At 37.3% G+C, this 288,358-nt stretch overlaps 4 protein-coding genes across 22 annotated transcripts; 1 reads left to right on the top strand and 3 right to left on the bottom strand.

Annotated features, from left to right (window-relative positions):
* Positions 1–42,337: 42,337 nt before the first annotated feature.
* Positions 42,338–46,705, bottom strand: LOC308491721 (uncharacterized protein). Its single transcript, XM_081035727.1, has 2 exons — positions 46,554–46,705; positions 42,338–46,254 (listed from the first exon to the last, which is right to left on the bottom strand). Exons 1-2 carry the CDS (start codon positions 46,678–46,680, stop codon positions 45,989–45,991), a joined length of 393 nt encoding a protein of 130 aa, XP_080891853.1. The 5' UTR covers positions 46,681–46,705; the 3' UTR covers positions 42,338–45,988.
* A 14,399-nt stretch (positions 46,706–61,104) lies between these two features.
* Positions 61,105–69,334, bottom strand: SKIDA1 (SKI/DACH domain containing 1). Its single transcript, XM_081053127.1, has one exon. It carries the CDS (start codon positions 67,397–67,399, stop codon positions 64,670–64,672), a length of 2,730 nt encoding a protein of 909 aa, XP_080909253.1. The 5' UTR covers positions 67,400–69,334; the 3' UTR covers positions 61,105–64,669.
* Positions 69,335–83,761: 14,427 nt separating this feature from the next.
* MLLT10 (MLLT10 histone lysine methyltransferase DOT1L cofactor) lies at positions 83,762–276,238 on the top strand. Of its 19 annotated transcripts, XM_081050364.1 has the most exons (25): positions 83,762–84,055; positions 84,193–84,352; positions 85,074–85,171; positions 86,916–86,995; positions 130,371–130,425; positions 153,608–153,717; positions 172,265–172,368; positions 173,791–173,884; positions 176,127–176,222; positions 190,660–190,755; positions 210,563–210,815; positions 213,851–214,420; positions 222,128–222,172; positions 223,017–223,049; positions 232,786–232,833; positions 250,489–250,667; positions 260,441–260,558; positions 261,911–261,983; positions 264,633–264,787; positions 266,588–266,776; positions 267,204–267,292; positions 267,429–267,790; positions 268,870–268,966; positions 272,426–272,635; positions 274,446–276,237. In XM_081050364.1, exons 6-25 carry the CDS (start codon positions 153,670–153,672, stop codon positions 274,488–274,490), a joined length of 2,904 nt encoding a protein of 967 aa, XP_080906490.1. In that variant the 5' UTR covers positions 83,762–84,055; positions 84,193–84,352; positions 85,074–85,171; positions 86,916–86,995; positions 130,371–130,425; positions 153,608–153,669; the 3' UTR covers positions 274,491–276,237. The 19 variants fall into 19 exon arrangements, with proteins under 19 accessions (XP_080906490.1, XP_080906482.1, XP_080906472.1 ...); XM_081050346.1 differs by lacking the exon at positions 85,074–85,171 and having other exon boundaries at positions 83,777–84,029; XM_081050357.1 differs by lacking the exon at positions 85,074–85,171 and having other exon boundaries at positions 83,777–84,055.
* Positions 123,441–123,887, bottom strand: LOC308495818 (small ribosomal subunit protein eS12-like; the record flags this gene model as incomplete). The annotated part of the gene is made up of 1 exon (XM_081044270.1): positions 123,441–123,887. The coding sequence occupies one exon, from the start codon at positions 123,885–123,887 to the stop codon at positions 123,441–123,443; it is 447 nt and encodes a 148-aa protein (XP_080900396.1).
* Positions 276,239–288,358: the final 12,120 nt, after the last annotated feature.

The following is a 288,358-nucleotide window of genomic DNA, read 5'->3' as shown; positions in this document are numbered from 1 at the left end:
GCATGGCCTAGAGTTAGAAGAGGGAAAGTATAGTCAACTGATCACTGATAGGCTGTTTGGTTGACCTGATGGCTACCAACAGGTTTGTCACTTTATGTGCCCCCCTCACCTCGCCCCTTGCCTCAGCTTAAATGAATTGACAAGTGTTTTCTTGGCATGCAGGCATTATCACAGAATGATGGAGCCCAGACAGCTAAATTTGCTGGTCATACGGATCATATTTTACCCTCGTCCCCAAAGCATGACGAGTCAATCACCATAAAAATTACATAATTGTCTAAAATGAAATAGTTCCTGCCTTGGTAACCTTTTAACCTAATAATTGGAGTAAAATGCAAGTTGGAGAGGGCAAAAAAGTTTGCATTCTGTCTTTTGAGAGCGCTCCTCATAAGTTGAGTGTGTGCATTCAAAAAGTCTACAAGGACATATTAAAAAATATTAACAAAGTCTATCTCTAGAAGTGAGATTAAGACATTTTGATTTCCTTTTTTAAATTTTGTTTATTATTTGTAGTTTCAAAACATTCTTAATGGATAAAGAAGTTGTGGTATATATATATGTATATATATGTGTATACATATATATATGTATATATATGTGTATACATATATATATGTATACACATATATATACATATATATATGTATATATATGTGTATACATATATATGTATATATACGTATACATATATATATATATATATACACAATGGAATACTATTCAGTGATAAGAAAAGGTGAAATGGGACCATTTCTGACAACATGGATAGATCTCGAGATTATAATGCTAAGCGAAATAAGTCAGACTGAAAAAGCAGAGAACCACATGATTTCACTGATATGTGGTATATAAACCAAAAACAACAAAAGAACAAGACAAACAAATGAGAAACAAAAAGTCATAGACACAGACAATAGTTTAGAGGGTTATCAGAGGGTAAGGAGGGAGCGGGGTGCTAGATGAGAGTCAAGGGGATTAAATACATGGTGATGGAAGGAGAACTGACTCTGGGTGGTGAACACACAATGGGATTTATAGATGATTTAATACAGAATTGTACACCTGAAATCTATGTAACTTTACTAACAATTGTCACCCCAATAAACTTTAATTTAAAAAAAGAAAAAGAAATTAAAAAAAACATTTTTCATAATCTTTTATTATCATCTCAATAATAAAAGAAAAAATTTCTTTTATCATTAGCTGCAATGATGTCATTCCCTGACTAATATGTTGAGGCTAAATTTACAGGAATGACAGTAAATAAGATTAAAATTCATATAATTTTTACTTGAAGATTACTACCTTTTTTCCCCACGCTGAAACAAGGGCATGCAGTTTATTTGAAGTAGCCATTTTCTATACAGTTATGCTAGTGATGAAATCTCATTCATCTAAACTCTCCATCATGATGTGGCAAGAATACATGAAATTCTAGTTTCAAAATAGATCCTTACACAGAAAAGAATTTTTCTGGAGTTCATCACTTATCAAGCAACCTTAGCTAATTAGAATATAGCCAGGTATCCGGGCAATCCAAAAAGGCCTCTGAACAGTCCAAAAAATAGAAAATAAAATATCTTGCTTAAAAAGAGAACCACTCGGGCCTTACCCTCAGTCAATTTTTTTTCACTTTAGGTAAATGCAACAGAGTCCCAGCATACAGAGAGAAACTGGGTCTATTTGACTAATTTACCAGTATCTGAAAGAGCATTTTGGGGTGGCTACTCTTGTCCTCCGTGTTCCTAAGGGCTATTTGAGATCTATTAGCAGCCATCAGAGTCAGAGCTACAGGGTAGTAGGAGCCCCATTAGGACTCTAGGAATAGATCAGGTGGGGAAGGTCAGGATAGGATCTGATGAGAATGAGGGTTGGATGGCAGCATGTAACACTCCTAATAAGAACCAGCATCCCAGGGGTAGTGGAGTAAAACAGAAGAACACGTAAAACGAAATATTTATCACTTATTTTGTGTGAACCAAAAATAACTCCAGGCAGTCTTTTGGGATGTAACACAAACACTATGGAAACTGACAAGAAAGAAGCACTTTTCTGTCTTCTTCTTTCAGTGACCCTTTGCTCCAGAACAAAGGATCCCAAAACTTCGTGACTTCCTACAACAAACCATTTATTGGTTCACAGTTCTGTGATTTGGGCTAGGATCAATTGGGTGGTTTTTCTCCTGGTCTCGGCTAGGGTGACACTTGCTGCTGCAGTCAGCTGAAGGTGTAGCCGGGAGCCAGCTGGCACTGGCTGATCTGGGATGTTCCCACTAACTCTGAGACATCAGCTGGGACCACTGCCCCTTCTGTTTCCATGTGGTCTCTGGTCCTCAAAGAGGCCAGCCCATGCTTGTTCACAAGGCAGCAGTGTTTCAAGAGAGCAAAAGCAAGGCTGCAAGACACTGTAGGCCTAGCCTCAGAGGTCACACAACGTCACTTCCACCGTATTCTGTCAGTCAAAGCAAACCCCAAAGCAGGCTGCCTACAGGAGATGGGGTAGAGACTCTGCTCCTGATGAAGGAAGGAGCAAATTTACATTGCAAAGGGGCTGTGGACACAGAAACATGGCTCATTGAGATCATGACTGTAATAATCTCCCACACTGCCTTGGGGTTTGGGTCAGCCTGATAGGTACAATGGGGTGTAAATTCCTAGGATAGCCAAAGCCAAAGCCAAAGCCATCCTGGTACCTTCGGAATGGGTGGGGCACTACGTCAGCCACACACTGGGCGAGAGCCCATGGCCTCGTGAATAAAGAAATTTGGATGGCAACTGAAAATTCTTTGCTTTTTTAAGATCAAAGGAAGAGATTTCAATAACATTGGTGTTCCCACAATTATGCAGGTGAGGATTGAGACATCAAAATGTTATCTTGTTAGGAAGTTTCTACTTTCTTTTCTGTTTTTTGTTTTATAACCTTTTGTGATGACTCTCTTTTCCCCTTGGCTCGTGGCCTAGGAAACATATATACGAGTATTCTAATAAGTTCAATTTAGTGGTTTTCTAACCCACAGCAGGCTCAAAGGAGCAAATAGAAGGGGAGTGAAAAAAACTGCTGGTTCTCAGTTTTCTGAGAACAGCAAAAGATCATAGAAAACCTGGCAGAAAGGAAGAGTCAGAAAAACTATAAAAAGCAAATTCAATAATTCAACAAAGCTTAACAATCTGGGGCTGCGTACTATAAGGGCAGAATATCCTGTATCATATCCCAACTATATTTATGATAACCAAGACCCCAGAAATTTTTAGTGATTTTTCAGCATATTCAAGTAAAGAACACAAAAGACCACATATAATAAAACCTCACAATGAAGCAAAGTTGCAAATTTGAGTATAACTTAATTGGTAATTGGCTCCAAGGGGTGGGATGAGGGGAATAAAGTGATCTCATGATCATTTAGGACATTTTCAGTTAGTGTATGGTCAATTGTGTATAGTATAATTTTCTTACATTGACATTTCAAGGGGTCAGCCAACCCAGAAAATTCACTTTTCTGACACCCCCAATGATGCCAAACACACGAAGTTCTATTTTACTATTTTCTGCCAAGTTGGCACTCATTTCAAAAGAACTGACATCTACTTTTTTTTTCAATTGTACCATACATTTCTGCAAAATGCATTTTATTCACAAATATTTTCTTATTTGATCACTACAACAATCTTAAGGGGACAGATGTGTTTACTGCCCTTTTAAAAATGAGAATATAAATCTTCAAGAAAGGCAAGGTAACTTGATCATGGCCATATAGCTGGTTAGAACTCACATATTTTGACAGTATTTGAATTATCAGCCCTGACAGCAGCACGTGGAGAGGACCTCTATAACCAATTCTGATGGGGGCGGGGCTCCTCACACCAACAAGGAATTCTCAGACTCCGGTTGGGTGTCCTACAATTCAACTCTATTCTGACACCATCTACCCAGAGACAGAGTCCTATTCCATAGGTTAAGGTTCAGTGCTACACGACTGCTCACCTCCCCAGCCCCTACTTTAGACACCAATTCCAAACCAAGGCTGTCACCTGTGCTTCTGACCAACCAGCTATAGATGGGAGGTTCCCATGACCTCCTCCCTGCTGGCGGTCAATTAATTTGCTAGAGCAGCTCACAGAACTCACAGAAATTTGTTACTTATTAGATCACTGGTTTATTATTAAAGGATATAAATCAGGAACAACCAAATGGAAGAGATGTATAGAGCAAGGTATAGGGAAGGGGCACAAAGCTTCCGTGCCCTCTGAGTAGGCCACTCTTCTCAAATCTCCACGTGTTCACCAATCCAGAAGCTCTTTGAACTCCTTCTTTTGGGTTTTTATGATGGTCTCATTACATAGACCCGATTGATTAACTCATTGGCCACTGGTGATTGATTGAACCTCCAGCCCCTCTGCCCTCCCTGGAGGTCAGGGGTTGAGAGTGAAAGTTCCAAATCTCTAATCACATGGTTAGTTCCCACAACCAACCTCCCCTCATTCTTTAGGTGCTTTCCAAAAGTCAGCCATTAACATAACAAAAGATACCTTTGTCAAGTTTATCACTTAGGAAATTCCAAGGGTTTTAAGAGCTCTGTGCCAGAAACTGGGGTAAACACCAAATATACACTTATTATAAATCACAATATCACAACCTCACCAAAGGCCAGTGGAGGAGGGCCCAACAGGCAGTTCCGGGGCTTTCAAAAGAGGCCCTCTCTGCAACAGGACCCTGCCCACTTGCATTAATGGAGATCCACAATGCCCCACCCACTTTGCCTTTTCTATGTATATGACTTTGATTTAATTAACCACGTACTCTAATTACAACACTTTCCCTAAACAGAATAGTGTCTGGGCACCCAACCCAACTTTTCTTTCACATCATAGACGAAATTAGCATTCAGTCCATTATGCTGCTGTATCCAATGCACACCTCTCCTGTTCTGGACGTCATTTTATTCCCATTCTTAGTAAGGGCAACTTGTAGAAACCTTATCCTGTTGCAAAGCATGAGATAGGACATCTATATTCTTGTATGCACATACTATTAGAAGTATTTTTACTACCAATTGGCAGTAGTTTGCTCAAGTTGGTGGACTGAGTAGGTAGCCAAACTGAGACTAGAATCTGGGTCTCATGACTTATGTTTCTTCCACTGTTTTGAACTAAGAAAGAGAAAAGTAGTTGTACGAGTTTTATATGCATTTGAAAAACATATATTAGACTACTGCTATAGCCAGCCACAGTACCAACCCATTGACAGATGTTTATGGAGCGCTACCTCACCTCAGGAAGCTTACAATTGAATTAAATCCAGATAAATATACATGAGCTTGTCATAGGTACCCTCAAAGAGATAAAATGCTATGAGATGACAATGAAAGGAAGTATTATTGTCAGCTGTGGGATCAGTTAAGACTTCCAGGAGATGTGACTTTTGAGCTGGGCCTTAGCTGATCAGTTAGATTTGCATCTAGAGAAATGGAGGAGCTAGAGAAAGAATATTCTAGGTGGAGAAAACTTTACAACTTGGGGCCCAGCTGTGAGGAGCCTGGTTAGCTGCTGCCAGGGGGCGTAAAAGGAGGCCTGCAGGACTGAAAATTAGATTTGCTCATTCTGGAGTCTAGAGGAGGTCCCCCCAGCATGCAGAACTTAATAGCCCAAGCATACGTCAATAGAGAAAATGTAGTGGTCTAGGCAAGTAGCCAGCATTAGAAAAGTCCCACATGGGATAATGGGGAGACCCATGGACAGGGCAAACGTGGAGCAGGAATCTAACACCAGGTACCCTGAGAGGCCCTAGGCAGAGAGCATAAGTCAGGCAGCAGGAATCGCTGTCTGACCCCACCCAGGGGCTCAGTGTGGGATCGTGAGCTCTAGGAAGGAACTGGCAAGAGCAAGAGTGTCCTCATCCCTGAGGCCTAGCATCGAAGCCAGTGACGAAGGCGGGAACTTGGACACAGGTGCAAAAAATCCAAGCACCAGAACTAGATGGGAAGCAAGACCAAGTCACGAAAACAAAGAACAGGGACACAAGAGTTGAATGTGACTGGTGCTTAGTCCTGGTATGTTGGGCCAAGTTTCCTCAAATTCACTGGCTAAGGCCAGAATTAAAGGGTTCTGCCCACAGTGGAGATGGGGAAGAGGGTTAGATGCCTCATTTGTGGGAAAAAGAAGGGTCAGAGCTTGGGAACCCAGAAACATCCTGATAGGAGCAATGGGAACAAAGGCTCAGGGTGTCTCTTTCATGTTCGTATTTAAATGTGTTAAAATTGTAATATCCTATACAAATGTGTTCAAAGGATACAGTTTCTGGAAATGTGGCTCCTGGATCTATCCACTTATAATCCACAAAGTATGAGGTGTCAAGGTCTGGGCTTATAAATCACAGACCATGGCTTCTTCACATGCCAGCTGTGTGACCTTGGGCAAGTTACTTAACCCCTCTGAGCCTCAAGTTCTTTTTCTATTGAATAAAGATGGCAATACTATAACGGGTCTCTGTCATTTTGTTCTAAGCAGCATCCATTTCTTTAGGGAGTCACATCTTCCCCAAGCCATGTGTCAGCTCACAGTAATCACTCAGTAAATAATCAGTTTGATTGATTATCATTACACTAGTAGCTATACATGACATATCTATGTCTCTGCAAAGAAAGAAAATCTACAATAACATGGTAAATATTCTTGCTGACACATATTCTCATCAAATGCTCTCCTCTCCATCATGTAAATCCTGAGCTGGAGGGCCTGTGAGGAAAAACACCCTTGACATTGCCACATGGTGCCTCCAGAGGCCCTGAAGCAAACCGATTCTAATCTTTCTTCCTGTGCATGCAGGGGTTCTTTTTGTCCTTTGTTTTCATCAGGCATTTCAGTAACTATTTAGAGCTCTCTCTCTAACTAGTAGCCCCTGTTGTGAGAGGGATCAGATCACATTTAATGGCATGTCTGGCTTGGGAGATTATGGGGATAATATGAGTGGTGGTCACAGTTTAGCCCAAGTCTATATAAATTTCAATTACTACCTGCCGCTATACCCTGCACATACCCCTGTCCTGAGCTAGACTCCACCACTTTCCTTTTTCATAAACTGCTTAGGCATAACCTATAATCTTCCTCCATCTTCCTCATTCCTTGTTTTCATTTTCATTCTTCTCTTTCTACAACTGCAACATTCACAATTCAAATGCCTGCTAGTGAAGCCTATACCATTAACTACGTGTGAGGACATCTTTTATTTTATATCAACAGGTTCTTCCTCTTCCTGCTCATGCAAAAATCACAGAGTTGTAAGCACAGGCATGGAGAATGGAAAGCACACCTGAGTCATTTTTAAGGCACCCATACCTATAATTCGGTGTTTTGTTTTTTTGTTTTTATTGGGGAATATTGGGGAACAGTGTGTTTCCCCAGGGCCCATCAGCTCCAAGTCATTGTCCTTCAATTTATGTGTGGAGGACGCAGCTCAGCTCCAAGTCCAGTCGCCGTTTTCAATCTTTAGTTGCAGGGGGTGCCGCCCACCATCCCATGCGGGAATTGAACAGACAACCTTGTTGTTGAGAGCTCCCACTCTAACCAACTGAGCCATCCGGCAGCCCCTCCGGAAGCTCAGCGGCAGCTCATTACCTTCAATCTAGTTGTGGAGGGTGCAGCTCACTGGCCCATGTGGGAATCGAACCGGCAACCCTGTTATTAAGAGCTCATGTTCTAACCGACTGAGCCATCTGGCTGCCCCCGATTCAGGTATTTTTAAAAATCACTAATATTTCTACTTTTTTACAAAAGGGCATTTGTTCCTTTTTTATGTGAGAAGAGCTTCGGTCACTGTGGGCCCATACAGGTGCAGTGGACCGAACATTTCAGAATGATGAACAGAAAAGCTCATTTATAAATTGTTTCTATTCTCCCAAATAGTTTTCACTTTCACTTTCCAATAGTCTCATCTACTGTTTTTTACTCTGTAGCAGCAAATTTGTGCAACCTTTCTGTTGCCATGGGGAAATGTGTGTGTGTGTGTGTGTGTGTGTGTCTGTACTATTGTTAAAATGTAGTCCCCTTTGAGTAAAACGGGGACACTGAGTTTACCTGGCACTCACTACTGGGTAAAAAGGACTAATTTTCCACCTGAGAGAAATCAAATCACCACTGCTAGAGATGAATTTGAACAAAATTATCTGACATATTTCCAGAAACTACATGCACAGGAATTGGGCTACAGGTGCATTTTTACTTTTTAAATACACCATAAATTTTATCTATAAGACACTAAACAAAAAGCTCCATGGTCAAAATGGTTTTGTGCATTAGAGAATAATTTTTTTTCTATTAACCAGGTTTTTAAAGGTAAAGAGCATGGTCTCTGGGCAGGATGAGAACCCCGACTTACTATTTCCCAGGCGTAGGACCTTGGGCAAGTTACTGAAGAGTCCTGTACCTCAGTTTCCACATATGTAAAAAGGTGCTACTAGTACTACCTAACTCATAAGCTTGTTGGGATGGTATAAGTGAGATAAACATAGAACCTGATATATAAGATTGTTAAACCTCATTTATTATGAATATTAGCTTTATTTTTATCATTATTATTCTCATTTGGTTTCTACAAATTTTCAACGTGTTCCACAGTTCCCTTTTTCAAGTGGAGTTAGCATCCATGACTTCATTTGCTGTTTTGCCTAAAAATTTCCATTCCCTCTTCTTTATGCTTTTGAGTTTTCATTTATTGCCCGCACAGTCAAGTCTTTTCAGTAACCGCAGCCATAGTTAACTTGCAGAACTCTAGCTATCACTTAAATTTTTATTATGAAAGATTGCAAACAGAGTTATATAATGAACTCCTCCTCAAATTCAAGTGTGGCCATTTTGCCATACTTGTTTCATCTACTTCTTTTTGTATTCTTTTCCTTTATTTTTGCTGTAGCAATATTTTAATATTTTCAAGCAAATTTCATATATCATGTCTCCATGCACCTATAAAAAATGAGGACATTTCTGCATATAACCACAATATTATTAGCTCTACTAACAAAATGAATGTCATCTAATACCAGTCCAAAATCAAATATTCTCATTTGGCTCAAAAATGACATTTTATAGTCGGTTTGCTCAAACCAGAATCCAAACAAGGTCTACACACTCTATGTAGTTTTTGTGTTTCTTAAAACATAACAATGTACTGAAGAGAAAGAACACTATCTCTTCAGTCTTTTTAATCAATAATCTGGAATGACTACAAGACCTTAATTCTCCTTAAAGATTATAAAGCTTAAAAGGTGATTTTTTTCTTTTTTTATTATTAAGTATTTGAGAACAGATTCTTGATTAGATTATGCTCCTCAAGTACAAAAAGAAATAGAAGAAAGAGGAGAGAGGAGGAAGAGAGAAGAAAGCCAGAGGAAGAATATTTTCTCACTTCTGTTTTCTCCTCATTGTTTTCTGCGTGTAGCTTTTCATTCTTCACTGGTAATCTGCTATTTCTTACCCCTCACACACACACTTTGTTTGCTTCCCATTTTCCACTTTTTTCCTTAGGGGTGATCAAGCAGCATATTCAGATTAAGAATAAAATTTTAAATCCTGTCACTCACTTTAACTAAAAACTAAGGAATCATTTTAATAGACCACCTCTCTTTTACCTCCCGAGACATAAGTCAACGACATTATTATCTATCCTCATTGCTACCGTAGATCCTAGTGGAGGGCAGGAAAGATACAGAAAACCAAGTCCTGACTTCTGGGTAACAATGGAAGATTGAACCTTTGCCTTTGCTTCTAATTCTCCTAAAATCACACTAAAAAAGCAGTAAAGGGGTTTTTAATCCAATAAAAGTAGTGTTTTATTGTTATAAATTGGAAAAAAGTAAATATTAATGCTCTAAAGCTATGTTAAAATGAAATTTTAGCCAAATATATACAAAACCCAAAAAACATTTCTATGGATCCTGGTTTGAAAACCTTTGTCTAAGCTTTCTTATGGGTCTTCCTTCTTGTCTCCAGGAACACGGTGGACACAGAAGCAAAAACTGGTACCTGAGGAATCACCAGCTCTGGGCTCCATTCCCAGCCCTGCCCCTCACTAACTAGCCACAGGACATTAAGCTCGTCTCTTCCCCTCCAAGGCCTCGACTTCACGGTGTGAGAAGGAAAGGGCTGACCCCATATATGATCTCCCATGTCCCCTCCAGGTTTGAGGGTTTGCTTCTTGTATGAATGCAAAACATGTTAGGCAAAAATCAAGTGAAATCCTAAACTCAGATTTTGCTGAACCCAACAGAAGCAACCCAGTCCACCCAAAGGGTTTAAACAAATAAACAAACCCATAACAACAGAGAGAATAGGAAAGAATCAAAACACCAACACTGTGAAAGCTGGAAAGCAGATAGTTCAGTCACAAATGACTTAGCACCCTAAAACAAAACAAACAAAAAAAAAAAAACTAAATCATAATTTCACAGTGAAGAAAGCCAAGAAGCAACTCGATTTAAAACAGAGAAACCTCAAAAGGCTCAGAAATTGGTAACATCAGATACTGCTAAAGTGGAACTGAAATAGGGGCAAAGGTAGGATAGGGAAAGAGAATAAAAGAAAAGGGACTGTTGGAAGTCTATTTGAGAAGCAATCCTCATTTCCCTTCCCAGCTACAAACAGACAAGCTACTGCCTCATCCCCACAAAAGATTTCATTTCTGGAGGGGTAATGAAGCGAGGTTTGGGACTGGGGACACCAAGGAATGATTGAAAGCAAGAGCAAACAGAGAGGTTAATTATCATATGCAGGCTGGATACTGACACTGTCACCTTTCCTTTCTCTCCTCACCTTGCAGAACACTGACAACCAGGCACCTCCCTCAAGAGGGATCTGACAGCCTTTCTACAGAATTTGACCTGCCCAAGAACAGCCCACTAAACAGCCAGCCTACTATGAAGTGCAGTGAAAAGGTACCACACATAGCTTTTTAGCCCCCCATGCTTAAATGGGAGCTGACACCCAAGTATCAACAGCTCTCCAAGGAAAGCCTCTATCACAAGGGTGTCCAAACTGCGGCCCATGATCCATTGTTAATTGGCCCGCAGCAAATTCCAAAAATATATTTAGTTTACTTAAATAAACCAGGTGAGGCAATGCGTACTTCACCTCGAGTGAGTGGCCCGGCTGTTTGTGTATTTTACCGCATATGGCCCTTGGTGAAAAACGTTGAAAAAATTTTGGACAGCCTGCTCTAACATGAAAGATAGACAGTGCCAAGTTAAAAATGCCCTCACTTCGACAGCAGTTGCAAATTTGAGTGTCCCTAAGACCACACTTAAGTTTGATCATTTACTAGAAGGACTGTCATTTACACAGAATATGGTGAGGCCAAAACGGAACACCAACAGAGCCATAGATAGAGGGTTCATACCAGTTTATTCTCAATGGTGACTAGTCGAGACACAAAAACAAACACTGCACCCATCTCGCTAGTGGCCGGCGAGACACAGGAAGTAGGATCCACAAGATCCGCAATCCACCATCCGCTTGCTATCTGCACTTGCTAGCCGCAATCCGCAGTCCACTTCTCTGCCAACCATCCCACCAACCAACCAAGCCCCTAGCACAGCCACGGCAGCTATATTAGTGGCTAATGGCTAACCGGTAACAGCTGATGGCCACCCAGCCACAGTGGATGGCCATCTGATTATAGCTGATGGCCATCTAATAACCGAGCCAGCACCTTTCCACGTGAGGCCGAAAGCCTGGAAACTGCCCTCCTGGCTCTATTCCCACGCTCACCCTGGTACCCAGAGTTTTTACTGGGCTTCCTTTGTGAGCATAGCTGACTATGCACATGGCCGATCTGTAGCTGGTCTGTCTCACGCCCCTCTAGAGGTCAAGTTGATTCAGCATAACCCAAAGTGCCCACCCTAAATCATCTTGCAAATAAGGCTCAAAGCCCCCAGGCAAGCAAAGACACTGCTATCAGGTATGACATTCCAAGGTGTCGGGACAGAGTCCCAGAGAGCAGTGTCCAGGCTCTCGGCCTCATGTGGAAAGGTGCTGGCTCGGGTAGTAGATGGCCGTCAGCTGTGGCTAATTGACCATCAGCTGTAACCAGTTAGCCAATTAGCCCCTGATATAACTGCCATGGCTCCGCTGGTTGGTGAGTTGGGAGTCGAGAGATGGAGTCGAGTGAGTCGGTTGGTTGGCAGGCAGAGAAGCGGACAGCAGGTTGCAGGTTGTGTAACTCCAAACTCCAGTGAGACTATAGTGCCACCAGTGAGACTATGGTGATATGACTCCCCTACCTATGGCTCATTCCTTTTTGGCCTAGCCACATCCTGCGTTCTTATGTGGGGAGCGGGACTAGATGCCCCGCAGGGCGCCCCACACGACAAATGGCAGAGCGAGCAGGGTCTCCCGCAAGACAAGGGTTTAGAGATTACCTCCCAGAAGCCTAAGGCAAAGGCCAGAACTCTTTTGGGACAAGTTTAAATTCTTTACTCTACTGACCTCTCCTTGGTTTTTGGTCAAAGTTTTCTTGCAGCAAAACAATGAATAGCTAGCATTCCCATGGTAACATGTTCTTGCACAAACCCTTCCACTTTATTAGGAAATACTGCCCTCTCCTCATTAGATTGTCTCTTCCACATCACCCAAGGCATTTGGGGTATTTCAGGTTTCAAGATTATTTTATGTCCTGCAGTTGTAGGGGCAGTTTCAATTAATGGCTGATAGCAGCTAGTAACCTCTCAAGTGGGAAGTTTATGGGCCCAAATTTCAATAGGTGCTGCTCGCCACTCGGGTATTCACCGGCTTTTACCATTGTAATGCAGGATCTCTGATCCCACTCTCAGCAGGTAGACACAGAATATGCTGAGGCCCAAAAGGAACACCAACGGAACCATGGATAGGGGGTTCATACCACTGTATTCTCACTGGCGGCTGGGTTGGAGATACTGGAACAGGAGCCATACAATCCGCAATCTGCCGTCTGCCAACTGCCAACTGCCTTGCTAGCTTAGCCCAACAGTTTCATTAGTGGCTAATGACTAACTGGTCATAGCTGATGACAAAGTAGTTACAGCTGAGGACCATCTGATTACAGCTGATGGCCATCTACTATCCGAGCCAGCACCTTTGCACGTGAGGCCGAGAGCCTGGAAACTGCTCTCTGGGACTCCTTCCCTACAACCATAAGCCTCAGTCTGCACCCCACACAGAGCTATTGTGTAGAGAATTTGTCCACACCAGTACTCAAGTTTCTAACAGGGCATTCATTCAAGAATAAACTTCTGTCTACCAGATATTCTATATTGTTTCCAATTAACAACCTATGTGGGCTTGAGTAATCTTATTGATTTCCAATGAGCATGTCAAATCAATATTGGCTGAAGGGCAGATTTACATGCCTTCTGTTTTACAATACTAGGTAGGAGAGTTGTTTTTCACTCAGACACAATATCCATCCCCTTAATACATTCAAGTAAAGGAGACACAAATACTTCACATGAACTCTGTTTAATCATTCTAATTTTCATCCAAACTTTCACGTTGATCCTATCAACCTCCTCCCAATTGAAGCATAGTCCCCTTAGCACTTACCAACAGATTTTGGAATCACAGTGCATTGGGCTCCCATGTCAAAGAATCCCATAAAAGTTTCTTCTCCACCCTCTGACCATTCATTTCACCCACTCCTGTCTGTATGGTCTTGAGTCTTCAAACAGGGCTCAAGCCAAGGAATCCAGGCCCTTTTGTCAATCCTTATCTTGATTAGATTGCAGAACTACACATCAGCCTAGGTGATTAAAGATCAGATTTCTGTTTGTTGTCTATGTCTTTTGGCTTTTTTAATTTCTCAAAACTAAGATAAATAGAGCAGGCTTGTTTAGAACCCTTCAGGGTTGGGGGACCAGTAGAGGTTCTGATTGGTCCACCCAGGTTCCAAGAGTGCTGCATAGGACCTTTGTTTTGACTCTCTCAATGTCTGCTTTACTCATCCCATTTATTAATTACCATTTAAAGAGTTCTACCCAGCTAGGATGAATTCTTTAATGAACAACAGTGTTTATCTTCAGGTGGTAGGAATGTAACTGATTTTTATTTTTCTGTATTTTCCAAATTTCCTACAATCAGCCCATTACTTTTGTAAATAGGAGGAAAAAGTATCACTTTAAAAGACATGATACATGGGAGGGCTTGTTCCTTTCCTGTCTTCCTGTGGTTTCTCCTGGAGCAAATGATTCACATTCTGATTATCAACCCCACTGCCCGACAGCTTTTCTAACCACCCTTCTCACACCTTCTAACTTCAGATCATATCAGCCCTCATCTCATCTCCTTCAACATCCTCTTTTCCTTTTTAAATCCCACATGTAAACAAATAAAAACCCTGTAAAAGGACCCTGACATAATTCTTTTGTATTTCACTCAACACTACACAAATAATAGGCATGAAATAAATACTTACTGAAAAAAATAAATGAATGTTAGAACAGAGGGCCATGCAGTAGTGAGAGGATGGGAGAGGAGCAGAAAGACTTCCTGGAGATGGTGAGACATGAGCTGGGCCTAGGAGAATGGCTAAAATGTGGGTGGCTCAAAGGGAGAGCAGCGGGGCATGCCAGGAAGAGTCAGGAGCATGGAAGAAGAGGTGGACCTAGCCACAGAGCTGAAGGAGACACACCTGGTTGGAGTGCAAGTTGAGTGTTGGAAAATGGTAAAGGGTAAATTTGGGGAGGTTGAGGCAAAACCTACGCATGAAGTTTAAAAGTCCTCAGCTAGAGGATTATCAGTAAGAAACCCAATCTGAGTGAAGAAACCATAAGACTTGTTGACTGGTTAAATAAGGGAATTATAGAAAAATAGTTAAAATATGTAAATTGAGGAGAGCTCTGAACAACAGGGTTGCTGGTTCAAGTCCCCCATGAACCAGTGAGCTGCACCCTCCACAACTAGAATGAAGACAACAGGCTGCCACTGAGCAGCCAGAGGGATGGCTGGATGTCTCAGTTTGTTAGAGCATGAGCTCTCAACAACAAGGTTGCCGGTTCAATACCCACACGGGATGGTGGACTGCACTCCCTGCAACTAAAGATTGAAAACAGCAACTGGACACAGAGCTGAGCTGCGCCCTCCACAACTAGATTGAAGGACAATGATTTGAAATCGATGAGCCCTGAAGAAACACACTGTTCCCCAATATTCCCCAATAAAACTTTTAAAATGTATTTATATATATATGTAAATTGATAGTAGACAAAGAAACAATTTCTGTTTTAGAAAAGTGGAAGACAGGAATTAACATACTCTCAAAAGCAGAAAGGACCATGCTAGTGATGTATATTCCTTTCTTCTCTACAGCATAATGACACTTTCTTGAAGCTCAAGCTAAAGTCTTAACTGATCTAGGAAGCCTGCTGTGACTTTCATCCGCTGATTTCTTGTTACACTTATAGTCTAACACATGTCTTAGCCCTTAATCTTAGAGTCTTTTACCTCTCCCCAATTATGGTTTTGTCTCCCCAACCAGGCTGTAAACAAACTCCTTGAGTACAGGGATGGCCCCCTCTTCCAATACTTGTTTTCTGGTTCCATAGTGCCTGAAGCAGTACAGTATACATAATAAGTATCTATTAGGAACATTTGTTGCTCTTCAACTTTGCAATTCAGTAATCTGACCAGCAGACCACTATAGTTAGTGATGCATATTTTGTGTCCCCAAAGACAAATCTCTAGGAATCCTTAAATTTACAAATATGTCAAAGATAGTCACTTCAATTTAAACAGTCTCTAAATAATCTAGCATTTGAAGTTTTCTCCCTCCCATTGGCTCTAGAAACCTAAGCTCCCCAAAGCCTCTTTTTTCCTCTTTTTCACTAAATGACAGCTGCAATGACTTCCAGAGTTCAAGTCAGTACACAAATCATACTACCATGGAAATCCACAGTTCAAATGTATTTGGTGAGCTCATTACACAATAAAACTTGAGGTCAGAGATTAAATTCTATTTCCCAGCAAACAAAAAATGATTTGACAATAGGCAACGAACAGTCTGTTCAATACAATACTTACACATTGCAAATTTTGCTTCCGAGGGCATCAAAACATTTTTATTTTATTAACATTTGGTGATAGAAGCAACAAAATTTATAATTCTGTTTTTTCCCTGATAATGATACAGAGAATCAGTGAATGCTTTATTTTCTTAGTTTATATTAACTCATTTAGAACTCTTAAATATGAAATCCATCAACTTATTCAAACCATCTAATATTGTCAATATTAGCAATTTTTCCAATATAATTCTTTACAGAGAGAAAAAAGAAAACCAGTTGCAGTCCTTTATTCTTTCCTTCTTTTCTCCTTCTTTCTTCCTTCCTTCCTTCTTTCTCTTTCTTTCAACAAATATTTAGTGCCTACTATGTGCCCCTGCTGTACCAGGCACTGCACACATAGTAGTGAATATAACAGTCTAGTTATGGTGACAGATATAAACCGAAGATCTAAACTGTCAGCTTTCAGATCTATTATGACCTACAAATGAATCTTTGTTTGGCCCACACAATATCTTTTTAAACTGAATTATTTCCTTCCATGTTAAAACCAGGACATTTCCCATAAAAAGTCAGAGTTTGGGGTTATATGAAAAATTGGAAAATCCAATAGCACTGAGTCCCTTGCTTCCTCAAAAGAACAATTGGCAGATCGAAGTGGGAGCTGCCCTGGTCAGGGACATGGAGTTCTTCCCCCTCCTCACGCAATCTCCCTCACTCAGCACTGAGTTTGCAACTGCTTTGTCAAACAGTCAAGGAAACAATAAATGCATGGTTACCAATAACAGCAACCACTATAAAGGGAAAATACAGAGCCTTGTGAAAGAACGTTAAGAGGGGAACCTAATTTAGATTATGGGTCAAGGATGATCTCTTTGAGAATATGACGTTTTAAATTTTGCTCAATATTGACAGTCACCACTTATGAGTATTTATCCAAGTAATAAGTACCATTTGTTGAGTCTACTGGTGCCAGGTACCTTATTTAATTCTCACAGAAACAATTCAGAGTAATCCCCATTGTGCTGATGAGACACCTAAGATAAAATACTTGAGGTTTAAGAAGGTCAAAGAGTTAGTCCAAATATACAGAATCAGAAGTGGAAAACCTGAAGTCAGAACCAAATCCTGATTGATTTCAAACTATATGCTTATTCCAGTAAAAACAACCTAGCATCCAAGAGACTTCATAGAAAACAAAACAACTCCTGATAAAGATGACTTTATAATAAAAAAAAAAATCAGAATCCACTCCAGGAAATAAACCACTAGAAGGACAAGTCAGCAGATAGGACAAGGGTGATCATTTATCCCCAAGAACTTGTTTTAGTAAAATGACTTAAAAGAGAGTTTAAAATGTTTGAGAGATAGCATAGGGGAAGAAAAATCTCTCCTTTCCCCATAATAGGTTCTCTGGCTGGGACCCTGTAAATTGGACCAACAAAAGACAGATTAATAAGAGCAAAGCATACAAATCTGTTTAATGTGACTTTTATGTGACATGGGAGCCTTCGTAAGGAAATGAAGATCCAGAGAAGTGGTTAAGCATGAGCATTTCTATATTAGGTTTGAAGAAGAATGGAAAGTTGTGGGAAAACATGATAGGTCAATAGGATGTAAGCTAAGGGTCGTTAACTGGGAAAAGCCTAGCAAGGCTGTTTGTTCAAATTCCTCTTATGACTATATAATTGTATAGTCAATGGAACTGTAACAGCTATACACGATGTCAAAGGGGTAATAGGTTGGGGGAGGGGGCTTATTACTTTCTGAGGGGTGTAAATGTCTAACTATTACATTGTTTTATACACCTAAAACTATTTTTTTTTAATTCTTCTTATGGTCCTTCTGTCTTCAGAGATAAGGATATTTCTTTTCTCTGGATGTAGATAGGTCAGCTCTCAGACATGGGTCTCATAACCTGCTTCAGGGAAGACCGGGGAGGTCAAAAAAATTCTTCCTGCATCGGCCATTTCTCAAATTCCTTCAGCTTAAAATATTCGATATTTTGGGGTAGTGTATCTTGAACCCCAACACTGGGAATCAGTACAGAATGAGGATATGGGACAATTTGACCTTTATAGTCCCCTCTTCTGGCACTATTATTGGATTCTATATATAGCAGGCACAAATCTTAACGTGCAGTCTCAGGCAATTAAGAAATATAACTTCCTTTATTTCCTATACCTTAACTTAATTTTCATCTTGAGTCCTTATTCCATTAATCTGACAGGCAACATTAACTTTTCAGGATTTCCCAATCTCTTCCCTGTTATGTCCAGATGTCAGGGAACTTTCTACCAAAGCATTAGAGAAGTGAGTTATTCCCCAGATCATTAAACACAGTTTTTTCAACATTGCATTTGCTCAATAAATACTTGTTGATCTACTGATTTTGAAAAAATACATAATTATTTATAGAAAAGGTTTTATATATAACCCACTATGTTCCCAAAATAATTTGAATACCTAAGATATCTATAATAAAGTTTTAAAGCATAAAGAAAGGAAATCAGGATCAAAGAAAAAGAAGAAAATATGTTTCTAAGAATTGAGAACAATAGTTTGTTCTAAATACCCAAGTAACCAAGGCAAGGAGAAAAATTGGGAATCACTAGTTTACATCATCAGAAAAGAAAAAATAAATTATTCCTCAATGCAAAAGAATGTTTTTTCAAACTTATCAATTAAATTGAGTTTCTTGGGGACAATAATATTTAAATGATGAGAGAATAGCAGCTAAATGGTGAAAATAGTAGTTAAATGGAGATTTAAAAAGATACTGAAGTTTAAACAGCGTGATAAAGTTCTTCAAGAGTCACGAAAGTAAAAAGAAAATCTGATATATTGTTTGGTTATTTCAAAACAATTTTGAGAAGTGTAGGAAACTTTGTATGTGGTAGTTTTGTTATTTTATTCCCACCTACAGCTATTACAAAAATTGGAGACTTTAAGACCAGCTATATATTTAAGAATTAATAACATTGCCATTTAGTAAGTTATTACTGCTATTAACCGAAGTCAATTGAAATTGTTCCTCGAAAGTCTGAGCTAACCTAAATCAAATCAGAAATCGTATGGAAGCATTAACAAAATTAAAAGTCAAATTTTGTCAGTAGGCAAAAGTGAAATCAAACAAGCAGTTTTCAAGTCTCAGAAATGAGTTACTGACCTAGCATAAACCTCGTTCAAGAAGCAAATGACATAGGGAATTAATGGTTGAACCAGAACTGGCACCATCAAGCCCTGCCATGCTAATTCCTAAAGATGATGTAGTGCCTTTTGGGGAGCGAGAGACAGAGAGAGAGAGAGAGACAGAGAGAGAGAGAGAGACACACACAGAGAGAGAGAGAGAGAGAGAGAGAGAGAGAGAGAGAGAGAGATCAAAAACTGTGTTAAAAACTGCTCCGCCATGATCACCTCGTAAGAAAAAGAAAATGTCTATTTACTGAATTAAATATACCAAGAATACCTGTCACTTCAATGACAAGAAAAGTAATGATAATAATTCAATTATATGCATGTGAATTTCAGAGAAAGCCCACGTAAAATGAAACGCGGTTAATCAGCCTTAATCTTATTCTAACGTTACCCCACACACACACTGGCTTTAAACACTAAGCTCTTGGGAAGTCACCTCAGCTGCTCAGGTCCACAGGATAGCTCAAGTGCATTGCTACTCTGATGGATAAATGGCACCCTTCTGACATGAAAGAGTTAATATGACTCCCCTCCCCCCAAATTTATTACCAGGGAGATCACTGAGATATTATCTGGCCCTGGACAGAAAAAAAGCCCATTTCTTCCCCAAGTTTTTATCCATAAAGCCCAGCAAAGATTCTCTTCTTTCTATATCCAACCCCTACTCCTGCCTACCCTGAAAACCATATTTTGGAAACCAAATTTTCAAGCTATAAGACTGGTTTTTCTCACGAGGCAAAGAAAAAAACGTCAATGATTAATGCTCTAACTAAAAGCATGGAATGTAAAATGGGAAGATTATTTATGGTTCTTCTCTTTAGGAGCTAATAGAGTCAGATGTTAGCCTAAAAGGTTGAAAATCCTACAGTGGGATTTTTCTTTTTTTCTCAACAGATAAAAGTGGCTTCTGGAAAGCAGCATAAATACTGTCTGCAGTAAGCCATAAGCACTAATAATTTTGCTGTAAGTGCTCAGTCAAAGGGAGATGAACTTGTTAAATGTTATTTAAAAATGGACAGCATATTATCTTGAAAGCCACAGTGAAATACTAGCCTAAATGGTAAGCATTGCTTTCAATGCCATGTTTTAAGATGACTGTGGTAGGCAGGATATACCAGGCCGCTCTTCCATATAGTTAAATCACATTCAGTAGCTCAAAATGGAATATGGATTGAATTTTCAATTTCTAGTTAGATTTTCCCCCAGGCTGTTAAGTTTTTTTTTTCCTAAACTGTTCATTCTTCTTCATTTAACTCTGTTTGAAATACCTGCTTTGCTAATTATCCAAAATAGGCAAATGAGTATGAAACTTGATTTCACTACTTTTCACATTGTTATGATTTAACTTGGCAAAGAAGGCTTTTATTATTTTTTAATAAACTATTTCCAGTAAAAAGTTTTTTATGTTTTTGTTCCCTTTTTAAAAGTCAGGAACATAATTAGTGTTTAGTCTATAAATAAAAAAAAATGTATGGGGAAAAAATCAGGAACACAAAAAGTTTCCTCTTCCTTAATGGTATTCTTTATTTAAAAAATGGATTTTATGAATTACTGGGAACAAATAAAGAAATAGCAATTTGGAAATAAAAAGGCACGAGATGAAATACTAAAACAAACAGGTTGCCTTTTTACACTAAAAGAGATTTTCACAAAACAGATGTGTTGGTTGTCAGTAAAGCAACAATGCTCACTCGTCTAATTTGGGAGGTGATTAAAACATTCATGTATACAGAAGTAGCACTGTTACCAGGTGATTCCATGGATGATTTGGTCAAAGGGACCAATGAGCCATAACATCCTGGAGGGACAGACAGCTCCAGAGGAGTCCTACTTCCCTGTGGGGAGAAATAGCCTAAACATGGGCTGTTAGAGGAATACTGTAGATCACACTTCCAAATATGTTCAGAGTGTGTTGTGCAAACATTATACAAGTATTGACAAGAAAGTGGTTCGTGAATCTGCAGTTTGCAATTTCTTAACAGAAAAAAAAAAGTCTGAGACAAGGCATAGACAGACTGATAGATCTAAATTAATTTTGATTCCAACAACAAACAAATACCACACTCAAACTGGATGATTAAATATTGTTAAACTAAGGAAATACTTATAAAGCTGTATTAGTTTGCCTTGACTGCCATTAAAAAGTACTACAGACTGGGTGGCCTAAACAACAGAATTTTATTGTCATACAGTTCTGGGGGCTGGAAGCCCAAAATCAAGGTGTTGGCAGGGTTGATTTCTTCTGAGGAGTGTGAGGGAAGGATGTGTTCCAGGCCTCTCTCCTTAGCTTGTCGATGCTCGTCTTCTCCCTGTGTCTTTCTTCGTCTTCCCCCATGTGTCCGTCTCTGTGTCCAAATGGGTCCCTTTTAGAAGGTCACTAGTCATTGGATTGGGGCCCACCTTAATGACCTCATTTTAACTTGATTCCCTCTGTAAAGATCCTGTTTCCAAATCAGGTCACATTTTGAGGTGTTAGGGATTAGGATGTCAACATGTGAATTTGGGGTGGGGGACATAATTGGACCCCTAGCAGCTGTAGATAGCATTTGAGGAAACTGACAAGGGATAGAACAGTATCCAGGGGCTAATCACAGCAGAAAGCTTTTCAGGCCTAGGCATGAATTGGTTATCAGAATCCAGAGAGAGAGAGTAGCTGTGTGGAGACAGCTATCATATAGGAACCAGGGTCTTCAGTAAAAGGATTCAGCCAACAAACAGCAACCTGGTAGGAATGGAGCTAGAGAGTGGAAGGAATAAATGCCTTGACCTCCCACACCTCCATCCTTCAATCTCCTCCTGTTGGTTCCTCTGAAGGGCCAAACCAGAGAGCATGGCGGTGAATCAGTCTATACTAGCCAGCCTTCTTGGGCATTCTGCAGACTGCAGAAGGGGAAGGAATGAATCTAGAGTCATAAGCAGAAGATATCCAGTATGCGGCCTATTAAAATTCATAAAACCAGTAATGGATATGCAAGAGTTCCATATATTTTTCTCTATACATATCTGAAATAATACACAGTACAATTTTTTTAAAAGACACTTACAGTATATTGTTATGTGGCAGGAAATACATATAGTATAATCACACACATGTTCTGAAGGATATATTCAAAAATATAACAATGTTAATCTGGTTGGGAGTTAGGGAGAGTTTTTATTTTTATTATCTTTTACTACTTTGGTATTAAGAAGTTTTTTACAGGGATGGAGACTATCTGGAAAATAATGCTGCTGGCAACTGTAAGAGATGTAGAAAGAATGAGCCATGTCTCTTTGAGTAAGTGGAAGAACATTCTGGAAAGAGGCTTAGAATACAGTGGAGTTTGCTCATGATGGAAGAGATTCCAGAGATCAGAGTACAACAACTGGAAGATGAATGGGGGAAAGGGAATGAAAAACAATATGCAACTGAAACCAGAGGAGAAGATGATACAAAGACCTTGCATGTTGGATGGTAGCCAGACATTCAGGGGGTTATGTACGAGGCACTGAGGAATGAACTACCTTCAGTGTTCTAAATGGAATTCTGAAGAAAGTTATTTTTAAATCCCAGTTGTCTGAAGCCTGACCACACTAGCAATCTACAGTCTTTGCTTAGGGCTCTATCCAGGGTATGTGTGAAAATCTTTTATGGAGCCTAAAAAAAATTAAAACTAAAACCTTTCCCATGGAATGCCAGAATACTCAGGCCTCCTGTGATGGGACGTGAGCATAGCTGAGATCAGTTCTTTGGGGTCACCATCGTAAGATTTTCTATATGATTTCCGCAATGTAGTGAGATCTCCATTTTTATATGGCTGAGCAGATGTAAAGTTTTAATTTCAGTACAAAGATTACAGTATAAATTCCATATGCCTTTGTAAGTTCTATGACATGGTAAATAAAGTTAAAAAAAAACAGCATCCACACATATGCTATAAAAGTCTCATATCAATTTTCATCAACAGACTAAGAGTTACATACCAAGCATGTGCAAACATGTAATATTAGAGCTTTCCAACTCAAAAAAATACTAAACTTTTTCTCAAACTAACAATGATTATATTCCTCAGAGAGCTATGAATATGTAAAGTTTGAAGGTTTTATGTCCAACTGTTCTTAAAGTTATTTGAGGGCAGAAAAAGGTCACCAGGATTTTTAAAAATCATTTTATACAAAAACAGCTGACCTGGTTTACTCTAATATCCCCCAGCTATGAAATATGAAGCAACCTGCCTTGCTTAAACCTGAACAGCATGACAATACTTCAGAAAGAGAGCAAGAACATTTTTACGTTGGAATGCATTCTCAAATTTGATCATTGACTCATCTTTTAAAGCTGTTTTCACTCTGGCTTCTCCTGAGAAATAAAACTGATTAAGAAAATAATGTTTCCTCGAGGCTGAAGGTTAGCTCACTTGGTTAGAGCCCGGTGCTCTTAACAACACTGTTGCCTGTTCGATCCCCACATGGGCCACTGTGAGCTGCGCCCTCCACAACTAGATTGAAACAACTACTTGACTTGGAGCTGATGAGTCCTGGAAAAACACACTTAAAATAAATTTTTTAAAAAGTTAAAAAGAAGAAAAGAAAAGTATGTTTCCTGAAATTTGGGTTATACCAGGTAAGAGAGAAAACAGAAACTCAAAACTCATGACTGAATTACTACATTTACTCTTCCTACCAGTCTAGGTGTACATCCAGAAACTAGGAGTAAAATTTAAAGAAAGAAGCTGAAAGACTATTTCTAAAACCCAATGAAAGTTTAAACTATTCTTACACATTTTAAAATTAATCTTTCATTCCTCATCAAAACATTTATCTTGGCTTTGAGTAGAGACCTCCACCTATGGGGCTCAAGCTTTATAAAGGTTTGGCAGTGCGTTGTCACTGCATTCTCACAAACAAAATGGTCTGAAGCATGGTATAGTTGTTCATTCTAAGTGACGAACCTTGCAGACAATATGCAGATTTCCACTGGCTATAGAGGAAATATATATTGATACAGATAGATGTTCAATATATTATTGAAAGTTTGGGGGGAGAAATGAAATGAGGTCCTTGAATTTTTTGCCAATAAAATTTAAGGGAACACTGAAAAAATGGTTAAGATGGTAAATTTCTTGTTTACTACAATAAAAAATTTTCCCAAGAATCACATTGTGCAACCTGAATTATATACATTTGTCCATCATACTTTAATAAAACTAGAAAAAAAAATCAAGGGGGAAAGTACCAGAAATAAAATGAGGCAGACGTTCACATACATAGAAGGAGTTCTGGTACTGCCTTGAGTAAATAATGCAGTTGCATGAAGCTCTCTGATTAAGGTATGGCAGGTCTATATATCTCATGTTCAGCGATACAGCAAACCTGAAAAGGCCGGCCAGTATAAGAAAAGAAATCAGGCCAACCGTCAGATTTTATACCAATGAACTATGATTCTAGTCACTTAAAGGATAAAAGTAATACTTCCTAATTTTTAATTTTAAGAGTCGAGACATATCTATCATCCTAGGATTATAACATTTTAAGAAAGGAAGGGACTATGTTTACAAATAAAGAATACTGATCCCAGGTGGGAATAAAGGATTTGTCCCAAATTATATATGGTTCTATAGACTGTAAGTCTCCATTATTGAGTCAACTAATTTGTATCTAGTGCCTAATACATGCCAGACGTTGTTGAGTTGTTGGAACTGTAAGGATGGATAGGACGCTTGGATCCTGCACTCCTGGGAGTACGTGTCAAGCGGGGTAACCGACCTAGTTCGTTGTCTGCAACGTAGTGTAGGGGGATGCCTGCAAATTACAAATGTGCACTCGCTTTCTGGCAGTACAGAGAGTGCTTATTTCTGTCCCAAGGATTCTTTCTGAGAAAGAGTAGAGAGTACTTCATAAAAGAGGTTACTCTTTAACCAGATCTCTGTTCCATAAGTAAACCAGGAAGGAAAAGGAGGTGTCAAACAGTAAGAAGTTCAGGGTAGGTGCTGCACTCAAGGAGGAGGGCAGCTGGGAATGAGTGGGAGGAAGAATGGAAAAAACATGCAGCTTGGAGGCAAGGCAGGCTTCCGGATGTCTAATGACCTAATGCTAAATCACTTAGATTTTATTGTGGAAGCCACAAAGGCCAGACACTCAAGCTGAGGATATGAGTTGTATTTTAGAAAGATAAGTCTCATTCAGAGGGCTGATGGATGTATTATAAAGGAAGAAAGTGGAGCCTGGAAGGCCCATCACAAAGCTATGGCAGTGGTCAAGTTGCTACTTTTATTTTCCTTTTTCAGCTATGGCCTTAGGGGTTATGATTTTTTACCCTCTAGTACAAAACCGAGACATCAAACTCTGACAATTACTGTTGCTGTTCAATCTTGACCAGTCCTTGGCTTCTCTTGAGGCTTATACCACTACTCCATTCTCACGGAGAATACAACCTTCCTTCCACTTTCCCTCAAATACATCAAAATTGTCTCCTGTCTCCATGCTGGACTTTCCTAGAATGTATGCAATAGTATACAAATGGGAACAAAGAGTATATGGGTTTGTATCTGAAGGTATAGATCTGGAAAGCATTGTGAAGCCATAGAAGGAACCAAGTCGTAACAAGTGTTGGAGAGGCTGTGGAGAAAAAGGAACCCTCATACACTGTTGGTGGGAGTGCAGACTGGTGCAGCCATTATGGAAGGCAGTGTGGAGGTTCCTCAAAAAATTACAAATGGAATTACCATATGACCCAGCAATCCCTCTCCTGGGTATCTACCCAAAAAATCTGAAAACATTTATACATAAAGACACGTGTGCTCCAATGTTCATTGCAGCTTTGTTTACGGTGACCAAGACATGGAAACAACCAAAATGTCCTTCGATAGATGAATGGATAAAGAAGTTGTGGCATATATACACAACAGAATACTATTCGGCAGTAAGGAAAGATGATATAGGAACATTTGTGACAACATGGATGGATCTTGAGAGTATAATGCTAAGCGAAGTAAGTCTGACAGAAAAAGCAGAGAACCCTATGATTTCACTGATATGTGGTATATAAACCAAAAACAACAAAAGAACAAGACAAACACATGAGAACTCATAGACACAGACAATAGTTTAGTGGTTACCAGAGGGTAAGGGGGGGTGGGGGGAGGGAGATGAGGATAAGGGGGATCAAATATATGGTGATGGAAGGAGAACTGACTCTGGGTGGTGAACACAATGGGATTTATAGATGATGTAATACAGAATTGTACACCTGAAATCTATGTAATTTCACTAACAATTGTCACCCCAATAAATTTTTTTAAAATAAATAAATAATAAAAAATATAATTATTGATTAAAAAAAAAGAAAGAACCAAGTCACTCAGGGAAACATACAAAGCAAGAAGGAAAGAAGCTTAAAGGGTGTACAGAGGAGATGAAACCAGCAAAAGAAAAAACTAATGAAGAGCATGCAGAGATATCCAGTGCCCACCTGATATCACCTACAAGGGTAGCCACTGGTATAAAGGTCCCAACACCATATCAAACAGCGGGTTATTTGTATGTAACCCAAAATTCAGCTGCCTGGTTGACCTCTGATCATCCAGGGACAACCTGTTCTTCAAGATTAAAATTAGCCTGTGGAAGTGTAAATTGGTGCAACCGATCTAGAGGGCAACTTGATCATATTTGACTTAGCAATTCTACTCTTAGAGATTTATCCTATAAGCATATTAGTACATTTGCAAAATTGTTTAACTATAAATATATTTATTATGGCTTTATTTATAAGCAAAATATTAGAAAAACCTAAGTTTCATTTAAAAAAGGATTAGTTAAAGATACGATGGTACTTCTGACCGTGAAAGAGTATGCAAATTTCTTTTAAAAAACTGTATATGTGATGCTATAAAATGATATATTCACGATATATCAAGTGAAAAAAAGATGCGCAGAAGATTACGTAAAGTATGCTACCATTTGCATGGAAAAAAAATAATGTATAAACTTACGTGTTTATAAAAATGTTTGAAATATCTCTTGGAGATACTCAAGAAATTGACATATATGGAGGCCTGAGTGGGAAACTGAGGAGAAAAGTATGCTTATTTTCCCTGTACACCTTTTTTTTAACTTTCTGAAATTGTATACCATAAAATGTGTATGTAATACGTGTGTGTGTATATATATACATGTGTATGTAATACGTGTTCAAAAATAAGTGAGTTTTGGGAAGGCGGATGGCTCAGTGGGTTGGAGCGCGAGCTCTCAACAACAAGGTTGCTGATTCAATTCCCGCATGGGATGGTGGGCTGTGCCCCCTGCAACTAATGATTGAAAACGGCGGCTGGACTTGGAGCTGAGCTGCGCTCTCCACAGCTAGACTGAAGGACAACGACTTGGAGCTGATGGGCCCTGGAGAAACACACTGTTCCCCAATGTTCCCCAATTTAAGAAAATAAAATAAAAATAAATGAGTTTTAAAAATAAGCAATTACATAAGAATATTTTAAAAGCAAGAAAACACCTCCTATTCTGGTATCTTGACATCGCTGGATTCTTAGGCTCATCTCTAAGTCTTACCTCTTACATATGCTATAGGTCACTGTGAACAGGAGCAGCAGTCTCTGGCTCTAATTCAGCATTTTTTCCTTCATGCTCTCCTGTCCTGGTCTTACAGCTCTTTGCAAAATCCTCTTTAATAGTAACACAAATGCCAAGGACCTATCTCTCCCAACTATTACACAGTCAGAAATTTTGATGTATGAGTCCCAGTACCTCCACAATAGAGAATGGCTATCCCAGCGATCAGTCACAGCCACCAGGGCATCTAAAGCTTTGAAACTACATATGGGAGGAGGGGGATTATCACTTTGTGAGGGGTAAAATGTCTAACTATTACATTGTTTCGTATACCTGAAACTAATAAAAAAAGAAACTACGTACGACTTCTGTCAGTGTCCTATCACTGTCCTTCACTACCCTTTCCCAGAGATCTGCCATTATTGAGCATCTCTGAGGTGTAGCCGAATCACAAATAAAAGTCCTGAACTCTTGTCTTAATCCAATTCCCCCAGTTTCTGGCAGCATATGGCTTCCTCCAGGGGCTCCACTGCTTGTCTAGTTACCTGCCCTACAGAAAAGCCCAGTCTGAAGAGCATCCTCTCCCAGCCAATGCAGCAAGATGAGCACATTGGATTAATCAAAGAACGCCTGCCCAGCACCTCCTTTCCCCTTTCAGGAACTCTCTGGCCATAGATTTACACACTAATTTTCAGGATCCTCTCTCACTTGTTATTTCTGGGATTCCTTGGTCTTGATCACTCTAGGAAGCTCACACAATGTTGCATACACAATGCTCCCTTCTGCCTAAAACCTCCGTTCTGGAACTACAGCTTCAAGGACCATCTCAAGTAATTTCAGTAAGTTTCCTGACTTTGAAGTCTTGTTCAAGAACCCAAATATTCCACGCAGTTTAGTTTATTAGCAACAGTTGGTTGAATGTGGTAGTCCTAACCCAAGATTACTCCTGGCTTACTTCTAGAGCCATGCCTGAGTCCAAGATGCAGGTGGTACTGCACCAGAGTTCAGAACTGCTTAGACATGATCCTAAAACATAACCCGGTAGACAGTCACCTGAATGTCTTCTAGTCCTCCAGCCTGCACGGTTTACTCCACACCATAGTATTCAGATGACTCAAATGCCATCCCATATATCTCTGGGGATTCTTGGGAAAAACATGTCTGCTCATTTCTGGTTTCATTGTCCTACTTCTGCTGAATGCTCAGTCCCTCTCACATGTCATTCTATGCAGCTTTTTCCACCTCAAAATCATGTTTTCAAGTCACCCCACTTTTGGACCATTCCCTCTTAATCTTGTCCTTCAAACTTACTAACTTTAGATCCCCTACTCGAGCTATTTTTACCTCATGATGAACTTTAATCCACGGGCCTGACTGATTTTTTAACTTTCATCACTGACATCATGTTCTCACTTCCCTCCTTATTCATCTTAAATTCTGTGATCCAGCACTATTCCCCTGAAAATACCCTTAACCCTCTTGACTCTGTCTTTCTTTGCATTTGCCTGGGAAACCCCAACTTGGCTAGACCCCAACATATATATAAATATAAATATACATATATATATATATATATATATATATATATATATATATATATATACACATATATATATATATAACTATCTCACAACTGCCTGGGAGCAGCTTCCATGATTGCAGAAAGGCACACTACCATGCCGATTATTGTCACATTAAATTTCTGACCATAAATATCAAATAGGGAATTAACACTGCCAGACAATCCTACTACACAAATTCTCTTACACATCCTTGAAAAGAACTTCTTCAGACATTCTCTTCTATGCCCACACCTCCAATGCCCTTGCTCCCCTCCCTCTCAGCTATTAACTTTACTTCACAGTTGTAATCATATAAAAATATTCACAAACTATTTCGTATATATTATAGGATCAAGAAAATAAATAATTTTGTTACCATTATTCAGTACCAAGATTTTCAGCATAAGAGAAAGGAGACAAAAGCATAAAATAAAAGAAGTAACTAAACATCCGGACTTGTTAAATTTGAATTGGAAATAGTAATATGAACTTGAGTTTTAGTTATAAAACAAATAACTCATGGGGATGTAATATACAGCATAGAAAACATAATCAATAATATTGTGATAGCACGGTAATGTTATTCAGGTGGTTGCTGGACTTATCATGGTGATCACTTCTTTAGTATAGGGAATATAATCAATAACATGGTAATAACTCTGTATAGTGCCAGGTGGGTACTATTGAATATCTGTAATGTACACCTAAAACTAATATACTATTGTATGTTAGCTGTATTTTAATTAAAATCTTTTTTAAAAAATTGGAAAAAAAACTTGATTTTTAAATCTACCTATCTGTCAAAAGGTAGTAGAATATGCTACCCCAAAATATGCCACTTTGGTATAAGCATTACCTTGAGCTAAAAGCAATTGAGAAGAAGTAAACACAATAAAATCTCTCTATTTTTGCCCAAAAGCAGGATGTAAATTTACAAAGTTGTATCTTATTTCCTCTCTACCAAGGACGAAGATTAATCCTGGAGACAACTTTAGACCCTTATCAATGGAGAAGGCACCAACTAAAAGCTGCATAACAAATTATACCCTTCTTTACCATGCTTTTCCTGGTAACCTCCCATAATTGCTCTCCCCCACACCTTTCCTTCTCTTTTGTCTTTAGCTGAAGTGGTATTTAAGCTGGCGTTCTAAGCCATCTCTGAGAGTTACTCATTTTTTCCTGTGTATCTCCCATGTATGCATGAGATATAAGGTGTGATCAAACAATACGGTGAATGCTTATATTTTTTTTTAAATTATAGTAAGAGACACATTTCCATTAATCCCCCTCAAAAAAACTCCACCTTGCTTCAAACACACTAACCCCATCATTCTTACCATTTTCTGAAGCAGTTCTGGAAGTCTTCTTTTGTGAGTGTCTTTAGTTGTGCTGTTGTGGCTGCCTGGATGTCCTGAATCATTCTGACTTTGGGGAAGAGCCAGAAGTCTCACGGTGCCAGATCCAGTGAATAATGAGGATGAGGACACATCGTAATGTTTTTATTTGACAGAAATTGCCGTATACCAGAAGCGATGTGTGACACAGAGTATTGTCATGATGGAGCGTTGTCATTTACGGCACACTTTAAAACACACCTTCTCTCAACTATAGCTCACACCCAACTGACTGAACTGAACAAATTGAAACTGTTACTGAGGTTCAGTGTGCCGCTTCCCATTTTGAAAATCCCTGCCTTTCCATTGGATGGCACTTGGCAGCACCATTCACCATGTCTTTTGATCACAACTCATATACATGTGAATATACTTCTGTTTGTTTTTCTTATTAATCTGTCTTTTATTAGAGGGGTCTCGGCCAAGAACTCAGAGGGTAGAGAGAATATTATTTTTTCCTCCCCTACACTGCCTATCTATCTGTCTATTGATCTATCTCCTAGCTCTAAGCACTCAAAGACCTAGAAGCAATCTTAAACCAGTGGCAATGCGCATGCCTAGTACACAGATTTTTTTTTTTTTTTTTTACTTAAACAACAGAAATTTATTGTTTCATGGTTCTAGAGGCTGGAAGTCTGAAATCAAGAAGGTAGGAGGATTGGTTCCTCTGAGAGCTGTGAAGGAGGAATCTGTTTGTTCCAGGCCTCTTTCCTTGGCTTGTGAATGGTTGTCTTCATCTTCACATCATGTTCTTCCTTTATCCCTAGCACACAGATTTTGTGTTCTAAATACCATCCCTCACTAAGTGAAAGCAAGGCTTCTTGGAGAAATAGCCGATTCCAACTCTGAGGCAAGAAATACATGGTAAAGCTGGGATAAGTGTTACTATATGCTGTGAGTCTGATAAGGTGGAATTCAAGATTCTTCCTAGGTAAAGAAGCCAACAGTATGTCTGCAGCTTATTTATGTCAATTGTACTTCACTAAAGTTTTTTAATTAGGAGGAAGGAGGATTGATGTCTAACTCAACAGTCAGTAAAGTGTGCTCTGAAAATCTTGAGGGACCCCAAGATCCTTTCAGGAGATCTGGAAGGTAAAAAATTTTTATAATATTACTAAGATGTCACGTGTCTTTTTCCACTAATTATATTTGCACTGATGATATAAAAGTAAAGGTGAGTAAAAATGCTGACCACTTCACACAAATCAAAGAATTGGCACCAAACGGTATTGTAGTCATTGTATTCTTTATTATCATTTACTCACAGACACAAAAAACAAACACACAAAAAGGATGGATAAATAAATGATGGATAAAAATAAAACCACTTTTACTTAATCATTACTTGTATTAAATCTCGATCCTAATTATATATCTTTTTCCTATTCCACGTGACAAATAGAAATCAAACATTTCTGCTACATACCAAAGTGGGGTGGTTGCCCCAGGGCAAAGCATCTGTGTGATTGTTTGAGTTTTGTGCTGAACTAGCAGCTTTTTCATGGAACACCATCTTTACTTGAGAAAACTGACAGACATACTATGATTATTTTGACTTGGGTATTTGGCACATTTTCTCAAACATAAATTAAGCGAGCCTGTCACTTCAAGGAAAACAACTGACAGTGTTGGTTGCCAGTGATGAAATTTGAGCTTTTAAGAGAAAATTAGAGTTTTGGAAAACTTGTATTTGCCACTGTGAGCCTAACAGCTTCCCAATACTGAAGAGTTTTCTGATGAGATCAATGGTGATAATAACAAATGGTTTCTTTTAATGTGGTTTAAGGAGATGTGTCAACATTTTGGTGAGCCAGTATTTTCCACGTGACCAATGCATGAGGCAACAAAGTTATGTATGGAGAAAAGATCTGTCAAAGTGCAGAATAGGTCAACGAATTTGATATGATTGCAACCAAATTTTAACAAACTACCACCTGTCAAGTCTTGGTGTAGTATCAAAGAATAATATCTACAATTATCTAAAAAAAGCCACTAAAAATGCTCCTCCGTTTTCCAGCTACTTCAACCAAAACAAAATACCAAAACAGATTGAATGCAGAAGCAAACATGAGAATCCAGTTTTTTCTATTAGGCCAGATAGTAAAGGCATTTACAAAAATGTAAAACAACCTCACTCTTCTCATTAAATCATTTTTATTTTGGAAAGTATAGCTATTTTTATATAACATATTTTATTTGCATTAACATATAAAGGGTTTGTTATTGTTTTTAAATGAATTGATGAATATCTATTTTTTAAATTTCTCTATTTCAATTTCTAATATAGTAAATATAGATAAACAGGACCTCCAAAATAAAAGTTCAATGACTTTTAAGAGTAAAAAGATGTCCTGAGACGAAACAAATTTGAGAACTGTTGGTTTAACTGAGCAGAGAAAGTCACTTGAGAGTGGATCTGCTTTTAGTTCAGGAAAAAAATCTGTGAGTGACCTTTATCAGTTATGTAAATATTTGATGAACAGGCACCTGGTGCTCCGGGAAAAGGGGTAAGAGGACCTTTTGTGGCCTGAAAAAGTCTGTCCCTCAAAGACTGTACTCAGAGACGGTCACTGAGGGTAAAACTGCATGGGGACCAAGAAGCATCCAGGGAGAAAAGTGACCAAATCCTGACACCTTCCCTTGGAGCCAATGTGCTTGTCACCACTCTTAAGTCTTGAGAACTGGTGGAAACGAAGAACACAAAGGCTTCAAAGGGGAACTCACCATAGTGGGGAATTCTACACAGGTGACCCAGGTCCCATATCAGAGCCTAGAAGGCCACAGAGGAGGAATAACTCTGATAGAGTGTGAAACAGGATAGCAAGCTTCTCTGGACCCAGCTATCTTATCCAGTGGTTTGGCCTTTGGAATAATGACTGAACATGAATGTGAACTAGGAGAGCTGTTCTTTGGGCACCTACATATGGACCTCTGTGGAAATCTAGACTAGCAGGGCATCTTTCCTGCAATGGGTCCGGGCCTGGGCTGAACCACACGTGTGCAATGAACTGAGGGGCAGCAGCCCAGAACCGGAGCCCACTGATGAACAGATTCAATGCCCTTGCTCTTTCTCTGCCTGATGTTTGAGAGCAGAACTTATCCCTCTGGACGGAATAAGCCCCTGTTATGCTTGGATGGCTGGCTAGAAGAGGACTGCTTCAAAAGAGAGATTCTGGACTTCATGCAAATATGAAGCCTCAATTAATTAATAGAAAGGATAAAAGTGGTGTCTGTATTAGCGTAGAAAGCTGGCAAACCCGTTAAAGTTGTGCTGGATGCTGTGCTAGGCAGCCATAAAAAAAAAAAAGGTACGATCTCTGGCCTCAGAGAGCTTACAGCTGCCAGAAAGAAACAAGAAAACAGGCGTTTATGTTATATAGCGAGAAGTTCTGTAATAGGAATAAGTACAGAGTGCTATGGGAATAGGTAGAGGAGTACTCAAGCAAGTCTCGAAGAGGAGGTAGAAGCAGGTTCCCAAACTTCATTAATCAGAACATTTATTGCTAGGTGGTAAAGCAATCTCTAAGTGTCAGTGATTTAACACAATGAATATTCTTTGTTGTCGTTGTTAAGTTCAGGCAGAGTTCTTGGTGTTCTCCTTTAAAGGCATCTCAGGGACGGAGGCAGCTTCTGTGTTGTGACCAAACCAACTTACAGCTTCAAGGCTATCCCAGCATCAGCCAGTGGGCGTATGGGACAGGAGTGGGGGTCAGTGGGGGATGGTGCTGTGAAAGGAAAAGACACATGAAATAGTTAATAACTTGGGCCCGGAAACAACACACATAACTTTCATTTACATTCCATTAGCCAGAAACAGTCACATGACCCCACCTCAATGCAAGAGAGATGGGTCATGTAGGCTTCCCGGGCTAAGGGAAGAAAATGAAATGTTTTGGTGAACAAACAGCATTGTCTCTGCACAGAGAAGAAGTGGTTTCTACGTTAAAAGATGAACATTTCAGATAGAGAGCACCGCACATTAAAACACCAGAGGTGAAAGAACTTGGTGTGATGTGGCTGGAATGAAAAATGTCAGGGAAGCTGTGATAAGCCAGGAAGCTGCAAAGGGCTTTGTCATAAGGAGTCTTCGAACCAGGGTTGTTGCAGTGGGTATGAAGAAGAAAAGATGGATTTTAGAAAGAGCTGGAGTAGTAACTGAGCATATTTAGTGATTGTTTGAATAAGGAATGGGGGGAGACGAGGACAAGGATGGTGCCACTCACTGAGAGAGACTTAAAAAAGAGAGAGAGAGCTGATTTAAGGGGAAATCTGATATGCTTGTGGAACAGTCCAAGGAAGCCAGAAGGTATTTGAAAAGCGGGGCCTAAAGACAGATCTTAACTGGAGATGAGAGACGTGATGGTCATCAATATAGAGATGGTGCTTGAAACCATAACTGTGGATTATCCAGGGAGAGTGTGACGAGTCAAAAAAGCAGTGATGTGCTGTTAAGTGTCTAACAATCAACTCTCCAGCAAAAGAAGCCCTAATTTGTAGCATTTGCTGATGTCTGTGGTGTAAATACTCCCACTGTGGTCAATGTCAAACGACTAACTTGTCATCACCGAGCATGGATGGAGCTGTGACGAGATGCATCCAGTTGGTTCTTGAGAGCTGCTGTAAGCCAGCTCCAGCACACACCACTGAATAGAGGAGAGCCTTGTGTTCAACCCTAACATGAATATTTAAAAGATGGACAGAACAAAAGAAATCTCAAAAGAAGAAACCATCCTAGGAACCACAGAAAGAAAGAATGTGAAGGAAGAAATGGTCGACAATTCACACTCACTCTCCTCCAAAAAAATAAAAAATAAAAATAAAATAATGTAAAAACCAAACAGTGTTCATTCGATTTTACATCAAGGATGTCATTAGTACCCTTGATAAGACTAGTTTTAATGGAGACAGATGACAGTGGGCCTAGAGGTTAATGTGAAATCAAGTGTTGGAACCCACAACTGTAGATAATTTTTGGACACCAAGAATAATCAGGCTGGATTCTATTTTCCAAAAGAATCTAGAGTTGGACCAATCATTCAAAACCATAATGCCACTTCTGTAGTTCTATGCCTCTCACAATGGACCTCAAGTAAAGTGGTACTATTTCCCCAGGAGTCATGGGAAAATTGTATGGAGTGTGTGCTGAACTGTGCTATTGTCAACCTGGTTGACTACAAGTGATGAAAAACTGCTATTGCAGGGTGGAAGGGTGATTTGTGTCATACAGTAGGTCCTTGCATAACATCGTTTCATTCGATGTCATTTTGTTATAATGTTCATAATATGCCGTAGCAATTTAACTCTTGTTTATATCATTAGCCTATGGTACAATTGACCTTCGTATATGTCGTTTCACTTAAAGTCACAAAATCTATTGAAGATGTTAAGTGAGGACTTACTGTATAGCAGTAAAACAGTTGGCAACACTGTCACCTGTGGTAACTTAGAAGATAAAAAATGTACCTAATGAACTTTTGGATCTAGCTACAGTGATTTCCAAGCAAAATGTTGAAAGTACCAGTTGGTTAATCCTAGTTGTATGTGAGAAAGTACTGGGAAGGGGCGCAAAAGAAGGAACTATCATTTTCAAGCAGAATTTAAAAGAAATGGAAAATTGAGTACTTGCTTCTGTTGGAAAAGAAAACTGTTTCACATCTCCAGCTGATCCAGGCAGCAAAAGATTTTCAGTGTGAGAAACAGCCTCAGGGCAAAGATCAAATCAAGGATTTGGCTATCAGACCCTTTGCTAAAACTTCAGAAACATTAAAGGTGGTGCCTAGCAGATACTCTCAGTTAGTCAAAAGGACTTCATTGAATCTTAAGGACATAGTCCCAAAGAGGCCAAATCTAAAAATAGCTATAAAGAAGTCTAAAGGGTGAGCCTGTCTTAAAAAGAATTGTGGGTGTGATTTTACCTAATGGAGTGAACTATACATGTGATGCATAGAAAGCCCACAATTTTTTAAGGGACTTGTATCAGCTCAGACTAAAAGAGACTGAGATTGTCCAAATTACAAGTAGACCTCTTGGCCCCCATGTTTCTATAATTAGGAAGCAGGTTGAGGAGACTACTCAGCTACAAACATGGGCCATTTCTTATAGTAAATAGGGTATCTCAGAGAGTAGAGCCAAGATCCCTGAGGGTGGAACTAAGCGCCTCAAAGAGCAATGGACTAGGAAGCCACTCCACAGAGCAGTACCAGGCACTAATCAAGGAACATTCCCTGTCCCCAGAGTAGGGGGATCTGGCTACATGTGCCCACTTGGATTTCAGAACTGCTATGAACCAATGATTGCTAGGTACACAGCTGGATAAACAAAGTATGGCATATACATACAATGGGATATTATTCAACCCGACAAACAAATAAACTCTAACACATGCTTCAACATCCATGAAACTTGAGGACATTATGCTCAGTCAAATAAGCTAATCACAAAAGGACAAAAAATATGATTCTGCTCATGGAGGTACTTAAGAGCAGTCAGATATACAGAGACAGAAAGCAGAACTGTGGCTGTGAGGGTCTGTGGGGAAAGAAGGAATATGAAGTTGTGTAATGTGTACAGAGTTTTGCAAGATGAAGAAATTTCTGGAGAAGGATGGTAATGATGGTTGCACGACATGAATGTACTTGATACCAGTGAACTGTACGCTTAAAAATGGCTAAAACAGTAAATTTTATGTAATGTATGACCTTTTTTTTTTTTACTTAAGTGTGTTTTTCTAGGACCCATCAGCTCCAAGTGAAGTAGTTGTTTCAATCTAGTTGTGGAGGGCACAGCTCACAGTGACCCGTGTGGGGATCAAACCGGCGACCCTATTGTTAAGAGCACCATGTTCTAACCAACTGAGCTAACTGGCCGCCCCAATATATGACCATTTTTAAAAAGTAAAACCGAATAGCCACACCCAAAAAGCCTTAGTCACATTAAGATCTGGCACAGATCGAAAGATAGTAAACTTCAAGCTTAACACAAAAAGTGGCATGAGAATTTTGAGGGTCTTGGAATGTGGATAAGCATATTTCACATGTGGGAAGAACAAGAAACGTGAATAATTTGTAGCCAGAACATGGACTTGGATAAACTGGGGGAAAAATGGCCACAAATTTTCCTCATTGCTGTATGCATGTGCCTTTGCTACTTGACTTTGCAGCTCCCTGCCCATCAAGAGTTGGAGTCCATTTGTTTACCCTCCGAATTTGAGTTTGGCCATTTGACTTACTTTGGCCAACAGAACATTAACACAGGTGATGTAAGCAGAGGCTTGAAAAAAATGCTTATTATTGATTGGGGCTTGCTATCTCTTGCTTCTGGGAATGCTGCAACCACCTTATAAAGAAGCCCAGGTTAACCTCCTAGATGATGAGAGACCCATGGGGAGAGACTCAGCCATCCCAGCAGTGTTAGCACAGGCTCCAGATCTGTGAGGGAGGCCATTTGAGACCCTTCAACCTCACTGAATCTGGCTTAGAGTGGAAGCCCAGACCCCAACCCAGTGAATCAGGAGAAACAATATTTTTATTCTATTTTAAGCCATTACGTTTTGGCTGATTTGTTACTCAGCAAAAGCTAACTGATACAGGATGGTTTTAGACTGTCAAAATGACTGGGGAATTCTACTGACATTTAGATGCTAGGGACCAGATTTCTTAAATGTCCAGCAATGTACGCAAGTGGTCCTGCACAATGAAGTATTATCCCACCCAGTCAATAGTGTCCACACTGAAGCTTGCCACACCGATTGGAAGAAAGAAGAGTTAAAGGAAACGAATATTTATTGAGTGCCTTATCTATACCAGACATCTCACATGCATTACTTCATCGATTCTACACAACCACCTATGATTAGCCCCACTTATAACAGATAAGAAAACTGAGACTCAGAGAGGTAACTTGGTTGTTCCATGTCGCATAGCTAATCAATAGCAGCACCAGGACTTGAACCCATGTCATCTTTCAAATGTCATCTCAGAGAGGCCTTCCCTGACCACCTACTCGAAGGTGTCCTCTACACCCACTACCATCATTATTTATTAGGTTACTCTTATTTTTTATAGCATTTATTTCTATTTGAAATTTTGGTGTGTTTGTTTACTTGTTGTCATGAGCACCCTACCGGAAAGTAAATCCCACAGGAACAGATATTTACGGGGGATTTATTTGCCATCATAGCCCCAATGCCTAGAACAATGCAGGGCACATTAAAAAAAAACACGCAGCAAATTATCGTTAAATGAATGAAGTGAATGAAGGGCTTTCCATTAAATCCAGATGCCTAGGCCTCATGCAGGCTGGTTTCTCTCTGCTTCTGTTCCTGTTGGTCTCAGATCCCTTCTCTCCACTGGCTCTGATTAATGTGGCTCAGCCTGAGACCTCTGACACGACTAAAGGAACTTCAGAAATCCTCTAATACAATCCCTTCGTTTTCCAGGGAAGAAAAATGAGGTTCATTCACATCTCCCCAGGGATATCCCTTCTCAAGCCGCTTGTTGGTCTCAACACTTCTGCTGCTTTCCTGAGCCTATTTCTTCATCTTTAAAATGTGGATAATAACCACCCTGCCTGTTTCAGGGAGTTGCTGTGTGGATGGCATAAAATCACATGACTTCCTTAAATCTCACCAGCCTCAGGGGTGAAAATTAAATATCACGGTAACAATCACAGGCAGTAACCTTGGGCCTGTGGCTCTTTCGCAAACGCTAACTCAGGTTCTTTAAAAATTGAATGCTTTAATCTGATCACAGCTTAAACACTTGCTCTATCAACAAATTCCCTCTCAACTTTATCCGATTGTAATAATTGCAGATAACAAGACAAGTATGGTGACCCATTGCTGTGCAACAAACCACCTCACAGCCTAGTGGCTTCAAACAACAGTGGCTTATTGTTGTTCATGATTCTGTTGACTGTGTGGTTGGTTCTTCTGCTGCTTTCGCCTGGGTTCATTCATAGAGCAACATTCAGCCGGTGGGTGTGCTGGGGGCTGGGCTCGGCCCAAATAGCTGAGACATCAAGGCCCTTCCCTCTTCATGATCTTTCATGCCAGGCTTCTTCATGACATGACATTCCAAGAGGACAAAGGTGGAAGCTGCCAAGCTTCTTGAGGCCTACATTCCAGAACTTGTACAACATCACTGCACCATATACAACTAGTCAAAGTAAGTCACAAGGCCAGCCCATGTCCCCAAAGATGAAGAAGAGATTCTGCTCCTCACTGTGAGCAGCCAAGTTGCATTGCAGAGGGCTGTGCATTCTGGAATGGGACCAACTTGCGGCCATCAAAACAATTGCTGTGATTCCGCTGTATATTATTTCATAGCTCAGACCAATATTTGTTAATGCTGTAATTCTGATTTTTAAAGCATAACGGGAAGCCAGTATTCAAATAAACAAAATTACTCTCAAACAGCTTTGTTGTATGTTTTTGTTTTTTATAAAATTGATTCTCAAATAGCCTCTTTATAAGATGGTTATAAAAATCAACAAATGTTTATCCTTCCTCCTACACATACACACACACACCAGGGGTAGTTCTCCCTCACCGATAGCCATTCAATTTCGAGTTCTTTTTTAATATAGAAACTTTCCTTCCACTTTCTGGTTAGCAATGGCAATACTTTCATCAGTATTGTAGCTTGGCAGTTACCTAAGTTTCCTACTTATTTTGGCCAACTGCCACCTAGAATATTAAGTTCCCTGAGACAAGCTGTCAAAGGCAACACTCCTGAAACAGCCTATTGCATTTTTTTCCACACTTGTTGGGAATAGCAAGTCTCCCACTGGGCAAAGCAATCTCCTCCGAATCTAGAAGGGGAAAAAAACCTTGGAAGAGCCAGACTTTGACATGCAACTTCTGGTAAAGTCTACAGAACTACTTTTTAATGGGGGCATTTTTGTTGTTCAATGATTTTTGGAGCCACCAGGTATCTTGTAAGAGAAAAAAAAAAAAACACTAAATTTATTTGGGAGAATATTCCTCAATTTCTTTTCTTAATCAGTAAAAGAAATGCAAACTGCTTCCTTCATCTACTTTTAACCATTTGTTAAAGAACTTGGACAGGCTCAGTTCAAGTCCCAAATTGCAAAAATTGTTGAAGATAGCATTTGTTTTTACCACTTCTTGAAAATCTGCCAAATCAAGACCAAAAAATGTTAAAAATCTGGTGGCATAAGACAAGCCCAGAATAAGAAAATAATTAACTAAAGTAAGTAAGCTTTCTGAGTTACCCATAAATACTTCTAAATTTGAATTCACGTCAAAACACCACTTCTGAAATTGTATGATCATTGTATTTGGCATTATTGACTTAGCTGATAACATTTGTTCACAAGTACATAACAAAATACATAGGAGAAATTGATGCCAAATAATAAGTCATCAAATTTTCTGCTCTAAAGGAAAAGTAATAGAAAATAGATTTCTATGATAAATTGAGAATTTAAATTTATTTTAAGTTTTCTATTAAATCTAATATTCTATTTCTCATTAGTAATTTTTAAATTCTTATAATGTACAATTAATTATTTAATGAAAGCTATCAAATATTTTCATATAAGGAATATGCTAGGGTTCCAGTTTTAATTTATGAACGATCATTACATTTAAGTACATAAATCCATGTATTATGACTTGAATTTATTTGACCATGCTAAATTTAATAAATTAAGAACTTTTGGATAACATGCACACTTTTCCCATTGATTTTCATATACTGGATATAACTGTTCCTCTACGGTACAGTTGATTTTCCTTTTTGTGGCTGTTGTTTAAATTTGTATTTATATAGTCAGACACTAACTTTTAAGCTTTTGGATATATCTGTCTGATACATCACTTCTTCCAAGGGTTTCCCCCAGAGCATTATAAACTTTCAACGAGAAGGAAATATGGGCCAGTGAGTAAGAAAAATTTCCAGGAATGAATCCTTGCTAAAGATTGCACACAATTAAATATTTCGCATTTTAAGTTATTCTTATTATGTTATCTCTAAAGAGTCAGGCATTAAGCTTTCACTCACCCTGATCACCTTAATTAGACTTGTTTTAGATTTATGAGAACTATAAAATTAGGAAACTTTCATTTAAAAAAAAAAATTAAACCCCCCTGGATGGTTTCCCAAAGCACATCCAGCATTACTTAAGACTTTATTATTTCAGCTAGTTGGATACATTTTATCCACAGCTCTAGGCAGGTCTGTAAGAGTTCTGTGACTGACGCCTAATGGAACCAATTTTCACTCTGGCAGAACAAATTCAAGTTCTAATACTAACTTGAATTCCAGTTTCCTTTGGACGCCAGGAATCAAATCCTTTAGAAAGAAAATGTATCAGAGCATCTGCCTATTAAGCGATATTCCATTTATTTCATCTGAATAGCTGGCAGGAACAACTGACTAAAGTCAAGTCTAAAATAGAAAACAAATAGTTTTTGTTTTTAAATCACTGAATTTGCTTTATTCCTTTTTTAGCCTTCTTTCCCTCTTCTCCTTCTTGGCCTCAATTTTCTACAAACTTTCCCTATCTCAACTGAGGACCACAGACCTTTTTAAAACAGGAACAAACATTTCAGTGCACTCACCCACCTACACTAACAATCATATTACAGTCACAGTCCATTGACTGTCACTCACATTTGTATTACCCTGCGTCTGATGCACATTGATGCACTTGGGTGTCATCCTCTGCACTAGGAGGAAAAACAATAATTTATATAGAATTCTAAAAGTTAGCATGTTTTGTCAATAGCTTCATTGTTCCTTGTGTCCGTTCATCACATCTTGCCTGCTACTGAAATTTTTCCATATTTTCCAACATTATTAAAGCCAGTCATTATTAAAGCCATCTCAAAAAGAGATACTATACCTCTGCAACTTCTATGACACTTTCAGCTGAGAATCATATTTTCAATACTTCAAATTCTATCGTACTTTCAAGCTTCTGTAACAAACATAATATTCTTGTGTCCTCCCTAAGATAGAATTTTACGTAGACAATGATGTGATAGGAAAGATAATGCTGATCTAATGATTTTGGCATTGCCCCTAGATAACCGTGCTCCTCTGAGAAAACCAGCAATGGTTTTCTTATCATCAGAACACATTAAAGTGCATGTTCTCAATTCCTACGTGTCTTACATTTGAGAGACAAAAACACTGGAAAAACCACCTAACGACATTTATATTTGTATTCATCTAGTTTCATGAAATATACTTTGGGCACACATTTTTTTATAACAATCACATATTATTATACAAGACCACTTAAGGGATTATTGTATTGTTTTACTTTTATTTTTCACCAAAAAAAAAAAATCAGGTTTAATTAAAGCTTCCTGAAAAGACCAAAGCACAAATTATTCCAACCCTTCCTTCAGTAGGAATTACTTAAGTAATTTGAACCAGATAGTTTAAATTGTTGGAGGTAAAGCTCAGTGAATAAGCCTCTCTATATGGAATGCATGCACTGTTTTAGTCATTTTCAATTAATGTGAAATAGTTTTGCCAAAATATGACTGCAAATTTTGGGAAGCCATCATGCTGAACATTCGGAACAATTATGGTGTGTTTGTATCATTTGTTAATATTGATATGAAAATACTGTTTGAATGGTTCATTAATGCTATTTTCCATTTAATCACAAAGAAATGAATTCAAAGCAAAAGTAATCATTTTACTGGTTTACCAAAGATCCCTGATGAAATGCACACACAGTGCAGAACAAAAGTAGGTCCTAAACAGCGTTCCCAGCTTCAATAGAAACTTCAAACATGGTCATAGATTTATAGATCATACATTACCGGATGATTAGGGGAAGGTCTGAACATGATGTATATTCTGTGTGTGTGTTCTGTGTGGGAAAGAAAGAAGGCCAGAAAGGGTGGGGGTAGCCACAATCCTATAATGAGAGTTATCTCTCTTAGGAGATTTATTAATGGGGAGGGGAGAAAAAGATAAGTCAGGACTTTTCTCTCTGGTGACAATACAATACTAGAAAAAAAGCAGCCATCATGTATAATTTACTATAGAATCTCTCGTGCTAGAGATAGACTAGAAGGAATACAAAGTCGGTCGCATGTGCATATATGTTCATACACACATTTTTCTCTCCTGAAATTTTTATCTGAAATCTGCTTTAAATAAAAATGAGTTGAGCTTCAAACAGGGGCTGGGTGAGAAAGAACCTTCTAAAAACTTTGCTCAACTCGGCAAATGCTTTACAAGAGAACTAATGAGCAGTTATCTCTCAATTATATAAACATTCTCCAAAGACCGCCTCTCTGTATTTTGATTTAGAAAGAAAGTGCTGCGGCTCTTAACGAACAAAGAAGGAAAGGCTTCTCCATCTTTACTTCCCTCCCTCCTTCTCCACAGTTTGACCACTCCGTTTATCCTAGTTTTTCTTTTTAAAGAAAGGTTGTCTCCTTCTTTCTTTTGATTTCCTTCCCTCTTTCTACCTCCACGACCGCAAATGTGTCTAATAATGACTTCCACGTAGGCCCCTTAACACATCAACGTGGGAAGGGGACTCCCGCTATCCTGGGACTCGACCACCTGACTCGGGCGGTCCCCCCCCCCGCCCCCACCTATTTGCGCCCTCAGCTCTCCTCAATTCTCAGGTGGAGGGGAATGCCCCCGAGGGGTTGAGCACCCCAGACAGGGCGCGCAGTAAGTTGAGAGTTTGCTCTGGCGCCACGCAGTGTCTCTACCAACTTGTGCTTCCCGTCCCCACCCCCCACCCCGAGAAAAGCTGCGAGACTCGAAGCGCGTCTGCAAGTACTTCTGGTGGCTCTCCGAGCCCCTGGATTGGTGGCCCAACCCCTACTCTTATAGCCCGGGCTTCGGAGGAACCTGGATCTGGGGCCAATTCAACGCGCTCGGAGCCCCCAACACCCAAGTGCCCACATCTGCCCTTCAGCCCCAACGAGAACGTGCCGGATGCGGCTCGCTTGGAGCGTGTGGCCTCCGCAGGACCGGTGGAGAAGCGGGAGAGGGTTGGAGACTGAGGCCCGGAGAAGCCCCGGGAAGGGCGTGGGGGAGAGGGGGACAGTCAGGCTGTAGCAAGCGCGACCGCGCCGCCCTCCCCCTGCGCTCCCCAGCCCAGGCTCCGAAGCGAGCCAACGTGTGCACGGATCGGTTTCCCTTTAGAGAGCGAGCTTTTTGTTGAGAAGGAAACACATCGGGAAAGAAAGTCAGCTCGCACGTTTGTTTTGGTTTGTCGTCTGTTTGCCTCCCAATTAAAAGTGGCCGCCTAGGCGACAGCTTTGCGGTTTTCACAGTGTAAAACGGATTAGAGGGAAAACTCCAGCCCCTCTCGACTTTCACTTGCGGTTTGCAACCCCCGGGGCGGGTGTGACCCTGCGGCACCTGCCGGGACGTGCTTCCCCCGAGGCCGCCCGGCCGGTGGCCTCGGCTTCCCAGGGGCGGGGCCCGGCAAGGTGGAGTCTATTCTGTGCCCCCCGGGAAGGGAGGCTCCCACGATGCCGGTAAACTTCTCGCGGGGGCTGCAGCCCGCCTCCTGTCCCCCGCGCCGGGGCCTGCCTGAGCTCTCTTCCGCGGTTCCAGATCCTGGGTGTGAGGGAGTCGTAGGCAGCCTCCGGGAGGCCCCCTCTCCAGGACACGGAGCAAGAAAGAGCACAGGAAAGAAATTGACTGCAGATGGCACCGGGACCAGAGTTGCGTTGTTCGTGTCCCGCTCAGGGCTCTTAGGTTTGTCCCCAAGAATTTTGAGTTCGCAGAAGATACTTATATCCAAGAAACGATGAGTTATACGCACATTTAGTTGAAAAGGAAAGAAAGGAAAACTGCCCTTTCATCCTCTCCACGTTCCCTGCTTTCACCAAATAAACAAAGCATCCTTGCGAGAGTGGGCCGAAGCTCGGGGCGCCCGAGATGCGCAGGGAGGGGTTGCCTGCGCGCCAGCCATTCCTTCCCGGCCTTTTGCACCCACCCGCACCTGCCCACTAGTTTGCGGGGATGTAGGAGCTGAATGAGATTCCCCGGACAGCCAGTCTCGTCCTGAGCACTTGGATCCCAAACACCCATAGATAAGTCAGCCCTCGGCGAGCCTTTCCTTCTGGCCTCCTGCCTTTAACTTATTAAAATAAAAGTTTGCTTTCGGGTTAAAGAAACGCCTTTCTGGTCTTTCCGGCCTGACGCGTGACTTACACATCCTTTGATACCTTTTACACCAGCAGGGAACTATCAGTTGTGATTGCCGAAATCGATACCGGGGCATCCGTGGACGAAGTCCCGCGGGTTAATGGGGCCAAGGGATCAAGGAAATAGCAGCAGGTCCGGCAGACTCCAACAGTTCTGGACCGCTTTGCGAAGGAGACTTGCAGCGGTGGAATCTGGGTGGCAGAAGAGCCGAACCCGCGGGTGGGAACCCGGCGGATTCCACCTTAAGCGCCAGCGCTGCGCGGTGGCTGCCGAGGCGCCCGACACCTGCAGGAGGCGCTGCTGTCCCGCGGTTCCGCCCGCGCCGCCGCCGCCGCCGCCCCGCAGCTCTGGGTCCGCCATCCCGGGAGGGGGTGGGGACGCTAGGGGAGGAAGGGTGCGAGTGGAGCCGTTAGGTGCGGAACCCGAGCTCTCTTGGATTTTGAAGCGGCCTCACTGAGGCGTCGGCTGGAGGGAGCTTTCCTTCGGCCGCGAGAGGAAATGTGGGGAGGCGCCCTCCCTGCCCCCACCACCTGCCTTCCTGCCTCCCGCCACCTCCGCTCCCCGACCCTGGCAGTGCTTCCCAGACCCTTTGTTCTCGAGGTTGGGAGCTGCCGGGTGAAGGTTCCCCGGAGAAGAGGTCCCCACACGCCACTCGGAAGGGAAAGGACTCTCGCCTCACCCCACAGCCACAGCCGTCCCCAGACGAGTCCTTCGGGCCCCAACGGCCCTTTCCTTCGCGTACTGATGCTACCTTTCCGCGCCGGACTCCGCCAGCCCCCGAGCGCCGGCTCCCAGGCCTTCTCCATGTCTACCCTCCTCCCTTCCCATTCCTCCGCCACCTCCGAGGTCTCTGGGAAGAGGGTGAGAGAGGTAGACGCGAGGGGGAGGAGAAACCACGTCGCGCGGAGAATCCCCAGGGACGCTTTTAGACCCCCCCCACCCCCACCCCTGGGACCCGCCGCAGAGGAAGGGGTTTCCCGGCTCCGCCACCAGGCGGAAGGCCCGCACCTCCCCCGCTTCGCTGTGGAGCCCTGGGGCTCACAACCCAGCCCGCCTGGGTCCCGAGCCGCCCCCAGCTGGAGGGAAGGGGACACCGTAGTTCGCGTCAGGGGAGGCGAATGGCAAACGAACGCTCCCTGCTCCCCCACCCAACCTCTCGGCAGCGCCCCGCCTCGCCTCTCCGCCGCGCGCGACCCGAGGGCTCCCGCGATTGTATCTTGAGTACAGTTACAACTGCGCTCAGCTTCATTTCTCACTCGGGCGAAGGCGCCGCGACGTGAGGAGAGGGGACGGAGATGCGGGGGGGAGGGGAGAAGCTGGGGCGGGAAAGGGAGCCGGAAGGTAGGAGGACGTGGCCGGGCGGCAGAGCCGTGAGGGCCTCCCCGAGTCCCGGGTCCGAGTTAACGAGGCGGGACCGCCCGGCAGGCCCACGCCCCGGCCCGGGAGGTCGCAGCCCAGGCCGAGCCCCCTATGTCCTCAGTTCTGTGGAGGCGCCTTCACATAGTGCCATCCACGCACGCCGCACGTTCGGGATCTGGAAGGGGGTGGTCCCCTCCCCCCAGCAGTGGAGGCGGCGCGGGGAAGACAGCTCAAAGCTTTCTAGAGTCCCCTTCGGCCTCCCTGCGTAACCCTGGACCTCACTGGCACGTTGAAAGCCGCGCCAGCGGTTCTCTCCGCAGTGGGTTCCCCGGGACACACCCCGTCCCCACCCCGGAGAGCTGGCGGCCAGCTCGGGATGCCAGGCGGCCAGGCGGGCGCCCTGCCAAATTCCGCGTTCTTCTCCAGGAGACGCGGAGTTGCGTCCCAGGCTCGGGAAAGCCCGCAGTTCGGGGCTGGGACTCGATGGAAAAAGCCCCCCCAAGGCGCCAGGGACACCCCTGCAGGTTGAATTCCTGCTCCATATCACTTCAATTTTAATTAATCTTTTAAAACACCGCTGTCACGCCGCTTGCAGAAAATTAATCAAACCTGAATCCTTGTTGCATAGCAAGAATTTCGATCCGAGTGTTTTAAAAAGGACTTGACTTTGCAAAGTCACGTCTTTCACAGTTCCCTCATTCTCCCTTTAGCAAGGGAAATATCGCAAAAGTCAAGACATGTTTGTTTGGTTCTGTCTTCAAAATGAAACTTTGCTTATTTCTGATCTTTATTTTCTGTCTTTGAACAAAAAAATAACGAGATAAATTGCCTACCTCTGTTAATTCAAAATATAATTACTTTGAATAATCTTTGTTTAAGAGCCCAGATAAACTAAGATAATCTTAATTTTAATGTGACACGACCCCTATTTTTCCTTGTGAATAATGAGAATAAAGCAGTCATTAATTAATACCAAGATATCTCCATAGAAGATGGTATCTGGTCTCGCCGAGACGCTGAAACATCAGTTGTATTAGTAATTGATACTGTGTAATTGAACATGGAGATAGTCGTCTATTTTTAACCTCAAAGCTCAGAGTTTATTTGGTGATTACCGAGCTCCTAATAATTAATTTTGTTCCTTCTTGCTGCATAAATAATTCTTATGATTCCCAGTTCCCTTACAAAACAGAGGCTTCCCATTAAAATCTTCCCGTCAAAGTATAAGGTTGTGAAGCTATGTTGTGCATCAACCCTTTCTAGTACGTTATTTATAACATATTTGCTTCATTTTTGTATCTTCCTGTTTCAGTCTCCTTTGCTGTCATTTACCTACTAAAAAAGCAGGAGACTATAACTATCTTTTACCAGCTTTGTCTGTGTTCTGTTGGTTCGATTTAATATATATTACTTAAGATTTCCAGCCCTTGGAATGTCTGAGATTTGAGGATAAATTCCATTGAAGAATCAAACAATTTTGTATAGTGAAGTTGCCATAGATTATATACCCCCACCTAACCAAAACAACCCACATTATCTCACACTTTCCTGTGGTTAAAAATAGACTTTGCGTAAACACATTTCGTTTTTTCCAACCTGAATTGAATTGAGGATCAGCTCTCAACAATGTCCTGGGTTAAATTTACATGTTAACCCAACTATTTTTTTTTTTTTTAAGGAGGGCGCAGCTCACAGTGAGTGGCCCATACGAGGATCTAACCAGCAACTTTGGTGTTATTAGCACCACGGTCTAACCAACTGAACTAAACCGCCACCCCTTAACTCAACTTTTGACATTAAAAACAAATTCCCCTCCCAAGAAATAGAGAAGTCTTCCAAATAATAATGGAAATTTAGACTCCACCTTTAAGATATCTATTACTTAGCATCAATTTGCTGATGACCCTCACTTTTTATCCAGTGGCGGGGGGTTATATTTTTCTCACACATGCAAAAAAAAAAAAAAGTTCCTGTGTATTTCTACAGTATGTCTCCCCAAATAAGTATAAAATCTTTTATACCACTTACATATTCTTAGCACCTACACTACCAAACAGAGTTCCCTTAATTGTCAGTGCTATTGCTGCAGTGAACGAGAGTATATCGGTTTTCCACTTATTTTCCCATTAGAACAATTAAAACTTTAGGTCAATATATGACGAAATGATTCTCTCCTTTTGGATTTTATACTTTCCCACTATAATTTAGACTGAAATGGGATTAAAACAGGATCTAGAGTTCTAATCTTGGTTGATGTTTTGGTGTATTCACCGTAATGAGTCCTATTCCCTGGGGTCATGAAGCTCCCAAATGTCAATCAAGCAAACTGATTCAGAAATGCCATTGTTCGACTCCCACGTCACTCGCCTTCCTCTCATTTTATTTAACAATACCGGAGTTCTCTGATCAGTCATTCGGAATATGAGGCATTATCTGGGGGAAATTCACAAAGTGTCTTGATCTTTCTTTGGGAGATACTGTTAAGGGGTTTCCGCAAAGCATAAACTGCTGGTTTATATCTGTGTCTTTGGACCGCTCTAGGGATCGAAAGAACCAATGAATACGGCTTGAAAGAAAATCATACCGTAAATCCGTCAAAAATTAATTCGTCCAGTTGAATGTTACATTTCTATTTTCGTGTTGGAAGCACCCTGACTTGTCACCGGAGAAGTATGACCGGGTCTGGGTCCAGTTGACGTGCCCTCACTTTCAACCGCGTCTGCTTTACCCCCATTTAATAATACTAATGTGTTTAGTCTACACTAGTTAACCAAGAATTTATTTGGGGGCGAGGAAGAGCCAACCTTTGCCCCGGGAGCGCCATCCAGCCCATTCACACACGTCCGGGATCGTCCGCCACTCGCCTTTCCCACCCGCAGCCCTGGGCCTCGGTCCCAGCTCCCGGACAGTTCCCAAAGCCAAAGTCGTTGAGTGTAGCTATCACTCGTTCCGGGCAGCCAAAATTAATAATCAACTCTACTCGCAGAGGTTTTGAGCCTTCCTCCTCAGTCCCCTGAAGGCGCCCTGTGCAGAGCCCGGCTCCTGCGAGGACTCCCACTTAAGAAGGCAGGCGTGCGGGGAGGTTTCACGGGAAAAGCTGCCCCTGGCGTCTTGCACCTAGAGGGCTGTGCGGAAAGAGGCCTGAACGCCCCCTCCCGTGACGGATTCTCACCTCGGGATTTACCCCCAATCCCGACAGACGCTCGAGCTGGGTCTGCTGGACGCGCCTGCTCGCACAGACGCTCGCGTTCGCAGCGCTCGTCTCTAAACGCGCCCGGCTCGCGCCCCGCGCGGTCTCCGCGCACGCTTCGAGCACAAGTGACAAGGGAAGGCGGCAGAGGTGGGGACAAGGGGTGGAGCCGCTCTCTAGTAGGACACGATCAATCACTTTAAAGTAAAGGGTTCAAAAGTTCCAACCTCCCATTTGGAGGGTAGAGGCTTCTTTCTGCAGCCCGCGGGTTCCCAGCAGCCGCGCGACAACCAGGGATGTCGGCTGCCCATCGCAGGAGACCCTTCCCAGGGACACCCTCGCCCGCCCACGCAACCAGGCTGGGCTGACGAAGCTGGCCGGGGGCCGTTTGGCTCCCCGGAGAACCCGCTGTCCCTCGGCACAAACGCGCTCCCCGCCGGGAAGAGCCCCGGCGCGCGCTTTTCCCTTTCTCAGCAAGCGGGACGGGCCTGTCGGCAGAGGCTGATGGAGCTGGCGGCCTGGCGGCGCCGGGCCTCGCGGAAACTCGAGCTCCCTGAGACTCGCTCTGCAAGGAGGGCGGGGGAGAGCACGAGCCAGCTGCCCTGGAGGCAGACCGAGCGAATTCCTCAGAAAACTCCCTTCGAAACACCAAAACCTTCCAAATGATGTGGCTCTGCCCCTCCCCTTCCTGTGGCCTTCCGTCCTGTCAGTCCGCTCTGCACCACCGGGCCTGGCCCTCACCTGCGACCTTCCCAGGACCTAGCCACCTCGCTTTTTCCCCACCCCCGCTTTTAAGCTCCATCTCCTCCCTGACCTTTCCAAGGCCTCGGCTAGGGTAGCCAGGGTGCTGCAGAGGAAATGAAATTGTTCTGGAGATTACAGTGGGGCTTTTGGCCAGGAGAAGTTCCCCCCCCCCTTCTTTTTCTCATGCTTCCATGTTAAGTGCAAACTTGTATTTCCCTTCCCAAGAATAGACAAATTTTCTCGCTGATTTGCAGTTTTGCAAAGTTCTACACACAGATCAGTGAACCTTAAGCACCCTGTTTCAGACCCACATTGTAGAGGTTTGTCAGGGTGCCTGGGCAGTGAGCGGAATGACAGGTGAATCCAGCAGGCCCAGGGGAAGCCAGACCTAACCCTCAGACTTACAATAGGGCAGGGGTCCAAAGGCTCCCAAGCAGCTTCAGGCAACAGGTACCCACCCTCATCCAGAGCAGGCGGTCAGGACCCCAGAGCTTAGGCCCTGGACACAGAATGTGTTTCTCAGTGACTGGAGACAGAGAGTTCCCAGCCGCACCTCCCTACCCCCAGGAGATTCCTTTTCCCAGAATTGCCCCTCAGTCACACAAGCACAGGAATCTCTACACTCTAGCCACCTGCCCAGACACAGCCAGGCCTCATCTCAGCTTCAGTAGGCCCTCACAGTGTAAGTTTATCCATGCTTTCAACCTGCTTTTTCTTCCTGAAATGATTTAGAAGAAGAGGAGGAAGAAAGTAGAAGAGAATGAGGAGAAAGTCCAGGAGATACAGGATAAAAGAATAAAAGAAACCCAAAGGGTGACCTTAGCAAAACAGCAATTCCTTTCTTATCCAAATTGCCTCCTAATTCAGTCTGTCCCACACTCAAGAAGTGAGATAACTGGTTTCAATAACTCTAGCTTCCCAAAGTAACTTTTTTGAGTGATGTTTTGCTCCTGGACCTGAATGGACCCAACCTACCTCACTCCCAAACCTGAAAAGAGGAAGGAGTCATGTAGCTTTAAGAAGATAAACAACTTTATAGGGCAGAATGGCCTCCCTATAGCCAGTTACCATCCCACAGAGGGAGGGTCTGGAGTTTCAAGCTGCAGGAGCCTAAGTGCTCTTTTGCACAACCAACTTCAGCCTTTACCCAGCCCTGGCAGCCCAAATTTGATTCGAAGGAAATGGGGACACATATAGTTCCTTCTCCTGGCTTGACCATTCCTGGTAAGGAGATCTTAGAATAGAAATATAGCTATTCCATAGGACCATGCTCCAAGTGGGAGCTACTCATCATAAGGGTAGCTAGGATGGAAGAGTACTGGAAAACTGACGGCAGAGAAAGGAGATCCTGGGATCCCAGTGTACTCCATACTCAGACCTTGCAGCCCATCCTCACTCTCCCAGCCGCCAGGGTAAAATAGACATCAGCCTCTGGGTTATCAGAAGGAGTATGGGGGAGTGCCCTTTACAACCCCAGGCTAGTGTATAAGGAAGGCTATAGTGGGTAGGGAAAGATCTGGAAGAAGGAAAGAGAGGCTTGAGCAGCAGCCACAATCGCCAGTCACTCTGAGGAACTCATCCTCATTAAAGAAATCCTTTGTATGATGCTGCATGTCTTTCCCAGATTTGTGGCGACCACACTGAAGGAGGAGGCAGGCAGCAGGCAGCTGCGGGTGCTGCTGCTTCACGCAGGCAACCAGCAGTGTGTCCCTAGCAGCAGACTTGGTGTCCCCAGTGTGAGAGCCCAGGCCTTGCCCATTAGGCTGTGACTGAAAACAATCCCCTCTCGCCCCAAGCAGCCTCCGCAGTGGGACTGCCCCAAATCCCTAAACAGATTCCTGGACTGAGAGAAGCACAGATCATAGTATGAATGTCTAAGAGCTCGGTTTGGTAGAAGAAAAGCACAGAAAACCCCACCCGATTCTGAAATCACTAATGAAATCATGTGTGATAGTGGGTATGTGTGCCTGTATATGTGATGATTTCCTACTTTTGGCCTTAGAATGACATTTCCGAAATATTTCTCCCCAACATAACACCAAAGGCTGTTTTTATGGTCCTGCTATTGTGAATCAACCTTCTGTAAACCATATTGTGCATTTTCCCCTGGATTTTAATGAAAGAAGAACTGTGCAAAAGCAACTGCTTTGTCCCGGAGCTGAAACAAAGACTAATACACAGGGAAGGAGCAGGCTTTCCAAAATGTACTCGTCTCTGATTTGGGAGGCAAGCTCCTAGAGTGACCAGCCCATAATTGCGGTTGATATTTAATCCTCCTCAGTACAAAGGCCCATCTTTTCACTAAGCAGAAGCACCACTGATATACGACTAACCTTTAGAGTTATGTCCCAAACTAGGAGTCGGGGGCTTCTACTTGGATTGTCTAGGCCTCTTCTAACCTGAACAAAAAGGATCTGAAGAAAATCACATTTTTTTCCCTCGCAACAAAGCATTCCTAATCACTTCAGCTTGTTGGTGAATTTTTATTCCCGTGTCCACTTGGGGTATTGAAATCGATCGCTGCAATATTTAATATATTACACTCCCAGGGTCATTGCTCTCCTAAGACTGAATTCTCTCCCTCACGCCCTCAACTCAGCCCGGTTTTTCTACCCTCCCACTCCCATCTGTCCAGGCCCACTGTTTTGCTGTCCACATAACGCCTTTAATTCTCAGCCCAGGCCAGCAACTTCACGTTTATTTTGTTTTCTGGTATGGAAAATACTGAAAGCTCTAGGCAGCACTGCACTTAAAAGGGAAAATGAGGAGCTCAGTAGATTGGAGAAAATTAACCTGCCACAAACAACCTCATTAAAGAGCTGCCTACCAAGAGTTAAGAATTAATAGCAAAATGGATGGGAAAAAAACCCTTGAGTGAAGAGACCTTAAAACCTCTTTCCCTGAAAGGTGCATAATTTACAAGCCCAACCTAACATTCAGTTTTATTTCCCTTTCCTAGTGACCTGTCCCATAACCTTGTAATCCACTGTGGGGGCGTTTTCTCTTTGGTCCCTTTCTTCTTTTTATACACCCATAGGTTTGCAAGTCCAAATACTTTGTGATATTTTTGGTTCAAAAATGCATTTAAATTGTTTGGGGCCTTTTAATTTAGAAAGACACTTTAAGAGACTCCTGGAATACCCTTTGGGAATTATTAGATAATTTGAAGAGTGCCCTTAAAAGAATTGTGTTTAGATAGGAGGGAGTGTGGGGGAATCATGCAGAAAGAAGTATGAAAAACCAGAGTGAGGACATTTTGTAGATTTAATGTTCTGATGGTACTGTGGTTTATTTTGCACATGAAGTTAAAATTTAAGTAAAGCCCATGTATACGGGCTGTAAGTTGCTTTTCTATTGTTTTATTGAGCATTGTATTCTATATTGGCATTTTATATGCATAATCTCATTTCAATGCAGAGCCGCATACTAAATCCTGGGGCAAGCAGATGAGAATGCGGTATGGATATTACACTCAATTTCATTGGCTTCAATGAGAATTTGCACTTTGCGATTTCCATTGTAATGGCTTATCTTTGGCTAGAATTTTACACATTGACATGCTAGTCCTTTGGCCAGGATCCTGAATGAAGAAACCGTGTCAATGGAACAGCCATAATCATTCCATTCACATTATAGCAGGTAACTGGGATCAATGGTCCTAACAGTATTTATAAAAGGTTTCCTACCTTTCTTTTTCATAATAATCATTTTTGCACTTTTTTTTGGAAGGAGATCACATTTAGAATCGCCCTGGAAGTATACACTCAAGTATTGGTTCAAAACAGGAAGAGATAGGACATTCACAATCAGGATGTTTCCAATTCATCTAGAAATCCTTCCATTGTGTCAGAATATTATATTTAAGCCCACATATTATGTAGGATCGTATCCTATTCAGATAAACCGGCTAGAGATTGATGCAAAGGACAAGATTTTAGAAGCCTTGGCAACTTCCCTAAGTCTACAAAGTAAGTTATATTTTCCTCCCATTTAAGTTATACAAAATAAATTCTATTTTCCTCCCATTTAATAGTAATGTTAAATCATAAACCACAGACTGAAATGTATAAAATAATACGAAACATTGATGTTTTAGGTAAAAAGATGTTTCTGCAGTCCTTTTTTCTAAAGAACATGACAGGAGTGTATAACCAATTTCCTACTTTACTTTTAAATTTACATACATAAAGATGTAAAAAGATTTTTTTAGAGCACAAGGATTAAAATATTTTTATTTTCTTAAAATTAGATGAGGAGCAAAATAACTGAACAATTCAAATGTTAATCAAGCTCTTCTACTTAAAAAATATCCCTTCTTTAGCAGAAAAAGTACCACCTCCCTTTTTAAATTCAGATAAGAAACTCTTTGGTAGTAGTGATGTACACCCTTTTAATTCTCAATCATATATGTTTAAGATTGTTTTTATAAAGTCTTTATTATTAACAGAAAGAAATCAACATTGGCTTTCTGAAGACAAATTTGCCACATGATGTATAACACTGGGAAGAAAATTGAAAGCATCTCTTTGCATTTGCATCTGGCAATGTACTCCACGTTAGAGCCATAGCCATGTGTTTATGGAGTTGAGCTCTCCTCGTCTTGAGATACATGCTGTTTTTTATAGCCTAACCGGAATAGCTCAGCACATGCAGGACGAGAGGCTGGGAAGCCCTGGCCCCTCACCCCAGCAAGGAAGCTCAGGGTCACCGCAGGCTCCCACACAGCCGCTATCAGCACTGGTTTAAGTGCAGACCTTACCCTCTTTCCACCTCTGGAGAAAGGATTGCTAACTATTGGTATTTCCATGTGAAACCTTCACCTGGGTGCAAGGGTTAGGTAGGAGGAGGGGAAGAGAAAAAGCTGAGAAGGTGGGAGAAGAGGAAAAAGAGAAGATAAAGGAAAAGCGGGGGGGGGGGAGCTAAATAAACCTGGTCATGGCAATTCCTACTCTACCATGCAGGTTTTACTTTGAATGGATATCTTAACTAGGCGGCTGAAAGCTTAACCATCCACTGCTCTGCATTTTTGAATCCAATGTAAAGGAAGAAAACTAATCTCCTACATTCGCACCACTGACAATCCGGGTATTCATTTGAGAGGGAGAGAAAAAGAGAGCAAGTGAGAGAGACATGAGGGAGAAAGAATGTAAAATGTGCCTTTATTCCTGGGAGATCCAAGAATCTAGGTCCTTTCCAGTCATTCAGAGACTAAAACCCTTGCCTACTGATGTAGCCTTGAGATCTTATAAATTTGTGTCATTTCTAACTTTCACAGGAAAGGGGAAGGGCAGCTGCCCAAGCTTAGTGCAGTCTCTTTTCTACAGTTTTTCCTCTCTACTTCTCATCGCTTATCACAAGGATTGTGTTGTCCCTGGAGCTAACTTAAACTGATCTTAAAGAAGTCAAGCACTAACAATGCAAACTATATTCCAACCTTTCAGTGCTCTGCATGTGCTTGTCCAATAGCCCGGTCTGTAGGAGAACTGAGTTTGTTTGTTTTGATGGCTTGGGGAAGAGGCTAGGCAGCCACTCCGATGGTTTCCCTTCTGTTTGCCTGCCTTCCTTCTGAGCATCCTGGCTGGGGAGGGCCTTTGCAGACCTGTGAGCAGTTGCTCTCTGCTAAACTAGCGATATTTTAAGATCTACGTCTGTTGACTGCTAAGCCTCTTCCATCCAAAAGGGTCAAACACAAACATACTGATGACACTGATTAGATGAATAACTGGATCTTACTGGAGAGCCTCTAGGCTGCCTGCCACTCTCTCTCCACCCCTTTCTGTCTTGCTCTAGTTGTCTCAACTGAGGGAAGTTCCAGGCAGCAGGAGCTAAGGAATCAGGGATAGCATCCTAGGTTGGTCTGTTTCTCCTGTGGATGTTCTTTTCAGGCTACACGGACACACATATCTGTGGGCAGCAGGCTCTCTTAAGATGCTCTTTCGGAAATTCTTCCTTCTCCACCTCTCTAGCCTTAACATCCCTTGCAAGGGGACAACCACTACCCTTCCCCCAGTTAGGCACCAGTACGCCCTGCAGCCATGGCCGCTGCCACAGAAGAATAGAGAGCTCCCTGTGCTACAACCCATACAGCTGGGCTCTGGGCGAAGAAGTCATGGGAATCAAGTAATGGCCAAGGAGAGGGCTGCTCCCTGACCAGTAAAATATTTATTCAACTAGGCAAACGTTTTCTGGGCATCCACTATGGCAATTTTAGGTGCTGCTGTTAGGTCTTACGAAGAGAAAGAAAGAGGAATGGCAGCCAGCAAGGCAAGTGTGAGAGGAGCCGGCATGGAAGCCATTGACGGGTTTAACTCCACACGTTTTGGGGTCGTGTTTTTGCAAACAAACCGGAGCAATCTTTAGGGAAAGCCAAATACACATGATGGAAACATCCTGTTTTGAAAAGCAGGAACGGTGGAACCACGGTTACTGCCCAGGAGTGCGTTAATCAGGCAGGAAAGGGCTTCGGGAGCCCAAGGCCTGAATTTGGTGAATTCGTGCAATGTGGAGCATTTCGACTTAGTATTGATCTCTAAACTCAATTTTGAAAACAGCCTCCATCGCAGAAAGTGTGGGTTGTGTTATCCCAGTATTTGCACGCATCGATTGGGCTAAAATAAAATGCATCATACTCTCCGCAAAGAAGGAAGAGGCAGGGACAGTCACAAGAGGAATAGCAGAAAGTGCATGGTTAATATGGGTTGTACGCGAATCCGCGAAACAAGTGCTTTAAACCCATGGGGATTACACGTAATAGCTAATTTGGTGAGAGAGCGAGAGTGCGCAAGCAGAGGGCCGCCTTCGAAGGGAAGGCAGATAGCTGAATATAGGGTTTTTTGACTGAAATTAACATTTCCTTGTGATTTGCATTTGCTAATGTCCAAACCCTTGCGTATAGTCCACCTACCCCAGTTTTTTTTTCCCCCTAAAGTAGGCTCACGAACCAATTCTCTTTCCTCTAGCTGCACTGCCAGAGCTCAGAGGCTGCGGAGAGGCTGCTGCTGCTTTTCCCTCGGACCCACCGGGTTTGGAGTCCTGGAAAGGCCGCGGGGCCGAGCCCGGGGAGGCCCTCTCCGCCCGCCCTCTCCAGGCCTGCAGAACCCGGCCGGCCCTCGCCTCAAAGTTGATCTAATGAACACAGCGCCTGCCTGGGTTTGGCCATACCTTTCCCGGGTCTCAACTGGCTGGAAGAGACCTGGAGGAGATGGGAAAAGGAGATTGCAATGCCTTATCTTAGACTAAAGAAGAAATCCTTTTGCTTGTTACACACACACACACACACACACACACACACACACACACACCCCCCAAAAGCCCTTCCCCTTATGTCTCCTGTCTTCTGAGTCCATTTCAGGTTTCTAATGGAGAGAGCGAGCGAGAGAGCGAGAGAGATCGTGCGTGAGGGAGGAAAGGAGAGAAAGCTTTAAACAAAAGACGAGGAGGCGCGGGCAGGGGTCTGGAGCTTTCCTTCGGGGACTGCTCGTCCTGGCGCTTCTCCTGTTCCCCGGCCCGGCGTTTTCGGGCGTTCCGCGGGCTCGGCGGAACCGGGCTCCACGCGGCTGAGAAGTGGAGACAAAGCCCAGGAACCCATTCCACCCCAGATTGCTCGAGCCGGGGCCGGGGCTGAGGGCCGCCGGCCTGTGGTCGAGGCTGGGGCCGAAGAGGGGCGCCGGGCCGCTCCGCCTCCCCGCGGCCCTCGCTGCCTGGGTCGCCCCCGGCCCGCCCGGTTCTCCTTGTCGCACTCGGCCAACTGCTCTTGGGGCCCCGCGAATTCAAAACACGCCTCCTTAATGGGAGCCTGGGAGCCCCGGCCACTTTCCTCCCGGGCTGAGGTGGCGTCTGCAGACTCGCCGCGGCGCTGCGGGCAAGCGTCGCTTCCACGCGGTCCTCGGCGTCCGAGCGGCCATTTACTGCCCTCTGATTGCGCCCAGGACCAGGTTAGCTCATAAAGCCTTTCACACTCAACAATGGGGATTTTCTCAACAGTTAACAAGAAACAACATAATAAAGCCATTTACAAAGACCTTGCTATTTACTATAAATTAGGCACTCTTTAAGAGACCAGTGCGTAATTTCACACACTTTACAACTGGGGCTGCATTTTAAACACCCGGGAAAACAAGCTTGTTGCACTTTCCTGTGACCTAGCTGCGATGCACCTCGGGCTCCCCTCTTCCTTCAGGAGCAGCTTTGTTTGCGTTGCTGCACTCCAACCTCCCCAACCCGGGGTGCTTTTCCAGGTCACTGTCTCCCGTTTCCCGTTTCCAGGTCATCATTCCACTTGCAGATGCATTGCGAGGTTCCAAGGGACAGGAACCACGGCGCCAACGCCAGCAGGCCTCGGCCCGTTATAGTTCCCCCACTGGGGCATTTAGCCCGGCCCTCCCCTGACTCGAGCCCCTGGTCTGAGGCCACTTCGGGAGGCGTTCGCAGCCCTGCTGCTGGCTGGCCCAGTGTGAAGGCCCATCCCTTTGCCACTTGCATTCCACACCCGCATTTTGGAGGCTCTGGCAAGCCCTCCGCCCAGTGCAAAAAGCCGGGCCCATTTGACTGGGGAAGAGAGATGGGCGCGAAGGTGAGAATGGGCTTAGCGGTGTGTGCGTGTGCAGGGGTGGGAGAAGACTCCAGAACACACAAAAGGAGCGCAAAGTGAGGGGAGGCGGCTCAGTCCCGGAGGGCCGGCGGGGTGCGGGGGAGGGGAGCGCCCTGTCGCCCCTTGTCCTAGTGGGCCTGGCCACGAGGCTGCTGGGACGTGAAGCTGCGCCAGAGGAGCTGGGGCCGCGCACAGGGGTGCAGGCTCTTCCGCCCCGGGAGTGAGAGGGTCACAAATTCAAAGAAGAGCAAGATCTGGGCGGGGAAAAAAAGTCACAAAGAAATTGGTTTGCCACCTTGCAAAATGGCGGCATTTAAACATCTTTCTGGTGGTGGTGGTGGTGGTGGTGGTGGTGGTGGCCCAGGCCAGAGACCTTAGGGCTGTCCTGGGTCAGCGCGGAGGCCAGAGCTCGGTGCCCATAGGGACAGCAAGGGGGAAAGGGACCCCTAAACCTCCCTGCTTCCCGGGCCAGCCTTTCGCCGGCTCGGCCGTCCCCAGCCTTTCCTCTAGGCCCGCCTGTCCCAAACCCTGCGCCAACAGCCCCCGGACACTGACCCCTGTTTACAAACACAGCTCGGGGGCGGGGTAGGGCGGCCGGAATGCGGGCTGGAGGGGTGGGGGAGGCCGCTGGCTCCCGAGGACGCCACCAGCAGCGAGGAGCGAGGAGTTGGTGCGAGAGAACGGGCCCGGCAGCTGGAAAGGACTGAACGCCTTGTTTTTGAAACTGTCAATCCCCTCAACCCCTATTGTGAGGGCTTCATGCAAAACATCTCAGGCCTTTTAAAGTAGGAGCTTGTGAGGCCGCCACAGTTTGAAAAGAAGCGAGAGAGGAGCGGGGGCCTAGGGCATGGGCAAAGAACGATAGCTGCCCCCTCCCTTTTTTATCCCCCCTTTTTTTAAATAGCAAAAGAGGGCCTGCCAAACAGGTAAAATGCAGCCCTCCCCCACCTCCTAGATCTGCCCTACGTCCCCACCCCCCAGGCTAGTTTGCAAAATGCCCTTTGGCCTAGGGAGCAAACCAAAACCAAAGCTAGCATTAAAAATAGTTCTTCCTCCCAGGGATGGGGAAAATCCTGGGGAAGACGGGGGTGAGGGTGGACTCCCTAAGGTGGATGCCCCGTTCCTCCTTGCCAATTTCCTGAGGTTAGTTGATGGGGAGCCTTTACTTTTTACCCCTAATTTGGCTCTAGAGGCTCCCTTTTGCACATCCTTTTCAGCAGGAATTATTTTTAAGGTGAAGCAAAACTCACCACATCTTATGACTTTTGTAGATGCTAATGCTTTATTTAAATTTTTACTTACTTATTTATTTATTTATTTATTTATTTATTTATTTATTTTACCATAGAGGGTTTTTGTTTTCTTCGAAAGAAAAAAAAATGCTTTTGAGGAATTAGTCTACATCGCTTCCTGCATGCAAACAAAACTATCATCCTCATATCAGCAGAAACTTCCAATTCTTGGGACTGGAACTTTGAGGAATTTCTAGACCACTGAAACTCACCCAGACACGGATAAGATAAAAATCCATGCACCAGCCCATCTAGTTTGTGTTATTGCTGTTTAGTGGTGGCTCCCTGTTGTTGATTTTAAAGTAAACAACCATTATTGAGATTGCTCCACTGTAATCAAGTAAGCCAGTAGGAAAGAACACCCACTTTAAAAAGTAAATAGTTGAAAAAGAGCAAGCTGCATTTACGAAAAAGGCAGATATAACCTGGCTGTGGGAGACAGAGTACACACATCTCTTTAAAAAAAATAATTAAATCTTCATTTCACAGTCTTATCAGGAAACTAGTTTTCTAGAAGACCCCATATAAGCTTGTTTTCCCCCAAAAGTCAGAGAAAGAGCCCTTCCCAGTATTTTCCTTATGTCTGTGAATGTTGAGCTTTAGACACAGGAATCAATGACCCTGGAACCATATAATGCCTTTTAAAAAAATATTCTATCACCTCAAAACATTTAAATGTAAAAATGCAATCTGTCAATGGAGGTAACTTTTGTTTTTCTCACAATAAGGCTTAACTTTTTGAACAAATGGGACATTTATAGTATTTTAGGAAATCTATTGTCATTAATCATAAGACAACCAAAATGAAATAAACTGCTCTGAGAATAATTCCCACAGCAGAATGGGCAAACAGCTAAGGGGGCTACCAGAAATTGAAAGAATACTTTGTATTTTCACGTTACTGAATACTATTTGGTACACTTTCCTAACAGAAGCCCCAACTGAGGTTTTGCTGTGGTTGGCTGGCTTGTAGGAGTACTGTGGGGTGAAATCTGTGTTGACTATTTAATTTCTCTCCTTTTGATGGTATCACTCTGGAATGCCTCGGCCTCCATGCTGCTCATTCTCCAGCTCTTATAAACTGAAACTATTGATTCTCTGAGGGCTAGAGACCAAGTGTCAAAGCTGGAGGCCGATATTTTATGTCAGAAATTCCATAGGGTATTATTTGTTTTAAAGTGTGCTTATTCCATCTCATGGTCCACCCACGCCCAAGATCTGTAGGCTTCAAATATATTCTCAATTTATAACTGAGGAACAGTGATTCCATAGCCAACAAATAAAGTACTAGTCTAAATGTAGTAGTCATCATACTTTGAACTTTCTTGACTTAGCAGTAATTAAAGAGTAGAAATGACAGATTTCCAGTGTGTGTATGTCACACTTTTTACAGATTGATTTTGCAGGACAGCTCATTGCACTCAAATTCTGTATTGCCTTCCAAAGAGGAAAGAACTCAGACTGAGAAGCCAATTGTTCAGCTTTCTGGAGCTTTAACTGTAACTTGTACTGATCTTCAGAATTACACACAAACATGAATTCAAGGATAACATCCCCCAATTTTTGCTTTGACCATATCTATCATGCCAATAAAAAAAGGATTCAGTGCACTTACATCTGGCAACATTCAAAAAGGAAAGGAAGGGAGGCAGTTCAAAGCATCTGTTTACTCCATCCAAATGTATTTGGATGCAGGTATGCTCAGCCTCTGTCTTTTACAATAATAGTCAAACCACAGAGCATATACAGCAATTAGGGCTGAGACCATCCAGATCTATCTGAAACATTTATAGACAAAAGAAAATTTTCAAAGGGAGTAGGAATTAAAAGGTGAAGGGGGGAAAAGACTGAATTTCCATGAGAAATAGTGACTTAAATTCACACAGTAAACATTTCATTCATGTTTTGTTTTGTTTTGTTTTGTTTTGTGATTTATGATCTATAGAGGCAACTTCCTAGGTTTAAGATGGCACGGATCCGAGATACATAATTTGTCAGACTAAGGGAGGTGGACCTAAAATTATTAGATTTAACTTTCATTAAAATACCAGTTGATCCCTGCTTCACTTTTTTAGACCTGAACGTTTTGCACTTGATTTGTAACAAGTTTGTAAAGTCTTCTTGTCATTTAGGAAGAAATCTACCAGTGTTTAGCACAGAACCTGACTGGCCTCATCACATGGTATTACAACAAAACTCTACACCCAATAAATGCATTTTTTTCAGACAAAAACATTACAAGTGAAAATGTCAACAAAACCATTCATTCCTGTTAACCGTTCTTCAATCTGGAATAAGTAGAAATGTATGGAACCAGGAATTTTAAACAGTGTTTTTAATTGAAAATAAAGCTAAAGCATGCTTTTCAACAGTGCAAATTTCCATAATTTTGATTTACTGCTTCCATCACCACAACATAGCACACCAGCATAGCCCTTACCAAGGGCCAGACCCTGGCCATTTGCATGTTGAACTACTTTGACTTTAAGTGCAAATATAGATAGTCACCTCTGATTGTCACTTGCAGTAGAAACTCTCCTGCTGTACACACAGGATGGTCTGAAAACAGAAGTTTAGAGAGATGCAGAAAAAGAGAAATGTAACAAAATCCAAGTGCCTGAGTTCTGGTACCAAAAAGCCCTGAAACAACTGTTATTTTTCATTTGGGGGTATTCTTGCAACTCTGACCCATTCTACTTTTCGTGGGTGTATTTACTGCCTTGTCACTATGAGGAGTCAGACCATAAAATATCCTGCTCTTAAGCGGAATATTTTAATTGTTTTTCAAGTCTGAGGAGTCATGTTCAGACCACAAGGTAAGCAGGACAACAGTAAAAGTCACCTTATTTAAAACCTTTGGGTGAGAACACAAAAAGGACTTTTCCATTTCAAGGAGTGGCTGTAAAAGTAAAATCACACCTTTTACCAAAAAGAAAAAAAAAGCAATCTCATATTTATTTTACTCAGTATATATGAGGCAGCTTTTACCAGCATTCAATCAGGACTCCCCAATCTTTCCACTCAAAAAAAGGAAAAATTAAGTGCAACTACCAATGGAGACAGAATGAGGGGAGAAAAAGAAAGATACCCCACAAATAAGAGCTCCAGAAAAGAACATTTTGGGCTCACAGAAACTTCTTGCTACCTCAGTGTAACCATGTAACCTAACAAACTTTCACTGAATGAAGTTACACTTTCAGGTCTGAAATCTAGTGCATAAACTTAATGGCTCATTGTAATATTTATTATTCAACCTTTTGACATTTATTTGTAGCAGTTGAATTGAGGTACCGGGTGCATTATTAGCATTGAAACAGTAAAGTGTTCCAGCTCTACCGTAATAACTGAGTTTTACTTGAGTCTTTAGCCTGAAGTAGTCTGTGGAATGTAAACCAACCATTCTCCCACCCCGCCCCCACCCTACTCCAAAAAAAAAAAAAAAAACACCCCGCAATGTTTAAAAAAAAAAAAAAAAGTAATCCGATTTCTGTCTTCAAAATGCGATAAACCAGGACTCCAAAAGGGGTGTAACACATTAATGGACTTGTACAAACCATCCTGTGCAGTTTACAACAAAAGGAAGGTAATGGGGTTCAAGAAAATATCTTCCAAAACACTTTTTATGAATTAAATTTCCTGAATTTGTGACTAGGTGGAAGAGGTATTGCAGAACCGCCCAGCTGCCATTTCCAGATAGGATGGGCCTTGTGAGGAGGTTGGGAATCCTTAGTGGTGTTTAAGGAATATGCCGGCCACAAATCCCCATCGTTCCCAATAATGAGTGATGGTGGACAAGGAAAATTTGCCATGAAATTAAATGGCTTTTTCACTGCTGATGCTACATTGCTGGGTACCTTTTTGCGTCTGTTTATAACTGTAAAATCATCCAGTGTTCCTTCATGTAGCTCACTTTTACCTGTAGGACGAGGACTTCTAGCTGATTTCAAATTTGGTTTGACTGGAGGTGTCTGAAGTACAGGTCGCTTTCCCAAAACTAGTGTCCGGTAATTTTTTCTCACCCTGGCACCAAATTTATATTCCCCATCCTCAGGTTTTGGAGAACCTAAAGTGCATGAAAGGCCCTGACTTCGAGCCAGTGGATTTAAGGAAGGAGTTTCTTTTTCAGGGCATGCAAACCCTTCCTTGGCTGTGGTTAGCAAGGTGTCCTCCTCTTTACTTCCAGTCACACTGTAAAACTCACCCTTTGTATCATTGCACTCGCACTTTAGCTTATTTATAATAAGGTCAGGTTCATATTCTTCATTAGCACTACTGTCTTCGACTTTGATTTTAATATTGTGCAGAAAGGGCAGTGTCTTGTCGCCTGCGTCAGTGCAGGGACTCTCCGCTTTCGTTGCTGCTGCCACTTCCACCCCAGGGTCAGTCTGCAAAGAGGGCAAATCCGTAGCAAATTCTGTACAAGGGGGGATTTTGGAATCTTTCTCTGAATTTGCTGCTGCTCGTAAAGAATCCTGATTGAAGAACCTAGCAGCTATTGTGTTGTTATCTGCACCGGGTGTAGTAGGAGTTGCTTGCAGGCATTTCTTAGCCTCTCGGAGTATTCTTTGTTGTGGAAATGCATTGTTTGTCTTTGGGCTAGGTGAAGAGGCCCCCTCCGCCAGGCAGTTAAGTGTCAGGTCAGTTCTCTTTACAGTACTGGAAATTTCAGAATGTGGGAATGTAATCGCAGATACCCTATCGTTCCTTATCTCTGTGAAACAAGTCCCCAGGCTGGCCGGGCAGTACACCGGAGACGCTTTGGGGGCCCAGCTCTGCAGAGTCCACTCCTCCGGCGACTCGGCTTTAACACTACTTTTGAGATCGGGAAGTCCGCCGGCATCCTCGAAAGCAGCGGGGTTGGTTGCAGCGGCGGCGGAGGCCAGATGGTACAGGAAGCTGGCCTGTGCCTGCACGCTGGGCGGCTTGCAGAAGCTGGTGCGCCTGAAACGGATGCTCTGCACCGACACTTGGCTGGAGCCGGAGCTGGAGTCCGACTCCGAAGACGAGTCCTCCTCCTCCGAGCTGACTTCACTGGACTCCGAGGCCCCACTTCCCCCCTCCTCCTCTTCCTCCTCCTCCTCTTCCTCCTCCTCCTCTTCCTCCTCCTCCTCTTCCTCCGAGGACAGAGAGTTGCTGGAGCTGGACAAACTGGAGCCAAAATCGGAGTCGTTGGCTGCGTGGTCCGAGTAGGAGCTGGACTCCGAGTCGCTGCTGCAGCTCTCGGGAAAGCTGCCCGGATGGGGCTGCTGCCGGTGGTGATGAGGGTGACTCTGCGGCGGCTGCTGGGCCCGGTGGTGGTGGTGGTGGTGGTGATGGTGGTGGTGGTGGTGGTGGTGATGGTGGTGGGGAGGCGGGCAGAAGCTGTTAACCAGATGGAACCTCTCCAGGCAAGTGGCCCCGGCGGCCGCCGCCGCCGCCGCCGCCGCCGCGGCCGCCGCGGCCGCCGCCTTGGCTTTGTAGGACCTGGGCAGCAGCAGCAGGCGGCGGGCGCCAGCGTGGGGCGCCAGCAAGCAGTCCTTGGCGCCCCCGCGCTTGCGCTTGCAGCGGTAGGTCAGGCTCACCGGGCCGCCCGCGCCCGCCGCCGCCTTGGGCTGGGGCCCGGCCGCGGACGCCTGGTAGTAGGCGGCGGCGGCGGCGGCGGCGGCGGCGGCGGCAGCGGCGGCGGCGGCGGCGGCGGCCGGGTGCTTGCTGCACAGCAGGCTCCGAAAATAAGCCGGGTCCGAGTGGAAAGCGACGTAGTTTCCCTGGAGCGGCGCAGTTTCGTAGTTTAGAGGGGGTTTGCAAGGCGAGCGCACGATTTCCGGGTAGTGCGAGCCCGGGTATTTGCTAAAAATCTGAGGTAGATGGGTGGCGGGGCGCGCGGCGGCGGCGCCCGGGCGCGGGGACTGCGCGCTGATTGGCAGGGGCCGCGCGGCTCCGCTCAGGCCCCGCCAAAGTTGGTGCCTGTCCTTCCAGAAAGCCGGGCGGGGGCTGGCGGCGGCGGCGGCGCGCTCTGGCGGCGGGGCCTTTGTGGTCAGGGCCCGGTCGACCCTCCTGCGCTTGGTCTTGAGGACCCGCTCAGTTTTGCAGGAGGTGTAGAGAGCTTCCACGTCTTCGCGGGAGATGAGCGTGCATTTGGCGGCGTGGAAGGCGATGCTGTTGATGGCCTTGAGTTTCCGCAACTCCTCCAGATCGCAGTGGTGCTTTTTCACTTTCAGATGATCCATACGCTTGTGCACGGTAGTCCTCGGGATGTTTTTCAGCAGATCCGTGAAGACTTGGGAGAGGGCAAACATTTGCTTTCCTTTAATGATGAGGTAGCCGAGCCTCACGCCATCCACCTCTTCAAAACCTGACTTCAGGTCTCCCATCTCGGGCACTAAATGATCCCCACCATTTGCAGCAAATATATACGTGACGCATACATACACATGTATGTATGTTAATCCTCCACCAGATGCTGCGTGTGTCTCAAGGCATCCTGCTAATAAAATAACAAAGACTGTTATTCCCGGCGAAGGGAGTGCCAAACTCTAGGCGAAATTATTGGAAAAAAAAAAAACAAACAAAACCATGAAATTACACTGACTTGATTCTTGCTTTTTTTTTGGTTTTCGTTTTTTTAAAAAAGAGGGAAAAAACCATCCGGTTTCTGATCTACCAGTGAGTTGGTGTAAGTCTCCGAAGCAGATCAGTACCTGGGCCCCTCTATTCCTTCCTTCTCCATTGGAGCACTATGATAATGGAATGTGAAGGGAGAAAGAGAAAAGAAATGCAGCTGCTATTCCCGCCGCTGCTTTAGCTACAAATAAAATGACAGAGTGAAGTGAGCTCGTCCGGAGACACCTTCATCAATTAATTCCCCTAAAGCCAACGCTGATTGGACACTCCTGACAGGTGATGCAATAAAAATTGATATTCCACCCCTTCCCCCCAAAATCTCCCACTAATTAGCATACCCTTATACTGCCACCTCCCCTCCCAAAGTAAATAATACAGTCGGTATATAAATCTTTCCATTAAACTATCGGAGCTCAGAAACAGCCTGACTCACAGACTTCATCTGAACCAGTGTGTGTACGCTTTAAAAAAAAAAAAAAAAGCAAAAAAAAAAAAGCTGTATATTCGCCTTTAAAGGAATATTGCCTATTTTTTGCTTTATTTGCATTTTACCGCTACAGCTATTATCATTTCAAAGAAAAGCATTTAAAAAACATTATCAACCCTAAATAGATACACCCCACCCCTTTTTCCTTTGGAAAATGGAGATTAAGTGAAAATGTGCAGAATAGCCTGGTATTTCCCTTATGGGAATGGGGAAGGAGACCGACCGACTGCGAGCTACAAAGTTAAACCCGCGAGGTGAACCGCCCCAGTACGGACTTACGTTTTGAATTTCTCTCGATTTTCCTTTTTTTCCCCCTGTAATGCCTTTTTACAATCAGAAACAAAGTTTTTTGACCAAGGAAGCAGTTCAAGGTTCCAGCTCCGAATCACTGTAACAATTCAACTGGATTTGGGTTCTCTGCTGGGGGGGGTGAGGTGGGGAGGAGGTAGTTTCACGTCAGTCCCATAACAAAGCATAGATAAGCTAGATATGTGTATACTTTTCACAATTAACCAGGCTGGATTGGAGGCGGGATCGTCCTAGAGTCCCCAGCACAGCCTTTGCCTGGGTTCTGTTCACCGCAGGCCAGAATTCCAAGGAGCAGTTAGCTACTGCAGCAAAGAAAAGAAAACGTAAAACGCCCAAGGTGCTACCAGAGGTTTTACGTAATAACGATGAAAAGAAAGTGCTGATATATGATGCAGACCATTTCAGCGGTCTATGATGCTTTTGGTTGGTAGTTCAAATGAATCTTCCACAACTCCCCCCCCCTCCTTTTTCATGAAAGCCAAGCATATGCTTTTAAGAAAAGCACTTTGGATTAATATCAATATTGTTTAACCTCTTCTTAGTCAGATTAAGGCATATTTTGGTGTCATTTTCAAGGATGTCCAAAATATTGCCAAATGAGAGCAAAGGTCTTTCCAGTCGCGTTACCAAACGATCCCAAGGCGGTTTGTTGGCTGCTTTGCACAATTCGGCAAAATCTTCTTAACTGTTCGGTGTTTGCAACTACAATATAAATGCAACCCAGGCATTTATATGTTTCCTGTTCCTCCAAAAATAGACACATCCGTGAGGTTAAAAGAATAAACGGATATTTCTGAGGCTGCAAGAAAAAAACTGTAGAACAATTTCTTCCTTTACATTAAAAAGTTCCAGCTTCCCCTCCTCTGGTCTGGCTAGCACAAGCAGTTATGGCTCCAAAAAAACAAAACAAAAAAAACAACAAAAAAAACCCCCCACAAGATAAAAAACGAGGAATCACATACCAAAATGTAGTTTGCATGAAATCTCGGCCATAGTTCCCCACCCCCAACCTCACCTCCCTTGTAATTTCCCAGGAATTTTGAAGAGAATTGGGAATTTCAAGAAGTGCATCCGGAAATTAAGGAAGTCTATTTAAGAGAGTATGTAACTCAGAGGTTGGGATTTGAAAAGTCAGCCCTGGACTACTGTTGCACTCAGCACAGATGTAATCGCCGCTCTTCAACTTAATCAATGTGTGTACAAACCGCGATGTCTAGTTCTTGCCTTTGAAATCTAAGGCTAGCATTTCCATCCAAGAAATCAGAGCTACAGCAAATTACATTTTTGTCCCTTGAATGAGAGAAGGATCATTGAATAGATCTCGTGATATTTCAGGCTTTAAACGTAACCGAGAGGCAGCAATGAACAATGCCTCGTCACAGCTAATACCATCCACCGAGTTGGCTTTCTCTTGCATCTGGATCCATCATACCGCGTTTTTCTCTTTCACTTTCACCGGAGGCAAAATGCAAAAGGTTTAAGCAGAAAGCAAAGTTTCCAGGAAAAACAGATGCTGGTATTTGTATTTTAAAGTAGAATGACGAGAGTCTTTCTACTGCCAGCGACAATAATGTCGTTTTAAAATTCCTCCTGATGCACTTATATACTGCCAGCCCTCTTCCTTCCACCCCACCTCCGTCCAATTCCCCTCCCCCAGCTTTAAGATTTCCACCAGAGAGTCAAACAGCCAAGAAATAGTAAACTCAGAAAAAGCCTTTGAGAAGACATTACAAAAGGTTGGCAGGAGCGTCCTTTGGGGGAAAAGGGGCAGGTAGTTCTAGTTGTTCTCCATTCCTATTTAGATTTGCACACACACACACACACACACACACACACTTATTCCTCCTGCACATGGCAACATGATTTAGTAACCATTTCAAAATTACATTCTTTCCCTCTCCCTTCTTTCTTTCCACCTTTAAAATGCTGGCAATATGGGTGGTTTTTTTTAAAACTAATAGAATATTAAGTATTATTTTTAAACTAAGGGTACCATCTTTTGGGTCAAATACAGAAAAATAAAGGCGAGGGAATTGGGAATTTGTCTATATATATACAATTTATGGGAGTATCTTTGTATGTGGACTCAGACACCTTTACACTTATACATTTTTAATACTTCTATTACACATTTTTCTTCTTGTCTAATACATTCTTTTGTTCCTTTAACTTCCTCATCTTTGAGTGTGTGTGTGTGTGTGTGTGTGTGTGTGAGAAGGCGTGAGTGCTCGCAATCACGCGTACACACACACGGAATGTGACAGCTTTCTTGTGGCCATCAGCACACGTTGCATATCCGGGGTCTTCTGCAGGCACATTGGGGGTCGGCCCCGATAAAAAGATCTAGCAGAGGCCCCTGAGCGCTCACACATGAAAGGCAGGGGACTTTAAGATGGATTTGCATGCACACAGGGGATTTCGATCAATAGCTACCAACATTTATGGCTTAGATTATTAATGTGAAAGCTGGCCAAAAGAATGGGGATGAAAAATTAAAGGTGTCTGTTATCAATTATGCTTAAAGTTATGCAATAATTTACTTACTTTGCCTGGATGTGCAGATCCAGATGTATAAAGTACTATTCTTCAAAAGCCAGGGGGTTTCTTTGATAAATTTGTTGACCATGTCAGCCGCCTCTACAATCAAAGATGAACCCAATTCAGATGATGGACTGTATTTAAATTCTTTTTTAAGAAAAGATATATCAACTTCTCTGTTTCTCAAATGCACATATATATGTTGGTGGATATGCCTGAATTAACATTTATGTATATATCCATCTCTGAGGGCCCCGGGAATTACTTATTGGGAATTTAGGCATATGTATGAAATACATTGAGTTTGTTAGTTAAATGTGATTATTTATTCAGTGAGGAACGCATAATCTACACACTATCAGAAAAAAGTATTCTAGCTTTGAAAACAAAGCTTCCTGCTAAAGGAGAATCCTCTGTGGCAAATACAAATAGAAATACATTCTTAATGTCCACTTACTTCTGCATTTATTGTAAAAAAGTCAGCACTTTCAGTTTTTAAAGTGATGGGCTATGAAGATATGAACATATTTGTCTTTACTTATCCTGTGTGAATGTGCTAAATTTACCTTCAGATGTTCTATTTTGATTTATTTTCACCATATTTTATGTTTAAATACCATTACAATTCAGTCTGACCTCTTTCCTCTGGAGCGAAGTAATGCACACGGCATTTACAGTCTTTTAAATGGTTAGCTGGGAAATGCAATAGCAATTTGCAGAAGTAGTTTACTAATGGGGAAAGTTCTTTTGAAAACCTGAAGGAAAGCCTAAGAGTACTTTTGCATTTCTACACTACAACTGTCATATAATTAAAGTATTGAAGAGCATTAAAATAATCCTTTCTTCCAAGCTTTCATCCATACATACGTAATTTAAATGAAGATCACCCACCCCCATCAGTATCCCCACCGCCTAACTCTTCACCATATACATTTGTTTTAGTGACTGCTGGCCACATTTTGTTCAAAGTGAATTCAGACAGAAAAGACCAAGGAACATCACAAAGGCCTCAACAATGTAAGTATACTGGTTAGAAGAATAAAAGAAGCCCCTTGTGTGTTAGCCAAAAGTAACTGTAATACAACGTAACAAAGACTAAAATAATAATAATTTAAGTCTCATATGGCTGAATTAATTGAAGATATAAGACACTAAAAGCTTGTGTGATAGTCAACAGTGCCTTACTTAAATGTATCTAATCTCACGTTCTCTACTTCTTGGAAGGGGAAAATGAGAATGGAGGAGGAGGAAATGGCTAAATTAAGGAACAACTTAAATTATAACTTAGTATATTTTCCTTAATTTTTTTCCCTTTTTTGTCTCATCTTCACAAATCAGGGCAAATCTCCAAAAGGGCATATCCTTCTGTTCTTAAGGCATTTAAAAATCCTGGTTTTAACAGAAGTTTGGGACACAGAGTCTATGCCATGTTGTCTACTGACCCATAATCAAAATGCAGTGACCTTCTACCCTTTTTATGCCCCCTGACCCATCTTGAATTCAATGCAGCCTTTATAAATTTGCAAATCCTTGGAGGTAAAGGGGTTTTTGTGAGGCTTTGTTCTGAAAAGCCATGAGTGTGCTTTCTAAATTAGACAAAAAGGTAAAGCAACAAACCCTAGTGGACAAGATTTTATACAGGTGAGCAATAGGCAGCTCCTCAAATAACACATATTGCAAGCTAAAAAGCAATTATAAACATGGGAGACAAGAAGGTTATAGATGGCCTCAAATTAGAGTGTGGTACAAATCACTTTCATGATGTAAGAAATAGTTAGTCCACAATCTTCCTGCTCTCCTCATCTCAAGGGCTGTGGGGGACCCTAGTGACTGAGAAAGGAATGGGGAAGGGGGGGGTAGTAGTGAGAGAGCGGGGAGGGAAGGAGGAAGGGAAAGAAAGAAAGGAGGGAGACCTGATCTGAATCTACAGGACCATTCCCTTATCTTTTCTATCAGCCAGTTTAAAGGACACCATAATTATGATGGTGATAAAACAATGCCTGCTTATGTGTGCTGAATAAATAAAGAATGTTTACAGCTCAAGAATCTTTTAATTCCAATTAAACTCTATCAAAGAAAAGCTACTTTCCTTACTACAACCGTCTTTCCCCCCAATTATCTTGTTTTGTTGCCATATTTTCCTATGAGACACCAGGACCTCTCACAATTGATCCTGAATGTGGAAAAAAGAAACCTGAGAAAGTAGAGTTCAATGCAGATGTATGAAATAACACACAAATATCAAGAGCCACAATTTATTTGTGTTGCCCCAATTTTTGTTTATTTTCCACTAGGGCCAAATGTGCAGAAACTGAAGTGATGACACTAGGTCCTGAGGCCTACTACCTATGGGCTGCTGAAGCCATGCTGAAATTCTGAGCACCCATGAGGGGAGAGGGGAAAGATAAGACATGTGGGGCCTGATGGCCTCTGTATAGGGAATCCTCTGGTTCTGTTCCTCTGGCTTCAGCCCAAATCCTTCTAGGAGCACTGGAGCCAATCACTGTCTTCCACTGCTGCAGCTACTGGGCGCACACAAAAAAGCGGGAGATCAAAAAATCCCAAGTTCACATTTATGGATACACAGGATCATTTCATATTCATGGCTTCAACAAATCACATCATAATCAGATTTAAACAAGGTTTGGGCAGTAATGCCCACCAGGCTGGGCACTACACACTGACAAGTATCACACACTAAACACAACTAGCAAAGTTGCTTTTTTATTTTGGAATCATAGAGTGAAAATTAAGTCTTTAACTTTGAAAAGCTTACTTTTCACTTTTGAGGCCAATTTTTACAGTCATAAATGTCAAATAAACGCCTCTCTTTAAATCATTCCTCAACATTATAATTCAAACTTCTATTTTCTTTCTTTCTCAGTTTTAGTAGTGTTTTGTTTGTTTTTTAAAACCACATGGCATAACAAACATTATAAAAAATGCACTCATTCCGTTAAGTGTCCATATAAGCTTGCTTTTTTTGTTGTTGTTGGTTTTTACTCCAAGTAGCGCGTTGCTAAGTATAAACTTAAAAAGAAATTTTCCTCAAAGAAATATCTAACATTTCTTGGTAAATTCTATTTGGAGAAGTGGTACAAAAATACAGTGGTAAAAAATTTCAGGGTATTTGTGCGCTTGCTGGGTAGTTGCAGGCCCCTTTCCTTTTGAAAGTTTAGAGCGCCAATACCCTGAATTCTACAGGCAGAATTAGGATGGACTTAGAGGGTCCTAAACGTGACCGATTCACTAAGGCGGGGGGCTACAGCTTGCAGCAACGTGCTCGGCAACCTAATCCTACGCTAAAAGAGGGCAGAGAGCGAAAAAGAATGGAATACAAACTATCCCGACATTCGTAGTTACTTTCAAGGTGGATTGTGTATTTTAAGGCTGATGGGAACGTCTGGTTTTTGGAGCCAAAAGAAGAGAAGGTAAGTGTTTGTCCTTGTATTCACCAGTTCGTAGAGAAACAATGAAAGAACAAAGGGAACCACTTCTCCATCTGAACATTTTCTGTCTCTTCCTCCGTTTCAGGCCAAAAAGCTCGTCAGGGGATTCGCTTTACTCTATCTTAGGTAGTTGCTGCTGGGCTTGTTGAACTAAGAATTAGAAAAAAGTTGAGCGGCAGTGTAAACATAGACTAAATAATAATAATAATAATAATAACAATAGCAACAGTAATAATAAAGGCTTGCTGTGGCGACTCTACAGCGCTGGTCGCAATAACTTACAACAGAAGTTGCTACCTCAGGAAGGGGAAGCCCAAGAAATAACCTTTACACCCCAGATTTCGAACTCGGGCATTTAAATCGCCTTGCTTGCCGTCTGAAAGGGTTGCAGCGCACAAAACGTGCAGGTACTGCCTGTGGGAAGAGAGCGGGGTACCATTGAGGTCGAAAATGTTCTCTGTTGCTATCTGGAAAATAATTGTTAAAAAGGAAAGGGGATTCAAGTATTGATGCTACTTTTTGCCGATAGAAGAAATGGCAGAGGTAGCTGGGCAAGGAGAGGGCTTCGTTTTTAAATGTATTTGCTTTGGGGTGCGGTGGTTATCGGCAAGTCTGCCTTTGTGGGTCTGGGAGGCTGAAGGAGTGACCGAGCGCCGCCGGCGACGTATAAGTGACTCGGCGTGCGGGGGAAGCCCCCAAAGCCGGCCAGCACGTGAAAGACACATTTTTTACTGCCCCCCAAGCGACAACCTAGCCCCCTGCACCCCACCCCCAAATCCGTATATTACCTGCCCAGTTACAGTGACACATGTTTATGTTTATAGTCCTGGTTTGTAGTAGTGTCAAGAGCCGCAGCGAGAGGAGGGGGAGGAGAGAGGAGAGGGAGGAGTAAATGCAACCACCCCCACTTGTTAAAGCAAATTTACTGCGTTATTGCAAGCCGGTACGGGGGGCTGGGAAGTGAGTGGAGAGGAAGGGTAGAGTTGGGTTCTGTGTTGGCGGTGGCAGGGGGGTGGGGTTAGGAGACCTGGGATGGAGCTACTCTCCAGCGGCCCGGGAAAAGCAGGTCGGTCAATAGGGGAGCATGCTGGCGCAATCGAAAACAAAAAGGTTCCTCCTGCTCGCTGCGTTCACGTGGGGGGCTCCGCGCGCGGGGCTCCAGGGACCTGACCTCTGACCCCGGCTCCTCTCCGCGCTCTCCCGATGCCGCGCGGCCACTTTTTACCCAGGATCCCTCGCGCGGGCCGCGCTCGTGCCGCGCTCGAGTCCTCCTTAATCCTCCATTCCCCGATCTCCATCCCCTCCCCCCCGCCGCCAGCCCCGCGGGAGGATTCTCCGGCAGGGAACCCCCGCCCCACCCCCAGCCCGAGAGTCAGGGCCCAGGCGGCCGCGGTGAGGCCGGTGAGGCGGGGAGTGCAGCGCCGGCCTCCCCTGCCGGGCCGGGCCTGCGGGGGAGGGGATCCAGGGGAGGGGGGTGGGGACGGAGGGGAAGGGGAGGAAAGAAGGGAGGGGGCCCGGCGGCCGGGCCGAGGCCTGGACCTGTTGACTGCTATTGGTCCGCTCCGTCCCGCGCCCTCTCCCTGCCCGCCTTGGCCCGGGTCCTTGCGTGGAAACCAGGGAGGAAATGAGGATAGCTGTTCTCTCCGCCTCCTTCCAACTTTATTTTTTTCTTGGGGGATGAGAAAGCAAAGTAATCTCCGCTGTCCCATCTTTGCTCGTAAAGTACGGTCATGCGCGGGCCCAACGCCCACCCGGCCCCGCTATTTAAATCCTCCTCTCCTTCCCAGACCTGCTCCCGGGCCCGGAGCGCGCGGGCCCTCGACGCCCCGCCACGCCTCCCCCCGGCCGGGCCCGGCCGCGTCCCCAGCGAATTGTGTGGCTTTTCTTCCCTAGAAGCTCCCTCGTCCACCTTCCACTTTTTTTCTCTGTCCCAAGAGACGTAAGATAAAACCTCGGATTTGCTGCGCGCTGCCGGACACATTCTCTGCCCTCTCGTCGAAAAACATTTGATGGAGAGTTTAAAATAACAGTATTTTAAAAAGAGACGGGAGTTTTGTTTTGCAGTTTCATCGGAGCATTAAAATAAAAAAAAATACTAGATGTATTTAAACGTAAAGGTGGTGATGGATTTGCCGTATTTCCTTCTAGATTTGGGTTTTCCTTTAGAATATTTTCCGGCAGAAAAATGGCAAATTAAAATTAAGGTGAAAGTGAGGCATCAAAACCACTTCCGAAAATAAAGGGGAAATTTAGAAAATATGTAAATGAAATAGCGGGGAGGAGGCCGCAGTGGAAGCTGGAGTCGCCCAAGGCAGCGCCTCGGTGTCGGAGTCCGAGGACGGAAGGAGGGCCAGCCCGGGAGGGGAGGGAGGCAGCGGGCCCAGCCGCGGGCCGCGGCGCTCGGGAGCCCGGCTACCGCAGGCAGGGCGAGCGCGGAAAGGCGGACGGGGAGGGCCGCGGGGGGCGGGGGTCCGGCGCGCGGCCGGCGCCGCAGAGGAAGCGGGAGCCGGGCTCCCTTCGCCGGGCCGCCCCTATTGTTCGGCCCTCGTGCGGCTGTTCGCCGGGCGCGCCCTTCTTGAGGGAGGGGTCCTGCGATCCCACTCGTCCCCCACCCCCACCTCCCCGAACTCCAACCCTCGGGTCGGGTCGGCGCAGCAAGTTTTAGCCTCAGACTCGGCCGGCGAGGGGTTCCTAACTCCCGAGCACCTAGAGAGGACGCTTTACAACGTGCCGCTAAATTGGAGGAAGCTGGGCAAGCCTGCAACTCACATTAAAGAAGAGGGAAAGCAGCCTAGATATGCATATAAAGTGATAACTAGGTAGAGACAATGTGGGCAATTTTTTTCTGGATCCGGAGAGTTAGAGTAGTTTCGATCATGTTTTAAATATCGTTTAATGTATGGATTCGAAAATGAATGTCGGGGTTCAAAGGAGTTCGGAAAAGCACGTTTCCCTGTCTATTTGTTATTATTCAGCTCTTTGTTGTGTGCAAGAGCTCTAATTTTAAAAGGGCTGAGCTACCCCTAACAAAAACAGGCTTGATTTCTTAACGTGAAATGCGTTTTCAAAATAACAGTGAAATTCAAAAGGGAAAAACGTGTCATTAGCTTTTAAACTCTGTTTTGGAAACAAATAACCCACGTACGAAACTACCTCTTTTCCTTTGTGAGGCATGTGGAAAACATTTCTGGCAAACGTCACAGTTTCAAAAAATGAAGATTTCCAACAAGTGATGGCGCGTCTTGAAGACAAGACCAAAGTCGTCGTGTGTGAAAACTCATGAAGAAATAATTTCAATCCTTTGGCCCAAACCTTGCTAGGGCAAGGGAGCAATTTACACTTAGATTTATAATAGACTTTGCGGAAATTCCTTCTAAAATACCCATTACTTGTCTGTGTATTATGCAGCACTGTTTCCCAAGGTGGATTTTAAAAAACCAATTAGAATTGATCTCTAATGGAATATTATATTTACACGTCATCATGAAAACATCATTTGACAAGAGTTTTGAATTACAAGAAAGAAGTTAATAGATGATGCTCATAAATAGCATCTGTTTGCACAAAACCTTTGAGTCCGTTAAAGGTAGTGGTGGTTGTGATTTTGCATTTGAAATGCTATAGAAGTGGTTTGCTTTTTAACACTTTAATTTTTTTGAATCTTCTTCCTAAACTTGCATTTCCTCATGGAAATCATTCGGGTATTTTGAGGTATAGGGAGAAATTCTTAAATAAGAAATCATTTGAGGTGTAACTATGGAAAGGTTTGGACAGAAAAAAAATTGGTGTTGAAAATTAAGTATTCTCAATCTGTTCATTCCTTACACACTCATCCTCCCATAGTCCTTCCTCCCTAACTACTTGGATTCAATTTACATTTTTTATTTGTAAGTCTGAATATTTAGAATAGCTTTATAAGTTTATTTGTTATGCAGTTGATTGTAGAAGGTGCATCTTTTTGCACATTTTAGTGTTTCTGGCTTTTTTGGGTTTCATTTAAAGTAAATATGTTACAAGTCATGATATACTTTCGAGAAAAACAACAAATGGGCGGAAAAAGGCATGAATGGGGGTAGGGATGGAGAGGGACATGTAATGTTCCTGGTCGGTGTTTGAAATACTTTTCTTTAATTTTATGTCATTGTATTTTCCACTTCTGCTTACACCAAAGATTATTGCTTTTTTAATTGACGTAAAGTGCCACCATATAAAAATTACCTACATTCTAGCTCTTAAGCACCATAGTAAAGTGAGGCTGACAAAAAGTGTTGGGGGCTTGTGTGTTTAATTCACCAGGAACGAACGTAAGCTTCCTAAGATTCACCCTATGGGTCCATGTTGGTCCTTGGCATTGTTACTGTACAATTTCAAGAGGTAAATATACACATTATAGTTTTTAAAAATCTAAGGTGTACTAGGCAAACAGTTTATTAATTGAAGGAATAAAAAAATGAATTTGTCAACTTCATTCTTTCTGGGACACAATGCAGTTAATTAACATATTCTTGGGCTTGTTTCTGGATTTGATAAGCAGTGGCCCCTTTCAGAGAGGAAAACATTTAAATCTTAAAAACTGATGTTTTTTTTGGTCCAAATAGTATTTAGCAATTTAGTTTAATATCTTCTTTTTTTTTTCAGTCCAAGATATGTTTCGTTTCTTTCAAGGTTCTCTTCCATTTTAAAAACTGATTTTCCTCTTTTCCATGTTCAGAATCTTCTCACTTAGGTAACCTTATATATCCTATAAACAGAAACCCACATATGTCACTTTAATCACACTTTAATTATAACAGAAATGCAAATCTTCAAAAAAATGGGAACATGGACTTTACACTCCTATTCTTACATTATATTGATGATACGCTGAAAAGTCAAAGCGTGACACTTTTAAGTATTGTTGCATTATGGAAAAAACAATAGTCCAACACTGAAATGTTATTGAGGTTTATGTAATGCTTTGAAGATCTAAAGGCATCTTTTAGATATTATTTTCCTACTGGTAATTACATGGTGTTTTACCCAAAAATGTAAACAAAACCAATATATATCAATTTTATAGCAAAGGAGTAGCTCTGAAGCCAAACACAAGATTAACCAAACCAAACTTTTTAAAGTAAATATTAGGCTTTGATTCTTAAAAAGATTTAAAATTTAGATTACACACAATTTAAATTTTAGAATTACCTAACTAAACTTTTCAAAAATTAAGGGTAGCTAACAATATTAATTATGATTGATTCTAAGTAAGAATTTGTTTTGTAAGAAAATGATGACATTTATATGAAAAGGTGGTTAATATTTGAGGGCTATTTACAGACAATTCTAAGTTACTTGGCAAATAAAAATTTTTCACCTATATTAATTTCAACTATTGAAAATCTTTAAAGAAACCAATTTAGCTGAAAATTTCTGTTAATCATCTTTTAGAAATTTTAGTTCAGTTGTACATACAAAATAAAGTCTTGCTTTACTTTGAAGACTAAAGTTCAGTCTTCAATAAGCCATTAAACTTCAATATTGTACATTAATGAATATTTATTGTGGGCCTACTATGTGTAAAACACTTGCTAGATGGTATAGTGAGTAAAAAAAAATCACCTAGTAAGATTAGCACACATCATTAAATGTAATTTCCCAAAAGCCATTAATGAAATATCAATTGAAAACATAATTGAAATGAATACTTTTTAATGAAATCTCTAATAGTACTCCATACTATAGGTGCCATGTGTGGGTTTATATCTATAAAGACACAGTACTCACTTATTGTAAGACAAATAGAAGTAGTTGCATAAATACCTCAATATTTTAATCATGCTAGCATAAATATATGGCTGATAATAAACTTTTCAATTAAACCTTGGGTACCCATGGAGCAAAACAAAATTTTATTCGGAGATTCCTTTATATAAAAGAGGATGTATTTGAAAGTTTGTACAGATCATAAGAAATTGCCTTTTTGCATTTTCCAACTAATTTGTTTAGAAACAAGATTATAGTTTCTGATGAGGTTCAATACATGAATGAATTCTAATAATTGCTTTTTATTAAAAAACCTTAGTATCGGAACCAGTACAAAATGTTAAATACTTTGCAGAAGTCAACAACCTGAGTTAAGGAAAGTGCATCTAATCTTTATAGGAATATATCACAATTTCCATACCTCATTATAGAAATATGTCTCAACAATGGATATATAGACAGAATATAATGTGCACAAAGAGAAGGCAAATAAAACTTTAGTATAAAAGATAAATATAACCAATACTAACCCATGAACCAAATTTGTGTTTCATAATTTCTACTTATGTAGTAGTTATCTACTTATGTAAATGATTATGGAAAAGCAAATTAAAAAATTTGGTGCCTAGGTTGAGGGATAAAGAAAATTATAAGAAAATATCCATAGAGGAAAAGAAATACAATTTCCCATTATAGTAGTGTTAGAGGTTACATTATAAAATTCTTGATTTTTTTGTGGTTTGTCTCAGATGATTAGTTCAGAGAAATAGAAAAGCCAGTACTGAGTTAACTGCTGTTATGTAAAGAAGAATACTGTAGACAACAGGCTTTTGTTTTATTCTACAGGCACTAGATACACTTTTTCATAAGATATTTTGAAAATATAGAATCAGATTTAAAGGGTAACATTATTTTAAGATTGAAATTGTCCCTTTCTATGAAGTTAGTCTATAAATCCGCTGGACTTTTTTTCTTTACCATGTATATTTAAAAACTTACTTGAACTTTAACAATTGTGGCAATTTAATTATAAGTTTTACCCATTTCGAGGTCTGAGAATTAGCATATTTAGCCAATTGTCATATATATGTGTATATATATCAAACAAAGGATAAATATAACTTGCTCACTGTTCTATTTCCTGTATCCAAGAGTCCTTGGCTCACAATAAATGTTCAATAAATGTTTACTGAATGAATAAATAGTCGTATATCTGAACTGTTTTATAATATTTGCTATTCTTCCTTTTCACTTAATATTTTATAGAAATATATTAAGTTTCTGATATATAACATAAGAAAAAGTTCTATATCTGGTACATGAGTTAAAATTAGAATGACCCATTTATACCCATTATGTTTTTTTCTTATAATTTTAATAACTGAATATTCAATATGTTAAATATCAGATTTAAATAATTTGACTCATTTTGTCAACATTTATACGTACATCTTTGATAAAATTTCTGCATCTGATGCTATTATTTATATATAGGCCTGTTTTTATGAAACAGTGTATTTTCTCTATTCTAAATATCAAAAGTTGCTTACAAATGATTTTTTTGTTTTTTTTTGGGAAATAGCAAGGGTTTACTTACATTTCTTTTATTAAGCATTACAGAATAGGGTAAAATACCCATCCTTCTTTACATATAAATTAATTCCATCACAAGAAGCAAGCTCTAATGCATCAAAAACAAAAAGAATGTATTTTTAAATAATTTAGTTCATTAAGGTTTGACTGCAGTGTTTGGGAAGGGAAGTTTCACAATGATTTTAACTCAGAGTTCCTCTTCATTAGGAGTCTGAACCTGAGCAGGAGTTGGATGTTAACTGGTATCCTTTATAAAAGGTAAAGATAAAATACACAGTTAAGATATGCAAAACAATATAGGTTTGTTTGAAGGCAGTTTTAGTTTTATAAATATCAATGACATTTTAAGAACATAATCATTATATGTTCAGAAATTTATTAATTGTGACCATTCCCCCCAAAATCATTTGCATTTTATAAGTATGTAATCTTATAGTCATATTTTCTAAATTCAGGAATAGGGCTAAAAAATAATTCTCATTTTTGCGTGTCTCTTTAGTGTACATATTTTCCCTATCTTAAACTTTTAATAGATTTCCATTACTGTTGGTTTCTCACTGAGTTTTGGAATGTTTGAATATATTTGCTAATATTTACTTGCATTGTGTTATATCTATAATTCTTAAATATATTTCTAGAGATTAATTTGAAATAGTAAAAAGTCATGCTACCATTTTTTTCCTTTATGGGAACATTTGGAATGTTTTTAAAGCTTAAACCATTCTCTTTGGGTGACTGTCCAGGAGAACTTCCTTCATCCTTTGGCATTGAATATCTCTTTTTCAAGATCTTCACTTTGTATTGCTAATTCCTGATAAGCAACCATTTTGTACCTGCAAGGTATTAACCAAAGCCATGAATTTGCCTTATAACTATACATTTAAACAACGTATATTTCTATTTCATGCTAAACTTTTACAATTAGGCACTTTTTGCCTAAAATCAATATTGGGCTTACAAGGATACATAGGGGATAGGGCAACTGTGGAAGTTTTTACAGCTCAAAACTACTCAGTATCCAGCTAATTAATCTATTCAGACAGACCTAATCCATTTTCTATTTGTATGTGAGGAGTGAGCCCCCAACTTGCTGCCACTTAAATGACCTTAAATTTTTAAGAGTAAATTTGTATTAGAGCCAGATCAGAGAAATCCTCAGTCAAAATTGGACTCCAGTCTCATGATGTTAAATACGATTTGGTGACTGACTAGAACTTGCGTTCCTTCATTCTTTAGTATCACATAACTACATTTTCCAGATCATCACATTATATTTGCATTTGCACTCCGACAAGGCAAGGTGAGGGTAGCCTTGGTGTTCCCTCTCGGAGTATATCCGGCACCCAGGCTTTTGACTTTCAGTCTGTGATGCACTTCTATTTGTCACTGGGGCCAAAGTGCTGTGTAAATGGGCGGCAGATTTGGTGGCCCTTCCAAAGGCTGAACTTTGGGTCGAGTCCAGGATGTGAATTTAATGGGTGGAGACGCTGGGGCGGTACAGTGAAGTTAGCACCGCCAACTGAAGGAGGCCATGCTTCATTGCACCCTTCATGTGAGCTGGCATACTTGCCCTAGCCTTGTTACCCACGGGCTAGTTCTGGAGGAGAAGGCCGGCAGGTAGGTTCTCAGTGCAGGAAGATGCCCCCGGGAGACCCCTCCAGCTACTCTGACAGGACGCCCTCCCTTCAAGCCTTCGGCATTCTCCTCCCCTCCCCCTGAGGCCTCTTCACGGCGTGCACACGCAACCCGCGCGACTAGCGCTGCAGAGGCAGCCTTAACGTCCACGCCCCCGCGTGCGCGCCCCCGCGCCCTCCCGTTGGCTCGTCTCGGCCTCGACGCGCCGCCGGCCACACTCGCTCCCACCTCCCGGCACACTTCAGCGGCGGCGAGCGGCGCCGAGGAGGGGAAAGCGCCCGGAGGTAGGCCGAGGCTGCGGGCCAGACGCGGCGGCGCGCACGCAGGCCTCGCCTCTCCCGGGCAGTTTCCCTCACGCCGGCCTCAGGGCGAGCGCGCACGCCGAGTGACGCTCGGAGGAGGAAGCGCAGCCCCGTTCCCCTCCCTCGCTGCCCCTGGCCCAGCGGGAGCTCCCCCAGTGCGCCTGTGCGGAGGCCTACTTGATTATGTGTGCCCTCTCCGGGCTCCAGCGTTAGCGGCCGGGTGGAGGTGGGGAGGGAAGAAGACGAGGAGGAGGAGGCGGAGGAGGCGGTGGAGGGGAGGTGGGGGGAGTCAGCAAGGACATGGCTCCTGACTCCTGTGCGGAACGTGAGTGACTGAGCGGCAAAGCCCGAGTGAGCGAGCGGCCGAGCGGCGGGCGGGTGCCTGGGGCGCCGGGAGGGAGAGGGGGCGCGGGTTGCTGTGTGTGTGTGGGGGGCAGCACTAACTGGCTTGCACGTGTTTTTTAATGGTCCCCCCAACTCCCTCTTAGATGGTCTCTAGCGACCGGCCCGTGTCACTGGAGGACGAGGTCTCCCATAGTATGAAGGAGATGATTGGAGGCTGTTGCGTTTGCTCAGACGAGAGAGGCTGGGCCGAGAACCCGCTGGTTTATTGCGACGGGCACGGCTGCAGCGTCGCGGTGCATCAAGGTAAACACCCAACCGCCCGCCTGGCCGAACCCGGCCTGCTTCCAACAGTCACCGCTTCCCCCACCTTGGCTGCAACTGCCAGTTCCCTCTCGCCCCTCCCCCCGCCCCGCCCCGTTCTGCGGCCCGGGGTTGACTCCGAGGGTCTGCGGCGGGGCGCAGGGGGTGTGAATGTGCATGTGGGAGAAAGTGCGTGTGGCCTGGACTGTCATGTGATTCGGCGCTCACTCTCTCAAGTGTCATTTGGCTGCAGGCTGCGCCCGGAGCCGTGGGTCTGGAGACTTTCCGAGGCGGTGTTTGGAGGAGGGGGGCGCGGGGCCTCCGGGGGGCATGTGAGGGGCTGGGTGTGCGCCCCTCGGTCGTGTCATGGTGGCTGTGGGTGGGTTTGGGCACGTGGAGACCCCTCCCCCTTCATGCCCGCTCCCTTCTGCCGCAGTGTGTCACAGGACTTCCTGTGGCAAGGAATCAGGCTCGGAACGCAGCTCTCTGCGCTGGGGCGAGGGAGGGGGAATGGGGGGCAAGGGGTCGCCTTGCCGCTTTAGATTAGGGAGGGAGGCGCCCGCTGCTGCACCCCAAGCTTTCTGGCGGAGACCCTGCTGCTGCGGACTGGGAACTTCCTGCGGAGAAGACGGCGGAAGGTCGCCGCCGCAGTCGTGCTGCTGCAGGAGTGGGTTGGCTGAGCTGCCCTGGGCTGCTGGATGAGGCTGATCAGTGGCCGCTTCAGGCCACTTCCTCAGCTTTAGTGACTGAAGAGAAGAGGAGTTGGTGGTGCTACCAGTGACTTGGGGATCATCTTAGTTTATGTCTGGGTGTTAATAATCGGTGAGTTTTTTTGATTTACAAAAAGCCGAGGACACTAATAAGATACCTTTTTCTGGGCATGGAAGTTTCTGACCTTTTCCATTTGATGTGGTAAGGAGTTGAGGTTGAAACAATCTTGATAATTTTTTGGTGGTTCTTATACTCTTCTTATTATTTACCAATTCGCCCCCTTCCCATTTCTGAATCTGGCATTGAGTGATGGATGTCAGGAGCTCAAGTTCTTTCTTTTTTATAGAATGGGAATCTCAGAACTGGGAAGGGAGACTTCAGAAGTAGTGAATTTAACTTAATCTGAGAATGCAGTTATTCCCGTTTTCTTTTAAAGAAGAGCAAATTTGCACACCTATTTTTTTTTTTTTTAAAGGAGGGTGCAGCTCACAGTGGCCCATGCGGGCATCGAACCAGCAGCCTTGGTGTTACCAGCACCACGCTCTAACCAACTGAGCTAACCCGCCACCCCAAATACACCTATCTTTTTAAAGAACAAAAACTGTGTGTGTCCAAACTACATACTGATTTTAAGGCCTTAGAAAACAAGGTATATGGTATTTCCATTACAGTGTTCGTTGGTATTTGTGGAGGAATTTCTTATGAGTTGGATGAAAAATTATCAAGTTTTGATAAGTAATCCCATCTCAAAATAGAAAATGTTCATTTAAGTTTTAATTTTTTTCTGAAATAAAATATAAGTTTTGGGCACTGATGTTATGTTTCTTGGCAGATGGAATGTTTTTACTCTGACATATTTACAAATTTTAAAAGGGATTAGAAGAAGCTTAGCTTTGGGGGTTTTAAAAATTTGTGCTGATTTTACATTCTTCAATTGCCTTCCAGTATTAGATATTTTCAAGTTTCCTCTGAGGAAGATCATTTGAGGATATCAATTGGATATTAGTGTTTTTAGGTTTTGGGGAAAATTGCGATTTTGGGTTAATTAAATATTAATATAATAACAATTTTTTTTAAACAACTAGACTTATATATGTGATATATACTTAGAACACTTGTTGGAACATTCACATTATATATTTAGAAGTGTGCACTTTACTTTCTTTTTTAAATAATGGCTTTATTGAGATGTAATCCACATAGCATATAATTCACCCGCTTAAAGTGTACAATTCATGGGTTTTTACCACAATCAATTTTCAAACATTTTCATCACCCTAACAAGACCTTGGACCCCATTAACAGTTACTCCATTTCTCCCCAACTCCCCAACCACTCTTTGTCTCTATAGATTTAGCTATTCTGGACATTTTATACAAATGGAAGCATTTCACGCTTACATTTCATTTTTCTTTTCTGCAGTATCTGTTGCTCATTTTGAAAGGTGATTTGGAAATATTTTCCTTAGATTTATCTAAAATGCTTGCTATTTAAATTGCAGGATATAGGCATGAATGAATTAATTTTTGAGTTAGTCTATGTAAAAAAATCTATGTGTTAAATTTTATCCAGTATTTGTCCCATCATAAAAGAACAAATAATTAAAACTTATAATGTTTTTACTTATTTAAATGAAATAAAAGATTGCCATTGTAACATTTTTATTACAATATACAGTTTCAACTAGGTAATATATGTGATAAATATAAATATAAAATGTTCTAATTCTCTACAAAGCAGGTGGTTTACATGAATAGTTTGAGAGGTAATTAGTTGAATAGGGCTTGAACGTGTATTTGATTTTCCATAATTCCTTAATCTTAACATATTTTAAAACGTTTTTACTTCCCAACAGCTTGCTATGGCATTGTTCAAGTACCCACTGGACCATGGTTTTGCAGGAAATGTGAATCTCAGGAGAGAGCAGCCAGAGTGGTAAGGAATGTTTATCAAAAACATTAAATACTTCACTGAGTAGCGTAGGATGCTACACACTCATGTTTCAGTTTGAAGGGTTGCCAGTCTTTTGTTCAAATATTGAATTTGGGTCAAACATTGACTTGCAGTTTTAAACTGATTTTATAAAATCTGAAAAACAAATTGAACTACATAAGTATATGTTGACGGATACTTTGAGCAGATAAAATATAAAGTTGTATTTTGGGCTTTATTAGCCTTACTTACTGGTTTAAAGGTTAAATTGGCCAATCATAGTTAGAATATAATGGCAGTAGGACATAAGGAAGTTAAACTGATAGTCTGGCCAAGTTCTGTTTAATGAATAAGAAAAAAAAAATCACAAGAATTTAATGATTTATATTCTTTTTACTACATCTGCACATATATAGTTTAACTTTGAATGCTCAGTATTTTCAGACATTCAGTCCCTTTGGCAAAGCAACATAAAGATCTTTCTATTTTATTTGACTGGCTACCTTCTTTCTGAACACTTTTGTAAACCTCCTGTAAGAAAGAGGGGAGATATTGTTTATTCTTTGTGGCCAAAAGCATTTTTCCAGTTGAACTTTTGGAACTATCAGAGAGAAATAAATTTAATTTTCATTAATCATATAAAAGCATTACCATCTACAATACGATAGTTCCTTTTTGTGTTGACTAGAGAATTTGACAGAAGGTAGAAGACAAACATTTCAACTTTTCTACATGCATAGTAAAAATAGAATCTTATTTTTGTGTGGGCAATGCCTGAATGAAATTCAGAACAATATTCTGTTGATATATTTTGTTTATGTGTGAGAATGTACTGTAGTAGAATTACAGCTATTTTTCTAGTGTTAGAATAATGGGAATTAGCAAATGGAGGATGAAATCAATTATATAAATTTTAGGACTTGATGAGGTATGTAGAGGTCTACTTTGCTTTTTTCGCCTCTTTGTAGCATGTTATATTTTGGGGTTGATGGATCACCAAGCAAAGGAAGTTCTGCTTTAATTTATTACTAAACACTGACAGTTAAGGTGAGGCTGTTCCAGGGGGTGTCACAATAGATTCAGGGTCAGAGAAAAATTAGAAAGCAGAAAGGTGGGTAATAAGAGAGGGGGGATAAAGATGCTATGAATGGGGAGACTAGAATGCCAGCATTATTTGTCTCAAATGTCACTTGTTGCATGTTTTCCTTTATCACTGAGGGCATGGTCAGCATACCGTGTTTCCCTGAAAATAAGACCTAGCTGGACAGTCAGCTCTAATGGGTCTTTTGGAGCAAAAATTAATATAAGACCCGGTCTTATTTTACTATACTATGACTGGGACTAATATAATATAAAATACCAGGTATGATAATAATGTAATACCGGGTATAATATAATATAATATAACATAACGTAATCCCGGGTCTTATATTATTTTTTGCTCCAAAAGACGCATTAAAGCTGTTTGTTTGGCTAGGTCTTATTTTCGGGGAAACAGGGTATCAAGGTAAATAATGTGGTTATCTTAAAAAGTGTATTGGAGGATGCATTTTATTTCAGGTTTATTTGGTGAGATGTGGGGGCAATTAAAGGTTTTTGAAGAAGAGGCATAACCTCTTCTAAATTACTATAGTATAAATTATAAAAGGTAGGGACCTTTGTAAGACAAAAACTTATTTCAAGCTTAAATAAGCAAAGAAAGAACATTTTATTATAAAGATACAGAAACTAAGAACCCGAACATGGAAATGTATACGTGACTTTAGAAAGGGAATTGAATTAGTCTTAATCTTATTTCTGTTTTTCTCTGTGTCTGCTTCATTCTTTTCCTTTCTGTAGATTTATTCTGTGACTTCAACAATCAATAGCTAACTTTTTTGACTATTTACTGTCAGATTCTGTGCTAAATATTCAATACCCATCATCTCCTTTAATTATTCTATCAAATCAATGAGGTAGACATTCTCTTATTCTCATTTTATGGATAAGGACATCATAGTTTTAAGAGAAATATATATCTAGTTGGAGTCTGAGCTGTGATTAATCTGTCAACTACCATGTTGTATGTTGCGTCCTGTGGTGAAAGATGGCCATACTTCAGCTCCTAATATTTTCTATTTCCTATTTCAAAAGACTAAATCTCAGTCTGAATCTCATGTTCCTTTGGGACAAAACAAAACAAAAAAACCTGGCTTTGCTTGGAAGAGATGCCTCGCTCTGGACCAGTTAGGCATGGCTATAGACAATGGGACTAAATTGTTTAGACACAGTTAGGGTGATCTCTGGATTTCGGATAGCTCACTTCTCAGAGAAGGGGGAATTACTGGCTGGTGATTCCCAGACAGATAATGAAGAATAAAAATCCAGAACAATAAAGTAGCATTTTTAGATAAGTAGTTGGATAGTTTATAGAATGGATTTGAAAGGAGAGGTTAGAAACTGAAAGACTTAGGATGTTATTACTATAAAACTGTGAGTAGAAAGGGAGGGAATAGAAAGGAAGGGAGCATTTTGCAGGTTGACATGACAAATGGATATTGGGTAAAGGAAGGAAGGGAAATAATCAAAGATGATTCTGAGATGTCAAGGTTGATCATCCTGGAAGAGTGATACCATTAATTGAATAATAGTAATAGAGGAAATTTGAAGAGTAAGAAAATTTTTGTTTTGGGCACGTTGGTTTTGATGCTGCTAGGATTTTTCATTGGATATTTAGGATTAAAATAATGGAGTCAAGTTAAAGTTGGAGCTACATAGAAGACTGGAAACCAAATAATATTTTTTCTTAGAAGTGAATATAGAACTATGGTGAATAGTCAAATGTGGGAGAGTAAGAGAACAGGTTACCAAGGATGGATAATGAGCTGTCAGGAGAGGAGAACCTGCAGGTACAGTAGCAACACGGTCAGTTGGTTTTTTAGGAAAGAATAGTTGGTAGTGGCGTTGTTGTCAAGGATGCTGGACTAAGAAAAGGTCTTGAGACACCAATTGTAGTTCCCTGGTTTGGGCAGAACGCTCATTATAGGGCATCAAAGAGAGTAGGTTGTAGGCTTAGATTGAATGTTGCAAAAGTAAAGAAAGAGGAAAATAATAGACAGGCGTTGAGGGCAAGTTTGCTTGTTTTTGTTTTTATTTTATTGATTTATTTATTTTTTAATGGGGAAGGGGAGCAGTACTTTTGGGGAACAGTGTATACTTCCAGGACTTTTTTCCAAGTCAAGTTGTCCTTTCAGTCTTAGTTGTGGAGGGCACAGCTCAGCTCCAGGTCCAGTTGATGTTGCTAGTTGTAGGTGGGCGCAGCCCACCATCCCTTGTGGGAGTCAAACCGGCAACCTTGTGGTTGAGAGGACGCGCTTCAACCAACTGAGCCATTGGGGCGGCAGCTCAGCTAAAGGTGCCGTGTTCAATCTTAGTTGCAGGGGGCGCTGCCTGGACTCGAATTGAACTGGCAACCTTGTGGTTGAGAGCCCACTGGTCCATGTGGGAATCGAACCACCAGCCTTCGGAGTTGGGAGCATGGAGCTTCTAACCACCTGAGCCACCGGGCCAGCCCTGCTTGGTTTTTAAGGGAAGCTCTTTGTAGCTGGGTATTCATTGTTCAGAAAAATCACTTCAGTGGCATTATTCACCTCAAGTGTGAATATGTATTTTTGCTGAAAACGTTTTAGTGGACTATTTACTAATCATTATCATAGTGGTTAGATGTTAAAATACTGATGACTGTTTTTGTATTTAATATGTATTTGTTCTTAATTACCACAGGCTGAAGAGATTTATAGAAATTTTATCTACATAGATAATTTTAATGAGCTACAGAAAGGATATTTTTATATTTTAAGTATTCTACTTTGAAAACATGTTCAGAGTGGATCATGCAAAAAACATACAATGACCAAAAGCCCATTACGAATTTGCATTATTTAGGAATTGTTAAATGAAAGCCTATTCCTTTCCTACAGGGTGAGCTGTAATTTTTTCCTACTGCTCTGCCTGTTTTTATTGCAGTTCTTCCTGGTTTCTTACAGGAGGAACTGCTGGATGGAATCAAAAGTGAGGTTTTAGGGATTGACCTAGGATTGTATTATTTCATTTTTTAATTTTTGCTTAATGAAGATACATAATGCAAACAAATCACTATAAATCTGTAATACCATATAATTGTATACTTAACTGTATCAATTATATTTGTATATAAATTTGTATATAAATGTATATATTTGTATATAATGTAAATATACATTTAATTATCACAGTTTTGAACAATATAGGATGTAAAATGAATACATATATATTCTCCACTCAGAATGAACAAATGTTACTTCATATTTGCTTCAATTCTTCTTTTCTACTTACAAAAAAAAACAAATTAAAAAATTAAGTTATTTTCTGTACTCTTCCTCAGTACTCTGAGTCACCATTATCCTTTTGTGTCCGTTGAGCCCTTCTATAGATATATTTTTCCAGTTTACTGGAATATAAGATATATGAAATATATTCCTCAGTTTATTGGAATTTCTTCACTTTATTGGGATATAAGATATATGAGGAATGTAAGGAAAATGAGGAATAATTGGCGTATAACATTATATTAGTTTAAGGTATACAAGATAATGATGTATATATATATATATTACAAAGTGATTACCACAGTAATTTTAGTTAAGTTCCATCACCTCACATAGTTGCAAAAATTTTTTCTTTTGATGAGAATTTTTTAGATTTACTGCTCTTTTAGCAACTTTCAAATACACAGTATGGCATTGTTAATTATACTTATCATGCAGTACATTACATCCCCAGGAAGTTACCTTTTGACTACCTTCACCCATTTCCCCCAGCCACCACCTGCTGCTTCTGGTAACTCCAGTAGGTTCTCTCTCTGAGTTTGGTTTTTTTAGATTCCACAAATAAGTGAGATCATGTAGCATTTGACTTCCTCTGTCATAATGCCTTCAAGGTCCATTTGTGTTGTGGCAAATGGCAGGATTTCCTTATTTTTTAATGGCTGAATAATATTCCATTTGTGTGTGTGTGTACACACATATACCAACATCTATGTTTTTAGTACTTAATACTACACATTTATATTCATAAACACCATTTAGTATTGTGTTATTTTACAGGAATATACCATACTGTGTATGTATTCTGCACTTATGATATAGCTGTGTTGATAGAGACTGATCTAATTCATTCTTTTTATCTGCTTTTTAGTATTCTGTCGTAGAATGTACCACAATTTATTAAATTCCCTTATTGATTGTCATTTAGGTTTCCAGTTTTTCCCAGTCACAAATAGTGCTCAAATGAACATCCTTATAGATTTAAGGATGGTACTTTAAAAAATACAGTTTAAGAATCTATATTGATAGGCAAGTTTAATTTATATTTATAGTAATGACTGATACATCTTGGCTGATTTTTAAAATTTTGTTTTGTGTTACCTGTTTACCATACTTTCCCCATCTCTCTTTTCCTTCAGTCAGATTATTTCTCTTCTGAAAAAACGTGTACTGATTTGGAGGTTATATGTTCTATTTCTTTTTAGTGTTTGTCCTTAAAATTTTAATGTTCATACTTTATATTTTTCTAAAACTAATTTCTGTATTCCTTTTGAACAAATCCAAGGTTAGGATCCCTTTTATTCCCTCTCTTTCCCTTGCAAAACCTCTGTCACTATGTTCTGTATTTCAATTCCACGTTTTGTTTTTGTTATTAGTTTCAGGTGTACAAAACAATGCAATAGTTAGACATTTCACCCCTCACAAAGTGATAACCCCTCCCCCAATCTATCGCCCCTCTATCATATATATCTATTACAATTCCATTGACTGTACTCCATATCCTGTGATTATATATATATTAAATTATAGTTGACATACAGTATTATTCAGCTTCAAGTGTGCACTGCAGTGGTCAAGCATCTACACCATCCATGAAGCGGTCTCCCTAAAAAGACATGTGCCCATCTGACACCCTACAAAAGCTTTACAACATTATTGATTATATTCCCCAAACTGTCTTTGGTATCCCCGTGGCAATATTGTAGTTACCAAGTTATGCTGTCTTATCCCTTCCCCTTCTCCCTCATCCCCATCCCCCTTCCACTTTATTTTTAATCTTCCAAATTAGTAGTTGTGTGTTTCTTTTTTAATAATCATCTACCATTTAGACTTAACATTACTGACTTTTTTTTGTTCAACTCAGTTTTTTGTTTCCCTTGCTGCTTTATGGGTTGTTTTTATCTTTTTTGAAAAATTTTGGTGCTTTTTTTTTTTTTTTTTTAGGGTCTGTGGTTAGTAAGTTATAAGTAAGCTGTATCAGTCTTTTTATGTCTAAGAATATCATTATTTTGTTTTCTTGTATGCTAGTTTGAATTCTAGGATAATAGTTGTTTTCCTGTAACTAAAGATTTTATTGTAGCTTGTCTTCTGGAGTCTGTTTCTGCGAACAGGAAATCTGTTGACAGTCTGTTTATTCTGCTTGAGAGAGGTGATCTACTTTTTCATTCTGAGGACTCTGTTTTTCTTCCATTTTGGAAAATTTTCTGCCTCTGTGTTTTCAAATATTATCACCTTCCCATTGTATTTTTTTCTCCTGGACCTGTTATTTAGGTGTATGCTTGGGATTCCCATTTTTTCTTCATACCTTTTAATTTCCTTTTCATATTTTCTGCCTTATCTCTGCATTACAGATAATTTCTTTAGCTCTGCCTTCAGATTTATGCTCATTGTTAATCTGTGAATTTCTTTTTCTGTGTGAATCATATGTAGAGTTTCTGTTTTTATTTTTCAATTTGCTTTTTTCCCCATAGTATCTTGCTATTATTGCCTTAAGGATTATATTCTTTCCTTTATTACTTGAACATTTAACACATACGTACTTGAAAACGCCTTAGAGATTTTGGAATTCTTTCATTTGTTTTGTTTGTTAACTCTGGTGGTAGATGTCTTCATATACTTTGTAATTTTTGACTATGAGCTAATCTTCAGGAGTTGTTTTCCTTAAGATTCCTTTTCCTCTAACCTGAGTTTGTGAAAATGTCACTGTGGGGAGCTTTGCATTTGCTCTGCAACTGTTAAGAATTGCCTTTGGCTGCTGGTAACAAAGATCAGATTATAATGGCTTCTACAAATTAGGAATTTATAAATTTACAAATTCTTTTATTCAAGTTCAGAAAGGCATTTTAAAGCTTTTAGGACAGCTCTGTGAAGTCATTAGGGATCAGACTGCTGTACAGACCTTAGCACATGGTTTTTATTTTCAGGGTTGTCCCACAGTCAGATAGCATGGCAACTGGAACTGTAGTCACTGTGACTGCAGAAAGAAGGGAAAAGGGAGGGTTAAAACTGATTCACCTCCCAGCTGAGTTATGTTCTTAAACAAGTTTTCTTAGAAGCCCCACTCGACAATATATGCTTAATTTTACCATCTCTTAATTGTTAGACTGCAAAATACAGGCCCATTGATGAACTGAATAAAACTGGAATTCTCTTAGTAGGCAGGAAGGGGAAAATGAATTTGGGGTTGGTAACCAGCAGATTCTGTCACCATTTGTCCAGTGAGGTTCATTCCTGCAGACCAGTTTTTGTTTGTTTCTTGGCTTGGATTCCTGCCCCCTTTAGTTAATGGGTTTTGAGCCCCACACTCTCTCAGCATTTGCTTGAGTTTCCTGTTTTTCTGCGGTGACTCCTCGTGTCCAAAACAGGCATCTCACTTGAGTGTAGCTTCTCCAGTCTTAGTGGTCCAGGCCGTGTTTTTCTAGGACAGATTTCTCTTTGGTGGTGGGATAGGCCCTTACCAGCTCCAGGCCTTGCAGGGAGCCCAGTTAGAGCTCTTCTGCACTTTTAGGGTCTATGCTGTTGCCATAGTCAACTCCAACCATAGGGTACGCATTAGATTCGATACTGTCAATGATCACCTCAGCTTCAACTGACGTTTGTTTTAGCTTTTAAATGTTTTTTAAAAATGTCTACCACCTGGAGATTTACCTTTATCTACATAATTGCAAATTGTTCTCAGATTTATTTGTCTTTGATCTGCGTGGGAGAAGGCAGTATAGGGTAGCTATAGTTGATTTTTTTTTTTTTTTTAGTATATATGGTATAACTTTTTCCATTTTATTTCTGTATAGCTTTTTAGTCTGTATACTTTAAATAGAGTGGCTTCAAGGTTAAATGTTTGATAACATTTTTTCTTACTGCTAATTTCATATCTAATATTTGTTTTTAAAAAATTCAGTATGGCATCCTAAGTTCCTATAACTTTGAGATTTTGAAAAGTTGACATTTAGTGCTTACTACCATAGATAAAATAGCAAGTAGCCAATTTCCCTTGTCTCTGTTCTTGAATTCCTTTCTTTCTTGTGAGAAAAGCCTAGCACAACTTCGGTGCTTAATACTTGTTTGTATCCTTTTCTAACCTGCCTAAGGTAACTAGTAAGAGAAATGGAAACATCTAGGGAAACTTGATATATTGCCCAGCATATGGTACCTGTTTATTCCATTTTTTTGGTTAAGATTTAATTTTTATGTTTATCAAAGTGATAAATGCATAGTCAAAGTCATGTAGTACCCAAATCTCTCACACACAAAATAGTACTTTGCTGCTTGACTCTTGAACCCTCATTTCATTCCCCAGAGGCAGCCCATTTTTGGAATGGGTAAGCAGCTAGCTATTTTTGACAAATCATTTTTAGATGTTGCCTTTCAGTGTATCACAAATTTTGGTTAAATCAGTAGTGTTAAATAGTAATATTTACATGATTATAACTATTTAAATATTTTGTTAATTTCTGAGCCAAGTGTACTATGATTATTTTTACTATGATTATTTTCTTGTGTTAATTTCTGTTTTTTTCTTTTTGTCCTGGGATTAATAATTGTCTTACATTTTCATTTTCCTTGTGTTCTTTATTTAAGGCTAACTCTTTGTATACCCTCTAATTGCTTCTTCATGTAATCTTCCATTGGTTAATAAAATTAGGTAGTCTGTAAATTCAGTTTTCCTTTTCTTCTCTTTACCTTTTCCTTTCCTTTTCCTCTCCCTCTCAGTCTCTTCACCTTCTCCTCTGTCTTTCCTCTTCCTTCTCCCTCTTCCTCTCCTCCCCACTTCTTTCTTTCCCTCTTTTTCCGCCTCCTCTCCTCTCCCTGTCTTCTTCTCTTTTCCCTATTCTACCTCTTCCTCCTTTTCGACCTTTTCCTCTTCCTTCTTTCTGTTTTAAACCAGTAGACGTTCCTCTGGGTACCACCTCCTTGCTGCCATCTGGGCTGGTTTCTGTCTGTTTAAGCCTGGAGCTTCCCTTCACTGTTGTCTTGGGAGGTTCTTCCTGCTTATTTTGGATTCCCTGTTTTCTAACCCCTTACTCCCCCATTTCTTCATCTTTAGTGGTTTATTTCCTTGTTTTGGTGGGCACATCTTGTAGCAGCTTCGTAGGAAAAGGTGTGTGAGAAGTCAATTTTTTAAAGATTTTGCGTGTTTGATAAAATTGGTAGCTTTACCATCTTGATTGATAGTTTAGCTGAATAGAATTCTTGGTTGGTAATCATTTCCCTTCAGAATTTGAAGATATTTCTCCATTGCTTTTTAGCGTTCAGTGTTTCTGTTAATTCCCATGAAGTTCTGATTTCTAATCCTTTGTATGTGATTGTTCTCTGGATTTAGTATCTTTTCTTTATCTGTTTGTGATGTTTTTCATGGTAGTGTGCATTCCCTCACTCATTGTACTGGGCACACAGTGGCCTTTTGATTTAGTGAATCATGTTGGAGAACCTGAGTTCAGCTAAGATAAATATTTTTTGAATTATTTCTTTGATAATTCCCACAGTTCTGTTGTCATTGTTTGTTTTTTCTGTATGTTTCTTTATCTGGATGCTGGACCTTTTGAACTAATCTTCTGATCTTTTATATTTGTGTTTCTTTTGTTCTACTTTCTTAGGCAGTTCCTTACTTTATCTTTCAACCTTTAACTTAAATTTCTAAATTTCATTACACTTTTAATTTCCAAGGGTTCTGTTTTCTTTTTTCCTTTTGAATTTTTATTGGGGAATATTGAGAAACAGTGTGTTTTTCCAGGGCCCATCAGCTCTAAGTTGTTATCGTTCAATCTAATTGTGGAGGGCGCAGCTCAGCTCCAAGTCCAGAGTCGCCATTTTCAATCTTTAGTTGCAGGGGGCGCAGCCCACTATCCCATGCGGGAATTGAACTGGCAGTCCTGTTGTTCAGAGCTCCCGCTGTAACCAACTGAGCCATCTGGCTGCCCCCCCCCCAAGGGCTCTTTTATGCTCTAAATGCTCATTTTTTATCTTTTGTTGTTTCTTGGATTCAGTATTTTCTCTTAACTATGAGTTTATTAATCAGAGGGTTTTGGTTTTGTTTCAGTTTTCTGAAGTTTTCTTCTGCTCCTGGGACTCGCAGTTCCTTTGTACTGTTTGTTTTGGTCTATGTTATTAAAGACTTGGCTTAAAAATCCGGCTACTCTTAGCCATGAAGATATGAAGCTCCTAATGAGTTGATTGGAAGATCTCTGTGTGGGCAGGGATTGTTGGCTGATTGGCTTCATTATAGGTGATCTAGCTGGGTTCTTTCATTAGGAGACCACCAACTGGTTAATTTATTCAGAAAAAAATCCTCTAGTCATCCATTTGGGACTGACCGACCTGGTTACCAATATTTTTTGATCCAGGTGGCTGCTGTAATTTTACTATTTAGAATTCGATTTTCAGTTAATTCTTTTTTTTTCAGTGTGGTATCCCTTTCCTCAGCTCTGCGTGATGTCCCCAAGTCCAAATTTTCTTGTTTACCCTTTGCGGTTTTTAGGAAGGGGGAGAGACCAGGTATCTGGTAATGTGTAGTAGAGAATGAGCTTGGGAGTGGGTGGTGTTGATTGATTTTCAGATTATACCCAGTCCCTCCTGTTCTTAGCTTCACCTGAACCCATTCCTCCCAGATATATATACCACCACTGTGCATGTGCAAGTCCCCGCCTGCAGTGCCTGGTACCTAAAGTTCCTCCAGTTTCTGATGCTACGTGGTCTTAGACATTGCTTTTGGGCTTGTCTTACTGCAGCAACCTTTTCTGATCTAAGTCATTTACTATTGTCTCCTTTCTAGCTTCCAAAATTGTATAGTTGTTGTCTTCCCTATGTTCTTTTTGTCTTTGTGGCTTTATGCCCTTTTATCTCATTTAGTGGAATTGTAGGAAGGAGAGGATGTAGTTTTTAAGTAGAATTAAGTACCTGTGCTTGTGATATACTCTTCCCATTTCTCCCAGGATCTTGTTTTATCTTTTAGTCTGTCTTTTTCACTTGATTCGCCCCCCCCCCACTCATCTCACAAACGTTTGAATCTTCCCATAGATTCTACTTTCTCTTTACGTTTTTCACCTTTTTGTCTTTTCCCCTTTCACTTCCTGAAAGAATAAAAACTTAGTTGGTATCTCTGCTTTTTCAATTATCTACTATAGTCCAGCCTCTTAGTTGTGCTTAATGATTGAGGTATAACTTAGTTTTCATTTTAAACAATAGCATATGAAATCTACATTTGCTATAACACTCTGATCATGGACACTGTCCATGTTGTCTCTCAGTGACTATTATATAAAGATCCGTGTACAAGAAAGTCTTTTAATAATTTAGCATCAGGAAAATTGTCTCCCTTGCAGATCTGGTATACTTCCTCCTTTTTCATAGCACATTCTGTTTTTCTTTTTGTTCTGGCTACCAGGCAGCCCAGAACCAAATCTGGTCTTTAGTTACATCAGTTTTATTAATCTGATTATTAGTATATTTGTTTCCTCCTCCTCCTCCTGTGGGGTTTAGAACTTCACCTCTTATCTCTGTTTCTCTGCGTGTTGATTTCATTCTCTCATACTACAGACTCTCTACTTCATGAGGCTGGAACCATGACTGCTGGCAGCTCTTGGCTCTCATCTTCCCAGCCCCTTCTACCAGAAGAAGGGGCTCTCTTGAAGAAGCCTGGGAAGGACTCTGATTGACCTGTCTTGGATGATGTACCCACCATCCCTGTGGCTGGAGTGGGGAGGGTACTATGAATGGCAACCCTCACTAGAACTACATAGTTGGAGTCAGGGGTAAGAGAGTTTCCCTAAATCAGGGGGATGTCCCTCATATTGATTTTATGTTCACTTTTCTATTTTTTTATTGTTATAATGCAGGTCCTTTATTTGTAGGCTGCCTCAGATCCTTTTCTGAAAAAATTTTTAGGTATAAATAAATACATAAAATATCACAAAGTCCTATTCATTCACCCTTCATACCATTGCATTTGGCTGTTAAGTCCACCACTCTGGATTTTGTTAACTTCAAATGTCCATGTGTAAAATTTTTCCAATTTTCATTCTACTTGATGTACTTTCAGCATTTAAAACTGTGATCACTCCATCTTTCTTGCAACTCTCTCATGACTTCCGGGAAGCCACTTTCTTTTCTTACCTCTTTAAACATTGCCTCTTGGTTCCTGTTTGGCATCACTTCCCTACTTCTTTAAAATTGGATTTACACGATTGCTTTTCTGGCCTGTTTATTTTACTACCTTACCTGAGGTAAACTTATGCGTGCTATGGATGCCTCTAGGCATCACTATCACCTGAACAGTTATTTTTAGCCTTTACATCTGTATTTGCAATTGCGTTCTGGATATCTATCTAGGTGTCGGCATTTTAAATTGAATCTACTTCTCTAGTCACTGACATAATCTAAGCCCTGTTTTTTGTCTACGTTATTATAAGTTTTAAATTACTTAATTTTTGATAAGGTGATGTATTAATACGGTGCAAAAAAATGTAAAAAGATATACAGTGAAAGTTCTTTCTCTTAAATCTCTTACTTGTCCAGTTTTGCTTCCCAACTTCCCATTGTTGTTTGTTTCTCATTCATTTTCCTAGTTTATGCATGTGCATACTTTATATAACATAGTTTATGCGAGTGCATACTTTATATATATTAGGTTGGTGCAAAAGTAATTGTAGTTTTTGTAATTATTTTTAACCTTTTAGACCACAATTACTTTTGCACCAACCTAGTACATGTACAGACTCTTTTTGTTTTTTTCTTCAACAGGGTAACACATACTTATTCGTACAGTGAACTTCTCCCTTATCGTCTCTCCTTTTCAGGACAGTCTCCCTCTGTTTCAAGATTATCTTTTACAAAGCAAATATGATTGTTGTTTCCCAGTTTCCTATAGTGTTTTTTTCCTTCTGCAAAGAAATAAAATTTTATTTTCTCTAATTGTTTTTTCATTAAAATTAAAAAAAAATTTTCAACAGTTGACATTCAATATTTTATATCATTACAGGTGTACCGCATCATGGTTAGACATTTATGTAATTTATGAAGTGATCCCCTGATAAGTCTAGTACCCACGTGGTACCATACACAGTTATTATAATATTATTGACTATGTTCTCTGTGCTGTACTTTTCATCCCCATGACTGACTATTTTGTAACTTCCAATTTGTACTTCTTAATCCTTTCAGTATTTTCACCCAGTCCCCCAACCCCACTCCCATCTGGCAGCCATCAATCTGTTCTCTGTATCTATGAGTTTGTTTCTGTTTGTTTGTTCGTTCTTTAGATTCCACATGAAAGCGGGATCATATGGTATTTGTTTTTCTCTCTCTGATTTATTTCATTTAGCATAATACCCTCTAGGTTCACCCATGTTATTGCTAATGGTAAGCTTTCATTCTTTTTTTATGGCCAAGTAATAATCCATTGTATATATGTACCACATCTTCTTTATTCCTGTACTGTTTTGTAACTATTGGTGCAGGGAAAATTTTTTTCAGGTCCACAGTATTTTCACTAAAAGTGTTGTATTTCACCCTTAAACATTTAATTTTTGAATAGGGTATGGCTGAGTAACCCCTCCCGCCGCCCCCAGCACTATAAAAAAATCTAGTTCTGTAGTTATTCAGTAGCGTCAGAAATTTATGGTAGTATACTCTAGAGCCAAATAGGAATTACAGCTGCCCTAATGTCATGTAAACTCATCTTTTTCCATCTATCAGTCCCTATCCCTTCTATTTTCACTTTCCACACTCCATCTTCTGCATAGCTGTGAACAGACTAATAACCCCAAAAGATTTCTACATACTATTCTCCAGAGATGATTCTCTTAAGTGCTATGCTGTCCTTTAGATTATAGTTTGAGCAAGTAACTAGAAGTGTTAAGACATATGTATATATGAATATCTTCATCTTGATGTTATTTAAGAATAGGAGGAAAATGAAAATAGCATCGATGTGGTGAGATTAAGTGTGTCATCAGTTATAAGGACACTGTTCTTCATGTTTGGATCTTTCTTGAGGTTTATTAGTTTTTGCCATTGTATGTATATGTTTTAACCCCCTTGTTCTTACGTTGTTCCCTTTTTCTTTAAAGTTAAGATGGAGATATTTAGATGAGCTGTATCTCTGTTCAGAAAGTTTTATTTTACTTAGACTTTCCAGAAGATTTTTGTTTTAATCTTCTTTGGCAACACATGAATAATATTTATGGATGTTTGACTGCTTTTGGTAACTGATTTTTTGGGAAGTGCTGAGTTTTCTCTCCCAAGAAAATTCATCCTTTGGTCTTCTTTGATGTGTGGATGATAGATGTCAAAGTATGTTTCTTTTGTCATTTGTACAAATAACCATATAAAGCTATAAAAGGAATAATATTTTATTCTTATCCAAAGTCTCCTAATTTCTTTGGACCAACCTGTGCATTTTAAATTACTCCTTTGTGTGTGTGTAGGATTTTCTTATTTTTGTCAGGTATATGATTCAAAGAAAAAAGGGTATATACACCTGATTCAAAGAAAAAAGGGTATATACCCAGTATATGGACAATTAAAACAAAAAATAAAGTGAATATCCACATACTTACCAAGCTTAATATATAGATCATTGTTCATACCTTGTTGTGCCGCTTTTTGATTGCATTCCACTCTTTCCCTGAAGGAAACACGTTCGTGAATTCTATATTAATTGTTCTTGGTTCTTTTCAGTTTTATTTCTAAACATTGTGTAGTTGTGGCTGTTTTTAACTTCATGTAAATGGAATAATACTCTTGATTTCTTTTGATTCACAGTATATTTTTGAGATTGATCTATTTAATGCATGTAGCCGTAGTTGATTCATTTTCATTGTTGAATAATATTTCAGCATGATAGGTACACCACTATCCAGTCTACTGTTCCTGGACATGTAGATTTTTGTCAGTGTTTTGCAAATTTGAACAATCACTATTGTGAATATTCTTGTACATATGCAAGAATATCTCTAGCTCACTACTCTTGAAACTGCTGGGTATGCTCCAAAATGAATCATAAAGTCAATTTAGTGGGGAGCAACCAGCATTAAAAAATGAAATGGAACAGGAAAAATTCAGTTTTTTCACTATCCTGTGTATGTCTACAGGATTGCAATATAAGACATTTTTTTAGAGTGGTTCATGGTCAAAAGTTTGAGAGACACAATTCTAGGGTATATACTTAGAAGTGGAGTTGCTGGGTTGTCAGGAAGGCCAGTCTATTTTCAGAAGTGGTTATTTCACTTCACTTTCCCACCAGTGAATGGCTACTTTGTTCTACATCCTTACCTGGTGCCTAATATCTAATATGTCAATCTTTTTAACTTTAGTCATTTTGGTAGTTGTGTGGGCGTATGTCATTGTGATTTTTACTTTGTAATTCTCTGATTACTGATGATGGTGAGCTCCTTTTTGTATATTTATAGGCCATTTGGATTTTCTCATTTGTGAGTTGGAGATGGCTTCTCTATGTTAGTGGTTTAATTTTTTTATTCGTTTAATGAAAAGTTCTTAATTTCAATGTCAAAATATTCAGGTTTTTTTTTTCTTTTGTGGTTAGTGCTTTTTGTGACCTGTTAAAGAAATCTTTTCCTAACTTGAGGTCATGAAATTATTCTCATATATAATCTTCTAAAATAATTTTTTTCCTCCTTTTTACATTTAGCTCTATAACCAATCCATCTGGATTTGATTTTGTGATTGGCATAAAATAGGAAAAACATATATTTATTTTATACATATTATATATTTATTTCATAAATATTATGTTAATTTGTAATATATGTTGCATGTTATATTAAATAGAAACATCCAGTTGTTTTAACACCATTCTTTCCTGCTGTACAGTGGCACTATGTCATAAATCAGCAGTTCATACATGTGTGGATTTGTTTCTGGATGTTCTGTTCTTGATTTGTCTTACCTTTGTGCCAGTACCACAGTTTTCAAATTACTCCTGCTTATGAGTCTGGACATGAAATATCAGATAAAATTAGTCCTTTACTCTTCTCTTTCTCTCTCTTTTTTTAGTATCTTGCCTATTGCTCTTTGCATTTGATAACCATTTAGTATTATATTCTATAAAAAATCCTTTTAGTGATTTGATTGGCTTTGCATTGATTCTGTAAATCAATTTGAGACTTTTTTGCAGTTTGTCTTTCCATCTATGCACATCATAATCTGCAAGTATTAGGTTTTCTTTTGAAAAAGAAACAAAATTTACCTTTTTAACCTTTTTTGAGTATGCAATCCAGTGGCATTAAGTACATTCATAATGATGTATAACCATCACCATTATCTATATCCAGAACTTAAAAAAATTATTTAAAAAAATATAGTTGACATGCAATATTATATTAGTTTCAGGTGTGCAACATAGTGATTAGACATTTATATACCTTATGAAGTGATCACCCTAATAAGTCTAGTAACTAACACCATGCAGTTATTACAGCACTGTTGACTGTATTTCCTATGCTGTACTTTCCATCCCCATGACTAATTTTATCACTGGCAGTTTGTGCTTAATCCCCTTCACTTTTTGTTCATCTTCCCACCATTTACCTTCGTCTGGCAACCATCAGTTTGTTCTCCATATCTATGAGTTTGTTTTTGTTTTGCTTATTTACTTTGTTTTTAGATTCTACATATAAGTGAAATCATATGGTATTTGTCTTTCTGTGTCTGACTTACTTCACTTAGCATAGTAGCCTCTACGTCCCTCCATGGTGTTGCAAATTACAATATTTCATTTATTTTTATGGCTGAGTAAGATTCCATTGTATATACCTATGTACCACATCTTACTTATCCATTCGTTTGTTGATGGACGTCTAGGTTGGCTCTATATCCTGGCTATTGTAAATAATGTTGCAGTGAATATAGGGATGCATGTGTCTTTTCGAATTAAGTGGTTTCAGTTTCTTTGGATAAGTACTCAGAGGTGGAATTTCTGGGTAATATGATAATTCTATTTTTTATTTTTTTGAGGAATCCTCAAATTATTTTTCATAGTGTCTGCAGCAAGCAGTTTGCAAACCCACTAACAGTGCATAAGGGTTCCTTTTTTTCCACAGCCTTGCCAACACTTAGCCTTTGTTGTCTTTTTTGTGGTTTTGATGTGCATTTGTCTGATGATTAGTGACGATGAGCATCTTTTATGTATCTATTGGCCATCTGTATTTCCTCTTTGGAGAAATGTCTGTTCAGTTCCTCTACCCATTTTTTAATCAGATAGTTTTTTTAATTTAATTTTTTATTGGGGAATATTGGAGAACAGTGTTTTTCCAGGCCCCATCAGCTCCAAGTCCGGTTGCCGTTTTCAGTCTAGTTGTGGGGGGCACAGCCCACCATCCCATGCAGGAATTGAACCAGCAACCTTGTTGTTAAGAGCTCGCGCTCTAACCATCTTGCCAACCCTCCAGCAACTCAGTGGCAGCTCGTCTGCAATCTAGTTGCAGAGGGCGCAGCTCACTGGCCCATGTGGGAATCGAACCGTCAACCCTGTTGTTAAGAGCTTCTGCTCTAAGCAACTGAGCAATCCGTCCGCCCCAATCAGGTAGTTTTTTGATGTTGAGTTGTATGAATTCTTTATATAGTTTAGATATTAATCCCTTATTGGATATATTATACAGAATTTTTTCATCATCCCAAACTCTGTACCTGTTAAATAATAACTCCCCATTCCACCCTCTCCCCAACTGACTGATTCTTTTTTTAAATAGAATTTATTGGGTTAACATTGGTTAGTTACATAAGTTTCATGTGTACAATTCTGTAATACATCACCTGTATATTGCATTGTGTGCTCACCGCCCAAAGTCTAGTCTCCTTCCATCTTTACTCTCTTCATTCTCCGCCCCATACTTCCTACGTTCTATCTTTATGAATTAGTCTACTATAGATACCTGATATAAATGGGATCATATAATATGTCTTTTGTATCTAGCTTATTTCATTTAGTTTAATGTTCATTCATATTGTAGGTGTGTTTAAATTTTACTGCCTTTTTATGGCTGATATACTACATTTTGTTTATCCATTCATCTGTTGATGGACACTTGGGTTGTTTCTCCCTTTTGACTATTGTGAATAATGCTGCTATGAACATTAGTGTACAAATATCTTTTTGAGTCCCTCTTCAGTTTTTTGGGTATATATTTAGAGTGGAATTGCTGGATCATATGGTTATTCTGTGTTCAACTTTGAAGAGTGGCCAAAATGTTTTTCACAGAGGCGGCACTATTTTCCATTCCTACCAGCAGTGCATGAGGATTTCAATGTCTCCACGTGTTCTCCAGCTCTTCTTTTTTATGATTATAGCCATGCCAGTGTTGTGAAGTGGTATTTCTTGTGGTTTTGATTTGTATTTTTGTAATGATTAGTGATGCTGAGCATCTTTTCATGTGCTTTTTGGCCATTTGTAAATCGTCTGGAGAAATGCCTTTTCAGTCATTTCCCTATTTTGTAATTGGGTTGTCTTTTTGTTGTTGAATTGTTAAGAGTTCTTTACCTAGTTCTGGATTTGAACTCTTACTAAATAATGATTTGCAAATATTTTCTTGTATTCTGTAGGTTGTTTTTTCACTCTCAAATGCAGAAAGTTTTAATTTTTATGAAGTTTGGTTTATCTACTTTTGGTTTTTGTTGACTGTGCTTTTGGTGTCATAGTAAAAAAATCATTGCCAACTCCAGGGTCACAAAGACTTTCTCTACTTTGTAAAGTGTTTTTTAAGTTTTAGCCCTTAGGTTTAGGTCCTTGAGTTATGTTTAGGTCCTTGAGTTATGTTTAGGTCCTTATGTTTAGCTCCATTTTGAGTTAATTTTTGTATATGGTGTAAGTAAGGTAAAGGTCCAACTTCATTGTTTTGCTTTTGAATATCCAACTTTCGCAGAACCACTTGTTGAAAAAAGGGTCCTTTCTCTATTGATTTTTTTTTTCTGGAGCTTTTTTCCCCATCATATATATATATATATATTTAAGATTTTTAAAAAAATTTTATTGGGGAAGGGGTATACGACTTTATTGGGGGAACAGTGTACTTTCAGGACTTTTTTCCAAGTCAAGTTGTTGTCCTTTCAATCTTAGTGGTGGAGGGTGCCATTCAGCTTCAAGTTGTTGTACTTTCAGTCTTAGTTGTGGAGGGCGCAGCTCAGCTCCAGGTCCAGCTGCCGTTGCTAGTTGTAGGGGGCGCAGCCCACCATCCCTTGCGGGAGTTGAGGAATCGAACCAGTAACCTTGTGGTTGAGAGCCCACTGGCCCATGTGGGAATCGAACTGACAGCCTTTGGAGTTAGGAGCACGGAGCTTTAACAGCCTGAGCCACTGGGCCGGCCCTCTATTGATTAGTTAACTCTTTTTGTCAAAAATCCTTTGACCATATATACAAGGATTTATTTCTGCACTCTCCATTCTTTTGCATCACTCTCCATGATTGTCTTTATGCCAGTTACCACACAATTTTGATTACTGTAGCTATTTAGTAGGTTTTGAAATCAGGAAGTGTGAGTCCTCCAACTTTGTTCTTAGTTTTCAAGATTGTTTTGGTTATTCAGGGTCCCTTGAGATACCACATGAATTTTAGGAGATTAGTGGACATTTGGTCCTGTCCAAAATGTCCATGGAGATATTTGGTCTTGTCCAAAGTATCCATGAGCATATTTGGTCCATGGCAAAGTCCCTGATATTTTGGTCCTGTCAAAAACATTCACACTTAGAAAACGTCCCTGGGTTCAAATAGCTGATATACTTTTGGTTTACAGATTAATTCATAAAAAACACTTTATTGTCATGTTTTATTGGTCCAATAATTGTGTTGTAGTTGTATTGCCAATAATAACCCTTCGTTCCTCAGTAACCTAGCTGGTAATGGCACATATGGTTAGGTAGATGGCTCGGCCTGGGCCAAATATCTCCATGGATGTCTTGGTTTAGGCCTGACAATGAAGGACTTTTTTGGTGAAGACCAAATTATGTCGGTGGATGTTTTGGTCAGGACCAAATGTCCTGCAAGGATTTTAGGAATGCATTTTTCTATTTCTGTATAAAATGTGATTTTTGGTAGGGATTGCATTGAATCTGTAGATCACTTTGTATAGTAGTGATATCTTAACAGCATGTTTTCCAATCCATGAACACAGATGTCTTCACGTTTATTTGTGTTGTTTATAATTCTTTTCAGCAGCATTTTGTAGTTTTCAGTGTACAAGTTCTTTGCTTCCTTGGATAAGCTTATTCCTAAGTTTTTCTAATTTGATGCTATTGTAAATGCAATTATTTTCTTAATTTTCTTTTTGGATTATTCATTTACAATTATTTTTAAATTAAGTCTTTTGAGTCAAATCTAGAGTCACATGTAGGTGTAAGAAATAACACAAAGAGATCTTGCATACCATTTATCTAATTTCCCCAATGCTAACATCTTGAAAAACTATCGGACAATATCACCATCAGGATATTGAAATTGATGCAGAATAATTCCATCACGACCAGGATCCTTCATGGTGTTCAGGATGCTCAGTCGCTCGTAACCACTGATGTCTTCTTCAGTCCGTAATGATGTTATTTCAAGGTCGTTAGATAAATAGAGTCACAGAACATACAACTTTTTGGGATTGATTTTTTTTCACTCAACATAATTCTCTGGAGATTCATCTAGGTTGTTGAATGTGTCAGTGGTTTGTTCCTTTTTACTGCTTAGTATTCTGTGTTGTGGGTATACCACAGTTTAACCATTCATCTACTGAAAGTTATCTCAGATACTTCCACTTAGGGGTTATAAAGCTGTTATAAGCGTTTATGTACAGATTTTTGTGTGAACATAGGTCTTCATTTCTCTGAAACGAATGTCTAGCTGTATAATTGCTGAGTTGTATGAGTGGCTGCATGTTTAGTTTTTTTTTTTTTTTAAATTACCATAGTGTTTTCCAGAGTGACTACCATTTTACATTTCCACCAGAAATCTGTGAGCAATCCAGTTTTTAAGCATTCTTGCCAACATGTGGCATTGTAACTATTCTTTTTAGTTAGTAATTTTGATAGCTGTGCACTGATACCTTGTGTGGTTTTAATTTACATTTAAAACCAAATGGCCAATTATGTGCTTATTTACTCTCTATATATCCTCTTTTGGTCAACTGTCCATTCATGACTTTTGTCTATTTTCTAATTTCTTTGCTTGCCCATCCATCCATCTATCCATCCATCCAACCATCCATCTCTCCATCTGTCTCTATCTAACATAATAGGAGATTTAGCCAGCTGGACTCCGTTTATTTTAGTTGATTCCAGTTTTGTTGGTAACATTCAAAGCATCATAGTCAGGAGTCAGTGGAACATGCCCTCTTCTCTCCATCAGGCCTGGGATGGAGAAGGAAGCCTCAGTCCTTGCTGCCCTCACTGCCCCTTCCCCTTTCTCCTCCCTTGGCCTTCTGGTGCTTCAGTGGTTCCTTTATTTATGTCACTTTTTTCCTAAACGTGATTTTTCCATCATTTGATTAGTTTTTTTTTTTAAGTAAAGCTCAACAGTTCTTATAGACTAGATATGAGTACTTTGTCCAATATGTGATTTACTATTATTTTCTCCCACGTTGGAACTTGTGTTTTTATCCTCATAATGGGCTTTTTTATGTAGTTTCTAATTTTGTTGAAGTCCAATTTACTAATTGTTACCCTTTTATGGATCATGCCTTTGTTTTAAAATCTAATTACTCTATCTAACCCTAAATTCCCCCAAATTTTTTGTTTTCCTTTAAAAGTTTCATGCTTTACATTTAAATTTGTGATCCATTTTAAGATAATTTTTATATAAGGTGTGAGACTCAGGTTGAAGGTTTTTTATTTTTATTTTTAAATTTTTTTGCCCATGGATGTGTAGATGCTCCAATGCCATTTGTTGAAAAATTGCTCTTGCACTTTTGTACAGCTGGGCGTCTTTGTTTGAGTATATATCTGGGTTTTCTGTTCTGTTCCATTTATCTATGTGTCTATCTCTCTGGCAGTATGACACTGTCTTAATTACTATAGCTATATACCATGTTTCCCCCAAAATAACACCTACCCAGACCATCAGCTCTAATGCGTCTTTTGGAGCAAAAATTAATATAAGACCCAGTCTTATTTTAATATGATCAGGTATAATATAATATAATATAATATAATATAATATAATATAATATAATACTGGGTCTTATATAAGACCGGGTATAATGTAATATAATATACTATATAATATAATACTGGGTCTTATATAATATGATATGATATGCTATAATATAATACCAGGTCTTATGTTAATTTTTGCTCCAAAAGATGCATTACTGCTGATGGTCTGGCTAGGTTTTATTTTCAGGGAAACACGGTAATAACTCTTGAAATTAAGTAGATGATTCATTCTACTTTATTCTTTTTCAAAATCATTTTGGTTATCTAGTTCCTTTGTGTTATTGGTTTTAAAAAATATTTATATTTTAGAATAACCTGTCTGTATCCAGAACTCTTACTAGAATTTTGATAGGTATTCATTTGGAATACTTATCAGTTTGTGGAGAATTGACTTCTTTACTATGTTGAGCCTTCTAATCCATGAACATGCTATGTGCTTCCATTTATGTAGATCTTTTTAAATTTCTTTTGTCATTTTTGCGTAGTTTCCAGCATACAAGTTCTGTACATGTTTTGTGGACTTAGACCTAAGTATTTAATTTTTGGGGAAGCAATTTTTGTGTATTTCTCTTTTTCTAATAATTTTTTAATTTTTCAGTTACAGTTGACATACAGTGAGTATTGTATGTTTAATTTTGGTGCCCACATATTTATTGGTAGTACAGGTAACCCCTGTATAACATGGCACTTCTATAACATGAGTTGGGGAAAACCCTCGTACAACATGGCATCCTAGAACACAATTTCACTCTAACACGGTTTGAGAATTAGCGAAATCCCTGAACAACATGGAGCGTAATGAGAGCTTTGAAGAGCATAAATATCTTATTCAAAATTAGGGAAATCCCTGAACAACATGGAACGTAAAAAGCTTTTAAGAGCATAAGATACCTCATTTGAAATTTTTCATTCGAGCGTGGATGTCGTATCAGATTTGACTGCAGAATTTCCTGAATGAAGATCTTTCCACTGAAAGAAGCACAAAGTTTAAGAGAACTTCACAAGTGCTTAGTACCATATAACGATCTCTCAGCTAAAAGCAAGCAATCTAAAATAATCTAAAATAACAGATTGTTTGCAAAAAGTACACGTTAGAAGTCAAGATAATGCTGAACAAAGTTCAGAGGATGAAGATATGTCAAAAAGAAAACGCCCTCAGTTAATGGTGCTTAGTAGTGATGACGAAGAAAACATTGTTTAATACATATTAATATGCTATACTTTTGGTGAAAATTGCTTTAATAGAGATATTTCTCTTAATTATGAAAATATAATAGAATGCTTTTTAATTTTTGGAACCTAACCCCCTTTTTTGTACTAGTACTTTGTTTCGTATAACACGGATTCACATAACACTGCATTTTAAAGGTACCTAACAACTGTGTTATATGGGGGTTACCTGTAATGGAAATAACAGTTGATTCTTATATTTATCTTGCATCTTGCAACCTTGCTGAATTCACTTATTAGTTCTAGGTTTTTTTTTTTTATAGATTCCTTGGGATTTTCAATGCAAATAATTGTGTCATCTGCAAATAGGGTTGTTTTTCTCATTTTGTCTGCCTTTTATGCTTGTCTAATTGTTCTGGCTAGAAAGTTTAGGACCATCTTGATTAACATTGGTGAGAGTGAACATACTTGTCTTGTTTTTTGACCTTAGGGGGAAAATATTCACTCAGTGATGAAAAACATTTAAGTAGGATGTTAGCTGTAGGTTTTTTGTCGATGTTCTGTATGAACTTGAGGAAGTTTACCTGTATTCTTTTTTTTTAAATATTAAATTTTTTAAATATTAAATATTAAATTTAGACAATTGTTAGTAAAATTACATAGATTTCAAGTGTACAATTCTGTAATACATCATCTGTATCTCACATTATGTGCTCACTACCCAGAGTCAGTTCTCCTTCCATCACACATATATTTGAGTTTACCTATATTCTATTCTTAATTTTTTTTTTTTTAGCTTTTTTCTAATTATCAGGATTGGGTGCTGAATTTTGTCAAGTACTTTTTGTACATCAATTTATACATGTCTTTTTTTTTTTTACCCTGTCAAACTGGTAGATTATATTAATTGATTTTGAATATTTGCCCTGCTTTGGAGTAAGCACCACCTGATCATGGCAAACAATTCTTTTTATATGTTAAGGGATGTTAAGGGATTCTATTTATATTTTGTTAATGATTTCTTTTTATTTCTTTTTTAAACTTTTTTTTAAAAACATTTTTAAAAAAAAATTTTTAAAGATTTTATTGGGGAACGGGACTTTATTGGTGAACAGTGCATACTTCCAGGATCCTTCCCAAGTCAAGTTGTTGCTCCCTCAATCCTAGTTGTGGAGGGCGCAGCCCAGTTCCAGGTTCGCTGCCCGCTGCAGGGGGCCCAGCCCACCATCCCCTATGGGACTCCAACCTGCAACCTAGTGGTTGAGAGCACATTGGCCCATGTGGGAATCAAACCGGCAGCCCTTGGCACCAGGAGCATGGTGCTCCAACCACCTGAGGCACCGGGCCGTACCCTGTTAATGATTTTTGTATCTGTTCATGAGAGATGTTGGTTGGTAGTTTTTTCTTCTCGGTTTGTCTGGTTTTGGTATTAGAGTAATACTAGCTTCATAAAATGAGTTGGGAAATGCTCCCTTCGTTTCTATTTTCTGGGTAGATTGCATAAAACTGGGGTTAACTCTTCTTTAAACGATTGGTACAGTTCTCCAGTGAAACTGTCTGGGCCTTCATATATCTTTTTTGGTAATTTTAAAAGTGCAAATTAAAGATAAAATAGTTTTAGAGCTATTCGAATGATCAGTTTCATAATTTATGAGTTAGAGTATTTTTGATTTTTGAGGAAGGGATTCATTTTGTTTAAGCTGTCAGATTTGTGTGTGAAGTTGTTGGTAGCATTACCTGACTATTTTGATGTCTACAGGATCGGTAGTGATATCCTGTTTCATTCCTGACACTGCTAATTTTTCTTTTCCTTTTTCTCTTTGTCAGTGCTGCTAGAGGCTTATCAATTTTATTGATCCTTTCAAAGAACCAGCTCCTTGTTTTGTTGATTTTTCTTATTTTAAATTTCATTGATTTCGGCTCTTGTATTTTTTTTCCCCTTCCTTCTGCTTGCTTTTGCCTTTATTTTATTCTTTTTTTTTTTGATTCTTGGGGTGGAGGTTTAGATTATTGATTTGAAACTTTTGTATACATTTTTATAAATTTCCCTCTTATCACTGTTTCAGCTGTGTCCTACAAATTTTAGTATGTTGTATTTTCATTTTCATTCAGTTCAGTATATTTTTTTCATTTTTCTTAAGGCTTCCTCTTTCATTATTGTGCCACTTCCTTCAGGCCTCTGGTTTCTGGTGAGAAATCTGTTCTCATTCAAATTATTTTTCTTTTATTAAGTATTGTTTTTCTTTGGATGCATTCAAGGTATTTTCCTTGTCTTTGGATTTCAGAAGTTTAATTAGGGTGTGTTTACAAGTGGATGTCTCTGGAATTATTTTGTTTGAAATTTGTTCTGATTCTCCAATCTGTAATTTTTTGTCTTGCCAAATTTGGGAATTTTTTAGCCATTATTTATTTGAGTACTTTTTCAGTCCTGCTTTATTTCTACTTTATGGCTGCTTTTTTGTTTTAGTCCTGTAAGGCTCTGTTCATTTTTTCCCCAGTCTGTTTTATCTCTTGTTCAGGTAACTTTCATTGTTATGTTTTCTAGTTCACTGATTCTTTACCTCTCTTTCCTTTATTCTTCTGTTGAGGTCATTCATTGAGTTATTTGTTTTGCTTATTGTATTTTTCAGTTCTAAAATTTCCATTTGGTTCTTCTTTGTCTTTAATTTTTTGTTAAGGCTGTTTTTCATTTCTGTGTTCATAATTGCTCGTTGAATCACTTTTATTGTGGCTGCTTTAAAATCTTATCACATAAGTCTAACATCTCTGTCAGATGTTAAAATTACAAATATCTCAGTGTTGTCATCTGATTCTTTTTTTGTTCAGTTGGAGATCTTTCTGGTTCTTAGTATGACAAATGATTTTTGATTGAACCTGAACATTTTTGGGACTTAGCATCTAATATAAACCTGTTTCTGTTGGCTTTCTTTGACCCTTGTCTAACAAGGGAAGCATGTGGGTGCCATCTCCTTGTGCCAGGTAGGGGTTGAAGTTCGTTTTCTACTGCCTCTGTTGACATTTGAGGGAAACCTCTTGTTATTGCTGAGCAGAGTTGGGAAATATGGCTCCCTACCTGATCTCATTTACCGCTGTGTGTTGGTGAAAGTCCTGACTCTGCTAGACCTTCTCTGAGATCACCCCAGCGGGGACAGGTTGGGTTCTCTCTTTGCAGTCAGATGGAGGTGGAAGTCCACGCTTGCCTCTGTTGACACCAGATTGTCTCTGTTGACACCATGGGGGGAGGTTCTCATTACCAGCCAGTGAGGATGAAAGTTCTGATTCCCTATTTGACCTACACCTACACTATCACAGTGGGAGTCTTGGGATGACTCATGGTTTCACCAGGGTGGATGTCTAGGTTCCCTACTTGACTATTGCAGGAGTAGGTAGGGTCAGTTCTTTTCTGTGATATTTTGCTGGAGGAGCTACTGTCTACAAAGTTTTCTTTCTAGTTAACGTGCCCCCTTCCCAGTCCTTTGTCTAGACAAAGAAGCCTTTTGTTGGCCTCTTTTTGGTCTGTGCTTGTTGATGCTTCCGGGTTGCTGACTACTTCCATTCCAAGAGTAGGGTATAATTAGGCAAAAAGAAAAGTCAGGAATCACACTGCTATGTTGTTCCTTGAGTTCTGTGGTCCCTAGCTAATTTGCCTTCTTACCACCTCTTAGAATGTTTTTTACTTATAATGTTCATAGGTTTTGTTTGTACTTAGGAGGAATAGGGAAAAATACATCTGCTTCATCCTCTCAGAAATGAAGTCTAGCCTTTGATTTCATTGAGTTTTTACTCTGTTTTTCTATTTTCTGTTTCACTGATTTTTGGTCTAATCTTTGTTTTTCTCTTCTAGCTTCTTAAGGTGCAAGGTGAAGTCATTGATTTGAGTTGTTTCTTTTCTAATGTAGGCATGTAGTGCTATAAATTTCTCAGTTATTGTTTTAACTTCCTTCTGCAAATCTTGGTAAGTTTTATTTTCATTTTCATTCATATAAAAATACTTTCTCTTTTCTCTTTTGATTTCTTCTTTGACCCATTGGTTACTTTAGAAGTATATTTAGATTCTAAATATTTGGGGATTTTACATTGATTTTTGTTTTTTTTAAAGATTTTATTGGGGAAGGGGAACAGGATTTTATTGGGGAACAGTGTGAACTTCCAGGCCTTTTTTCCAAGTCAAGTTGTTGTCCTTTCAGTCTTAGTTGTGGAGGGCGCAGCTCAGCTCCAGGTCCAGTTGCGGTTGTTAGTTGCAGGGGGCGCAGCCCACCATCCCTTGCGGGAGTCAAACTGTCAACCTTGTGGTTGAGAGGACGCGCTCCAACCAACTGAGCCATCTGGGAGCTCAGCAGCAGCTCAGCTCAAGGTGCCGTGTTCAATCTTAGTTGCAGGGGGCGGAGCCCACCATCCCTTGCTGGAGTCGAGGAATTGAACTGGCAACCTTGTGGTAGAGAGCCCCACTGGCCCATGTGGGAATCGAACCGGCAGCCTTTGGAATTAGGAGCATGGAGCTCTAACCGCCTGAGCCACCGGGCCGGCCCCATTGATTTCTAAATTAATTGCATTGTGGTCAGAGAAAATTCTTTGTATGACTTAAAAGTTAAAAAAAATTTTTAAGACTTGTTTCATGGACTGAATATGATCTGCCTTGGCGACTATTCTGTATGTTCTTTAACAGAATGTATATTGTGCTAGTTTGTGTAGAGTGTTCTATAAATGTTACTTAACAACTTTGTTGTTGTTATTCTGGTTGATAGTATGGTTCAGGGCTTCTGTATTCTTACTGATTTTCTGTCTACTGGTTCTATTAATTATTGAAGAGGTTTGTTGAAATATCTATATGTAATTGTGGGTTTTTAAATTTCTTCTTGTAGTTGTTATTTTTACTATATGTGTTAGGTGAATAAATGTTTAGAATTTTTATATCTTGAGTTAAACCCTTTATCTTTGTAAAATGATCCTTTTTTGATAATATTGTTGATTTTTCAAGTCTACTTTATATGATATTAATACAACCATTTTAATTTTCTTTTGAGTTTGTAGTATGTAACATGACCTTTTTCTCTGGCTGCTTTTTAAAGATTTTTTTTCTTTATCTCTGATTTTAGGCAGTTTGATCATAATGTTTTGGTTTGCATTTATTCATGTTTCTGTTGCTTGGTATTTATTTAAAGAGTACTTTGTTTTATGTGTTTATAATTATCATCGAATGTGGCAAATTATTGACATTATTTCTTCAGACTTTTTTTTAATGTGTTTATTTCCTCTGTGGCTCCAGTTACAATTGTTTTGGCCTCTTGAACTTATCTCAAAGCTAAGTTATGCTTTGTTCATTATTTAAAGTATTTTTTTCTCTGTTTCATTTTGGTTAGTAACTATTACTTGGTTTCTTGTGCTGTAAATCGCATATAGTATGTTTTTCATCTTAGACTTTGTAATTTTCATCTTTAAATGTTCAAATTTTTTTATTCTTTGATAATTAACATGTTTAATTAACATGTTTAACATGTTTCTAATTAACTTGTTTAATGTTTCCTTTAGCTTCTTGAACACATGGAATGTATTCATAATAATTGTCTCAAATGATGAGTAATAATTCTGTTATCTATGTCATTTTAAGACTGGTTTGACTGGTTTTTGTTTCATTTTGGGGTGTAATTCTTGCATCTGTATATGTCTTGTAAGTTTTTATTGACTTTCAGTCACTGTGAATTTTATCTTGTTAGATTCTCTCCTTTTCGTATGCCTAAAAATATTTTTGGACTTTGTTTTGTGACATGGTTAAGTTACTAGAAAACAGTTTGTTCCTTTTGGGTTTTGCTTTTATGTTTTATTTGGATGGAGCAGAGCTATGTTTAGGGTTAATTTTTCCCTCCTTCTGAGGCACTACCCTTCTTAGTACTCCGATATGATATGAATTATTAGGTTTTCCATTCTGGCTGTTGGGAACAGGTATTATTTAGATCCTCGTGTGAGTTCTGGGTGCTGTTACTTCTAAATCTTTTGGTGATTCTGTCCTTGGCCTTGAATAGTTCTCTCACGTGCACGTGCTGATTAGTTATTCAACATATTCTAGGATAAGCCTCTGTAGATCTCTTCATTTTTCTCTCTCTCCCCAGCTCTCTACTCAGTGGTGGTCTCCCTTGTGAGCTCTAGCCACCTTGGGTTCCTTGGATTCGCAGCTCCATTTCCTCAACTTGGGGAGACAGGCTTTGCCTGGGTTCCTTCTCCCTGTTCCACCACCTGGAAACTCTCAAGGCAGTAAGCTGGGCAAATGTATGGCTCATGTCATTTGTTTCTTGTCTTCCAGGGATCACTGTCTTTCATTACTTGTTGTCCAAAATCTTTAGTGCTGTTGTTTCATACGTTTTGTTAGGTTTTTATTATTTCATGAAGAAGGCTAAATCTGGTCCCTTTTACTCTGTCTTAACTGGAAGTGGTATCATTGTGGTTTTATTTTGCATTTTCATAATGACTAGTGACATTGAGCATATTTTAATTTGCTTATTGACCATGTGTTTTCTCTTATGAAGAGTTTGTTCAAACCTTTACCCCATTTCCTTCTTTTCCTTCTTGTGTTTTTTCTTTCTTCATTCTGTTTGTTCATCAATTTTTTTTTCTTTCTTTTTTTTGCATTTGAGAAGGTCCTTATATGTCCTGGATATACCTGTCCTTTGTGAGATATTTTGTAAGTACTTTCTCCAAGTCTGTGGTTTCCTATTTATTTTCTTAATTGTGCCTTTTGATGAGCAGAAATTAAGTCTGATGAAGTCTAATTTATCAGTTTTTTTCTTTTATAGTTATTGCTTACTGTGAGCTAAGACACTTTTGCCTAACCCAGAAGTCATGAAGGTAATTTCCTTTGTTTCCTCTAAAACTTTTTGTTTTTGCTAATTTACATTTAGGCCTATGATGTATCTCAAATTAAGTTTTGTAGGTTTTTTTTTTTTTGCATTTGGGTACCCAGTTGTTTCTGCACTATTTGTTGAAAAGTCTCCTTTCTTCACTGAATTGCTTCGTGAATCATAAATAACATGGTTGCATAAGTGAGTTCTATTTAAGGAATCTTTTTTCTGTTTCACTGATGTATTTGTCCTTGTATCATTTACTATTTTGATTATTTGTAACTGTATAATAAGTCTTGAAGTCAGATTTGCAAGTCCTTCAACATTTTTCATCTTTTTCAAGATTGTGTTCCATAATTCTAAGTCTTTAGTATTTCCATATAAATTTTAATGTTTTTCCATTTCTCCAAAAAGGCTGATGGGATTATAATTGCAATTGCTTTCAATCTGTAGATCAATTTGAGGAGAATTGACATGTTAACAATGTTGAGTCTTCCTATTCATTAGCATGGTATATCTCTCCATTTATTTAGGTCGTCTTTATTTTTTTCTGAGCAGTATTTTGTGGTCTTGCATGTCTTTTTTTAAAGTTATTTTTATTTTTCAATATTTTATGCTATTGTAAGTGGTATTATAAATAATTTAATTTTTAATTATTTTTTCTTAGTATATGGAACTAGAATTGACTTATGTATATTGACTTGTGTTTTAAAACCTTACTTAACTCAGGGGCCGGCCCGGTGGCGCAGGCGGTTAGAGCTCCATGCTCCTAACTTCGAAGGCTGCGGGTTTGATTCCCACATGGGCCAGTGGGCTCTCAACAAAAAACAAAAAAATAAATGAAAAATAAAAAAGCCAATAGTTTCTTTAAAAAAAAAAAAAAAGGAATCTTAAAAAAACAACAACAAAAAAAAACCTTACTTAACTCACATTAATTCTGTGCAATTTTTGGTAGGTAATTAGACTTTTCTAGTAGATGATCATGTCATAAAACTTTACCTGTTTCCAATTAGTGTTCTTTTTATTTTCTTTTATTGCATATACTTAAATCTTGTTCCCATTCACTGGGGAAGCCATTCAGTTTTATATCATTAATTATGATGTCAGCAGTAGGTTTTTATTTTTTCATTGATGACTGTTACCAGCTTGTTTTAAAATACTGGTTTTATTATTATGTGAGTAGGGCAGTTTAGATTACTAGATCAGGAGAGGACTGCCATTGAAAAGATACTTTGTTACACTCACAGAGCCCCAGAGGAAGAGGCCCACCAAGACATAGGGAGCCACATGGGTAAGCACCAGGGTAAGTTGGGAGGCAAAGGGGGCCAAAAGGGAAAAAAGTAAAGGCAAGAGCCATTATTTTTGTTTCCGTGGGTAGAATAGGCAAGGAATGGTTATCAGGTTTAGGATTGTCTAGTTTGAATTACTTCAGGGAATTTGGGGCACAAGGACTTTCCCTAGTTGTCTGGTACCTAGCCCTGGGGTGATCAGGGCAGGAGAATATAATGGCTGGAGTATAAAACAGATAAAGATGGTTTGGGGTGTGGGCTCTGGGTTTGTTGGTTTGCATATGAAAGCTAGCTGGGTAGTTGTTTGCTATCTCCAGGAATGAGCCAGTGTTGGGAGGGGCAGTCCCCCTAGAGTCTGCAAGGCCCCAAAGGACCAAAAATCAGAATGAAAAGATATGGTTAATATATAGGTTGAGTAAGATCTCCTATTTTTCTGGCAATTTATAGCATGAATGGATGTTTTTTGTCATTTTTTTTTCTGTATCTGTTGAGATGATTATATGGATACTTAAAAATATTAATATGGTAAATTTCATTGTTTTATTTTCAAATGTTATATCAACCTAGTATTTCTGGGATAAACTTCACTTGGTCATGGTGTATTATCCTTTTTGTATATTGCAGAATAGTTTATTAAATATTTTGCATCTTATGTACATGAGGGATTTTTTTTTTTTTTTTTTACATGAGGGATGTTAGTCTGTAGTTTTTTGGTTTTTTTTTTAGCTTCTTTTCAGTATTATTGGTACATTCGTTAGTATTATTCTTGCTGAACTTGAAAATTATTTTGGAAGGGTTCTCTATTTTCTGAAAGTGTTTGAGTGAGATGCTGTTTCTTCCTTGGTGATTTGAAGGAATTTACCAGTGAAAAATCTGAGCCTAGAGTTCTATTTTGAGGAAGGAGTTTGATAATGAATTCAACTGAAAGGGTTCTTCTAACTTTCTGTTTCATCTTGTCAGTTTTGGTAAGTTGTATTTTTCAAGGAAGTTTTCATCCATGTTGTTAATTTGGTTAGCATAAACTTACTAATAATCTTATCCCTTTAATACCTGTGGGTTCTTTTCTTCCTTATTCCTGATATTGGTAATTTGTGTATGTTTTAACAATCAGTTTTAGCTAGAGTTTTATCAACTTTGTTGATGTTTCCAAAGGATTTAACTTTGACTTTAAATTGTCTCTGTTGTTTCTTTTCTATTTCATTTTTTTCTGCTTCTTATCTTTACTGTTTCCTTTCTTCTACTTACTCTGGGTTTATTTTGCACTTTCATCGGTTCTTTATGTGGGATCTTAGATCATTAATTTAACACTTTTATTTTTTTCTAATGTGGTCAGGGAACATATTCTCTTATGATTTCAGCCATATTAAATTCATTGTGTCTCGTTTTGTGTATGTGTTGTATATGGTCTTTCATGTATATGGTACCATGTTCACCTGAAAAGAATGTGTGTAGTTATTTATATTATAGTATTGTGCAGGTTAGCCATGTGTTTATTGATTTTTTTGGGGGGGTCTTGTTTTGGACAAAACTAGAGACAGATTACTGAGACAGAGATGTTAAAATATCTTACTATGTAGATTTGTGTATTTATCCCTTTACTTTTGATAGCTTTGCCTCAGTTTGAAGCATTGTTACTAGGGACACATTTATGATTATTATATCTTCATTATTTGATGCTTATCATTAGGAGTCTCTTAAGTTTGATCTCAAGATTTAATGTAATTATATAATTGGATTTAGGTCTACCATTTTAGTAAGTTTTTCCTGTGTCTTTTTCTTAGTATATTTGAAAATTAATATTTAAATGTTTTTTAAATATTAAAAACATTATTACAGCTGTCTGCTGTAATGGTAAAGTTCACATATCACGTAGTTCAGCCATATAAAGTGTACAATTCAGTGGTTTTTTTAATATATTCACAGAATTGTGCAACCATAACCATAATCAGTTTTAAAACATTTTCATCGCCTCAAAAAAGCTCTGTGCCCATTAGCAGCTGCTACCCATTACCCACCCTCTCCAATCCCTGGAAACCACGAATCTACTTTCCGTCTCTATTCTAGACATTTCATATAAATGGAATCATACAATATGTGGTTAGCATAATCGTTTTAAGGTTCACTTATGTTATAGCATGTATTACAGCTTTATTTCTTTTTATTGTTGGATAACATTCCATTGTCTAGATATACCACATTTTATTTACTCACTCATTAGTTGATGAACATTAAGGTCATATTTACATTTTGACAATTATGAATAATGCTGTTAAGAACATTTGTGTACAAAAAAAGAGAAAAGAACATTTCTGTAAAGATTTTTTTTAAGATTTTTATTTTTTTAAAGATTTTATTGGGGAAGGGGAACAGGACTTTATTGGGGAACAGTGTGTACTTCCAGGACTTTTTTCCAAGTCAAGTTGTTGTCCTTTCAATCTTCGTTGTGGAGGGTGCCATTCAGCTTCAAGTTGTTGTCCTTTTAGTCTTAGCTGTGGAGGGCGCAGCTCAGCTCCAGGTCCAGTTGCTGTTGCTAGTTGCAGGGGGCACAGCCCACCATCCCTTGCGGGAGTCGAACTGGCAACCTTGTGGTTGAGAGGACGCATTCCAACCAACTGAGCCATCTGGGAGCTCAGCAGCAGCTCAGCTCAAGGTGCCGTGTTCATTTTAGTTGCAGGGGGTGCTGCCCACCATCCCTTGTGGGAGTCGAGGAATCGAACCGGCAATCTTGTGGTTGAGAGCCCACGGGCCCATGTGGGAATCGAACCGGCAGCCTTTGGAGTTAGGAGCACGGAGCTCCAACCTGAGCCACCGGGCCGGCCCTGTACAGATTTTTATGTAGATGTATGTTTTTATTTTTTTTGGGTGTGGAATTTTTGAGCCATGTAATAACTATGTTTAACCATTTGAAGAACTGCCAAAACAACTATATCAATTTACATTTCATTAGCAATATATGAGAGTTCTAATTTCTTCATATCCTTGCCAACAGGATATGTATATCTATTCTCTTTTCGATTTTAGCCATCCTAGTGGTATCTCCTTATGGTGTTGATTTGTATTTCCTAAATGACTAGTGGTGTTAAACATCTTTTTATGTGCTTGTTTTGGTTATTGATGTTTTCTTTGGAGAAATGTCTGTTTAGATCCTTGGCACAATTTTTAATTGGTTATGTATCTTTATTATTGGGTTGTAGGGCTCTTTATATATTTTGGATATAAGCCCCCTATCAGATATGTGACTTGTAAATATTTCTTCCATTCTGTGGATGGTCTTTTATTTATTTGTTTGTTTGTTTCATGTGCACAAAACACTAATAGTTAGACATCATTTACACCCCTCACAGAGTGATAACCTCCCTCCCCCAATCTACTACCCTTCTGACATCTCACACAGCCGTTACATTTCCACTGACTCTATCCCTTATGCTGTACTCCACTTCTTATGACTATGTGTATATACACACACACACACACACACACACACATATGTATATATATATATATATATATTCATACATATGTATAATTCTAGTTGACATTCATTATTGTTCAGCTTCAGCTTCAGGTGTACAATGCAGTGATCAGGCATTTACACCATCCCTGAGGTGGTCTCCCTAATGAGACAAGTGTCCGTCGGATACCCTACAAAATCTTTACAACGTTATTGATTACATTCCCCAAATTGAATTTTGTAACCCCATGGCAATTTTGTGGTTACCCACTGTACTTTCTAATCCCCTCACTTTCTCCCTTGTCCCCTCCCCCCCATCTAGCAACCATCAGTTTTTCCTCTATGTCTCTGAGACTGTTTCTGATTAGTTCGTTCATTTATTCTATTCTTTAGATTCCACATATAAGTGAGATCATATGGTATTTGTCTTTCTCTGTCTGACTTATTTCACTTACCATAATGTGCTCTAGGTCCATGATTCTGTGGATAGTCTTACTTGACTCATTTGCAGTACCAAAATTTTTAGGTTTGGTAAATTCTAATTTGTTACTTTGTTGCCTCTGCTTTTGGTGTGTCTAAGAAACCATTGTTCAACCCTATGTCATGAAGATTGACTCCTGTTTGATTCTTAGAAATTTATAGTGTTAACTCATATTTAGTATATGATCCATTTCAAGTGACTTTTATATAATACGAAATTATATAATAATTTTTTTGCATATATATTAGAATTTTTGATATCGTTTTTGTAAAGCTATTTCTTTTTGCATTGGTTACTTAGCATTCCTCTAGCAATTTCAATATATTTCTTTACCTTTTTACAGTCTATTTATATAGTGTACCACTTATAGTTAATACTATACCACTTCTTGTAAAGTGTAAAGATCTTGTGTCCTTAAGAGATTCTTTTACATCACCTCTGTCTGCTGTCAGTTATGCTGTTGTCATATGTATTAGATCTATATGTATTGTAAATCCTAGAAGAACATATTATAATTTTTGCTTTCAATAATAGGTATTTTTAAGAATAAGAACTAAAGGTCTTTTGTATTTACCCAGATATTTACCATTTGTGGTGCTCTGTGCTTTTTGAAGATTTGCATTTTTCATGTAGTACCATTTTCCTTCATATTGAAGATTTTTTTAGACCTTATTGTAGTTCACGTTTGCTGGTAATGAGTTCTGTTTGCTCTCTTTTATCTGAAAATATCTATTTCACCTTCATTTTTTTTGTTTTTGAGATGAAAAACAAAAGCCAAGTTTATTTGACCATTTCTTGCATTTGAAGTACTCCTCGATGACATCCGTGGCCTGCGACTCTTTGCCATGATCCTTAACCACCACACAACTGCAGCCAACTACTTTATGGGGCTTTCCCTCTCTGTCGGTTTTACAGAGGCCTACCCATTCCCCTAGTTTCTTGTTATCATCAACCTTAATTAGATTGATTTGGTGGTCAGCACAGAGGGCCTCCACCAACTTGTGGTACATAGGTTCATCGCAGTTGGATGCAAGCACACAAAGATGGGCTTGGCGCTTGTCTAAGGCTTTGGCAGCTTCGCGAATTCCACGTGCTAGGCCATCGTGGATGAGGGCGGTCTCCAGCACCTCTTGTACAGAAGTGTTGACGTCCATTACACCTCCAGCGGCAATGCCTTCCTCGGCCATGGCGGTGGGTTACGGGTGGAGCCGAATCTTGAACGCATCCAAGCCTCTGCCTCCGCGCTACTCAATGGTGGCAGGAAAAGAGCTCACCTTCATTTTTGAAGGATATATTAGTTGGATGTGGAATTCTGGATTGAGTTTTTTTTTCCTTCAAACAGAGGAAAAAGATGTAAAGATGTTGTTTTGTTCTCTTTTGGCTCCCATAATTTACGATGAAAAATTAGCCGTTTATCCAGTGACTGTTCCCCTGTATTTGATGTGTCATTTTCTCTTGGCTGCTTCAAGACTTTTCCCTTTGCTTTTTAGCAAGCGGTTTGGCTACGTGGGGTCCACTGAGCTTCCTGAATCCATAAATTTGTCTTTCTTCAAGTTGAGGAAGTTTTCATCCATTATGTCTTCAGAATTTTCTTTGCTCCCAATTTCTCATATTCATATCCCTCTCCCCTTTCTAGGCCTTTAGTTATTCACGTTAGACTTCTTGATACTGTCCAGTAGGTCCCTGAACCCTGTTTTATTCTTTTCACTATTGCTTTCAGCTGACTGACTCTTTCCTTTGTCATGTCAGCTTGATGCCATTGTGAAACCGATCCAGTGAATTTTTTTGCTTTACATACTGTGTTTTTAAGTTTTTAGAATTTTTATTTAGTTCTTTTTATAGGTTTTATTTATTTTATTTTTTTGCTATTGAGATGTCCTATTTCCCTTATTATAGGTACATTTTTCATTTACCTCATAGAACTTAGTTATAATAGCTGGTTTTTTTTTAATTGAGTAATTGTGTTTTTTCCAGGCAGGGCCCATCAGCTGAAAGTCAAGTTGTCGTCCTTCAATCTAGTTGTGGAGAGCGCAGCTCAGCTCCAAGTCCAGTGGCCGTTTTCAGTCTAGTTGCAGGGGGTGCAGCCCACCATGCCATGCGGGAATTGAACTGGCATCCTTGCTGTTGAGAGCTCCGGCTGTAATCAACTGAGCCATCCAGCAGCCCACTGGCAGCTCAGCTCAAGTTGTTTCAATCTAGTTGTGGAGGGCGCAGCTCACTGGCCCATGTGGGAATCGAACCGGCAACCTTGTTGCTAAGAGCTTGAGTTCTAACCAACTGAGCTAATTGGCTGCTCTCTAATAGCTATTTATTTTAAAGTCTAATTCCAATGTCCCGGTCATCTTAGGGTTGACCGTCACTGATTGTGTTTTATTTGAGCATGATTAACATTTTCCTGTTTCTTCTTAGATCAGGTAACTTGGATCGTTTCCTAGACATTATGAGTGTTGTATGTGGGGAGTCTAGATTTCAGTATATTCCTTTGAAGAAATTGATACTGTTTTTATCAGCAATTGATTTGGTTGGATTCAAACTGCCTATTATGTATTTTGAGAAGTTGCTTACAAATCCCCCCCCCCCCCCGTAACTGAGCTCTAGCCTGCCCTGTGCGTCAATGGTTTAAGGTCAGTGAGAGATTTGGGCACTTTCTGTACATCAAATTTGGGAGCATCCCCCTGGTTCTCCTCTTGCGGATTCAGACCTCACCTTTTTGGTTGCTCTGAACTTTTATCTTCTGGTTCTTCCGTCTTATTATGGGCTGACTAGCTTGTCTTTAGGCTAAAAGCATCCTTCCACGTTTTGACTTCTGGTGGAAACCAGAATCTGGCTGCTTATCTGTGTAAGGGTTTGTCTCTTATAAGCATACGTAGCCATTTTGGAAGTAGAAATTCATTTTATTATGGATTTAAAAATATTTGGTATGTTTCAGTTCGATGCAATTATTATCTTCATTGGCCTTAAGTGATTTCATCAGAGCCTCTTTAGGTTGGCCCATAAGTCCTTTTGACATGACTAATGTAGTCTTTTACAGCTTTCTTGCTATCTGATAGAAAACGGTATTTGGGGCTTATTTGACCTAGACTAGGAATCATTACTTTTCCTAGGAGTCCTGGCTCCTTTGGGAAATGCTGTTTGGAGATCACAGCCTAGGCACTATGGGCACTTATTTCTAGTGTAGCAGCCATGAATTTTTCTAAAACACAAGAAAAGATAGGTTAATTTAGATTTATCTTTTGCTTAAATAAAGAAATGATGGTAAATGTTTCATTCTGCAGGTACTTTTTCATGCCACAGTTATATCTTTTATGTGAGGAAAAACAAATTTAAAACTTGAATTTATCCTTCTTCTTATTAACGTAATACTATTTTCAGTTATTATCTTGTTGCTTTTTATAATATAATGGTGATCATAGTCTAGGTAAACCACTATAGCTGAATACGTTGTTATATAGCCACAGCCTCCTAAAGGTCAGTATTTTGGGTGAGCTTGACTTAGTGAAGTATATAGTAAATTTTGTCCCTTGGCAAAAGAATCCAATGTAAAATAGAAAAATATTTAGAAATGGTTGCCTGCAGTATAAAGATGGAAAATAGTTGCATGCTTTCTTACTATATCACATGATATAGAAAAGAAAGAACCACCTTGTATAACTACTTCTTTGGGCTATTTCAATTAAAAGGTGTTTTTTATTGGTAAAATGTGGTGAGATCTTTAATATGATTTTATATTTTTTGTCCCCTTATAATTTGTGTACCATTTTACAGGATTTACTTGTGCCTTTTAACACTACCTCTCACTTACTAAAATAAGAATGAATCTGTGGAATTCTAATAATAACCTGTATAGCTTCAGCCTGCCCCAGGAAACTTTTCAGCTTGAATTGGTTTTACTGTAGGATCTGGAGTCTTTGTTGTCCAGGGTCCCTTATACCAGATCCTTTCTCCCTAAGCTTAGGGTACAGTCTTCTAATTATAATGTAACCTTTTCCTGTAATCATTTTTTTCTCTCATGTCTTCTAGACACCTATTTTTATCTTTAGTGGGAAGACACAGTCATACTTAATGAGTATTTTACTTAGCATATAGTAATGTATCTCTATAAAAATTTAAATTATAAAACAAATGAAGTATTTTTCGGAATAAAGAAATAAATTTACTCATCTTCCCATTCTCATTACAATCCTGTTATATTCTGTGTTAGTTTTCTTTTATGCATTTGTTAATTCAGTTAAAATCTTTATGAATATAGCATTAATTTCTCATTGTTATGCAGTTAGACTTTTGACAAAATTTTTATAAACAGCTGTATGAAATTTTTTTTTTTTAAATTGGGGAAGGGGAACAGGACTTTATTGGGGAACAGTGTGTGTACTTCCAGGACTTTTTCCCAAGTCAAGTTGTTGTCCTTTCAGTCTTAGTTGTGGAGGGCGCAGCTCAGCTCCAGGTCCAGTTGCCGTTGCTAGTTGCAGGGGGCGCTGCCCACCATCCCTTGCGGGAGTCGAACCGGCAACCCTGTGGCTGAGAGGACGCGCTCCAACCAACTGAGCCATCTGGGAGCTCAGCGGCAGTTCACCTCAAGGTGCCATGTTCAATGTTAGTTGCAGGGGGGCGCTGCCCACCATCCCTTGCTGGTATCGAGGAATCAAACTGGCAACCTTGTGGTTGAGAGGATGCGCTCCAACCAATTGAGCCATCCGGGAGCTTAAGGTGCCATGTTCAATCTTAGTTGCAGGGGGCGCTGCCCACCATCCCTTGCGGGACTCCAGGAATTGAACTGGCAGCCTTGTGGTTGAGAGCCCACTGGCCCATGTGGGAATCGAACCGGCAGCCTTTAGAGTTAGGAACATGCCTGAACCACCGGGCCGGCTCCCTGTATGAAATATTTTTGGACACATTCTTGTCATGTCTTGAAATTATAGTATATAAATGATATAACAATGACACAGTACTTAAAAAATGCAATTTCCATCATATTATTTCCCTTGGCTTTCTAGAAGTGAAGTAACAGAATCAGTATTTTTCTTGAATCATATTGCTAAATTACTCTCCAAAAGAATTTGATTTGGTGCCATCAGCAGTATATGAAAATAAATGTTCTGAGCATTAGGTATTATCTTTTAAGAAAAGCTTTACTAATTTAGTGGGCAAAAATGCCTATGATTTTTTTTGTGATTTTTTATATTCATATTTCTGTGGATATATGCGAGGCTAAATGTTTTCTCATATTTGTTGCATCTTCTTTAATTAAAAATATTAAAAGTTTCTGAATTGTCTATTCTAATGTTTTTCTTTTATAGAAGAAAAACTAATTTTAATTTTAGTTCTTATATTGAAATTGTTTTTCAAACATTTTGAATTTATATTAGTGATCAGTAACTTTTAAAAGTCTCTGAATTTTCTTTTCCCCAATTGCTCAACAATTACTCTTACACCTAATCATGCCAAATAGTAATCTATCACTGGTTATAGTCTTTATATTAGATTTAGTTATACGTCTACAAGTAACTCTTTCTTTCCCACAAGGTAAATCATGCAACTAATAGTGTTTCCATCTGTGAGTGAGGGATAACGTAGAACCAAATTATTGCCTGCCTTTTTGCAAGTGTGCTCGTATTTTTTTTGCTCCTTCCATCCATCCATCATATATGTTTTGAGTTACCATGTCTGGAGACTGTGATAGATACTAGGGCTACAGCCATGAAATAGAGTTTATAACCTAGCAGAGGAGATAAACATAATTGCATAAATAATTAATTGTGTTTGAAATATATGACAAGAAGGAAAGTATACGTAATTATAATATGGCACCTAACCTAATGTATGGATTTAGGGAAACCTCTTTGGAAGTGATTTAAGCAAGGACCTGAAGGATGAATAGAAGTTATTCAGTTGTGAAAGAGGGTTGGAGTGATTGACAGTATTTCAGATTAAGTAAAAAGAACACATTAAAAGGTTGTGAGGCAGGAATGAGCTTTGGAGTATTTATAGAACTGAAAGAAGAGAAGGCACTATTGCCCAGAGAGTGAAAATGTTGAAAAGAGAAAGTTGCGGGTAGGGAAACCACTGAAGGGTTGTAAGTGGGGAAATGATGTATTTGGACTTGCATTTTTGAAGTGGGGGGTCAGGTAAGAATGAATATGGGGAGACTATTTAGTTGAAGGTCACTGAAGTGGTCCTGCTCAAAGCTGATGTTGGCTTGCTGTTGGCTAGTACTATGGAGTAAATGGAGAAAGGTAGTCAAATCTCACCAGTACTGTATTTAGGCGGAAGAATGGCCAAAATGTGATTAAGTATGAGGTTAGGAATTAGGGTGAAACTGTCAAAAGATGATGTCTAGGTGTGGGCAATAATATGTGGTGAACAGTATTGTTACTAAGATAGGGAAAACTGCAGGAAGAGTCAGGTGTTGTCATAAGTTTTGGACAGAGCTGAAGTGCCAGTGTACAATAGGAATGGATCCTATTATGGATCCAAGGACAGATCTGAATAGGAGGTAAAATTTGGGAGTCACTGGCATATCCTAGTAATTTATTTGGTAATAGATATATGGAAAATGAATGAGATTGCTTAGTGTTTAACATGAAATGAAAAGGCATCTAAAGCCAAAGCGCCCTGAGGAACTACCACATTTAAAAGTTGGATAAGGTGGGCAGAAAGGTGCTGCCAAAGAGGTAAGAGGAAAATCAGGCGAGTGAAATACTGGATGACAAGAAATATGGCTTATGTTTCTGTATTTATTTACTACTTTATCTTAATTTCCTGCTCTTGTTTTCCTTTGTAATTTATTCATATTAGTATATTGTGTGCTGCAAAAGCTCTTTGGGGAGCATGGTAGGGTACAAATACTTAAGTGTGACCTCCAGGAACATATTCTTCATAGTAAGACAGTGCCATTGAAACTTACTGTTTATTATTATTATTATTATTTTCTTTCTTCCAGGGCCCCTCAGACCCCCAGGTGTCAAAGGTCCCAGGGGGCAACATGTGCTCAGGGAGGTCAGAGCCCAGTGCTGGACATCATGGGGGCTGTTCATTATTTTTATAATTGTACTCTGTCCTTTTGTCAATAGTGAAAAGAAATGTTAGTACTGGTTCTATGTTTATTTCTGGTTTTAAATTGGGGAGTGGTAGGGACCAGGATCCGTAATTACTTCTGAGTAACATTGTTTGTGACTGATAAGAGTAACTAGAATAATTAGAGCAGTTCCTTCCTTCCAGAAGGCAGGTCAGCACGTGTCAGATCATGCCTTCCCACTTAAATCAAAATTCTGAATTTTTGAATTTGGCTCTTTTTGGACCAACCAAACCTAATTGACTAAAATAACCCTAGCTGATCCTAGGTAGAAAGTAAAGGGATGGGGGCAAATGATAAAATCTGTGTCCCAGTCCTATGTTTAGAGAATCTTTTTGTTTTTATTAATGTAGTGCTAAAAAATCATGGCAGGAATTTAAAAGTTAAGCAGAATTTACTCTTTAAAAGTTACCTGGTGCTCTGAGGAAGATCCTGTGTCAAGACTTACTTTGTGAGGAATGTTCTGAAATGTTATTCTTGGTGGCAACTAGTACAAATGGTGTTCCCACATTTTTAATAGTTTTGAAGTTACAGGGAAGATGTTTTGGTTTCATAATCTGAAAAATCTCTTTGTTTCCTTTTTTTTTTTTTTTAATAGAGATGTGAACTGTGTCCTCATAAGGATGGAGCTTTAAAAAGAACAGATAATGGGGGTAAGTGCAGAGATTCTTGAAAAAAATTTTATTGAAAACTGGAGTGGGGAAGTATTTTAATATACTTGTTGGTTCATATTATCAAATTGAATAGTGTTTATCACCCAAATATTTTTTACCAGCAATGGATATAATTTATGAATACTTCTTTATTGAAACACAGTTTTACTACTTTGTGGACAAAATTAAGCATTGTTTTTTCTTAATGCAGAATGATCCACATACTTTTAATTAAAATCTTGATTTGTTTTTGGGTATAGTTTCTTATATTAGAAATTATTTTTGAAAACATAAGTCACTTTTCTATTTTTTTGTTAGAGTTAGAATCTGTTGTTTTAGATTCTTTTTTTCTCTTTTGTGTATTGGTGAACAGATGATGTTTCTAGTGAATGTTCATTTTAACACCCTTGACGATCTTTTTGCTTGATAAAAAGATGCTGACTTCTGTCTAAGTTTTGGTATGCTTTCCTGAGGACCTTTATGTATTTTAATTTCATTTTCATCTCAATTTTTAGTTGAGATAGACTCAGAGAAGTCTGTTTCTTTATAGATCAGTGCCATTTTTAAATATGTAGACATAAATTTATTAAACCATAGCATACTGTGAAAATCAAGTTTTACTGATGAAGAAACTCAAAAAAGTAGAGGTATAACTACTCTTAGTATATGCTTCCATTTTGGGCAGCCAATTCTAAAGTAATTTTGGCATGGTATACAGTAATGGCATGAGTAGAGAAAAGAAACAAAATACAATGTTTTTGGCTATATATATTTATATATATTAATTTAATGTTTAGACTATGTTATACAGTCACATTGTCCAAAATGTAAAAAAAAAATTAACCCTCCTTTCCACCATCTGCCTAGTTTCTCAACAACTTTCTTGCCACCAGCATAATTGCTTTTATTACCTGTTTGCATATCCTTCTAGTTTGTTGCATATGCAAATACATATAAATAGACAAATATTTTCTCTAATTTTTATACAAATGGATGAATATATATTCTTGCATCTTAATTTTTTTACAGAACAATTTATCTCTTATCAGAATAGAGCTTTTTTTTTTTTTTACCATGTTATATAATTAGTCACCTGTTGATGGACTTTTCTAATCTTCTGCTTTTATGACTAATGCTTGTATATGTTATTTTGCTTGTATGCAAGTACATCTGTAGGATTATTAATTCCCAGAAGTGAAACTGGTGGGTCAGAGGGATTTTGCAGTTAATTTTGGCAGATACTCCCTAATTATTCTCCCTAGTGGTTGTACCAATTTATGTTCCTAGCAACAATGAACAGAAAGCTATTCTCCATACCGTTGGTAATCCAGTAGGAAATTGGTATCACTGAGCAGTTATTTTGTATTTGTCTTATTGTGAGTGAAGCTGAGCATGTTTTCCTGTTTTTAAGAGCAATTTGTATTTTCTCTTCTGTGGTCTGTTCATATGCTTTCTCTGTTTGGTTGGTCTTTTTTTTAATTGGAGTTTTCATAGGAGTCCGTCACATGTTATTAGGCTTTTGTTGGTATCAGTTGAACTAGTTTTTTCCCCAGTTGTTAGTCTTTGCTTATGGAGCTTTTTACCATGCAGAAGTCTTTGGTTATTTTTCAGTTGAATTTACTAATCTTGTCTTTCATGGTTATTTTTTTAGTTGAATTTACTAATTTTGTCTTTTGTAACCATTAGTTAGCAAGGTTTTCCCTACTCCAAGGTTATAAAGGAATTCTTTCACATTTTCCTCTAGTATTTTTATGGTGGTTTTTTTTTTTTTTTTTTACAGTTTAATCTTCGATATATTTGGAATGTATCGAAGTAATACAATGTGAGGTACGGATCCAATCTTATTTTTTCCTAGATGCTGAAATGCTACCATTTGTCCATTTACCATTTATTGAACAGTTCATCTTTTCCTCACTGATTGGAAATACCGTCTTTGTTATAGTTTAAATTTGATGTGTATTTAAAAAATTCTGACTAAATTGTATTCTAAAATTGATTTGTAAGTTATTTTGGGAACCTGGAATGCATTTTCCTAAAGAAATGCTAATTATATTTCTAAACTAGTTATCAGAACCCCACAATGTTCCTGATATACAATATTGGTAATACTAATTTTTAATATTTAATACCTATCTATCATGCTGGAAAATATGCTCCAAGTTTTAGTTTAGGTATTCTTTTCCTGGCAATCAGAATTAGGATTTTCTCAACTCAACTTTTAATTTTCTTTAATTTCAATGTCTCTACAGTTCTCAGTTATTAAAAGTAAGTGCTCTAACATACGTTGGTGTGTGAAAAGTAGGGTATTATAGGCAAAGGGAGAAGCAAGTGACAAAGACACAGGTATATCAGAATTGAAAATGATCGGGAACTGGACTGTAAGGTTTGAATGGAAGGCTTTCTGAGAGGTGAAGCTAATGATATAGACAAGATTTTCTTCCCTTCCCCTCTCTCCTGCCCATCTCTTTGCTTTCATAGCCCCTGCCCTCCCTTTTTTCTCATACTAAAGATTTGGTCCTATTGATTGTGGGGAGCTATTGTAGTTGAGGAATAACATGAGGTTTCTATTTTAGAAAGATCACTCTGACAGCACTGAGTTGAATGGATTAGATGGGTATGAGTCCAGACCAACTGTTAAAAAAAAAGTAGAGTTGGATTATAAGTGCATTTAGTACACTTTTGAAAATCAGCTATATAGCTGGGAGAGTGGGGACAGATATAGAAAAAAAAATAATTGGATCAAATATATGGTGATGGAAGGAGAACTGACTCTGGGTGGTGAACACACAATGGGATTTATAGACGATGTAATACAGAATTGTACACCTGAAATCTATGTAAATTTACTAACAATTGTCACCCCAATAAATTTAATTAAAAAAAAAAAGAAATAATTGGAATTATAGAGGTAATTTAGCCTGCCATTTTACTCATTGAGCATATGCTCTAGACAAACCTATATGGAAATTCCTTGTGAACTTCCATCGTTGACAGAGATGTAAAATATATTACCGAGGGGGCCAGACAAAAGGTAGTGTGATGGCTGACTTACACTCTTGAAGAAGAAATTTTAAAATGAATTGAGGGCCATTGACGCACACTATTATTTGTCAGAAAAATTAGAAGAACTTATAAAATGCAATAGGGTTTTACATTCAAAATGATGTACAGCAAAATATACTTTTTTTATTGGAATTTTAAGGAATTTTTCAAGGATTGTTTTAATTACACTTATTTTTTGCTTTATGTTCTGATGTTAGAATTTAAACTCCACAAAGATAAGACTGCTTTATTTCAGTAAGTCCAGGGGAGAGATGATGAGGGACAGGTTGAAAACAGAAGTAGGAGGGATAAAAATGAGGGAATGCACATCAGAGATATTAGCGTGGTAAGAAAACACTTTTATTATGGAAAAATTTCAAGCATACATAAAAGTAGAGAGAATCCCCAGATACCTGGCTTTAATAGTGATCAAGTTATGGCTGGTTTTTTGTTTTTTTTTTAATCTATATCCTTCCCTACCCCATTCTTTTGATTATTTTGAACATTATTTTGATTATGTTATTCTCTAACATAAATGGATATTTAAACACTATACAATATATGATCATACCTAAAAAAATTGCAGTTCCTTGATATATCTCATACTCTTTGTACTCTCTCCCTCCTTTTTTTTTTCTTGTCAATTTGCTTATGGAAAAATCTGGATCATTTGCTCTGTATAGTTTCCCACAGTAGATTTTGTTGATTGCCTCTTAGATGTGTGTGTGTGTGTGTGTGTGTGTGTGTGTGTGTGTGTGTCTGTGTTTTAACATGTTAACTTGGTTCCATGTATGTTCTGTCCAGTAGTACTTAAATGTATACAGAGGCTTAATCATATTCAGTTTATTGTGAGGCAGGCAAGAATACTTCATAGACAGTGTTGTGTACTTCCTTCATATGATAGGCATGATTTCATGCCAAATCATAGGAGGCATATGATTTTTTTTGTAATATTAGCTGTTGATTAGTACTTAGATCCATTATTTTATTAAATAGAGGTTTAATAAATTGATAATTCTATCATTATGTTATAGCAGGATTACTTCTATAAAGAGAACCTTTTCTTTATCAACTATTTTGTTACCCTGAAGTGCAGTTTATGAAGGAAGGATAGGATAAGTACTTTTTCTCATAAAATTGAGGTAAAATTCACATAGCATAAAATTACTGTTGGTGCAAAAGTAATTACGGTTTAAAAGGTTAAAAATAATTGCAAAAACCACAATTACTTTTGCACCAACCTAATAACCATCTTTAGGTACAGGTGATCCCTGACTTACAACGTTTGAATTAATTAAACTGCGAAAGCTATCTGCATTCAGTAGAAACAGTACTTTGAATTTTGATCTTTACCGTGGGGTGGAGATGTTTGTTTGATCTGATGCTCAGATGATGCTGGGCAGCAGCAGCACTTGCAGCTTCCAGTAAGCTACTTGGTCAGGAGGGTGAATAACCGATACTCTGCAGTGTATTCATTGTGTTCCATGATTTTGCCTAACTGTAAGCTATTGTAAGTGTTCTGAGCATGTTTAAGGTAGGTAGGCTCAGCTATGATGTTTGTTAGGTTAGGTGTATTAAATGCATTTTTGACCTAGATGTTTCCAATTTGCGATGGGTTTACAGGGATGTAACTCCATTGGAAGTCTAAGAGCATCTGTATACAGTTCAGTGGCATTTACTACTTTCACAATGTTGTGTATAATAGCTACTGTCAATTTCCAGAATGTTTTTATTACCTGAATAGAAAGCTCCCTTAATTAGAAACTCTACATTCCATTCTTCTTCCTCCAGCCTCTGGCAAACACCAATGTGCTTTTGTCTCTATGGATTTACCTGTTCTGGATATTTTACATAATTATAATCACATAGCATATGATCTTCTTTCTAGCATAATGTTTTTCAGTTTCATCAGTGTTGCAGCCTATGTTAGTACTTCATTTCTCTTTATGGCTGAATAATATTCCCTTATGTTGGTATGTATACCACATTTTGTTTATCCTTTCATTTGGTGAAGGACATTTGGATTGTTTCAATCTTTTGGCTATTGTGAATCATGCTGCTGGGAACATTGGTGTACAAAGTATGTTTTAGCACGATTTTTTTTGGGGGGGGGTGAGGGAGTATATATGAGGAATGGCATTGAGGAACCACCACATTGTTTTCCACAATGGCTTTACCATTTTTACATTCCTACAAGCAGTGTACGAATATGAGGGATCCAGTTTCTTCTCATTCTTACCAACACGTAGTGTTTTGTGAATTTTTTGATTTGTAGTCATCCTAGTGGGTATGAAATGGTACCTCATTGTGGTTTGGATTTGTATTTCCCTAATGATGAATGATCTTGAGCATTTTTTCATGTACTTGTTGGCCATTTGTAAATCTTCTTTGGAGAAATGTCTGTTCATGTGCTTTGTCCATTTTGTAATTTTGTTGTTTCTCTTTGTTTTCGAGCTGTAAGATGTAAGAGTTCTTTATATCCTCTGGATACTGGACACTTATCAGATAAATGATTTGCAAATATTTTCTCCCACTGTAGGTTTTATTTCATTTTCTTGATAATGTCCTTTGATTCACAGTAGTTTTTAATTTGATGAGGTCCAATTTATGTAATATTTATTTTGTTGCTCATGCTTTCGGTGTCATATCTAAGAATCCATTGCTATCCAAGGTCATAAAGATTTACACCTATGTTTCCTTCTAAGAGTTTTACTTTTTTAGCTCTTTTTAGGTTGTCGATCATTTTGAGTTAATTTTTGTATGTGATGAGAGTTAGGGGTCCAACTTCATTTTATTGCATGTGATATCCAGATGTCCCAGCACCATTTGTTGAAGAGACCATTCTTTCCCCATCGCATGGTATTGGTACCCTTGTTGCAAATCAGTTGGTCATAGATACTTGGTTTACTTCTGGACTGCAGTGCACACTTTACCTTAATTACATCTGCATTTCAAGTTTTGAAATTGGGAAGTGTGACTGTTCCAGTTTTCTTATTTTTTTTAAAAAAGAGAGGTAAGCCTTTATTTTCCTTGTTTCACAAATAAAGTTGGCTGTGCTGGTTGTTTTTATTCATCTTTTTCCATATTGCTTTGGTTATTCAGGTTTTATTGCAAAAAATAGAATTTTCGGATTGCAGAAAAAGCAAGTGAAATTTTGGTAAGGGGCTTCATTGAATCTGTAGATTGCTTTGGGTAGTATTGTTGTCTTAATATTAAGTATTCGATTGTATGAACATTGGATATTTTTCCATTTATTTGTGTTTTTAATTTCTTTCAGCACTGTTTTAAAGTTTTCAGTGTACAAGTCTTTCACTTCCTTGGTTAAATTTCTCCTGGGTATTTTATTCTTTTGGGAGCTAATGGGTTGTTTTTGTAATTTTCTGTTTGAATTGTTTATTGCTAATGTATAGAAATAACAACTGATTTGTGTGTGTTGATCATGTACCTTGCAACTTTGCTGAATTCGTTTATTCTAATAATTTCCTGCATGTTCTGTAGGGTTTTCAATATATAAGATCATGTCAACTGTGAATAATGATAGTTTTACTTAATCCTTTCCAACCTGAATGCCTCTCTGCTCTGGTAGCTACTCCAGCCCAGCGTTGTGTAGACAGGGCAGTAGCACGCAGCCTCGTCGCCCTCCTGATGTCAGGGGGGAACTTGCAGTCTTTTATCAAGTTAGATGTTGCTGCTGGGTTTTTCATAAATTCCCTTTATCTTGTTAAGGAAGTTCCCTTTTTTCCTACTTTGTTGAATGTTTTTTATCATGAAAAGGTATTGAATTTTGTCAGATGCTCTTTCTGTATTGAGATTGTCATGTGATTTTTGTCCTTTGTTCTATTAATGTAGTAATATTACATTGATTGATTTTCTTATGTTGAAGCCCCTTTCATTCCTGGCATAAATCCCCTTTGATTGTAGTGTATAATCCTTTTGATAGGCCTCTGTATTGGTTTAATAATTGTAGTAGGTTGAACGATGTCCCCCAAAAGGTTTGTCCATTCAGAATCTTACAATATGACCATATTTGGAATAAGGGTCTGTGCAGATGTAATTAAGGTAAAGATCTCAAATGAGATCATCCTGGCCTAGTGTGGACACTAAATCCAGTGACAGATGTCCTTGTAAAAGACGGGGAGGTGGCCATGTGAAGACCCGTGTGAAGACTGAGATGGAGATTGGAGTCATGTAGCTGTAAACCAAGAAAATGCCAAGGCTTGCCAGAGCCACCAGAAGTTAGAAGAGAAGCGTGTTGATTTTGGACTTCTGGCCTGCAGAACTGTCAGTGAATCAATTTGCTTTCTTAAGCTCCCAAATTTGTTGTAATTTTTATGGCTGCTGTAGGACACTAACACACTAGTATTTTGTTGAGAACTTTTATATTTATATTCATAACGGATATTAGTGTGTATAACTTTGTTTTATGTTTTGTCTGGCTTGAGGGAATTTGATATGAAGCTGACCTCACAGAATGATTTAGGAACTGTTCTTCAGTTTTTTGGAAGAGTTTGAGAAGGGTTTGTGTTAATGTGTTAATATTTGGTACAACTTATTAGGTTGGTGCAAAAGTAATTGTGGTTTAAAAGGTTTAAAATTGCAAAACCCACAATCACTTTTGCACCAACCTAATACTTGTGAAGGAAGGCATCTGGTCCAAGGATTTTCTTTATTGGGAGATTTTTTTTTTTTTGATTTGCTGATTGATTTAATATCTTGTTGTAAATGTTCAGATTTTTTCTTAAGTCACTTTTGTTAGTTTGTGTATTTCTAGGAATTTGTCCATTTCGTATAGGTTATCTAATTTGTTGGCATACAGTTGTTCATAGTATTGTCTCATAATTCTTTTTCTTTTTGTAAGGTCCAGGGCTAATGTCCCCACTTTCATTTCTGATTTTAGTAATTTGAGGGTTTTTTCCCCTTAGTCAATTTAAAAGTTTTGTTGATATTTTCAAAGAACTTTTGGTTTTGATTGTCCCCATTTTTCTGTTCTCTGTTTAATTACCACTGTAATCTTTAATCTTTCCTTCCCTCTTTTGGCTTTGGGTTTAGTTTGCTCTTTTTCTAGCTCTTTAAGGGAGGTATATAGTTACTGATTTGAGATCTTTTTTTTAAACAGCTTTCTTGGGATATAGTTTATATACCATATATTTTACTCAGTAAAGTGTACAATATACATTTTTCCATATTTACAAATATATGCTACCACCACTATCAATTTTAGAACATTTTTATCACTTCGGAAAGAAACTCTGTATTTTTAAGCTTTCACTTATCAATCTATCCTACCTCACCTCATCCACCCAAAAATCTTTCTTTTTCAACATAGTTGTTTACAGATATGAATTTACCTTTGAGTGCTACTTTCTGTATCACATGAGATTTGGTATGTTGTGTGTTTGTTTTTTTCTCAATTACCTTAAAGTATTTTCCAGTTTCCATGTGGTTTCTTCTTTGACTCTGGTTATGTAAGAATGTGTCGTTTAATTTCCATATATTTGTGCATTTTCCAGTTTTCCTTCTGTCGTTGATTTCTAGTTTCATTCCTTTGTGATTGGATAAGATCTGATTTCAGATCTTTTAAAATTTATTGACATATATTTTGTGGACTAACCCTCTGATGTATTTTGGAGAATGTGTATTTGAGAAGAATGTATATTTTGCTGTTTTTCGTACTGTTGGGATATCTTGTTAGGTCTAGAAGGTTTGTGTGTTATTCAATTCCTCTATTTCTTTACTGATTTTCTAAGTTCTATCCATTATTGAAATTTGGGTATTGAAGTTTAAACTATTACTGAAATTGTCTATTTCTCCTTTCAATTCTGTTTATGGATTTTGGAGCTCTGATGTTTGGTGCCTAGAGCTTTATATCTTCTTAATGTTTTGACCTGTTTTTTGACACATAATGTTCTTCTTTGTCCTTTACAACAGATTTTGATTCTTATTTCATTTTTCATATATATTTTTTAGTACTTATCCTGGGGATAGCAAATAACATCTAAAACTTATAATACCCTGAGAAAGACCCAAGTTAGGGAAACAAAGGCAAATTCCTTTGACTCAATCTTTCAGGTTTTCTCTCTCTCTCCTCCCCCTAATAAGTCAAAACTTAAAAACACAGTTCTTTGAAAACAAGCTCTGCTGTATGTCCCCTTTCTGGAACCAGGGACCAGAGTTCCACACTAGGAACAGGGGATGCTGTCTTTAAGGCCATTGTCAAAACTGAGGAGGGGTAGGACAAGGGCAGGTAAAAATGACGCAGAACTCTTGCTGTTTTTAAGTTGTCTCTTTTTATTGAGTGCTCACTTGGTTGTGTAAACTTTTAACTTTTCCAGAGTTCTGACAAAGTAAATTCTGATATTTTTCTGCTCCATTTTCCAGTGTTTCTGTGACAGTGCAGACCCTTGGAGCTGCCATCACTCTAAATGCTTCATTCTTAATCTTTACCAGTTTTCAAAATAGTAGTGTATTATTGCGGTTGCCAGTGTCAGAAATAGATTCTGGACAACTTAAGCAAAAAGAATATATGAAAGGCTATGACATAACTCACAGATTTAAAAGGAAAATTGAATAGGGAGAACTTTGGAGTGACTAGACCCAGAAACTAAGAGTGTCTTTTCAAGTGGTGTTCTAGTGAAAGGAGGGACTGTATACTGAACATACTTAAATCATAGATATCTACAATAGTGTTGTATTAACAATGCATGTCGACTGAGATGAGGTAGAGGAGTTGCTCAGATTCGGTGTGGACAGCTGAATGTAGATGGTCTTAACCTGAGTTAGAGAATGTTGGGTGGAGTGTTGTTTAGGAGTATAAAGAATGTCGAGATGCACTTTTCATGTGTTGAGTTTAAGATCATGGTGAGATAGCTGAATTATGTATATGTCAGGAAATTGGGTATAATGCCAGCTTTTGGCTCTTACCATTCCTACTTTTTTGTCACGTAGTTTCCTTCTGGGAACCTACCACATTCTTGATATCTATATACACAGTTATTTTCTGCATCTGTAAACATTTGTTTACACAAATGTAGGATATAGTGTTTTATGAATTGCTTCTTCATTTAACAATACATCTTGGAGATCATTCCATAGAAGTAATAAAGAACTCTCTCTTTTGCTTATATACATCTGCATATTTAATTGTATAAATAAACCATAATTTAACCAGTCTCTTATTGATAGACATTTAGTTATTAGTCGTTTTTTAAAATAGTGAATAACTTTATACAATGTAATCATAGATATATGTGGGTGATTAGCAATTGGCCACAATTCCTAGAAGTGTAGTTGCTGGGCTTTAGGGTGTGTGCACCTGTAATTTCAGTGGATTTTCACTGTAAATTCTGAAATCTGTAATTTCAGCCAAATTTCTCTCTATTGATATTGTACTAATTCACACTTTATTTACAGTACATGAGAAGAGCCTGTTTTCATCAGACTTTCCTCAGCATAGTTGCATGACCACCTGAGTGGATTTCAGTTTTAGATCGTCAGTCAAACTCACAAGTCACAATTGCCTTTTCCAATACCAAATATACTTATAAAGGAAGGCATACTCAGTTGCAGTATTACAGAGGCCTCTAAATTCTGAGTCAGGGTTGATGTTTCCAGCATTTGTGTTGTAAGGTCGACAAGCATAGGCACAGGGAAGGAAACTGTCAGGTTTGGGGACTCTCAGGTTACTGGCCACATAGCCTCTGTATTTGTAACTGACTAGCTCTTCTATTTTAATAATGTAGTTGTAGACCATAGATTATAAGTCATGCAGTGTGCACTCCTAACAACCAAGTACAGCAGGCATTCTTGGATAAGTTATTGATACATGGCAGACCTACAGGACCCTCATCTGTCTTCAGGGTTGATGTTGCAAGAAGTTAAACTATCAGATATTTTCCTTAAGAGCCTAACGTCCAGCTCTTAACCTTTTTCTATCCATCAATATTAAGAATCTTGCAAATTTGCCAGTCTGGTAGGTAAAAATTATGTCAATGCAGCTTTAATTTTGCATTTCTCTTATGAGAGAAGTTGAGCAACTTTTCATATGCTTCAAATCTGTTTGTATTTCCTTTATGTGAAGTATTCATTCATATTCTTACCTCATTTTTTTGCATTGTACATTCCACGTGGCACACACATTCTTGGATTATTATATAAGAGTTCTTGATGTATTGGGGAAATTGGTCCTTTGTGGTAGGAATTGAAGAATTTTTTCACCCTAGATCGTTGTTTATGTTTTGCTTTTGCTTTTGGCCATACAGAAAATACCATTTGTGGGGTGGCCGGTTAGCTCAGTTGGTTAGAGCACGGTGCTAATAGCACCAAGGTTGTCGGTTTGATCCCTGCATGGGCCACTGTGAGCTGCGCCCTCCTTTTAAAAAAAAAAAAAAATTATGTAATCATGTTCGTTAACTTTAAAAATATTTTCCTGATTTTGTAGCGTACTTAGAAGGGCTATTTCTACATCAGGATTATTTAAAAATTTTCATAAGTTTTTTTCTAGTAGGTGATTTTTAAAAAATTTAGATTATTGATCCATCCAGAATTTATTTTAACATAATGTATGAGATATGAAGCTATTTATTTTTCTTCAAGATGACTGTTTGTTCCAAATACCTATTTTGAATAATCTGTTTTTCCCTGTTGATTTCAAAGGACACCTTTTGTATACTAAATGTATACTAACTTGTGATTTAGTTTTAATTTTGGACTTTTTATTGTGTTCATTATGTTTTTTCATGGCCCAGTACCGCACTGTTTTAATTATCTAAGTTTTCTGATGTCTTATATAGGGATAGTCCTTCTTTATTATTATCTTCTTTCTCTCTTTTTTGCCTCTGTTTTTTTAATTAAAAAAAATTTAAGTGCTAATGGTGGTCTTGCTTGTACTTGTTTAATTTTTCGTTAGAAACTTTTAGATCAGTTTAATTTGTTTTAATTAACTTTTTGTTTTGGAATAATTTTAGATTTATAGAAAAGTTGCAAAGATAGTACAGAGTTCCAGTTATACCCTTCACCTAGTTTTTCCCATTATTAACTTTTTTTTTTTCTTTAAGATTTTATTGGGGAAGGGGAACAGGACTTTATTGGGGAACAGTGTGTATTTCCAGGCCTTTTTTTTACAAGTCAAGTTGTTGTCCTTTCAATCTTAGTTGTGGAGGGTGCTGTTCATCTTCAAGTTGTTTTCCTTTCAGCCTTAGTTGTGCGCAGCTCAGCTCCAGGTCCAGTTGCCGTTTTCTAGTCGCAGGGGGCACAGCCCACCATCCCTTGTGGGAGTTGAACCAGCAACCTTGAGATTGAGAGTCCGCGCTCCAACCAACTGAGCCATTTGGGAGGCAGCCTCAGCTCAAGGTGCCAGTGTTCAATCTTAGTTGCAGGGGGCGGAGCCCACCATCCCTTGCGGGACTTGAGGAGTTGAACTGGCAACCTTTTGGTTGAGAGCCCACTGGCCCATGTGGGAATCAAACCGGCAGCCTTCGGAGTTAGGAGCATGGAGCTCCAACCGGCTGACCCACCGGGCTGGCCCTCATTATTAACTTTTTACATTAGTGCGGTACATCTGTCGAAACTAAGAAACTGAAGGGGGTTATCACTTTGTGAGGGGTATACATTTCTAACTATTACATTGTTTTGTACACCTGAAACTAAACAAAACAAAACAACAAAACAAAATCCTAAGAAACTGATATTGGTACATTACTACTAACTGAATTCTACACTTAAAAAAATGTTTTTTCACCCAGTTTTTTAAATTAAATTTTCTTTGCATTTAGTTGCCATGTCTCCTGTCTCCTCTGATCTATAACAGATTCTCAGTCTTTTCTTAAAATGACTTTGACAATCTTGAGGAATGCTGGCCAGTTACCTATTGAATCTGGGTTTGTCTGTTTTCCTCAAGATTAGATTGGGTTTATGGGTTTTGGGAAAGAATGCCGCAAAGGCTAAGTCCTCTTCTCATCACTCACATCTGGGGGTACAAAAAATCCACATGACATTGCTGATATTATCAGGATGTTTTATTTTTATTATTGTCTTAAATTTATAGATTAGCTTTGGGAAAATAGACATTCTTTCATCCGTACATTTAGTGTGTGCCTTCTATGTGTAGGCAGTGTTCTAGATACAGCAATGAACAAAACAGATAAAAAGTCTGTGCCCACGGGGCTTACATTATGGTGAGGAAAGATAAACAGTAAATGATATAGGTAAGAAGTAAAATACGTAGTATCTCATATATAGTATTATGGAGAAAGAAAGAAGAGGATGCAGAGCAAACCCTGGAGTGAACTGTACAGTTAAAAATGGTTGAGGTGCTGAATTTTCTGTTATGTGCTTTAAAAACAATCACAGTAAAAATAAATTTATATGCCCTATTTTTTGTCTTACTACATTGGTCAGGACTTACGTACAGCACAACTTTGAAATAGAAATGGTGACACCAGACACTATTTTCTTATTCTCCACTTCAGAAGGATTTTGTTGAACATTTCACCATTAGTTATGTAAATAGCTATAGTTTTTGTTTGTTTTGTACTTTTGTTTATTAATTTTTTGGGGTAACTATAACAGATTAAGGAAATTATCTTCTTTTCCTATCTTGATAATAGTTTGTTCTTTTTTTTAAAAAAAATCTGTAATGGAGATATTGTCATCCCTCTGTGTCTGCGGGGGATTGGTTCCAGAACCTCCTGCAGATACCAAAATCTGAGGATGCTCAAGTCCCTTATGTAAAAGGTGCAGAAAAAGACATATAGTTGGCCCTCCACATTCAAAGATGGAAACTACTGTTTTCAGTATGAGGTTAGTTGACTTTGTGGACGCAAAACCTGTGGATACTGAGGGCATTAGTTATCCTTAAGTGTTTGTTACCATTCTCTAGTAAACCTGTGTCTAGAGTTTTCCAAAGATTATAATTATGCATTTATTTTCTTTAGTGATTAAAGGGCTATCTAAGTTGTGTGTTTTTCTGTGGTTAGTTTTTGTAAGTTGTAGTTTTGGGGAATTCATCCATTTCATCTAACTTTTAAAATTTATTGGCAAAAAGTTCTTCATTCTTAATCTGTTAAGTATTTGTAGAGTTTAAAATGACCTTGGCTATTTGGGTCATCTCTTTTTTCCTGTTTGTCTAGCAATGGGTTTACCCATTTGGCTTTGTTGCTTCTTGTTAGTATTTGCAAATATTTTTATTTTCTTCTACTTTTTTGGGGTGTTTATTTAGCTATATTCTAAAATTTTAAGATAGAAACGTATTTAGCTCATTAATTTGTAATTTTTTTTTTTGCATTTCCCCAAGTGGCCTTTATTTTTCCAGACCTGGCAGTTCTCCATGGGTTCCTATAACCAAATGCTGGGCCCTCCTGCAGCACTTATGCTTCACTGGAGTGGCAAGTCTTCCCATTTTAAAAGTTAATCAGTTTGAATTAAATTTATTGGGATGATATTGGTTAATACATTGTATAAGTTTCAAGTGTACAATTCTATAATACATCATTTGTATATTGCATTGTGTGCTCACCACCCAAAGTCTAGTCTCCTTCTGTCACTATGTATTTGGCCCTCTTTACCCTCTCCATCCTCCTCTAATACCCTTCCCCTCTGGTAACCACCATACTGTTGTCTGTCTATGAGTTTATTTGCTTTGTTTGTTGCTTTCTGTTTTATATCCCGTATATGAGAGAAATCATATGGTTCTTGCCCTTTTTCATCTGACTTATTTCACTTAGAATGATACTCTCAAGTGCCATCCATGTTGTCACAAATGGCTGTATTTCATTCTTTCTCATGGTTGAGTAATGTTGTATGTGTACCACATCTTTATCCAGTCATCCACTGAGGGACACTTAGGTTGTTTCTATGTCTTGGCTACCATGAGTAATGCACTTTGCAGTCTTTCTAATACCTGCTTTTAAAACTGTATTTCTAGGGAGAAATTTAGCTCATCCTACAAGTTAGATTTAATTTTCATTTAATTAAATTAAAACTCTTGTAATTTCCTTTCTAATTACTACTTTGACCCATTGTTAATTAAGTTTATTTCTTAATTTCCAAATACATGGGGATTTTTATTAATTTCTAGTTTAATTTCACTTTTGTCAGAACACACTCTTTAATTTCAGTCCTAGGGGGTGTGTTAAGAGACTTGGTTTATGGCTACGAGGTTGGTTTTTAAAGAAGTTCTATAGTGCCTTAAAATAGTCTGTAGTCTCTTCATAAGGTATATAAATGTCTAATTAGTATGTTTTACTTGAAACTGATATAATGTCAACTGTAATTGGAAAATAAATTAATTTTAAAAATTTTATAGTCTTGGAGTATAGTGTTTTACATATATACCCATAAGGTTGCAGTTGATGTTTGGGTTATTAACATTTTCTGTATCCTTGCTGATTTGTTGAATACTTGTTCTGTCATTTACTGAGGAAAGTGTGTTAATATTTCTCATTGTGATTTTGTAGTCTGTTTTTGATTTTTTTTTTTTAACATTTATTTGAGTGTGTTTTTCCAGGACCCATCAGCTCCAAGTCAAGTAGTTGTTTCAATATAGTAGTGGAGGGTACAGCTCACAGTGGCCCATGTGGGGATTGAATTGGCAACCCTGTTGTTAAGAGCACCGAGCTCTAACCAACTGAGCTAACTGGCCACCCCGTGTAGTCTCAATTTTTGCCTTATATATTCTGATGATGTTATTAGGTGCATACACGTTTAGAATTACTGTATCTCTCTTCCTTACAAATTGGTTTTATATCATTGTGAAATACCCCTTTTTTTCTCCGGTACTATTTTCCACCTCAGAGTATGTTTCAACTGATAGTATCATAACTATCACAGCTTTCTATTAGTTTTTGTTTTCAAATGGCATATCTTCTTCCTTTTAGTTTTAATTTGTCCCATATTCTCATGTTTTAGTTTTCTCTTGTTAACAGCAGATAGTTGCCTTTGTAACCAGTTTAAAAGTTTTTGTCTTTAATTGAAGTAAATTTTAGTCCATTTATATTTCGATGTGTGTGTGTGTGTGTTTGGATTTAAAATTTCCATTTTACTAAATGTTTTCTATTTATCCTGTTCTTTGTACCTTTTCATTCTTGCCTTTGTTTGGATTACTTTTTTCTTTTTAATAGACTATTTTTTAGAGCAATTTTAGGTTCCCAGCAATATTGAGCAGAAGGCACAGAGATTTTCCATACATCCTTTGTCTGCACACATGGCACAGCCTCTCTCATTATCAGCATCCCTTACCAGATCGGAACATTTGTTACTGTTGATGAACTTGTAACGACACATCATTATCATCCAAAATCCATTATTTGCATTAGTGTTCTCTCTTGGTGTTGTAGATTGTGTGTTTGAACAAATTATAATGACATTTATCCACTATTATAATATCATACAGAGTATTTTTACTGCCCTAAAAATCCTCTGTGCTCTGTCTATTCATTCCTCACTCCCCCCTTATCCCTGGCAATTACTGATCTTTTTACTGTTTTCCTAGTTTTGCATCTTCCAGAATGTCATATAGTTGTAATCATATAGTATGATTGACTTCTTTCACTTAGTAACGTGCTTTAAAATTTCCTCTTGTCTTTTTATGGCTTGACAGCTCATTTATTGTTAGCATTGATTTGTTGTTTGTCTGGATGCACCTCAGTTTATTTATCCATTCATCTGTGGAAGGACACCTTAGTTGCTTCCAAGTTTTGGCGATCATGAATAAAGCTGGTATTTATAAACATCTATGTCCAGATATTTGTGTGGACATAAGTTATCAGCTCCTATGTGTATATACTACCGTGTTTCCCCAAAAATAAGACCCAGCCGGACCATCAGCTCTAATGTGTCTTTTGGAGCAAAAATTAATATAAGACCCGGTCTTATTTTAACAAGAGATCGGGTATAGTATAACATAATATAATAATATAATATATAATATCGGGTTGTATATAACATAATATAAGACTGTGTCGTATATAACATAAGACGGGGTCTTATATTAATTTTTGCTCCAAAAGATGCATTAGAGCTGATGGTCCGGCTGGGTCTTATTTTCAGGGAAACAAGGTAAGGAGCATTAGCTGGATCATACTCCACCTCTTCTTTTTCACAGTCTTGTTCCAGTAACCATTGATCTGCTTTTTATTGCTATAGATTAATGTGCATTCTAAAGAGTTTTATGTAAATGGAATCTATATATTATGTATGTGTTTCTAGACACACACATTAATATGCCCACACATTATTTTTGTCTGGCTTATTTCTATCAGAATTTTGAGTTCATTCTTGTTATATATATCAATATTTCATTTCTTTTTGTTCCCTGTTCTTTGTATGGATGTAGCAGTTTATCCACTTACCTGTTGATAAATTGTTTCTAGTTTTTAGCTGTTACAAATTAAGCTACTATTAACAATTGAGTACACTCTTTGTATAACCATAGGTTTTCTTGTGTAAATACTTAGGCACAAAATAGCTAATTTATAATAAGTGCATGTTAATTCTCTAAGGAACTGACAAGCTATTTTCAAAGTGGTGGTAACATTTTACATTGCCAACAACAGCACGTTAGAGTTCCAGTTACTCTACATCCTCTTCAACACTTGGTGTGGTTATTCTTTAGTTTTTGTCATTCTAATAGGTATATAGTGGTATCTTTGTGGTTTTAATTTGCTATTATTTAATGAATGATAAATTTGGACTCCTTTTCATGTGTTTATTTGCCATTTTATATTTTTTGGTGATGTATATGTTCAAATTTTTGACCCATTTAAAAAAATTTTTCAAAGTTTTGACCCATTTAAAAAAATTTTTTGTTCATTTTTTATATAACAGCTTAATTCATATACCATACAACTGACCCATTTATATGATACAATTCAGTGGGTTTTAAAATACAGTCATGGCATATATTTTATGGGTCAGATATCCATCATTGAGGATATCTTAAATCTTGCCGTATCTTCTGAGAAATGTGTTGTTGGGCGATTTTGTTGTGTGAACATCATAGAGTGTATTTACACAAGCACAGATAGTGTAGCGTATGGCTCCTAGGCTACAAGTCTGTACAGTCTGTTACTATACAGAACAACACAAGATTAAATCAAGCACAAGAGAAGATGACGCAATGAAGAGACGTGGTAAACAGAAAATGTATGAGGCTGACACTAGTATACCACATCCTACTATTTTATAGCAACTTTTTTTCTTATAAGTAGAAAGAGTGCACTGTAACGATAAGAAGTATAGTATAGTAAATAATAAACCAGTAATAGTTGTTTATCTCCATTATCAAGTATTGTGTACTGTACCTAATTGTATGTGTTAACACTCTGTGTGACTGGTAGCACAGTAGGTTTCTACACACAGCATCACATGCAGTGCTTCGCGAAGACTATGATGTCACTAGGAGATAGGAATTTTTCTGCTCCATTATAATCTTACGGGACCACTGTCATATATGTGGTCCGTTTTTGATTAAAACATCATTATGTGGCACATGACTGTATTCACAGAGTTGTGCAACCATCATCAAATGAAATTTTAGAACATTTTCATCACGCCAAAAAGACGCACTATAACCATTAGCATTCACTCCTCATTTCCCCTCAACACCTCTACCCCAGGCAGCCATTAACCTACTTTCTATTTGCCTATTCTGGACATTTCATATAAATGGAATCATAATATGTGGTCTTTTGTGACTGGTTTGTTTAACTTCGCATACTCTTTCCCAGATTCATTCATGTAGCATGTATCAGTTCTTCATTTGTGATAATTGCTAAATAATATTCTAGCATATAGATACACCATATTTTATTTATTCTACAGTTAGTGGATGTTTGGGTTGTTTCCACTTTTTGGCTTGTGTTGCTCTCTAATGCCCCAATTTCTCCGAGAAACTTTGTGCTCAGATTTTCTGATTTTTTTCCCCCAGGTTTTGGGCCCTCGATTGTATGCTTGAACCAATATTCTTTTGCCCCAGGCATCTGCTGGTTTTTTGTCTACCTGACAGTGATTTCAGGAGTAACCTTACCCTTTTTCTGTCCTGAGTAAGTTGTAAGCTTGTTAAAAGAAGAATAAGACTGTTGTGTTAGTTCTTCAGGAGCTGCAGGTGTTTTAGAACACAGTTCTTTGTAGATAAAGTCTGCTCTGCTCCTTCTGATGCTTGGAACTGAAGGTGCTGTCTTCCGGACCTCCACTGAACCCAGGGTTGGTAGGCACGGGTCAAGGGAAAGTAAAAAATGCCCAAAGCTTTCCTACCATTTTTAAGTTGCTTTTTTTGGTAGCATTTGCTTGGTTGCTACAAACCTTTCACTCTTTCCCACAGTCCTCACAAAATTGCTTTTGACAGTTCCTGCTTGATGTTTTGATGTTTCTGTAGTGAAATGTGCCCTCGGAGCTGCCTCCTTCATCATTTTTGCTGACATGAATCTGGATACTTTTACGTTTCTAAAAAATCTTGAGTTTTGTTCTGAAGTAGTTATGTTCCTTGGAAGCAGTTTGATCATTTAAAGTCCTGCTCTTACGATTTATTAGGTGGTTCCAGAGCAGTGCTCGTTCTAGGGTTTATTATGCCCCACTACTGAGGCAAGACCTTTCTGAGTATTCTTCCACTGCCCTGTGAGTTACGAGTTTTTCCAGTCTGGCTAGGGGAAGTGGCACTGTTCCTGGCCGTTTGTGCCTGCTGGATACTGTTCCCACTAGTCCTTTGTATGGGTCTTTTCCCAGTCTCATGCAATTTATTCATTCATATGTTCTCTGCTTAATACTCAAGTGGTGCTCTCTGCGTCTCTCTTTCTGGGGTGTTGTCTCTGTGAAGAGCTTTCATTTTTTATATTTTGTCCTGCCAATTTTAGCTGCCTTGGTCTCACCGGATCTCCCTAACTTTCGGAGTGTTCTGGGCTTGGCTTCAGATCTTCTCCCTGTGCGTTGGCCTGGAAGAACTCTCAGGACATTAATCTGGGGAAACCAAGGGCTCTCCTCCTTTGTTTCTTGTCTCTTTGGGATTGCTGTCCTTAATTATCTGATGATACCAGGGTCTTAAGAACCATTGTCTCAATTGTTTTGTCTATGTTTTTTGTATTTGGATGAGGATATACATTGTTTCATGCAGGAGGCTAAATTTGGTCCCTTTTAATCCATTTTGACCAGAAGTGGAAGTCTCCTATATTTCCTTCTTAATCTTGATTATGTTATTTTATTGTTCCATTGTTCCTCTGTTCCTTTTCTTTCTTTGTGATTATATAACTATTTTTTGGCATTGATTTAAATCAGTTTAATAATGAAATTAATTAGTATTGCATTTAAATTTAATTGCATTAAGTTACCTTTTTTGGCTATATCTTCCCATATATACAAATGCTAATATGTATGTAGTTGTTGATTTGGGGATTATAATTTTTATACCAATAAATTCAGTCTACTGTGTGTACCACAAAATGTAGAAACCTTGAAACCATATAGATGTCTTTTCTCTGTTCTTTCCCCAGTCTTTGTTATAGGTTTAATATGTTAAAGTTACATATACATTGAAAATTTTCCAGCCAACATTTTAATTTTTGATGTTAGCAGTCATATGTATTTTAAGTGAAAGAAGGTATTGTTTTATCCAGTCAGTATCCATTGAAAGTATCAACATGCTTATCATACTTCCTTTTCTTCTTCATCTTGGAACTTTCCTCTTGGCTCGTTTTTTTTCTGTTGCCTGAGGAAAATTGTTTGGTGCTCCCTTTAATGGAAGTTTGTTTAAAGATATTTCGAGGCTTTGTTTATCCAATTATTCTTTTGATGATAATTTGTCTTTGGGTGGTTTTAAGATTTTTATCTCTTTTCTTTTTTTGGTTTTCTGTAGTTGTACTAATGTACCTAAGTGTAGATTTATTTTTGTTTACCTTGGGATTTATTATGGTTCTTCAGTCTATGACTTGCCATCTTTCTTCTGTTTTGGAAGTTTTTAGGTATTATCATTTCAGATGTTGCTTTTGTGCCATTTCTCTTGTATTTCTCTGACTTGTATGTTAGGCTTGCTTATATTGTTTATGTCTCCTGTCTTCTTTTTGTATTTTCATACTTTTGAATTTTGTGCTAACATTCTGGGTATTTTCTCCTGACCTATTCTGTTGTTGCCCTCTAATTCTGTTTTAATCTATGTCTAAACCATTGTTGATCCTACCCGTTGATTCTTTTTAAATGTTTTTTAACTCTGGAGTTTTATTTGGTTTATTCTTACAGTTTTCAATTCTTTGAAAAAATTTTCAATTTTGTGTTACATATATTTGAACATACGTAACAAGCATACTTGCTTTGCTTAAGTATACTTAGGCATACTTGGATGCCTATGTCTGAAACTCCAAAATACAGACCTGTTTTTATTTGCTTTTTTCTGTTGGTTTTCATTCACGCTGTCCTGATTCTAATGTGTTTGATACTTTTTAATGTATGCTGAAACTGTTAATGAACTAATAGTAGAAATTATTTGTAGCCAAGGTGACATTGTTTTCCTTCATAAAGGATGTATATTTACTTCTGTCTGGTGCCTGGGGGTAATTGTAATTTAGGATTAAATGAGTCAGATTTCAGAGTTTAAGATGATCAAAGCCCAACAGTCTCTTTGAGGCTGTACGTATTTTTAGTTTATTGTTACTCCTGGCTTGCCAGCCCTTCAGTGTAGCTGAAAGGGGGTGAGGAGTTTACTAGTTCCCCTTCTCCCTTGATTGTCTGTGGGCATAACATCCCTATACTTCTAGCCTTCTGTGTTTGTTAAAAGTACCTTTCACCTTCTCAGCTGCTTTCTCTGAAATAGGCAAATGTCCCCTGGGTGGCAGAAGTGGCCAAAAGCTGTACTCACCACCCTGGACTTTCTTTCTTTTCCAGTTTTGAATCAGTAATTCCTCACTATCACTTCAGCTCTTTGATGTCTTCAGGCACATTTTGAAAATTAAAAGAAGCGTTAACATTTCATATCAATTATTAATGTATTTTAAGTGAAATATTGAAATACTAAAATAGTGAATGTTAGAACTAGTAAAAAATATCAATTTAAAAATATTGACAATAATATAAAAGTAAAATAATTAATATTGACATTTAAGATTAAAGTATTAACTTTTTTCATTTTAGGTATTCCACTATAAAACATCTTATTTTAACAGTGGTTTTCCCATAGTAGAGTTGATCTGAATTATTTATAAGAAGTGTCAGTCCTTACCAGAATCTGAATTTTAAAATGTTTCCCTGTATTTGTGTTTCTGTGCATAATTAGAGAAATGATTAAGAGTGCATTATCAGTAGTGGTTTGACTATTCAGTCTATAATGAGAATTTGTCAAAGTTTTTGGTGTGTATTTGCTTAGGTAGACATTTAAGGAATCTCTTTAGAAAGTTAATGATTTTACTGATCTTTGGAAAAGCTTAATTGAAAACTGGAAAATGACATTTTTAAATTTAATTTAATTTTATTACTTTCACATGTACAAAACAATGTAATAGATATTTATCATTTATATCCCTCACAAAGTGATAACCTCCCTCCCCCAATCTCCTACCCCTCTGACATCGCACACAGCCATTACATTTCCACTGTTTCTATTCCTAATGCTGTACTCCACTTCTTGTGACTATATACATATAAAGTAATAGTTGACATTCATTATTATTCAGCTTTAGCCTCAGCTGTGCAGCGCAGTGATCAGGCATCTACACCATCCCTGAAGTGGTCAGTCTAAATAAGACAGGTGTCCACTGGATACCCTACAAAATCTTTACAACGTTATTGATTATGTACCCCAAATTGAGTTTCATATCCCCGTGGCAGTCTTGTGGTTACCGGTTGTGCTTTCTAATCCCCTCACCTTCTCCCTCATCACCCCCCCCCCCAATCTAGCAACCCTCAGTTTTTTCCTCTGTATCTCTAAGACTGTTTCTGATTAGTTTGTTTATTTATTCTTTTCTTTAGATTTCACATATAAGTGAGGTCGTATGGTATTTGTCTGACTTATTTCATTTAGCATAGTGTTCTCTAGGTCCATCCATATTGTTGCAAATAGTAAGATTTGATTCTTCTTTATGGCTGCATAATACTCCATTGTGTAAATGTACCACAGTTTCTTAATTCAGTAGGAAAAATGACATTATTTTTATTTATTTATTTTTAGGTTGGGCTCATGTGGTTTGTGCCCTATATATTCCAGAGGTACAGTTTGCCAATGTTTCTACAATGGAACCAATTGTTTTACAGTCTGTTCCACATGATCGTTACAATAAGGTACAGTGGATATTATCTTATTGATGTTTGAATATAATGTTTTTGTTTTAAAAACTGGGAAGTATAAAGGATTTTTTGTATTTTGTTTTATTATAGGCTTACCTTAAAAAATTTAAATCAGGGGTGGCTGGTTAGCTCAGTTGGTTAAAGTGTGGTACTAATAACACCAAGTTTGCTGGTTTGATCCATGCGTGGGCCACTGTGAGCTGCTCCCTCCTTAAAAAAAAAAAAAAAAAAAAAAAGGCCCCAATCAAATTCCAGAGTTTTTGAAAAAGTTATAATTACTGTGGTAAACTACAATTACGAAAATAATGTTATTAAGGCCACAGGAGTACAAAACAAAACTATATTAACTTTTTTTTTAAGTACTAATTTTATTTATTGATGAACATGACTAACTCTGAGCACCTGGTCCAACCCCAGGTAGGAGCTGTCACGCCTACACATGTGCTCAGATATACTAATTTTTATGCTAACCTAGATATTTATTATTCTAACATTTATATGACATTTTAATTCTTATAGATTTGTCATTTAAGAAATACTGACCTTTTATGTTCTTTAAAACATCGTTTCCATTAAATTTGAATCAATTATTATTTTGCGTAATATTATATGTTATATGTTATCATATATCATATGATAAGTATGTTATCATACATCCTTTCTTAAAAAATAATCCTGTTACAGAATATTATTTGTTCCTCCCCCCTCCTCATGTTATTTTCTTCCCCCAAGATAGGATTTTTGTTGTTAGCTTTTTATAAATCTTAATGTTTGCTTTTTTTCATATATTTTTTTTCTTGATTTTGTACACATGTGTTATTATTTCATTCTCTTTTTGCATATTAGATGATTTTCTGTTACCTAATGTGCCATTCAATATAGTGTTATCTTTTACTTGAGGTACTTTGTTGATTTGTTCCATCTGTGTGAGAGTGTCACTGCAGCCAATTCTAAGATTTCAGATATTTTTGTATTAAACGTTTAAAATGCAGATCAATATTTATTTTTAAAATTTGGAAATACAGAAAAATTAAAATGCAAGACAAAAATCATCCTAAATACTCTCATTCAGATCTTTCTAGATTTTTTTGTGTGTGCAGTTTTACATATACTATATACTTGTGAAAGATTTGGATATATTGCTTATATTTTTTTGTCTGTGTTTTGTAAATTATTAAGTTGTAAGTTATAAACATCTTTTTGTGTCAGTAAATTTTACTTTTGCCATTATTTTTAGTGGCTACTTAGCATGTAATACAGAGTATTGTTAGTTTTGATGAACTGTATTATCATTGAAGCACCTCATTTGATGTCTGTTGTCTGAAATTGTCCTTTAGAGTGCAGTTTCAAATTTATACTACACTAGTAATAAGTGAGATTGCTCATAACCTTATATCTGTTATACTCCTGTATCTTCTTATTCACATTATCACTGTATCAACTTTAAAACAATCTTCTATTTTTAGTAAAAATATTAGAGTGTTTGAATGATTTTCTGTGAGTACTGGTAAGGTTAAATATTTTAAAGATTTTTTTTTTTAAAGGTTATTCATGTTTGTTAATCGAACTTGAATTGCTCTTTGTTCACTTTAATATTGCAATGTTTTTATTTTTTCTTACAAAGTTTTTTTATATTAGAGATACTATTCTTTTTTTTTCTTATATACTTTCTGTGTGTGCCTTTGATCATAATTTAACATTTGCTTTTTTAGCTTTCATTATGTCTTCATGGTTTTATTGTTGGTACTATTCTAACAGGTCAGTTTTTCTAGTTCATAAGTTTAAATTTTTTACATAATTTACACAACTACTCTTTATTGTTTCTGCCTTTGATGCCATGTAAAGAAAATCTATGTTTCTCTACACTAATGTATAAATACTTCCTTAGTACTTTCAAAGTTCATTTTAGAAGTACTTGTTTTTCCTTTTAATTTTGAAATAATTTGAAACTTAAATGAAGGTTACATTAATAGTACAAAAAGCTCTTCGTCTCCTAAATCAGTTGAGAGTAATTTATCAATATGATACTGGCACCCCTGACTGCTTTACCGTAGTATATATTTCCTATAATGAAGGATTTCTCCTACATGACCAGAATGCAGCCATCAGAATAAAGTAATTAACATTTATGCATTATTACCATCTACTCCACAGACCTCATCATTATTTCTCTAATTTCTTCAGTTTTCCCAGTAATGTCTTTCATAGCCAAAGGATCACAGGATGCATTTTGTTTCTTAAGTCTCTTTTAATCTGATATAGTAATTCATTTTTGCCCTCGACTTTTATAGTTTTGATACTTCTGAAGATTACAGGCCTGATGTTTTTGTAGAATGTCCCTCTGTTTGGATTTTTCTAATGTTTCCTCATGATTAAATTCAGATTATGTGTTTTTAGTAGGAATAGCACAGAAGTGATGCTGAGTTCTCATTGCATCTTATCAGGTGGTACATGATTTCAGGTTTCCCATTACTGGTGATGTTACCTTGATCACTTGGTGAAGGTTGTGCCTGCAAGGTTTCTCCACTGGGACGTTAATCTTTTTTTCCCTTTATAATCAATAAACATTTTGTGGGGGAAGTACTTTGTAAATATGTTGTTCCTTGTGCCTTTTACCTGCTAATTAAAGCATCCATTATTATTTCTTGGCTTAATTTATTACTGTGATTGATGGCAAGTGGAGGTTTTCTAACCCCATCATTTCTTTTACATTCATCAGTTGGCATTCACTTTAAGAAAAATCTTTCTTCACTCCCCATTTATTTATATTAGTATGAACTAATATGGCCTGTGTGTTACTATTTTATCTTAAGAGGTCAATCCTCATTATTGTCATTTATTTTGATGCTCATAATTATTTCAGGTTTGGCTGATGGGAGCCCTTCAAGTTGACTTTTGTGTCTTTTGACATGTTTTTACTATTCTGTGAGCACTTTCTTACTTCTGACACAATAGTGTGTTCCATGCTCATCTGGTATCATTCCTGCTCTAGCCCTGGAATCACCATTTCTCAAGGAAGCCTTGATTCCTTTTAGGTGAGAATGGTACTTAGAAACCAAAGTGGACACTGGGTGTGCTCATTATTACTTAGATATTGCTACTCCCAGGCCCTCCTAGTGGGAATACCTAGGAAACAGATTTGTGTATATAGATACACAGCTATATACACATTCACATCTACATATTTTTAATATTTATGTCTATATATTGAAAAGTAGGAGGTCACAATGATACTTCTGATTCAATATATGGATACATACACATATCTATATGTATTTCTATTGATCAATCTATATACGTATATAGAGAACCATAAACTTTTAGTAACTTCTACAAATCTAACTACACAGGATTCATTTTAATTTTTTAATATTCTGATCATAGTAAATAGGGGATACGTAAATTCTGAAATTATAGGCACAATTGGAAAACGGATTATTAAATTTTGGAAGACAACAGTCCTTAATCGATGGTAGTAAAGAATAATTTGGAGAGCATTTAGTAAATTATTAGACACTTACTATGGACCTACTTTGTATCAGGCATTGTGCTAGATGCTAGGAATTCAGAGATACATAAAATACAGGGTTTTTCTCAATGTGACACTCTTAGTCAAATAAATAATTACAATGTATTTTAAATAATAAAAAATCTGAATTTTAAATAATAAAATTTAAAATAATATTTTAAATGATAAAAAATCTTTTAAAAATATTTTAAAAAACAAAAAGTCTGAATGAATTGTTACGGAACACAATACAAGGAGGGATTATTTTTGCCTAAGGAATTGAATAAGGCATACAAAGAGATAATAAGGGCTTTGCAGAATAACTAGGAATTTGACGTGTGAAAAAAGGATCAAATAATAATTCCAGACAGAGAAAGTAAAATAAAATAGGGTAGTAGGTGCAAAGGGCAGGTGGTAGGCAATTCAGAGAATAATGAAAATTATTTTGTGGCTGAAACATTGTTAGACTTAGAAAAAAATAAAAGAAAATTTTGTGAGTGATAGGAAAGGAAGTTTTTAGAATATCTGTATAACATATCTAAATTGCAGAGAATTCACTGTGTTGACCTGTTGTTAAATTTTCTCCATTAAATATATAATGGCCAGCTTTTATACCATTTGTCATCAGATTTGTGTTTTTATTTTTTGACCTCCTATATTGTATCAATTCCTCATTTCACTGACATACATACATTTTGTTAGTAAACATAATGAATGTTACCTTTAAATTACCTTTTAATAATTTTTAAGAAACACCAAAATTGGGGCAACATGGAGATTTGTGAACTTTTTTCAGGTGGAGGCTTGTGTTTTTTTTAGAGTAAGGAAGCATTTGTTTTAGAAAGCTGCAATTTCCATAAAGAGTAGTTAGCAAATGATGTATGTGTCCTGTATATATCTTTTTGAATAGTCTTTATTTATTGGATGTCCATGAAGGAATGAGTGTTTGTTTAATAAATACAGAAAGAATCATAACAGACCAAACAAAGAAGTAAATAAAAAACACCATAAAACACGGTGTCATTGAACTGTAAAAGCTTTAAGATAAAGGAAAACTTAGAAATTGCTAGTCCAACTTCCTTTCAGTTGTTTTCAAAAGTAGTGGTGGATAGCTATTAAAAGAAGTTTTTAATCAATATATTTAGCATTTGGGTGAAAAAGTTTGAAAGTACTAAATATTCTCTCTGATTTTTAGGACTCCTGTTAGTGCTTGTGGAGCTAAACATTCCACACATCCGTCATTCATTTAGCCAGCATTTATGGCACGTCCTCTTACATGTACAGGCACTGCTGGAAACATGGGGATACGCAGTCCGATATGGTAGGATAGACATGCACAAATCAGCGCTTGTTAAACAGTGTAGTGTGTGCAAGCTTTCTACAATAGAGACTGTTCACTTAACCAGCCTAACAGAGCTGAAGAAAGAAAGGGGAAGTATCTTAGAAAAGGTTACAGCTTCTCTGAATTTTTAAAAGAGGCCTCCAGGTGCTGACTGTGAGGGGAGGAGACAAGAGGGAGCACACGAGTGGCCATTAATTTTACAAACTGAAGGAGCAAAAGCTTTGAAGTGGGCAAGCGGAGAGGGGGTAAGGGGAAGGAGGAGGGGATGGTAGTGAGGGAGAAGGGCGGTATTGCTAGGACCTTGGTTGTGATATGTGGAATGCTGAGAGGTTGTTAGGACCAGATTTTCAAGAGCCTCACATATCATTTTAAGAAGCTTGAACTTTACCGAAGGACTTTTATATTATACTTGGGAGGGATATGCTCACGTATAGCTACCATTCCATTGGGTAGTGAAAGGAAGATTGAGAGAAGGGGAATAGAAAGAGACAAAGAATAGTTATGTAGAAACTGTTTAGGCTTTCACAGTGTTCCGGAGAGGTAATACTGAGGGTCTGAAGTAGGAGAGTGGTAGGAATGAAGAAGGGACAAGACATTTAGGTAATGTGTAAGAGGTTTAATTGATCAGGCTTCATGATCAGTTTAGTGTGACAGAAGATGAGAGAGGAAGAAAAATCAGGATGGGTTTGCAGTTTCAAGAAGATAATAAGTACTAGGTACATCATCACCACCTGAGATAGAGTATATATAGAGGAGTCAAGTAAACTAATTTCGTAGAACAGAGACACTAAGTTTGAAATTCTTGGCATATTTTGGGGGAATTTACTAAACAAGTCTTTTGTCTACAAGTTGTTCTCTAGCATATAGTAACAATATGACAATAAGGTCCCAAGATATAATTCACATTTCTGCCAAAACATTGAATATTTGCTTTTGTATGAGGTCAGATAATTAAGTTCGCGAACTTGTTGCAACGATGTTGCTAACCTTTTTTGATATCAGAGGGATTATCCATTATGAATTTGTACCATCTGGACAGTTAACCAGGTTTACAATTTGGAAGTGCTGAAAAGGCTGCGTGAAAAAGTTAGACGACCTGAACTTTTCACCAACAATTCACGGCTCTTGCATCGGGACAGTACATCAGCTCACACGGCACTGTCTGTGAGCGAGTTTTTAGCCAGGAAACAACTCTATTGGAACACCCTCCCTACTTACCTGATCTGGCCCCCAGTGACTTCTTTCTTTACCTGACGATGAAGGAAATATTGAAAGGAAGACATTTTGATGACATTCAGGACAACAAGGGTAATACAACAACAGCTCTCTTTTCCAAAATTGCTTTGAAGGGTGGACTAGGAGCTGGTATCAGTGCATAGCTTCCCAAGGGGAGTACTTCGAAGGTGACCATAGTGATATTCAGCAATGAGGTATGTAGCACTTTTTCTAGGATGAGTTCACGAACTTGTCAGCGTCATATACCCTGTTTCCCCGAAAATAAGACCGGGTCTTATATTAATTTTTGCTCCAAAAGATGCATTAGGACTTATGTTCAGGGGGTGTCTTCCTGAAAAATCATGCTAGGGCTTATTTTCCATTTAGGTCTTATTTTCGGGGAAACACTGTAATATATGTTTGTTTTTGCCTGGCACTTTATCTTAGTTGCTCAGTTGAACACTTAAAACCTATTTTCTTTTATGGACAATTGAATCATTTGGAAAAGCAAAACAATCTTGCAACTGTATCTATAAAAACATCCTTTTACCTTTTTTGGTACCACAGCTCATTCTAAATTTGAATTTCCTTATTTGGCTTCTTTCAGTTGTCTTTGTCTCTCTCTCTCCCCCCAGTTCATACATATACACATTCTTATTTTATATTTGTTTTTTGTGTGTTTTGTGCTTTTGTGTTCAACTTCACTTCTAATTGCCTTTTTTTCAACTCCAAGGCTCAGAGGTTATTTTATTAAATAGGGTTTACTAAGGACTGTGGAAGAATGGTAGTATAATTTCCTTTAGTGTTATTTCTTTGCTCCTCTTACTTCTAAAGGCATCAATCCAATCTAAACTTTCTGGAAATGGTAATATACAGTGGTTAACTTCCAATATTTCATGGGATTAAAATCTCACCAACATGTAAATTGCCTTTATCAGTTTTTTCATGTTTATTTGGTGTCTTGAGTACTCTTGGATGTTTATGTAATATAATCTGCCAAGTATAATTGATTAAGAGATAAGATTTTATAAAAACTCATACTTTAAGAGCAATTACATTGCTGGGCAATATGATAAAACAAGGCAAGTCAAATTTGACAAATTTAGTTTTTTCCATTGAACCAATATTATAACTGGGTTAGATTTAAGACCAAAGACTTTATTCTAGTCAGAAATTAAACTTACTAAAACTAGTTGAACTACAAATGGGGTTGGCTGAAAGGCTGTATAGTAGGTAGTCTCTCAACATACGCGTACATAGGGAGTTGGACCTGGAACTACAAAGTCAGAGACTAGAAATGGGTAGTGTCCATTCCATCTTTGGTTAGGGTCCTACAGTTCTTGTCTCTTATGTCTATAGTCTATTTCTGCTTCCATTTAGTAATCTCTCATTCTGCTTCCCATTTTATCTGAATTCCCTGTAGATAACTGACTCAGTGTCCTAGTTCTGAATTTCTAACAGAGCAACTCTGGTCTAAGCACTTGGGCTTAGAATAAGGCACTTTCACCTAGGAAAAACATGGGTACCTAAGATACTATTCTAACATTAGAAACTGATTGAACATAGAGGACAATTTCTACAAAAGAGATAATGTGTAGGTGTTCTTCTTTACCTTCCTGTCCCATAAATGTTCTGCTTAAAACAACTGTAAAAGAGTCTATAAACTGTTCCTGATGTACATACGCCAAATTGCATATGCTGATTCTTTAATAAAATAGTTTAGTATTTTGCATAAACTTGAGATTTCTGTCTTTTTTTAAAAAACAATAAAAAGTATTTAATAATTCGCAAACGAGTTTTTGCACAACTTTTAAAGGAAATGATTTATGATTTAGGTCATTTGATGATTTCATGAGAAACAGATCCAGGGATAATTGTGTATTGGGTCTTATTTTTTTCTCTCTATGTAACACTAGCAGATTGAATTAAGGCATAAAATTTTATTTAGTCTACTCTGTTTAAGCTTGGAATCCATCTGCATATAATTGAGTAAACTGATCTGTGTGAGTTGTTTGATTTTAAAGGAATAAATCTCAGTAAAGTGTGTCAGTTTGCAGGGGAGACGGACTTTGAAATGTCATGTTTTTCTAAACTAGTGATTCTTTACCTTTTTTAGTCTTCAGGAGTCTGTCTGATAAAGCATAAGGACTCTTTCCCCAGAATACTGAACACCCCGAATATGATATAACATAAATATATCATAAAATATATAACATAAAATATATAGTATATCTTACATATACTAACCCAAGGATCATAGGAATACCCCTTGATAGATCCTCAAACTCTGTACCTCCCAATCATGATGAGGATTGACAAATTTTAGATTACGTCAAATAATACTTAAATAATTAATTAAATATTTGATGTATTTAAAAATAGTACATTTTAAATTAAATATATAAACATTTTTAATACATTTTTTCTAATTGTTTTTTTGATCTGTAAATAAGAAGAGTTATAATTATGCCAAATATACAAACTTTTATACTTGGCCCTTTACTTAATTTTGAATTAAGTAAAATTCAAACTTTTACTTAATATTTGTGCCTTTAATATTTGTGCCACAATTTGCTTCACCGTTCCTGTATTACTGAATATTGCAGTTTTATTGAACTATTTTTGTGTTATAAACAGAAGCGTGACAAAAATCTTGCTTCACCAAGCCTTCTTTTCCTGTATTTTGCATTATTTCCTTTGGCTAGAAATCTAGAATTAGAATTATTGTGTCATAGACTATACCTGTTTCTGAAGTTCTTATGAGTATAATATTGCCTCATTGTTTCCAAAACTTTTATAGATAATAATTTATGAAAATACCATTTTTACCACATCGCCTATACTGAAGTTTTAAACACCATTTTTAATATTTGCTAATTTGATAATTGAAAATTAATTTTCATTTGTTTGATTACTTGTCAGGCTATCAGAATGGTATTTCTTCTTGTGAATTGTGGTTTTTGCCCATTTATCTCTTACAGCTATTAGGTTTTCTCAAGTTATGAGCTGTTTAAATAAGAATTTATTTTTGTCTGTATAAACCACTTTGCTTTTTTGTTTTGGTTACTTAAAGAAAATGCTCATAGACACAGTTATGCTTTAAAGTTTTTTTGGAGGGAGGGGTGTCAGATATACAGGGTGCTTAAAAAGTTTTAAAAGTAATTAGGTTATATATGGATATACAGCATATGCCAAATTATAGTGTTACTCTTATTTTCCTGCACTTGTAATACAGAGATCGTTCTCTGTGTGAACAGTTTCTACACACAAGCACAGAGCAGCCTTGCAGGACTAGGAAGTTATAGATCCCATTAGCGTCACCATTCAGCAAAGTTTGAGGAAATGAGCAGAGGGATAGCCACAACCCTTCCTATGGTTCTTTCTCCACAGATGGCAATATCGGATGCTTTTTCTGCATGCTGTTAAGTGAGATCTAGAAGGCAAATTATACAACTTTTGCAGTTATCAAAATTACATGGAAGATGAAAATGACTGTTCATTGTTAGAAGTTACCTTTAAGGGGGAAAGTTCAGTTGCCATGATGGTGAACCTGTAGCACTAAAAACCAAAATGCTGAAATTAAACATGTAAGGATTACCAGAAGTTAATGTCTTGTGCCATAGTACCCACATGGCCTATTCTTTTTTGATGAAGAAAATAGTGGTTGAACCAGATACCCTTGTATGTTGACCGAGTTTTTCTCATATCCGTGGGAAGACGCTGACAACATGTTGCAGCAGGCTATGGCTCTTTCATCTGTCCTGCAGCATGGAGGTTCCTTCCCGTCATCTTCCACACTGCTGGTGTAGGCATTCTGTTTTGTCAGATTGGTTTTTTCTTAGATAAATTTATATTGAATAAGTCATAATTGATTAACCTAATCAATTGATTGATTAGAAAGGAAAATGGCAAGGTGACAGTGCATGTTCAGAGAGAGGGGATAGAAATGGAGGTGTTCCATAGGTTGGGAGACAGATAGCTTATATTAGTATAGTAAAAGGAAGAATATTTGAAGTCTTATTTTACAGGGCCATATAAATATCATGTCTGTATTTGTAATTACAAGGAGTAATAGAATGATCACAGGTGCCAGATAGAGGAAAAAACAAGACATCTAAGAAGTAAATGATAAGGATACATTTTAGGTCTAAAATTGGAATACCGGAGGTTACATCCTTCAACAGTAATGTTCAGCAGTGCTGGGTAATAGAATACTATGAAATAGTGTCAAGTAGGAACAGAGTAACAACTTACAATATTGATTAGGTTACTACTGCTGGTAAGTATTTTCCTCAAATTGTAGAATACACAGTTTGCCATTTTCCCCCCATTATATATAGGTCTAATTTTTTTCCTTTGAAGTTCAAAGTATTGACCTATTCTGAAACTGACTACCCAAGTTCCCAGATAACAAACCATGTGACCTCTTTTTTAGGGGATAAATCAAGTGACTTTTGTACCTGCCACCTTTCCCCCACAATGATGAGGAAATAAAGGAATGCAGAAAATTCTGGGTTGAGGTGTAGGCCATGGGATTGGTGTGCTGTGTGATAGTAGGAGCATATAGACTTTTAGAAGAATATAAAAATAACTTTGATATTTTCTTTACAAATTGATTTTGTTTTTCGAAAGTGTTGAATACTTTGTGTGTCACCTCATCTCTTTAGTTTTCTTCATATAAACATTTGATTGGGGTTTTTACCTTTGACTAAACTCTTGCTTTCTTTTTTTTTTTTTGTAGTCTATGCAAGGTTTAATATTCTTTTTTTTTTAATTTATTGGGGTGACAATTGTTAATGAAATTACATAATTTCAGGTGTACAATTCTGTATTACATCATCTATAGCTCCCATTGTGTGTTCACCACCCAGAGTCAGTTCTCCTTCCATCACCATATATTTAATACCCCTTACCCTCATCTCCCTCCCCCACCCCCCTTACCCTCTGGTAACCACTAAACTATTGTCTGTGTCTATGATAAACTCTTGATTTCTTTTGTGCCTAATATAAATACTTTTGGGGTTTATTTCTAATTTTATTGTTGAGATGTTTTCTAATTTGTTTACTTCTGCTTTTATAAAGGTTTAATTTTTATCCTACTTATATAACATTGTTTCTTTTGTTTATTTTGAAGTACTTATTTTGGAAATTGTCATATGTATAAAATAATATAATGAAACCAACCAACAACCCCCCCCCCCCAGTTGATCACTCAACTCCAAAACATTACCAGCTCTTAGCCAGTTTTCATACAGCCTCTGTATTAGTTTCTTAGGGCTAGCATAACAAAGTATCACAAATTAGGTGGCTTAAAACCACAGAAATTTGTTCTCTCTAAGTTATGGAAGCTAGAAGTCTAAAATCAAGGTGCTGGCAGGGTTGGTTACTTCTGAGAACTCTGAAGGAGAATGTGTTCCATGCGTCTCTCCTAGCTTCTGGTGACAGCTGGCAATCCTGGGCATTCCTTGGCTTGTAGATTTATTTATCACCCCAATCTCTGCCTTCATGCAGATGGTGTTCTTCCGTTGTCTCTGTGTTCTCATGTGGCCATCTTTTTATAAGGATGCTAATCATATTGGATTAGGGGCCTATCCTACCCCACTATGACCTTATCTTAATTAATTACACCTACAATGACTGTTTCCAAAAAGGTCACATTCTGAAGTACTGGGGGCTTATTAGGACTTAACATAACATTTTTAGTGGGATGCAATCCAACCCATAGTAGTCTGCCTTTTGCCCCCCATTCATGTCCTTACAACATGCAAAAATACTTTTATTCTATACCAACGGCTCTCAGTCTTAATCTTTTCCAGCATCAACTCAAAAATTTTATCTAAATATAATAAACTCAAATGTTTCAAATCTCATCAGGCATGGGTGAGCTCTGGGTGTTGTCAATACTGAGACAAAGTTTTATTCCATCTGTGGACCTGTGAAATCTAGAAAATTTGTCTGCTTTCAAGATACAATGGTGGGATAGGTGTAGTGTACACATTTCTGTTCCAAAAGGGAGAAATTGGAAGGAGAAAAAGGGTTACTGGTCTAAAGCAGGTTTGTAACTCAGCAGGACAAATTCCATCAGGTTCTTAAAACCTGAGAATAATTCTCTGTGGCTTGATGATCTATCTTCTGAACCATTGGGGGGCCCTGCCGCTTAGTCCTCCTCTAATGATACTTTACGTATAGGTTGAGGGCTGGACTATTGGGGTTTTGGTTCCACAGTGTTTGTTTGTGTTCCACCCTCAGCTTTCAGCTGTATCTGTTCACTGTGACACAGAAGGTGATTTCTCTCTGCTCTTCCCTCTACCACACTTTTGCCCCTCCCTTGGTCTTGTATGTTTTCTGATGTTTTGGGCATGAGGTTTCTCTGTTGTTTTGGTCCAGCCTCAGTCTTTGGTAGGCTCTGTGTATCTGGGCTTTAGGGTTTCACCGCTCCCTCCCTCCCTTCTTATGGCATACTTTGCTTTTGCTTTGTGCCTGTGGAAGGACTTGTCAGGATGAGAGCTTCCTGCTTCTCCAACCTGGAAGACTTCTAATAGTATTATTAGCAGATTCTACCTAGGGTTAGGAATTTTTTCTGACCCTTGCCTAGAATTAAGAGGTATTTTTCCTTTGTCCTCCAAACCATGGTCAGTCTTTATTCATGCCCTGGGTGTGATTGTTTGCTGCCAATGCTCCAGATGCTTAAAGGTTTTGAAAGGAGTGTCTGGGCAAGAGGTGGGATTTCATCTTTCCCTCAGTGGTGCCTGATTCTTTCCTTCATGCCTGTAGCACCACGGGTGGTTCATTTTGGTTGTTTTGTCTCCTTGCTTCCAGTCTTCTCCATGAGTTCCTTGTAAAATTTCATAGAATAGAGCCTGTGAATGAGTATGAACTTTTCTTCTGTCTGTGGTTCTATACTGTCACACTAGGCCATAATCAGCCTTTAGCGGTTTGTTAAAATTTTAGCTGATTTTTTTGTTTGTCTTCCTCCCTTGCTCTGTCATTGGTGGACATTCTGAGTGTCTTTTGATTCCCAGTGGATTGTAGGGGAGAGTGCATTTCTCCTTGGAGTTTAGGCTACTTGGTTTCTCTGCAACTGTAAATCTTATATAGTTTCAAGATGAATTGTAATTGTATAGTTTAAATGGCTTTTTCTTGTTAGGTTTGGTGTGATGGTCTTTAAGCTTTCTACTACTTTGGTAGGGTTGGAATTTGGATCATTTTGATATGAACACTTTTATTTTAAAAAAGGTCAAAGTATGATTTTTTTTTTCTGAAAAAGTGAAAACTTGCAGGCTATGAATTTGCCTCTGTGTATAGCTTTACTCACATACTTGACATTTTATTTAGATGTGATTTTGTTGTTTGGGAGTATTTTCTCAGTAATCCTCAGTTTACAGTTTTTCTTCTTGATCCAATAGCTATTTAATGAGAATTTCAAAATTATAAAATTACTATTTTTCTATCTTGATTCCTGTGTCTTAAGGCTCTGTTAGATGCATGTATGTGCTTATAATTGTTATATCTTGATGGATTGACCTTTTCATTATTAGAAAATATCCCTGTATCTTTTTGTTTCAGAGTCTTTTTTGTTGTTGTTGTTCTGATACAATGATAGCCATTGCAGCTGCCTTGTGCTTGCCTATGCATGGTAAATTCTTTTCTCCTTTTACTTTTAACTTATTTGTATCTTCAAATTTAAATTACCGGTATGCCTTCTTGTAGACAACATATGGAACTTGTTTTTTAAATCCAGTCTATTAATTTCTGCCTTTTGATTGGAATACTTTTACATTCAGTGCTATTATTAATATGGTTGGATTTATGTCTGCCATTTTACTTTTTATTTTCTTTTTCTTATGATTACTTTATTCCTCTCTTTTTCTTTTTTTATACTACCTTTTATCTTAAGTGGGTATTTTCTAGTGTAACATTTTCATTCCTTTCATGATTTTTAAATAATATTTTCTTGGGTTTTCTTAGTAGTTGCTCAAGGGCTTACAGTATTCTTAACATTCTATTTTCCCTCCAGTAAGGTATAGAAAACCCATTTCTCTATAGTTCCATTCCTTTCCTCCTTTTGGTGTTGCTATTATTATGGATATTATGTCTATATATACTATAAACCTAACAATACATTGCTAAAATTATTGCTTTATATAATCTTATTTCTTTCAAAGATGCGAAGAGAAGATTTATTTATTTAGATCCTATCTATCGTTTTTGTTTCTATTCATTTCCTCCTGTGGGTTCAAGTTACCATATGGTGTTATTTCCTTACTCCGATATAGCTTTATTTCACTGTGTTGTCATTGTCAAATATATTACATTCTGTATGTTATAGTCCCAACAATAAAGTTTATGGACATTATTTTATGCAGTTGCTTTTTAAATTAAGAGAAGAATGAGAGAGGAGTATCTAATCACATGGTTTTTTATTGTCTCCTAAATAATTACCTTTGTCAGAGCTCTTTGTATGTGTTTTTAATTGGTCTATTTTATTTATTTTTCTAAAATTTCAGCTTTACTGAGGTATAATTGACCGGAGCTCTCTCTGTGTGTGTGTGTGTGTGTGTGTGTGTGTGTGTGTGTGTGTGTGTATTGCAGTAACTGCCTAGTGTCACTTGATTTTAGCCTAAAGAATTTCCTTTAGTATTTCTTTTTAGTCAGGTTTGGAGCAACAAAGTATCTCAGTTTTTGTTTGTCTGAGAATATCTTTATTTCACCTTTATTTTTGCAATGTACCTTTGTTGGATATGGGATTCTTGGTTGATAGTTTTGTTTTTTCAGCATTTTGAATATGTTTTTTTCCTGCCTCCTGTCCTCCATTGTTTTTGGTGAGACCTCAGGTGTTAATTTTGGTTTCCATGCATGTGATGAGCCATTTTTCTCATGTTGTTTTCAGGATTTTCTCTTTATTTTTGGCCTTTATCATTTTGACTGTGTATCTCTTTGTGTTTATCCTATTTGGAGTTTGTTGACCTTTTTGGATTTTTTAATCAATTTTAGGAAGTTTTCAGCCATCACTTTTTAGTACGGTTTCTATCCCTTTTTCTCATTCCTGGTTTTCTTATTATACATATGTTGGTGCACTTAATGGTGTCCCACATTTTTCTGAAACTGTTCTTTAGGTAATTTAATCTAAAAAAATCTGTTCTTTAGTATTGATCCTATTTTTTTAAGTTTGTTGATTTTTTTTTTTTTCCTCCTCCTGCCAACTCAAATCTGTTGAGCCCCTTTAAACTCCAGAATTCCTTTTTGGTTGGTCTCCTAAGTCTAACATCTGAGCCCCCCTCAAAGACAGTTTCGAATGCCTACTCTTTTTTTTTCTTGCATATGGGTCACACTTTCCTGTGTCTTTGCATGTCTTATCATTTTTTTGTTCAAAACAGGACATTTTGGATAACATATTATAGCCACTCTGAGTCTTCTTCCCCTTGTGAGTTTTATTGTTGTTTGCTCATTTATTTGTTTAATGACTTGGTTGCAATAGTTCTTTGATGTCTGTTTTCCCAACAATGTATATAGCCTCAGATGGCCCATTTCTCATGTCTTTTCTTTTGCTTTTAAGCCTGACTTCTTAGTTTGCCTTTGAGTCAACAAAACCCACATATTAGTCAAAGATTGTACCCCCTTAGCTAGTTAGATTTTAATCCTTTGCCACTTGATGTGTATGTGACTTAGAGATTATTTTCCAGGAAGATCATCCAAGGTTCTGTTGAGTTGTTTCTGAGAGTGTCCAGCCTTGAGCATGCACAGTCTTTCAGACCATCGGGTATAAGTGTGATTTTATTTTCAAGTCTGGATTCTTAGTAGTTGCCCCTGGGTCAGAGCAGCTTATTGTTCAGCCAGTTTTTGATCATAGGTTGTACTGAAGCCCATGGAGCCTTGTTGGTTGATGGCTTTGTGTGTGACTTTAGAGAATGCTTTTAAATCTGCCCCAAATCCCACTTTGATTTCTCTTTATTGGGTGCAACCTAGTTTTTGTACATAGCCTTCTGGACCTCCAGAGAGAAGTGTGATCCTAGGAGCGCCCTTATTTGCTGTCTTTCTCTGGTTTTCTCTGTTAATCTTCTGGCTGGCCTGCCACTTCGCTTGTTTCTACTAGTATCTTGGAGCTCCCAGTCCTGTCTTAATTGTTCATCACCAAAGTGTTTTTGATAGCACCCTTAGGCATGAACTTCTCCAAGCCCTATTCCAAATAAAGTCCTCTCAGGCAGAGCTGCTGAGCTGTTTGTTTTTCAGGCCCACCTGAGTAGAACCTCTGCACTACTGCTCTGGAGCTGGGGATGGGGACAGCACCCTGCTTCTCCGGAAGTGACACCAGTACTCTGATGGAGTGCTAGGAGGAGGACAGGGTATTGTGGCCCCTGGCTACCTGTCTCTCCCGGCCTGGAACTTCCATTCTACTAGCAAGCTGGGGAAAGGATGACAGGGCCCCAGGATTCTGGGCTTGTTGTTCGGGTGGGAGTCTGTGAGTGGGAGGAGTGGGGGAGAAGGATCACTGGAGACCTGGCCCTCCGAAGGTAAAACTACAGCCTTGGACTAAGAGCTGGGGGGAGAGGGAGACCTCATTTTCTTGACAATACCCACCCAGAGAGCAATGTCCCTCAAAGGGAGCTGGGTGTATATGTGTGTAAGGGGTGGTGGTGGTGATGGGAGCAGATTATAGCTCAAATGTAACAGACCCACTCACTGTTCTTGTTGAGATTTAGTAGATATTCTTGAATAAAATTTCCTCTATTTGTTGCTTGTCTTTAGGACAATTTTTAGAGACTTTAAATTGTTTTCAACTGTGAAATGACTAATTCACTAAGGAGAAGATCCATGGAGCTCTTTACTCTGCCATTCCAGTAGTCTGGGAGTCTTACCTCCTCTTTTTTTATTTTTATAATAAATACCATCGTCATTTTTAATTTCTTTGAATGGTCAAATGACGGTGTCTTTTCACTGTCAGCTCTTTGGAAGTCACTGAGGTATTCTTTGAGGTATTTTTATAATTTCATTTTAATTGTTTGATATTCTCTTCCTGTTATTTGAATAAAGGTGCTCTTATTCAGTGTGTCTAGGTTGGATTTGTTATGATTTGTGATTTTACTTTTTTATAGGTATAAAATAATTTTTGTAATTCATTTGAGTCTCTTATTTTCAACAGAGGAGTTGAAATCCAGTTACCTGACTAGATATTAGGGTTTTTTTGGTAAACACTGTTGAATGGTGTTAGTTGGTACCACAGTGCATAGTGGGATAAATCTTTCTAGGTTTAAAAATTCATGTGTTCCTATTGAAACTGGCTAGGTTAGACCTTCAGAAATAGGTTTCTTTTTAGAAGTGTATCACCTGATTATATGTAGATAGACGTTAATTTTTGTAAACTTCTAGTTAGCTATTAATTTTATTCATTATACACTGACACTTGTAGATTGCCATTTATGTAATTTAAGTCTTTCATGAAAGGTGGTACTACTATTTATCAGCTATTTTCTCTGGGAAAAGGACCCAGATAGATATTAAAGTTGCTGGGAGCGTTCACTGACCAATACCTCGTTAGGAGCATCTCTTACCTCCTCGTCTAAAGTGTCTTCCTCTTTCAGGTGTAGTCTGTCAGGTGCAGAGGGCTGAATGAGCTACCCACTGGGGACTCTTGTGGACAATTGGAGTGGCTTAGACCTTGCTCATTCACATAGGACTCATTCATCTTTTAGCTCTCAGCTCCCTGAATCAAACTCCCTTAGATAGACTTACTTCCAGAAGAAAGAAAAGACAAAACCTCTTTTTACACCCTTGTTATAGGAATCAGTTGAATATTGGTGAGGTTTTTAGACCAAGGTGTGGTAGGCTGTCTCCTGGCCCCTGGCCTCAGTGCCTGTGAAGATTCTTCTCATCTTACCGCGTTTTTGAGTCTACCGAAGACAGTGCCTTCCTGAAATCCTACTAGGTCTATTAATACTCGTATGTCCTTGTTTATGTTTTCATGTTTGTAAAAATTAGATTAGTATCAGAAAAAAAAAAATTCATGTTTTGAAGTAAACTACCGTATTTACCTGAAAATAAGACCTAGTTACACCATCAGCTCAAATGTGTCTTTTGGACCAAAAATTAGTATAAGACCCGGTCTTATTGTAATATAATACAAGATCAGGTCAATATATGATATGATATATAATATATATAATTTAATTAAAATTAATATAGTATAATATAATGTAATATAGTGGGTCTTATTTGAATATAAAACTGGGTCTTATATAATATAATATAACATCATATCATATCATATATCATATCATATTGTACCTTGTCTTACGTTAATTTTTGCTCCAAAAGACACATTAGAGCTGATGGTCCGGCTGGGTCTTATTTTCGGGAAAACATGGTAGATTAGATAGTAAATCTGATCATGACTTCTGAAGATAAGTGTAAAATTCATATTCCTGTAAAGCACTTGCAAGGTTTGTTTCATTTTTTTCTTTTCATTTCTCTACCCTAAGACTTGCTACATTTGTGATGAACAAGGAAGAGAAAGCAAAGCGGCCACTGGTGCTTGCATGACATGTAATAAACACGGATGTAGACAGGCTTTCCATGTGACATGGTAAGTTTGTTTCCATCATTATATAGAACTAAAACTGGGGATATCTTGTAAATTAAAGACTTAGGTACCCAAATATTATTTACAGTAAATTTTATTGGGATATTTTATATGTTTAGATTTACTTACTTGTAATAAAGATAATTCCAATAATTGAACGTACTTACCAGAGTGAATTTTCAGTAGGTGGACCCTGGTTCTAATGTTTTAAATTCAGTTTCTTTTTGTTTAAAATACTGTTGTTGGTTACCTACCCTTGGATTTCTTATTAGGATTAAAGGAGCTGATGTCGGTAAACTTAGTGTAGTGCCTGAAATGTTAGTAAGGATATAATGAATGATAGTGTTTCGTCATTGTCTCTGTTTCAAGGGGCAGGAAATCGTCAATCTTAGTATTATAGTGGCAACTTCTTAAAAAGTTACTTAGGTATTTTTCAGCATAAAATTTCAAGAGCAAAAATTATCCTAAAGAAATACAACATAATAGACAATAGCTCAAAATAAAAATCTGGGAATAATCCATTTACTTACTAATTTTAAGAATCAGTCTCTATATCTTTGATTCCAAAACTTTGTGAATAAATGTTTGTTTCTTGAGAATACGAAAAAAAAAGAATCAGTTTATACGTAATAGCCAATATAGACATGTGCTTTATTTCTTGAACGCTTACTATGTGGATTTATGAAGTCACCACTTGGGGAATAGAAAAGATTTTTGGTTTTTATAAATTCTCTTTATACTGTACTTAATTTTCCAAAGATGAAAGTCCTTTTTTGGGGGTAGATATATATTAGATATATGCTAATACTGTAATTTTGGAATGTTAAAAGTGGAAGTTCACATTGAGAAGATGACTAACTTTAGCACTTAGTTTTTAAAAAAATATGAATATCGTAACTTTAGGTTTCAGTTCCATTTCTTCCATTATTTTTGACTGAAAAACACAACTTATGTTTTTCTTGTCCACTGTACTGTGCTATGACTTGAAGCATTTTCCTTCTAACAGAATGCAATCTGCATCCATGGGCAAATACCTTTACATATCATTTCAGCCCTTTAGACGCCTGACCTTTCCATTTGTACCTCTTGTACAGATTGAAAAAGTAAAATGAGGTGTTAATTATTGGGGTGGGGGATTTCTTAAAGAAATTCAGTGTCTCTTTTGTGATGTAAAACATGTATAAATCTTCATCCTTGTTACAGATGGATGAAAAGTTTATATTAAATTATAAATATAACTTTTAAAAAGTTTTATCAATCACAGGTTGGAGTAAAATGTGCTTGGTTACAGCCAGAATAAAGCCTTTTATATTCCCCTTTTCTCTTAGGATGTCTGCCTTACATGCTTGGAAGTGAATTTGATTTATTTATAGTATGTATGCTGTGGATTGAAATTTAATTGACATATCTGGCATTTATTTTCAGTGCTCAGTTTGCTGGACTACTTTGTGAAGAAGAAGGTAATGGCGCAGATAACGTCCAATACTGTGGCTACTGTAAATACCATTTTAGTAAGCTGGTAAGAATTTAATATTAAAATAAGTGATTAGTTTTGACAATAGAGGTGACTCTTATAAAAAAGGCATAATAGCTATTCCTTTTTGTTTGGTTTTTGCTTAAGTTTGCTTACCGTTTTCTTTGTGGGGATTAAAAGATCTAGTAATTGTTAAAGATTTTTACTTTGCTTCAGTTCACTTATAAAGGTGAATATTCTAAAATGTAATTTAGAATATATATTAGTAAATAGTAAATGTTGGTATACATTTAGTAGAAAAAAACAAATGTTTAAAAAACTCTGTAAATTCAACACTATTTTCAGTTAATTTGGTTTGTGACATTTGACCATACATTTTGAGATTCTCTATCATTTGTTTCTCATGTTTTTGCTTTATTACTATTACCCCTTATTTATATTTTTATTTACTAGGCGGTAGTAAAAGTAAAATAAGACTGTTTTGTAACTTGTTAAAGATCTTGAGAGAAGTTTACAATGTTTCCCTGAAAATAAGACCTAGCCAGACAGTCAACTCTAATGCGTCTTTTGGAGCAAAAATTGATACAAAACCCGGTCTTATTTTACTATGACACGCGGTGTTATATAATATAATTAATATAACATAACACCGGGTCTTATATAAGACCGGGTCTAATATAATATAATATATAATGTAATATAATATAATACTGGGTCTTATATTACTTTTTGCTCCAAAAGATGCAGGAGAGCTGATTGTCCGGCTATGTCTTATTTTCGGAGAAACACGATATTTAAATACAACTTTGGGAATATTTTAGATTTGGTCAGTCTACTGTTACACAGTAGTAGCATGGGTAAGTTGCACAGTTAGCATGGGATGAGTGAGTTAGTAATACTTGATTCACTGTTACATATTTTGTGTCTATATTCCTTTGAAGGATCAATATTTCTTAATGTCTCAAGTGTCTATTTCTCAGTTGTCATTGATAACAATCAGATTTGTATACTGCAAGTTCAAGGCTTTGTTTTCTTTTTAGTATCTTTAAAAAACTTTTTATTGTTTTTTTATTGTTACGGTTCCTTTGTGAATGGGGCTTTCCTCTTTCATCTTCCCTCCCTCCCTCCTTTCTTTCCTTCCTTCCTTTAAAAAAAATAAAAATATCATTAGGGGCTCCTTTTTCTTGAAATGAACAGCGTGTAACTCCAATATTCTGATTCATGCATATAAAATACTTAGGAGTATGTGTATATATTGTTTGATGTTGAAGACTGATTTATTTTAATGACTGACAGTATATTATTGAAGTGTTTTAAGAAAGATTTTGAGATAGTAAAATAGAAAATTTTACTACTTAGATGTTAAAAGCTTATTTGAATTTGCATTTTCTCAATGAGAGATGATACAGATAAAATGTAGAAATAATTAAAATAGATTTTGAAGTTTGCGTAAATAGAATTTTTTCATTGCTAGTTATTGACATGCTGTTCTCTCACTTGCTAGTTGGGGAAGAAAGGTCTCTTTAGTAATTTAATAAGATTGTATAAGCTCTGCATTTACATGGAATTTGAGCATCTTGTATCGTCATTTTTATCTATATAAACTAATTAATTATGGTATCACCAAGTTTTAAACACCTTAAATAACTCTCACCATCATACTTGATTATGAAATTGTGTATTTTAAACAGAAATGTGTAGTACTTTTAGTAATGCTTTGAAAAATGCATGGATCTAACACTGACATTTTCTTTTTTTCTTAACTGCAGAAACAAGTTTTTAGAAAACTGTATGCCTTAATACTGTATGAAATTTAAGGCTTCTTGCTTTTCCTAGTGGCATAAAGTAACTCTTCAAATATTTTCTTTTCTTCTAGTCTTGGCATCTTTCTTCAATATGGCATTCTCTATTTGGGTTGAAACTTCTTTTCTTTTTTAAACTAGACATTGAAAATTATAGTTGATATTTTTAACAAAGTGGTTTTGTGATAAAGTGACAAATAAGCTACTGCTTGTTTGAAAATATAGTCTATCTGCATACATTTTAATGTACGAAAACATGGCATTAATGTTAAATTTAGGGTTAGATTTTTTCTTTATAATGCAATAGATTATATATGGATGGTGTCTAAACTGGATTATATAGTTTAAAATAGTGAGGCTTTTTTTTTTTACTTCACTAAACATTTTTAAATACTTTACACTTGAATTCGTTTAAGCCTAACAAAAAGATTATTTAAAAAGTTTTATATACATATACACATATGTATATATATTTTCTTTTTTAGAAAAAGAGCAAACGGGGATCTAATAGGTCATATGATCAAAGTTTAAGTGATTCTTCCTCTCACTCTCAGGATAAACATCATGAGAAAGAGAAAAAAGTAAGTGGATTTGTTGTTGCTAAATATGTAGCACATCGACTTAATAGATATTTTTCTTTTTTAGATAAAATTAAGTTCTTGATAGCTGAATGGAGACTGAAATACTAAAAATTTTTAACTTATAAAAGAGTATTAAGTCAAAGAGTAGGTCTAAAATAATGCCATATTTGTGAATATGGCTATATCAGTTTCAACTGAAAGTTTGAAATACAACTTGATTGAAAACATGAGAGGGATTTCTTGCATGTGTTACTGTGGTCATCTTGTGAAATCTTTAGGTGACTTCAGCAATAATAGTTTGTTGCTATATATATTATTAACTGATTACTTCACATGTAAGTAAAAATCTCTTCAGCTTTTTTTCTTTATAATAGAACAATTTGGAAGTTCTATATATTCTTGACTGTTTTTTTCTCTCCCAGTGGTTTATTATTTTTTCAATGGCCAAATATCATACGATTTGTTTGAGAATATCTTGTCTTTTAATTAAAACACTAAAAGCTTGCCTAATACTAATCTTTCTTCTTCTGACTTAACTGTTTCTGCTTACATTTTTATATATTTTAAAGGATATGAGTAATTTTTAGTAAACTAATAGTACGTAGAATCATTTATAGGACATATTACCAACATAGGAAAAGGATTACTAGGAATTGTTTTTAACAAAGTGAGGCTACAAGGGACACCCTCAATTGGAAAAGAATATTACTCTTAAACAGTTTCTATAAATCAGTTTGGAAACTATTTCTACAGATTGTGTTAAAAACTAAATTGCCTAACATTTTCATGTTCATAAATACGTAGGATCTGGGAAGGTGATTGAAATGCTAATGTTATTTAAAAAACTAATTTTGTTTAATTTATGTTTGTGCCTTTTTTCAAGGTAAACATTTTAAAAGCTCATGTTTTTAATTTTGAGATTAATTTCCCAGTTATGAGTAAAATAATAATTAAAACTTTATAGTCACCTTGAGAGCACTGGTTGGGTGTGTATAATTTTTTGTAGGTCTTAGGCAGCAAGTATACATATTTATATTGATTTCTTTCTTATTTATTTATTTATTTATTTATTTATTAGTTTCAGGTGTACAAGACAAGGTAATACTTAGACGTTCATCATTCACATCCCTCACACTGTGACCCCCCTCCCCCCACCCACCACCTCCCCGACCCCACACCGAGCCACTACACCACATATATAAAATTATAGTTGGCATTCATCAATGCCCAGCCTCTGGTGTACAATGCCATGATCAGGCATCCACAGTTATATTGATTTCTTTAATGAGGTGGTTTTGTGATGGTGACAATAGTAGGGTTCTATCTTGCTGACTGTTGTTTGGATTGCCGTTGGAAAAATGGCAGATTTGGTTTAATTAGCGGTTTTAGTAAGAAGCACCGTGAGATTTTATGTAAGCCTTTTAATCTGTGAACAAGGGATTCTTAGGTAAGGTTCATTATAAATTGTGAAGAGGGAATTCTTACCAATGATGTTCTTCTGTTCTGCCATTTCATGAGCATTATCTTGTTTAAAGAAGTGTTCACTGTATGATCATTTTTATCTTAATATATGCCGTCATGTTATTTTTTTAAAGGATAGTTATTAAATGTAGTAAATGTTAATAAATACCAGGGCTGATGACTTTATTATTCTTTGTTTTGCTCTAAGAATGAACTAGATTTTTTATTTTATGGTTTTCTTTGCAGTTGTTGAATACTAGATTAAAAACAGTGTATTTAATTAGACTTGTTTAGCTTTAAATTTTAGCTGTTGACAGTCTTTTCATTGTATGTAATACTATCTGAATCTTACTTTTAGCATATATAACTTTAATACAACTTGATTTTGTTGTCAAACTTAAAATCCATATGTGCATTTTATTTTGTAATAACTGAGATTTTATGATAATCTGTAAAGGCTGTGAGGTAACATACTATAAATTTATTATTACTGTTAGACTTGTTTGATTGCCTTTGTAATATTTGGGAAGGGACTTTTTTTATTATGGTATGGTGTTAAGTGATAATGTAGCTGAAAAGATTGGGTGTTAATACAGACTATTTTTCTCTCCTCCTTGCCTCTTTTAATATTTTAATATCCAGTAGGGTTGTCTCGAAAATATGCTTATCGTGTTATAAAATGTTGCATTGAAAGGTAGCATTCATAATTCATTCATATTTTAGTATTTTAAAATACTATATATTAAGAGCTACATTTTGATGATATTGTTCATAAGATATATTACAGGGACTCTCCTGAATTCTTTTATCTGCCTTCATTCTGGCACATATTTTAAAATACCATTTATTAAACCATAAGTAATGATAAGGAATATTTAATACTAAATATTGTGTTATCCAAATCACTTACTTAAAAAATGAAATCAATAAGTTAACTTTTTATACAATTAAAAGAAAATAAAAAGATCATAGCCTTTTGCTTTTCAGAGAGTTTCTGTGTGGCACAAGATATATTAATACTGGTTAGATAATTACTGTGAAATGCCAGCAAGGAGAGAAGAAAAGTTAATGGTGAGATACGACTTTGAATAAGTTTCTATAAAAATGGAAAAATTGGCATATATTTTTAAAGGAATCAAAGCACATATGTGAAGTACATGAATTACAGCCATATGTATAGGAGGAGATTAATTCAATTATGAAACAGTTTGGATCATGAATTAAGAAGAATATCTTATAAAACTGTTAATGTTAGTTAATGTTTATTATATAATAGAATTTTATTTTATGCCTTTGTATCCTTATGTTTACAGAAGCACTGCCATAGAGTGAGATGTGGGCAAGGGTAGGAAATGGAGAAGCATATCATCTAGGTAACGTGGTTGTATTGGGAGGCTTCCAGTTCAGAAAGGATTTCTTTAAAAAGCTGAGTTGTAGGTCATTATTTAGATATCAGTGGTTATTTATTTCATTGAGGTAATCTTGTTCCAGTTCATTTGATCCTTAGACTCATCCTCTTCCCACTCATCGGTGCTAAGTAATCCGTAATGTATCACAAGTATAGTACTATTCTTATTGGGTTGGTGCAAAAGTAATTACGATTTTTGCCGTTATTAACCTTTTAAACCGTAATTACTTTTGTACCAACCTGATATAACACTTTGTAGGCGCGGAGTCACCATTAGTGACAATGTATTATATGGAAATGCGGTCAGCTCCAAGTAGGTATGCCAGAAACCAATCCGTCCCCGACTACAGCTAGAAGGATTTATCGCCCCCCCACCTTTACTTGCCCTTAGTTTCATTCTATTATTAATAGCTGGCAACAGATAAAAGAGCTATTACCAACATGAACACTGTTAAGGTATAGTGGGGTTTGTGGGAGATAGGCTTTTTGGTTAGTGTTTTGTGAATCTCAGGGATTGACTGGACTTCTCTTTTGTTTATGACAATTTATCTCTTGGAAGAGAATTGGCTACTTCTGTGTCCCTCAGAGCAATAAAACTCTCAGTCACAGAGTTGTCATTATTTCTCTGTATCTTTTTGAAAGTTTTCAACACTGAGAGTTAGCTGTCACCCTCTTCCCTTTTTTGTGTACTTTCCTTTTGGAAATCTTCCACTTAAGTTAAAGGTTTAAGCCGTGATATGTGCAGACAGTTAAGAAATGCAGGGATTTTCAGGAACAACAACTGATGTAAAATGTCTGGGGTGTGTGTTTGGTGGAACTGAAGAGTGACATGAGATGAAACTATTTCATTAAGCAGGGGCCCTTCATGGGGAGTTTTGTAAGTAATGCTAGTTTTATTCTTCATCCTGGGGCGTTGGGCAGCCAGTGAGAAGGATTAAAATTTTTAACTTTTGATTTTACAATAATTTTAGATTTTTAGAAGATTTACAAAATACTACACAGTATTTCTCTTCACCATTCACCCAGATTCCCAAAACGTTAGCATTTTGTCATTTAGCTTTATCATATACTCTCTACCTCCTTGCTGTCTTTCCATCTCTCTCTTTCGACACCCCCCATCTTTTTCTAACCATTAGAGAGTAAATTAACAAATATAATGCTCTTTAGCCTGAGTACTTTAGTGTGTAGTTTTACTAAATTTGTTTAAAGTCCTACATTATTACAGTATAATTATCAAAATCAGTAAATTAACATTTTTATAGAACTATTAGCTAATTTGTAGATCATCTTCAAATTTCACCCATTAATGTCCTCTATACTGAAAGGGGGAAACTTTTACTGGTCCAGAATTCAATCCAGGATTACACATTGTGTTTAGTTGTTGTCCTGTCTCTTCAGTTTTTCTGGTGTGGAATAGTTCCTCATTCTTTGTCTTTCATGACCTTGACATCTCTGAACCCCTATTTCAGTTTCTCTGAGGCACTACCTTACATCTTAACAATGGATTTTACAGTCACACACCCTTGTTTTATTCTTTATACAATGATTTTCTGACAGTGGCTTAGATTTTTCATTGAAAACCATTCCTTACTGTTAGCATTATTTGCTATCTGCAGAGATTGGGCATTTTCAAAACTAGCAAGCCTTGGTTCCTTTTTGTCAAGAGTTCTAATTTAGTTTATTCCTCTATATTCCTGCTTTTTACTATAAATAGCAAAAAATCAGATTATACCTTCTGATATTACCTAGAACGTCTCCTAGGTAATAGAAACATATTACCTAGAAAATCTCCTCAGTTAAATCATACAATTCATTAAATACATTTTCTATTTTCTATGTCACCATAGGCAATAATGTTGGTAAATTTTCAGTTACTGTATAAAAAGAGAACCCCCTTTCCTCTAATTTGTTTTTTAATTTCTTTTATTTTTTAATTTATTGGGGTGACAATTGTTAGTAAAATTACATAGATTTCAGGTGTACAGTTCTGTATTATGTAATCTATAAATCCCATTGTGTCTAATTTTCAATTACTTTATTTTTTTAAACATTTTTTTTTTAAGCTTGCCATTGCAGCTTCCTGAAAGGCCGTTAAGGTTTCTAGTAACAGTCTTTTCAGTGCTTATTAGGCATCACTCATACCGTGTTTCCCCGAAAATAAGACCTAACTGGAAAATAAGCCCTAGCATGATTTTTTAGGAGGACACCCCCTGAACATAAGTCCTAATGCGTCTTTTGGAGCAAAACTTAATATGAGACCTGGTCTTACTTTTGGGGAAACACAGTAATTTGAAAGTTCTTCCAGCTTCTGCCCACTACCTAATTCCAAGCAACTTCCATGTTTTTAGTTTTCTTATTTTGTTGTTATGGTAGCATCCTATTCCTCATAACAAAATCTGGATCAGTACCTATTATTTCAGCGTAACAATTTACCCTAAAATTTAGTGGCTTAAAACTATAGTGTTTATTGTCTCATATTTTCTATAAGTCAGGAATTTGGATTTAACCAGGTGTTTGTAGCTCAGGTTTGTCATCAGATTGCAGTCAAGATTTTGGCCAGACTATCTATAGTCATTTGAAGACTTGACTAAGTCTAGAGGATGTGCTTCTGAGATGGCTTATTCACATGGCTGGCAAGTTGGTGCTGGCTGAGCAAGAACCTCAGTTTCTTTCTGCCTGGACCTTTCCGTAGGCCTGCTTGAGTATCCTTGTGACATGGTACCTACCTTTTCCTAGAGAGAGCAGGGTGAAAGCTGCAATATGTTTTGTGACAACCTCAGATATCACATACTGTCTTTTTTTCCCCTAGTTGAATGCCTTTTTTTTTATTATAAATTAGTTATTGGTGGCAAAATTTATATAAAATATTGTTTGCCATTTTAACCACTTTTAAGACTCACCATTTTTGCTATATTCTGTTGGTTACATAGTGCAGCCTGTTTATTCTGGGTGGATACCACCCAGGGGCAGAGGTCATTGGGAACTATCTTGAAGACTGGTTGCCACACCCTGAGAATTGGGCAAGTATACTGTTTCTTACCACCAGCCTTAGCATTCATTAAAGATTTTACCTGAAGTAAATAGTGTTTGACACAAAGTGATTTTCTAATTCTATCATTCATTATACGCGTACATCCAGTAGTTGGCATTCTATGGAAAATTAGGGCTTCCCTCCCTTTTTCCCTTTCGTACTTCTTCATAATGGGGAAGGGGCCAGTCTACAGAGGGAATCAAGAAGTAGCAATATATAAAGAAGGAAAGTAGGAGAGGCTGGTATTTTGGAATCCAGGAGAAGTGAATGTTTCAAGAAGGAAGGTCAGTGCTCAGCAGTTTTAGATGCATATGAACGATCAAGTAATATAAGGATAGATGTCCTTTGGATTTGTTAACCTGGAATTAAAAAGCAGAAAGAGTAACAAGCATTTTTGGGGAATCAAAGAATTTAAATTTGGGGACACAGATTCAAACAGAAACCCCAATAGTTGTCCCAGTTACATGGTATGGGGAAGGGGTTTTTGGTTTTATTGATTGTTTTATCTTTTAAAGGCCTTTTCATTATTTTTATTAGTTTCCGGTATACAGAGCAACGTAATAGATATTTAAACCCTCATAAAGTGATAACCCACCCCTCAAGTTTACCCCTCCAACATCTTATATATCTTACAATACCATCGATTATCTTTCTTATGTTGTACTCTACATCCTGTGACTATATATACCTATATATTTAGTTATAGTTGACCTTCAATGTTATTCTACTTCAGTTCTTCAGGTGTAGAGCTCATTGGTCAGACATTTACACAGTCTATGACGTGATCCCCCTGATAAGTGCAGTGCCCATCTAGCACCTTATATGATCTTTATGACATTGTTGATTATATTCCTCATACTATACTTCTTAATGCCTTCACCTTTTTCACACTGCCCCCAACCCCATTCCCATCTATCACCCTGATCGATCTAGTACCTATCTGTCACCATACCTAGTTATTACAATATTGTTGACTATATTCCTTACGCTGTACCCTACATCTCCATCACGACTGCATAACAACCAATTTGTATTATACTTCTTAATCCCTTCCCCTTTCACTCAGCCTTAACCCCCTCCTATCTTAAAGAAGTCCCTCTAAGATTCCTTGTAATACTGGCTTGGTGATGATGAACTCCTTTAGCTTTTTCTTGTCTGGGAAGCTTCTTATCTGTCCTTCAATTCTAAATGACAGCCTTGTTGGGTAGAACAATCTTGGTTGTATGTCATTGCTTTTCATCACTTGGAATATTTCCTGCCACTCCTTTCTGCCTGCAAAGTTTTTGTTGAGAAATCAGCTGCCAGTGTTATGGGGGCTCCCTTGTAGGTAAGTAACGGCTTTTCTCTTGCTGCTGTTAAGATTCTCTCTTTGTATTTAACCTTTTGCATTTTAATTATGGTGTGTATTGGTATTGGCCTCTTTGGGTTCATCTCGTTTGGGACTCACTGTGCTTCCTGGGCTTGAATGTCTGTTTCCTTCACCAGGTTAGGGAAGTTTTCTGTCATTATTTCTTCAAATAGGTTTTCAGTTTCTTGCTTTCTTCTCCTTCTGGTACCTCTATAATGTGGATGTTGGTATGCTTGTTGTTGTCCCAGAGGCCCCTTAAACTCTCCTCAATTTTTTGGATTCTATATATGTATTATATTTTTTTTGCTGTTCTGGTTGGTCTGGTTCTTTTTTTTTTTGCTGTTCTACCTTATCTTCTACATCGTTGATTGGATCCTCTGCTTCATCTAATCTACTGTTGGTTCCCTGTAACATATTCTTAATTTCCATTATTGTATCCTTTATTTCTGACTCATTCTTTTTTATGCTTTTCATCTCCATTTTTATATTTCCTATCTCTCTGTTGAAGTTCTCCCTGAGATCATTGAGCATTCTTATAACCAGTGTTTGGAACTCTGCATCTGATAGATTGCTTATCTCTGTTTCAGTTAGTTCTTTTTCTGGAGCTTTGTTCTTTTATTTGGGACGTGTTTCTTTGTGTCTGCATTTTGGCTGCCTCCCGGTGTGTGTTTCTATGTATTAGGTAGGGCTGCTATGTCTTCTGGTTTTAGTAGAGGGGCCTTATGTAGTAGGTGTGCTGTGGGGTTCAGTGGTGCAGTTTTTCTGGTCACCTGAGCCATGCTCTCCAGGTGTGTCCTTTGTGTGGGTTGTGTGTGCCTTCCTTTTATAGTTGAACCTTGATTGACAATTGCACATCAATGGGAGGGACTGACCCTTGGGCTCACTGGTTGTGAAGACTGGCCTTGACTACAGTGGAAGAGTTGTTGTGCAGGGGCTGACCCTACAGAGCAGGATCTGCCCCAGCAGGACTCTGGTGCCTGCCCAATCCGCCCCTTGGGTATGTTGTATTTGGAGGCGACTGGGTGACGATCCACCTCATTTGGAAGCTGGCCTCTGGGGGCGCCAGTCCCAGGACCACCTTGGAAGGGATCCACTTAGGTCTACTTCAGCCACAGCCGGTGCCCCACCCAGGGCTACACAGCGGGAGCCAGAAAGAAATCCGCAGATGTTGGCCTCCCATGCTGTGCTTAGAAGCTCCTTTGAGAGGCCATGCCGTGAACCGAGGCTGGCTGCCACTAGTGCTGGCTTAGGGCTGCTCAGCCAGAGGTACAGGACACGCTCAAGCCAGATGCTGCTTGTGTGGGTTCCACGAACATTGGAAAGACCCTAGGGTAGTCTGCAGGTGGTAGGCATGAAAAGCCACTGGAAGCAGGCTGGGTATGCCTGAAAGTGGAGCGGGACCAGGTCTCCAATCACTGGGGCGGGGTGAACGAAAGGCAGAGACTCAGATGTCACTGCTGCCTGTGTTGGAACGATGGGGAGGGCTCAACAAAGAAACAATGGCCTCTGCCAGCTCCTTGGTCCAGGAGAAAGCCGCCTCTCCAGTACCCATCCCAAGCCATACAACTCAGTTCTCTCCCCATCTGTCCCTGCTGCCTTTCCAGCTGCTGCCCCAGCGCTGGAGCTCAGAGTGAGTGATTCCACTGGTGGGGAAGTCCACATGCAGTCCCTTTAAGAGGAGCACCTGTGAGTGCCCCCGCTCTGTCACACTCAGTCATAGTCTCCGCTGGTTTTCACAACCAGAGATTATGGGGACTTTCTCCCTGGCATTGGAACCCTGGGCTGGAGTGGGGCTGGGACCTCTCACTCTTTTAGGGCATGGGGAATCCCCAGCTGAAATGGCCCTCCTGAGGTTTAATGGTCACACACTGGTGTGGGACCAGCCCGTTCCGTGTCTCTGACCCTCCTATAAGTCTCGAGGTGGCTTCTTCTGCAAGTCCTTAGTTGAAAGGCTTCAGTTTAGCTTGATTTTAGGCAATTCTCAGTAATGGTTGTTTTGTAGGTTAGTTGTAATTTGGTGTGGTTGTGAGAGACGGTAAACACAGCGTTTACCTACTGCACCGTCTTGGTTGTCTCTCTGAGGCAGATCATTTTTAAAAATACAAGTTAATTTTTTAAAGACCCACTTCAGAATCCACTAGATAGAAATAGCCATCAACATTACTAAATAGACATTCCAGATGTTTTTTCTATACAGAGATACAAAGGATGGTTTGAGCAATAAAAATTACCTTGTTAAACTGATGTAATGCGGGGTGGCCAGATGGCTCAGTTGGTTAGAGCGTGAGCTCTCAACAACAAAGTTGCTGGTTCAATTCCCGCATGGGATGGTGGGCTACACCCCCTGCAACTAAAGATTGAAAACGGCGACTTGGAGCTGAGCTGTGCCCTTCACAGCAAGATTGAAGGACAATGACTTGGAGCTGATTGGCCCTGGAGAAACGCACTGTTCCCCAATATTCCCCAAATAAATTTTTAAAAAGATGTAATGCTATTAATTTTTTTTAAATATTAAAGTCAGATTTACTTGGCTATGTAGAAAAAAAAGAAATGAAATAAAATAGATAACAATATTGAGCTTAAGTATAATTTCCTTGCCACAAGAGATTATTTCTTTAAATATATCTTTAAGTTTAATAATAAAGATTATAAAACAAACAAAAAACATTAAGAGGTTAAGGCTGTCTTCCCAGTTTAGATGCTTCTAGCTGTAACAGAATATTGCTAAAGCAATAGGAAATTTGTTTTGCCCGAGTTCAGAGGCTAGGCTTTTCTTAGAGTGGTTAATTTAACAATAGCAAATTCAACAATGGTAGGGCGTTGTTGTCCTTCGAGGTTCTCTTGGCTTTTCTTGGTATGGCTGCCAGGTCACTATAGTTGTTCCAGGGGTCATGGCTTAACATTTAAGCATCTAAAAGCAGGAAGGGAGTACCTTTTTAAGAAAGAGAACAGAAAATTTCCCTTTGTATTTTATTATCCTGACCCAAATGTACCCCAGACCTAAAGCTAAGGGGAATAGATTATTTAATTGACTTAGATACACCCATGTTCACATCTGAGCTGGAGTATAGGACCACTTTGTGAGGATATGAGTGTGATTAGCCAAGGAAAACCAGGGACTTTGTCTACAATGAAGGGATTTATGTGCAGTTACTGTTTGATGGCAAACTGTGTTAAGAAAGGCCAATAGAACCCCCGTGCTCCTCTCATTCCCTGCTAGCCAATTTGTTTGTTTTTCAAGACATATTATATCTTTCAGGCCTGTGATATTGTCTTGTATAAACATAATCCTTAGAATTTTTTAGGTATTCTGTATTTAATTTAAATCACTGTTGCTTCCAGTCCCTTTAACCACAGCCTCTCCATAGAAGTTCTTTATTTCATCTCTTAAATTGGTTCAATTTTATTGTCAAATAACTTTTTTCAAGAATATGTTCTTTGGAGTTTTTTTCATAATGGAAAGTGTTTCTTCTTGCCTTAATTTTTGAACTATGTCTTGGCTGTTTATAGTATCATTGGGTTACACTTTTCTTTCACCTAAGAATTTAATCAGTGGGCTTGGAATATTGCTGTGGAGAGGACTAAGGGCAATCCGCCTTCCCACACACACTCATGTTTTCCCTTTTTGCATTCTCCTAAGTTGAACTACAATAAGTCTTGCTGTTAAACATTTGTAACATAATTTTTCAGACTGCTTTTTCTCAGTTTTTATTTTGTGCGCGTTTACATTTGAATAAATCTATCCCCCATTCATTGGATTCTCTACTTGAAGGACACAGTTATCCTTATGTTTGGTTATCTTGATTTTCTGTAGCATTAGTTCCTCTGTAACTGCTTTAATGTCTGCTGTTTTTCATTTGTATCAGTGATTATTTCCTGCCTTTCTTTTAGCAGTATTTTTATATTCTTTTCCTTGCTGTTTTCTACTTTATTTACTGATTCTGTTTTAGCTTTTAAATTACTTTGGTTTTGCATTCCCCGAGTTTTTTTGTTTGTTTGTTTAGTTTGGTTTGTTATTTTTGGTTTTTTTTTTTTTACCCCTTTCTGTTTATCATCTTATTCTTGAGCTTTGTTTGAACTTATGTTCAAATTAAGTTTTATTTAGCATGGGGCGGTTTTGAGAAATAACTTTATGCTGAGTTATATTTACTCGTAGGTTGAGATTTTTAGTTCTTAGGCATGTTATGCTCTTTATATTGTTTATTTTGGGCTGTAGTCATACAGTTTTTTTTTGCTCATGCTTGGGAGACTGTTTAGACATTGGCTTTAGTATAAATGAGGTAATTTCTTGAATAAACTTGTGGGGGAGGAAGAAACTTTCCTCTGTCCCCAAGGTTCTTTCGCTGTTCTGATAATCAAATAGATATGACAGATTAGCAAGAGAAAATAACCAAGTTTAATACATACATATGTATGGGAACCCTTATGTATGAGAGTCACAGACCCCACATGAACAAGAGGTTCAGAGATAGAGAGGGAAATGGGTATATGAGACCTTCTGAACTAGGGATGAGGTAAGGTGCCTTGGGAGCTTCAGAAGGTTATTGCAGGATGGTAAGAGCAGATGTTTAGTAAATAGAAGTTTACCCTGCACTACAGATAGGTCAAAAGAGGTGATCTCTGGTAATATGTTGCTATGGGCAAGGCTTCTGATAATTCAAGTTCTTCTAGGTAGTTAAGGGAGGGTCAGAACTTTCTCTTTGAGCCCTAGGTTAAAGTGACCTTTAGCTCAAAACAGTATACATACCACGAGGTACATCTTGGGATGACTTGATCTGAGCCCCCACAACTGCCTTTTCCCTTTCTGATTTTTTTACTTTGTTTTAACCCTTAAAAAGTCTATCTTTCCTTAAAGTTAGATAAAGATTTTAAAAATATTTTCTTCCAGCGTCTTAGATTATTTTAATTTTTATTTAACTCTAAAATAATGCATCTGGATTTTATTTTGTATAAGATACTTTCCCAAATTACTAATCAGTTTTTTCTAATACAACTATTAACTTTAGTCTTTCCCTGATGACTTGGAATCCCTTCTTTATCATATGCTAAATATTTACATATAATTGAATCTTTTCCGGGAATTTCCTTTTGTTCTACTCATCTGTTAAAGTAAGCCTCTTCAGTGAATGTCATTAGATTGCTTTGATTCATGTTTTATAGGCTGATAATATGAATATAATTGATTCATAGTCTGTTCTGCTGAACATTTGCAACCCTCATATCAGAATATATTTCTTGATGTATCACACAAGACTAGGGTTCTGTATTACTCTGTGATCACTTGCATATATTTACATTCTCACACATGTACATGTGCATACACCTTTTACTCTTCAGGTGTTTTCCAAGTTTTTAGACTTTGTTTACTTTATTGTTTTCAGGCTCATTCACTATTATCCCAGCTCTTGTACCATTTAAGAAAGGCTTCTTTGTTGTCTGTATGGGAGAAAAATATTGATAATAGAACTTACAGACCGGGGTCATTTGAACCTCATATTTATAAATTAGATGGTATAACTATATTTATTATTTTGGTATATGCAAAAAGAAAACTAATGTGTGTTACTTTTAATTTGTACTGTCTTTAACTCCCATTCTAGTCCTGATTTGGTATCTACTGTTGCTTGAGAAACCACCCCACCCCACAACTTTTAGCGGCTTATAACTGGCAGAACTCAGGAGAAACAATTCATCTTTTGACCACATGATATCAAAGCGTTTATTCATGAGATTACATTCAGCTGGTGGCTGGCTGGGTGGTCCAGGACTGTCTTGTTCACATGTCTGGGCGTAGATGGTGCTGGCTGGAGGCTGGGGTACCTTCGGTCTTCTCCACTTGGCCTATCAGGAGAGTATGAACTGATTCTTCATATGGTGGCTGGGACCCAAGCGAGCAAAGGTGGACACCGTATAGGACTTCTTAAAGCTCTAGGCTCCTGAACTTGGCACGGCATCCCTTCTGCTACATCCTCTTGGCCAAAGCAGTCCCAAGGCTAACCCAAGTTCATGGGAGAGGAGAAGAAGACATCTTATGATGGGAGGAGCAGTGACGTCCTATTACAAAGAAATAGAGACATGATTCCTCAGTGGTCGTTAGGATCTATCACAATTAAACTAACTTTAGAGGAAGAAAGTTTACTTTACAGGTCGAATAAAAACTGTTATTGTGGTGTCTTACATTCTTTGTTGCCAAAGTATTAACATTGCAGTCAAGAAATGTGTTACGTAATTGTATCAGGAATTAAAGGCAAAAAGTGGCAGTACTTGTGTTTTATAGTAAAACATCTATCCTTGCGTTTTTTATTTTGCTGGTATGTAACCTATTTTAGGTCAGGGTCAATGATACTAATCTTTCACGCATTGAACAGAAGTGCTCTGAATGGTTAGTTTTAAGTACTATGAGAAATAAATAAGTTGAATTAACTCTTTAAATAGTAGCAAATTTCACACCCAATTCTAATTCTTACCTATTGATTCAAACAATTCAGAACAAGTTGGTTGAAAATTTAAGACATTAAAGTTGGGCTCCTAATATGTAATTTCTCATTTAATTGAATTCCTTCTTAAGTTCAGTTTATCAGTTTTAGGACTTCAAAGTAAAGAAGCACACCATAACCTTAAGTGATAACTAAATCATCTATTTTCTGAGTCAACCTAGGTGAGAGAATTTCTTGCCCTCGTTTCTAGTTTGTGAGCCATAGAATTCAAGACATGATGATAGAGAATCCGATGCTATTCTGATGTGGTAGTGCTTTTAAAGTGCTATTTATAAAATGTACACAAACGTATTTTGTATTTTTAATGAAAAAAATATGTTGCTTATCAGATAAATGTAGCAAACGATTACAGGCTTCATATTTTCATACGTTATTTTATCTTGTTCAAGGATGAGGGAGCTAAAGTCACTTTAAAATAACTTACACTAGTATTACTTTCTATTTCAATATATACTGATATATATAGTAATGCTATAATGTAAGTACAAGACTAGTATTATTTACATGTAAAATAATATGATTAGAAGTGGTTTTTAAGTTATTTTTTGACAAGTATTTATTAACATTTTAGATTCCAAACACAATTATAAATGAATGTCATCTTTATCGTGTGCATATGTGTGTGTATTTGTGTGTATAACGTATGTACATGTTGTGAGTTAAATTGAATTTTACTTCTATTCATTTTTTAGAAATATAAAGAAAAGGATAAACACAAACAAAAACACAAGAAACAACCAGAACCATCACCTGCATTGGTTCCTTCCTTAACTGTTACTACAGAAAAAGTAAGTTTTAAGTGCCATATTTTGTTTTATGTAATCAATTATGTGCTCAGTTTTACCTTTCAGAAGTGTTATCATTCCTGGTGTCCTGGTTCCTCTTAACTTTTCCATCCTCTCTAACCTACATCAAGCACTTCGATATTCCCATTTTTTAGTTTTTAATCTACCTTCTGTTTATTTTGTACTTACTTCTGAAGAATGTTAAGTAAAGATAACCAGTGGGAAGCATCACTGAGGTTAGAATTTGGGTTGTGGGGTAGGCTTCGTCCACCTGTGATTTTGAATTCTGGCTTCACCGCTTACTGAGTTTTAGACGGTTAATTAACCTCTTTGTAACTGAATTTCATCATCTAAAGTAGGGGAAATAATGATTGGAATTGAATGAGATAATGTATGTAAAGCAATTAGAACAATGTCTGGGTCACAGTAAGTATTGCTTAGTAAATGTTAAATATTATGAAGGTTATTATCACCTGGTTAATGTGATGTGGAAACAAGTGGAATCGGGACAGGTGCCTGGGACAGTAAGTACAGGAGGCAATGAGGCCAGGCGAGGGAGGAGCCAGTCACACAGCGCTGTGGGAGCCAGTGAAAGGGCTCTGTTTTTTAATTTGAGTGAAAAGTGAGCCATTGGAAGTTCTGAACTGAGACGTAACATGGTCTGCCTTAGGTTTTGTAAGGACCTCTGGCTGCTTCCTTGTGGATAAACTGTAGAGTCAAGAATGGCAGCAGGAAGGCCACTAGGAGGTTATTGCAACAATCCAGAGAGAGATGGGGGTAACTTGGAGGTGGTGAGAGGCGATTAGACTCTGAATGGGTACATTGTAATGGTTTTAAACTTTATGTAGAAGCACAAATTTGAAAAGCTAAACCTGCCTTTTCCCTTTTTATTTCCCTTTTTATTTTTTTATTTTTTCCCTTTTTATTATTTATTTATTTATTCCCTTTTTATTTTTTCTTTGTTTTTAGACTTCGAAAAGTCTTTCCTTCCTTAAAATGAGACAAAGATTTTTTAAATACTTTTTTTAGTTTCTTAGATTATTTTAAGTCTTTAAAATAATCCGTCTGGATTTGTTTTATTTTGTATGAGATACTTTCCTCCAAATTGTTAACCAGTTTTTCTAGTATTGTTATTAAATAATTTAATTTTTCCCTGCTGATTTGGAATACCTTCCTCATCATATGCTAAATGTTTATATATAATTGAGTATTTTCCTGGAATTTCCTTCTGTTCTCCTCATCTATTAAAATCAGCCTTTTAGTGAATTTCATTAGACTGCATTGATTCATATTTTACAAGCTAGTAATATGAATGTTATTCATAGTCTGTTGCCCTGAACATTTGTTACCCTCATCTTAGGATACATTTCTTGTTGTATCACACAAGACCAGGGTTCTGTATTATCCCAGGATGACTTACATATATTTACATGTAGAAGTATGTACATGTGCATAAGCCTTTCACTCTGTTGTGCTTTCTACGTTTCAGAATCTGATCACCTCTAACCAACTGATTTAAACAGGGGTAATGTCATAATCAGATTAGCTCTGGTAGATTTAAGACAGATAATGTGGTGAGGCCTTGAGTGTTTGAAAGGGATAGGTGGATAGATGGTAGAAGACGTGAGTCATAGATTCCTTTTAGGAAGATAGTGTCATTTTATTGTCGGTTCCCCACACTCTTTTACCTTCTGTTGGTAGAAACAGGAATAGGTCAGGGAATGCAAGGCTGAGTGTTACTCTGAGCTGCAGGGCTTCTTTTAGAACCCATGGTTCATTTTACTAGACCACATTTAAATTGCAGATCAGGCAACTTTACTACTTCAACTTTTAAATACCTTTAGTACCTAGCCAGTCTTGATTGCACATTTTGAACCTTGCATTTGCCATTCTCACTCAAAATTCCCTTTTACTTCTTTCTTTACTAAACTTCACTCTATCGGTCTTAAAATTTTCACTTGCACTTTTTCTGTGACTTTCAACTCTTTCTGACTCTAAAACGTTTTTCAAACTAGGAATTAGCAACAAATACCCTGATATGTCACGTTAATGTGGTGTTACTGTCGTCTGTTACATCCTGCAACTATAATTTATCAGTGTAATATTTTCACGTGAATCTTTGATAACCATGGTTGTGGAACAGACAACTTTTACATATATAAAAGTTGCTAGGAACAAAGCAGGATTTCATATTAATCATTAACATTGTTACCAGAATGATCATAAGTGTGTAAATGCCTTTCCTAGAAATATAGCTTGTAGTTGTTATCATTGGGAAGTTTAGGTTTTTAGGTAAAAGAGGATTAGATGGAAACAGATGGGATTAGATAGCTGCAGGCTTGATGCAGAGAATCCTTTAATATGATAAAACAAGTGGAAAAGGCAGAAAAGGAAGTGCACCTGTCCGTAGGAAAAGGAGGCTCACCTGTCTGTAGGATGGTGTGATTGCATACCTTCATTTCCTCAGTTTTTAGTCTTTGAGCACTTCCAATCTATTTCCTTATTTATATAATACAAGGTTATACTACTACTCAGGAAAGATAAGGGGAAAAAGTCTTAGCTATTGACCTTTAAAAAATGTTTTTTTTACTTTATAAATATGTCAGTAGTTTTAGGAGTACAGAATAGTGGCTAGACATTTATATAACTGACAAAGTGATCCCCCCCGTAAGTTAGTTATTGACTGTGAGCAGATTTGTTTGGTGTCAGTGTTGTTTCAGAAAAAATTCCTGGATGTGTGTAAGTCACAGTTGGGTTGTGTTTTTAAATTTGTAGCAACATTGAGCCTGATACCATATTAGAAGTCATTTTATTTAACACATTACTTTTTTATCATTACTAGAAGACGTAGTGGTTATTTCTGCTGTTCATTGTAAATAGCTCACAGTCTTTATTTAGTCTTTTAAATTTTGGGGTGATTTAACTTAAAGTACTGTTTTAAAAGGTTTTCCGTGTACCAAAGATCCTTAATCAGGTTTTCTTCTGTCTTTTGTCCTTGCAGTATTTTTAGGAAAGGGTAAATGAAGACCTAATTCTAAGTATGTCTTTTAAATTAGCTGTTAAATTTTCTACTGTTTTTCTAAGACTTTTTAATGTAGAACAAATTTTTTTCTGTAAATTGATATTTTTAAATGTTTAATTTAAAAATTTTTATTTCTTTAAAGATTAACTTTTAAAGAAATCATTAGGACTTTTAAGTTATAATTAAACCCAGGTATAGATTTATTCTCTATTTTTACTGTCTTTATTCTTTGCCTGTATTATTATTCAGCAACACAACATGTTTGAATGCTAACCCTTAAAAATGTTTTTAGTAAACTTAATTTTTAAGGAAATACACACACATGTACATGCAATAAATAATCCTATGATGATAGAAGTATTTAAAAGTTGATTGTATCAAATATATTAGACCTTTTGTTAAACTTTATTGTGGTAAAGTTGATATTTGCACAAATTTAAAGGGCATTTTTGATGAAAAACCATGACTACAATCACTAGGTAAAGTTTCTTTGTGATTCAGTATAATCCCCTTCTCCTTGTCTTTTGACCCCTGTTCCTGCCCAGGCAACTGCTGTTCTGCTTTTCGTCACTGTAAATTAGTCTGAATTTTCTAGAATGTTAAAAGTGGAAATATGCAGCTTAATTATTTTGAGATTCATCCATGTTATGTATCAACAGTTCATTCTTTTTTATTGTTGACTACGATTGTGTGGACATACCATAATTTATTTATTCATTCAACAATTGATGGACATTCAGGTTTCTAGTTTTGGCCTATTGTAATTAAAGCTACTAGAACATTGTACAAGTCTTTGTATGGACATACACTTTTATTTCTCTTGCATAAATACTAAGGAGTGGAATAGCTGGGTCACATGATAGGTGTATCCTTAATTTTTTAAGACTGTCAAACTATTTCCAAAGTGGTTGTGCCATTTAACAATTGCACCAGCAGTGTACGAGAGTTCCTGTTCCTCTACATTCTTTGCGATGCTAGGTATGGTCAATGGTTATTATTTTAGGCCTACTGGTATGTAGTTGGTTTCTCATTGTGGTTCTAATCTACATTTTCTTAATGACTAAATTATGTTGAACATCTTTCCATTTGTCCATTTGCTATTTCTTTTTTCTTTTTCTTTGGTGAAGCATCTGTTTTCAGATCTACCCACCACCTGCCTTTTTTTGTTGGCTTGTTTGTTTTCTTATTACTGAGTTTTGTGAGACATTATATCTTCTGGATGCAAGTCCTTTAATAGATACATTATTTGTAGATATTTTTCCTACTCATTGGTTTGAGCAAACATTCTTGATTATGTTTAGTATATAATTTTTAAAATGTTTTCTTCTAGAAGTTTTCTATTTTTGTGTTTCACATTTAAAGCTATGATCCATTTTGCGTTAATTTTTGCATCTGATGTACGTTATGCATCCAAGTCCACTTATTTGAGTATAGATACCCAGTTTCCCCAGAGCCGTTTGTGGTAAGATTAGACTGTGCTTTCTCCACAGAATTGCCTGTACCTGCATTTACTGAAAACAAGTTGACCATATTTGTATGGGGTCTATTTATGGACTCCCTTCTGTTCCATTGATCTGTTGGTCTGCCCTTACATTAATACTACACTATCTTGATTACTGTAGCTTTGTAATAGCCTTTTAGATCAGGCAGTGTCCGTCTCCAACTTTGTTTTTCTCTTTCAAATTCATTTTGGCTTATTCTGTTTTTTTTGCATTTTATAAGAATTTTAGAATCAGATTCTCAAGTTGTAAAAGTAAGATTGCTAATATTTTGATTTGAACTGCATTTAATCTACAGATCATTTCGAGGGAGGTTGATATCTTAGTAATATCAGTCTTCTGATCCATAAACACAGTTTGTCATTATCTCAGTAATGAGTGTGCAGGTTTTATCTTTTTTTCAGCTCATCTCTTATTTGTTGTTATGCTGTTTTTTTCAAATCTTGTATTCTGATTGTTCCTTGCTACTATATAGAGATATATTTTTGTAGCTTTGTGTGTTTATGTGGTACCCTTTAACCTTAATGAACATTACTTACTATTTCCAGTAGTTTATTCCATAGGATTTTCTTCATAGATAATCATGCCAAGTATGAATAAGACAGTTTTACCTCATCCTTTCCAATCTGGATGCTGTTTGTTTCTTACTACACCCTCTAGAACCCCTGGTTCAGTGTTGAACAAAAGTGGTGAGAGTGAGCATCTTTGCTTTGTTCTTGCTCTTTGGGGTTATTATGTATTTAATTTTTTAATGTTACATATAATGTTGAAAAGTTTTCTTCTATTCCTGAGAGTTTTTATTAGCCATGGATATTAGAGTTTGTCAAATAATTTTTCTATACATTTTTAATAAACATTGATATGATTTTTTGCCTTTTTAAAATCTGTTAATATGATGAAGTACGTTGGTTGATTTTCCAGTTGTTAAGCCAGACTTGCATTTCTGGGATAAATCCCATTTGACATTGGTGCATTGCCGTTTTTATATATTGTTGAATTGCACTTTTTGAAATTGCAAAGCAATTTTTGCATCTATATTTATAAGGAATATTGGCCTGTAGTTTTCCTTTCTTAAAATGTCTTTGGTTTTGGTGTCAAAAGTAATGCTGGCCTCATAGAATGAGCTTCAAGTATTGACTCTTACTCAGTTTTTTGTAAGAGTTTGTCTAAATTTGATATTGTTAATGTTTGATAGAATTCACTTCTAAAGCCATCTGGGTCTAAGTTGTTTTTTTTCCATGGGAAGCTTTTTAACTACAATTCCATTTCTTTAATTCATATAGAGCTGTTCAGGTTATCATCTATTTGGCAATTTATATCTTTTCTCTTTTTTTCTAATTAGACTGTCTAGAAGTTTATGAATTTTTTTCAGTCTTCTTAAATTATTAACTTGTCATTTTACTGATTGTTTCTGTTGTTTTTATGTTTTGTATTTTATTGATTTCTGCTCTGATTTTATTTTGTCCTTTCTACTGCTTACTTTGGGTTTCCCTTACTCTTCTTTTTCTAATTTCTTACAGTATGAGATGAAATTTATTTGAGACCTTTCTTTTTTCTAATATAGGCAGTTTAAAAAACTAATAAATTTTATTTTTTAGAGCAGTTTTGGATCCATAGGGAAATGGAATGGAAAGTACAAAGACATCCTGTGTACTCCCCATCCTCATACACATGCAGCCTCCCCCACTGTCAGCACCCCACACCAGATGGGACATTTGTTACAACCTGTGACTCGACACTAACTTCATTGTTGCTCAAAGTCCATATTCTACATTAGGGTTCACTCTTGGTGTTGTCCATTCTATTTTATGGGTTTTGACAAATGTTTAATGACATTTATGCACCACTGTAATAGTCTACAAAACAGTCTCACTACCCTAAAATTTCTATGTTCTGCCATTCATTTTTCCTTCCTCCCAAACCACTATGACAACCACTGTGTTTTTCTACTTTTTCAATAGTTTTGCCTTTTCCAGAATGTCATAGACCAGTTGAAATCATAATGTATGTAGCCTTTTCAGATTTTTTAGAGCAGTTTTAGTTTCACAACAAAATTGAAAGGAAGGCCCCAAGATTTCCCATATACTCCCTTATTCGTCACCAACATCCCTCAGAGTGGTGCATTTGTTACAGTCAATGAACCTACATTGACTAATTCACATTAGGGTTCACTTTTGGTGCTTGTTGTTCTGTGGGTTTGGACAAAAGTACAATGACAAGTATCCACAAGTAAAGTAGTATCATACAGAATAGTTTCACTGCCCTAAAAATCCTCTGTTTTCCAACTGTTCATGCTTCAATCTTCCCATCCCCTGGCAACCACTGATCTTTTTACTGCCTCCATAGTTTTGCCTTTTCCAGAATGTCATATATTTGGAATCATATAGTATATAGCTTTTTCAGACTAGCTTTTTTTCACTTAGTAATGTGCATTTCAGATTCCTCCAAGTTTTTTCAAGGCTTGGTAACTGATTTCTTTCTAGAACTGAATTGTATTCCATTGTCTGTATGTACTACAGTTTATCCATTCACCTATAGAAGTCTATCTTTGTTGCTTCCAAGTTTTGGCACTTACTCATAAAGATGCTATAAACATTTGTGTGCAGGTTTTTGTATAGACATAATTTTTCAACTCTTTTGGGTAAATACCACGGAGTGTAATTGCTGGATCATATGGTATGTTTAGTTTTGTTAGAAATTGCTAAACTGTCTTCCAAAATTACTGAATCACTTTACATTTCCACCAGAAATAGGTGAGAGTTCCTTTTTCTCTACATCCTCACCAGCGTTTGATGTCACTAATATGTGGATGTTCGCCATCCTCATAGTGGAGTGCTGTCTGTCTCATGGTTTACATTTGCATTTCTCTGCTGACACAGGGTGTGGGGCATGTTTTCTCCTTGTTTGCCATCTGTGTATTTCCCTGGTGAGGTATCTGTTGACGTTTTTGGTCCTTTTAAAAATCAGGTTTATTTTCTTACTGTTGGCTTTTAAGAGTTTTTAATATATTTTCAATAACTTTTTAAAAGATTTTATTGGGGAAGGGGAACAGGACTTTATTGGGGAACAGTATGTACTTCCAGGATTTTTTCCAAGTCAAGTTGTTGTCCTTTCAGTCTTAGTTGTGGAGGGTGCAGCTCAGCTCCAGGTCCAGTTGCTGTTGCTAGTTGCAGGGGGCGCAGCCCACCATCCCTTGCAGGAGTCGAACCGGCAACCTTGTGGCTGAGAGGGCGCGCTCCAAACAACTCAATAACTTTATTTTATCAGGTTTGTCTTGCAAATATTTTCTTCCTCTCTGTGGCTTATTTTTTTCATTGTCTTGACAGTGTCTTTCTCAGAGCAGAAGTTTTTAATTTTAATGGAGCCCAATTCTTTCTTTTAGGTATTATGCTTTTGGTATTGTATATCTAAAAAGTCATTGCCAAACCCAAGGTTATTCTGTTTTCTCCTTTGTTATCATTTAGGAGTTTTACGTTTTACATTTAGGTTTTTGGCTTGATTTTGGTGAAGGGTGTAAGTTCTGTGTCTGGGATCATGTTTTTGCATGTGTTCATCCAGTTCTAGCACCATTTGTTGAAAAGCATGTCTTTGCTTTATTGTATTGCTTTTATACCTTTGTCAAAGATCAGTTGACTATATTTATGTGGATATATTTCTGGGCTATCTATTGTATTCTTTTGCCAATACTACACTGTCTGATTACTGTAGCTTTGTAGTGAATCTGATACTGAGTAAAGTCAGTACTCCAACTTTATTCTTGTCCTTCAGTATTGCGTTAGCTATTCTGGGTCTTTTGTCTTTTCATACATACTTAACAAATGAGTTTGTCCATATCCAAAAAATAGTTTGCTGTAATTTTGATTGAGATTGTATTCAATCTGTAGATGAAGTTGGGAGGATTGGACTTCTTGATGACATTAAGCCTTTCCTATCTGTGAAGTTGGAATCTCTCTCCATTTATTTAGTTCTTTGATTTTATTCATAAAAGTTTTTATTCATTAAAGTCAGATAGACGTCCATATTTGTTGTCACACAGCAGCCAACAGACTGTCCCCCCATGTCTTTCCTTGAGGAAAGAAAAGTCTGTGAGACTGCCTTTTTGGGACGTTGCTTATCTCTATGTTTTACACCTCATGTCTCTCTGTCTGGTCCCCAAAAGATGGTTTGCAGCCAATGACGAGTAAGATTCCCCACTGTGGGAACAACTCAAGCCAGGCAGAACCGAGTGGGGACCCCCAATGAGCTGCCTTAGAAGATCCGGGAAGGAGCCTTGCCTCCCCTTTCCCCCTGCCTGGGAAAAGCCATTGCTGACTCTGGCTTTCCTCTCTCACCTGATTGTGAGAGAAGTCATGAGGGCAGTGAAGATCAGCTCTCTCCACTTATCTCAGCGGAACTGTTACCACATGAGAGACTTGTCCCCCAAGGAGGTGCATACCTCACCTAAGTCATCACAAGACTTTCTGCTCCAGCTGCTTGGGAACAAAGATAATTGGTTTGATTCACTTTTGTGAAAAGATGTATGAGATTCACAGACCGTGGAATAGATAATGCTACTTCCTTGTGTGAATATCAATAAAAGCCACAAGTTGGCCTGATTTGGGGCTCCAGTCTCTGTTCAGGCTGCGAGACCCTCTGGCCTTCTGAGATTTAAATGCATTAAGTCTCTGCTTCTTTCTTTCTTAAAACTTAACCCAAAGCCGCCTCTTCTCGTTCCCTCACTGTCCGTGTTGCACTGAACACGACACATGTTCTGTTGTATTTAAACCTAACTAATTTTGTGGGGTACTATTGTAAATGGTATTGAGCTTTTAATTTCAAATTTCTGCAACTTTGCTGTAGTTGCTGTTATTTGTTCTTGGAGTTTTTTTAAAATTATTTTTTGGATTTTCTGCATAGGCAATCATGTCATCTGTGGAAAAACTTAATTTCTTCCTTTCCAAACGGTGTACATTTTATATCCTTGTTTTATTATGTAAGCTAGGACTTGAAAAGGAGTGGCGAGAGAAAAGAGACATTCTTGCCTTATTCCTGATATTAGTGGGAAAACTTCTAGTTTCTCTCCATTAAGTGTGATGTTAGCTGTAAGGTTTTGTACATGTTGTCATCCAGCCTTCTGTAACCGTGGGTTCTGCATCTGCAGATCGATCCATCAATGGATAAAAATATTTTGTAAAAAAGTTATGTTGTTGATCATGAGTATTATGTAGATAGGCCTATGATGGTTGAGTCTGTACTCAACATGATACAGATTTTTTTCCTTGTCATTATTCCTTGAACAATATAGTATAACAACTGTTTATGTAGCATTTACATTGTATTAAGTATTATAAGTAATCTAGAGTTGATTTTAAAGTATTTGGGAGGATGTGCATAGGTGATATGCAAATACTATGACATTTTATATAACAGACTTGAGCACCCATGGATTTTGGTACCTTCCGGGGTCCTGCAACCAATCCCCTGTGGAGACCAGGGATGATTGTATTTTTCCCCCACATCAATATATACTTTACTATTAATTTTAAACTAAAAAATTGCTAGGGAATCAGGAAATGTGAATACCAGTATCATAGTAATCAAGAGGAAAGTGAAAAGTATGAAAATGAAAAAGCAAGGGGATGCTGACTCTTATGTTTCCTCTTTGTGTTTGCTTCTACAACTAAGGTTAGATAAGTTGTCCTATAATAAAGTGTTTTTCTCTTATTGGGAGAATAAGAGAAAGCCGGCTAAGCCGAATAAGATGAAGCCGGCTGTATTCTTTATTAACTTGAGGAAGTTCCCCCTTTGTTCCACAATAAACTGAGTTTTTATTGTGCATGAGTGTTGAACTTTGTCAAATGCTTTTTCTGCATCTATTCATATGATACGTGATTTTTCTTTTTCACTTTGTTAATGTGATGAATTACATTAATTGAGTTTTGAATATTGACCCAGCCTTGCATTCCTGGGGTAAATCTCACTTGATTGTGGTATATAATTCTTTTTATATTGTTGGATTTAACTTGCTAATATTTTGTAGAGGATTTTTGCATATATTTCATGGGAGAGATTGTTCTGTAGGTTTTTTTTTTCTTCTAATGTCTTTTTTTTAGTATTAGAGTAATGCTGGCCTTATAGAATGGTTAGAAAATATTCCTTCTGTTTATATTCTCTGAAAAAGATTGTAGAGAAGTGGTGTGATTTCTTTCTTAAATGTTTGATAGAATTCACTAGGAACCTATCTGGGTTTGATGCTTTTATGTTTTGGGGTTACTATTATTGCTTCAATTTCTTTAGCACATGCAGGCCTATTCAGATTGTCTATTTCTTGTGTGAGTTTTGGCAGTTTGTGTCTTTCAGGGAATTGGTACATTTCATCTAGGTTTCAAATTTGTGGGCATAGAGTTGTTCATAATATTCCTTGGTTATCCTTGTAATATCCATGAGATCTATAGATATGTTCCCTCTTTCATTTCTGATATCAGTAATTTGTGTCCTCTCTTTTATTTTTAGTTGTCCTGGCTAGAGGTTTATCAATTTTATTTGTCTTTTCAAAGAACCAGCTTTTGGTTCTGTTTAATTTTTTTTTCTATTGATTTCGTGCTTTCACTTCATTCATTTCTGCTTTAATTTTTGTTATTTTTTTCTGATTATTTTGATTTAATTTGTTTTTAGTTTCTGGTTTCCTAAAGAGGAAGCTTAGATTATTGATTTAAGGTTTTTTCTTTTTTTTCTTTTATGCATTCAATGCTATGCTTTTCCCTCTAAGTACTACTTTTGCTGCATCCCACAGATTTTGATAAGTAATGTTTTCGTTGTCATTTAGTTAATAATATTTTAAAGTTTCTCTTGAGCTTTCTTCTTTGACCCATGTGTAATGGAAAAGTGTTTTGCTCAATCTCCAGGCATTCAGGGATTTTCTAGCTATCTTTCTGTTAATTGATTTCTAGTTTAATTCTATTGTGGCCTAAGAGCAGACATTATATATTTCCATTCTTTAAAATTTGTTGAGGGTATGTTTTATGGCTCAAAATGTGGTCTGTCTTGGTCAGTGTTCCATGTGAATCTTAGAACAATGTATATTCTACTGTTATTGGTTAAAGTAGTGTATAGACACCAATTATATCCATTTGATTTGTGGTGCTGTTTAGTTCAAATACATCCTTATTGATTTCCTGCTTGCTGAATCTGTCCATTTTTTTGATAGAGGAGTATTAAAATCTCCAACTATAGGAATGGATTCATCTACTTCTCTTTGTAATTCTATCAGTTTTGTCGCATGTATTTTGATGCTCTGTTCTTGAGGATTGTTGTGTCTTTTTGCAGTATTGACAACCTTTATAATTATATAATGCTACTCTTATCCCTGGTAACTTTCCTTGCTCTGAAATTTTCTTTGTCCGAAATTAACATAACTGTTCTTTTTGTTTTGATTAGTGCTATCGTGGTATATCTTTTCCCATCCACTGATTTTTAATCAATATGTGTCTTTATATTTCATGTGGGTTTAAGACAACCTATAGTTGAGTCTTGGTTTTTGATCCCCTCTGAAATTTGTCTTTCAATTGGTATGTTTAGACAGTTGATACAGTTGAGTTTAAAATATGCCAAATTTGTTACTGTTTACTATTTGTCCCCCTTAGCCCTTACTCTTTATTTCTGTTTTTGTCTTTCACGTGTTTGCTACCTTTTGTAGTTTTTAATTGAGCATTTTACATGATTCCATTTTTTCTCATTTGTTACATATCAATTATACTTTTTTTCTTCATGGTTGCACTTGTGTTTTCAATATGTATTTACAGCTAATCCAAGTCTGGTTTCAAATAATATTATGCCACTTCACAGTACTACAAGTTCCTTTTAATACAAAATTATTCCTAATTCCTACCTTCCATCGTTTCTGTCAATGCTGTTAGTCATTTCACATATATGTAAGCATGCATAAGCATATGTATGCATAAGACTATAATCAAATACATTGTTACCATTGTCATTTTGAACAGTTAGATAAAGTAAGAAAAAAAGAAGTCAGTTTTTACTTTACTTTCATTGGTTCATTCTCTGATGCTTTTCATTTTTTATGTAAATCCATGTTTCTGACCTGTATCATTTTTCTTGTGCCTGAAAAAATTTTCACATTTCTTGCATGACAGGTCTGCTGACAGCAAATTCCCTCCATTTTTGTTTCTATGAGAAAGTCTGTCTTTCACTAGTGAAGGACACTTTTGTGGTGTGTAGAATTCTAAGTTGTGTTTTTTTTCTCTTGATGCTTTCAAAACATCACTCTCTTCTTGCTTGCATTGTTTCTGAGAAGTCAAATGTAATCCTTATTTTAGCTCCTTTAAGACTTTTTCCCCTTAGAGTTCTTTCAGGATTTTTTTTTCTTTTCTTTTTGATTTTCTGCAGTTTGAATATGATATGCCCAGGTGTAGTTTTTTTGGCATTTATCTTTCTTGGCCTTTGCAGAGCTTCCTTGATTTGTGGTTTGGTTTCTAACATTAATTTGGGGGGAACTCTTAGTCGTTATTGCTTCAAATATTGCATTTTTCCTTTCTTTCTCTTTTGCTTCTGGTATTCCCATTACAATTTTGTTACACCTTTTATAGTTAGTTAGTTGTCCAATGGTTCTTGGATATAGTGTTCTGTATATTTCAGTCTTCTCTTCGCTTTTCATTTTTGGAAGTTTCTATTTTCATATCTTCAAACTCTGAGGAGTTATGCTCTGATAACCAGCAGCCATGCCTGGTCTACTAATGACCACATCAAGGAATTCTTTCTGTTACAGTGTTTTTTATTTCAAGCATTCCTTTTTGTTTCCTTCTTAGAATTTCCTTCTCTCTTTTTACATTACCCATCTGTTCTTGCATGCTGTCTAGTTTTTAGATTAAATCCCTTAGCATATTAGTCACAGTTTTAAAAATTCCTGGTCTGATAACTCCAACAATGCTGCCAAAAAATCTGTCTCTGGTTTTGATGTTTGTTCATTCTTCTCAAGCTATACTTACCTCTTAATATGCCTCAAAGGAGAATATGATGTACTGGATAAAAGGAACTGTGGAAAGTAGGCCTTTAGTAACGTGGTGGTAAGGCATGGGGAGACGGGAAGCATTCTGCAGTCCTGTGATGAGTTCTCAGTCTTTTGATTAGCCTGTGCTCCTGGACTGTGAACTTCCCAAGTGACTCTCACCCCCGCCCCCCATTCCTTTGGTGGGATAGGATGCTGCTGGGAGGGTGGGAGTGGAGTTGGGTATGTCCCTTACCTACCAACTTTAGGCTCTGCTATAACCCTAGCATGTTATGCTTTGGTAAAATAGTTTTTCCTGTGAGCAGGGCTTGTTAAGAACTGAATACTTTGGCATATTTTAGAATTGTTCCTTTCTCCCTTTCCTGTTGGAAACATGGGTGTACTTTTTCTTCTGATACTCACTGTGAAGACCTGGTAGAGCTCCTGGAGGTAAAACTCAAAAAAGTTTGAGGGCTCTCCTATGACTGGGTCCTCCTGGCATTTTTCTCTCTCAGACTTGTTCACACTGAGCCTTCAGCAATTTGTCAATTATTCTTGAGGTTTTGCTACTCTGATGTGGTTCCCATAGAGATTTCTGCTGGGATACATTGTGATTTTCTATATCCATCTCCCTGTTTCTCCAGTTTTTGGGCAGATCTCACTGCTTTGGTGGATCTAAGAAAAGCTGTTGATTTTTCAGTTTGCTCAGTCTTTTACTTGTTAGAACAGAATTAAGATTTCTAGGTTCCTCATGTGCTGAACCATAATCCAGAAATGCTGATATAGGCATTTAATGCTATAAACCTTGTTTTAAGCACCATTTATGAGTTTTTGTTGTATTAATTTTTACTTAGTTGAACAATACCTTGTGATATTCTCTGACCCATGGATTGCTTAGAAGTGTGTTACTTACTTTCCAAATACCTGGGGATTTTCCACATATCTTCTTGTTATGGTTTCTAATATCTTTGTGTTATATAATTTCTTTAAAATTTTCTGAGATTAAAAAAATGACACTATGGATTATGTTTAATGTTCTGTGTTCTTTTCTGCTCTTGTGTGAAATTGCTCTATAAATGTCAGGTCAAGTTGATTGCCATTCTAAAGTTTTCTATATCCTTACTGATTTTGTTTTGTCTACTTGTTCAGTCACTTAGTGAGAAGAGGTTATGGACCTCTCTTACTGTAATTATGGATTTTGTTATTTCACCATTTTCTCTTTTCTGTCAGTTTTTGCTGCTTTTATTTTGAAGGTCTCTAACTAGGGACACAAACATTTAGGATTTTTATATCCTCTTGATGGATAGACCTTTTGATCTTGGTAATATTCCTTGTCTGCAATCTACTTTGTCTGATATTAACATTGTGAATTCAGCTTTTTTTTTATTATTGTTAGATTTATATTTCTTTCCCATACTTTTACTTTTAATATTTTTGTGTCTTTTATTTAAAATGGGTTTCTTTTAGGCTGCATATTCTTGAGTTTCTTTTTTTAATGTTACAATTTCTGCCTTACCATGGGGTATTTAGGTAATTTACATATAATGTTACTATTGATATAATTGTATTTAAATTTATCATTTGCTAATTCTGTTTTTGCCCATTTTATCATCTTTTTTTCTTTTATTCATTGACTATTTTCTGTGATTCCATTTTGGCTGATCAGCAGTAATTCTTTGTATCATTTTATTGGTTGCTTTAGGGTTTATAGTATACATCTTTAATTTGTTGGTCTGTCTTCAAGTGATATAATACCATTTCAGATATTGTATAAGAACCTTGTAGCTATATACTTTCATTCCTACCCTTTTGACTTTTGTTACTTTTGTCATATTTTAAACTTTTTGCATATTTTATAAACCTCAATTACTATTTTTGCTCTAAACAATGAATTATCTTATTCGATAACCATTGATAAAGAGATTTAAATCATTAAAATGTTATTATATTTACCTCTGTAATTACTGTTTCTTGTGCTCTTAATTACTTTGGGTAGATCCACATTTTCTTTGTTGTCTTTAGCATTTATTGTGCTGATCTGCTGGTGATTAGTTCTTTCAGCTTTTTTATCTGGAAAGCAATTATTTTGTTTCTGTTTTTGAAAGATATTTTAGCTCACTATAGAATTCTTGGTTAATAGTTTATTTCTTTTAGTACTTGAAGGATTTTACTCTTTTGTTTTCTAGCTTGCATAGTTTTCATGAGAAATCTGTTTTCATCCATATCTTTTGTTTCTTAACACATAAGGAATCTCTTTTTAAAATTTCAACCCTCTGGCGGCTTTTATCATTTTCTCTTTATTGTTGGTTTTTAGTGATAAGCAATTTGATTATGATGTGCATTCATCGAGTTTTCGTGTTTTTTGTGCTTGGGTATTAGTTGATCTGTATGTTTATAGTTTTCATCAAATTTTGTAATGTTTCTACTGTTATTTCTTTTAAGGATATTTCCCCCCTCCCACTTTTCTTTTGGGTACTCCAACCACATGTCACTTAGGCTACTTAGCATTGTCCCACAGCTCACTGGACCGTACCTCCCCCACCCTCTTCTTAAAAAGTCTTTCTGTGCTTCATGTTTGATAGTTTCTGTGCTATGTTCTTAGAATTGGACTAGTGCAAAATTGGTGGCTTTTATGAGATATTTGAATAGTACATTCAAAAAGTTTTTAGCCAGCCTTATTATGTTTCATCATGTTGGTGGAAGGCACAGCTGTTGGTTATTTCTCCTCCCTCTGCCTCCTTCTCCCAAATGTGGATTACAGAGCCTTGAAGAATACTATAAGGGCTTTTAAAAAATAATAACTGCTATGTCTTTGGTTACCTATTATAGAGTTATTGTTGAATTCTGAGTCTAATTAAAAATTTTCATTTGAAGCAGGAAATATTTTTTGTTCTTAATTAATAGTAAAATGGCATTTTATCTTACCTGAGGACTAATAATTGTAGTTAGCTATAAAACGAGAATCATACATGTTCCAAATGTCTATTTTAAAGGATTCATTAAGTTGCCTGTAAATCACAACATAGACCAAAGTAGTTATGTACTTCTTGAGAGGTTCTCAATATCGCCAAATACCCACCCAGTTTTATCTCTAGTGGAGGGTGGGGGAAAGCTATGTTTTATCTAGTTGAATGTCAGTTGATATAGTTAGTTTGCATCTTATGGGTCAATTTACATGAAAAATACATATTTTTAAGCACTACAATCGCTCTCAAAGCAGTGAGAATCTCATACTTTGAGTTATGTAGGTTGTGAATCTGAGGAAACAACATATTTGCGATGGTAGGCTTACTCATTTTGTGTCTTTCAGCCTTTTCCTACTACCTTCTCCTTTTACTTCTTTCTACATCATCTTGAACTTGAGTTGACTGTAGGTTTATGATGGAATTCTACAGTGCCATTTTATTTAAATAGCACATTATGGAGCAAATACTCTTATTTTTTTTTAATTTATTTTAAACTTCATTAGTCTCAGGTGTTTGGAACAAATAGTTAACTTACAAACATGGAGTGAAGGTATAGGTTTTTCTTTGAGTTAAATGTATATGACCTTTTTTCCCCCTTTTCATTAAGTATACTTTTTTTCTAACTGTTAAAATCTTTAGCTGTTTTTTTTTAAAGACATCTATGATATTTTTGAAACTTAGAAGTTGCCAAAGTTTTTTAAAAATAAAATGTTATGTCATAAGGTATGTAAGAGTTTAATCACTGTGTTATACATTTGAAACTAATATAATGTATGTCAAATGTAATTGAAGATAAGTTTGTTTTGTTTTTTTTTTTAAAGATTTTATTGGGGAACAGTGTGTATGGGGAACAGTGTGTACTTCCAGGACTTTTCCAAGTCAAGTTGTTGTCCTTTCAATCTTAGTTGTGGAGGGCACAGCTCAGCTCCAGGTCCAGTTGCTGTTGTTAGTTGCAGGGGGCGCAGCCCACCATCCCTTGTGGGAGGGAGTCGAACCGGCAACCTTGTGGTTGAGAGGACGCGCTCCAACCAACTGAACCATCTGGGACTGGACCATGTGGGAATCGCATGAGCAGCCTTCGGCGTTAGGAGCACGGAGCTCCAACCAACCACCTGAGCCACTGGGCCGGCCTGAAAATAAGTTTTTTAAAATGTTACAATTTTATTTAATAAGACTTGTCACTGGAATTTGTTTAATTTTCATTTATTGCTTTCTTTGTAATACCTTGTCATACAGATGTTGTGTTTTCATTAGATTTATGGACATATTTATACTTAAGGGGTGAGCAAGGATGTGCTATTAAATGAATGGGAAAATTGACTAATTTAGATGCTATGTGGAAGCAAAGAGTATATTTGTTTGATACCTCACCCAGTTTTCTCTCCTTATTTGATACATGGGTAAAGCTCTGCCCATGAATGAAGAACGCCACTGTGTTTTTGTTAGATAGCATTTAAACTTCACTAGGATTAGGTGTGGGATGGAGAAACACCGGATCAGCTCGAGTTATTGGGGAAAAATATTTGAAAAGTGGAGTAGATGGTTTCCAAAGTGACCTGCACAGCATGGAAAAGGTTCATGTTTCTGAAATAATCCGTGATATTCTGCTTAAATATGATTGATTTGTTAAATGGGAGTGTGTTTTCTCCTGCAGTTTACATTGAAACCTTTGTACTTAATTTGTGGGTTATAGTTTGTTAGCATAGTGATTATAGTTTGTTTTTATGAGATAATGTCTCATATTTGATGTTGAAGATCTGTTGTTTGCAGTGAGATGATGTGGGATGGGGGCAGCACCAGGGAAATAGCAGAAAAGTAGTAGTAAAAGTATTTGATTTTCAAAACATTTTTGAAGTTTTATTCTTCTTTTTGAATGATTTTGCTAATATACCAACTATTTTGAAACCTGATATTATCGTTACTTTCTCAGTTTTTTCAAATGTATCTGATGGTTTGTATTGAGTGGTGGGGTTATGTGTGGGAAATTTCAGTTTTCTGTATTTTCAGATTTTTCATTTATATTGCATCAGAGATTTCAGATATATATATATATTAGAAAAATGTTTATTAATTTATTCAACAGAAATTTAGGGCTGGTTATGTTCCAGGTGCTTAGTGAACTTAACAACAGCAACAAAAATCCCTGACCCTAAGAACCTTATAAACCTTTCATTTTGAAGCGTGTTAATTAATAATGTACATTCTGGTATAACACATGTTCCCATTTTCATAGTCATTTAATTTGCCTTATTTGTACACACCTTGTATTAAAATTATTATTAAAAAGTGGAAACTAATTGTTTAAACAAATCTTTATCTTGCTCTTTTCCTTAACATATCTAGATCAAAGGGATGATTGAGAACCAATTTTAAGGTATAATAATATATCTAATTTTAAAAAATCTTGGGGCGGCCTGATAGCTCGGTTGGTTAAGGCGCAATCTCTGAACAACAGGGTTGCCGGTTTGATTCCCACATGGGCCAGAGAGCTGCGCCCTCCACAACTGGATTGAAGACAGTGAGCTGCCACTGAGCTTCTGGAGGGACAGCCGGATGGCTCAGTTGGTTAGAGCTCGAGCTCTTAACAAGGTTGCCGGGATGGTGGGCTGCCCCCCCTGCAACTAAAGATTGAGAACGGCGACTAGACTTGGAGCTGATGGGCCCTGGAGAAACACTGTTCTCCAATATTCCCCAATAAAAAAATTTTTTTAAAAATTTTGAAAAAATCTTAACTGTAAAATATAACTTTCCTTAATACTTCTAAGAAATGATTTCTGTCTCAAAGGCTTTAATCTGTTTCAAAACGCAGCCTTCACCTGAATTTAAAAACTCTTGCTCTGACCTGTGGTAGATCCTTATAATGTCATGGATATATTCCTGTAACGAATTTGTAATACCTCACTTCACTAATTGTTGCCTTCCTGTGCTGAGCGCTAAGGCTGACTTGAATTTCACGTCTAGGAAGTAGTACGTTTCTGTTGAGAAGGCTGTTGCTTGAAAAACAAGTACCTTCAGTATTATTTACTATGTGTCATTGAGTGAATATAACTAATAATGTACTTCTACTAATTGCTGCAATTTGATGCTCAAACAGCCATACTATAAGTTACCTACCTTCTTAAAAATAGCATTTATAAGAGACTCCAAAATAATTGTTTTTAAATGAATTGCTTAGGTGGTGGACTGACTTATTTTTATAATGGAAAACTTTCATATGTTTATCTTACAAGTCCCATAATTATTTATTATTATTAATGTACCATCATTTTTTATCTGGAGTCAAAATAAAATCAGGTGTTTTTTTTTTCCCTTTTACTTCCTTTCTCAATCAAAATGTTAGACTTACACGAGCACTAGCAGCAACTCTATATCGGGATCATTGAAGCGCTTGGAAGATACTGCAGCACGATTTACAAATGCAAATTTCCAGGAAGTCTCTGCGCACACAACCAGTGGAAAAGATGTTTCAGAGGCTAGAGGGTCAGAGGGCAAAGGCAAGAAATCTTCAGCCCACAGCTCAGGTCAAAGGGGAAGAAAGCCTGGTGGAAGAAATCCAGGAACGACTGTGTCAGCAGCTAGTCCTTTCCAGCAAGGTATTAATTATGATGTTTTAGTTAAAATACTTGTTCTTATGATGATCAATAGTAGTTAAGTTTTGTAAAATAATTTATTTTTTACTTATAGCTAATGGATCATTGGAGATTATTTTATAATTAGTTATTGTAGTAAGATTACTTCAAAGACTAGTGTTTGTTGTTAAAATGTTTCTGGGACCTTTGCTTTCTTTTTATGTTATGACCTGTGCTTCTAAAGTTGAACTGTAATTTTAATGTTTAAATAGATGTGGAATAAAGTTTAAGTTTGGGGAGAAAAATAAAAGTTGGAGTTTTCCTTTTTGCTCTATAGAACAGTCATTCTTTTTTACAAACTTTTTTATTTATCTTTCCTAATTAAACACTAAAACAATTAAGATATTTATAGTAAGTAAACAAGTACTGGGTAATTTTTAGTGGCTCTAAATAGTTCTCAGTGAATAGTAGTTGTTGATTATTAATGCATTTATTATAAAGCTTGAAGTTTAAAGTAGAATTTTTGCTCAGCCTACGTATCTTTTGGTAAGGCTGCTATATTTATAGGATGCCTAGTTAATTTTGAATTTCAGTTAAATAACAAACTATTTTTTCAGTAGAAATATGCCCCATGCATTTATATGGGACATGCTTATACTGGAAAATAATTTGTTCTATAACTGAAATTTAAAATTAACTGGGCATTCTGTGTTTTGCGTGGTAGTCCTCTTTTATGGAGAACAGAATAGCTCAGCTAAACTGTAGAGTATGTTAGCCCTATGTTCTAGATTTTCACTTTGTATAATTTTTAAAATGAATATAAATATTTTGAGAAATATAAATGTTAAAACTGCGATAAATACATTAGTAAAGTATACAATAAATGCCGCCCCCCTTTTTTCCCCCAGGAGTAAATGAGGGGAAAAATTGGTCTTTTTCTTTACTCTGTTCCATCTTTTACTACTAATAAAAATTGTATCCAAAATCTCCCAGGATATAATTTGAATATGTAGAGAGATTGCTTGGTCTGCTTACCTCTTATTGCAAACTATATTTGTGAATTTTAAACTAATAGCTATTTTGGGCTTCAAATCTTCAAGTCCCAGGTTTGTTTATTTATTTATTTATTTTGCCTTATAATACAAAAAATTAGACAAGTAGAAAAGAAATAAAATGCCAAATTTGTTGGTTTATTTTAAGGAGGTTACTGTATGTTTTTATTTTTATGGAAAATGGATAGTAAAACCTTAATTTTTAATGTAACTTCATTCACATTTTAAATGTGGTATTAGCAGAATTCAGTCATCTCTTCTCTACAATTAAGACCTTATTTTCCACTGTTAAAATTGCATTTTTGAGTTTTTAATCTATCTGAAGTACTAATCCATTTAGAAAAGAAATCCTCCGTTTTCTTAAGTTTCATAACATTAAAGAATATTTTCTGGCCACTGTTAAGACAGAGAATGTTTTTTTTTATATCTGTGGTGTAATAGTCTATAAAAGTTTTAAAAGTTGAATATAAAGATAGGATATTTAAAATAACTTTTTTTTGTTGCAGGTAGTATGTGAATTTTAGGAAATATACATTTAAAGTATTGTGTATGCTAAATGTTTTTAAAGTACTTGCTAGACTGTGGTGAGTTTTTAACACCAGCTGTAAAAACAAAAAATGTGTAGAAAAAAAGACAGATGGTGACAGATCAGAATGGATAATAAAGAACTTCTTTATAGCTGCTAATTAAGTGGCAAATTGCAGTTATCCTTAAATGATTGACGTAATATAAATGGCTTCTTAATATGTATGGTTTTTTATATAGACATAGCCTTTTGAAAAATGCTTACATCAGTACAAATACTTTTATAATTAAATAAAACACATGGTCTTGAAAGAGTTAAATTGTAAAACTTTTAATATTCTTTTTTTAATAAGCTATTTCAGAAGAGCTTAAAATTTAAAAATCAAAAACCTTGAGACTTTAGTTAAAAAGAAATTCGTGTGTGTGAGGAAAAATATCTTTGTAGGTATTTAGGCAGATTTATGTGTGATTGCTTATGAATGTGCTTTGCAATAAAATTTAACACTTAGCTTGAAATTTGCTTTCCGCTGCAACAAAACACTTAATTTTGAGATTTTGTTTCCAAATAACATTGGTTACAATATGATATAGTTTAGTTTTATGAAACATAATAGATGTGTGGTCACAAGGTGTCTAAATACTTCATTTGGCAAGCATGAAGAGAGGGTTCATAATGACGTAATAGTGTACTAACATTCTTTACCTAAAGAGTATGGAAAGATAAGCAGTTGTGAAGGAGATTAATGAGTGGAACCTCTCCTATGATTTTACTCTCACGTAAACAATAGAATGTTAGTGGCTGGTTTCTTTCTTTATGCAGCTTCATGGGAAGTGGACTGGGAGAATGTAAGGTTACATAGATTAGGTTCCGTGTGATCATTACTATTTGATTAAATCCGTATTTTGGTGGGGTCGCTTTAACTGAATGACAACATTCACTAACATTATCTTGAAGTTAAAACTCAGAACTTACAACCTAAGCAACATCTTTTGGTTCTCATTGTACCGTTGGGAACATTTATAATCATATCTTCAGTAATTGAAAAAGAGGAAGTTCCCCCAGCCATTCAGAGTCCAACTATAGTCCTGTCCAAGTCTTGAGACTTGGCTCTTCTTCAGTCCTTCCTTAGGCATACACAGAGTATTTGGGGGAGAATTGAGGAATGCGGCCATGGTAAAAGGTAGGTTAAATAAAACACATCTCATGTCTTGGTAATTGTGTAAGTAATAGTTTGCAATTCATTTTAATAACTATAAAATGACAAGTATTTTTTAAAGATGATTTTATAGATAAACTTGATTTCAGTTAATAACCTTTTTAGAAATCTAGCTTTGTTACATAGTGATGTCCTAAGTTTTATAGTTAGTTTTTTTTCACCCTCTCTTTTTGATGATTGTATCATTTCTACTTCTCATGGGAACTTTTGCATCCAATTTTTTCTTTTCCTACCCCCCCCCCTTTTTTTCTTTTTTTTACTACAGGCAGTTTTTCAGGAACTCCAGGCAGTGTAAAATCATCTTCGGGAAGTTCAGTACAGTCTCCCCAGGATTTCTTGAGCTTTACAGACTCAGATCTGCGTAATGACAGTTATACTCACTCCCAACAGTCATCATCAACCAAAGATGTACATAAAGGAGAGTCTGGAAGCCAGGAAGGGGGGGTAAATAGTTTTAGTTCCATAATTGGTCTCCCTTCGACCTCAGCTGTTATATCACAGCCTAAAAACTTTGAAAATTCACCTGGAGATTTGGGTAATTCCAGCCTTCCTACAGCAGGATATAAGCGGGCTCAAACTTCTGGCATAGAAGAAGAAACTGTAAAGGAAAAGAAAAGAAAAGGAAATAAACAAAGTAAGCATGGGCCTGGTAGACCCAAAGGAAACAAAAATCAAGAGAATGTTTCTCATCTCTCAGTTTCTTCTGCTTCACCAACATCATCTGTAGCATCAGCTGCAGGAAGTATAACAAGCTCTAGTCTTCAGAAATCTCCTACATTGCTCAGGAACGGAAGTTTACAAAGTCTTAGTGTTGGCTCATCTCCAGTTGGTTCAGGTAGGGATTTGCCCATTGTATTTCTCCCTCACTTCCACCTCCATCATCCCCCAAATTAAATTCATATTAAACTATTGTTATGATAATACTTGAGTTGCTAAGTGACATTGGATTATCTTAATGGACAAAGTGTGTTATGATCTTAAAAAGACAATTTCATGTTTGGCACTAATCTGATGTTACTTAACTAAATATAGGCTAAATAGTTTATTGATCATTTTTTATGAAACATCCAGAATTTCCCATTTTTGTTTTGCTTCACTTGCACAGTATTTTAAAAACCAACTCAGAATTCACATTTAAGGTGTGAAAGTTTTTGCACTGTTTTTGATTGGTATTTGCTTTTGAGTTTCCTTTCTCTAAATTTCAGTTAGTCTGCATTTTCTCAACAATTCTTCACAGAAATTTTATTTGAATTACTCCTGGAATATTTGTGAATCAGTGATTAATAATTTCAATTTATGGATTTTTAACAGTCATTTTAGGAGATAATCTGAAATGATTTATATTCTTTTTTGTTTTCAAGTATGTTTAACAATTTTTTTTTTACCATTATCTTTATTACAATATGAATGATTTTATGTTGTTATACCATTGGGATGCTTCTTTAACCTGCATTTTATATTATGAATAGTATTTTCAATTTTTCAAAAACTTTCAGTTGCATGTTTTTTCTACAGAAACATAACAGTTTAGATGTTAGTTAAATGTCTACATTTATATTTTAAATTGCATCTTGAGTTTAAGGTAAATGATTTTAAGTAAGTGTTGATTGTGAACCTCACCCTTCTTTTGATTTCACATTTATGATTATAGGAATAAGGAGATTTTGGCTAAAATAAACATGGATTTTATCAGTTCTATTAGTTCGTGGAGAGGATAGGTAAGAAAATGGTATGCAAAAATAATAAATACAGTTTAATGAAGAATATTCATGTATATTTTATAAATATAGAACTTTGAGTTGTTTTATAGTTTTGCAGATAATAATTCCAGTAAGTAAACAAAAGAAAGACCATTCTAAGGGAGAAAAGAGCATGTTAAAAGGTCAGGTGTGAAAAATAGAAGCTGTAACTACCATTTGTTTTGTGACAGGGTCTATTAAGTGCTTTATAATTATTGTTTAATCTTCACAACAATTTTATGAAGTAAAACTATTGTCTCTATTTTGCAGCTGATAAAACTGAGGTTTAGACAGGTAAAATAAGTTGCCTAAGATCACATACCAGGGATTTCTTTGTCTCTCATAACTAGCTTCAGAGCTTGTGGTGAACTTAAGTTTTTTTGAGAAGTGAGTGGAAATTGCGGAAGGATTGTTTCATTCGTAGCTTTAAGGATGGCTCTAGAGCAGATTTCTCAATCTTGGCGCTATTGCTGTCTTGGTCAGGATAATTCTGTATTGTGCAGTGCTGTCTTATGTATTGCAGGATGTTTGTCAGGATCCCTAGGCTCTACCCTCTAGATGCCAGTAGCACCCAAGGTCCCCCACCCCCCAATCAAAAAATCTCCCCTCCAGGGGGTGCAGAACAAAAATCTCCCTTGGTTGAAAACCACTGGTTTTGAGGGGGAAAATGTAAATTGTGTTGAGAAGTAAGTTCATTGAAGAGGTTTCAAATATATTGCACACTTGAATATATATTTTATTGATATGTTTCTTTTGAGACCAGAAGGGCTTAGTAATTAATTAGCCTTAGTCCCTAGTCACAAAAAGTAAATTTAGGTAACTTTACTCAGAAAAAAATTGAGTTCATATTCATTTTTAGCAAGAGGTACAATAATCAGATGAGTAACTTACTGAGAAAAGTAAGCCTAAATTTACTTTTGTAAAGAGATCCTCACTGATACATAGAAGCATAGCCTGATCATTACTAATTTCAGAAATTTCAGAAATTGCTAATTTCAGAAATTGCATTTAGATGCCGTTTGAAACAGATATCCTCAAATTAATGGAATTAAGATAATTGGTTTACATCTCTGAAAAGATTTTCCCACCCATTACAGATTTTAGGCATGGTAAATAGTGTTCTTTACACAATGATTGCTTTCAGAGAGTAATGTTTGTGGTACATCTACGGCAGAAAAATAGGAATTTGTATCCCTTTTACCTTACCATTAGGTAAACAGAAATTTAGGGAGAAATTCCCATAAATACTATTATTTCATAAAAATAAATGACTTTAATTTAGACTTGTCAGGATTTTTTTTCTTGTGCTTAAAAAACAAACTTAACTTTTTTCTTTAATGTGTATGTATGTCTTGTTAAAGTTAAAGGGATAATAGGGCTGGCCCAGTGGCTCAGGCAGTTAGAGCTCCGTGCTCCTAACTCCAAAGGCTGCCAGTTGGATTCCCACATGGGCCAGTGGGCTCTCAACCACAAGGTTGCCAGTTCAATTCCTCCACTCCTGCAAGGGATGGTGGGCTCCGCCCCCTGCAACTAAGATTGAACACGGCACCTTGAGCTGAGCTGCCACTGAGCTCCCGAATGGCTTCAGTTGGTTGGAGCGCGTCCTCTCAACCACAGGGTTGCAGGTTTGACTCCCACAAGGGATGGTGGGCTGTGCCCCCTGCAACTAACAACAGCAACTGGACCTGGAGCTGAGCTGCGCCCTCCACAACTAAGACTGAAAGGACAACAACTTGAAGCTGAATGGCACCCTCTAAAACTAAGATTGAAAGGACAACAACTTGGCTTGGAAAAAAGTCCTGGAAGTACACACTGTTCCCCTTCCCCAATTAAAAAAAAAAAAATCTGAAAAAAAAAAAGTTAAAGCGATAATAATGGGGTAAGATTAGTTACTTAAAACTATTCGAGACAATATGTTCTTTAATTTTGTACATTTTAATAAAAGTTTTTAGCATTAGATCAGAGTATTCTGTTTTTGATAAACTTAGTACTAGAAAGTCTACTGAGAAGAAGCTGGCTAAATGCTCTGAATATTTAGAAACCATGCCTTCTTAGCATAAGGTAAGACATGCTAGCTACTATTGCAACTTAGTATGTGCCACACAGTGTTAAACATTTGACAAGCATCAAGTATCATTACTCATATAGAGTAAGAAACTGAAACAGAATTCTCACAGCTCTTAAGTCATGGAGCTATACATTTTCCTTGGTTTCAGAGACACTTAATTATAAAATTCAAGTGATGTTTGCTAATGAGGGTCTAAAACCATGCTAGTATGTCAGTCATACTTTAAGGAATAGAATCAACAGTAGAATTTGAGCCAATAATTTAGTATCTCTTAGTATAAATATATTAATTTTTCCTTTGGACTAATTTTAGATTGAGAATCCATTCAGTAATTGTAAAAGCAGGAAACTTTCTTCCCATATAAATAAGTAGAAAGGAGAAGCTGTATACTGTGTACTACAAGTCCAGCTGCCGTTTTCAATCTTTAGTTGCAGAGGGCACAGCCCACCATCCCATGTGGGAATCGAACCGGCAACCCTGTTGTTCAGAGCTTGTATTCTAACCAACTGAGCCATCCAGTTGCCCCCAAGAATTGTTTTTAATGATGCCCTTTTAAAAAGATTCATTTGCTTTAATGACAGGTTGATAATTTCATAATGATGAAGGTGACCTTTGTAAGCACCTGTTGGCTGTGATGTTAGACTGTCACATGCACTATAATCCTACCGTGTTTCCCCGAAAATAAGACCGAGCTGGACAGTCAGCTCTGATGCGTCTTTTGGGGCAAAAATTAATATAAGAACCGGTATTATTTTACTATAATATATTTTACTATAATATAATATAATATAATACCTGTCTTATATTAATTTTTGCCCCCAAAGACGCATTAGAGCTGATTGTCTGGCTAGGTCTTATTTTCGGGGAAACACTGTAGCTCCATGAGGTTAGGGGATGTGTTTGTTATGCTCGCCACTGTCTGCGCACTGCCAGCACAGTACTTTGAACATAGTAAATGTGAAGCATCTTTAAAAAAAATGAATGAATGCTACTAGTTGTCACTGAGAACATATCATGTGATTAGTAGTATCCAGTGTGATTTTGTACTTGCCTTCCAGGTGTTTATAACAAGGTTCTAAGTGCAATTGTTTATTTGTAAAGCTTTCCATGTAGTATTATAGGCCAGTTTAAGATGTGTAATTAAGTTGGAGAAGATGGAATTTGAGTTGTATTTTGGAGTAGGCAGGAAAGAAGGCCAACATTATCAGAAAACAAAGCAAAGGTGTATTTGGAAGAGAAACCTAATAGAAACAAGAAACTTGTGTTTGTGGGATAGTTGGAGGTAATGTTGACTAAATAGGGCAGGATGGGTTTATGGCGAGGTGAATACCAGGCTGAAGAAGTCAGCCTTATAGGCTAGTGGTCTTGAATAAACATCCTTGACTTAATTCTGGAAACTTACTATTAAAATAATTTTATAATGGAAAAAAATATTGCTTCTGTTAGCTTATAATAATGGTAATATATGTGAGAGCACCTAACTGTTTCTAAAGTTAAGAGCTCTTTACTATCTCATTTGATCCTTGGAACAACCTTGTGAAATAGGCAAGACAGCTACGTACTGTTTTTGTTGCTGTTATTTCTCCTGTTTTACCACAAGTAGGATATAAAGCAGAAGTAGAAATTAAGTTCTTACGATGTGATTCTCTTAAAATTGTTAATTAGAAACATCAATTTAACAGTAATCAAAATTCTCTCAGATATGTAATAAAGTGTAGGTAGCAAGATATTAATCAGAATAGAAACCCAGAAAAACACTTGTAAACTCCTTGTCTGATCAAGGATTTGGAATGTAAGATTTTTATTGTAATAAATTGAGGGACATCCTGATAAATGACCTACTGTTTTACAGTGACTTATACAAAATGGAAAACTAATGTTTTGTTTTAAGTGACTACTAAAGCTTGTAAGTTTTGGTTTATAGATTATGTTAAGCTTTTGATTGAATTTTTTCCTACATAAATTCTTTTGAGACCTTAACAAGTAGATACATCCTGTCTTTTGAGACACTGAAAATTAATACAGCATTTGAAAAAATTATTTCAGAAAAAGAAAATTTGTACACTTGAAAGAGTTGATATGCTGTGTTTGTCTGTCCTTTTCTTTTTCCTGTTTATCTCAATCACATTATGAGAGTTTGATTTATTAAAGTGAAAGTTCACATTTTTAGAAAATTTATTGGGGTAACATTGGTTAATAACTTTACATAAATTTCAGGTGTGCAACTTTATAATACAACATCTGTATGTTCCATTGTATGCTCACCCCCAAAGAAAATTAAGATTTTTTTTCTTCACAAAAATCAACATCTTATTTCCTCTGAGAAAAATCTGTTATTCATTAAATGATAAGAAGTTGATGTCTTAACATTCATTAACTTTTTTTCTCTGGGCATACTATGTCTTTCAAAGTATATGGTTCCCTGTTTTTAAAAATCTGAGTCCCTAGTTCTTCAATATAATGCCATATCTTTCTAAGTTAAGATACTTGAAATGTTTCAGTGATGGAATTTTTTAATAGTGATAAATGCTACAAAAGGAGATTCTGGAAAGGCACCCCTTTGGTTGTGATTCAAAGTACTTTAAAAGTCGTAAAGATTTAACGGAGACGAGTTATTAATACAAACAGATCACTTCAAGAAAAGTTTGGTGTCGCTTCTGCTGAAATATGAAGGTTATGAACGTTTAACGAGTCCGTTTAACTATGAAAGGGGTTCTTGTTAATTATATACCTATTTATGTCATATCTACTTAGGTTGGTAAAATGAAACTGAGAAATCTTTCCCTGGAATAGGCTGATTCTGTAAACAAATAAGGGAATCACAAAGATACAAGTATTAATCTAACAAACTCACAGGAGTAGAGTTGCTAATACAGTCTTTAGACCAAGGAGTATATATAGTTATTGAGCATAATTCAAACTTAATGACTCAGATTCATGATTTTATATACATCAATTATATTGGGTCATAAATGGAAATTGTGTAGGATATTGGATGCTGCTAAGAACAGGATATACCTATAAATTTGCTTTTTTTGAAAATTATCTGATTTTGTTTTGGTCTTTGCTGGTTGAAAATTTGGGCCTATACCATGGCTGTCTTTCTACAAAAGTACTAAATCAAAGGCCAGAATAGCCGTACTCAGTTTTTGCCCCATTGAGAAAGTTCTCTGGCTACTATGAGTGTTCTTTGATTATTTTCCAGCACCATTCCTGTTACCATTTCTCTGTAATGTATCGTGTGAGTCACTTCAGTAGCCCTCACTGCCTTTTCAAATCTCACTTGTATTGGATTTGTTAACGAAGCATTAAGGTGGCAAATTCTCTCACCATGTCTCATTTTCGAGTGTCATTTTGAAAAAACTGATACAAGCTGGTACAAATGTTTGATTTTTTTAACAGCATCAAATATAAAGTTTTTTAACATTATAATCATTAAAATTGAGCAGTGGCTTGCTCTACCATGCTTTGTCTTTCTAATTATTTCAAATTATTTAGAGTGGCCCGTGATTAGACTTGACTTCTAAGGTACATATGTAGGTAGACATGTGAGTGATTGTTGCCTGGAAGGCTCTGTTGTACACATGGTTCCTAAGTTAGAGTTTCTGGGCGGGAATTCCCGGGGGAATTTCTTTTTTTCCCTCCACTTTTCCATTCACAAGTCCCAAAAAAAGTTGATCAGGAAAATTGGTTCCTTGAACCCAGGTGTTTGGTAATATCAGCCGTCACTTTGTGGAAATGATACATCGTGGAGAACAGAAAATAGTTTGTATCTCGGGACTCGGGAACAGGAAAGCGAAAAAAATTCCTGAGATCGGGTGGGAATTCCCACCCGGAAACCCTATCCTAGAAGTTACATTTTTGGTTTAGAAATATCCAGAGAATTCCCAAATAGCACTCTTTTAAAAGAACTTGGCCAACAGTGTTAGAATACCAGTTGTTTCCAAGATTAACAGGCCAGGTCCTTTGAGTCCCAGTGGCCTTAGTCCTGGTTTTATCAACTGTTTTTGCCTTTGCAACGTCATATAGAAATTATTTCCCATTTTCTGAGCAGTTTGCTTTTAGTAGTGTTTTATTGCCTCAGGTCACCCACTGTTTGTTCTTATTTGGGTGGAGTAAAATAGTGAGGGTGATGGCTTATTCATTCATTATCGTCATCAAAAATGAAAGGTTACAAGAAGTAAGTGGAGTGTAGTTTAATGAGTTTTAGACTGTTCTGTAAGTCATAATGGATTTCTGCTCAGATATAAACTAAATAATTTTTGTACTTAAATTGTAATTTGTAATTGACCACAGCATTCAAATGTTTTTGATATACTGTTGACATCTAAAAATTACATGAAACACATTAGTTTCTCATGTTGCCTATCTATAGTATCTCTCTTACTAGTGAATCCATTTTATTCCTAGACATTTGTTATATATATATTCATTTGTAAGACGTTAATGTCTTTTTCTGATTCTGTGCATGTATACGCTTGCATGCGTGCACACATGTACACACACACACACACACACAACCCCATTAAGATTTGTGAGAATTCTATCATGTTTAGTCCTCCTACTCCTCACATCCCCATTACTGGCTTATAATTTCTGTTCCCGCAGTTCTGTTTGCCCTTCTTAACTACACTTTTAGGTAAATGTTTTCCTGTTTTTCTGGCCTGTTTTCTTTTTCTGCTCTTGAGGCACTGGCAACCTGTTTGTTGATTTCCTTTCTTCTCCCTCCCAACAGAAATTTCCATGCAGTATCGGAATGATGGAGCTTGTCCAACAACTAGTAAGTTGTCAAACTGGGTTGGTTCCCAGGCTTTTTGACTCCTACTCTAGTGTTTTTTCTAGTTTATTATGTACCTTGGAACCTCTAAATTTTAGTTTATCAAAATGCAATTTGTTTTTAATTGAATAGATTTCTTTCTCCTACAGAGATACTTTATTTATGTTGCTGCTTTGTCCTGTGTTCAGGATCCGTATTACACTCAAATTGTGAACAAATTTGAATTATTGTTTAATATGGTGCTTCAGTTGCAGAATTGTGACTTCTGTTCCCCAATGAAGTAATATTTTCAGTATTTTGGTTTGCACTAATTGTAATGTTAATATAATTTTTCAATATTTATGTATTGGCATTAGATAGCTTTCTTGCTAAGACTACTACATATATTGAGACTATTACACTGAATTCTAGGAAATGATACTGTTTGATCCGGTTAGATGATAAAATGAGGTTTCTCTTTATAATAAATTTTGTTGAGTGTGACCAAAGGTGGATTTACCTATGTAGAATTGCATTTTTTACAAGAAAGACATTACATAGTTAGACTTCTAAGTGTCTTTTTAAAAGTGATTTTTACATATGTTTATTGCTAAGGAAATTTGTCATCATTATGATGATATATCTAACATTTAAATTTAGTAGGTAATACATTGACAAATGAAATACATTATTTAGAAATTTATAACATGTAAAAAATGAGCCAGGCTTGCAGTTTTAATGATTCAAGCAATGATACATGATAGACTTACTGAGATTTTTATTATATTGATTCAGTCTGTGCCTATGTATTTCTTTTGTGTGTTTGAGAATGATCTTAACCTGAAGTCCTTTCTTCCTTACTTAAAAGCTTTCTCAGAGTTGCTGAATGCAATACATAATGGTAAGTTTTATTAGAATCTTCTCTGGTGGTTCATTTATCACAAAGGTTGCCTTTTATACAGAACCCTGATTGAAAGCTTGCATGTTCTATTGACGAGATGAAATCCAGCTTTGCAGTGAGTCAATTGTTCAGCACCTTAGTGAAAACTTTTTGTAGACTGCCTATGGAAGAATAATAGGTCAATATATTTCATCAATTTGGCTTTTATTGTCTCTTTGTAAGGCAAAATGATAATAGTGTTTTTCTAACTTGATGAAAGTCTTTTTTTTTTTTATGTTTGCAAATAGTTTTTGTAATTCTTTTGAGCTCTCTCTTTCCAGCGCAGTTAGTAATTGGCACCTACATCAGGAACTTGCTGCTGCTTCCTCGACTTGGACTGTGAATTTGAGTTTTAGGATTTTAAATTAATGTATAGTATACTTTTATTATTTTACCCCTATATTCCATACAGTGAATAAAAGGAAGATAGCCTTTTAAATTATGTCTAATTTGGGACTAGGTTTTCTTAAAGGAGAGTTGCATCTTCTGTAGGGTTGGGTTTTGAAATAAGGATATAAGGCAAATGCTACTATCATTTCTCTTTTGTAATGTAATTATAATGAAAGTCATTTTTGCAAAAATATTTGAGAGTTTCTTCAGTTTCCAAGAATTTTCCTTAATCCTTTGTTGTTCCAAAAAACTTCTTTGAATGTCGTGTCATCTTTATTGATTTTCTTTTTCAGTTTTTTTTTAAATTTTATATTGGGGAACAGGGTGTTTCTCCAGGGCCCATCAGCTCCAAGTCGTTGTCCTTCAATCTAGTTGTGGAGGGCGCAGCTCAGTTCTAAGTTTAGTCCCCGTTTTCAATCTTTAGTTGCAGGGGGTGCAGCCCTCCATCCCATGTGGGAATTGAACCGGCAGCCTTGTTGCTGAGAGCTCCCACTCTAACCAACTGAGCCTTCGGCTGCCCTTCCGGAAGCTCAGCGGTAGCTTGTTGTCTTCAATCTAGTTGTGGAGGGTGCAGCTCACTGGCCCATGTGGGAATCAAACTGGCAACCCTGTTGTTCAGAGCTCGTGTTCTAACTGAGCCATCTGGCCCCCTTTTTTCAGTTTTTATCTCACATGACTCTTTATTTGTTTGGCTGTTTATAGGCTTCCAAGCAGTTTTCCAATACGTTTTTATTAACTTTATAAAATTTTGCATATTTTGCTAACGTAGGTTAATTTGCAGTCAGTTGGCATAGTGTTTGTATTGTGTCGGGTTTGCAACAGCCAGTGAGAGAATAATGGCATATGTGCTGGTATAGACACTCATGTTGACTTGATGGTGGGGGTGGTTGGAACATGATATATTATAAGTGATCATTTTATTAATGAGGACATTTATTATTATAACTCTTGCTTGCCTATGTAACCTGGAACTGCAGAGTCTTAGGTAATGAATACTCCAGATAACAAGGAACATTGGGTATTTAGAAGAAAAGGGATTGGAGGCATTTTTGAGAGTAAACCAAACATGTTACCCTTTCTTTGGTAGGGAAGTATAAAAAGTGAAGAGGTTTAACCTCTTTTTCATTTTGCATAGGTAAATTTAGACTTGCTCTTTGATTTTGGAATATTAGAATTTAGAGGCATGCTGGAAGTTTGAAACGAGTATAGTTGGAGTAAAAAGAAAAGAGATACATGGGAAGCAATTGTGAATGAACTACCCCATAAATCCTTTGCCATTATTAACTGACAAAGTATTGGGTTGTGTTTATTTAATTAAGACACTTATGTTTCTCTGTATGGGTGAATGAAATTAATGTCATGGGATTAATGCCATGAACACAGGTTTTCTTTAAAATTTTCAATTTTATAAAATTCTGTTTGACAGAGCTTTCTAATTGTGTAGTCAGATACTTGTATATTCTTAGTCACGTAGAGAAACAAAGTAAGTAATGAACTTATATTTTTCCTTTTTTCCCTTTTATAACTGGAAGTTTGTACCTTTTGACCTCCTTCACCCATTTTGCCCTCCCCCACGGCCCTCAGCCCCTTCACCCCCTCCCCTCAGCCCTTTCCACCCTTCCCCACACCCCTCAGGTAACCACCAATTTGTTCTCTATGTCCATGAGATGAGCCTGGGTTTTTTGTGGTTGTTTTTAAGATTCCACATATAAGAGCGTGCAGTATATGTTTTTTTTCCTGTCTGACTTATTTATTATAGCATTAAGCCCTCAAGAATCACCCATGTTGTCTCCGATGGCAAGATTTAATTCTTTTATGGCTGAGTAATGTGTGTGTGTGTGTGTGTGTGTGTGTGTGTGTGTGTGTATGTGTGTATGTATTTATCCGTGCACCCATCGACGCCGCTTTGGTTGTTTCTGTGTCTTGGCCTGCCTATTATAAATAACGCTGCAGTGAGCACGGAAGGGGATGTACAAGTACTGCCGCCCCTCGGTGTCACGGGATGGTTCTAGGACCCCTGTGGGGACCCGAATCCTTGCGTGCTCAGGTCCCTTGTATACAATAGCGTAGTATTTGCATAGAGCCTACAGAAATCTCCTATGTTAAATCATCTTTAGATTACTTATAATACCTAATACAATGTAAATGATATGTAAATAGTTACATTGTTTAGGGAATAATGACAAGACAAAAAGTCTGTACATGTTTAAGTCTGTAACATTCCCCTCCCTCCCAATATTTTCAATCTGTAGTTGGTTGAATTTGTAGGTGTGAAAGCCATGGATATGGTGGGTTTGACTGTATCTTGTTGAATTAGTGTTTTTGGTTTTTTTTTTGATAAATACCCAGAAGTGGAATTGCTGGACCATATGGTAGTTCCATTTTTAATTTTTTGAGGAACCTCCCAACTTTTTCATAGTGATTGCACCAATTTACATTTCCACCAATGGGGTGCACAGGGGTTCCCTTTTCTCCACATCCTTGCAAAATACTTGTTATTTCTTGTCTTTTTGATGATGGTCATTCTACCAGATGATTATCTTATTGTGATTTTGATTAGCGTTTATTTACTTGATGATTAGTGATGTTGAGCATCTTTTTTTTTTTCAATTTTTGTTGGGGAATATTGGGGAACTGTGTGTTTCTCCAGGACCCATCAGCTCCAAGTCAAGTCGTTGTTTTCACTCTAGTTGTGGAGCATACAGTTCACTGGCCCATGTGGGAATCGAACCTGTAACCTTGGTGTCATGAGCACTGCGCTCTAACCTACTGAGCTAACTGGCCGCCCTGGCTGCCCCATTTTACATTCCCACCAACAGTGCCCAAGGGTCCCAATTTCTACATATCCTCACCAACACTTGTTACTTTTTTGTTTTTTGATAGTAACCATCCTTAAATAAGTGTGAGTTGTCACATGTTAAGATTAAAAAATTGTTTTTGGTTTTTTTTTCATTATGTTGGGCATTAAGCAATAAAAAGCTTAAGATTCGTTAGTGGGAGAGGAAGGAAAAACTTTACATTTCATCTGATTCTCCTTTATTTGTTTTCTGTAGTTGCTATAACAAGTTATCACAAACTTAAAACAATACGAGTTTGTTATCTTGTAGTTCTGTGGAAGCCTGGTATGGATCTCACTGGGTTGAAGTCAAGGTTCAGCAGGCATCATTCCTTTCTTAAGGTTCTAGGGGTGAATATGTTTCCTTACCATTTCCTGCTGCTAGAGGCTGATGGCCAGCCTGGCCTTGGGTCCTCCGTCCTCTGCAAAGCCAGCAAGGTTGGGTGGGGTTTCGTCTGTCTGTTCTCAGGTTCAAAGTTCATGAGGACTCTGATGAGTATATCGGGCCCCAGGAGAACCTCTCGGCTCGGTTTCAAGCTCCTTAATTGAAACACTTTTGTGTACTCCCTTTTGCCATTTAGAAGGTAACATATTGACAGGTTCTGGGCATTAAGGCATGGATGTGTTTGGGGTGGGGGTGGGGAAGGAGAGGCATTATTTTGCTTACCATATCTGCTTTACTTCAAGAACGTATTACTTAAATAATTTCCAGGGTTAGGTTTTATTAGCAAACACATTTATTGAATAATTTTGGCTTTAGAACCTTTTTGTTAGTTCTTCTCCCTTAAATTACTAGTGACCAGTTCTTGTTGCCAATTTCAGGAGACAGTCGGGTTTTTATCATGCTTGATTTTGTTGCAGAGAAATTGTTGGCCCCTTTGTTTTGAAAAAAAGTACGTTTTCCTATTTTTTTAATTATAAAATATTTCAAAAGTAGAGAGACTTTTGAATATAGACATCATGAATTCATTACAGATTTAAGACCCATTAATATTTTGCCACATATTCATAGACCCTTTTCCGAATTTTACTATATTTGATACATTAAAAGCCGTATAGAGAAGTTGTGTAACACATTAATAAAATAAACATTCAGGAGCCTACCATCAATTTAAGAAATAGACTATTATTGGCACTGTTGAATCTGGCACATGCTCTTCACTACTGCATTCCCCAAAAGGTAACTACTATCCTTAATTTTATGCTTATCGTGCCTCTGCTTTAATTCATTATTTGGCATGTATGTATGTATAAAATGACACCCCTTTATGAATTTTCATATTTATCTTTTTTCTCGAGTAAATGGTTTTCGTTCTACTTCTCCAGGATCTTATTATCTCTACCCCACCAATTCTTTTAATGAGATAAAATTCACACAGCATAAAAATTACCATTTTGACATTTTAAAAGTGTACAATTCAGAAGGGTTCTTTTGTTTATTTTTAGTATATTCGCAATATTGTGCAATTGTCACTATTGTCTACTCTAAATCTGGACCATTTTCATCAACCCAAAGAGAAATCACATAATCCAATTCTCCCTTACTATCCCCTGGCAACCACTCATCTTTCTTTCTCTGTGGATTTGCCTATTTTAGACATTTCACAGAGGGAATTATGCAATATGTGGCCTTTGTGTCTGATTTCTTTTACTTAAACATAATGTTTTCCATGTTTAAGCATAAGGTTTATCCATGCTGTAGCATGTATCAGTACTTCATTCTTTTTTTATGGCTTAATAATATACATTGTATAGATACACCACATTTTGTTTATTCATTCATCAGTTGATGAACATTTGGGTTGTTTTCACTTCTTGGCTATTATGAATGATGCTGCTATGAATATTCATGTACAAGTTTTTGTGTGAACATATGTTTTTATTTGTTTTCAGTATATATTTAGGTGTGGCATTGCTGGGTCATACGGTAACTGTTTAACTTTTTGAGGAATTGCCAGATTTGTCCACAGAGGCTACGCTATTTTGCATTCCATTAGCAATATATGAAGTGTCCAACTTTTCCACATCCTCACCAAGAATTGTTATTTTCTGTTTATTTTAAAATCATAGCCATCCAATTGAGTGTGGTCTCTCATTGTAGTTTTGATTTGTACTTCCCTAATGACTACTGATATTAGCATCTTTTCAGGTTTTTATTGGCCATTTTTATGTATATCTTCTTTGGAGAAATATCTATTTGTATCTTCTGGTGTCAATTTTTGTAGTTCGTATGTTTCTAAGAATTTGCCTATTTCATCTGCATTTTTAAATCTTTAAATTTGTTGGCATACAATTGTTCATAGTATTTATAATCCTTGTATGTTTTTAAGATGGGTAGTAAGATCCACTTGCATTCTTGACTTTAGTAATTTCAGTCTTCTTTTTTCTTCATCAGTCTAGCTGAAGATTTGTCAATTTGTTCATCTTTTAAATCAACCTTTTTTTTTTTTTTTTTAAGGAGGGTGCAGCTCACAGTGGCCCATGCAGGGATTGAACTGGCAACCTTGTTGTTATTAGCACCATGCTCTAACCAACTGAGCTAACCGGCCATCCCTAAATCAACTTTGATTTCATTCATTTTCTCTGTAGTTTTCCTGTTCTCTATTGCATTTCTGCTCCTGTTTACTATGTCCTTCCTTCTGCTTACTTTGGGTTTAGTTTGCTCTTTTTTTCTAGTATCTTAAGGTAGAAGGTTAGATTATTGATTTTAGATCTTTTTGTTTGAAAGTAGACCTTTATAGTTACAAATTTCTTTCTGACAGTATGTCAGTATCTTTTATGATTTCTTTCAGTATTCTTTAATTGTTTTGTTCCCAGTATTCTTTCCTCTACTTTTTTCTTCTCATTATATGCATATTCCCTTGGAAAATATCTGTGCCTGCAGATTCAGCTATCATCTGTACTCATTAGGTTTGCAAATCGGTGCCTCTTGTGTAGAATTTTTTCTAGTTCCAGACTCATTTCTAACAACCTCATAAACCTGCTTCTTCTTTTGTGTTCCTAATTGGCATGTGATACTTAACCACCAAAACCAAAATTATGCAGAGGAGTTAAACTAAGCTCTCCCCTCTAATTTTTTTGGTCATCATTTGTTTTTTAAAGGTTTTTCCTGTTATTCATTTAACTTGTCTTTTTCTTTGTGTTTCCACTGCCTCTGCTTGGGTAACCCAACATAATTTGTCATATGAACTCTTTCAGGAACCCCCATCCCCAACTGTCATTCCATTATCCACTTCATTATGTAGGTGCTCCCATAAGCAGTGGTCTATGTAAAATTGCAAATTAGACCATGTCCTGTCTTACTTAAATCCTGTAAGAATTTTCTGGTGTTTATGGGATAAAATTTGTTCCTTAGCATATGGAGTTGTTTTCATAATCTGGCACTCTCCAGTCTCATCTCTCCAACTTTATGCTGCATCAGTATAATCTATTTGTAGTTTCCTGATGTACTCGTCTGCAAAATCTGTAATTTAGACTTTGGTTGTGCCTGCTGTTATGGCCTTCTTTCTTTATCTAGTGAAGGTAGAATTTAAAAATAAGCATGGTTTTATTATCTCCTGCAAAATTTTTTCTGACACCCTTTGATAGAATCATTACTTGAAAAAAATTTTTTAATACTTCTGGGTCCTTGTACATCTTGTCTGTTGCCTTCTTCAGTCTACCTCTATTGTTCTTCCAGTTGTTTTTGTTTCTGTGATTTATATCTTACTCATTATTTGTCTCACATTTGTGAAACTGGAAAAAAATCTCTTCTTTTAGACAGTTAAGACTCTGAAGAGTTAAAGACTGGATTTTTTTTTTTTTTCTCACAGTAATTCTTGATTTTTTGTTGTTGTTGTTGTTTTTAACTTTTATTTATTTTAAGTGTGTTTTTCCAGGACTCGTCAGTTCCAAGTCAAGTAGTTGTTTCAATCTAGTTGTGGAGGGCTCGGCTCACAGTGGCCCATGTGGGGATCGAACCTCAACCTTGTTGTTAAGAGCACTGAGCTCTAAACAACTGAGCTAACCGGCCGCCCCATGAGACTGAATTATTTTCATAATTTACTCTTTAGTACCTGATTCATCTCAAAATGTTTTTTTACATAGAACTTTATAAAATTAAAATTTATTAGTTCACTGGGACGTTTTGAAATACTTATAAGAATCAAGGAAGTATTGTATATTAATAGTCATAGATGTTGAGTTTTAAGCATACATCTTGGTTTGGTGTTTCTCAGAAGGATCTTGGGACTTAATGTTGTTTGTTTTGGGTGTATGCAAAACAGTCCATAAACTTTGTTAATTGGTGTTTTCTGATAAGGAAATAATATCATCAATACAAGAAAAATACTTCTAGGACAACACCTCACCAATGTAAACCAACAAATTCATCCCAGTGGGATGAGTTTTATGTGACCAGAGAAATTTAGGAAACTTAACGAGTTGAAGAAATAATATTAAAATTATTGTCCCAACAATGGAAAAAGAAAACAGAACGGGTAGGAGAAAGATATAATGTAGAAGTCTTTTAGTCAATTGTGGGAACTTTTAAGCCAATTTGGAAAGGCTAAGTAGTCATTTAACTATTTTAAAGAACAATAATATATGTAGGGTAAACTTCAAATCGATGCCCAGGAAGTGAAATGCCTTGTATTTCATAACATTTTACAGTGGTGCCTTGGAACTAGCCAGCTTGACTAAGAGAATATAGATTTCATGATATTACTAAGCTGTGTGTATAACTTTTCTGTTTCGTTTAGTAGGTATTTTTAAAATACTTAGTACAATGATGAGACAAATAATTTGTATGCTGGGATTATAGTTTAGTTTCACAGTCCATTTGAAACTAGCATATCATCAGCCTTGTTTTCATCATCCTATTTCAGGTATGATTTTGCTCTAGTGCTTTCTAGGTTGTTTATTGGCAAGTTTTTCTTCCTCATTAGACTGTAAACTCATTTAGGGCAGGGATTGGGTTTTATTCATCTTTGTTTCATCAGTATTTAAGGTATCATTGAATAGACTCTCCATAAATGTTGAATAAATAAATTGTTGTCAGTTGCTATACTGACAACAGTCCTTGAATGGGTTTCATATATTCTTGGTAATGTTTATTTCTTCTGAGAAGTAAACTTTAGACTTCATTCGGCAGTCTTGTTTCTGTCAAAGTAGTAACTTGGTTCTTTGCTGGAGTAATGGAGTTGCTTCATTTGTTTGTCTTGGCAATTCTCATTTTTAATATAATTTTGAAATAATAGATTAAAGTAGCTAAAGAGCTTACTTAGATCTATTTTCACAGCAGTATATTGCTAATTGATTTTTGTGCCCCATTTACTATGCTTTTAAATTCCCTTTAATTATGGTGCTTACAGTTTGTCATGACCACGCTCATTAAACAAATCTCATTTGATGGTAAGAGGCAAAGTAATGCCAACCAATTATTCATAGATATGTGCTGTACGATTGAGAATAAGTATGAATGCTAATTGATTTTAGGGTGAACATTTTCCCTTAAGAATAGAATCCTACTCAGGTTTGTCGGAATAGTTGGTAGGAAACTAGATCTCGGTTCTTCACATGTCCCCTTTTGATTTCAGGGAAGCATTAAGAAGGTAGAGATCTAACAACAAAGATGAGTAGTTCTCAGGCATATCAGTTACAATGTATCAATCGTTTGAGATTGACTGTGGTAATGAGATATTGCTGGTGGGAGGAGTTGTCACTATGATTTTTTGGAGACTGAAAACCACTGATCTGGATCATTCTAGATCTGATTTCTTAATCTGATTAGTGATATGTTTTTCATTTTTATACAATAGTTACATCCCAGAATACAACAAATGCTACTGTTTGTTCCATTGTTTGTGCCTGTGTAAGAAGGAATTTGACTAATACTACACAACCTTGCTAATAAGTAGTATAAGACATACACTATAGATAAGACAGTAACACTTTTTTCATTTCATAGCATCCAATAGCTACTTTGTTTCATGAATTACACTGTTAGTTTTTGGAAGATAGGCTCTCAAAGACTCTTAAGTGATAAACACAGAAGGATATTAATATTTGGATAGTGAGGCAGCCATGGGGGAGAAAAATGCATGTTAATTACTACAAAAGCAAAATGAATGATAAGCATGTGTTGAAACTGCAAGAGAGACAGAACCTGAAAAGTTCCTGTTGTGTGAAGGAATTAGTATAAATGAAAATGAATTTATAAGAATAACTTTTAAATTAATTAAATGGTAATGCCATTAATAATCTATTTAGAGTGCTGCCTTTTAGTGAAAACAAATTTGTGACTTAAAATTTCCGTATTTGTGTGTGTGTGTGTGTGTGTGTGTGTGTGTGTGTGTGTGTCAGGGGTTGTTACCTTTACTGATTTTTTTTTTTCTCCCTCTCATATGTCTTAAGTACCTCAACTTGTCTATCATAGTAGTTCTTAGGGACTGGGTATTAAAATTTCAAAATTTAAGTGTATCTTTTCTTTAGACAGAGATGACAGTTCTACACTAACAAAGCAGGAACTTAAATTCATAGGTATGTACCAAACTCAAGCATGGTTCTAAAGGTAATACTGTAAAACAATGTTAGAGCTATGTAGTCACAAAAATGATAACTGAAAGAAATTCTTCATAATCTTGGATGGTTGGTGGGATGAACTATGTTATCATGTTCTTACTGTTGTACTTGTTTGTATTTGTCATATTGCTTAAGACATGGTAGGGTGGGTTTTAGGATTCCTAAAGCTACTTACTTGTAAAGGTCTAAAAGCGTAGGTTTTGATTTTTAAGACCACTTTCTACATCTGTGACCCTTCTTTCTTACTGAGACCATATCCTATGATGTATAATAATTCTTTACTTTTGTAATGTATCTCTCAAATACTTTTAGATCAGTTGAGAAAGAGCTTGTGTATTCTGAATCCACTACTCCTAATCAATTAATATATGCATCCTCTCTACCCCGTCTCTCCTCTAGAAATGTCATTTTCACATATTAATAAAACTAATCTTGCAGGATGTGAGTATCTGCAATATGGAACTTCTCAAAGTGTCTTCGCTTTTTTGCATTTGACATGTATATATTAAACTCTTTCTATATCTGAGATCTTGGTTAGTTGCTTTGGGGAAATAAGTACACTGTACTACAAATTGATCCTGCCTTTAGGGAACATAAAAGCTAAAAGGAAGAGAAATGTGTGTATAAATAAAAATTTCAAGATACATCGTTAGAACTTCTCTAACGATCTACACTACAATAAGAGTTTAAGGTCAGGGAAAATTACTTTCAACTGAGGGATTGAGATGTCCAGAAAATGTAACATTTTAACTGATACTTACAAAAAATGTGTAGAAGTTAGCTATGTGGAGATAGGGATCAGGGCTCCACTCCCAATTCCAGGAATACAAATAGCACCAGCAGTGGCTCATAAATGAGAATACACAGGCTTGTGTGAATTGATGGTGATACTGATATTTGATGGGAAATATATGAGAAATAACAGCCTTAGCTGTTAGGCCAAGGAGTGAAAGTTGTTGGTGTTTGAGTTAGGTAAAAAGATAAAACCCAGTTTCATCTCTTTGTAGCACATAAGATTGAAAGGAGCTAATGTTTGATCAGAGAAACCAATTAGATTGTTGTACAATGTAGCCAAATATATCTAGGGCCCAAATAAAGATAATGTAAGTCAGACTGATGGGACTTATGTCGAACTATTAAGTTCGCGAGCTCATCCTAGAAAAACTGCTACATACCTCATTACTGGACGTCATTATGGTCACCTTCAAAGTACTCCCCTTGTGAAGTTATGTACCGATTCCAGCACCTAGTCCACCCTTCAAAGCAATTTGGAACCCTTTTTCTGGAATGGCCATCAGAACTGTCATCATATTACCCTTGATGTCCTGAATGTCATCAAAATGTCTTCCTTTCAATGTTTCCTTTATCTTCCGGTAAGGAAAGAAGTCACTGGGGGCCAGATCAGGTGAGTAGGGAGGGTGTTTCAATACAGTTAGTTTACTGGCTAAAAACTCCCTCACAGACAGTGCAGTGTGAGCTGGTGCATTGTCGTGATGCAAGAGCCATGAATTGTGGGTGAAAAGTTCAAATTGTCTTTTTCACCCAGCCTTTTCAGCACTTCGAAACAGTAAACTTGGTTAACTATTAATTAACTAATAACTATAAGTTCATAATGAATAATCCCTCTGATATAAAAAAAGGTTAGCCAACATCATTGCAACAAATATGCAAACTTAATTGTCAGTCCTCGTAATTACCCAAGAAGAATTGGTAGTAATTATCAATAAATTGAATGGCAATAGCTGAGAGAGGATGGCTGTTCATTTACCAACAAGATATTTAAGTAGAGCTGTTTCTCATGCAGATGAGTAGATGGGATTAGAATTCGGACTTAAAAGAAAACTGAGTCCATATATGGGGGTAAGTAACTGAAATTCTGAGATTGGTCATGGCTGAGAAATGTTCATAGAGAAGACGAAGAGGTTGGATCAGGTTTGTTTTAAGATAGAAAGGCTTAATAGATGGAGAGGAGGACTCGAGAAAGATGAAGGATTAAGATGCAAGAGAGGATTATTTGATGGATGAAAGAATCTGGACAGATGGGAAGCAATCAAGTGAACAAGTAGAAAAAGTCAACCTGAAGGGCTACAGAGGGAATAGCTGTGGAAACGTTCAGTGGGGGGGGAAAAAAGGGAAAACCTTAACTTAAAAAAATCTTCATAATTGTAGATTAATGAATGTTTATATTAGAAATTTTAAAAATAGCCCCTCCCCCCAAAAAAGAGATGATGATTGCTTTATTATTGCTTTTGGTATGTGTGTTTAGGTAGTTTAGGTATGTGTGTTTACAAAAGTGTTGTCCTTGTAGTGTACTTCAGATTAACATTTTAATGATTACATAGAATAATAAATAATGGCACCTATATATGTAAAGATTGTGCTTCTGAGCTAGTTACTTTCTTCTGTCCCTCTCCTGAGATATTATCTCTTATCTTACATTCTTTGGCAAGAGCAGGTCTGGTCTGTCTCTCACCCTACTCCCTGTCTATTCCAAAGTGAATGTGTCAACAAGTGGTACCTTCTAAACCATTTTCTGTAATTAATTAATTGGAAGCTTTCTAACGTGACTGTTATATCTAATTTCTTTATTACTTTCAAAATCCATCTTTCTTCCTCATAATTGGGTTGATTCAGATCCTTATTATCTCTTTCACAGATTATTATATTACCCTTCTTTTGGTTTTGTCCAGTATACCTAGAGTTGAACAGTTGGGCTGACTCAAGCCAATATCTCAGAAATGATGGTCGGGAAGAATGTCATTTAGCCATTTATGATAAAAACATAGCTGTCAAGAATACCAAATGTTGCTTGTCTCATTCTTCCTTAAAATAATCTTGGGAAAACGCATTATAATTGGGAAGTTGCTTGGCTTACCGAATCTGACATCAGAGTAAGGACAGTTAGGTTAGAATATGTTTAGAGATTACCATCTTCTTGATAAGATTCTTTCCCCTTTTTATAATGCAGTTAATTGCTTTGCATCATCCTTTCACATTAATTTCTAGTCATGTGTTTGCAGGAATTATGTCCCAATATCCTTGATTAAACCTGGAATTATTGGCTGTGTCTTATGGTGAGCTGTTTCTATAGAGGGCTGATATTACTTGTTTCACACTCAAGAGCATCATTTTATTTTAGGATCTCTGGATATTTATACCAGGGATACCCAAAAAATATATACAAGTGGACATTTTGGTCAGTGTTGCTCAAGCAGTAAGTTCACCGTAATCAGCAGTGTCTGGACGCTGATGGTAACCACTTTGAGCACCTCTTATAATTGCGATGTCAAACGTGACTTGTATTCATCTTTTGTTATCAGTATATATTGAGTATTATAGCTTTAATACAGTTTTTTCCTTAAAATGTGTATACATTTTTTTTGGCACACTGTGCGTGTGTGTGTGTGTAAATATATATATACATATATATATATTTACATATATATATGTAAATATATTTATATATAATAAATATATATATTTATAAATATATATATAAATATATATTATATATAATATATATTATATATATTTATGTATATATATATATTTACATATATATGTAAATATATTTATATATATTATATATATTTATATATATTCATTCCTGACAGAATAGTGTATTTATTTATATAATAACACCTAGGTATTTGGAATTATACTTCTCATACTTTCTCCATCATGATTTTAATATTAGGAGCAAGTAATATTTTCATTCAAAAGGTGTAGTAAGAAGCTTATATTGAAAGTTGTTTCTGGCTATGTCAAGATTCAGGAAACCCAAAATCTTTAATCCATGTTGGTCATAATAGAAAATCTGATTTTTTTACCCAAATCAGTCCTCAAAGAACTATGGAAAGAAAACAGAGTAATAGACACATAAAAGACATGAGAGAAGTAATAATTTGAAACAAAGAACATATTAAAAAGAAACAAGTAGAAATTTTAAGTATGGAAAAACTGTAATAGCTGAAGTAAAGAACACAATAATTGGGATAAATAGCACAACGAATACAGCTAAGGAACAAAATAATTAATAGGTAGATTAAGGAAATTCCTAGAAAGAATGAGAGGACCAAGACGACCGCCCCCCCATACACACACACACAAAATAAAAGCTATATAATTTGGAGGATAGAAGTAGAATCCAGGTAACAGGAACCTCAGAAAGAGAGAGAAAAAATGGAGAGGAGGAAATAATCTGAAGAAATAATGGAGGTAAACTCCCTTTAAAAAGATGAGAGTTCTTAGATTGAAATGGCCCATAGAGGACTGAAGAAAAAAGAGGGAAGGAGATCACTGCACTGTACACCTGAAACTGAACAATAATGAATGCCAACTGTAATTGTATATATATGTATATATGTATGTATATACTTACAAGAGGCGGAGTACAGCATTAGGAATAGAGACAGTGGAAATGTAATGGCTCTGTGCGATGTCAGAGGGATAGTGGATGGGGGGTGGGGGGTCCACACAGTGTGAGGGATATAAATGACAAACGTCTTAAGTATTACTTTGTCTTGTGCACCTGAAACTAATAAAAAAAATTAAAAACAAAACAAACAAAATACCAAAAAAAAAAAAAAAAAGAGGGAAGGAAAAGACCTTTTGGACACAGTATAGGGAAATTTTGAAATATCAAAGACAAGGAAAGAATTCTAAAATATATACTATTAATATGAAATGCTTCTTCGGGAGAAATCTAAAAGGACTAAATAGAAGTGACTTCTGTCCTAAGGAAATGGTACACAATAGGAAAAGGTTAGACTTACAGAGATATTCATCATAGGAAAAAATCGGAAGTACTGGAAATGTAAAAATTACACTCATATCTTGTAGTATCTCTAGGTTTGATTATCAGGTGATATTTAAGAAGCTTACCTAGCAACTTGGAAATATATCCGTGATATATTTTCTCAGACACCAAGCCCAGAACAACAAATTGTATATGTATTATGCATAAAATAATATGTACATGGCAAAGGACTGTCAGTTTCTTATTATATGATTCTTGTTTTCATGGTGCTTAGGTTCTAGTTGGAAGAGTCAGAAATATGAATGACTAATTCAGAATAAAATGTTAGAAAAAATTATAGTGATTATGTTAAAATTATGGGTATGAGAATAGTTTTTTTCTTGCCTTCATTTTCTAAAATTGAATGTGGTCTTTTCTGTTTTTATTTAAATTATACAAAACCTTTAATGAAGATTGGCAAATTGTTTTAATAGCTGCCACATCTAATAAGGTTATGTTCTTCATTTTAATTGACAATTTTTTCTACTAAATCTTCCTTTTAATTCCCTTAAGCTAAAGAAACAAAAAATATATCACCGTGTAATGTACTGCATGATGTTTTTCATACAGGCTTATGACTGATACTAATTTAGGTGTGTCTCATCTCTTAGTTGAAGTACTCTCCTTCATTAAGCTGATCACCTATGTTTTTATACTTCATATGAGCTTAGTGTTTCTAGAGAAAAAAGTCACCATGTACAAATTCATATCATTCTCGATTCATGATGCTAGCCTCGACTGACATTTAAATTGCTTGACAATGTTAATTAATACACATCTCTAGGAAATCCCCTTTCCTTTTTTGCCATGATTGTTTTGTTTTTTAGTTCTTCCCCCCCTTCCCCATCTGCTGTATATTAGATGACTGTGTCTCTCATTCCCAGAAAAAAACTTCATCTTCCCGATACCCAGTTCTGCAAACCGACTTGATTTGTATCCATCTTCTTTCCTTCTCTCCAGTTCTGTTTGTCAAAGGCTAGTCTTTGTGCTCTGGATCTCCTCCTTTTCCGTCCCCTCAGAGACCTCTCCATTTTAGTGTTCACACTCTCTCGTTCACGTCACTTATCTAAGCACGCTCTAGTGTTTCTCCTGTTGGAAAAAAAACCCAAACATTTTTAAATCCCGCATCCCTGTTTGTGTGCCTACACCTCAAACTGTTCTACCCCACTCAGTAATTTAGGGTGTTCTCTTTGGGACAGTATATCTATCTAGGTGTGACTTTATTCTTTTTGGGACTTCTTGGGTTTCCTTTTTGAGAAAATTCATGTCTTTAATTAATTCTGGACACAATTGTAGCCACTGTATTTAAAAATATTGCTTCTTCCTATTTCTGTTCAGGAATTTTTGGTAGACATATTTGGACTTTTGTTTTGTCCTACATGTTCCTTAACCATTCTTAGAATTTCCATTTCTTAATCTTTCTGTGCTATATCTGGGTAATTGCTTGTGATCTTTTTTGTTCAGTCATCATCTCTTTTGAACTATTAATTTATTGTTTTACCTGATATTGAGTAAAGAATTTTTTAGTGAACGCGTTTTTCAATTTTAGAAATTCTTTGTGAACTTTTTTAAAATGGACCTGGTCTGGTTTTGTTTTTTCTTTCTTGTGTTCAGAATGTGTAGCTCCTTTCTCTCATCCATTTTTTTTTTTTTTAAATTTTGAAAGAGTCTCAAACTTACAGAAAAGTTCCAAGTATAGTATAGAGAACCTTATTTTCCAGAACAATTTGAGAGTGAGTTGCAGACATAGTGCTTCATCAGCCTTGAATACCTAAGTATTTCATACAAACAACGACATTCTCCTACAAAATCACTGTACCACTATCAAGAACAGGAAATTAACATTGCTGTCTTACTACCATCTAGTCTTCAGATGGCCATTCAAGTCTTGACAGTTGTCTCAAAATTTTTGAAGATAACAGGCTACTTATTTTGGTTTTGGTTTGTGTGTTTTTTTCATTATTAGATTCAAGTTGTTTTTTGGAGCAAGATATCATAGAAATGATCTTTCTATTGCATCTATCACATGGCAGTACATAATCAGGCTTTTCCAGTGAAAAGGTTTTTCCCTTTTATAATTAGTAAGTATTTTGTGGAATAAACTGTGATACTATATAAATCTCCCATTCCTCATCAAACTTTCTATTTAAATCACTGTGGACTTAAGGAATCCTATGGGTTATAGAATTCATTTATTGTGATGCTCAAATTGTTCACATTTTACTCAGTGGGAGCCCCTTTAAGCTGACTTTATGTCCTTTTTAATATACCTTCATTCTTTGAACACTTCTTTACTTTCTGGCGGTGCAAGTACATTAGTTTTCTGTTGCTGCCATAACAAGTTATCAATTACAAAATTAGCATCTTAAAACCACACATCTGTTAGCACACAGTCAGAAGCCCAGGTTGGGTTAGCTGCTTTCTCTGCTTAGAGCCTCACAAGACTGAAATCAGTGTGGCCAGCTGGGCTGTTATCAGGAGATTCTGGGAATAATCCACTTCCGAGATCATTCAAGTTTTGGCAAAATCCGGTTTATTCTTGGCAGTTGTATGACTGAGGTTACCATTTCCTTTCTGGCTGTCAGCTAGAGGGTCTTCCTTAACTCCTAGAGGCTTCTCTTCCATCTTTACACATGTGCCCCTACATTTTAGAGCCAGCAAAGTTGAGTTGAATCCTTTTCACACTTAGAATTTCTCAGACTTCCCCTCTGTTGCATTTCTCTTGCTTTCTCTTCTGCTGCATCTCCCACTGACTCTTCTGCTGTTAAGGGATGCTGTGATTACACTGGGCCCACCATCGTAATCCAAGATAATCCACTCTTTAGGGTGATAAACTGATCAGCACTTTAATTCTATCTGCCATGTGTCTTCACATCTGTACCTAGATTAGTGTTTAATTGGGAATCTTGTGGGGACATACATCTTTAGAATTCTGCCTATCAAGGTAGGATATCCCAGCTTTCTCTTTTTTATATAAAGTGTTATTTTTTCCTCATATTTTTGATTCCTTCTCTTAGATTCTTAATCATTTAAAATATTTCTCATAATCTTTATTTGCTGTTTCTATTTTCTAAGATTATTTGGAGGATGGTCAAATTTCAGCTTTTGTATCTGCTGATAACTTGTGATCAAAGGAATCGGTTCCTTCCGTGTTTTTGTCCCCCCCCCCCCCCCCCCGCCCCATCCTTCAAGCCGTTGTTTCTCAGTCTAGTTGTGTAGGACACAGCTCCCTGGCCCATGCTGGCATTAATGAGCCTTGCGCTCCCCCCAGCTGATGCAATTGGTTGTCGGTCAGCCACTGGGTCATCTGGGAATCGAACCGGCGACCTCTGCGTTAGGAACACAGCGCTCCAACTGCCTGAGCCACCGGACTGGCCCCACTTCCAAGTTTTTAAATTTTGGATTCTGAACTCATTTTATAGCCTAGGTTGAGGATATATCCCTTCAGAGAGGTCTTGTGTTTGCTTTTGCTGTGTACTCAAATGACAGTACCGCCTGACCAATTCTTATGTTAATTTATTGTTTGGGATTTACCAGACCAGGCATATAGTGTAAATTCAAGCCCAAAACCTATTGGAAGGCAAGGCTGCGGCTATGCATTCTCAGGGCAGACTTTTCATCCCCTCTTAAGAGCTTCCTTATTTTCCTTATTTTCTCACTATGCTGTGATTTTTGTGGTTTATGTTTTGTTTTGTTGGGGGTGGAGGGATTTTTGAGGGCGGAAGAGGATAGTTTATCTTTCCCCTAAAAGTGTAGCCTTTGGAAAGTCTAAGCTATATAAACAGGGTTACATCAGTTTCAACTTTCCATCCCTTGAAGGCCCAAGGTCTCTTCAAGGTCACCATTAAAGCTACAGCTCCTAGGTACTGACACAGGCTGGCTCCTGTAGGACAACCTGTTAAAGCTTTTTCCTCTTCATTTTTGACCCCTAAGGATTTCCCTTCCTTTCTGGGGACTTAGCTATTTATTCTTAGGTCATTTTAATTAGGAATGATTTTATTTTGTTTAGTTGCCTCATTGCCAGAAGCAGAAATTCTCCCATTGATTGATTTTTTTCAAATCACTTCATATTGGCTTCTGCAACTACTCCACTCAGGTCAGGAATAGTTTTTACATTGCTAAGTCCAGTGGATATTTTTCAGTTTTCATCTTAGGTAACTTCTTAGCATCTTTATTTTTGTTGAGGACTTTATCTTACTATAACCACCTTCCATCCCCTCCCCTCTCCTCTTCTTTCCCCTTCCCTCTCAACATTATATAATACTTAGCTTGGTTGTCCTACTCTTTTGACCATTTCTTTTTAGTCTTCTAGTAGCTTCTCTTTTATCCTAATTTAGTGTTGAAATTCCTTGGGGCTCAGTCTTAAGTCTCTGCTTCTGTCACTCCATAACTCTCATCAAATTTAAGCTACTTAAAATCTTTTTGTCTAAAGTATTGCAATAGCTACTTAACGTTATTTCCACGATTCTACTCTTCTATTGTTTTTCAAGGCATTGTTCACATTGTATCGAAAGTGATCTTTTAAAAACATAATTCTGATCATGCCATTTTCTTGGTTAAAATGCTGTAATGGCTTTTCAGTAGGATGAAACAAAAGTCCTGTAGAGTCTACAAGGTTCTATATGAGCTGGCTCTTGTCTGGCTTTGGCTTCATCTTTGAGCATCTTATTTCTTTGCTTATTATGCCACTCTGGATGTATCAGGGTCCGTTGTGTGCCACAGAAGTGAATTGTCAAATTTAAGCAGAAAAAAAGAATTTATTGGGTATGTATGATTATTTTACAGGAAAAACCCATGACAGACCTCTGAGAGGAAAGAAATAAGGGAGTCTCAAGGGCTAGGTAAACAAGAATTAATACAAGTGAACTACTAATACTACCACCATTAGACTAACTTAGGTGTGACTGTTTTCTGCCTTTATGAGTATGCATTTGAGATTTAAATTCTCAGGAGAAAAAAAATAAATAAATTCTCAGGAGAGATAATTTGATTGTCTTGGATGGGTCACCTTTTCATTACTGGGCCAAGAGTATATGAAGTGGAGGGAGGAGTAGATAGAAAATAGGGTGCTATTTGTTAAAGAAATGGGAAACAATTCTAGGCAAGAAAAAAAAGAGAAATAGTCTCTGAGACTTCTTTTAATTTATGTGTCACTTCACAGAGGCTTACCCTGTATTGTTAATCTGAATTAAGTTACCCCTTATATTCTATCACAGCACATTCTACTTTCTCATCATAGCACTAATATTTGTGCAATTATTTAATGTCTGACTCTTTTACTTTAAGCCCAATGAATGCGAGGATGCTATCTATTTTCTTTTTTGTAGTATCTTCAGCATCTAGTATTGTGTCTGGGCATATTAGGCACAGAAAATCTTTGTAGATTATTGAAAAATGATGTCTATGCAATTTTCAATGATTCCATCAAAAATATATTAAAAACATTTACAAATTTTTATAATTAAATAGGAAAATATGTATGTTCTGTGTAAAAGGGTTAAAATTTTAATATTCAGAACATAGGCAGCTAAGTAAAGCAAAACAAAACTGTAAACTATGAACCAAAATGTTTGAAAATGTATAAAAATATCAAATATGTTTGTGGATGATTGTTTTCTACTTTCCCATCTATGTAAAATTTTTGATGAGTGTTTCTGTAGGTAAAGTCAAAAGAATCAATATATAACGAGCAAAATTGTTCATCTCTATGTAAAAATAGAGCAACCTAAGAAATAATAAATGCCTACTTAAGAGATTTAGGAACACCTGTATTCCGTCAAGATGGCCAAGAGTCTCGGGAAACAAAAGCTCTTTTCTAAATTTTATTTTACCGTTTCTGAGTGAATGTGTTGATCATATAGAGACATATTCCACAATCTAGAAAAGGGAAGCTAAGATACAGACTATCCTAAGAATTAATTCATTAATTGCCAGAGGAAAAATATATTAAGGCAACATTAGCAATGGAAGCTTTCTATTATTGTATATGTTATCCCATTTACTTCTTTTAACATTAATAGATATTGTTTCTCCTTTCTATTTAATGATATGGTTGCCATGTATCAACTGCTTACCAATGTGGTAGACAATATACTACTGATATTGGTATGTGCTTTACATAATGTTAGCTAATCCTTTCAGCAGCTCATCCTTCTGCCCTATGAAATCATTGGTACCATCCTCATTTTATAGATGAGGTATATTAGGTTCAGAGAGGTTAAGTTATTTGCATGAGGGAGCAGGATTTGGACTTTGCACTACTTCACACCATATTAACCACCAGAAAAGAATATTCAGTCTCTTGGGATGTGGGTTAAGGATAACTTATCAGGCTTAACCATTTACTTGGTTAAATATTTCTCAAGACTGTCCCATTTATTTACTCTTCTTTGCTCACCAAGCAACTTGATGTGGCACTAATTTGCCCTCCCAGGCAGTTTGAAATTGGAAAGCAGGAGCTCTGCTTGGTGAACACTAATATTTCTGTCACTGGAGAGGTATACTTCCGTCTTATGTATTGATTTTATATAATCGCCGTGGGTATACTAATAAAAGCTTAGGTCTAAACAACGTTTTCTTGACTTTTCTTAACCCACACTCTACTGTTCTTCCTAAGATCACCATCTCTCTCCATGTTTCCAGATCCAAGGGCATTTCAGTCTGGGTCTTAACTAGCCTTTGAGCATCATGTGATATGGTTGATGTGCTCCCTCTTTCTTCAGACTTGTTTCTTGGCTTCACTGACACCACACTCACAGTTTTCTTCTTACCTCACCAATCTCAATTTTCTCTTCCACTAACCATCCTTAAAATGTTAGAGGTCTGTAGGACTTAGTCCTAAACTGGCTTTTCTCTGTTTTACAAACAAAAATCCACTCCTCCCTCTTCCAGTTTTCACTACTTCAGTAAATAGTATTTCTGATCCCTGGCCAGAAACCTGGGATTCATGTATAATACTGTTCTTTACTGCCTATGAAATACAGCTGATCATCAAATTTCGGTGATTCTAACTTCAGGTCACTGGGTGTTCAATACCACGACCACCTTAGTCCATAGGGACATAATCTTTCATCTAGATTGTGGAATCACCTCCTAAATGATCTTTCTGTTTCTACTCTTCCCGCTTTCAGTTCATTTGCTACATAGTAGCAGGAGGGATGATCTTTTAAAAACTTAAGTCATATTCCTTGCCTTTGATGTCTTCCCACTGATCTTAGCATAAATTCTAAACACCTCTACATGGTTTACAAGGTCTTGTGAGATCTGCTCCTTTCCTCTCTCCAACCTTGCTTGTATTCTGTCACTCTCTCCACTGTGCTTTAGCTATATGACCTATTTTTTTCCCCTTGTCTTTTGAACAAGCTTTTCTACTTCAGTGTTTGTCCAGTTGACACCCACATAACCTAACTTTTAGGTCTTGGCTTAAGTATCTTTTCTTCAGACATGTCTTTTCTGCTTCCTAATTTTTCACTCTCATAGTACCCTTTTTCCTTCCATCATAGTACTTGTCTCAGTTTATCGTTACATGTTTCTTTTAATGTTTGCCTCCCTAATTAAATTGCAAATTCGTGGGGAGCAGAGGTCATGTTTATCTTGTTTCCTGCTTTCTTCCCTGCTCCTAGCACAGTGCCTGCTTGTAATAAATACTCAATAAATATTTGACAGATGGACGGATGGACGGATGGACGAATCAGTATGTCACTGCCACCCTCTGTATCATTCTGCATCTTTGTACTCTCTATCCTGAACAGATGAATTTCAGGGTATTTTCCTAGAGCTTGTGCATTGCAGGATTCAGTTCTGTTTAATTTGATGAATGTCACCTTGATTTGGATTAAAATAGCATATAACTTGTAAAAATACTGAAATAGAGTGAAGTTAAATAGAAAGCAGGTACAGAACAATGAAAGGAAGATTATTTACTTTGTAAAAAAAGATCTAGAGGTCTTAGTAAATTGTTCATGCTGTACCAGTCATACCTGAGTTATGAGGGAGTTGAGGTGTCAATAATTCTCAATTAAAAAAAAATCAGAGTTTTATGCTTTTCTGCCTTGATAGTAAAGGAAATGTTTGATTTGCTCTATTTTATAGTGGTAACCTGAGTTAACCAGACAGTTTCAAAGTGTGATCACTGCATTGCACATTTGGCTGTGTAGTTTCCCATTTAAGTACTCACTAATGCAATATAATAACAGATTAAATTTAGAGATCAGGGGTCCTCAATCGCCACAGTTTTGCTTCTCAGTATTATACTTTCATGATATATTATTGCATGTGGTAATGGTATTTGCAGTTTTCAAAGTGCAGTAGGGACATTAAGCGTCCTGACAATTATAATACTGTACTTTCCTGACTTAAAGATACCTTTTTAATTGGAGCATTAACTCTAAAATAGCTATAGCTGCCATTTATGGAAACTTACTGTGTATTAGGCATTGCTAGAGCCTTTCTTTACAGGGATATTCTCAAAAGACTTTAAGGCTGTTATCTTCGGTTTATAGAAAAGAACAATTTCAGCATGCTGCATCTAGCTAACCTCTGTCTTTTAGCTATTGAACTTGGAGTTTCTGTATGTAGTGTGCTTTTCACCATTAAAAAACAAACCAAAACAACCAAACCTAGGTATTTTTAAAAGCTAGATTCAGGTACTTCTCTCTGGAATTCCTCCAGCCCAGTCTCTTCCTCTGAGCTGAAATCGTCCTTCATGTCATACGTCCTTCTCCTGGGACCAGCATTTCTCTCTTCTATCATTAGCTTATGAAACTTACTAGCTCTATTATGAGACTAAGTTCTTTGAAGATAGAACTCCTTTCTGTTCTCTGCTATCTTCAGTGCCTTTTTTATTATAAAACCTCAATAAATGTTTGTTGAATCTGTCCTTTGAAATACAGGGTTTATAAATACTTGCTTCATTTGCATGCTTTTCTGTTCTTCACAGCCAAACTTCCCATTCTTCACAGCCAAACTTCTTAAAAAGAGTTATTTTGCCAAATTTATTGTCACATTTATTGACTCTTTTTTCTGGCCTTACCTTAAATGACCATTAGAATAATTTGACCTTTCCTTTGAAATTCTCCAAGTGGTTTCTGTTTCTTTCTTTTTTTAAATAATTTTTTTATTGGGGAATGTTGGGGAACAGTATGTTTCTCCAGGGCCCATCCGCTCCAAGTCGATGTCCTTCAGTCTAGCTGTGGATGGCGCAGCTCAGCTCCAAGTCCAGTCGCCGTTTTCAATCTTAGTTGCAGGGGACACAGCCCACCGTCCCATGTGGGAACTGCACCAGCAACCTTGTTGGGAGAGCTTGCGCTCTAACCAGCTCGTTGTCTTCAATCTAGTTGTGGAGGGCGCAGCTCACTGGCCCATGTGAGAATTGAACTGGCAACCTTGTTCAGAGCTTGCGCTCTAACCAACTGAGCCATCTGACCTTCCCCCCTTCTTTTTTTTTAAGGAGGGCGCAGCTCACTGGTCCATGTGGGTGATTGAACTGGCAACCTTGGTGCTACCAGCACCATGCTCTAACCAACTGAGCTCACCGGTCACCCCATCCAAGTGGTTTCTAAGATTCTCTCTCTTAGTTTTCTTATTTTGTTCTCTCTCTCTCTCTCTGTCTCTCTCTGTCTCTCTCTGTCTCTCTCTGTCTCTCTCTCTCTCTCTCTCTCTCTCTCTCTCTCTGTGTGTGTGTGTGTGTGTGTGTGTGTGTGTGTGTTACCCTTTAAATGGTTATATTCCCTAGGGTTCTATCTTTGGTCCTTTTCTCTTGATCACGCTGAGAACTTTCCCCTGGGTGATCTCATTTTTCCATTCCTCGGCTTTTGATCAGCTTCCGTATCACGAGTTGTAAATTAAATACTTACAGCGGCCAGGTAGGTAACATTAAATGAGTGAAGAATTGGTGAAGGATAAATAACGATGGGACACTGGTGGATTAAAAACTCTGTCCAAAGCTTCAGCAGATTTTTGCTATTTCAGAATGTAGTATCTAGTGTTGACAAAGCTTCAATTTTTCAGGAAAAATTAGAAATCTTAAGAGTTTTTAATGTGAAATTTTCATTTCCTAACTTCTAAATATGAACAAATTAAAATTTTCAAATACAGTCCACTTCAACAGAAAGCATTTTTGAGTTTTCACATGTACTTATTTTAATTTTTAACTTCAATATGCTTCTAACTCCTAGATTTGTACCTCCAGACTTGATTTCTGCCAAGCTTTGGCTCATCCCATTCTGCTCTAGACTATATAGGTGTTCAGTGTTCCCCGGGCATCTTAAACACCATGATGGTCAACGGGCACTTCAAACTTATATTAGGAAGTGGTTTGAGTTATAGAATCAAACTTCTGTGAGTTTGAATCCTGCTTCGACCTCAGGTCATTGAGCAAGTTACTTTATTTCTTTAAACTTCTGTTTGCTCGTATGTAAAATGGGAGTGATGTGCCTAATTGGGCTGTTATGCTAGTGACCTACCCGTAGTAACCTAATGCTGGATACTCTGTTCTACTCCTGCTTCCCTGAAGGTGTCACCACTCAGGCCCTCTTTCTGGTGCTTAAGAGTCATTCTTGACTCTTCCTTTTTTATCCTTCAGGTCTAACTAGTTACCAGTCCTATGAACTTTGCCTTTGTAATGTCTCTTGACTGCTGTTACTTTAGTTTAATCCCTATTTTTGTGCACCAGTATTATTATAGCAACCCTTTTTCAATCTCTGTTTAAATACCTCCCCAGTCTATTGTCTGCCTTGGGCCAATGATTTAGGTTTTGCGTAAACACCAATCTGATCATACCAAGCTTCTGTTTACAGTCCTTCAGTGGCTTCCTATGGTCTCTAAATTTTTTTACTTTTAACATTTTATCTTTTAATGTTCACTTTGATCTCATACCTGCTCTTTTCTTGCCTTATTTCTTGCTTAACCTGTACAGATAGTAACTTGTAAGTTCTTAGAATTTACCCACCTCTCTGTTGGCGTGTTTCTTCCTCAAACCACACTTTGCCTCTGTTCTACAACTCCTTTAGAAATTAGTTTTAAAGGCACCCATCTATTCCAGTAAGTTTTTTGACCCCCCACCCTCTCTCACCCCAGGTCTGGGTTAGATATCCCTTTTTTTTGTGCTCATAGCCCCCTGAGGATGTTTCTATCATAGTACTCTTCACAGCCCTTTGTAATTGTCTCTCTTTTCCACTACGCTTCTTGAAGGCAAAGACCACATACCTTGAATGGCTTTGTATCTCTTAGGGCTTAGAATAATGTCTGACAAACAGTGAGCTTTCAGACATTTGTGTAATGCATTCATTTGTTGAATGAATAAATTGTTTTCTTTCTAGAGAAATTGTAGATACCTTAGGAGCCTCAGTTATAGTTGTAAGTCATTTAAAAATGTCCCAATTCTTTTATTCTTTGTGTTTGAAAATTATAGGTGCTTTTTATTTATTATGAATAAATAATATTTATGTTCTTTAGAACAAAATCAGTTATTCTGTTGGTATAAAACTATTGTTGCCTTCACAGGCAGTAGTTTCTCAACAAGATTTTTTTTGACTGCAGCCCACCTAGGTGCATTTTTCCCCTGCTTTCCTCTTGTTACAGTGTTAAGTTCTTAGGATCTTATTCCTTCCTGCCCTCCCAAGAACCTTAGTTTATTGTAGGATTTCTCAGCTTCCACACTATTGACACTATAGGCCTGATACGTCTTAGTTTTGAGGAGCTGTCCTGTGCATTGTTAGATGTTTTAGCAGCATCCCTGGCAGCTACCGACTAGATGTCAGTAGCATTCCCTGGTTTGGGCAACAAAAATGTCTCCAGACATTGTCAAATATCTCCTGTGGAGCAAAATCACCCTGGTTGAGAACCTCACTGGCTTATAGAGATTTCCATCTCTTACCTTTATCCTCAGAGACCTTGTCTTTCTCTATTGGCTCCCATCTGTAAAAAAACCAAAACACCTTTTTTCATTAACTCCTTGTTTCCACTTAATTTTTGTCAATTTTCTCTCTCCTTCTCCTTCCCATCCACTTTCTTTAGAATGAATTGTTTCCACCCTCTCATTACCCTTTTTCTTTCTGGCTTTTACCTCCATGGGTCCACTGTGTTCCTTGTTCCTTGAAGAGAATGTTCCCACTACCTAGTAGTCCATACGTCATGATCATCTCATATCTCTGTACTCCCCTCTACCTCTGCCTCTCTACTTGTACACCCCATTCAGTTGGTAATAAAGTCCAGTTTATTCTACCTCCTGAATATCTCTAGAATCCACCTATATTCTTTATTCTCATAGCTGCGTCCCACCAATGTCATCAGCCTCTTTGTTGGTCTTGGAATCTCAAAACTAGAACTGTTCCATTTTATTTTCTACATTGTAGGGTGGGTGACCTTTTTAAAACAGTCTCTTCCCATTTCAGACCTTCTCAATCACAAGTTCTGGGGCCCTAGTGCGTGCATTTTGAAAGGCTTACTAGATGATTTTCATGCAACTCAAATTGCTTTATTCTCCTATGTAAGATGCGTTTCATTGCTTTTAGGAATTCCTAAAACCCTTATTATTTTTATAAAACACTTTCTGATGTGATCTCTGTCTATTAGCAAAATCATTTTTGATATATAAAAATGACTTGGTCTTTTAGACAGGTGTTTTTATAAGAAGTCAGTATTTATTCATTTAGTTACTGGTTACTTTTGTTTGTTTACCACCACCGATGAAATTTATCATTGGGGGAGGGATCAGGAGGAAACATGGGTATCCTAACTTACTGATTAATGTGTGTCTATGACAGATAGACATATAACTTATATGCTAACTTATAAGGTAATGTATTTTCTTGCAGGTATTTATAACAGCAATGATGTAGCAGTATCATTTCCAAATGTAGTGTCTGGCTCAGGATCTAGTACTCCTGTCTCCAGTTCTCATTTACCTCAGCAGTCTTCTGGGCATTTGCAACAAGTGGGAGCTCTGTCCCCGTCAGCGGCATCAACTGCAACCCCTGCTGTTGCTGCAACTCAGGTACATTATTACAGCGTTACTTACAAAGTGACACAGAGGCGGGTTTGTCGGGCTTGAAAGTGAGTTTGATTGGAGGAGAAAAAATTGAAATAGGGCTTCCTATAGGAATTTATTAAATATCTCAATTTGTCTTGAAACGTTAGTGGAAATAATAGACATTTTTACATGATCCGAGAGAAGACAAGGAAATATGTTGGTACCAACTGATACTTTTCAGTTTCTGAGTCTGATTTTGTCCTGATGATGTAAAACAGTAATTTTGGGGGGAGCTTTTAGTGTTTCTTTTAAAAAGTAGGACTTACAAAGTACGAACCAATTTTGGACTTTTATAGTTCCTTTTGTAATTTTAAAAACCAGCAGATATGAATATCTGCTGTCTAAGTTTTTAAAAACCAGTGTAGGAGAATATAGGACACAGAGTGAAGGATCCCTTTAAGTTACTATATGACTTCCCTCCTGGTAGGAGACAAGGAGTGTTCATAAATATTGTAAATAATGGTTACTGTGTTGGTGGTTTTGCGTTTGTTTATCCCTTTCCTCCACTACAGATCTGTGACTTGATAGGTGACCTCGTCTACAGGATGCTTTAAAAGAAAGAGTCAAATCAGAAAAATCATAATCTTGAATTACATAAATAGGACTGCAAATTGGCAAAGCTGTATACACACACACACACACACACACACACACACACACACACACACTTACTGTATCCCCCATTTCTCCAAAAGCGATTATTTAAAATTCCTAGTACATATATAACATATATACATAGATACTATATATGTATTATATATATATACGTGTTGTAATTCTTTATAATTTTACTTTAATTTTATCCAAAGCTCTAGTTGTAAGTCTGTTAACATTTTGAGAAAATTATAAGAGTGATAAATGTCTAATTACAAATAACTAGTTAAGTAGTTATTTGTAAGTAGCTATAAACTCTTGCTTTATGTCTTCATAATTTCTACTGTTTGGGCCTTTAAAAAGTATATACTCTTTTCCAGTATTTTCTGTAAGCTGTACATCAAAGCACAGCATTAAGTTATTTTTATGAAATGGTACAGTATAAACAATCACCATTATAATTAGGTCAAGTATTAGAATAAATAACAGACAGTATGGCACAGAAAATCAATGGCATGATTAGTGGTATCTTAGAAAATGAAAGTTAACTATTTGGTGAGCCTGTCAACCTGAATGGGGGAATTTGACTGGTTTGGGTTTTTCTTTAACTCATCACCAAACTTAGTGAAGTAGCCATAATAATAAGGGTTTTGGGTTAGAGAGGACGAAAAGATAAATGAGAGAATGGCTCTTAAAAATAGTTTTATCCCTTAATTTTAATTAAGTGTAACCATGTGCTGTTGCTAGCTTTATATCCTTGGACAGTCTCATGAACATTTTCAATGGGCATTTTTCTTTTCTTTCATTATAAAAGTGTTTTAATTACTCTCTGGTTAATTCCAGACTGAATTAGGCAAAAATCTCATTTCTTTTTATTCATTGTATTTGTGGTTTTGGGGTTGGCATTAGGGAGGTCGATGGGGGAAGTGGTGGTGAGGAGAAATTTATAGCTAGAGGGAAAATTCCACTTAACATATGACTCAACTGAAGAACAAAGAAATCATAGTTGCAAGTAATCCAGGATTCAGTTCAATTAACATCTTTACTATTTATTCTTTTCCCATGTTTCAGTAAGATGGGTCTCGTAAATATGATCATCCAGTTAGACCCAAATGCTGCATGCTGAGACAACTGCATCTGTGTTTCTGTCCAGCAGTGAATGCTTTCTGCCTTCAAGCTGGAGCTTATTTAGCCTAGCTTATCTGGTGCTGCTGTAGCAACCATCAGTCTCCAGGCAACTGAGGCACGTTGACCCTTCAGTTGAACTGAGTGCAAAACTACTTCAATTTAGCTGCCTGAGACAATGGTGTTGGTATTTAATGTGCATAATGTGAATTTTCTCGTCAGTGTGCAAGGGAAAGGATACAAAACTGTTTAGAATAAATTAAATGTTTAGAGAGGACTCTTAAAATTGTAATGCACTTAGTAATTGAATCTTCTTTCCAAAATGACAGAAGTTTGTTTCTGGTTTAACTTTCGTATTGGCCTTGTTTGTTTTCGTATCACAAAAGTCGTGTTTAAATAATCACATCCTAGACTTTTATTTAGGGTCTCTTTATGTAGGTAGTTGATTTATAATTAAGAGAGCAGTGCTATAAGTGGGTAAATTTAAATGATCAATATTTAAAATGTAATTATAGAAGTCTTGTCACAGTTATTAAGAAAACCATGACACCAGCAAGCAAATATTTAAAAAATGTATAAATCAGAGAATAGAAATGTTAAATTTTAATAATGCTTTGCTTCCTCTCCTTCCCTCCAAAAAACTTAATGAAAGTATTAATTTTTGGTGACTGGCCTGATGCCAGCAGGATAAAAATCCAGAAGCCATCCTTGATCTTTCTGGTCTTAGTGTTAAGTAAGATAGGCTGACCTCTTGTTTGACTTATTTTCTGTCTTAAGAATTGTTCCCTGCAAAGTGGTCAAGGAGGTAAGATCAGGAGGCTAATAGAAATTAAAAACAGAATAGATTTGTGACTTTATAGGGGGAAAAAGGAGACACTTGTAAAATTGGGGAGTATCTGATGCTTAGCAGCCTTAATTTGAAAAAAACCTTTAAAAAAATATTTGATAACCCAGCTTTGTTTTCTTCAGTGTTAAATCATTGTTTTATTTGATATACTTGTTTTTAGAGTAATTATTCTTTCATATAAATATCAGCAATACATTTACAATTAGTTCCTTAATATTATTGGAAGATAGACTACTGTCCATGTGATTTTTAATGATATGCACTGCCCCTGTTGTATCATGAGTATAGGTATAAATTAGTTTCTGTAGGGGTGCCATTAATTTTTCATTTTGCCTTTCAAATTCCCCTCTGCTTCCCAGTTCTACATTCATTCTGTTCTGTCTTTGGGAGAATTCTAGTGCTTTTGTTTGAAAGATGATTCCTTTAACAGAAGAATTTAAGACTGAATGTAATTTTAAAAATTTGTATTCTAATATATTGTGCATTCTAGGTTTTGCTTTTGGATACGGTCTTCATGTAGATGATCATGGTTCATTGTTTACTCTATTACTGTTATTAAAAATGATATAGGTTTAAAAATTTAAATAAAGGAACTTCTGAGGTTTATGTGATATTTAGTAAATGCAGATATTTAAGTATCTGCATAAGGTCCAATTTAGTGACTAATGTTTTGCAGATTTCTGTGAGACTTTTACTTAAATTAGCTTTGAATGTTTTGTTTTGCAACATCATAATTTGAGAGAGAGAGAGAGAAAGAGAGAGAGAGAGAGAGAGAGAGAGAGAGAGAGAGTGTGTGTGTGTGTGTGTGTGTGTGTGTGTGTGTGTGTGTTGCAGAGGTGTCTTAGATGTAGTCCTTAATTTCCTTTCAAATGACGTCTGATATGACAATTTCTTTCTATTTGAGAAAATGGTTTATTTTCCCAAGCAGATTGACCTGACTTCGGGGGATCTCTGACTTGATTGGTCAGAATGAAAGTTGCATCTGTTTTAAATAATTTTATAATGACTTGTAATTTTTAAGGATGTTAACATTCTGAGCAAAATAAGTTTTTGTAAGTGCTTTGTAACGTCACTTGGATGATGAAAGGTTAAGTAACTGCTCAAGGTCACATGTCTAGTGGTGGAATGTAAGTTTGGAAGCAAGACAGTCTGACTCCTGAGCCTAAGTACTTTGCAGACCATAAAGTACTTTGGAATTGATGGTTATTATACTGATGTTACAGTTATTATAGGACATCATTAATTTCAACTGTTACAGAAAAGCCTGATTATCGATGAGAAAAATTGTACAGAAGCACGTCTTTTACTAAAAATAGTATTAAATTTTTCTTTTAAAACTTACAATTCCATGTTAACACAGATATATGAATTTTAGCCATTTTAGGTTCAACTGTTGACTAAGGTCTTTTCCAGTTCTTAAATTAGTAGCCACTGTAGTCCCGTGGACTTATTTTTAGGTGATATATTGAATACATATTAACCAATTAGGAAACCTTATAATTGGTTTGTTATTCTCTGCAGTCGTCTTGTCCAATCATGAGTGTTCAGTGATGGTTTAACTACTATTTAATCCCTCCTAGTACTTTATAGAAACTCAATTGTAGGGCATTTCAGCATTAGCCTAAACAATGGTTTTGAATATGTTAAGCTCCTAACAATTAGGGAGCAGTTAGGGGCATTGAGTAATGTGGAATGATGCAATTGAACCTGACAGCTTGAACAGTCAGCCTACTCATGGGACCTGAAAGTTGTTCACACTTGGTTTCATCTCTCATCACACGCTGAGTATTAAAGCTATACTGGTGGTAGCTGACACAGAAATGGGGTCTGTTATCAGAATATGTTTCATAGTGCAAAGTTTGAATCGAGTTAGAGAATATCTGAAAACTTTCCAGTGTTCTCCAATTTTTCCTGAAGCTTTTCTGGTCAAACAAATTGAAAACAATATGTAAATTAATTTTCATTAAAATATTTGAATCCTTACATTATATTTGTAGTATTGCTATGTCATTATATAATGTATAAATTAAGATATCATTGCATAATTAGACCTTTTAATTTATACCTTCTACTTTTTCTTAGGTAAATATGTTTTAATCTTTGAAGTATAGCCATGTTGATACCAGAATATAATTGGTAAATTATATTCTCTAATGAAGTTAATGGAAAAATGGAAACCATAATAGCTTATGAAAATAATTTTTAAATGAAAAGCTAAAATTCGAGTGCTTACATGTGCCAAGCATTCTTTTAAGCCCTTTACATACAAAGGGTGCCAAAAAAATGTATACACATGTTAAAGGAAAAACCTGTATTAAACTTGTAATATTCAATATGTATAACAAAAGATGAATACAAGTCATGTGTTTACATTTTTTGGCACCCTCCGTGTGAAGTGAAGACTCAGCTAGTTTTCACAATATTCTTAGGAGGTAGGCACTATTATTATCTCCAGTTTTACAGATAAAAATTGAAGACATTGAAGGTCTTTGCCCAAAGTGAGAAGCTTGGTTTATGACAGATACAGTGATAGCAAAAAGGTTTGTCTTCTAAGAATATATATGAAATAGGAATTAAAAAAAATAATATTCAACTTGTAAGTCTGACAGAATTTTGGAAGAATGTATTTTTAATCGTGTCAGGGTTGAAAAGCTTGAAGAAGAAGCTACTGGTTTTAGAACTTGTTTGAATCATTTGATTTTAATGTTTATTGACAGGTTAATTGCGCATTTAAAAAATGCTTGCTGTAACCTCTTCCTGTATGACTGAAGCATAAAGTTTCATAGCCACCTTTAGATGATGTATTTCTATGATACTGTCTAAAGGTGAAACATTTATAGGTACTATTCTTTCAAACTTAATTTTTTCTTAATTTTCTGTTTTTTTTTTTTTTTACCTTTACCAACATTAGGGAGAAAAATAAATCTACCAAAACAATACCCACTTTTAAATCTGTTATTCACATAAATGAGTAGACTTAGGCTGACGTTTTCCCTCCACAACTACCTGGAGGAATGAGCCTAGGAATTTGGTAGAGTTACTTTACAGCGAGAGCTTTTTAAAAACTTCTCTGTGGTCATAAGCAGGCATTTGACATATAAGAGGTGACCTGTTAACAACAGGGACGTTTCCAGCTGAGATATAATTTTAATCTTGTTAATATTTTAATATGGTATGTCACTGTACTTAGGAAATACTAAATATCTTTGATTTGTTTTGAGTTTGAATACTGCCTTGGTGTAGACTCTCGTATTTATCTAGATGTTTAATATAAGTTATTCTAAATTTGCTAAGGGTATTCTTTGACTCAGGCACCTAAACATGTTTTGTTTCAAAGTAACTTAGACTTACCTCAATAATTATTCAATTTATTCTTGTTCTACTTGTCTTTGGATCCATTTTGTAAAATAATTCTACTTTTCTTAATGAGGCTTTCACAAGAGTATTAGGGTAAGTGTAATATAACATCTTGAGTGGAAGTTGTTCCTTTAAGTTATTAATCTTGAGGAAGGAACAAAATTCTCTTAAGATATCATATATTGGAAGTTAAAGCAAAAGTTTTTTATGGCAATATGAACTTAGAGTTATATAAAACATTTTTATCTTGATCTAATACCTGTTTTCACATTTTGAGTAGATGACTTCATTTCAGTGGGACACTATAAAGCCAAGTACCTAGTTTGTTTTGTAATCACATTCTTTTTGTTTTAACTTATTTTGAAATAATTTTAGATGTATGCAAAAGTTGCAAAAACAGTACAGGGTACAATTCACGTATATTGTGGATACCCTTCACTCAGCCTTCCCAGTGTTAACTCATATTCTTAATAGTGCCAGTAGACCCAACAATGCTTCTATCCACAACAGCCATTCTCCTTAACTTGGAACGATAAAATTGAAATGTTGTAAGGTAGGTACTTCCTTTGAAAAGAATTGTCAGTCTTTATACCAGATCTTCTGAAGCAGACTTACAGTACATTAGTAATTTGCTTTCAATGTACTTTTTAATCCATGTCCAAAGTATGCTGTGGAGAAGTGTGTGTATATTTCCTTTATTCCTTGTTTCAGATTTCTTTTATGTAAAAGCTTTCAGTGTCCTTTATGCTTCATAACCACTGTTTCTTTAGGTTCACGTGGATGTCCTTCGATCGCCCTGAATCTTAGTGCTTTCACTTATTAATGACAAAGGTTTTTGAATTTACAGAATGTCAGACATTACCTGTGTACTCTTCCTCCTAAGGCATCTCTTTTCCCTACTCTCTCACTCATCCTTGTTCATTGCCACTAAGTTGTGGAAACTTTTCACTAAAATGTTGGAGGTTTCTTGGTCCTAAGGTACCAGCAGTTATCAAAGGTTCCCAGCATTAACCATTCTAAATGTCATTTCAGAAGTATTGACTAAACAGTGTCAGACATTTGTAGAGTCTTTGGTGACTCCTGTTTCCCGCCTATAATGATGTTAATGACTTGAGCTTTAATGTAGAGTGGTTTAGATGTTTTAATATACCACAAAACCTACCTGGTCAAATTAATAACTTAACTTACTTTTCAATTGCTTTTGAAAGTTTTTTGTTTAGATAAGTGCAATATTTTTTTACAAAACAGAAAACTACCAGATGATTTTTTACCCACTCAGCAATTTTGGGAAATTGGTCATCCAGGATAATGAAGAATGTATTGCCATTTTATCATTTTATTATTAATTCACTTTTGCCTCCTATTTTTATAAAATATATATTTTCCTGCTTTGGAATTATGCTAAAGATGATTTATCTTCTTCCTGATGATAGTCATAATGCAAATCAGTTATTATGCTGTTTTACTACTTTGCATTTTGATCTTTTAATATAGTGAGCGCAATGTGTGATCGGAAAACAGATAATTTAGAGACTACTTCAAGAAATTTGAAGCTAATAAGGATAAATATAAAGCCCTTGGCAGAAGGAACCCTTCTTGTTTGTAAAAGGGTGTGTTTCTGAGTAGGATCTTTTGATTCTCATCAAGAATCTAAGGCAGCTCGTAAAACTGATAATTGGAACTAAAAAAGTAGTCCAACTGGTATAATGTTAGTTCTGATTCAGCCAAAAGATGATTGCATGAAAAAGGAGAATCAGAAGGCTGAGATGCAGATGCTAAGGCCCCTGGACGTCCACGTGCTTTGAACGCCACGCCCCTGGCACTCTGTAATAAATACTCTTACTCTGGCTCATATTTTTCTCTCTTCTCTTGCCGTCAGCTGTTCACTTCTTGCTGCCAACAAACTGTCTCAGAATATTACTTTTTCTCCCTCTTTGTAATTAATTTTCCACTTCTAATCTGTTATATGCTTAGTTGATCTTTTTAGAATTATGTCTAGAGTAAGAGTAAATTAGCTCTGCAAAGGGCATTTTTATGTATAAGTTACCCGAGATTTTAGCACATGGGACCGGTAACATCTGGTCTTTCTGTTTGTCAGTTTGCATTTTTCTTGTTCTAAGTTATTTTATGAGTAGCCAAGATTCCCAAGTATTTGACTTCTGGAGAGGTAAAAAAAACTTACTATATTTTCATTTATGATATGTGTATTTTCTGTATGTTACACTACTAAATACATGGCAAGTGTCTAGTATGATATTTAGGTTAATATTATGACTTAATCTTTTACTGAGGGCTAATTGATTGTTAAACAGGACTTTATAGTGCAAACTTACTGGCTTTGTATACATATCTTTAATAAGAGGAAAACTGAAACCCAGAAATTGACCAATGAACTTAGACATTAAAGTATGAACTGTGAAATATACCTTTTGAAACAATGGAAAGCAAGGACAGAATTCTGCATTACCAAGACTCTTCCTGTGAATTTAAAGTCCAATTTTCATGCTTAATAAGTTGGCTAGAAGCCAAATACAATGTCAGGGTCTGAGTCTTTCCAGAAACACAGTTTATTTTTTGTAATATTTTGCTTGTTATAACTACTATGTCATCTTGGTCTCTTGTGTGCAGTTATACGTGTCAAAATGTCCTACGTCTTTTGTTTGGCTGTTACTCAGCTTTTTTATATTAGATGTGCTTCAATTCTTTGAAACTATTTTCCAGAATTTTGTACTGAAACAACTAGACAGTGATTTAATTTATAAAAGCCTAAGTTTGATTTCATTCATGAAAAAGAATAAGAAAGGTACTTTAAAATTTGTGGTTCTGTTAAATCTGAAGAGTATTTCAGGTTAGTACGTAGTAGCCTTCTGTGAGTAACAGTATTTTGTGTACAAGAGATTTGCTTCCAAAATGCCACATTCTAAGGTTATAATATTCTTGGAAAGTGGGAGAAAGTATTCACATCAAAGAAGGCATTTTTATTACATTGGATTACGCAAGACTTTGGCCAGCCTCCTTAGCTTCATCTGTTTAAGGGTTCATTTTCGCTTGTTTGGCACAAGTCCCAGTAGAGGCCTTCAGAATTGTGGTTAGCAACATGAATGAATTACAAACTTTGGACCAGCTCTTCAGTTAGTAGAGCTGGCTTCCTGCCAAAAAGACAGTGCCTTATATGGGGTCAGGGCAAAGCTGTGATTCGTTGAGCCCTGCATTGTATAGAAAACATACTTGTGATGCCTGTTTGCTTTCTTTTAAAATAAAAACAAAACAAAACAGAAAAAGCAGCAGGCTTCCAAGTCTATCAAAATAGGAAGTAACAAAATAGTGTGCAGGTTTTACTAATGACAGAGTTAAGCAATGGAAATATGGCTTCTTATAGTTAAAATACTAGAAGTAGGAATTGGACCTTTTGACTTCCTTTTAGCTAGCCTGTGATGTAAGAGACTAACGCATTTGTTAGGCATCTGTTGTCTACCTGCCCTTATTTTGTAAATGGTTTAATAAGATTAAATAGTCATATGTTCACATAGTTACCATGCCGCTGGGTTTTGATATCGACTAGATCTTTCAAAATTAAAGCAAAATAGTTAACTTTGTGCCAATCCTTTTTTTTTAAATTTGAAGTTATGTAACTTTTCAAAAATTGAAATGTTGGAATGGTAAAACAAGTAAGAATGAAATTTGCTCTTCAGAAAGTGAGGCATTTTTGCTTATATTTTTAGGTTGGAGAATTAGTTATTAGGTATATCAGGAGGAAATGTATTAAGATATTTTCAAATATAATTCATTTATCTTTGTGATTCTTTTCATTTAGGCAAATACCCTATCTGGATCTTCTCTCAGTCAGGCACCATCTCATATGTACGGCAATAGATTAAATCCAAATTCTTCAATGGCAGCTCTTATTGCTCAATCTGAAAATATTCAAACAGGTAAGTTTTCAAGAATTTTTAAACTCTAAAATTCTGTTCCCCTCTCCCAATGTAGTTTCTCCCCACAATGTAATTTTCCCCCTATTGACTCATTTTATAGGATGGCACCTTTTCAAAAACAAAAACAAAAAAACCCCAGAAGAATCACAGTTGGAAGTAAATAGTATGCTGTGCTGCAAAATAGTGATGTGCTTTTTTTACTATCTGAAATGTAAATGTTTAAGCAGAGCCATCAGCAGGCAGGAATGCAACAATGTCTCCTGTGACTTTTGTGATTGATGTGTTCAGTTCTCAGTTCTATGCAATGAAAGTAACATAACACTGGGCTTTTCTGTGAATAGCCTAAACCTTTATTTGCATAATTCATGAAATTGCATTACACAAACTTGGTTTAAAAAAATCCTGTTAGGGAATTTCTACAGTGTTTAGTAATCCTGAATTTTTACTAGTTGCCATTTTGTAGCATTTGCCTCTTGTACTGTTTTAATGAGCCTCTGGATTTGCTTTGTTTCATTCCATCCTTAAGGATTTGTTGACATGTCCAAGTAGTCATGCCTGTTTGGGGGAAGGGAATGGGTTTAGCAGTTCACCAAGAATGGATCAGTCATGTCTTTACCCTTTGAGGGTCAGAGGTTACCTGACTCGGAATAAGGGGAGAACAACCTTGAAAGAGGCCAGATAGGGTGATTTTATAAGGAACTAACTGTAGGGGAAATACAAGTTAACTTTTCATGCAGAGATTTTTCTGTGTTACCTAAGGAATATTTTGAAGAATTTTTTTTTTCCCTTTTAAATACATAATTCAGTGTTCCTACTTGTTTTTGTCCATTTGGATATTTAGTGTTATATGTAACTTTATTCTTGGTGTGAGCATTCATGTAATATAATTTTAGTCTTGGTGTGTGGTTCTATATAATAAATTATATATTTTATGAGTTGTCTTGGGATGCAAAGTGTTAAAAAATACAAAGCATAAGGATTTGCTGTGATAAGCATACAGATTAGCTGTCCACAGCTGTGATTCATTACTTTAACCGTAGAAATTAAAAGTGGCTGAGGGGAGGGTGCTGCAAATGCAAACCACGCTTCTGTGCTGTAAAATTGAAAGGAATGAAAGAACGGAACGTAATCCATGGCCTTCTACACCCACAAAAACGTGTAGGGACAACGCCTTACATGCCACAGTTCAGCAATTCTATAAACTAGCAGCATACTAGGCCTTCTACTTGCATAGTAACTGCAAAGATAGTGGTAAGGGTTTTGTGTATGTTTTAGGAAATATCAGGGCAAGAGCTTAAAACCTCTTATCTAGTGAGAGTCACTTTATCAGCTATGAAATATTTACACTGCAGATCAAGATCTTGGAGACAATAGCCGCAGCCTTGTTGGCAGAGGAAGCTCACCCCGAGGAAGTCTCTCACCGCGGTAAGCATTATTTACACTGCAAAGTATAGGCAAAGGAAACATTTTGACATTGCAAACTTCTTTGTCTCGTATCAGCAGAGTGTACATTTGTGAGACTATAAAGCATTCTGAAGATAAGAAACATTTGTGGGCAGTCAAGAGAAAAGATTCTAAATTAATTTGAATATTAATTTAAACATAGATTTCTAAGCTTTTAAAAAGACATAACTCTTGTTGGTTTCCAATCAATTTGAACTTTTTTTGTTTTTATCATTTATATATTTAGCTGCTGGTACTATTAATGCATTACCTTGGGTAACTCTTTTTGGTCACAAAATAGTGTTAAAATCTCTTAAAGCTACACATTTAAAGCTTTCAACTTTGGGTACCAGTTTTAGCTCTGTTGTGGGCAATACACTTAACCTTTTCCTCTCTAGTGCCTAATTCAGTAAATGAAGTTTTTGTGGCTCATCTTGAAAACCCCTCTGATTCTTAAGATTGAATCAAAGTGTAGCAAATGTATTATTACATTGTTCTGTGAAATTATCTTAAATACTATATGAAAGAATTCAGGTACCATTTATTAATAGTGTATAATATATATGAGGTTATTCCTGTTAGCAGGATACTCTTAACCAGAGTTGTTGTACTGAAGGGCTGAATTTCTCAGCGTAATCTAAGTGCCCCGAGTCTTCTGTTCTCAGTGGGGAGAATGATAGTAGGAAATAATTCTGTCAGTTTATAGAAGACAATGGAACTTTAGGCTATGGCTATCTTTTTATTGATTTTATTCCACTCTCAACTTCTACACCTTCTTATAGTTTGTTTGCTCTCTGTTCTCTAATTTTGTAAACTGCCTCAAGCATGGTATTAGACTGGATGAGAATGGAGAGCAAAAGGAGGAAAAAGCCCATTCCTAGAATCTTTTTTCACCTATGGGAAATTAAACATTTTTCAACTATGGGAATTTAAAAATTCTGTTAGAAATTAAAAACTTTATGTGGTGACTACCATGAATATTAGTGTTGCTGTGTTGCTTGACATAGTTGCCGATGGTCTGTTAAGGAGCATCTTGGTCATTAAAGAGATTAGTCCAATAACCTCGGATTTTGCTGTTTTCTGGCGGTACATCTAGTAGTGCCTTTTCCCTATATAATTCTTAGGTAAACTAAAAGTAATATGTTTTTTCCTAATTGAACTCTGTGGAAAACTAAATATTCCTTCCTTTGAAGCTAGTAATCTGAAGTACACAGTGATAACATCTGCCTAGTCTGCAGTTTTATGCTGTGATTACTTCTGTACTGTTTTATTCTTTTTTTCTAAGAAGAAAGTTAATGGATTTTTGCTCATAGGTTTAGTAGAGGAAGCATTTCTGTGTTCCCCTTTAAACTTAAAATATCATACAAACTACCCAGAAATTATTTAAGATCCCTTAGTGCTATTTTGCTTGGTGTAGTTCTTTGTTTTTCATTAGCTAAATGAGATTTAACATAATAAATGGTACAGAATTGTTTTTAGCATATATTTACAACTTTGTATTACCTTTTAAAGATCAGCATTAAGTATAATAGCCTAAATTATCCTGGCATAATAAACTCTTTGGAGAGGGAGGGCCGACAGTATGTAACACATGATGTTTACATATGGAATAAAAAGCCTCATTTGTTTAACTTCTTATTTAAAGAGATTTTTGTAGAGAAACATATTAAGGCAGTAGCAAAACAGTAGTGGGTTGTTAGAAAACCTGAGTTGTGGCACCAGCTCTGTCATTTACCAGCAGTGTGTCTTTGGACAAGTCACTAAAGCCTTATCTTGTTTCCTCAGATGGAAATAAAGCCAATAAGCCAGGTTTCAACTTCTCGCTAGGTTGTTGTGGGGATCATGTGAGATAATTATGTGGATACACTTTGAAAACTCTAAAGCCCTTTACTAATGTGTTCTGTTAGTATGGAGGCTGGGAACTAGAAATGGCCACATTTGCTAATTTAAAACAAAAAGTAGTTGAGAGAATATTACATACTCATCTTACTATAAGTAATATTTGTTTTGGAAGAGGTGATTAAGTCATCATCACTTGAAGTACATACACATCTAAGACATTTTAGAAAAATTTGTATAAAAGGCTCAAGTAAAAATTGCTTTGGTCTTGGTCCTTAATACCAAAAATACAAATAAATATTTTTGAATTTATAACAACGTTTCTTCAAATTTATTTAAAATTTCTTTTTACTAATATTTGAGATTTTCTTGGTTGTAAATTAAAATGCTTTCTACGTTATTATAATAATATTTTGCATATTAAAACAGAATGATGGAACACTTCTGGCTAGTTATTTTAAAGTCTTTCTAATCCTGTCTTTCTCTTTTGTCTCATAAACCTATATCAAGTTCTTTTATAGCTTATTTCAGAGATTATTGGTGATGTGTTTATGTTTTCGAGGGGTTTTTAATTATCGAGTATGGCCAGTTATCCCCTTGATTTTACAACTCAAGGAGGAAGAATGGTAATTATTAAATTTTAGGGTAGATTATGGTTTTTAGTTCTAGCATAGGCAGCCTAGTGTTAGAAAACTCACACAGAAAAGGGTCAGCATAAGGTGAGAAATGTGAATGCGCTCTCCTTCACAAGGTTCTCTTTCTGTTTAACCTGAGAATTAATGTTTTCAACAGATCTCCTGTAAGCAGCTTACAGATTCGCTATGATCAACCAGGCAACAACAGTTTGGAAAATCTGCCTCCAGTAGCAGCCAGCATAGAACAGCTTTTGGAGAGGCAGTGGAGTGAAGGACAGCAATTTTTATTAGAACAGGGTACTCCTAGTGACAGTAAGTATTCTTTTCTTGTCTTTAAAGAAAGATGAATGGGTGGGTGAACAGACAGGTGGATGGATGAAGAAGTCACACTTCATCAGGACTAGCAATGAAATTATGATACAAGTTTTATATAATATGGTAAGAAAATGTAATATAGGGGTTTTATAGAACAAATTCTACAGTTTTACTGCTTAGACTTAAATCCTGTCTTTACCTGTTATTAAAAGTATGATCATGGGCAAATTTCTTAAATGGCAGGGTGCTTTAATCTCCCATTTGTAGAATGGGAATAATAATGTGGCTATGTCATAGTGTTGTTTTGAGGGTTAAATGACAAAAAAATACATAAAGAACATTGCCTGGCTCATAGAAAGCACTTCTCTGTTCACTGGTTATTGTTACCATTTATAACTATTATAATATTGGTACTTTGTTCTTATCGGTTTCTAACTTTTACTGAAATACACAAGTTATATTTTTTTCTTAGCTTACTTGTTTGAAGGAAATTTGCTCACCTCTGGAGAATTTACTTTAAAAAAATGCATGTAGTCAAATATGGCTAATAAGCCCATTGATTTTACAATGTTGATGAGAAAGAACAATACCAAATTATATGTATAATTTTTATATATTATATATAATTTACTTATTAAGTTATATAATATATATGTACATGTTTAGTATCTTTACACTTTTAAGTACTGGTGGGGGAGCCATCGGTGAAAAATGCCAAAAAGCAAAGTCACACTGCAGATGGTAGTTAGCTGGAAAAGTGGCCTCGTGTTAAGGATATATATTTTTGTGAAGAATATAGGTCGTTTTTATCATTTTGGCGATATAAACTTTTGCTGCCTTATTTTATTCAAACAAAACATTTTGCTTATTGTTAGTAGACAAGTGCCATAGACTGGTATTTTTATGAATGGTGCCCTGACAAAAAATGTTAATTTTGAGGAAGTTCATGCCGGGATAATCCTTTAAACACGATAGCTGGAAGACAGGTTTTACTTCGTTCTATTGCATCTCGTTTGGGTATACTCAGGGTTTCTTTGCGGGGTCTTGTGGAGGAGGGATAAAAGTTAAACCCTTGGGAAATGACCATATGTGTCTGTACCAGTAGAGTTGTGTCTTTTGAAGGCCCTGAGGGCATGTTAAACAAATACAACTTTTTAATACATAAAAATTAAAAAAGTGCCTATCACTGTGGCATAACAGCAGCACTCTGAGTTGTGGAAAGAATTGAAACCGTAGTTGAGGTGATGAGGCAGGAAGGAAGCAGGCCTGTTTACAGACGGCTGCGCCTTCTGCGGGAGTGGGGGCTGCAGTGCGCGCGCACTGCCCCCTGCTGGGGGGTGTGCGCCTCAGCATGTGCAGAGGCTTGGCTTGGGAGGGCTCTCACTGTGGCTGGGGCTGATTTAGCTTCACCAGGCAGCAAACAAAAACTTGTGCTCTTTTTGTGTTGAAGGATATTGCTGTGGTTCCTTCCCATTGTAAATATGACTTTAATGTAAAATCATGGCAGGCACTTTAGATTTTTAGTTAGTCTTTTATTTTGATGAAAATACAATGTGTTTTTCAGTTTTCTTTGAGAATGGAAATTACCAGAACAGGTGGGTTTTTTTTGGTTATGCTTATATATGTACAAATATATTGTGGTATATTTCTATGGACATATAAATTTAGGAGTAAAACCTAGTCGTTTAGAAATGGTTTACAGAATTTCTTTTTTATTTTAACTTAATTTCTTAAGTTATTGACACCTAATCCTTGTGTGTGAACTTCTTTGTTAAAAACTTTCCAAATATTTGCTAGTTTTAGGAATGCTGAAGTCATTACACCAACTTCAAGTTGAAAATCGAAGATTAGAGGAACAGATTAAAAACTTGACTGCCAAAAAGGAACGCCTTCAGTTGTTGAATGCACAGCTCTCAGTGCCTTTTCCAACAATAACAACAAATCCTAGTCCGTCTCATCAAATGCATGCGTTTTCAGCACAGAATGGTAAGTATGAACATATTTACTGTGTACCTAAGGAAATTAGGCTAGATTTTCAATGTCTTTTAAATAATAAGTGAATAATAACTGGTTACCATTTATATGAAGATGTAGAAAAGAAATGATAGGTTATTTTTGAAGAGCATAAAGAATCCTGGTAAGTGATGAACTTGAATTTGTTCTAACTTCTTTAGTACATAATTTAATGATAAAATGTATTTAAATGTGTAATGATCTCTTTATTGATTTAAAGCCATGGTATTCAATAGAGACACAGATTTTTCTGTTTAAACTGATCTTAGGAATAGCAAGACTTAATATTTAAGTGTTTTTAATGTGGGCTTCTGGCTAAGCTTTTAGATAAGCCTTTAATCTTATACATAATGTAATTTAACAGGATAAATAGGTTTCTTTTTGTCTTTTATTATTCTAGCTCCTACTACTGATTCCTTGAACAGCAGTAAGAGCCCTCATCTAGGAAACAGCTTTTTACCTGATAATTCTCTTCCTGTATTAAATCAGGTAATTTTGGTGTGGTTAGCTTCATTTGTGTGTTTTACTTATGAGCAATAGTATATCACATTAAATGGTTTAAAATTATTTTAAACAGTTTTGCTGTGTTCCTTACAATTTAAGTTTCTATTCTTTCTTCCATTAGGACTTAACCTCCAGTGGACAAAGCACCAGCAGCTCATCAGCTCTTTCTACCCCCCCTCCTGCTGGGCAGAGTCCAGCTCAGCAGGGCTCAGGCGTTAGTGGAGTTCAGCAGGTCAATGGTGTGACAGTGGGGGCACTGGCAAGCGGAATGCAGACTGTAACATCCACCATTCCTGCTGTGCCTGGCGTGGGTGGGATAATTGGAGCTTTGCCAGGTAACCAACTGGCAATTAATGGCATTGTAGGAGCTTTAAATGGGGTTATTCAGACCCCTGTCACAATATCCCAGAACCCTACCCCCCTCACCCACACAACTGTACCACCTAATGCAACTCATCCAATGCCAGCTACACTGACTAACAGGTAAGAAACTTAAATATATTTTAGGGTTTTCAGTGCAACATACTATAGTAGTACCATGTTGTCTGTGCTTTAGATTGGAATTTTTAATGTGCTCCTTGTAGATGGATGCTAAGAAATTAAAACTTGCCAGACTTTTAAACTGAGTACATTATACCAAGAGCCATTTGTTTTTCAAACAGAAGTAATTCAATTAAAACAAAATTAAACCACTTTTAGTAACAAAGCATTAAATATATTCTGTGCTGAAATTTCAGTCTTGATCTGTAATGTCTATTTTAAATGCTAATTTTTCTTACCCTTGTATATTGCCTTCATGTATCATAAATTCTGAAGAAAAGTAATATTGTAATGAAGATCACATAGGAATATTGGCTTCTTAAAATTCAGCTATGTAATTTTGTTAGCTTTATAATCAAAGATTTTTGATACAGGGTGAAGGTCAAATATTTATCTTGCATTTCCAGGGAGTAAGATTCACTATTTTGTTGTGCTTGGGTCATTTTGAGTGTTCAAGATAAGGAGACTAAAGCCATGTTATTATTGAACATACTTTTGAAGAATAAATAATTTTAAATGGATTTGCAATGGGTACTATTAAACTATTTTATTCTGGCTCTCTCTTCACTGGTGCTTAATTTTACTGACCATTGGGACCATTAAAAAAGTTTAGGTCATATCACTTAGTAGCATGATTGTATTCTTTCTTGTTTTAAATAGGTGTTACCTAGTATGGGTTAAATTATCCTTGAGTAATGAAGAATAAGTTATTACATGTATATGTTATAAACATATGTAAATTTCTATTCTGTAAAATAACTTAGTGCCTGCTTAGTTTACCATAGAAAGGAAAACAAAACATTTCTTGACAATGTGAATTCATGTATATCTGTGTGCCGCATGTGCGTGGTCACACACACAGAAATAAGAAATTTGTGCACCATTGTTTTCAGAAAGTGTTGTGATTAAAAACTTGACTTGTTAACTTATTAAATATCAAATCAAAGAGTGGTCTTTCATTTTACATTTGAAAAACCATTAAAGGTATATACTAGCAAGTAAAAGTTTTCATCTTTTTACAGTGCCTCGGGACTCGGATTACTTTCTGACCAGCAAAGACAAATATTTCTTCATCAACAGCAATTTCAACAGTTGTTAAATTCTCAACAGCTCACGCCAGTAAGTGCTTCCTTTTTAAAAAAAATTTAAAAAACTCTTTCAATTACAGTTGACATTCAACATTATTTTTTATTGGTTTTAGGTGTACGGCATAGTGGCTAGACATCTATATAGTATAATCTACGCGGTGATCCCCTTGACCAATCTAGTAACCCGCCCGGCACCACACGCAGTCACCACAATATTATTAACCATGTTCCCCATGCTACATTTTACATCCCCGTGCTACATTACTGATAATGTTTGATTTTTATTAGGAAAACGTGATTTAAGTTAAATAGATATTCAGCATGCCTACTGTTATCTGCTTTTTGAAATCACATTATGGGATGCATAATGCAAAAATGGTTTGTCTTTGCCAGTCTGTGATACCTAATGTCACCTATAGTGACATTATAGTGATTGATTTACAAATATTAGGACACGTGCTATGGTACTCTTGTAGATTTTAGTGACAGAGTGGTGAACAAGACTTTGTGTTTTCATGGAACTTCATTCTGATAGGGGAGATGGGTAATAAATAAATGTATATTTTTTGTTAGTAATAAGTATTGAGAAGGAAAATAAAGCAGGATAAGGGGATACAAAACAGTGGGATCAGGGCCATTTTAGATAGGGTGGCCCAGCTTCTTTGAGTAGATGATTTTTGAGCACAGAACTGAATAAAAGTTGAAGGAGCATGACTTCTTGACATGGGAATAGAAGAGAAAGCGCATTCCAGGTAGAAGGAACAACAGTTATAAAAGACTCGCTGGACGTGCATTTATGCAGTGAAGACTAGAAAGAAGGCTAGTATGACGGCAGAGTGAGGGAGGCTACTGAAGGGGAGAGAAGGTCAGGTCGCTAGGCTTGGTCTAGAAGATCATGGACTGTCTATTTGGCAAGAAAGTTCTTAAGTATGATGGAAAGTCATAGGTGATTTTGTTTTTAACCTTTCTATTACGGAAATTTTCAAGTGTATTGAAAAGTAGAGCATACAGTATAATATATTAATCACCTAGCTTTAATAATTATCCCAGTTTTAAAAAATCTTGTTTCATATATCCTTACTTTTTCTTTCAGGATTATTTGAAAGAATTAATTGGAGGGCTTTGAACAGAATAATGACATGATAATAATTCATGTTTTTGAAAGATGAGTTTAGCTGTTGCATTATAGAGAGTAGTCTGTGTGTGTTGGCAACCCTAGAAACAGGGAGGCTATTGGAGCAGTCCAGGTAGGAGATGTTGGTGTCTTAAAATAATGTGATAAACGTGGTAAGAAACTGTCTGAAATTGTATATTTTGAAAATGGAACCAACAAGACTTGTTTGTCAGACATGCAAGAAAAAGAGTCCTAAGCAATTGAATGTTGACTTTTCCTGAGGTTTGGATGACTAGGGGGAACGGGTTTTGGAGAGTAAACAGGAGTCTGTTATAGACATACTGAGTTTTGAGAGGTCAGCTTAGACAAGCAAGGGCTTTTCTGAGTCTGGAGTCCAAGGAAATGCAGTTGGATGTATAAATTTGGGGTCATTGCTTCCTGTGTGATGTTTAGATTCACAAGATTTGATAAGATCAGTAGTGAATGAGGACTGAGCTCTGGACATCCTGGAAGAGGAGAATACTCTAGTACAAGATATTGAAAAAAAAGTGGCCACTAACTAAGAGAGAGTGGTGTTCTAGGGTCCATACGAAGAAAATGTTTCAAGAAAGGAAGGACCCTATTGTGTAAAATGCTTCTGGTAGGACAAGTAAGAATGGACCACTGGATTTGGCTGTTTGGAGGACTTTTCACAAATGTGGTTTTGGTAAGAAGTAAAAACCTCAGAGTGGTTAAAAGAAAATGGGAGGAGAGGAAGCGAAAGTGGAATAGAGGCAACTAATGACGTTTTACTGTAAAAAGCCAAGAAATGGGCACCTAATGGAAGAAAGACATGGTCTGACGGGGCAGTTTTTATTCATTTTGAATATGACGGCAGATGTGTGTGTTGTGGGCTAATTCCCAGAGCAGCAAAGTCCCTAAGAAAGGAGAGCAGCATTCTACTCTAACAAGAAAGCAGGTGCAGCAGCTGTCAGTGGATTTTATGATAGGAGGTCAAGGAAACCCACTTTTAATGTTTTTAATTGTTTAAATTAAATGATAAGTATAGTCATCGGGTCTGGGATGACTATACTTATCATCCCAGTATAAGTATACTTGGATGTATACTTATATACATCCCAGAGAAGATGTGGAGTAGATGTCTTGGCGAAGGGGAGAAAGAAGAGTTAACTGAGACACGTGGCATTGTGTGGCTCACATGCAGGGCCAGCACTGGCTGGTCCTCTGCTGTCAGAAATTTAAAGTGAGACCAAGCTGATACGGTCGTGTGACTTTTCTCCAGCCCCATTTCCCTAGCACTTCATTGAATTAGAAGGCATGGAGAAGGCACTATTTAACTCAGAGTTTCAGCTTTTGCTTATAATTTCTTTCTAAAATGTATCTACCTACTTTCTTGCTTTAGTCAAAAGTATATTGAAAATATTTGTTTTGATTCTAGAGTATCATTTTTCACAGTCACTGTATTTACAGTGGCATAAAGATAAAACCTTCCACTGGCTTCCCATTTTACCTTGAGTAAAAGCCAGGGTGTGTACAGCCTACTGCTTGCCTCCTCCTCGCTTACACCATTCCAGCCCCTCTGGCCTCCTTGCTGTCTCCCTTGATTGTACTGGATATGCGCTGAAGGAGCTTCTTAGCACTGGCTATTCCATCTGCCTAGAACCCCCTGCCCCAGATCCACATAGAGAATTCCCTGACCAGTCTGTTTCAGATGACCTCACCCCTGCCATACGCTGTCACACAGTCCTGTTTCCGCTGACCCTTAGCAATACTCCTATTCTGACTTTTGTCTCTCCCTCTTGTCCCCAGGGTAGGCTACATAAGGGCAGGGATTTTTCTTCCCCACCAATATGTGTCAAGCACAAACACATGTCTCAGAAACAGTGCCTGGTAAGCACTCAGGAAATGAAATACATGTTTGCTCTAAAGAAGTCTCATAACTACATCAAAAAAGCACTCTTTCTGTTGGCATGAATGAGAAGTTCAGACTTATTTTAGATTCCCAAAATTATGGGGAGGATTTGATCCCCACAGTGCATTTTAAAGGCAAACACAGATAACTTGTGACTTCTCTAAGTTTCTGTTCTCCTTGACTGTTATGGATAACCTAATTGGAATAGAGGTCTCCTTTATTTGTTTTGCCCCTTTTGAAGATAAGCCTTTCACCGATGTTATTGACGTTTCATCGTAGACGGTTGTTACCTAGTGCAGCATATTTTTTCTGATGAGATACTTGCTTTCTTTCTTAGTAGTATGTATGTGAGTGGCTTACATTTAAATATCTAATATTAAAGAAGAAAATAGAAAAGGCAGGCTTTACTGACTGCTGAATTCTGTGACAGGGAACTCATCTTCTTTCACATGTTTTTACCTAAGGAGCAACATCAGGCGCTTCTGTATCAATTAATGCAACAGCATCACCACCAGCAGCACCACCAGCCGGAACTGCAGCAGCTGCAGCTCTCTGGACCAACACAAATACCGATAAACAACCTACTGGCAGGTACTCAGGCGCCACCACTCCACCCAGCTACTACCAACCCGTTTCTCAGCATCCATGGCGATAGTGCGAGTCAGAAAGTGACAGTAAGTATCTTCGCTCTATTATATCTAGCAAAATAATAAAAAAAATTTTATTGATTAATGAGAGATGTTTCTCTCCAGTCCCTCTCTTCTCCCCCCCCCCCCCAAATATATTATTCCCTGGATAATTTCTTCTTAAAACCAGTTGTTTCAGCAGCTGGGCGTTGTAAACACAAAGGACCTACGCCAGTTTATATCTCCCCAAAGTATATCAGTTTGAATTTGCACATAAGGTTTGAAGGCCATGTGATAATTCAGAAAGTTCCAAAATAAAAATGTGTTTATAGCAAGTGGTGTGGAACAGTCCACTCAGACAATACTTGGTACTTTTTAAGAATCTTTGTTTAATTTGTTTAATTATAGAACCAGTCTAGATATTTTAGCAGTATTTTTATTATTTTGCTCTGAAGTGCTTCCTAAAATGGAATTATATTTATAATAAAATTAATATAAAAATTTTAGGGTAATCCAATTATTCCGCCAGATTATGATCAAAAAAAGTTATAATCACATTTCTAATGGAACTTAAGTTTCATTAATTTTATGTAAGTGATAGCATCTTACCCTGTCAGTGTACAAGATAAATTAAAAACGGATGCAGGAACAGTATACTGTATATTTGGTAGCACACATTTTTAAGGCTGTTTCTTTTTATTAATTCTCCCATTCAATGAGGTCTACTTTACTGTAGTATAAATGTTTCCCCTAAATTCCAGTTCAGGGCAGATTGTGTTAGAGGAAGGCCACTGGGGTATAGAATGGAGACTGGACGTCAGGAAAGGAAGAAGGAAAGAATGAAGCGGGAGGGAGGGCGGGCAAATTAAAGTACTAAAAGTCACACTGTTTGCTATTTCCCATAATTTTGAAAGCTTGCTAGATATACTGTGCTTTTAGTCTTCAGAAACTTTAGTTTGTATTTAGTAACAAGAATTGGTTTAAAATACAGATTATTGATTTTATTAACTCTTCAATGCTTTTGTTTGCCTCATTATTTCTGACTTCCTGAATATATACTGTCATTGTCACAAACCTCGTTCCCTCTGCAGTACTCTTCTGACATGGGAAATTTCAGGGATTCTGTGTTCATTTAGAAATTTTTTGTACTGCTTTTTTTCTCAAGGTTTTTTCTTATGTTAAAAAATGAATTAATTACTAGTTACTTTTTCCATATAATATGAAAAGTATATTTTAATGGAAAACCACAATAGTAAACAATATAAAATAAACAATATTAAATACCTAATTGAGAAAAGCAAGGGTAGAAAATAATATTTATGAGTACCCTACTGTATGCGAGGCATCTTTGTCAGATACCGTAGTATGCATGATTTCAATCTTTAAAATAGTAATAGGTTGTAACCCTATTTTTTTGTAGATTAGTAAAACAAGACTCGAAGAGGTTAAAGCTCAAAAGATAGTTCAAAGGATAAATAACACATATTGGATCAGAACCCATGACTTTGTTAGTCCATAAAAAATTCATTTTCTATAATACCGTGTTACTACTTCTGTGGAAATGTTAATTTCAGGGGATGATTTCTACATTCATTCCTTGTGAGTTCTGTGTCTCAGATGGGCACTTTTTTGTTTACTGCTGAATTTCATGTTTGTAAAAGCAACTGATAATGTTTACCAGTAAATTCATGTCTTTACATTATGCTGAAAAGTAACCATGTAGATTTGTAGGAAAAAAGGAATAACCATGTATACCACATTTTATCTTGGTTATAATTTCATTAAGAGGATATTACCTCAAGTGTGGGCCAGAAATTGATTTAGCTAATGCATCTGGTCTTGTTTGTTTCAACTGCAGAGACTTAGCGATAAAACGGGGCCTGTCGCTCAAGAGAAAAGTTGACACTTGAGAAAAACATCTTAGAAATTGCCTGTCCTGCTGTCCTAGCACTTCCTCTGGCTGCTGTCGCACTCCTCTTATTACACCTATGAAGAAACGCAACAAGAAACTAACTGCACAACAAAGGATTAATTGCCACAAGGACATTTCTTGTAAGGCTTTGATTTTCTTGTTGCTTTGTTGCACTGAAATGAAATTCCCATATCCCCGACCCCTCACCCAGATTTTTTGAACTTTGAAAGAAAATTTAATACCTAACTTTTGTCATTGAAAATTTACATGTAATGAGTTTATCAACCTAACAGAAATTTAATATAGTTGGTGCACAACTAGTTTTGTTACAAATTGGAGAGATGAATAGCAAAACTAAAGATTTTTTCCATTTATAAACTATTTGGTTTTATTGTACAAGTTGGAATATGAAAATAAGATATTTTGTTTGGGTTACAATGTACTTGCTCTGAGTCAAAACTTAAAACAATTTCAAGGAACTGTCCAATTTCTTCTACGAGAGTTTTATTGGTTAAATATTGCAAATAAATAAGTCATCAACTGGGACTTGGCAATCTTTGTTAGAAAACTTTCCTTTTCAATGGGATTTGGCCAATTTTGGTAATCAAGTTAGGACAGTAATGTCTTGCTTCTGCAAAACATAATTTTTTTTTAATTTTTATTTTTTTTGCTAAATGCTTCTTTTTTGGTGTTAAGACCTACTCATATTTTAAAGAAACCTTGAGTTGAGTTCTAAGGCTGCTGGGGGAACCAGATCAATTCAAAATGAAAGACTTCTTTCAGAAAGATGGGCCACTCTGGAAGCTGCTGGTCAGGTTTGGCCTGAATCAAGTGCCTGTTAGTACCTCATGGTGTTGAAATGGCTCTAAGACAGCTGAGCTTGCACTGTAGTCAGTCCTTGTAAGTAGTAGGAATAGTCAGTGTTGCACCAGCAGCCTTCCCATGGTTCTGCCTTTATTAAAAACTTTCTATGCCACCATAGATAGCTCAGGCAAAATACCTGGGTATTTATCCACTAATGAGTCACAAAAAAAATGAGTGGATTTGGTAAGAATTTTTGTTTTTTACTTTGAATAACTTCCCATTACTGACGATGATTTCCAACAGATGAACAAAATAGGGCAAACAACCCACCACTACAGTTCCTAAAACAGGTGAAATCTTATTACAGTCCTTCCACTTTGGGTAGCCACACTCCTGGTGTGACAGTATGGCAGTGTATAAATTACATAATTGAGGATGTAATCATTGAACTGTTCTTAAATGTGTGAATTATTAGTGGAAAAGACCCAGCTGTAATTAGACCTCCACTGTGTACTTAGCTGGAAGAACATGTTAATTCTGCAATATGTCTCTTGGTTAAACATTGCACAGTTCTTACCTCATTTCTGTAAATAAGGTTTTGTGAATCTGTTTTGTATTGTGAAAATATTCATAAGATAACATTGATATTTTGATTTGTAATATTTCTAATTGGTAGATTTAATTGAAAAGTAAAATTAATTTATTTTTATATGTTCAGGGGAATTTTAAAGAAAGTCAGATCTTTTGTAGATAATTTTAAAAAATCGGTGTGGTTTATTTTACTTATTTAACCCACTGGTTGTTATTCTGTAACAATTTGTATAAATGGTAAATTTTGAATGTGTTATTATTTTACCTAGGTGTAAAAATCCACATGTATTGAAGAAAATGTACAAAGTTTTTGTTAATAAAATTTAATAATGTTTATAACTCTGTGCCATTTTTCCAGTTTTATTGAGATATAATGGACACATATCACTATTTAAGTTTAAGGTATACAGCATAATAATTTGGCTTGTATATACATTGTGAAATGATTGCCACAGTAAGTTTAGTTATCATTATCTCATACAGATACAAAAAAGAGAACAAAAAATGTTTTTTCCTTGTGATAAGAACTTTCAGGATTTAAACTCTTCACAGCTTTCCAATATACCATAGAGCAGTGTTAGCTACAGTCATCGTGCTGTATGTACATTATATCCTTAGTACTTACTTATCTTACAGCTGGAACTGTAACATTTGACCGATTCCTTCTCCCTCTTTCCCCTCTCCCGCCTCTGATACCCACAAATCTCATCTCTTTTTCCTATGAGTTAGGTTTCTTTCTTTTTTTTAAAAAAAAAAAATATATATTCCAGATATGAGATCATATAGTATTTGTCTTTCTGTCACTCAGCATAGTGTCCTCAAGGCCCATCCATATTGTCACAAACATGGTTTCTCTTGATGGCTGATAATATTCCATTGTATTGATATACCACAATTTTTGTATTCATTCATACAATGGACACTTAGATTGTTTCCATATCTATTGTAAATAATTCTACAGGTTATTGATGTTAGTTTACATATTTTATAGTTACATACAACAACATTATTGTAGTTATGGTTATTTTTAGTATTTTTTTACTTTTTAAACTAGAGTTGCAAGTGAATTATGCACTAACATTACCATATTACAGAATCTCTGATTATATATTTACCATAATCACTGCATTTTACACTACCTTCTTATGTTTTTATGATGTTATTTAGAGTCTTCCAGTTGAAGAATTCCTTTAGTATTTCTTTCTTTCTTTCTTTCTTTCTTTCTTTCTTTCTTTCTTTCTTTCTTTCTTTCTTTCTTTCTTTCTTTCTTTCTTTCTTTCTTTCTTTCTTTCTTTCTTTCCCTTTCTCTCTCTCTCTCTCTCTCTCTCTCTCTCTTTTCTCTCTCTCTCTCTCTCTCTCTCTCTCTCTGTCTCTCTCTCTCTCTCCCTCTCTCCCTCTCTCCCTCCCTCCCTCCCTCCCTCCCTCCCTCCCTCCCTCCCTCCCTTCCTTTCCTTTCCTTTCCTTTCTTTTTTTTTCTCTCTCTCTCTCTCTTCCTCCCTCCCTCCCTCCTTCCCTCCCTCCTTTCCTTCCTTTCTTTCTCTTTCTTTTAATTAAAGTTTATTGGGGTGACAGTTGTTAGTAAAGTTACATAGGTTTCAGGTGTACAATTCTGTATTACATCATCTATATATCACATTGTGTGTTCACCACCCAGAGTCAGTTCTCCTTCATCACCGTATATTTGATCCCCCTTACCCTCATCTACTACCTCCCATCCCCCTTACTCTCTGGTAACTCCTAAACTATTGTCTGTGTATATGAGTTTTTTGTTTCTTCATTTGTTTGTCTTATTCTTTTGTTGTTTTTAGTTTTATATCCTACATATCAGTGAAATCATATGGTTCTCTACTTTTTCTGTCTGACTTCTTTCGCTTATACTCTCGCTTATACATTATACTCTCAAGATCCATCCATGTTGTCGCAAATGGCTCTATTACATCTTTTCTTATGGCAGAATAGTATTCCATTGTGTATATATACCACAACTTCTTTATACATTCATCTATTGAAGGACACTTTGGTTGTCTCCATGTCTTGGCCACCGTAAATAAAACTGCAATGAACATGTCTTTATCTGATAAATGTTTTCAGATTTTTTAGATAGATACATACCCAGGAGAGGAATTGCTGTGGTCATATGGTAATTCTATTCTTAATTTTTTGAGGAACCTCCACACCGCCTTCCATAATGGCTGCACCAGTCTGCATTCCCACCAACAGTGTATGAGGGTTCCTTTCTCTCCACAGCCTCTCCAACACTTGTTACTATTTGTCTTGTTGATGATAGCCATTCTGACTGGGGTGAGGTGATATCTCATTGTGGTTTTTATTTGCATTTCTCTGATGATTAGCGATGTTGAGCATTTTTTCATATGTCTATTTGCCATTTGTATGTCCTCTTTGGAGAAATGTCTCTTCAGGTCCTCTGCCCATTTTACAATTGGGTTGTTTGTTTTTTTTTGTTGAGTTGCATGAGTTCCTTATATATTTTGGATATTAGCCCCTTATCAGAGGCGTTGTTTGCAAAAATCTCCCATTTAGTTGGTTCCCTCTTTATTTTGTCAATGATTTCTTTTGCTGTGCAGAAGCTTTTCAGTTTTATATAGTTCCGTCCATTTATTTTAGCTTTTACTCCCCTTGCCTTTGGAATGAAATTCGTAAAATGCTCTTTGAACCCAAGGTCCATAAGTTTAGTACCTATTTTTTCTTCTGTGCAGTTTGTTGTGTCAGGTCTTTTTTTTTTTTTTTTTTGAGAGCCCACTGGCCCATGTGGGAATTGAACCGGCAGCCTTCAGAGTTAGGAGCATGGAACTCCAACCGCCTGAGCCACCGGGCCGGCCCTATTGTGTCAGGTCTTATGCTTAAGTCTTTGATCCATTTTGAATTAATTTTGGTACATGTGACAGCAGTCCAGTTTCATTCTTTTGCACGTGGCTATCCAATTCTCCCAGCACCATTTATTGAAGAGGCTGTCTTTCCTCCATTGTATGTTTTTAGCTTCTTTGTCAAAAATTGTCCATATTTATGTGGTTTTATTTCTGGGTTCTCAATTCTATTCCATTGGTCTATGTGTCTGTTTTTCTGCCAGTACCATGTTGTTTTGATTATTGTAGCCCTGTAGTACAAGTTAAAGTCAGGGAGTGTGATACCTCCAGTATTGTTCTTTTTTCTTAAGATTGCTTTGGCTATCAGGGTCTTCTGTGGTTGCAAACAAATCTGATGATTTTTTTTTTTTGTATTTCTTTAAAAAATGCCATTGGGATTTTGATGGTGATTGCATTAAATCTGTATATTGCTTTGGGTAATATGGCCTTTTTAACTATGTTGATTCTTCTAAACCATAAACATGAATGCCTTTCCATTTCTCTGTGTCTTCTTCAATTTCTTTTAAAAATGTCTTACAATTTTCAGCATATGGGTCTTTCACATCCTCAGTTAAGTTTATTCCTAGGTATTTTATTCTTTTTGTTGCAATTGCAAAGGGAATTGTTTTTATTTGTTTTTCTGCGATTTCATTGTTAGTATATAGGAATGCCGTGGACTTTTGTTAGTTGATTTTGTAGCCAGCAACTTTACTGTATTCATTTATTGTTTCTAATATCTATTTCGTGGAGTCTTTAAGATTTTCTATAGATAGCATCATGTCATCAAAGTGACATTTTAACTTTATTCCCGATTTGGATGCCTTTTATTTCTTTCTCTTGCCTGATGGCTCTGGCAAGGACTTCCAACACTATGTTGAAAAGCAGAGGTGATAGGGGACAGCCGTGTCATGTTCCTGAACGTAGAGCAAAGGGCTTCTATTTTTCACCGTTAATTATATTAGCTGAGGGCTTGTCATAGATGGCCTTTGTTATGTTAAGGTATTTTCCTTCTATACCTATTTTATTGAGTGTTTTAATCATAAATGGATGTTGTATCTTGTCAAATGCTTTTTCTGCATCAATTGATATAATCATATGATTTTTGTCCTTAATTTTGTTTATGTGATGTATCACATTGATGGATTTGCATATGCTGAACCATCCTTGTGCCCCGGGGATGAACCCCACTTGGTCGTGATGGATAATTTTTTTAATGTATTGTTGTATTCAATTTGCTAGAATTTTGTTTAGGATTTTTGCATCAGTATTCATCAGAGATATTGGTCTGTAGTTTTCTTTTTTTGTGTTATCTTTATCAGGTTTTGGTATCAAGATAATGTTGGCCTCATATAATGAATTAGGGAGTACTGTCTCTTCAATTTTTTTGGAAGAGTTTGAGCAGGATTGGTATTAGATCCTCTTTGAAGGTTTGATAGAATTCACTAGTGAAGCCATCTTGTCACAAACTTTTGCTTTTGGGAAGGTTTCAGACAACTGATTCAATTTCGTTATTGGTGATCAGTCTATTTAGATTTTCCATTTCTTCATGGTTCAGCCTAGGAAGGCTATATGTTTCTAAGAACTTGTCCATTTCTTCTAGGTTATTGAATTTGTTGGCATATAATCCTTCATAGTATTTTCGGATGATCCTTTGTATTTCTGTGACATCCATAGTAACTTCCCCTTGTTCATTTCTGATATTGTTTATTTGTATCTTTTCTCTTTTTATCTTAGTGAATCTAGCCAAGGGTTTTTCAATTTTATTCATCTTTTCAAAGAACCAGCTCTGTGTTGCATTAAGTTTTTCTATTGTCTTTTTCTTTTCTATTTCATTTAGTTCTGCTCTGATTTTTATTATTTCCTTCCTTCTACTGATTTTGGGTTTCATTTGTTCTTTTTCTAGTTCTTTAAGGTGTAACATGAGGCTATTTATCTGGGATTTTTCTTGTTTCTTGAGATAGGCCTGTAATGATATAAATGTCCCTCTTAAAACTGCTTTCGCTGCATCCCAGAAATTTTGGTAGAATGTATTTCCATTGTCATTTCTATGTATCTTGATCTCTTATTTCTTCTTTGAGCCAGTTGTCCTTTAAAAGTATGTTGTTTAATCTCCGCATATATGTGGTTTTTCCTGCTTTCTCTTTGCAGTTGATATCCAATTTCAAAGACTTGTGATGAGAGAATATTCTTGGGATGATTTCAATCTTCTTAAATTTACCAAAGCTAGTTTTTACATCCCAATATATGGTCTATCCTTGAGAATGTTCCATGTACACTAGAAAAATGTATAGTCTGATGTTCTAGGATGAAGTGCTCTATAAATGTCAATTATGTCCATGTCAACTAATGTGTCATTTCAGGCTCGTATTTATTTACTTTCTGTTTGGATGATCTATCCAAAGCTGTCAGTGATGTATTTAGGTCCCCTAGTTAATTGTGATTTGGTCAATTTCTTTAATTCTTTTAGTAGTTGCTTGGTATATTTCGGTGCTCCCTGATTGGGGGCATAAATATTGATGACTGTTATGTCTTCTTGTTATATAGTCCCCTTTTATCATTATGAAATGTCTATCTTTGTCTCTCGTTACCTTTTTTATCCTGAAGTCTGTTTCATCTGATATCAGTATGGCTACACCTGATTTTGTCTGGATACCATTTGCTTGGAGTGTCAATTTCTACCCTTTCACTTTGAGTCTATGCTTGTCCTTGTAGCTGAAACGTGTCTCTTGGAGACAGCATATGGTTGGGTTAAGTTTTTTGGTTCAATCTGCTACTCTGTGCCTTTTTATTGGTGTGTTCAGTCCATTTACATTTAGGGTAATTATCGATATGTGAGTATTTCCTATCATTCTGTCTTTGGTTTTCTGATAAGATGATGTCTCCATTGTTTCTTTGCCTTTTTGTTGCTGCCTATTATTTCAGTGTGTTGCTATTTTATGATTTTTCTCTCTGTTTCTTCTTTTATTATGTTATATATTTTAGTTCTGGATTTTTTTTTTGAGTGGTTACCATTAAGCTTATGTAAAAGTTTCATATTTAGAGTATTCCATTTTCTTCAGCAATACTTACTTTCTTCATTCCCTTATGGCAGTTCAGACGTTACTCTCCCCCATTGTATGTTTTGGTTGTCACAAATTATCCTTATTTATGCTGGTTGAATAGCCTCCTTCAGTATTTCTTGTAGTGCAATTTGTGTTAGAAAATTCCCTCAGCTTCTGTATGTCTGGAAAGGTCTTTATTCCTCCTTCAAATATAAAGGATATCTTTGCTGGATGTATTATACTTGGCTCATAATTTCTTTCCATAATTTGAATATTTGGTTCTGCTCCCTGGTTTGTAGAGTTTCTGCTGAAAAATCTGATGATCATATAATGGGCTTTTCTTTATAGGTTACCGTCTTCTTTTCCCTGGCTGCCTTGAGGATTCTTTGTCATTGATTTTAGACAGCTTCAATACAATGTGCCTTGGTGAAGGCCTCTTGGGGTTGAGGTAATTAGGTGTTCTGTTTGCTTCTTGGATTCGAGGATCCATTTCTTTCCACAAGTTTGGGAAGTTCTCATCAACTCTTTGTTTGAATACATTCTCTGATCCCTTCTCTCTTTCTTCTCCTTCTGGTATGCCCATTATTCTTATATTGCTCTTTCTGGTGGAATCAGAAAGTTGTTGTAGAGTTCTTTCATTTCTTTTAACTCCCAAGTCTCTCTCTTCTTCGATCTGTGTCATTTCTAGGTTTCTATCTTCGATGTCACTGAGTCTGTCCTCCCTCTGGTAAAGCTCTATTAAGTAAGCTGGCTATTTAATTCTTCATTTCTTTTATTGAGTTCTTAATCTCCAGAAATTCTATTTGGTTCTTTTTTAAAATTTCAATCTATTTGGTAATATATTCATTTTGTTCTTTGATTGTTTTTCTGAGTTGATTAAATTGCCTGTCTGTGTTTTCTTGCATCTCATTGAGTTTTTTCAGAACTGCAATCTTGAATTCTCTGTCATTTAAGTCACATGTTTGCATGTCTTTAAGTTCATTTTCTGGAGACTTCATTTTCTTTCTGAGCTGCCTTGTTGCCTTGGTTATTCATGGCAATTAGTGATTTATTATTTCTCTTCCTAGACATCTACAGGAGTGGGTTCTGCAACAGGTTGGTTGCAGGGCTTTGCTTTGCTTTCCAGTAGCTGTTGGTAGAATGCTTTATTTTCTTTCCAACTGCTCACGCTGTAGTGTTATATTTTCTGCACTTTTCCAGCTCCTCACACAATAGGGGATTCCCTGAAAGGTGGGTTTCTCCTCTGTGAGCAGGTTGCCTGGGTCTCGGGGCACTGCCTCCCTTGGGGGATGTGGAAAACTTCTGAAGTTCTGAAGCTCTTTCTGCACCAGATTCAGGGTCTGTGTGTTTCAGCGGCTTTTTACTCTTGCAGGGATCCACCCAGATAGGTGGGGACGGGCAGGGTGGGTTGTGAGAGGTGGCCCAGAGCAATGGTGTCTATTAGCACAGCCCATTCTGTACCCAGGCCTCCGCTTTGCCGGAACTAGTTGGGCTGGGAGTCTGTGGCTGTGGGCCCCAGTTCTCAGCACTGCAAATATTCTGTTTTGATCTGACACTGCTACTGTTCCGCTTCTAGCACTGGGCAGGTGGGGGCGGGGCGAGCTCTGGGCTCCGTTCTCTGCTCAGCAGTGAGGGCTTAAACCACCGTTTTCAGCCTTCTTCCCTCAGTCTTTTGTCCGAGGTCTCTGCCGTGAGCGTTAGGTTCAGCCGTGTTATATGCTGCCCCCTCAGCCCTGTGGCCTATAAGCGGAGCCTGAGCAGTCGGAGTCCTTCCCTCTCCCGCAGCTGCGGTAGTTCCGGGATGCAGCGGGCTCCAGAGCACTGAGCTAGGTCTGCGTCCTGTGCCCGCGCGGCTCCGTCTCCGCACTTCTCCCTTCCCTCCTCCTTCACTCGCCCAATTTGCCCACTTTTAAATGATTTCAGTTGCACATCTGTTAGTCTTACCTGTCTGCTGTGCAGTGGGTCCTTTGTGGAATTATAGTTGTTCAATTTGTTGTAAATTCTAGGGGAGATTTCAATAGGCTCACCTCACACCACCATTTCTACGACGTCATCCTTTAGCATTTCTAGTGGTGATGAATTCCGCCTCTGCTTTTGTTTGTTCAGGAAAATCTTTATCCTTCATTTCTAAAACACAGCTTTACTGAATATGGTATTCTTGGTTAACAGTATTTTCTTTCACTATTTTGTATCTACTCTTAGTCTTACAGGGCTTTCCTTGTATGTAACTTTCTTCTTGCTGCTTTCAAAATTCTTTGCCTTTTGGTAATTTAATTATATTATGTCTCAGTGTAGCCCTACTCAGGTTCAATCTACAGTGGTACCTCAGTTTTTGAACGTCCGCATTGACAAACATTTCCGTTTATGAACGCCGTAAATTTTATGGATCTAAATTCATGCTAAATTTGCAGTTTTAGAGGTTGATTTTAAAGGTCTGGAATGGATTAATCCATTTTGCATTACTTTCTATTGGGAAACTGTGCCTCGGTTTTCGAATGTTTCAGAACTCGAATGGTCTTCCGGAACGGATTATGTTTGAAAACCAAGGTACCACTGTATTTGGGATTCTTTGGGCCTCCGAATGTTCATTTCTCTCCCTTAGGTTTTGGAAGTTTTCAGCCATTATTCCTTTAAATGTGCTTTCTGTCCCTTTCTCTTCTTCTGGAATTTTTATATTACAGATATTGTTTCTTTTGGTTGTGTCTTATAAATCCCATAGGCTTTCTTCACTCATTTTCTTTTTTTTCGTCCTCCAACTAGATAATTTCAAACATTCTCTGTTCTAGGTCATTGATTCTTTTTTTCTTCATGGTCACGTCTGCTTTGGAAGTTCTCTATTGAGTTCTTAAGTATAGTCACTGTATTTTTCAGCTCTAGGATTTTTTTTTAATGGTTTCTATTTCTTCATTGAACTTCTTGTTTTGTTCATGCAATGTTTTCTCAGTTTTGTTTAATTGTACGTGTGTTCTTATAGTTCCCTACCTTCCTTAAGGGGATTATTCTGAATTCTTTGACAGTTCATAAATCTCCATTTCTTTAAGGTCAGTTATAGGAGCTTTATTTGTTTCCTTTGGTGGTGTCACATTCACCTGATTGTATATAATCCTTGATTCCTTATACTGGTATCTGTACATTTGGGTAAGCAGTTTCCTTTTCCAGATTTTACAGGTTCACTTGGTGGTTTTTCACCAGAGAACTCAATTTGGGTTTCTGGATACATCTGCTGGTCACATCCTTGGGCAGGTTGGCCCTGCAATCAGGGTCTTTGGTTGAGGCCACCACCTGAGTCCTGAGGTCTGGGAGGGGTGTTCTGCTGTCTGAGAACAATTGGATAGGACTGCTGGCTTGGTTTCCTGCCCAAATGAGCCTGTATGATAGGCAGTTGCCTGGGTTCTCTTACTAGACAGTTGGGACTGGGTACTATACTCAGTAGTGGGCGGGGTTCTGAATTAGTTTCCATGCTCTGGTGGGGCAGCAGAACAAGCCATGAGGCCTGTGCAGCTCATTTTTTGGGGACCCAAATCAGGTAAGACTATGTACTGAATTCTCTGGTCAGACAGGGCCACCAGTTTTGCTCTGCAGGTTGGGAAACCACAGACTGCTCTGTTCAAGTGCCACTGGAAGTGGTTCTGTCAGATGGGCTGCGCAGTGATTAGGTTCCTGTTGGGCTGTGCTGAGGGCTGTATTCAGCAATGGGCTACAAATTAGTTTCTCTGCTCGGACAGAGTGGAAAATTTGGCTCTAAGACCTGTAAGTCGCTGTGTTTATGGTCTTGACTCAAGCCAACCCATGCCCCAAGTTCCCTGGCTGAACAGGGCCCTGGATTTGCTCTGAGGATGATCAGCTCTGCCTGCTGGGCTCTGAGTACTTCCGGTCAGACTTTCTGGGCAGGTGGGGCCAGGAGCTGCACTCAGCACTGGGTGGGGCTATGGATGAGCTCCCCTGCTTGGGCAGAATGGGAAGGAAAGCCGACTCCTAGTAGCCTCCAGATGTTCTGGTCAGGATTTCTGGCCGGGAGGGGCCAGGAGTGACAGCAGCTGTGGGCACAACTACAAAAGAGTGCCACTGCCTGAGCAGGGCAGACCAGGGGTGGCAGCCCTGCATCTCACCACATTCCTGGTCACATAGTGCTATGGTCTTGGCTCTGCAGATGAGGGACGCTGCTGATCGGGACTTCTTCTTGGGTTCTGCAGGTAGGAACTAAGTCCGTCAAGATCTGAGTGCTGGTTGTTGCAAGCCCCCAGATTCCCCTGTAAGCCCCAGTTCTGTGGGCAGAACTGGAGTAGGGGTTCCTGGGAAGTGACCCTCAGTGCTACCATTGGGCGCTGGGTGGCTGCGCTGGGTGCTCTTTTTGCACTGGAGGAAGCGGAGGCTCAGGGGACATGTGGTTGGTGCTGTGCTGGCCTGGGGGAGGGGCACTGCCATCAGCTGCCCCCCTCTGCCACTAATGCTGCTTGGCTTGGTCTCTGAGGTGCAGGGCTGCTAAAGCCTCCGCCTGTGTTGTAGGATGTATCTCAGTGGTACCTTGTTCACGAACAATTGTTAGCTGTTCTTGTGAGGGGGAATGAAGTCAGGAATGGTCTCTGTCACCAACTTGGTGACGGCACTGTGCTCTTCTTCTTTGGAAAGGATGAAGGCCGTAGGTGCCTCGTGTGTCGTGTGTCGGTTTATTCCAGTGCCTTGGGTGTGCTTTGGGACAGCAAAATAATTCCACCTTGGAGTTACCTAAACTTTGCTTATGAGTAGACTCGGTACACTGTGCAAAGTTCCCTAGAGAGCAAAGAGACCTGGGGTTTAAATCTTAGGTGATCATTGGGTGAGAGGAAGTGCACATTTTGAAAACTGCTATAATGCAAAGAGGAAATAATCACAGTGGAGATAAAAGGAAAATAAGTTCCAGATGAGGTAATTTTAGCATGTTAATAAAGTCATATTCATACTTGATAAAGATTAAATTCCTCTTGTGTATATAATTAGCTTTAACCAGAGGCATTAAAATGAAAGAAAAATCCAGATCAATTCAGTGGTCCTTGGGTCTCTGCATGTGTGAGAATCACTTGTGGTGGTTTGCAAATGCCCCGACTTTATGTCAGACTTAATTGAATGAGCATATGCTGATCTGTGTAATTTGCTTCTAGTAATTAAGAATTGACTAAACAAGAAAAACTGGTTCTAAGCTTTTAACTTGATTAAGGAGTGGATTTTAGATTCCTAAAGACTTCCTTATTTTCATACACAAATGGAAAGTAATTACCTGATTCTGAAATGTCTTGTCTCTTCCAAGACTAAGGAATAACAGGTGACTCATCATTAGTTCCTTACCGGTTTTCATTCTCCAAAGAATCTAAACAAAATAATACATGGCTGTGCAGCTTTCCATTTCCTAGAAATGAGTCATTTACCTTGGTTGTTTATTAGTGTTAGTATTTTGGTGCTTTTGTAGCTTTCTGACTTACCTGAGGCTGTCACCTCTGCTGTGAAATACACAGGTTTCTGGGCAGCTGCACTGTGCTTCACTTCTGTTGCTGACTCCTACTCTGAGACGTGTGAGGGGCTCAGAGCTCAGCTCTGATGCTTAGAAAGCTCTGTGAGGGAAGGGGTTTCCATCAGCTGGTTCCTGTCTGGACTTCTGTGCATTAGGCCTGTGGGTGGGTATGTGATCGGTGTTGTAGGCGGAAGGCACTCGCTGGAAACGAATGCCAAGAAAAACACGTCGCCAAATTGTTTTCTTAAGCTCTCTGTCAGCCAGGCACAAGACTGGGTAATCACGTAACTGCACTCCTCAAAACAGACAGGAGAGGCCCGGGGATTGTCAGCAAAGGGTGCCTCACACTGACCTGAAACTTTGCTTTTGAAAGTGGGGAATGTCCTTTTGTTTTCCATTTTAGAACTCTCAAGGAGACAAATGCTATTAATCTTAGTGAAACCTACATTGATGACACCATCTTTTTGTATAAATTAAACTAGGCCTTTCAAAATGAACTAGTGGTGAACATTTGTAAACATTTGGAAGCCGTTATATTTTTAACATTTTTGCCTTCTTAAAAAATCATGCCGACTGTTACTCCACTGTAGTCCCATTCCTCACCTGGTTATTGGCGTTAAAAGAAACATCTCTTTCATACGGATAACTGAGTGTTTACAATTCTGTGAGTACAGGAGAGGATTCTGTGAAATGTGTTTCCTTTGACTGTGACTTTGGTCCCAGAGATCTGGCAGGTCTGTGTTAAGGAGCAACCCCTCCTGCTGAGGCAGTGCTGTTACATAGTTGTCAGTTGTCACTGACTGTCTGTCAAATCTCTCTGGATGCTTTGGGCCTGGAGCCGCAGGACTGTAGAACAGACACACTGTCAGTGTTTCAAGTGTGTACATCCACCTCAGGGTGCTTATAACACTGTTAGAAGATAGCACTAACATACTTTTTGAATTACAAAAATTATCATGACCACTTTCCAAAAAAAAATGAAAACTAGAAGAAAGAAAAGAAAAACCTTCTATTACTGCATCACCTTACTGGCAGTTTTTATATTAAAATATACCCAGCCTCGTGGCTCAGGTG

Source organism: Rhinolophus hipposideros (genome assembly GCF_964194185.1).
Source record: "Rhinolophus hipposideros genome assembly, chromosome: 1".
NCBI lineage: Eukaryota > Metazoa > Chordata > Mammalia > Chiroptera > Rhinolophidae > Rhinolophus > Rhinolophus hipposideros.
Note: the sequence above shows the minus strand (reverse complement) of the source record. Positions and strands in the feature narration are given on the sequence as shown.

Excerpts from the sequence above, each read along its gene's own strand:
- MLLT10 (XM_081050346.1), top strand. The coding sequence starts at position 84,193 with ATGGTCTCTAGCGACCGGCCCGTGTCACTGGAGGACGAGGTCTCCCAT. Across the intron at positions 266,777-267,203 it reads TGCGTTTTCAGCACAGAATG|CTCCTACTACTGATTCCTTG; the intron begins GTAAGTATGAAC and ends TTATTATTCTAG. Across the intron at positions 267,791-268,869 it reads CCAGCTACACTGACTAACAG|TGCCTCGGGACTCGGATTAC; the intron begins GTAAGAAACTTA and ends ATCTTTTTACAG.
- SKIDA1 (XM_081053127.1), bottom strand. The coding sequence starts at position 67,399 with ATGGGAGACCTGAAGTCAGGTTTTGAAGAGGTGGATGGCGTGAGGCTC.
- LOC308491721 (XM_081035727.1), bottom strand. The coding sequence starts at position 46,680 with ATGGAGAAGGCCTGGGAGCCGGCGCTCGGGGGCTGGCGGAGTCCGGCG. Across the intron at positions 46,255-46,553 it reads GGGACGGCTGTGGCTGTGGG|CGTCCCCACCCCCTCCCGGG; the intron begins GTGAGGCGAGAG and ends TTCCTCCCCTAG.